We start from the raw sequence: 250,927 nt of genomic DNA, 5'->3' as shown, positions 1-250,927 counted from the left end.
GATGATCAAAACAGTAAGAAAGTTCACAAATTTAAGTCAAGTGAATTCCTAAAAAGGTCAGCAGCATCCCAAACTGCGACAGTGCATCTATTACTTTAAAATATAAAATAAAATTGGAGAACTAACATAGTTTAATATCAGGCCTTCCCCCCTTTACTAAAGATTTGATGATGAAAATGAGAAAGAAATCGTAATGTTTTTTGAACTACGTATTTCAATTTTATTCAGAAATGATATATGCCCAGTTCAGAAGAACTAATGCTTTCAACTATCTTGTTTTAGGGGAACTATTTTCTTCACTGATAGAAATAATAGATTGCAAAGTTCAGAAGTTTATCTGAATATATTCAAGAGGAACGACAATAATTGTTTTCATGCTAGGACGACTGCTTCTCTGATAACCAAGGGAAAAGAAGACTTCTAAATCTGAAAAACTAAGTATTGTTATTGCTTCTCCTAGAAAAATTCAATTCTGTATTCACTTCTTTCTTCCCCTTTAGAATTACAAAGAAGTTCATTGAGTAACAGCAAGAAATTCTATTTCCTCACCTTTCCCCCTTAGCAAATGTTTCATAAGAGGTCATAAAAGAGTGATTATTCAAGTGAAAGGGTATGTAGTCTAGTTAACACTTATTTTTCCCACATTTTAATGGAGTAAAAAGGTAACAGGTATATAAATAGCAACTTCTGTTATTAAGACGACAGAAGACCTGCAAAACAATTTTATCATTTCCCTCTGCTAAGTCATGTATAGTTCCCAAACGCGGAGGATTTTGTTGGTAGCTGAGAGAAAGGCAGACATCCCATGCTTTCAGATAGTCCACATTATTAATTCAGTGACAGATAAAGCTATTCATATTTTAGCTTGATATTCAAATGTTTCAAAATGGCAAAGCTTAGACAGGCATTTGGTAAAGCTCCAGACTTTCACTTCTGTTGAAATCAACAGTAAAACAGATTAAATTCATCTGAAGCAAGACTAAAACATTATGAAGTAATCTTTAGAACAAAACCAAAGACACAAATTGGTGGATTGTTAAACTAAAGAAATATATATATAAGAATAGAGTTGCCATTTAGCACACGACTTCAAAACAGCACTTTTAAGGTGGTCAGAAAATATCATCCTAGCTTGTAATATTGTTTCATCCCAGAAAGCTTCAAGCGTGATGATTCTCTGACTTTATCTAAACACAAAAACCTGTTTGTTACCTAAAACTTCAATCAGATGATCCCTCTGCAAAATAACACAATTCTAGGCAGTAACTTTTTTTTTCCTGTATAAAAGAAAAAATTTCAGTAATGTTAATAACTAGGTGAAGCATTACTATATTTTATTTGCAGTCTAGGAAGTTACTGAAGTAAAATATTTCATGTAAACAATTTTATCTGAGACAGACCATGAGCATGTGCAATGGAAAATATTTATAAAAAGCTGATATCCAACAGCTCCTAATAAATTCCTTATGCTTTTCCTAAACACTGACTATAAAGGATCGTATTTAGCAACACTTTGACTCTTGGCTGTAATATGAATAACTACAAATACAAGCTCAAAGCATAGAGGAAATAGCCACAAGCCATCATTGAGTTGTAATTCAGTAACAGCTCGGGGGAACATGTTCCACGGACAAGATTCCATGAAGAGCTGAACTGGCTTCTTTTGAGACAGCCATTGAGTGATAGATCATTGGTAGACTAAGGAACAAGTCTTTTTCTTTTAAAAGAGTAAGCCAGCTAGAAATAGCCGACTACTTCAATAAAATGTTTCCGTTGCATTCTATATACATGTATGTCCTAGTCTCAAAACATTAAGAGCCAGTTATCTGCATCTTTGCTGCCTCCTTTCTTCTAAAGGGTATAAAGGGTATACCCTCTTGTGGACGAGCACATTCAGAGGCAGTTTATTACCTCAAGAAGCCATATATAATTTTTTGCTAAAGCATTCTGAAGACTATATATTTCTTCATTTTCCCTTGCTTCCCCTTCCCCTGTAAGTACTTCCTTCTTCCATGCACCTACCCACCTACCCTTTCCTTTAGAAACCCTGTAACAGCATAACTTAGATCTGACAATAGAGCGAATTTTCAATACACTATCCAATTTCTGTTGCTCAGAAGGCAGGCTTCTTTATTATTTTATTTTATTTTATTTTATTTTATTTTATTTTATTTTATTTTATTTTATTTTATTTTATTTTATTTTTATTTTTCCCTGTATTTTAACTGCAAGTGGAAGGAACTGTACCCCATATGACTGTTTAGAGATTACATAAGGATGATTCACAGATACTTGTGGTCTCATCTGAATAAGGATTAAACTGATGTTTGTCTCCAGTTACCTTCTCTAATGTTTTCTCTCATCCTTGCTTAAGCCTTTGTACAGTCTGTTCAGCATTACCCAGCTTACCACACTTTACTCCACGGTTTTTACCTTCTCATATATTGTAAATTTAGAGGGCCTAGTGTATTTTATAACAGTTGCAACATACTTTAGGAGAAATATTAGTAGATACAGAAGTATTGCAACAGTATCTTCAGTTACCTGACAAGAAAGCATCCTTCTTACCCTGCCTTGAAACAAAGCTGTTTGTTCAGAATATGCCCTCCAAGTAATAACCAAGAACATATTTTTCTTTACAGAGAATGCTTACACATATTACATAAAACAGGACCTAATAGGACAGATTGCTAAAAGTGTATGTTTCAAGAACATGCAAACTTTAGTTACATCCAAATTAAGTCTGAAGGTATAAAACCTGTGCAAATATGTCTTTTTATAGAGACTGTTTTTGCGTATATTTTACAAGATGTAGCCTTTTTCTTAAGAAAGCCTTCGATTCCCACACTACTCAGAATTAAGGGCAAAATCGCCATGACCAACAGGACTTCTGAGTAACATGCATAAGGATTTCCCAGAGTGCAAGTAAGTTAAAATTGTTAGTAGAATTAAAAGATCAGATACTTACAGCTAACATGTTTGGTTTTTGTTGAATATCACAGGATACACTGCACACAGGGAAAAAAAAAAAATATATATATATATATATATAAAAACAAGTATAACTAATATCAGAAAACATAATTAAAAATAACAATAGTTGGCAAGGCCAATTTTCATTATGACAAGGGCCGTACTTGCATCTGAGCTGTTACATGCAATAGACATCCTAATAAACTGAAGCACTTTTTCCAAATACAAATCTTATTAAAAACATCTTGTCTAGTCCATTTACCAGCAATTTCTTTGCACTAGAACAGGAAGAAAATTGGGTCTTGTTCAGGAATTTAAACAATAATAAAGAGACTCCAACAGGGTTAGCAGAGTTTTTCAGCTTTGATTGTGATGAATTGTCCTCCAAAACTGTATTCTTGTTATTTATTTTTATATAAATTATAAAATTGAAATTGATACATTCTTTCGTGAAAAAATCATTGTATACTTGAGATGTGAATCACTTTTTGTACTATCCACTCACTCTTTGTTAGTTAACCATGTGGTATTTTTCCCTCATTGGCTTTCTATTCATAGTATAAAAAATTAAGAAATCAGACTGCATATAACACCAACTGCCTAATCTGATGAAATTGGATATCAAAAAGGTTCAAAGCAATGGCCAGTTAGGCTCTTGTAGTGGGTTTACGTGGCAAGGTTTTGGTAGCAGGGGGCCACAGGGGTGGCTTCTGTGAGAAGGATCTAGAAGCTGCCCCATGTTTGGTAAGGGCCCCACTGCTGACCAGAGCCAAGCCAATAAGTGACATTGTTTGCACCTCTGTGAGAGCATATTTAAGACAGGGAAAAAAAACGCTGTGCCACACAGCAGCTGGGAGAGTGAGAGGAGTGAGGAACAGCCTTGCAGGCACCAAGGTCAGTGAAGGAGGGGAAGAGGTGCTCCAGGTGCCGGAGCAGAAGTCCCCTGTGGCCTGTGGTGAGGATCACGGTGAAGCAGGATGTCCCCCTGTAGCCTATTGCTATAAATGAAGATACAACTTAATCTGAATTTAGTAATATTTATAAAAGGCAAGTAAACAGCGCTGGGTGCGTGGGGAATCTACGCTCTACCAACACGCACACACGAACATTGAACTTTCTAAATATACAGAACATTGCTTTTACATATTAAGCCCGAGTATGCCTATGCATATGTACAATCAGAAAAGGTAACCAACAGTTGTTAACAAACAATCCTTTAAGTATAGTACTGTTAATGTCCATGACTGGGGAGCATAGTTGGAGTTGGTAATCCTGGTTGAAGCGCTCGCATATCTTCCATGACTCATTAATTTCTCTAAGATCATATAACAGTCTCCATTTTCCATTCCTTTTCTTGATTACAAACACCAGAGAATTCCAGGGCTAGTCGTGGGAACAATATGCCTCACTTTAAGTTGTTCAGCAACTCGGCCTTCAGGCCTTATGTATCCTATTCTTACCGGATCGAATAAAAACATATCCGTCTCCTTTTCAGGGCCAATATTTTCTCCACGTTCCTCTTTGAGGAAGGGGAGTGACAGAGCGGTTGTGGTGGAGCCCAGCCACCCACCCGAGTAAAACAATCACAGCTCTGTAATTTTTAAGTGCATAGCTGCATTCTTATTCAGGAAGCTTTTAAGCAGAACACATTATAATGATTGTCTAAATTTGATTGTATAGCACTAGTTTTAAGTAGGAGTCAATGACGCCTGCTCATACACTCATCTGTATAGGAAGACTGTTAAACATATAAGGTAACTTGGTACGTTTTTGAAGGGTGGGGGTTTACTTTATCACTAAGGTGAGACCAAGCTCTGATTGTGATATGCATGTATGGAGTAATAATTCGTGTCAAGATGGTTGATGTTAATAAAGGGGGAGATGTGGGAGTGTGGCCATGGGGGTTGACAAGCCCCGTGGTTGGTGATAGCATCAGACTCTTAACAATGAGGCCATCGGGAATGTAAAGAGTTTAGAGGGCACACAAAAGGGTGATTCAGGAGACCCCATGCTGTCTGGGGTTGCTTGTTATCCAGCTATTAAGGCATGGAAGTTGGTGGGGGTTTGCTGGTTGAAATTATTAATATTTATTGTTTAATGTTATATGATAATCATATTATTAGTGTGGTTTCAGAGGTTAACGAAACACGGGGAAAGACGGTCTCGCATGGCTTGGTGTCAATCACGTTTTGTTGCTTTCAGGAACTTTGTGGAGGGCACAGTATGCGCAGAAGAGGAGGGAGGCAGTTGAGGCTGCCCCTGCGGTCTGGACGAGATCCAGGAACCCACAAGGTCTGCGCAGGAACCAAAGGCTGCTAGCAGTGATGGGGGAGAACCGTGAGCCTCCATCCCCATGACCCCAACAACACCACCGAAAGACACTGCAGGTGCCAAAAGGAGGAGTTTGTGAAAATACTAATTATGATACCAAGCGGGGATGGGTCATACATGTGTATAGGTGTACTTGGGTTTCTTATGATTATGTAAATGCAATGTTCTAGATATTTAGAAAGTTTGATGTTGTGTGTGCGTGTTGTGTTGGTAGAGCGTAGGCTCCCCGCGCACCCAGCACTGTTTACTTGCCTTTTATAAATATTACTAAATTCAGATTGAGTTGTATCTTCATTTATAACATGAGTCTCCAGTGACAAACATAATGAATTCTTACTTGATTTTTAAAAAATCTTTGTAAAATGCTTCACCTGAAAAATGAAACTCAACTTGTACCACACAAATAACGCATAAAGGTCTGAAACAAACTGAGTTTAAATGATCCCTTTTGGAGCCCTTGTAAAGCCAAAACAGTACCTTGAAGAGCTAAGAAATATGCTATTTAAAACAAACAAACAAACAAAAACTTCATATGGCAACTGTTGTAGTTTTAACATAGCTGCTTTTCATCATATTATGTGAATATAAGTAATATTAGAAACTAAATGATTAACTTACCTGGAGGAAATCAATGAAGAAATAACAAATAACAGTAATAATAATAATACATACAAAAGAAAAATAAACACAATGTGCAAGTGTTAAGAAAAAGTAGGGGACAACTTTTCAGCTGTGTGCCCAAAAAGTTCCATCAATACAACTCATGAGTAGGGTGTAAAAGCTATTCGACTACATTTTGACTTAATACAAAAATAATGATCCAAGCTTGTGGTTTTTAGCTCTACTTCAAAATAGAACATAAAGTTTCATCCCTGAGGAGTTTTCTTATTGTTTATTGTACTACATATTGCATTAGCATTTGGCTATGTAAGACATAAAACAGGACTGTAGTAACAGGGATGTTTTTAGCAAAGGAGAAGCAAGTATACAAACACTGCTTCTAAACTGCCTCATTAGCTTGGGCTCAAGCTGATATGCCAAGCTCACCTCCCATTCCTGTTATCCATCATTCCGCTGGTTTACATTCTGGCATGAGTGGCGAGCAAGCTGCTCAGCTCACTGGATGGGCAAGCCTGGGCTGAATCATACTTGGTGAACATCATCCCTACAGACATAGATAGGAATGGTACCCCACTGGTTTCAGCTAGGTTACCTTTCCTGATCTTCAGTTTTTGCTTTTGTTTTGTTTGTTTTAAAATGCAAAGACACAATCGCATGCTACCCTATGGTATTTTAAATATTGCTTGTTCCAGTCCTACTGATTCTGCTTAGCTCCTAAACACATCAGGTTGATTTGCAGAAAAAAGTGCCCCTATACAGCCTTATAACTTTTCTTCCTACCTGACTGCCCACTAATGAGAAAATCCTGGATGACAAAAAAAAAAAAAAAAATCTAGAATCATACAAATCAGTGAGCACAAAGGAAAATCGCCAAGGTAGGTGTACATGTCAGACAGTTTGTAAAGTAGCTGACAAGTCTAAATACTGCCTTACCAAAATAAAAGATTAATTTAGGTAGTACAAGACATGGGTAAACTAAATGTTGAAGCCTTACTAGCATCGGCCACATATGTTAATCCATACACTTACTGAAGACTGTGCAGACAACTTCTGAAAATACTGAAGAAACATACCTCTTCTTATTAATTTTTTTTTTATTTCTTTCTTCATGTCTCTGAGCTAGACTAATAATTAGAGTCTATGCGACTGTCTTTCCAGTAGCTGTTTTCTATCCTGTCACTGTTTTCCTCTCTCTAAAGAGAGTCTCCATTTCCCTTTGAAGTTCTTGACTGCTGCCACACCTACAATACCAAAGGCAGATATTACAATGACGTACTAAACTAGATTGTGCCAGACTTAACAAACCCAATGATGGAATTTAGGGTTCTGTAAACAAGGAAGGAGCAGAGAAACCAGCAGCAGACTGCATTTCCCAACACAGCCATTGCAACCACAAGCTATAGCAAGGAACTAAAGACGAAGTCTCCCTCCAGATGATGAGGAAAGAAGCCTCCAAGTGCACAGATCTGCTCCCCTGAGGCAGAAGGCCTACTCAGATCTCTATACCTCAAACACATGAATCACTTCAAAGCACTTTTTCTGTGCTCTCTCATGGGCCAAGTCACTTACCCACTCCAGCAGACTCCCCCCCAGGGCCTGCCATCACCCACCCAGTCCTTCTGCGTGCCCTCTCCCAGACACGCTCTAGGCTCGCCCCGGGAGCAGCCAGGAGAGTGTTTTCAGTCCCCTGCCATCTCAGGGGCCTGGCCCACAGCCAACTCCACCTCAGCCGAGCACTGCCCATGGGTTCTGGGGCTCTCTGGTGGCCACTGCTTGGTGAACGGCTGGTGGCCACACCTGAGAAGAGGCACCAGGTGAGGAGAGGCTCGAGCTGCTGCCACAGCAAAGGGACTAGGCACTATGAAGCGCAACAGGGCTGGTTATTTGCTGGCTAGAAGTGGTGTCTTTCTGGGGCATCAACACTGCTTGAGCACAACTAAACAATCTAAACATCTAAAAGACATTTAGATGTTGAACTTAGTGATACGGTTTAGTGGAGGCCTTGTTAGTGTTAGGTCAGAGGTTGGACTCGAAGATCTTGAGGTCTCTTCCAACCTAGACAATTCTGTGATTCTGTGTTCCTCTGAGTCACTCCAGGCCTGGCACCTGGTGCTTTTTTGAGGTCGCAGGAGCCGAGCAAAACCCTCCAGCACAGGGAGCAGCTGCGCACCCGCGCTACTTATAACCGACGAAGCCTCAGCACCCCGTGCCTGAAGGCGAAGGACGCCACTCAGGCGCCGCCCCGCGGGGCTCCGTCCCGCGCGGCCCCCACCCGCCTCCCGCCTCCCTCCCCGCGGCCGCGGGTGCCGGCGGCGCCCCCTGGCGCCAGGCGGCGGCACTGGGTCAGGCGCCCGAAGTGGGCCGAGGGGGCGGGGCCGCGGCGCCGAAGGGCGAAGGGGCGGGGCGAAGGGGCGGGGCGGGGCGGGGCTCCCGCGGCCCCTCCCCTGGCGCCCTCCCTCCCGGCGGCGCGGCGCGGTGACGCGGGGCGTGTGCGCGTGACGTCGGCAGCGGCTCTCGTCCTGCTCCCGGGCTCGCCCTCGCCGCCCCTCGGCCCGCTCCGGCCCCGCCGCCGCCCGCTGCCGCCATGGCGAACGTGGCCGACACGAAGCTGTACGACATCCTGGGCGTGCCGCCCGGCGCCTCCGACAACGAGCTCAAGAAGGTGCGGCCGGGCCGGGCCGGGCGGCGCCGCCGGGGCTGAGGGAAGGCCCCGGGCTTGGGGGGGGGGAGGGGGTGCGACGGAGCCCGGCCCGGCCGCGGTGTGAGGCCTGGGGCGGGGGCGGGGAGGGCCCGGGGCCGGGAAGGCCGCGGGGGAGGGCGGCGGGGGGGGAGGAGGGAGCGGGGCCCGGCGGGGGCTCCCCGCGGCCCGGCCCGGCCCCGCCAGGTCCCCGCGGCGCCCGGGGAGCCCCCGCTCGTCTCGCCCCCGCGGCGCCGCCCGCCCGCCTGCCCGCCCGGCTCCGGGGCGGCGCTCGCAGCCGGCGAGAGCTCCTCGGCGAGGAACGGGCGTGAGGCGGCAGGGGGGGGCCGCTGCCATTGTCTGCCCCACGTGTAGGCCTCGGTGGGGTCCGGCTGTGCTCACGGCTCCGCTCGTTTTCAGGCGAGGTGAGGTGAAGAAAGGAGCGAGGAGGGAGCTCGGGGCCGGTTCATCGTTTACCGCATCCATTTGGCTCGGTGGTGCAGAAACCTTTTTCTTTTTATTTATTTATTTATTTTTTCCTTCCCCAGAAGAAATTAAGCACCGTTTACACGTGAGGGAGGATATCTAAGGAGGCAGTTTACTAGCAGTGACCTGCTTCCGCTGCTGGGTGGTGCTGGAATTACCGACTCCCCCGTCATGCATGTGCTAGCCCAGTTTGTGCAGGGATAGGCAGATGCAGTGTTGAAATAGTTTTAGAGGTGGAAGGCATACGGCAAGAAGCTCCTGAACACAATCAAGTAGATCTTTTTTTTTTTTTTTTTTCTCCTTGCTAAGTTCTGCTAAGGGCCTTTGGTCTCCTGTAAGCACAAAGAACTTGTAGCAGTCCTCCACTCACTAATCTCAATGTTCATTGCTGTATGTTATGCTTGTCTTGGCATGTAAAATTTTGGGCTGCCCACAGCAGTGAGAAGTTCATCCATCTCTTATTGTCACAAAGAGATTGTGTGGATGCTCTATTCGTCTAATATTTTAACTTAGATATAAAAGTATAGAAGAGGTAAAACTAATAAAATATATAATAGCTTTATCAAAAGGGTCTGACTGAACACTGAGGAGATAAACTAATTTCTGTTGAAGCTATAGTATGGTGTTCATATAAGCCTTGATTCTGGATCTGTTTCTGATTGATTAAATAGTGGTAGCTTGCTTTTGGGCCATGAGTAGTCTAAAGGATTGCTCTAAACCAGTATGCTGCCATAAGCCAAGGCATTAGCTCTCTTTATATTTTTCAAGATCACCACGCAAAAATCATTTTTAGCTGAATAGATAACATTATGTAGGTTTTCAGTTTAGATGTATTTTTTTTTTTTGCAATTATACTTCCTAAAATATGGGAGAAATCCATTTTTATTACAAAATATTCAAGTCTGTGGAAGATTAGGCTTTGTTACTGATGGTTAATTCCTACTATAAGACCTATGAATTTGTTCTTTACTTTTACTGTGTTTTAGAATGTTTGACTTGTAATGTTCACTTTCTGTTTTGCTTCATTACTTTCTTATCAAACTTTATTTCTTGGTTGCATGTGTAAGTACAGAATATTTCAAGGTAATCAGTAAACAGGTAACTGCAGATACAAAAAAGGATTTTGATTTATCCCAGTACAAAATGATAAGTTGGGATCTCTATAAAGCTTCGTGTGTAAAGCTCTGTTCAAGCTGTAGTTCTATGGAGTTTGTTTATTTAGATGCTCAGTTCTACAGGAATAGAGCTATTAAAAAAAACACCCTTAAGAATTGGTGCGTTTCAATTATTTGCAGTTGCATCACTGTAGCAGATTTTATTAATATGTATAATAATAATATTAAAAAAAAAAAAAGAAACACTTTTATTAACAATCAGGGGACAGATATTGGGGAGTGTTGTGGTGGAGTGGGGAAAGAGTTGCAGTCCTTACTGTCAAAAGCTCAAATTGTAGAAGTCCTGTTATTTGCTTTTACCTCTAAGGTAAAAAAACAAAACAGAACTACTGCTGTAGAAAGTCATGGTCCTGAAAATCGAAACACTGGTCAAAAAAAGCATACTGAAAAATCTTCCCTGGGAATCTGGTCTGGCTGTACTTACTCCTCCAACTATTTTGGAATGATGAAATTAAAGAAAAGCAGTGATCTGTACGTTCTGCGCTTGTAACTCATACACTTATTTCAAAGTGAGCTGAAACTTTCCATTATTAATAGGTAAGGAAGAATAAAAATTGATGTGGGGATTGACTGATAGACTTGGGTGAGAAGCTGAGGCAGCCATTTTGTTGTCTTGGTGTGACTGAGGTGAGATGTGAATGGGTTGAAACTTAGGTTGTGGATTTTGAGGGGGATCTGTAGAGTACGTCATTTTAATGAAGCACATTTTCCAGTGTAGTTCCTAATGCATGTTAATGAAAAGAAGCAGGCAAACTAGTTCTAGCTATCATGTGCTGTAGTTGTGTTTAAATCCAAGACTGAGTAGTTAATTTACGCCTATAGTAAAGTCAGAATTTTTAATGTACAATTTCAATGTATGAGTCACTTCAAAACATTCATTTTTTTCCCCACTTTATTAGGGTTTTCTTTCTTACTGAAGACACTACTTGAATTTCTCAGAAAAGAAAAGATTATTCAAGACTGAAACTAATTTTGTACCTCTTTCAACTAGGCATACAGAAAGCTGGCTAAGGAATACCATCCTGATAAGAATCCAAATGCAGGTGACAAAGTAAGGCTTCTTTTTAAACTATTGAAGTTTGCTATTACAGTAGCATCTGAGGGACTGAATAGAAGTTTTGGGGGCTGGGTATTGCAGTTGTTCAAAAAATATAAGAAATGTGAAAGGGAAGTATGTCTTGTCTACTTCTTCCCAATCTCCCTGTGTACCTCGTGACAAAATGCACCAGTTAAGTGAGTCAAATTGGTTGAGAAGGTAATGCTGAAGGGAGAACTGCTGCTTTTCATCTGCCAAGATGATGTCAGCTGTCACTAGCATCTATATAGGTATTTCAAAAAGATGGACAGCCCGCTTTCCAGTTCTTTCCAAGTATGCTAATATGTGGAAAAATGTACTTGTGGAGAGACTTAAAACTGCAGCATAAAACACATCGTATATGTGGAAAGGTTGTATTAGATATATTGTACTAATTGCAGCTAAAAAATGTTAATTCAATTTACTCAGTTGATTCTAGCAGAACTAAGTTCTGATGGTTGTTTAGAACTCAGCAGGGACGACTGTAAAAAGATCTGGTTTTGTAGACAAACGTGTTAATGTGCATTTTATTACGTTGCTCAGGTGTGAGCCTATTCTAAGCGCCTAACAAGTCTTGCGGTCTTTGCCAATAGTGTATAACTGCGTTTTTGCCTGGTGGCTACTTCAGTATTGTGTACCTGTTTTTTTTTTTTTGCTGTTTGTGCAGTGTCTTATGCTAGGATTAATAAAGAGTACGTCAGTGGCTATTTGCAATAAAATGTCATTTGCTTATGGTAAAGCAAGAGGTAACACAACTATTCCCAAATTTGCTTTCCTCTCCCTTAATATAGAGGGGGTAGAAAATTGTTCTGTTGTGTGCCACCTTTATCAGGTGTATGTGCTGGACAAGAAACAATAGTAAAATGCTCCTTTGAAGTAACAAATTACCGTGCACTGATTTGACTCTGTCCCTCTTCTAGTTCAAAGAAATAAGCTTTGCCTATGAAGTATTGTCAAATCCGGAGAAACGTGAGTTATATGATAGATATGGAGAACAGGGCCTTCGAGAAGGTAGCGGTGGAGGCAGTGGAATGGACGATATTTTCTCCCACATCTTTGGTGGTGGATTGTTCAATTTCATGGGTGGTCAGAGTAGAAGTCGTAATGGTAGAAGAAGAGGAGAAGATATGATGCACCCGCTCAAGTAAGTATCTTGATGCTGCAATTCACACTCACTTTCAAGCTTTCCTGATTGGTACTCTAGTTTGTGTTCTTGGTATGCTCTTCAGGTAAGATTCTGCAGTCTGTACCTACTTTTCAGACCTGGACTACTTTGTCACATGTAGTCCAGAAAGCCAAACTCAAGTTACCTTGAGTTACTTTTAATGTTTGGTTGATCTTGTGTCGGATACTTTGATTTGCCTGGTTATTAGCCTGTAAATACTAGACACTTTTGTCATGGTATAGCTCTTCAATTATGTTTGGAAGTTGTAATCCAAAATTGCATTAAACAGACATACACTGCTTAATTGCTGGATTCTTGCAGAGGCACTAAGTCTCTTGAAAGACTTGCATTCATAGCTTACCAGCTGGAAGTGCAAACTACATAACTAATGGAAGAGTATTTAAAAAAAAAAAAAAAAGCTTGAATAGCATATCTAAATTTTATACATCTTTGCTTGCAGTCATGACTGGCTTTTTACTTGCTGAGCAGCTCCTTTCAAACTTCTATAAGTAAAGCTGCATCTTTTCTGTGTTTGGCAAGCCATGCTTAAAGTCTGTTTACTTTTATATGTTGCTTAGGTTAGTAGCTAATACTGTGCACTATATTACTAATGAGCTTTGGTTTTGTTACTTGTAAACACTGATGCCAGGCAACCTTTTATAGCTCAAAATACATAGGAATTTCTGTCCACTAACTTGAATCCTTTCAGGAGGAGCACTGTTCATAAATGTCTATCGATATATGAAGGTTATTGGAGTTCACTAGTGTATTTAAGAGCTGGGAGGGAAAAAGTGTGAACAAATGTAAAGAATTAAATAGCCTTTGGGGACATGTCCCGTCCCCCCCCCCCCCCCCAGCCCCTCGAGTATGTTATGCTTTCCAGTGAAAAGCTCAATACAGTAGTAAATATTCTGTGTATATTCTTATGTATGTGTGCTATACGTACCATCAGGACAGTCTAAGAGAGGTTCTTTTTTCACTTGCTAGGTAGAACTTGGAAAAAAAATCAGATGTGACTAATCAAACAAAATACTATGTCTGCTTGTTTCCTGTTGAGAAAACAAACTAACCTGGTTTTGATTCTGCTGATTATATTGCAGCTTTTCTCTGAATTATATTTGGGATTATGTCTCTGTTTTCATGTGTGCTGAACAGTTTTTAAGGATTCCTTGTGAAAGCTAAAGTGATGCTTTCAAGGGTCTTATTTTAGTAGTGTATTTAGGTTTTTTGTTTGTTTGTTTGTTTGTTTTATGAAGAACTGGTTTTCTATAACTTGTCCCGGGCAAGTATTTTAATTCTGTGGGGAAAGTAAGCTGTTAAATGATAACCCAGGAGAAAATGTTTTATTTTGCAGAGTTTCTTTAGAAGATCTCTATAATGGAAAGACCACTAAACTACAACTTAGCAAGAATGTCCTTTGTAGTGCGTGTAATGGGTAAGTTTGGTTATGCTTCTGGGTCCTCTGGTTGCTTTGTTGACATACAATATAATGAAGCATATTTTGTGTCAGATTTCTATCAGTATTTAACTTACTGGAGTCTGCTCTCACATTAGAAAACCGTTGAACTTGAATTTTACTGTTGATGGAACTGGAATTATTCAAGGGATTTGGGGGGGTGACTAATTGTCAGTATAATTAGGCATATTAACAGACTGCTGTAGATGTTGTCATGTTTCCAAAAAGCTTGCTTTTCATGCAACTGGTGCTTTCTATTCTAGTCAGGGAGGGAAGGCTGGAGCTGTTCAAAAATGTAATGCTTGCCGGGGTAGAGGTGTACGTATCATGATCAGACAGCTGGCTCCTGGAATGGTTCAGCAGATGCAGTCTGTATGCTCTGACTGCAATGGAGAAGGTAAGCCAGCTATTCTGTATTCCTAAATGTGCTTGCTTGTAAATATTTATCTTGACTGTTAAGAAGAACTGCTTCATAATTTCTATCATATAACAAATTTTGTCTCATCCAGGAGAATTTTGCCCCCATCTAGTCAATTGGGTCTCAGTCTGGTCCCAATATGGAGAAGTCATCCTACTTAGGACACGAGTGTTACTTGTTACTACTGTTCTTCTGTTAAAGACCAAGATTTTGTTTTTTAGAAGTATTTTTGATGGAAGGATTTTTTGATTTCTCCTATTATCCAAGGACAAATATAGGTTAGAAAACAGAAACCTATATTTTTAGAAGTTGAATTCAAGGTTATAAGATAGGATTTTGTTAAATCTTTTGTGTTTGGGAGAACAAGTTCAGCATGTGCTCTGTACTTCACGTGATTTCTATTTGGATCATCTGCAATTTTCACAGTAGTAATGCTACCTTGTAGATATTACTCTGGATGATACCTGCAAATTACAAAGCTGTATTTTGTAGCAAGTAAAAATTTCGCAAATGATGTTTTTGACCATGGTTTTCACAATTCAAATACGTAGTTCCAGCTGCATCATAATGTTGTGCTTCGTTTCACAGAAAGGTGTGGTTTAAGCTGGAAAATTTTGTCTTAAGCCAAGTGCATCCACTTGTAGCTCTTAAAGTAGTAGTGTAAATAAGCACTGAAAATTGTAGAGTGTATGACCAATTAGTCTTTCTTTCTGTACAAAGACGTTAGCTTACTTGGAAAAATAAAGACCAAGTAGAGGAGAAGTTAAGGCATGTTGGATAATTATCATTAAGCTTGCTGGAAAAAGTGTGAAAAGCTGTTCACTTTTGGAGTAGTATAAAAGTGAAATCCCGTTTATAACAGAAGACCCTAGATTCATTCTGGAGGAGAATCTATGTATTTCCCTTATGCAGTTGATTTGACCAGCTGTCTTAGTCCCCTTTTTGTGTGTAAGTCTTCAGTTTTACTAGCTGCATTTATGTAATACTTCGGTGTTGTGGTAATATTCTGCAATATGTGGCTCTCCCAGTAATCCTTTTTTTTTTTTTCACTGTTGTTAATAGAAATGGAACTAAGCTTCCTAAATTCAGTAGTCTGAAATTTGTGCTCCAGCTTTTAAGGGAGGGGAGGCACTTCTGTTCAGTTTCAGCTTCATCCTTTCTTTTATAGTGGGCATCCTCCAGCATAACAAAGAATGGAATGCAGGCTTTTTTATTTTAAAGAGAAGTTGAGTGGTAAGGCTACTGGAATTGAACTTGGACCTAAAGAAAGGTAGAAATCATAGACAGAAGTCTTGTTTTGCCCTTCTTCTCCAGAGCACATCCACTTTTCAAAATCCTTGATAAGACAGCTTGGAAGCTTATGTGTATCTCTGTATTCCCTTTTTTGTTTTTCCTTCCCCTTCTCCCAGCCAGGTTAAGTTGAGCCTTCCTTTCTTGTGAGGAATTCTTAAAGCAACATTGAAATAACCAGTTCTCTTGCATGCATTCTTCAGCATACTTTAAAATTAGTGTGTGTTTTCTTCAGAGTTGTATGCAACTATGTGGAAATCTCTGAACTCCAAATTTGTATCTTTAGGTGAAGTAATTAATGAAAAAGACCGCTGTAAAAAATGTGAAGGGAAGAAGGTGATCAAAGAGGTAAAAATACTTGAAGTTCATGTAGACAAAGGCATGAAACATGGGCAACGAATTACATTCAGTGGAGAAGCAGATCAGGCTCCAGGTGTGGAACCAGGTGATATTGTCCTCTTACTCCAAGAAAAGGAGAATGAGGTAATACTTTACAGTTTATATATTAAATGCCTTTTTGTTCTAGTCTTTTAATATTGAAATTATATGGATAGCCATTCATTTTAAAGTAAATCACGTTGTTGCACCTCTGGGAGAGATGGGAAATAGCTTTTAATAGATCTATAGCAAGTAATGTGGCTTTATTTGTGAGCCAGAAAAAACTTCTGTAAGACTGCAAGTCTTAGCCAGAGGACGTGCAGATTCTGGTGCTTCCTCGTGCTAATAAATTGTAGCTTTCTCAGAATGACTTTGCTAGACATAGGCACAGTGAAGAGCCATTCGGGATTTCAAACTGAATCTTCTTTGCTTGTGACATTTACAATGTTAAGTGTTCTTTTTATTAATCTTTTGAGACATAGCAGGGAATTCCTATTAGGCAGCACAGATGGTGCTTTCTGTCTTCTACTGGATCTGGAAATACAGCGCAGATATTCACAGATCATTTAACAAAATACTAAGAAATGAGAGTAGTTTATGCTAGGTGGTTAAAGCTTTATGTTATTCTGGAGTATACATGTTGTGCTTTTGAATTAAATATTGCATATGAATCTTCTTCTAAGTTAAACCTTCTCTTAGGGCAAATTTGGGGTGACTTTTGAATGCTTTTGTTTCAAAAGCAAGCTATTACAATGGAGGAATAAGGGTGCATTTTACTCTGGGGGAAGAAACTGTCGAATGGAATGGTGGTATAAAAATCAAAACATTCTGTCTCAAAAAATAGTGTTGGGTACAAATTTAAGTTCTTGTCATCTATACGGATATCTTGGTTATTTGAAGATTAGGTACTATGTAAACTTTTCACTGTGGACTGCTGCTTTGTCAAAATCAGTGTTGTAAAGCTGCTTACACTTCTCCCGGGATACTGGATGAAACATGAAATCTTGTTTTTTTTTCTTTTTTTGGCCAAAAAGGGAGAAACAATCTGTAAGCATACAAAACAAATGTGCATGACAGCATCAAATTCCAGACAGCAGATGACACTTCGGTCTTAGTCTTCTAATAAACTACATCTGGCTTTACAGTGTTAACCATTCTGAAAAATACCGTACCTTGTGTCCTACTGAGTAAAACTAAAAGCTTGACTGAGAATCAGTCTAATGTTCTTAAAATCTTTCTTGAAGTGGGAAGGTGATGAAAGCAATGTTTTTGGAGGTCTGCCAGTAGAGAAAGCTTAATATATTCTGATTAAGAATCCAAAGTGCAATGGTTTAAAGATCTCTTAAAGACAGCAACCTGCCCTATAGGCAGTTAGGAGAAGCAGGTATGTGCAACTATTGCTTAAATGCTGAGAAACAAAAATGTGTTGTTGTGTAGGAGGAGTAGTGACAAACAGCCATAAGCTTTGTTTGTAGGTTGGTTGTGTGGAAGACCTTGGTATAAGGAAGCACTACTGCTATACAAGCTGCCTTGTCTAATTTGCACCTTCCATCATACTATGTACTGTAGCTGGCATTATCTTAGATGACATTTTCATAAGGTAAAAACTTTCCAAATGTGTTAAATTAGCTGATGTTAATAATTATGCATTCTAAATAACAAGTCTTGTGAAGGTACAATTTTAGTACTAGAAAAAATCCCTCATAATTCTGTTTTTCAGGTGTTCCAGCGGGATGGAAATGACTTGCATATGACACACAAGATAGGACTTGTTGAAGCACTGTGTGGATTTCAGTTCACATTTAAGCACCTTGATGGGCGCCAAATTGTGGTTAAATATCCTCCTGGAAAAGTAATTGAACCAGGTAAGCCTGACCAGATAAGAACTCCTTTTACCATGCTTTTGTGGTTCTTAAACACTTTAATTCTGTTCTTGTTCTCTTGTTACCTGAACACAGGCTAAGAGAAATGAAGAGAATTTGATAGGGTGAGACTTACTCTGAAGTACTCTACAGATTACTTCTTTGAATTACAGGTTGTGTTCGTGTAGTCAGAGGTGAAGGAATGCCACAGTATCGCAATCCTTTTGAGAAGGGGGATCTTTACATTAAATTTGACGTTCAGTTTCCTGAAAATAACTGGATTAGCCCAGAAAAGCTTTCAGTAAGTAGTCTTTCAAGCATAAACCTGGTGGTCTTATTGGACAGCTTATGCAAAGTGCTTGTGTTGTAGCCCCTGTATTTGTTTTCCAGTGCTTAAATTTGGATAAAGTACAACTAATTCGTTCTGTTAATATTGTTTGTAGGCAACATGTAACTTGAAAATACCCATTCAAGTGTAAGTTTCTGGAACCCATTTTTAAAAGCTAAGTGGGTATTGGGCAGATGAGAGTAGGAGGAATTATCTTTCTGCTACCGTGTGATAAGTTTTCAGAGTGCAACTGCATTTACTGATTGCACGCTGGTTGACAACATGTGGAGCTGTTGTGCGTTTTTTTAAGAGATGTCTTCCAGTTGATAAAAATACTCTTAAATGACTATGCACTTGGAAGGCTGACACCAGCTTAGTCTTAGAAACCAAACCTGCTCTGAGAAGGAGTTTTGAAGTTGTGGGGGAACTATTCATTTTATTTGGAAGCTGCAGATGCAGTACTGAATGCACTTCTTTTTCTGGGGCAGGAACTTGAAGATCTTCTGCCAGCTAGACCAGAATTTCCCAATGTAATTGGTGATGCAGAAGAGGTAGATCTTCAGGAATTTGATACCACTCGTGGTTCAGGTGGTGGCCAGAGACGTGAAGCTTATAACGATAGTTCTGATGAAGAAAGCAGCCATCATGGACCTGGGGTACAGTGTGCCCATCAGTAAACATTTGTCTAAAAAGTTGCACAAGGATTTTCTTTCAAATTTTGCCTGACTTGTTTTCAACAATCCAACTGGATTGTATAAGTAATCCAGATGAACCAATGGACATCTATTGCTGTATGTGTAACTTTTAAATTGGTCTATAGTATCTACAGAGTGTAATTTAAACTAACCACAAAGCTTACATCTTCATTTTGACTGTGTAGCAGAATAAAGCACTTGAAAGGAAGACGAGACTCCTTTTCACATGGGTTTTAAGTTTGTCCTCGTATCTGTGCTTGATTTTTACCAGTTTTGTGTAGATCTTAGGTTTCATATTTTAAATTTGAATTCTACATTGTAAAGTTTGTGTACAATTTGTCCTGAGGCTTGGTATTTGGCTGCACCTGCATAAGCTGCTACAAGTAGAATAAAGAATTTCATAGCCTGTATCTATCATCTAGATGCATGGTAAATGGGCTTTGCACATAATGGGTTTAGAGCTGACTGGGAACAATGGAAGACTAAATTAGAAGTGGTTGTAAGTTTTTTCTACCATCTTGTGAACGGTTTCTGAAATAAATAAAAGCAGTTGGTGTATAATATAATTCTTTTGCCTTGTAACTTTTACTTTTCTAGTGGTTTTAATTGTTCTATGTACCAACTGACTCTGAGGTGGACATCTTACAAACAGGGAGGCTGAATCTGCTTTAAGACGTGGGTTTAGATAAGTAACAGTTGTGTGCTGAGTAGAAGTCTTCTCTTGAAATGAGGTTATGAGTAAATGAGCATGGGGGAGGCCACAGCCATGACCCCGCTGTATGAAGAAAATAAAGAGGGTTTCTGAGTGCCATCAAAAAATTTCAAAACCTCTTAAATTAAGATGATTAAATCCCCCAATAACAGTATCTTATAAAAATGAACATGATGCCTGGCAACTTATAGTTGCATTAACATAGTTTGTAAAGAGATTGAGATTAGCATTCTACTTGACAAAGTGTTTTGACCTCAAAGCATACTAAATGTAGCTGGGTTTGTTGCTTGTTCAGCAGCTTCATTTTTTGTCATTGTTGCTTTAACTGTTAAGGTCTTGAGTTTCCCAGATGCAGTCCTTTTCCATTTTGTATACTTTTAATTTTAAAAGTCAAAAAAAATCTTAAGTAATTATCAGGTACAGCTATGTTATTTCTTTACAGTATTAAGGAACAGTGTGTCAGTTGCTGTTAGCCACTTTTATGGTGTAGTTCCTTTCCCTCTTGAGTAGAGGAAGCTGAAAGATACCCCTAATTTTCTTTACAAAGCTGAAGGGTAGCTTAAATGTCAACAGTTATCCAAGCAACTATTAACCAGTAAGATTAGAGGGACTCACTCCAAGATTTTTCCGTGCACTTTGGTAAGCATTGGCATGTTGCTGAACATCCTTGTAATAAATTCTAAAACTGAAGCAAGAATAGAATACTGTTTGACCTGTATTTCAGTATTGATTTGTACTGTGGCAGTCTCATCTAGTGAATCTTTGCTTATTTTTACTTACCAAAACTTCAAGTTGATTTTGCATGAAGCCATGGTTACATGGTGATCCTTCTCCTGGATTGTTTTGCCAAGAAGTCAATCAACTTAAGTTGCAGTGCTTAATAATTAACATACTTGTCTTCTGCTCTTATGTAATAGTTGTTTTTTTTCTGTTAAGCAGTGAATATGTGTTAAACTTGTATCTTCTGATCTTCAAATTGTTGATTTGTTTTGGGAGGGGATTCATGGTAACTTCAGTGGCAGCACGCTGAACTGAAGGCGGTAAGGGAATGTGGAGTTCATCGCTGTAGTGTGAGTTAGTTCAGTTCTGTTTGTGTTTGTAGTCAAGTTTGGTTTGTTCACTTAGGCTTCTGACAGCAGCATCTTTGTGGTGGCTTTTTCAGAATTGCCTTTATTCTAAGCATCCTTCTCTCTGCTAAGAGGGTGCCCCTTTACTAAATTGTAGTGTAGTAAAAACTATATATGTTTAACATCTACACTGCCTCAGTTCCAATATTAAAGTTGCAAGTAATACTACTACAGTAACTAATGCTTTTTAGTTTACAGCTAAACTTCATTGCTTTACTACAGCTACTAATACTTTAAGTAGGTCAGTGTGATTGTCCTATGGAAAATAAACATTAGTGTTGTCTAATAAACAGCTTCAACTAGAGCACTTAGTCCAAAGGCGCTACTGTAGATGAATGAGTATTCCCTGTGCTGGCAGAAGAAAATGTGATCACCAGAATTGTAGTAAAGCCACTTTAAATATTATTTTCATGTCTTCATATTAGTATCAAAAAGCTGAGAGAATAAAAAATGAGGTCTAGTCCAGCTTATATCAGGACAAGTTTAGTTGCACATGTACAGTGACAAAGATTGACCTAAAGTTGGCTTTTATGGAAAGTCATATTTTTCCTCTTGAATGCGCTTAATTTGCGGAAGTGTTTGCAGGTGAATATTTATTGATAAGCTGCTGCCAGTGATGTGATTTTTGTCACCAAAAAAAAAAAGTAGCTTTGTTCTGCTGAAGATCTGTTTGCAAAGAAATTAAAAAGTACTCAGCGGAGCAAGATTACTTTTTTCCCCCCCAGACACCAGTATGTCAGACTTAATATTTTAGAATATTTTAGAAGCCTTAGAAATTTCTGTGTATTAAGGAGGTAGTTGAACATCAGGATTTTTTTTTTTTAGTTACTAACCCTTTTTTTTAGCTATAGCCTTCCCGTATTGCCTTAGGCTAACGGAAGTTAAAACAATTGGTATAAAGGAGGTAGGAACAGAGTGATAGAAGCTTCCTAGCTTGGTCATACAAGAGCAACTTGAGTTGATACAAAAGCTCTGTTTTGGTGGTGTATCTTGTGAATTTGCCTTGTTAGAGGGCCTGGAAATGCTTCCCCAGCTCTTGAAGTTAGCTTTGTGACTAAAAGGCTATTAAATTTAAAACCTCAGATACTTTAACAGAGCAGGCTGGATTAGACAATGAGCTATTTTGGTATTATCACTACCTCCATACCTAAACCCCAGCAAGGTCCACAACAAGGGTGTGTTGACCTGTTTTTCAAAGCCCTACCTAACGCTATACTGGCTCCAGAAATTGTGCAATACTGCAATTACAAGTTCAGGTTCCAGTATTTGCTTTGTAATTTCATATACGTTAGCATAGTACAGGAGTGAAAGGTTAAATTATTCATGTTGAAATATCCATTTGTCTTCAGTAATCAGAAGCAGATACCATGGTGATGTGATGCTCATCAATTTAAGTTAAAACTGACAAAGATTAAACTATTAATTACTCACAACTAAGTTTTCATTAATGACTTAAAGTGAAGACACACTATAGATTTGTGTGTAATTTGAATGAAAGGCTTATTCATCTGTTTTCTGGCTACCAAGTGAGAGTGGGCGTATTTTTTAATAGTCCAGGTTTAAATGTGTATTTTAACTTCATGTTCTTTACCGTTGTCTTCCATGTCCTAGAAAGCTTTTTCTTTTTCCTTAATTGAAATATCTGATCATGGTTTCAGGAAGTGTGTGGTGGTTTTACTTGGGTGGGCAGCCAAGCTCCACCACAACCACTCTCTCACTCCCCCTCTTCAAAGAGGAACGGGGAGAAAATAGGATGGAAAGGGCTCAAGGGTTGAGATGAGGACAGGGAGATCGCGCGGTAGTTATTGTGATGGGCAGAACAGACCCATGGGAGATGGTAAGATTTATGGCCTATTACTAACAAGCTAGAGAAGTGAGAAACAAAGGAAAGAAACCAAAAGCACCCCCCCAACTGTCCTCTTCCACCTCCTTCCCCCGAGCGGTGCAGGGAAATGGGGTTTATGGTCAGGCTGTAGCGCTTCTTCTCTGCTGCTCCTTCTCAGTCACTTTCAATGTGACTGAGAATGTGGACCCCTGCTCCAATGTGGGGTCCCTCCCCTGGGATGCAGTCCTTGCTGAACTGATCTGGCGTGGGCTGCCCACAGGCAGCAGCTCTTCCAGAACTTCTCCAGCTATGGGTCCGTACCACGGGGTCCATTCCTCAGGAGCAAACTGCTCCAACCTGGGTCCTCCATGGGCAGCAGCTCCTGTGTGTGCTCCTCTCCATGGGCTGCAGGTCTGGCCTCAAATCTGCTCTGGCGGAGGTCTCCCACAAGCTGCAGCCTCTGTCAGTGCAGGTCTGCCTGCTCCACCATGGCGCTCCATGGGCTGCAGGGGGACATCCTGCTTCACCATGGTCCTCACCACAGGCCCCAGGGGACTTCTGCTCTGGTGCCTGGTGCACCTCTACCCCTCTTCCTTCCCTGACCTTGGTCACTGCAAGGCTGTTCCTCACAACTCTCACTCTCCCAGCTGCTGTGTGGCACAGCATGGTTTTTTTTTTTTTTTTCCTGTCTTAAATATGCTCTCACAGAGGTGCAAACAACATCACTTATTGGCTTGGCTCTGGTCAGCAGTGGGGCCCTTACCAAACATGGGGCAACTTCTAGATCCTTCTCACAGAAACCAGGTCTATGGCCCCCTGCTACCAAAGCCTTGCCACATAAACCCACTACACAATAAAGTACTGAAATACAGGTTAGAAGTTTGTTTCCATCAACTAAAGGAACTGTTAAATAAAGACCAGCTTTTAAGTTTTAAAAGTACATTTCTTCCATACTATTTTTTGTCACAGTGAAAACTTTCACTGAAGTCACTACTGGCAGAGTAAAAGCCAAGAGCATCCTTAAGTTGTAGAAATAGTTAAGTAGTAACTGGGACTGGCATGGTAAAGAGATGTCAAAAGTCTTTCTTTTCAGTTACTCAGAAAAATATTATTAGAAAAAAGGTCCTTCAGAGGAAAGCTGAATTACCATGATCTAATATATTAGATCATAGCATAAGACTTAAGAATTGCTTATGTCAAAATTGCAAATATCACCAAATGAAATTACATGGTTTTATTCAAGTTTTTATTACAAGTTTTATGCAAGCACTTCAAAACATGCACTTCACCTTAAGTCCTGAGTTGAACTCAAGGCGATTGTCAGTGGGAAGACCCCACAAACAGTAAACTAATAAAATAGTAACAATGTTGGTTGTGGCATGCATGGAAGAATGACCTTAAATAGCTCTATGTTATGTAAAAAAATACTATTAAGAATATCAGAGTTAAAACCTGTATTCTCCATCAATCTATTATTCACTTTATTATGAATTGAACTAAAATGTTAACTAAGCTTTTATGAAGTTGGGAAAGTGGAAGAATTTTCTTCTGCATTTATATGCTTTACAGAGATAAGAACACATCACAGTTTAAGCTTACAAAAGCTTATAAATTTGTATAAAATGTTTATTGGGCAGTATACAGCTTTATTAAGACATTATAAACATTCTCTGAACACTTCAGGGGAGGCAAGCAAGAGATGTCATACAATCCTTCAGTCAGAAGACAGTTCCATTAATTTGGTTTAGCTGTGGCCTTTCCGTATAGTACAGTCAGCTCGCTCTAAGGGGGGGGGGAAATAATTTAGTTCAAGGTACCAAACGGTTCTTATAAAAAAATAGAAAAATCACCATTGCTAAAAGCAAGTAGTGAGCAAGCACTCCCTATTCTCTACCTACAGAGGCGGGACCTTGATATAAAAATAAAGCTTCTAGGTCTAAAAATACAGCTTCTAGGTCTTTATCCTAACTCATTATAGCTGCATTTGAATTAATACCTGCAAGACTATAGTGATTAATATTCCTTAGGCCTAGATAGATACTTACTGCTGCAGATTAATTCATCTAAAAGTCTGTCTTTAAGAAAGTCAGGCACTATATGCAGCAAAGTTCTGTTCCATTTCATTCCGTTTGAAAACAGTTTACTTCCTTGAACCAAAAGTAAGGTAGGTAGTATTTCAAATACAGCAGAGAATTATCAGGAGTAGTTCTTACACAACAAGGGACACAGACTAATAGATTGTAACAAGAACTGAAACTTAGCTGTAGCTTTGTAAGTCACTGTGAATGGGATAGAGAATGGCAGCTTGCACCCAGGGAAGGACAGACAACAGAGCAATCTAGAAGGTAGAGCTTATGCTTTTGTTCTCCCCTGGACAGTTACCAAACTGCACATGCTTCTAAGTGTTCTTTTCTACATTATGTATGTGCAGCACTTCTCCCCTCCCTGTTCCTCCCTTACCCTATTTCTCCCTCCAGCCTATGCCAACAAAATCAGGCTTAAACCCCAAAGTATTATGCACTTAGAGCTGACATCTATAACAGTGTCTCACGTGAAAATCTCAGACAAGGTGTTTGAATAATTGCATGTAAAAGCCTACTAGTTTAAGCTTACCACTAAGTTATGAATATGCTGTACTGTATCTTGATTTAGTAGTTGCACATCAATGTTACGGAGGTCTCCACCAGCCATACAGAGGGTCTAAACATGAAGAGAAACAGTTTTAAGATGAAAAAACTACTCTGAAAGTTTCTATTTGCATGGCCTATTTTTCTGAAAGCCATGTGCTTCCTGGCTATGTTGTGGAATTTTAGGAATTGTTCTTTCTTTTGCATAGCAGCATCTCATTTAATGATAATAACAACTATTATTAGTATTACATGATTCACAGATTAGCTACTCTAAGTTGAGAAAACTTTTTAAAAAGAAGTTTGATACCTGTCCATCAGCCAAGGGAATGTTTACAAATGGAACAGTTCTGTGTTGGGGTACTGATCTGCTTCTTAGTAACATGCTTTGAACTCTTCCACTGGTAGGTGCAGTTCTCGAGCCAGTCTGTTGTAGTCCAATACTAGAATAAAATAAAAAAAACATTACTTTAAGGTTAACTTCCTATGCTCCGTAGATTTTCACACATGAAATAAATGTATGTCATAGCAAACATACCTAACAAAAAGGCAATCGTGTTTGCCTCTTCCAGTGCTGCCAGAAGCACCACTACGTAATGTTGTATGTCCATGAAACACTGCAGTAACTTTCTAAGTCCTTGTTACAGGCCAGGGGGCAAGCTGACATTTGGACCTCTCACTAACAAGAATATCCACTCTTCAATATCAACACTGAATAAACAGTTTTGGGAAGAGGAAACTGCATGCCTCTGGGCTTAAGATAAGTCTATTTCAGAGGCAGGTAGTAAGAAATACTGAAGCTGCTAGCTCTGAGGTACAGGGCATGCCTTATGTCATACAAAATAACTGAAGTTCTTTCTTGATACAATTGTTTATACTCCACAAAAATGTAAGATTTGATTATCTTCTGCATGGCAACAAGTCTGACATTTATAGTAAGCCAAGGTGAAATGGTGAAAGGTGCTGGTTCCATGACCCACTTAACTATCAAGCTTCTCCTCTCTCTCCACCCACCGCAATCTGGTGACTTCTGCCAAAACAGAACTCTGTAGTATATGGAGAACGGTAACTGAAAATCTGGATGGTTCAATGAGGGAAGAACTGATGGTCAGTTTATTTTTAAACACAGGCATGCATATTGGTCACATTTCAATCAAGCTTATGCTCTGAGAGGTAGTCTAAGCTGTAAACTATATCTTTAAAGAACGGTAGATGGGAATAGAAATTAGATTATAAATACATGTTTTGGTTTGTGTTTTTTTGTTTTTGTTTTTTTTTTGTAAATGTGGGTGTTAATTGGCTCAGTTACAACACTGCATCCTGTACCTTCATGAAAACCTAAGTAAACACCCACACTCAAAGCAGATGTGACTGGTTCACATCCTCACTACCAAAGTTAATGGCAGACCATAAAGATCTAGTAAATCTAGAATAATGATTAATTAGTATCTAGATTTATATTCATTTAGGTGTACAGTGTCTTGATACTCCTTACCTTTTAGATGTCTTTGGCGTGGCTTTTAAATTTGTAGCACTGCAATCAGAGGCAACAGTCTTAACAGCCTCAGAAGAGTGAACAGACCTGAAAAAGAATTAAAGTAGTGATTTGTTTCTTGGTTCGTTTTAATTTCTTCATCTATTTCTAGTTTAGCTTGGATGAAGATAGGTGGTGAATTAGAGAATGTTAAAGTGTTCCATGATATATCTAGTTATATGTAAGTGAAAAAGCCCTCCTGAAGTAGACATATTAAAACCTAATGCCATAGGGAAATGAAAGGATTAGTTATATTAGTAGGTAAGGGAGGGCTGCAGTAGCTGACTTGGGGATAATTAAGGGATCACCCAGAACTTTGTGTGAAAAAGTCTCTTGGCAAGTTCCTTTTTCAGCAGGATTTAATTTTACACGTTCTTAGGACATTTGTTCTGTTTGGTTGGCCTGAATATAGAGAATAATTTCTTTCCAGTTTTGGGTTTTAACTCCATTCACAGAAATTTGAATGACAGCAATTTACTTCACGAGCTCCTTTTGCCCCCTTTTCCCATCCACATTTTGAAGATACTGTAAAGGCATGGTTTTGGACCAATGTTATTGTACTTGAATAAACACAGTCTTCAAAAACTGAAAAGCTAGACTTCCCCAGGCAAAGTGGCCTTCTGTATTTCAATTTCATCAAGCCAAAAATTCTATAATCCCAATTCAAGGAAATAATGTAAATAGGGCTAAGACTATCTAATTGCTTTTAGGCACCTGGATACATTATTTCAATTGTCTTTCTGAATACAATTTGAATGTATCAAAATAAGTGCCAGTGGGTTCAAGTATATATGCCAGAGGTAGAACAGGAACATCTCAAAGAACTTTTTCATGCAGATACCCACTGTTTTTTTTATTTATTTTTAACTCATTAGATCTTATAGTGAGACTTGAATTTGGTCCATCATAGTATTATCTTGAAGGTGTTTTTGCAAGTGTCTATTTCCCCACTAATGACAACTTCCTTTCAGCTATGTTACACAACAGTTTATTACTCATAACAAGAAGCAACAAAGATGTTTCCCTTACGCACTCTGTTCCACTAGGTATTTTGTTTGGAAAGCTGTACTGATAACTTTCGCAACTGTGCACTGTTCAGTGAGCAAGATCTTTTTGTCAGCTAGAGGTACTTTCTTGTTTAAGGTTCACATCGCTACAATACATCTGATACAGGTTATTAAAGGCATCTGGATCGGATTTATTTTTATCAGGCTCAAATCTCAGCTACTTTATGTGAGAATAATTCTATTCAGTATTTATAAGTTCAAGTAAGTTACACAAGTTATAAAAGGCAAGACTTACCTAGAAATAGGGTTCAGTTTGCTATTTAAACCAGAGCCCAATGAAACCAGTGACTTCGTTCTGCATACCTGAAAGTGTGCATATTAGACTGCAGTTAACAGAAGTGGCATTCTAAGGCAACACAATAGATATTTCCAGGGAAGAATACTGTAGGAATTCACTGTTTAAAAAGAAGTTAAGCCCTATAGTGCTGCCTTTTATAGTTTTACATATATTTAAAATGGCAGGTATGCATTCTAAAACAAGAGATTTTTTAAAATGTCAAACCATGTTTGTTCATACTGAAGTTCAGTACAAACAACAGCCTTTCTAACATACACCCTTCCAACTTGTAGCCTTCTTATAATGAATGCCTGTAACTCCACATATAATCTTTTTGCCTTTGTTGAGTCATCATCTTTACACTTACATCAGTGTCTGGCTGAGGCACTGCACAGAAGGACTGAGGTGGTAAAATTAATACACCTTTGCTGTTTGTTTTGGAGAGCAATGTGGATAAAGTCATACAAACATAGAAAAACATTTATTCTAATACAAGGTTCAGTAACTAGAAAAAGTTTCAACAAAACACGATTCCTCAAACCATCAAGACTTCAAAAATCAAGAGAGAATGACTACTTCAGTACTTGAAAGTCTGAATGAATTACTGAAAGTGCAGATCCCGTATTTTATTATGAAGTTAACACACTATGCAGTTTAGCCTGGCTTAACTTACTTTAAATTGAATTTGAAGCAATTGACTTTTCAAACGAACAAGCAACAGGTCATTTGCCTGACTGGTTATGGACCTAGCAGGGTTCATAGCAGGTCTGATTAGACCCTTATGTTGTTTATTTAGGACAAACTTACTTTTTTAGATATTTTCTTTGCAGAAGTATGCTTGGCATCTTCATATTCAACAATTGTAGTTACCTTAACTGGAAATATATTAGAAAGACGAGGAAAATAAAGATCTCATGAAGATCATAAAACACCATTTTTTTTTCCTTTAATGCTATTTATCCAGAGTTATGTATCAATTCTGTTATTTGATGGTCATTTGCCTGGGACAGAGTTCAAAGCAAATTGTGTGTTTGTCACAGACATGGTGACGCACTGGATAGTTAAAAGGCACTAGATAACCCTTTAACCCCCAGATAAAATTGAACTGCATTTCAGTGGTAGTGTCCTTCTTATCACAGTTCGGAGTACAAAGAGGAATGGTACTTTCCTTGCAAGCTTCAGGTCAAAGCAGAATCTATGAGATAACATGGCAACATTCCCAGCTCCTCTGCTATACTGTGATGCACTGACAAGTCACTTAAATCTGTCTCTTCTCACTATTTTCAGTGATAAATCCAAAGAGTGGGAAACTCTCATGTTTTCAAATACCTGAACAGTAGCATAGCTCATGATCCTCTGCACCAAAAACTGGTGGGACCTGTATGTTATATTTCTAGCTACACACTTTACCCTTTTATATTCTCCAGGCTTAACATTTGCAAATATTCAGTTGAAACCACTAAAATCACACACAAATTAAGAGCAAAAATATATATTAGTAGAGTGACTTGCCTTTTTTGCTGTTGGTCCTCGTCAGTTTGGGATTTGGTACATCTTCTAGAGAAGAGTCACTCTACAAAATGTTTATCCAACAAAGAGGTCAACAGTTTTTACCCAGCAAATGCATATTATCTTACAGAAGGCAGTGAAACAAAGGGGCATAGAAGTAAGTGACAGAAGTAGGATTGGCTAAATGCCAGCTTGTTTTTCAGGAACATCCGGATTGCTGCCTACAGATGATCCTAAATCTCTAGGTAGTGTTCATAACCGCACCATGCCTGGCTGCGTAGCCTTTTCATCTCATCTTCTTTTTAAACATATAGCCAAACAAAATCATTTGCCTGAAATCTTTACAGTAGGAAAAAAAGATCTCTAGTCTGCAAGGTGTGATACACTTACCACTGCAGCAGCAAGAGCCACTTCCTCCCTTCCTTGCAAATCTGTAACACAAGCAAGTATAACCTGTTCATATACTATTTCTTGCATAATTGTTATCTGCAGGTTCTTATCTTACAGACTGTGAAACTGAATAAGTAATTCCAGATTGCAGTTGCTTAAATAGATAATCTTAGGTAACAAGTTCTTTAGGATAGTCAGTTCACTAAACAATAATAAAGAAAAATCTTCGGCTACTTCAGTACATTTAATCTTTAAAAGTATACTAAGCTTAGTCACACAGTATATAGCCTGACTTCGGAGAACAATTTTTTTTCAAAAAAAGCATTGCACTGCTGAAAGCCAATGCTTTTAGGTAGAAGCTTTCAAGAAAGGCATTCGAATGTGCATTCAGCGCAAAGGCTTACAGTAAGTTCAAGGTCTACAAGAGTCATAGGTTTGATCTTTGTGTTGCCCCTGCAACTTCAGCTGCAAGGAAGATTCCAAAAACATCAGTTCTCAGCAGAATATACATCTGATGCTGAGTGTCCACCACAGCTTAAAATGCTGCATAAAAATGAGGTTAAAATTAAAGTTGTTCATGCATCACCACCCATAAACACTACGTGAGAAAAGCTCAATAGTCAAGGACTTCAGATTAACAGAAAGACAAAACAATCTCTGGGGCTAGGATGAACATGTTCAGATGAAAAGCAATTCTTAAGTTTTTAAGCACAGACACTACTAAAAACTTGTAATCACTCCTTGCCTCTTCAGGCTCTAAGTAAGATGACTTAAGAGCACAAGAAAAAGACGACTCCAGACCAAACTGTTACCTACTAATTCTACACCCTGCATTACACAGATCAGTCTACCTGAATGAGAGTATTGACTGGTCACCTGCAATGTAACACCGCTGCTTAAAATATTCAGCAGGCAAAGAAACCTTTTTCATAAAAGTCCCCCAGCTTGCAGCTTTTTCTCACATTAGTCAAGGGCACACATAGAAGTTCTGATGTCTGATTTGCTCACAAATACCAAGTGCTTTGATCACACATACTTACTAAGCAAGTCTTTTCTTTTCATTTTTCTGATGGCAAGTGGTATCTTCAGCAACTCCACTGTGAACGCCTTCTCAGCTGTTTGCAAGAGCGCATCAAGCTCTTTCTTCATTTCCCGGATGCTTTCCTTAGCTTTAAAACAAAACCGGCTTTTATTGCCACGCGTGTTAAATATTTCCGAGTATGAGATCTGCCGGATCACATAAAACAACTTCATGTTTTCGATAGGGTGATTTGACTTGGAGTCAAAGCGATTTGCAAGCAAGCCTCCAGTTCAGGCAGCTCCGCGCAGCTGCACCTGTTTCCGAGCGGATCGATGAAACACTGACATCTATAACACCAGAGCAGGTTACCCTCTTGCCCACCTTCTAAGGAGAAGCGTGGCAGCACCGCGGGCGGCGCAGAGACGTTTTAAGGGCACACCGGCCACCGACGAGCACCCCGACACCACGAACGCCTCAGGCCGGCACCGGGGGAAGGCGCCCAGGCCGCGGGGCCCCTCAGCAGCCCCGGGCCCCCGCCCCCGCCGCCAGGGCGGCCCCTCACGGAGCGGCGGCGCCCGCGGGGGCCGCTGCTGGGACTCTGAGCTCTGCCCCCCCGGCCCCGGCCCTACCCTGCTGCTCGAAGTCTCTGAGGAAGAGCGCGGTGCGCTGGGCCTTCTTCTCCTGGGAGAGCGCCCCGCGGTCGGGCTCCACGCCCGAGTCGGTGCTGCGCCGTTTGACCGGGGGCTTCCTCACGGGCATGGCTGCGACCACCCAGGGACAAACGAGCGGCTCCTGACCCCGGGAGCTTTCCGAAGCGCGGGGGCTTCTCCCCACCTGCCTCCCCCCGCTCCGCCCCGGGGCCGAGGCGGGCACGCCCTGGGGGCGGCCGTAACGGGCGGCCCCGGCCCCCGACACGGGCTGGCGGCTGGGAGGGCGCGGGGCGGCCCGGGGCCGGGGGCTGGAAGCACCGGGAGGCCATGGCCGGCCTCGTCGGGAGGGAGAGGGGAGGCGGCGAGGACGTCCCGGGGAGCCCCGGGGCCAGGCACGGCCAGAGAGGCGCAGCGGGCTGCCGCGTCCTGACAGGAGCCGAGCGCGGCAGGTGGGCGGGTTAGGCGCGCACAGGCGCTTTCTCCTGGTGGACAAAAATGAGAAATTCCTCCTAAAATACGCTTCTATGAATTGCTCTGAAGCAGGCGCTGCTGGCCGCTGCACCGGAGGAGCAGCGGTAGCGCCGACGGCCGCTTTCGTCCGGCGGGGTGAGACGTACCCGGCGCCGGGCTGCGGGGTGCTGGTGGTACTGGTGGTACTGGTGGTACTGGTGGTACTGGAGGTGGTGGTCCTGACGGTACTGGTAGTGCTGGAGGCCGTACTGGTACTGCTGGTACCTCTGGTGGCGGTGCGGCTGCCAGGGGCGGGCGCCGGGAAGCCGCGGCCCCGTTCCTCGTTATTTCACTGCTCGTTCTGCCACAAGGCGTTATGCAAATCCCTACGGTTTGTGTAAGCTCTGACCGGGTGAAAGGAGAAAAATGTAATGGTGTGGAGCATCAAGGATACACACAGTACTGAATGCATTAAAATATTCAAAGGTATATTCTTAAAAATGTAATTCCTTGTAGAAATGTGTGACCTTATATGAATTCAAATAATAATAATAATAAAAAACACACCAGAGGTTTGAGTATTTTAGGTTTTATACAAATAATCTAACCTGTATTCTTTATTGATTGAGGGCCTGCATTAAAAGGAGTTTAGATAATGTTGTAAAACACTAGGGTTTTCTTCATACAGTGTACACAATTCATGTTGTAAGCTCTCCGAAGTTAGTAGGTTCTTCAACTCTTCTTATGACTGGCACAACCTCAGGATCTACTGAGCCAGATGGGACGGACTACATCACTCAAACAAACCTGTGAACTCAGACTGACAACTCGTAGTATCATTTTAGATCAGACCATGTTCTCGTTTGTAAAGCAAACAACCCCACCACAATGCCCCCAGATAAGTGCCCCCAAGTAGATGCTTCAGCTCCAGAAAACACTCCAATACCTGACATAAACAAGGATATAGCCAGCTTTTGCTTTTGTTTTAGTGGTGCAGTTATACACACAAGCAGGACTAGCTTCCCTTTCCCTAAACTGTATTTTCTTTTGAATTACCAAACATCGCTAAAGATATTCTGAGGTATCACTGCAAAAAAAGACAAGATCATCTTGCTCGGTATGTTTAATCTCATACAAACCATGTAATAAGACTTAAAAAAAAAAAAATACCAAACAATCCCCTCACCAAACCTTTCAGGCCACAATTGTTCAGTCTTAGTCAAGACTGATCCTCTCTATGAGGAAATAAATCTGTTTTGCTTAACTCCTGGTTACAACTCCTTAAAGAAAAATATTTGATTAATTATGAGTACGTCTAAGATCATCTGTATGTTCAATTCTGCATTGGTGAGGAATAGTTTTGTGACAAGTCCATCAAATTTCTAATCCGTAAATTGGAGCGATGCATAAATCAATGGTCTAATACATGGATTAAAGTAAATACTATTTCCAACATGAAGTTAAATGCTTCAAATAGTGCAATCCAGGAAATCTTGTTTCAGTAACATAGGAAATGGAGAACTATTGCTCTTTCTTCTTTTCTTTTCTTTTCTTTTTTTTTTTTTTTAAACATGTGCTTTATTGTTTGGAATTCTCATACATCTAAAGTACCATTATAAGGAGCACCTGTAGGAAAATCAAACCTAGAAGCATGCACTTGAAAGTAAGGATTGTCTGTTATTAATCAAATATTTCATAGACATTGAAAATAAACCTCCTTTCTTAGCTTTACAGGATTGACCCACAAAATGCACATCTACCTTATCACAGTACATACAAATATTGTGGATGGACAATAGAAATCACCACTCTTCCATATGAGATGCATCAAGAACAAAGCGTTATTTCTTATAATGTCAGAAACATAAAAGGCACCATAATAGAATGTTAAAAACAAAACAAAACAAACAACAACAACAACAAAAAAAAACAACGCTTCAGTTTATGCCATTATATTTTGGTTTAAAAGTGTAAGAATTGTGGTCCTGACGTAAAACAAAAAGCCTTTGACACCTGTAAAGTATCATTAGAAACTTGTAAACCTTTACATTTTTCCAGAAGTATCAGGTGCAAATGCAAGGCAAATATAAAATCTATCGACTTATTAAATTACAAATACTACCCCAATGAAAAAGCTGTAGTTACAAAAATATAAAAAATATTCTAACTCCCATTGTTAGATTTTAGTTTCAATCTACAAGTTTCAATCTACAAGTCGAAAGCCAGATCTGATTTAGACACATTTCTAGACTAGGAAAGCGCTGTTTGTCATATTTTTAAATCAATGTTCTAACCTCTTACTACAGTTTTGCTTTATAAATTTGTTTTATTAGTGCATGTTAAGGATGCCAAGGGGAGAGTGCTAACAGATAAAAGCTTGCATTTATCAATGGATAGTAGCAATGTGAGTGTTCCCTGTCTGCTGTCCTCCCAGAAATCATTTCACCCATCACAGATGAAAGTAAATTTTTTTGTGAAATGTTTTTTCCCCAAGCTTCCATACATACATACTTTGTGTAGCAGCATGTGATTTTCATTTTTGAACCTGTGTCCACTGGTAGACGATTGAGAAGTGCTAAGTTTTTTCTCACAACCTTCTGTGAGGAGCAGTGAGAAGTATACCAACTGCCAATGCTACGTCATAGCCTAGCAGCTGCTGTAGCAAGGACAATTATTGTCAACATCTCTGTCTTCTACATGGTTTGGCACATCCTTTATCCATATCTTGATTCTCTAGCCCTTGGCTTTAGTATTACCTGGATCAGCATAGGATGCTGAAGCAGCTACAAAGGCAGCCTAACAAAGTGCTGGTAGACATTAAAATGAATTTACTTTAATCATTTAATGACTAGATGAAATGGGATATTCTTAATGAATAAACTCCATGAAATGCTGAGCCTAAGCCTGACAAATGTTAATGCTTTCATGGCTGAATACTGGAAGGAAGCTATGTTTCTTCAGTACTTTACCAGTGCTAGCAGAAGGCATCCAGCTTCCAACTCTAGGCAAACTGAAGCCTTCTTTCTCTGTTTTAGTGGAACTAGCATGGATTAGTGGAGTAATACAGCTGTACTCCTAGATGATTACTTGATTTAGCTGTGTTTTAATAAGAGTACAACAGTATATGAAGAAGAAGCTAATATTCCTCATTATGTTTCAGTTTTATACAAATAGGGTTCAAACAGACACCATATTCACTCCTGTGATCAAAACTGTATATTCACTCTGATTATGCTGTGATGGCAGGATTTCTTTTTAACAGAAGTTCAAAGGTATCTACATACATCTGCCAGTGATTTTTTTTAAATAAGCATGCTGTACCTACACGTTTAATCAGATCCAGAGAACACTTCATACTTAAAAACAAAAAAAGAAAAATCCAGTACCTTGTAGTACCTTGCAGTAGGCTTCTGAATTTTTGTTTAGAATTTTAAGATGGGAATCATGTTCCTAGCTAAACAATTGCTCCGAGCATTTCTGTCTTATAAAAACAACAACAACAACAACAACAAAAACACCTCCCCAAAAAACAGTAGTAGATGTCATGACCAACTCCTTTCCCCAGCCTGTTGAGTCAAAAGTTCAAGAATATAACTTCCAATCAAGGCACAAAATCATTTACTGACTCCTTCTTCCACCGTTCTCTTCTCATTTTCCCCTTCCTCTTGAAAGAAAAAAAAAAAAAAAGTTGGTGTAACAATGTCGTATATTAACAGACATTAAATTCAATTCAGTAAGTCTTAGCTGTATCTGAAATAAGTTCTGTCTATTTTGAATTTAGTTTAATTAGATGAACAGCACATTTTCAGCAGATTCTTGTTCATTTTCTGCGTTCACCTTGAAGTGGAGGGGATGGAGGAAAAAGCCACAGCAGTTTCATGCATATTTTTCAAGAAACTTTATGTGGAAGTCTTTCATTTTCTCCAGTAGGATCTTCAGCTTTTCTATTGGAGGAAGTATGGTCATTCTGAAAAATAATATTTAGAAGAAAAAATATATATCCAACATTGTCTTCAAAACAAACTGATGTGTAATCTTGACACAGATGTTGACTTATCTCAGGGCAATGCTAGTAATATGTAAATCTAAATATCTGTTTTGATGTGGTGCTCTATTTTTTTGCATTTATGCTTTAATCAAATATTAAACTGGAGCAATTAGTTTCCATTGGTTAATGTATAGGAATTACAGAACTTTTATTTTTTTTGCCGAGTGATACAAAACATTATCAGGAAGAAAAATCAGTGAGTCAGTTTCCATTTTGGTGGCAGTTATGTCAAATACTTTTTTGTTTAGTATGAAGGGCTGGTGATTATGAGTAGATGTACATTTCTTTCTGAATTGAAAATTTAAATACAATTTAAACAATGTAACATCCCACACTGCATGTTTAAGTCCCCCTTTTCCTTCAGCATAATCTGAAGATCACATTGAGTTATCAGCCTGTACACAAGAATTACAGAGGAAAAAAAACAAACAAACATTTTTCTACACATGTACAGGGATGGACTTGCAACAGCTTTTCCCTGGAGCTGCATGCACCCGGACATCTAACTCAGCTCTCTGTACTGCTGAACTTGCATAGCTAATGGTACCCTCTGTTACATTGCTTCAGACCAAACAAGACTAAATTCCATGATAAACTGCAGCTATCCGTGGCTTGATTCTAATAAAATGTTGTTTATTGGAAGCAAGAGCAATGGACTCTATATTCAGTTTTGGTATTAAAAGATTTAGTCCAATTTCTTGTTTCAGTAAACAAAGTAATTCAGTGTGTGTAGAGCAGATTTATAGGGGAAGGTACTGCGTCTTTCACATGATTTCTCCATATTGAAACACTGTTTAATTCCCCTCCGCTTATTAATGCCTTAGCCGACTTTAAAGCTTAGAGTATAAGCTACTAATTATTGTTTTTATTTGTGGAGAAGACATTTCCAATGTCAGTGTATAAAAATAGAATAAAGCTATATCAGCAAGCTGGGAAAACACTGTAAAAACCCAAACAGCTCATCTAGCAGATCAGGTCTGTTCAACAGAAAATGTCAGTAGAGTGAGACGACATCAATGTAAATAAGATTCCTTATATTTAGTCAGAAAATAAAGTATTGGGATGGTACTTAGTTTATTACAGTTCATTTGATTTTAAATCAACAGAAACTGTACCTGAAATGGTAGCTTCCTTCTCTTTGGCCAAATCCACTTCCAGGTACAACACAAATTCCAGTCTCTTCCAGAAGTTTCATGCAATATAGCATGTCGGGTGCCATTTTATGAGCCTAGTGGAGTGGATGCTTTGGAATTAATGAAGTCAAAATATTCCAAATAACTATAACTCATTTAATGACTTTTTTTTTTCCTGAAACCTTGTCTTGCATTGTTAGTTCCTATTTTAACTATTACTAAATACGTGAAGAACAATTCCTAATTATACAGTTCACACTTAATTAAAAAATGGTAATTCATGGAGGAGCAAGGGTAAAGAACCTACATAAAACACTTGCTTTGAAAGAAAGCTTCTAGATAATTTTGTTTTACTCCTTGACTGGCTTGTAGCTTTTTGTCAAAAGTCTCAAAATCGTATTTACAAAAATCTAAGCTACTGACATTTGACAAAATGAAATTAGAGCGGTGTGTTCCAGTTCTGTTAGCAGTTACTATTTTTTCCCTTGAATTATCTGCTGACTAGAAAGTCCCCTGATTAATAACTATGGAAGTACTTACATACATGCAGGTTATACACCTTGTCACAGAATCAGCAGAAAGAGCCCTGTTTTTGCCCTCAGCTACGTAGTTATAATTCCCTTTAAAAAATGTATGTTACATATTGGGTAATAGAGCTCCAGCTAGGAACAAGACTTGTCATTTAGTGATATAATTGACTGACCCCAATGAGGGGAAAAAAAAAAAAAAGCAAAAAAAAAAAAAGCAAAAAAAGCAATTGTGCAGAACTAGAATTGGTAAGACAACCTCCCTCTCTCTTTCCTATGCTTGCTGAATGTGGCTTCTTTACAGGGTCAGTAGTGTTCAGCTGGTCACAGTCCCAGGCACATAACCTGGCCCAACCTAGCCTGGGCAGGGGCAGCAATCTGGAATGTGCATGAGTCCAGCTACCTGTCTGTCCTGTGACTTTATTTAACACTACCCTCCCTGGTTAGCATTCTCAACCTGGATGTCTTACAAGCGTAGAGAAATGCTCTGTTTATTTTTTAAGTAAAGGTCGTGTTACATTTAAGATCATACATAGCCAATGAAGTCCTTTTTTTTACATGGCCTTACTCTACCTCTGGAATAAAAGTTCATCGTTAAAAGTAGCAGGCACAAGCATGTGAAGGTTAAAATGGACTGGAAAAAATGGATGACTGACCTTTGCCTCCTCAATGGCTTTGGCAGGGATAAAGATCCGTGGGAAAGCATACATAGCTCCTTGAAGTGGATTGCAGTGAACTCCTGGTACCTTGTTAAACATGTCTTCTGTCAGTTTTGCTTTTTTGGCAAGATTGTTCAAAACAGACTCCTTCTCCTGTTTAAAAGGAAGGTGTTCAGTTTGGCATATTTGAAGTGGCAGTAAAAATGCTAGAGAAAAAAGGGATGCTTCAAGGAGCCTACCCAGAATTAAGCATTTCTAGGACTCTGCTGAGCTTTCAGAACAAGTGATGCTCCTAAATCCAGTCTTACTTTTACAGCCAGCAATGCAAAAAAAGGCATTAGCAAGATATAACTATGAAGTGTTATAGATAGACAAAAACCTGCTCAAACCTCTATCTGCATGTCCTGTTCTTCCTTCTAAGCGTCCACCCTTGGCTATTTTCAGAGACCATGTTACCTGAACCTTTGGTCTGACTCAATACTGTAATTTATTAAGCCATATTTTGTTTCATTTGTACAGGTGAAAAAATATATGTATACTTTAACACAGAATGCCATATAGTTCAGTGTATAAAGGGATACCTAAGAACCAGGCTGAGTTTATAACTCTGTTTGAACTTATATTCCTCTTTAGATTTAGTAAAAGCAAATATATATATGTATTTTTTTCTTATGCTAAACACAGAAGAAAAGTTGAACTTAGCAGCAGAAGAGGTGATTTAATAATGCCTTCTTAGCTTTCCTTTGGCTCCTAAGCAAAAGAACCATAAAAGGAATAAAAAATATTTTTAAGGTAGATATATTCAGTTAATATAAAAACAAACAAAAAAACAACTGCATAGTTCTGTAAAATGAAGAAAAAGGCCTGGTCTCTATGCATATTTTGAGTTCACGGTGCACAGGATAGGTTTAGGAAATGTACAACAGAATAAGCATGTTATCACTGACCTTTATGAACTGTGAATAGGATTCTTCTCCAGGTACTGGAGGATTAACTACAATATCCATTGCTGCTTGTCCTGAGACTGGAGAACAAATGCGAACAGAAAGCAGCTTAACAAGCTGTCCTTTCATTTCTGGGTGCAAGTTAATGACCTCCATATAACCTCCTCTGTAGCCACATCTATGGAGTGAACAGAAAAGATCAGTTGGCCCCAAGTGTATATATGCACTTTTATATGTGTGTGTGTATGTGTATATATATATATACACACATACACACACATATATATAAAAAATACTGGAAAAGTGATGAAAATAATTGCAAAAGTGGCAAGAGAGTTAAGATCTTGCAATATGTAACACACGGGTGTTGAAACAGCTGCTATAGTCATTGTTCTAAGATGGCACTAAATACCATGCCATTAAGCTCTAGTATCCCATACAGGGAAAATAGCGTACATGTGGCTTCCCTGTTGGACAAGTTAACTATTAACATGGACTGTTTTCTCTTCAGAACAAGCACATACAGCTGTCACAGAATGCATTTAATCAGAACATTCTTTTTGTTCCATCTCTTCCTCTCCAAAACAACCAAACCCAAACAATTGTAATATTAAATGTCCTAGTGACATTAAATGTACTTAAGCTGTTCTGTTGGATTTTGGAGAGCCTCTTTTCCTTTATCACAGGTTTAGGACTGTAGGATTTCAGCTTTGTGGAACAGAGGCATTCGGTGTCTGAAATAAATACATTCATAATGTTGAACTATTCAGTACATTGAAAACCACAGGGCTAATTCATCACAGCTTAAATGTTTGTTTTCTTTTTCTTAACATTTTTTTAAATTAAAATCAGTAGAAGACACTGGATTACCTTCAGGTCACTAATGAAAAATGTCTGTCCAATCAGATTAACAGGGAAGGTGAAAAATTAAATTAAAAATTAAAATTAAAATGTTAAATGAAAACAGACTTACTCGCCCATGTATCCCTTAGATGTAGAGTGAAAAGAGGCCAGTTCAACATTGTTATAGTACTCAGGTCCCATCTCATACAGAATCTTTTTGAAGGAATGAAACTGGCATCCTTCAGAGTACACATTGTCCTGGTAAACCTGAACAGTCAGAAGACATTAATGTACTCTGTTCCTCCAGCTAACGATAAAAGACGGCCTTTTAGAGAGCCAGATCTGAACTGAAGAAACAGTTGTTACACTTGAAACTTAAGCCTTTAGAGGACACAAGGTTCTTTGTTAAGTAATAGTTACTGTAATGATGTGTTTTATCTCACGTAGCCATACTTAATAGTTTAGCCTTTGGAAAAACATTGAACTTCTTTATATAATTTACCCTTGACTTGTACATTTAAATTGATTTTCCTTCTGTTGCTTTCATTTTAAGTGCTCTGAAAATCACACAGGTTTTTAGGTCAGTTCTAGCAAAGTCTCTTCCTCGTGTTTCCTGCTTGTGTCCCCTACACTTTCTCTCTAGTTCAAATCCAGATCGAGCCACCTTTCATTAACCCCCCAATATTAATAATCTCATATGTTTGTCCATGTCTTTATATGATAATAGAGAATCTGTTCTTTAAAATGCACCACTACCACATATGGAACAAAGTTACATTTTTTATGCTTACTCTTAGCTCTGCTTTTGAGGGAACAGAATACACCCTTACCTCATCAGCCAGAAGAAAAAGCTTCTCTTCCCAAGCAAAGTGTATCACATCTTCAATGCACTTTCTGCTTTGCACCTGTCCTATAGTTTGATTTTTAAAGCAAGAAAAATAAAGTTAGTGGAGCATACAGACAAATCTTTTAGTGCAGACCTACTTAGACAACTACCTTTTCAATAAGATGCTCCTCTGTCTCAGAAAAGGGCTGTTGAATTTTAGAATACAATTCACTAAGTCTGAAATCGAGGAACATTTTTAGAGGTGTTATGGTTCAAGGCAACTTAGTCCATCCCAAACAAAGGAAGCATGAGCATCAGTAATTTACTAACAGTAGTCTGTGTATAAGTGATCATTTGAAATCCTCACACGTGTAATGATTGAACAGGTTATTTCACAATGCAGTTTAAGCACAAGTTTGACAGATAATTGCAAGGAGATGAATTATTGTGTTCCTGTTTGTGAGCCAAGCCACAGTAATTGACACTGTGCCTTCCTGACTCAAGTAAGATGTATTGACTCAAGCCAACTTTCTGCAGTGAGCTATGAATATATACACATAGATTTTTACTGCAGTTCACCTGACAAGCAACATAAAGACCACTTACGACTGTTTACAGTCATTTAATTTTATTTGTTACCTTCCATCCCCAAGCCACTAATAGTAATGCAAAATAATGTTAATAAACATGATGTGTATAATGATAACTGACAATTGTCTCGTCCTAGTAGTCTCAAATAGGTTGAAGAAAATGAATCTTATTTGAAAGTTTGATTTCTTTTAGCTTGGTGAAGGAGCCCTGGTCCTTCTGTATTTGTCACACTGTTTAAGGTTCCACTTGATCCCATGGAAGCCTTAGGATTTCTGCAGGAATATTGCTGAGATAGGAATCTTCCCACTGAGTCCAGCTCATGCAAGAATAGCTGCAACTCCACAGCTCAAACAAATCTGGAACAGTGCAAGCTAGTTTCTCACTAAGCAACCTCAACTGTGCAAAGAAAGAAATCTTTCCAAGAGGGGCAGTGCTTGCCACTGAGTTCAGAGTCATCTGCAGTCATTGCCTTACAGGCATCTTAGAGACGAGATCCTTGATACAGACCAAAAGTGACTGAAAGTCATTCCCCAGGACTGTAGAAGTTAAATGGAAGCAATGACTTCAGATGCGATGCAGTGAAGTGAACCTGCTCCCTTCTCTCTCCCCAAGTTGCTGGAATTCCATGATACCAAAAAGAAGTTTCTGAAAGTATGCTGTACCATCCTACATAAAGTACTGATCTCTAGAGCTCAGCTTTAAATATTTGATACGTATTTTGGATTTGCCTGCAATGTCAAATGAATGAAAGAGAAACAAAAAATGTATTAGAAAAACATCAATACAAACATCAATACAAGAAAACCACTACAGACCTGTGGGATTTCCTGGGTTGATGATGCAGAGGACTTTTGGATGGCAATATGCCTTAGCTTCATTCAAGGAGCGGCGAAGTTCATTCACATCTAGAGACCAGCAATTTTCTTCATCCAAATAGTAGTTCACCTGGATGGCACCGAGTTCAGATATGGCTGCTGAATATAAGGGATACTGTGGTATAGGGATCATCACTCCTGTTCGGGATTTTCCACCTCCTGAGACCAGGATCTTTAGAATTGTCTGGGGAAAAAGTAGGGAAAAAAAAGTCCTAAGTCAGAATTATTAGTATACTCTAGAATATGTTGTTGATCTTTCTTCTTAAAAGAATCTAGAGTTAAGATAGATTTCTAAAAGCTGACGGTCCTTTCCTTACATCAAAGAGTGTGTTTTTTTTTCAAGTGAAGTTACTGACTGGGTAAGAATGGTCTAACTGAGCTTCAGAGAATTCCTCTGCATGTCACAGCTCCTGAACATGATGTCTGATCAACTTCAAAATGTAGAAAAAAAAATTCTGAGCACAAGGCTAGAGGAAAACTTGGAAAAAGGAATATCTAGATCATGAGTATATGTTTGTTTTAGTTTTTGGTTTTTTTTTTACTGTGCTCAATTACAGTTAGAAGCAAAGAAGCCTCAGCTAGTTGTTGCTCATTGCCTTCCACTCGTATTGTCCCAGTGAACACAAGAGGCCAAGAAATAAAACCAAAAATTAGCACTGGGGCACATGGAGGTTCTCCTTAGTAATGGGAGACCTGTTTCAGATTAGGAGCAAAAGTGGCCAGGTGGCACCAAAGCTAGAGACTGGCATTATGCTTTCATGTTCAAGAAATACGAGAGAGCAAAAGTCTGCATATCTTAGGATGCATTATATGCACATCTTATGCATTATATGTAATTTATGCCCAGAAAACACAGGCAGAAATGGAATGCTTGTGCTAAGATAAGTCCAGAGGATTTACCTGTTCCCAACAGCTGTGTGTCTGTGTAGGCTTTTTATGTGTGAATTAGATAAAAGAGTACGTTTGGTGTGGGCAGGGGAAAGATTTCTTGCCTTTAGAATCCATGGAGAACTGAAGTACAGGTACAATCAGAGCAGGCATCATTACCAACATGTTATTATAGTGTAAAAACAGAAATAGCACTTCAGATGTAACAGCAGTACCCTTTAAGTTTCCCAGGCTTCTGGAACAAAATCTGCCTTTCTGTGCCTCTCATCACATACTCACTCAGTTGCTAAGCTAATGATTTATAATCAACATCATTTTATACCCACCACTAGTTTAAAAATACCGAGCATCCAACAAATGTAATCAGGAATTAAATGCAAAATTTAAAATAAAGTCTTTAATACTCTGTGTCCCCCATGTTATGGAACAATGGTTGTTCTATCCTTGGAAGTTCCAAATAATGAGACTCTTTGTACTGCTGACATTTTACCAATGGCAAAATCAAACAAGCATGGTATGGATTTGATGCACTATGCCAGCTACAAGCTGCCAGTATAACACTCGGCATTGGAAACTCTAGAAAGCCAATTCTCTAAAGTCATGAGGAGAGCTGTTTATGTCTGAACATTGCCATTCTGAACTCTGCCACTAGATGTCATTTAAAAACAACAGCAAGCTTTAACAAACAAGTCTGCCGTAAATAAATATATAAATAGATAAATAAATAAATAAGGCAAAGAATTATTGGTTGATGTAATATCAGCAAACGTGCCTGTGTAAAGTAAAAGTCTAACAGAGACAGTTATTTCTCTTAAATGATTACCATCTTTGAACATTGGTTGAAGCCAACACCTAGTTTCTCCCAAAGATAGCTATTGAAATGGATCTTTGTGATTTTCACTGGCATTAATCTGCACTAGCAGAGTGTTTATTAGGAAGAAGAGCTCCCAAGACTTCTCACCTCTTTGCCATGGATTGATTGACCTTTAGTGCTTAATGCATTCTAACTATGGAGGACATCATTCAGTCTTAGTGGTCTGTCTCCTATATTTATATTGTAGTGTGTATGTAACTTACACTGCCTATACAAAAGGTACTGGTCAATATATATTAAGAGACTCCATGGGTCTGTTACTTAGCTGGCACCTTAAATCCTCATAATTGGGTGTATTTGTTATCAATTCAGTTTGACTTCAGTATCTATTAGATCAAACTCACAAGAATTTGTGAGACCAGATGTTCAACAGAGATCAGTATTTCTGAAGGTAACTAATGACATATAATTTATACCAGGAAGAGACAGGTTTAATTTTAACACTTACAGCAATGCCATCACTTGCCCCAGTGGTAAGATATATGTTATCTGGATCTGCAGGAACTCCTCCATCTCTTCTTTCAATATATGAAGCAACATCTTCACGGATGCAATTTATTCCTTGACTGGCACTGTAAGCTCCTGTGAAAAAGAGAATGAGATGAGAGTTGTGTACAATGAACGTCAGATTTGCTGTTTGCTAGAAAATCCCCTGAGCTGGTGGTATATTATTTTTTTTTAATATGAGGGCTTTGGATCCCTTTTTTTTGCTTTCCAAAGAGCATGAAAGGGAGTTGGATTGTTGGTAGAGCAAAAGCATTTATTTGGGATGAGACAAATACAATAATTATCACTAACATACAAAAATAATAAATTTAATAAAAGTAGGCTTTAAAGGCTACTTTGCAAACTGGGTCAGCAATCCCATTTTTACTTTCTCCCAGTTGCTTTCATTATGCTGAAAGCCATTTCAGGTCAGTCACAATTATTTAAGTAATGGGAACAAAGAACAGGGGTGGCATGTGCAATAGGAGAGAAAATAACTTCTTAAAAATTCATGACAAAAATAAGATTTTTATTTGCAATATGAAAAGAACATGAAACCATTTCTTCCCAGTCTGAAAAGCAAAAAAATCCTGAACTGCTTCCCTCTCCCTCCACAGCAACTCCCTCAACCATTTGCAGTTACCTGTAGCAGAAACATCTAGTATCACACCAGTACACAAGGCTTGTGAAGTTTACAGAGCATAACTAATAATCTAATAAAGTAAGATTTTAGATGCTGTGTGCATCATTGCTGAGCGTGTGCAATGAGTAAACAGTAAAAACAAGTCTAAGCCTAAGTGAGGAATGGATTCAAGCTATGAGGCCTAAGGCTGATGGATGGTGAAGTGACAAATGTACATGTAGTTTAGAACACTGTCATGAACCTGCAGAGTCTTCTCTGCCTTTTGGGTGGAGTGGAATAATTGTGCCTGACTTAACTCTTATCGCTCAGTTATATCCTATAAGTCAGCCTAATAATACTTCTGTAGCAGCGCAATTTACAAAGACAAAGAACCTTTGCAAGTACTGTGCAACTGTATGGCACCAAGTGGCTATTCAGGGCACAAAGTTCCCTGATGTCCTAAAAATTGACTTTCACACAACAATAATCTATATTGGGTTTGTATAAGGGTCTTCTACCGCAGCAAGGAAGCCCCTGTTAAAGAGGGGAACAAAGCTAAGCTATCATCCTGTTTTGTGCTCCTTTGAAGGCTGAGTCTCAGTGGGAATATACAGAAGACCTGAATTCAATTTTCAGGCCTATACTTGATTGTACTCAGTTGGTAACTTTGACTAAAACCCATTAGTTTTCACTGTGGCATGCAGATAAATTAAAAAACAAACAAACAAACAATTGAAACCCGTCAAAAAAAAAAAAAAAAAAAGTCAAAAGAATCCCAGAGTATTTGAACACAATAGAAGTTGAGGATGTGTCTGAGCCATCACATGTGGTCTGGGAGAATGAGACTCAATGCTACTAGGAGGGTTTTGCCAAATGAATGTTCATTAGAAGTGAGGTTATTTTAGTTCATACCCAGAAGTCAAGTAATTCATATTAAATTTGCAATTAATAGATTTAAGCAGGCCAATATAGATGCAAATACACCACTACATAACATATATAGATTAAACATATATAGATAAAGCTTAAACATATATAGATTGCAAAATCACTTCTGTGTTGAACTGAAAAATGTTTTAGAAGTTATTTAGAACACAGCACTTAAAGCTACGTGGAAGGATCAGTTTTTGACTTCTGATTTTTTCCAAGAAAGCAAATTCCTCTGTCTCGGCCACAGAAAGCAGCAACAGGTTTTCAAACTGTCAGTGAAGTGCTTGGAGTCAGCGCCACGCAGCTGCAATTTCACTCAGGCTGCGTATTTACGGAGTGCTGTACAGAGGCTGGTGGGTACCTGGGGCCGAGAGCGGGGGCTGATAGATGGTACTGGAGAGACGGGTGGAGAGGAAGTGTAAACCAGTAGAGTAGATCAATAAGGTCTACAGTGTTCTTGGTTTTAGGGAATTCAGAGGGACAGATGTTCTTGGTACATACCATAGCAGGGAAAAAAAATATCATCCAAGACTGCAGTTTCTGACTTACAGAACTTACATTTATCCACTGAAATTAAAAGGGTGTATTCAGAATGTTGTGAATGTTTCAGGCCTACTTCTGTGCCTACTAAGCTAATGCAAATTACTTGAAATACGTGATGATCTGCTGAAAGAGAGATTTTGTACAGGATCACATATTTCTGAAATATCATACAAGGCTAAATTCCATTCTGCTTAATCCAGAAGTGTGGGACCAAGACTCAGCATTCTGAGAGCTCTTATTACACCCCTAAACTTGAAAATCACCACCAAAAATGACTGATGAAAAATTCGGTTATATCCCCAGTAACTTTCACATGACAACCAGTATCGTGTTGATGAGTTGTTCCTGAGTGAGCTACGAAAGGATTTCATGGAGTCAGAGTAATTTCTCCGTTTTGGTAACTGTATTTTTTATGTTCTCTGTATAGAAACAAAACCAATGCAAAGAAGGCAAGGATAGAATACATTCTATATTAGGCTGTGTTGTTCGGAATAGTCTAAGGCTGAAATACTGCTAATATAACCCCTAATTAGGTTTTGTTTACTTTATTAAGTTTCACCTACCCTAAAAGTATGCCAGAGCAAATAGCCACTGCGATCACAAAGATTAAGAAATACGCCAGTTAATCTCAGATGTACTCTGAAATGTCACTGTTCACTGGTTTTTGGACCTGAAAGAAGGTAGTTTGGTGTGCCAGACTCTTTGCCCTACCCTGTAGCTGTAACACAGCCTTCACAGTAGAATTTTTAGTGACATTTCCCAGATACAAGCAGACATCACAGCTGATAGAGGAGAAGCAATTTGTCCCTTCTATTTTCTCTCTGCTGAATTTGCAACGTTTGTACTTATTTGGGCGTAGATTATATTTGTACTCTTGTGGGAGCACTGGTTGAAGAACAGAGTTCTTTAGTTCTTTTTGGGGTTATTTTGCCTTGGAGAAATGGGGTTCTGATATCTTCAGCTGGAACTATCTGGGATAAATAAAAAGCTACCATGTTCTGAGTGTGCTCTTCCCTCTTTGCAGAGCATTATCACCTTGGTATGCGTGTTTCAGATACCCCAGCTCATATCCTGGCAAACATATTTGTGCAGTTGGTTCAAAATGAAGGTACAGGACTGTGAGCTGGATCAGCTGAGATGACATAAAGTTTGTTGATCCCACCACTACAGTGACTGCATACTTCATGGCAGGGAGAGGAAACATCTAGAGTTGATAAAATTGTAAACAGCCCCTCCTAGGATCAAGCAGGAGACATAGCTGTCAGTTCAGGTCTAACAGATGTCAGAAGATGCCTAAAAGACATTTTTTATAGAAATAGCACTCTGCAACACTTTTCTGGTAGAAAAAAGCTCAGCATTATGTTTATGGTTATGCCTAGAAAGTGTTGTAGTGAGGACCCTGTGAGTGTGTAATCTTTATCTTGCCCTCTTCTGTGACAAGTCTTGTAAAAAATTGCACCGTTACTGCTTATCAGTGGGCTGCACCGAATCTCCTCCTATCATTTTGCCCTAGGCCATCTCCCATTTGTCTTGTAATCATATAGAACAAGATTAGGAAATTTCAGTACTGCACATATTGAAACTACCTTAGTTGATTCTATTGCACATAAGAGCAACTGAAACAGATGCTTACCTAAGCTGTTACCTCCACAACCCTGCAAGATCCGTCTGGCTCGCTTTTTTGCATCTTCTGGAAAACTTGGGCTGTCCAGCAGGTTTGGGTATGTGCACAGTGCCACAACCTAGAGTGCCAAGAAAGCTGTAAATTTGCCACTGCTCAATGGTTATTTCAAGTTGGTAACATTACTGTTAACTTTCCTTGGACATGAAGATCACAACTTAACTTTTTAAAGCTAATTTAAAACAAAGGCTGTTGATGAAGGGTTTGCAGTTGTTTCTTTATGGGTAGTGCTTATAGAAGTGAAGAATCTTATCAGGTTCCAACTTCTGCTACTAAAAGCAGTTATAGAGGTATTAACTCTTTGAATTACAGATGGTAAAGATTGGAGTCAAAGTGAGATCTGCGTAGTGCAAACGCAGCGAAACAGTTCATTATTCAGAATAGGAAATCTGTAAATAGCTCTGTCCTCCACTCTTTGTGTATTACTAGCCCACTTTATTGACAAGAAATAAAGAGTATAAATATGGAGCAGAACTGAAAAATGTGATCAGAGTTTTAAGTCCCAATTTCATGTTCTGCAATCCTTCCCCAAAATAACTTACAGTTATTATCAATATGAAGTTGTGAGAAATAATTAAAAAAGAAGTGGTGGTGTAGAACGTAGTAAAAGTAGAAACAGCACCTAGCAGAATTAAATTTTTGAAGAAATGTAAGACAAATCTAGAGGCCTTGCTTGAGATCAGCTTTGATTTGCTCCAGTCTCTCTCATGTTTACGTTCACATGGTGTAATATGGATTGGCTGTTGTCATCTTGTGGGCAAGTGACTGAAGAATTAAACTGAATGCACATGCAGTCATGGGGAAGAAGGATTTCCCATTTACCCAGTATTTTATTTAATAATATTGGATCTGAATTAATTTGAAAGAAGCTCTGTTTTTTCTAGCTTGTATAGCTCAGTTTTATAATCTTGGCACATGGACCCCCAGATTTATACGGCTTCAGTTTGGCCTCTGAAATTCTCTGAATTTATAGTATTATAGGCTCATGATTTTACATGTGTGTGTAAGGGATGTTCAGAAACTGTTTTTACTTGTAAGCTTTTTATTTAAAGAGTATAAAAATACTTTTATTAAATAACACAGTAATATAAAATTTGAGTAGTATAAAAATAGTATTTATTGAAATACCATAGTGGGTGGTGGTTTTTTTTTGTTTGTTTGTTTGTTTTCCCCCAGCACACTGCTGCAAAATCAGGAGTAGTACAACTAGTTGCACCCAACTGCAAGCAGATTTTAAGTATACTGTCAGATGAAGAAAAGCTTTTTTTTTTTTTTCCTTAAGAACAATTGCTATCTTTTCTAAAGTGCATTACTGATAACAAATGTGCTGAATGATAATATAGAAGTATCAGGAGAAAGGATGGATGGGCAATGATCTCAAAAGTAAGGAAAGCTACTGTGTTAGTTATAGGACTTCTAGCAGAAATCCAAACTTGTAATTCTTTATCAAAGGCTTACAAGTATAAATGCATGTAAGGAATCATTAATATTAGTAAGAGAGTCAAACATGTTAAGGTATTCTTCATAATATAATCAAAAAAAGCAACAATAATATTTTATTATATTCTTACCTGACGAAGGAAGGTGATTGGCCTCTGTCCCATTGCATGTGCATCTCCAATGTTGGCTTTAATTACTTCAGTAAAAGGTTTTTTGATTCCCTAGAAGGAGAAAATTCACAATGGGCTGTTAGGGCTGAAACAGATGATAAAGAATTCCTTTTTGTCATATGGCTGTAAGTAAACAGTGCATAATCTCAGAAAAGAAAGAAGTTTAAAGCTTAATGCATTTCTTTACAATAGCAGATCATAAATGCTTTATAGAAATGATGCTGTGACACAGTTTTAAATGACTGATAGTCTTTTTTTTTTTTTTTTTTTTTTTTGTTAAAGTGTTTGTTCATTTTTCTGCTAGCTGTAAGTAAGAGATTGACTTGCCTGGCAACTGCAGTGTGAGGTAGAAAAGCTGAAAGAAAGGCTTTCTGAATTGCCAGCATGAGAACAACTTGTTTGATACACCTGAGGGCAGGAGGGATCAGTCAAGAAGCTAAAAAGATTTGAGAATATTTGAGAAATCCACCAACAACAGAGACCTTGAAGCCTTTAGTTCTTATTAGAATTTGCTTATACACTGCTTGCTTATTTATTTTCTGACTATTTACATTAATTATGCATTATGTTATGTCCCCTACGTTACCATATACAGATGTTTCATCATAAGGAACTCTATGATAAACAGCAAAAGTGCTAAATAGTCACCATGAATACTTAAACGCTTCTTAATTTCTGAAATCTGACCAGACAGCTGTTTTACCAGCGAGGAATTGAATAGATCAAGAGAACAGAGGGAAAACAGTTGCAGAATGTTGGTTAGCCACCACAGCTCTTTAAAATGGCAATTAAAAAAGGAAAAATGGTCAGCAACTGCCCGGTAGAAAAAACACCATTGATTTAAGTAAGAAAGATTAACTGAAAGTAAAGGTCAACATAAAGACTAAATGAGCAAGGTAAGAGCAATTTTATAGCTTTTCTAGTGTAACTTTGGGTATGAGAAATGGTAGGGAAGCCTTCAAACCATGACAGGATTTTCATGCAGACTAATGAGCTGCAAAATTATACTGCCTATGTGTTGGCCTGCAGTGACAGATCAGAACCCAGATATGCAAAGATAACAATGACCAAAATATTAGAATTCACCAGGGTTACAAATTCCAAGGTATGCCAAAATTTGGAGGCATAGCGTGGCTAACAGCTTATTCTAGATAATGTGTTTCAAATTCTCTCTGTGGATCCAGTTCAAGGCATATATAACTGAGAACATTTAGTTTTTCATTTGTTTGTTTGCTTTGTTTTCATTTGCAATTAAATAGGTGGCATTAAGACAAGACAATTGAACTTATAGGATCCTGACTTAGCAGGGTCAAAGCATTTTACATGGCCTTAAATTTGGCAGGAATTGAAAAGTGGTTCACTTAAAATAATTGAAAGTGACTCATTGATTACATCAAGTCATTTGCTTTTATGTTTGCTGATATAAATGAGTGCCTAAATAAGAGCTGCATTTCAATCTTAAATTACAGACTAGGAACAGAGATTCCAGATAAAGATTACAGATATTTGAGGCTGAAGTTCAGCATTTTCTGAGTAATGCAAATGGTTAGAAATAAGTTTTCTTCAATCAGTGTCGACTGATAGCATAATCATTTCACTCTCATTTATGAATAAGAAGGTAAAGAAGAATAAGAAACATGTAGAAGGAGACTGAGTTCAGTCTGAATGAAATTAAGAAAGATTCCTGCACATCTTAATTCTGTTTGGTTCTTCTTATGGTAGACAGAATCTGGCTCACTAGACTTGCACACTAATACAAATGTGTTAAAGAATAAGGGATGATATTTTCTTTGCCCTGAGTTAGGGTATTGTCTAAAAAAGCATAACAGTTCCCAGCAATAAGCAGAAAGAGATTTTCTTTTCCCACCAGATTAAAAACAGAACAAGCAAAAGCCCTAACACATAAATTTAGTACATTAGCCAAACCAGATGGTTTTTGCACACAAATACTATTGTGGTCTTTCACAGCAACACTCTCCTCCTTCCCTGCCAACAGGTACTTGTTTTTGTTTGCTTTAGTCATCTTAGAACATAGTCATGTGTCTGCGGACACTGTGTGCCATTGAAAATATTCCATGGGACTGGTTCAGGAAGAAGGCTTTTAAATGGAAAATGCCACGTAAGCAGACACAAAGCTGGCGTACCAATCTTTTAATAAAGCAATTGGCAATTACTTGCCCTTGTATCTTTTAAAAAGTGCCCAGAAGACTTTTCTCTCTGCCAATGACTCAGCTTGTAGTTGAAGAAAGCAGGGGAGCTGGGAGGAGTTAGTGAGGATCACCGTGTATCTGTTTTGTCAAGTAATATCTCCTGCTCTGCAATGGTAACTTGAAAACAAACATGCCCACTGAAAACACTGGAAGGTTTTGTTCTCTGTTCCTGGCAAACGCACCTCTTTGAGAATCTGGTTGCATGAAACTGCAATGACACCTTTATAAACAGGTCCTTGGACAAAAATCAAAGCACGTGTTTCAAAATAGAACCTTTATCGCCACTCTGAAAGTTTGGGGGAGAATTGTAAAAAGGCAATTATGAACAGCTCTAATTGAAATGATTGGGTTAGACATACACATGTAATAGATGAACATAACACACAGTGAGCTGAAGGCGTACACGGCCTTCTGAGATGAGGGTAGCCAAGTAACACAAAGAGCAAAGCCTTAAAATAATCTCTCTAGCATTCCTGCGGCACTGCTTTTGTACAAAACGTGTACTAGTCAAATTCTTCGGGGTAATAACAACATCGGCAAGGCTTGCTAAAGCGGTGAAGGTGGGGAGCAGTATCTGAAATCCTAGAAGCAACCATGCCAGATGCTTCATTCAAAGCAGAAATCAATCCTCACGGTGACAAGGGAAGCTGTGAACAGCAAAAAGCCTCACTTGAATTGCTAAGCTGTTCCCCCTCCCCGATATTAAGTCGTAAGTTAAGAAATAAGAGCAAAACACGCAGAAGGCGCTGGAAGCATCGCCGCATCGGGATGCTCCCTCAGCACCCGGCAGCTTCATCAGCACCCGGCCGCGGTGCGGGGCTCGGACGGGGCCGGGGGCTGGCGGAAAAGCCCCGAGCGGCCCCGAGCGGCCCCCAGCGGCTCGCTGCCGGCCGGGGCGCTGCTCGGCCCCGGGGCTCGCTGCGGGGAGGGCGGCCCCGGCCCCGGCGAGCCCCCCGGCGCCCCAATCAGCGGCGGCGGCGGCGGAGGAGTGCCCCGGGGGCCGGGCAGGGCCGGGCCGGCGGCGGGGCCGCCGGGGAGAGGTCGCCCCGCCGCCCCCGCCTCACCTTGCGCAGCTCCTTCTCGATCTCGCCGGCCTTGAGGACGATGGGGCCCCGCACCGCGTACTCCACCGCCTTCACGTAGGGGTTCATGGACTCCAGCGTCAGGATCTTCTCCCGGCTCGCCTTCTCGTTGAGCTTCACGGCGGAGGCCTCGGCGGCGCTGCTCCAGCTCGCCGCGCCCTCCCGAGCCGGCTGCGGGAGCCGGGGCCGCCGCTCCCCGCCGCCGCCGCCGCCGCCCCCGGGCCGGGCCGCGCCGCGCCGGGCAGCCGAGAGGAGCCGCAGCATCGCCCCGCCGGGCCGCTCCGAGGCTCCCGAGCGGCGCTGTCGCCGCGGATCGCCGCGTCCCCGCCGCCCTCGTCGAGGCGAGGGATGCGGGCGCCGCTCAGCCCTGCCCCGTCCCGCTGCCGAGCCTAGCCGCGGGCGCTGCGAGCGGTGCTGCGGAGCGGCGCTGCCACCAGAGCGGCAACACGGGCCAGCATTGCATCAGATGCCGCCGCGGAGCCCCGGCCCCGGCAGGAGGGCCCCGCTAGGCTGCCGGGCACGGGCGGCCATCCTCCGCGCCCCCTGCCCGCCTCCCCCCCCCCCGAACCCCGCGGCGAGCCGAGACGGGCAGCGGCCCGGCGAGGGAGGCGGTGCTGCCGGGCGGGCTTTGTAGTTCCTGCAGCCCCGGGCTGCGCCTGCCCACAGCATCAGGTGATGGGCAGGGAGCTGCCGCACCCACAGCGCCACCGGCCCCCAAGCCCGCTGCTGCAGCTGGAGATGGCTTTGGTGGGGGTGGCGGTGATGCTGATGGTGATGGTGGTGGTGGTTGCCTTTGTCCGGGGCTGGTTTTCTGCTCTCCCGCCCTCCCGTGCCCTTGGATGCGCGGCAGAGGCTCGATGTGCGCCCCGGGGATGTCGCAGCCCTTTCGCTGCCCCCTGCCCAAGCAGAACCTCTGGCCGAGGTTTCGTGCCCGCAGGCACAAGTTGGTGCCATCACAGCATCCTCGTTGTTTCCATGTGATGGAAGTGGTCCTCGCACTCAGGGTCTGCTCTGCTTCCGTGGCAAATGGCTGGAGGTCTGTCATCAAATGCAGAAGCAGAATTTGAGGGATGGAGGGGCAGCTACTCTCTCCTCGCCACCCGTGGGGAGGAGAAGGCCCCTCTCACCCAACCTTGGTGCCCTGAAGGGGCGCCTTGTTTGTGCTCAGAGAGTGGAATAAGGGATCATTCACTCAGGAATATTCCTATGACCTGATGTTACCTCCCTGAGTAAGAGCCTGGCCTGTAAATTGGACTTCTTTCTGAATTATTTTTGTAGGACCTTCTTTTTCTTACTTTCTCTTCCTCCACTGACTTAGAGAGACCAGTTTCCTATTTTGGTTACCTAAATTAGATGGTTCAAGGCTTGGGTTCTGTTCTGCGTGTTTTGGTATCTCTCCTTGGCTGATGAGGGAGGGGAAGGCAAGCTGCTTTTACTGAGTTTGGTTTTATTTTGTTCCATACGATTCTATCTTGACTCTTTTTTTCCTGTCTTTACTATTTATTTTTTTCTAATGAGCTTCTGCTCGCTATAGTGTTTAACTCCACAACTAATTAGTTCAAGCTCTCTTTCTGTTTCAAGTGCAACATTTTAGCTATTGCTCTGTGACAATTTAAAAAACAATCACAACTCTAGAACTGCAGTCAATTCATAGTTATCAGAATAACAGAAGTGGGATTTTCTTATTGTGCTGAAGGGACCGTCCAGAGGTGGTGCAGAAAACCCATTTGTTTTACCCAGGAATTTCATTTTTTATAATTTCAGTCTTTGTGCTGACTGTAATGAAAGCTTTTTGTTGTTTACTGCTCAGCTTGTGAAGGCTCTTGGGTGGAGTGCATCTGAGCCTGTGTATCCTCCTTCCAAAATTCGCTTCACAAAATGGCTTGATGGAGCACATATGTGTGCTCCAATTCAAGTTCCAAGAAGGACAGCTTCAATAAGTGTTTCAGGATTTTTTAGTCTGCATCTCTTTCATTTTGTTTTGTTTTGTGTTGTTGTTACTGTTTTGTTTGTTTGTTTTTTCTTCCATATTTTAAACATTCTTTAACTTTTTGAATGTGAAGTTTTGGAGCCTGTATGTGGCTTTTGCAATACGCTTTCATTGAATAACCTGAAGCTGATTTTGCAATAAGCTTTAACCAGATAACCCAAAATGTTCAACTTTTTTTTGAATCCTTATATGAATTCTTGGGAAAAAAAAATGATATTTACACTCATTGGGTATAAGTGGACTTGCCAGACATCTTGATATGACTGTTAATGTTTAGGGTTCATTAGCGATCAAGGTCAGAATGCTATCCGCTCAATTAAAAATCTAAGTCCACTGGATTTGGAACCACTAGTTTTGCTAGGGGAAGTACAAAAATTAACCTTTGTTCTTGACCACCCTGTTCCACCCCCAATCCGCCCCCCAGAAACAGCTGGCATAGCAGAAAGCTTGCAGTCAGCATTGCCATGGTATCTCTGATTGATCCCCGAGAAAGTAAAGGTACACACTGCTGCCTGACATCTCTGGTCCTGCCTCTAGCTGACAATCCAAACAAGACCATGTTTGCAAATTCTGTAATGCTGCTTGTTAGCACAGCAGTATCAGAATAACACTAACAATCTTAAAACACATGTTGCACAAGCCAAAGCATATGTTTGTGATAAAACATTTGAATGAATATAAACAGACGTGAAATTCAATAGACTGATTAATTTCCCAAGTTTAGAAATGTACAAAGTAAATGAATAGGATGAAAAAAGCCTTTCTGTGTTCAACATCATATGAAATGTTTGTTTTGTAGAAAAAGTATCTGTTGCTTTAATTATGATAAATGCAGTTTATTTTAATAGGGATACTTTCAGGAAAGGAAATAGCATGTGTAATGAACTTCCAGTTTTGAGGTGAAGTTGTGCCTATGGACATGAACAACAGAACTCCTACTGGCTTCAGGGGAGTCAGCATGCCACTCCACAGTCAGTGTGACTCTGTATTTGTGTGTGCTGCTCTGACTTTTTGAGGCTTAGCATATCTACCCATAAAATGAGGAAAATAAAACCTATTTTGTGAGCAAAGGTACTGTGGAATTAGTTAATGCATGCTTGCAAAAATGTTGTGCAATGACCTATTGAGGATGAAGTGTTTTTTTGAGTTTACTCATGAAAATCTTCCTTTCTCTCTCCCCATGCCCCTGAGTTGAATGGCAGATAGCATGCATAATTGCTGGCTCATGCTATCACCCATCAGAAAAGACTAAGGCTTTTGCAGGTTGGCCCATGATGATCAGCTGGCGTGATCGCTGGGCAATTTATACATCCTATACAAATCATATGAATGCAAGTTTCAGTAACCTGATGGTGGCAAGCACTGTGTAGGTCTTTGATCCCCGTGTCGTGTTCCACCTTTAGTCATAAAGAAAGACAGAGTTCAGTTTTTTTTGCAGTCATAAGAAGCTAAAAGGAATTTCATGTTGATGTTGAGGAGTTAGAGATACAGAACAACAGCAAATGTGAACATAGGTAGAAAGAGAGATACAGAGCTGGAGAAAAGCCTTGATAAACAGACTTAGCTGCTGTCACATCTTTCCATTATGACAGACAGCAAGCTGTTTATCATGAATGGCTGCGTGGTTTAAACCACATGATTATAATAATGGCATGTGGTAACTGAGCATTCATTTTTCTTATGCTGTTTCATATAAATAAGTGCACAGGATAGAAAACTACCTTTACAATGGCCAAGTATTGTTAATTATATTTAAATAATTAAGTCCTATTTAAATGGAATCTGACTTCGATGAGACATTAAGTAAACCATATTACATAACCTATTTGTTTTAGGCAAAAACAAGAAACTATTTTTGTGTTCTGAGTTGTATGGTGGATGACTGTTTCCTGTGGAATACTGCTGATGGTAGTAATTCAGAATATAATGAGCATCTTCAGAGAAATTACTGTTCTAACTGTTCTGAACATAACTCAACATAAACCTTTAAGATCTGGTCTGAAGCCCTGTGCAGTCAGTGGAGAAAGTGCCAGTTCAGTGACTTTGTATCTTAATGTTTACCAGCTGTGGTGGTTTCACCCCAATGGACAGCTGAACTATACCACAAGCACTCTTTCACTCCCTCTCCTCAAAGGAACAGGGGGAGAAAATAACATGGGAAGGGGTTCAGGGGTTGAGATAAGGACAGGGAGGTCACTCACCAGTTACCTTCATGGGCAAAACAGATTTGGCATAGGGAGATTAATATAATTTGTTGCCTATCACTAGCAGACAGGAACAGTGAGAAACTAAAAGCAAACTAAAAGCAAATTAAAACCACCCCATCCACCCTCTTCCACCTCATCCCCCCCCAAGTGGTGCAGGGGAAGGGGGAATGGGGGCTGTGGTCAGTCCCTAACACTTTGTCTCTGCTCCTTCATGGTCACTCTCTGCCCCTGCTCCACGTGGGGTCCCTCCCACAGGATGCCGGCCTTCCCGAACTGGTCCTGCGTGGGCTGCCCACAGGCAGCAGCTCTTCAAGAACTGCTCCCCTACGGGTCCGTACCATGGGGGCCATCCCCCAAGAGCAAACTGCTCCAGCACGGATGACCCACGGGCTGCAGCTCCAGCTCAGGGCCTGCTCCTGCAGGGGCTCTCCATGAGACGGGGCCTTCTCCAGGCCACATCCACCCTTTTGGAGAAGCCGGAGCTGGCTCTGCTCTGACATGGGGCAGCTCCTGGGCTCTGCTCATGAAGGCCCTCCCCGCATCCCCCTCTCTACCAAACCCTTACCATGTAAGCCCCATGCACCATCTCTCATTTTTTATGATATGCAAAAATAAAGCCCAACTCCCAACCCCAAAACAATCCCAAAAGGAAACACATGATGTTGTCTATCAAATTTTCTTCAGAAGAATTAATTGAAAAGGTGCTCTATGGAAAGAATGGAATTTTATTTTGAAAGGGATATTTTATACACAAAACATTTCAAATAAAAATACTATTTTATTTATTTATTTATTGTGAGAAATGACGAATTTGATGAAACCAAATTGTTCTGAACAATGTGTGGATTTTAATAGCTTCCCATGCAAAAGGCCCGACATGTGAGACAAAAAAAAAAAAAAAAAAAAAAAAAAGGAAGCTTTTTTATGGAAAGGTAGCTGCTACTGACATTTAAATTATTAATATTTCAGTGAAAGCTTTGTTTGAAAATACCGTCTGCAGGTGGTAGGCATCTGCATCACAAAGCAAATAAATGTCTGTTAAAAAAACACTGGTGACCTGGCCCATAGGACTTGTTTCGTAGATTATGTTCCAGCTTGATTAGGGAGGGATATTTCCACCGAGTTTTTACTCTGAGAGGGTTTTAAAGACTCAGTGTTAAAAAATATATGGACAAGGTCATATTTTATCGCTTCTATTGGACATATTTGCTTTAAGAATTGAGTAAAATCAAACAGTGGAATAGAAAAGTTGAAGGATTTTTTTTCCATTACTAATATAGAAAAATATTAAAACATTGGGAGCTAGGAACTTAAATGTTTCTTTCAAATTCTAAAAGAAGCATAGTAATGATATGGAAAATATATGACTTCTGGATTTTGTGCTTGTAAAATTATAGTTGCACAACAAAATACTGCAGCATGCAAGAAGCCAGTGTGGTGGGCATATACATGTATGTTGCATTCCAGTGAAGGAGGAGAGCATCCCAAGATCTCAGTTCATTCATATCAGCTGAACTGTATTGTTACTGCTGCAGAGAAAAGCCATCAAGGGCAGGCATAGAAAAACTTCATGTGTAGCTTTTCATAAAATACAGAAATTGCATAATTTTATTATTTTCTCTTTTAAATTAGTGTAAAACACATTTTAAATGAGGCTTAGTCCTGCAAAGTACTACTCTTACAGACTCTCTAAGAGAGTAAGTACCGGTACCCTTAAAAAGATATTTGTTGCTTTTTCTCAGTGTTGCATTCATGTCTGAAATGGCACAAAAGAAGTAGTCCTGGACTTTCAGAACTCAAAACTAATTTAATAATAAATTAGAATAACAAGAAAAACATCACAGAAGCATGAAACAGCCCAGGCTGGAAGGGACCTTGAAATATCACTAGGCCCAACCTTTACTATGTATCTGCATGGCAAATCTTAAAAATCAGTTGTCTAGCAATGCATGCTATCTTGTTTGCATTCAATAAGGAAATATTTTTATTTGTATTTGAATAGTTGAAGAGCAGTCACTGACTATTTTATTTGCTCTAAAGAGAAGGCAGGATGTTGTAGTAGATCTGTGTTAGTTCTCTTGTGTATTCATTAACTCCTTTCCTAGATACTGTTACATACGCAGCAGAGCCCCCTGCTGTTAAAGACCCTCTGAAATGCTTGATTAGTTTTCTATGTTTTGCTATGTCTGGACCTTCTTAGTTAAGATGAAGAAAAATCCAGAAGTAGTCTGAAGGTCTTGGTTGCATGGATTTAGTCTTCATATAGGAATGAACTCTGCATGTCCTCCTGCCTGTATAGAACACAGTTGTGCTTTTGGCAAAGTTTATAAAAGTTGTGCTTTTGACAAGTTTATAAAAAATAAACTTGTCTTGGTGTATCTCTGAAAAAAGACCTGTGCTGGCAACAGATTGCTATAGTTTGAAAGCAATACGCAGCAAGAGAAGGTAAGCAAAACCCACCTTCCAAGAGAGAATTTAAATACTCAGAAGAAAAGGAAAAGGGCAGGTCAGCCAATGCAGTCACTGCGTGTGCAGCAGAAACCACAACACACACATGGGGGAGCCCAAGATGATCACAAGTGCAGAAGAGTGTCTTCTTGTGCCTGTGTGGGAGCTGGGCCTGGAGCAACCAAAAGGCCTGTGGAGTTCTTAGGCATGGTAGCTGTCAAGGAGTAAGGGAAAGGGTAGGAGAAACAGAGAGGCCACAGAGTACTTAGGTTGACTGTCGGGAATGTAAGATTAACTGTCAACAATAACACTTGAGAAGGAATGGTAGAAAAAAAATCGGTAGGCCGTACTGTTATAAGAAAGGATATTGAACATAATAAAAGTTTTTGGTATCTTATTCATATATTAGTAGTAAGGGTGGAGTGGGTTGGTGTTACAAACTGGGAATCTTGAGGGAACTTTTGAAGGTATAATTTTATTTTATTTTATTTTATTTTATTTTATTTTATTTTATTTTATTTTATTTTATTTTATTTTATTTTATTTTATTTTATTTTATTTTATTTTATTTTATTTTCTGATAAAGTCAGGCCCTGCTGACATAGAGAGCTCTAGTAATTTTCCTGGTGTTTTGATCCTGACAGTAACGTTACTGTAGCAGGACACTGCTGTCTGAGAACATTCACTGTGGTGTTCAGAGACAGGAAGTTGTATATCTCACATTTATCTATAAAAGATAGTTAGTATTTACATATGCTCATTGTGACTTAAAATACTCAGGGCGTGTAGAAAACCACTATATTTGTGTGGAGAGATGACAATCAGAGTTCAGACAATGATGTTCTTTACTACCAATACTTAGGATTTTAAAACACTTTCAGTTATATGTTGACCATATGTATATTGTGAATTGATTTTTGCCTACAATTCATTCATGCACTCCAACATTGCTTTCATTTCATAGTAGCGTGCATGAAATTAGCATTGCACTTAAAGGCGAAGTACTCTTTGTTCCAGTGGTGGAAATACTCGTAGAATAGTTTAACAAGGTCCTTTGCTTTATGTGAGTAGTTTAAAATCAAAACATTGAAGTTATTTTATGGTTTTTACTTTTTACCCTAGCAAAAAAAAATTAAAGCTGTCTGGAATTGTTACCTCTATCACCATTCGTTTTATCACCCAAAGTCAAACAATCCTTTGTGCTGCAACAATGCAAAAGCTTCCACTGGAATCAGCTGTGACATGTCGGACGTCTGGTGAAAAACAGGTAGGAAAATTATTCACCAAACAGAGCCTTCTGGTGATTTGAATTTTGTAACACTTTTATATTTAATCAATTATTTTAAGAAGAATGCAAAAACAACAACAAAGAAATGTGACAGCTGGTCTATTACTGGAATAGATTTTTCATTGCCTTTAATTCATTTTCGTATATTGATTAATATACAAATATAAATACGTGAAAAAATATGAAATCAATTAATATGAAATTATTTTGTACAAATACAGATCATAATCATCTGCATTTAGGTGGCTTCATGAATTTCTCTCCATTTCAAGGTATGCCCCTCTCCACTAGGATGCTCTGAGATGGCTTAGCAGGATGATTGCTAAAAAAAGGGTGGGAAGATGTTCTCTTGGGCCAGGTGGGAAATGTGGATCCTCGACAGATTGTAGGTGATTGAAGTGATTGTAACCCTTCCATTTCCCTGGTTTGTATGTGGAAAACAGCATAGTCTATAGTTGTGTTATTCTGTTTTGTCCAAGACTGCTCTTTGGAGATGTGGCCTGATAGTCACAAGGACAAGTTGTCAACAAGAGAAGATGGTAAATGACTAAGAGTGATTGTACTTGGACCCAGAACTGCAACCTCCCACTTCAGATGGTGAGAAATCTCTACTCCTCAGATCATGGTTAGTATGAAATGAAAGAGATTTGTTTTTCAGGTTTAGAAAGGGAATATTTTCACGTGTGGACCTTGTCATATGAGAAGGTTGACTGTCAAGATTACTAAGAGGAACCACATTTCAAAAGATTAAGGTGAGGATGGATCAAGTTACTGTTAAGTTTATGTCATGTGACTCCTCTGTGTTGTCTCCTAAATATTCCAGTTTTCCTCAGAATATATAGATGTAATTTGTTGTTCTATGTGGCCTTTCAGAAGATAGTTCAGTTTTTACAGTCTGCGTTTAAGGTATGCACAGCAACAATGTTGCTTAGAAATCTGTAATAAAAACATTGCCTATCTAGAGCATGTGTGGACTTTTATGAATCTGGAACTCCATTTTTGAGTTTCATGGAACCTGCAATAAAACAGTGTCAACAGCTAAGCTGAATGAACCCAGCCTGAGTGAGACTCTAGGCAAGCTTACTTGGCAACTGGGGTACTGTCAGCTGTCTGCTCTGTGAGGGCAGTCAATAAGCTGCTAGAAGATAAGGCCATTAGGCCTTCAGCTGTAGGGGGAGTTTTACTCTACGAGGAGCTATGGAAAGTGCTAGTCTGCCTGAATGAAGTGTCTTTTGAATTTGCCTAACAGGGAAAAATTATTTGGGCTGTCCTGGCAGACAAATAAATACTCTCTTGGTGGCTTCCCGTCCATCAAGAACTGACCAAATGCTTCATAGTAACTCAGTAAGGAGCTAGTAGACAGTGTTAAAATCTAAATAGCTGTACAAGTCACATTTAAAAGCATCCCCTAAACTGCTTTTAGGTCAATTGCCTTAAAAGAGAAGTATAGATAAAAGTCTTATTTAAAAGGTCTCTCTTCCAATGCTTTTTCTCAAAACTTAGATGCAGCAAGCTGAGTTCAAGTCTGAACTACAAAAGTAAAATAAAATTTTGTTATACTGGGCTCAGTGCCAGCTTCACAGATGCACTCATTGCTACCCGTGTAAAAACGTTACAGATCTAGGACAGTTCTTTAATATGCACTGGCAGCTGTATGTGAGGCTATTTTAAACAATAATCTTCAAAAATAATTTTCTGTTGAGACTTTGCAGCACTTTTCTCTTGTAGGTGTTTCGTAATACAAGAAAAAAAATCAGCCAAACTCGTGTTAATAGCAGTATTCTCAGCAGTACACAGCAGTATTCAGCAGTATCCATTCTCACCTTCCTCCTTTTTAGCTCGAGGTAAATGATTCAGATATACACTTTTTTGTGGGAATTCGAAGCATTTACATGCTGATACCAAATTACAGTCTCAGCTCTAGCTTGAAGGAATTTTGGAGTGGAAATTAGTATTTAGAACTGCTATTTTTCTTTAAAAATGCATTTTATAAGAAACATAAAAGTGCATTTGGGTTACATTAGCTATTTATATTTTTAGGTGGGAGTGACAGGAAAATTAACATGCTAGTATAAAAACATGCAATTTGCAAGCAAAACGTTTAGAGGCACCCCAAGCGTTCAAACAGCAGGCTCGCAAAGATAAAGGAGCAGAAGGCAAAGCGTGTCCCCCACCAGCTCCAGCCTTCTCCGAATTGAAATCCAGCCCGGAACAACGCTGTGTAGCGCTGCCCGCACACTTTGTGCACCCCGCAGCGCTGCCCAGGGGGCTCGCTGAGCCGGGAGGGCAGGGAAGGCGCTGCCCTCCCCTCGGTTAACTTCTCACAAAGGGGGCTTGCGACTGGGGAGCCGTTTCGGAGCTGGGGGAGCGAGCCTGCCAAGGGCTGCCCGGCCCCCAGCCGCGCCGAGACCCCCTCAGCGGGGCGCTATCAGCGAGAGGCCCCCTCCCCAGCCCGAAGCGGGCACCTCAGCGCCGGGGGCCGCTCCCCGCCCGAGGCGGCCGCTCAACGGCTCCGCCGCCGCTGGGCGCCGAGGCCCGGCCTCCCTGCCCTGCCTTCCCTCCCTCCCCGGCCGCCTCGGAGGCGGGGCGCCGGCGTTCCGGTAGCGGCGGCGGCGGCAGCGGCAGCGAGCATGTCCTCGAGCAGGGCCAAGAAAGTGAAGATGGCCACCAAGTCCTGCCCCGAGTGCGACCAGCAGGTGAGGCGGCGGCAGGGGGGGCCGGGGGCCGAGCCCCCCGCCCTGCTGCCCACCCCGGGCCCGGAGCGGCGGGGCCGGGGCCGGGCCCGCAGCACCGCACCGCACCGCAGCGCCTCGCCGCCTCCCTTCCTGCTTTCTCCGCCCGTGCTGTCTTGCTGGAGCTTTTGTGTCCTCAGCGGTAGCGTGAGGAGAGGTCGTGCCGGGGGGGAGGGGGGGGGAGCTGCGAGGCGGTGTTTGTGTGGAGTGCCTGGCCTGGGTTAACGCTGTGTGCCTCTTGCTGCGCTGTGCCCAGGGGTTTGGTGTGGCAGGTATTGCCGTTCAGGCGCTAGTGCTGGGTAGTGGCTAATAATTCATTGAAAATCTGGTGAACTTCGTCATTGGTACAACGTCGCTCGGCCTCCGGATGACTCATGTGGCTGAGGCCGCTCGCTGGGCTCTTGGCTTCGTGGGGGGCTCAGGGGCAGCACCAGCGCGACCTGTGCCGAAATTTCTGTCAGTGGGGCCAGGCGGGTGCTTCCTGCAGTGCTTTAAGCGTGCAAGCTGCGGCCTTACTTGCACTTCAACATCACCGACAGTTCATTTGGTCTGTGACTGTAGTCCAAGCTTGTCTTCATCTATGCTTTCTACTCGCGATGATGTTAGTAATAAAAATAAGCTGGCGTGTTACAGCAGCGCCTCTCCGCCGGAACAATGGCACAGCATTGCAGGAGGCTGCTGTGGGGCTCAGGGTAGGGGAGAAGGCTCTTTCATCTAATTATGGGAAACACATTTGTTATGTGATCCTGAAACATGGCTGGTGTACACTACCTTAGATTTACTTAGAAATAAATTAGAAAGAAACCCTCTCACACCATTTTTCTGTGTTTACAAGATCTTAAAAGGTAAGCTTAGTTGTTCCGACTTGCATAATTTTGACAGCGTTCCTACTCATCCTGGAGTGGTTTGGAATGTGAAGCCGTGCGGGGCTGTCCTTTCATGTTCTAGGCAGTAGATGAACCACTGCGAATGCTTCCATGTTAAGCACGTCACTCCAGTGCTGTTTCTGAGAAAAGAAAGTTACGTGCCAAGTTCTGGTGTGTAGTTTGTTGAAAGACAAAATTAAAAAGAGTTAGGAGTTGAGGATGAGAGTGGCATGTGTGTGTTTTCTGTTTCTCTTGGTTTTTAATTTAATGTAAACGTCAAACTACCAGTGATGGGGAAGGCAAGTAAATATTATAGGCTTTTCAAGCTGATGCTGAAACTTTCACTCTGTTCTGCTGCTTAAAACTAAACCAGATGATATGCATATGTCAACACAGGCTTTTTGTTAGCAACTCTTCTGTAGCTAAACAAAGAATTATGTGCATGCTTGTCCTGCCCTGGCGTAAGGATGGCTCACAGGGCCTTGTTTTCCAGTGCCAAGTGCTCTCAGAGAGGACAAGAAGTAAAGCCTTGCCCTACTGCACTTAGATCTCAAAGCTTCTTTTGAAAGGGAGATTATTTGCCCCAGAATAGCTGGTTCAGGCTACTAGTCAGCCCTTTGCAGTGTGGGGGAGGTTCTCATGTGACACTTCAGTACAGGCATTTCCAAAATTCCGCAATAAACAAGGATTTTGCATTTGTTTCTGATTTTTGTGTTCAAGTGGTATGCATGGAAATATTTAAACAGCCACAAATATTGGAGTATAATATTGAGTAACACTTCTTAGGCTTTTTTTTTTTTTTTTTTGATGACATTTAGATGATATGTAATTGCCATTTACTGTTTTGTTTTTGTTTTTTTTTCTTGTAAGAGAAGTATCTTGATCATATTTTCACCACCAAAGCACAGCTCTAGTAAGCTAGGGAGTCTGGAATACTTGCAGTCAATCATAGGAAATAATACTACTTACCTTTGGGTAATCTTTCTTGTATGAGAAGCTCGATCTATTTTGGCTAGGTAAACACTGAACAGAGTTAAAATAGTGTTTGTTAAAACTGTGTTGCCATAATAATAATTGTTACAGGATCTTACGTGTAGTAGGTCATTTTCAAAGGATGACCAATAGACTTCAAGGAGTAAGCCCCTTCCCACCTTACCTTGCCTGTAAATGACATGCATGTATCTAAGTGCCACACATTTAACATGACAACCGTATTGCTCTGTTAAACAAGGTCAAGTTCATTGAGAAAATACTGGGTTTGCTCCAGTGCGCTTTGACTATTTCCCTCCTTTTCTTTTAAGGCTGAGCCCAGAAAGGTGGAGAGACCCAGTTAATACTAGCAGTCCTGTATCACCGTAACAAGACAGGTGACCATCTGCTAGGTAGTGTGGTGCGATACCGCATTGTTCACGTGCCAATATAAGAGTAAGCATACAGGCAATTGTGATGAGTTTTAGAGGGTTAAATAAATACATAAAATATTGCCAGGGTTAAATAAACCTTGACTAGAATTGTTTTTAATGTCACTGTTTACATCAGAGGGAATCAAAATGTCTCCAGTTAGTTCAACTGAATCAAAAATTGATTTGTAAGCTGCTCCTAAAATGAAGTACAGGAGTTAAGATGTGCTGCAGAAAGCAAAGTTGTTTCTTTATTCTGAGTAGCTGGTAAGTTCCTCTTTAAAATTAATGTACTATTTTTACGTTTGTTTTTCTAGCCGTTAGAACACTGGAAACTTTCTTCTGCATGTCTGGTAAAATTCAGCAGACAGTCATCGTTCTGTACTCCTGGTTGTTTCAGTGGACAGTGGCAAACTTGTAGGGACCTGTCATAAAGAATTACCTTTGAGAAATTACGTCCTGCTTCTTTTCTCTGCTGTCCTGCTGCAACATGACTTGATTTTAATGGGTGTTATTTTAATCTCTTCTAGATCTCTCGTTTATACTTGCTTTAATTAGTGTTTTCAGTCTTAAACCTAATCAGAGCAATATGGTATATTCTTTACTGCTTTAAAATATCTCAAAAGATCTTGGCTTTAAGTGAAGATACTGGGTTTTGTAATTTATCAGCCTTGCTTTTTTTAATTGCTTGGAGTAATTTTTTTCGCATGGTTTGTGTAAGTGTGGCATTTCCAAATTTTTCTCATCTTGTTTTAAATTGTGTGCTGCTCTGGGCTGCTCAGCTGTGGTCAAGAGAAGCTCTTTAGCCTCTCAAACTCTTCAGTCTGCAGTCAGCTTTTGACTAGCCATGGTAGCTTGTTTGCATTTGGAATTAACTGGGTTGTTCTGCGACTACCTGGCCTAGTCTACAACCTGTTGTAGATCATGGTACAAATGCATCTGTTTCGCTTCAAGCTCTGTTGTGCCTAAAGCTGCTCTGCTCACAAAGAGTTGATTTTGAATGTTTCTGAGGTTGAAAGTATTCAGAATGCATTGGCAGTTTTAATTTACACTTTTTTTTTTTTTTTTAAATAAGTGAGGAAAGCAAAACTAGGGATGGCTTATTGTTTTGACTGGGGATATTTGAGAGCTCTGAAAATACATTCCTATTCTAATTCGCTCCAGTTTCGCTGCTTTCCATTTTCCCTCACCCTCTTTCTGAGAGCCTGGGGAAAAGGGCTTGGTGTACAAAATGGTCACAACAGCTATGCATTTCAAGCTTAGTTTCTAACTACTGCATAAAGAGAAGGCTTGCTGGGTGTTTTACTAGTTTTGCATACAACTAGATAATGATCCAGGCCATGGTTTTTCAGTACAGATTAAGTATGAAGAAGTATCTCTGAGGGCGCAATGCAAGCTACTGTTTTTTTCATCAGGCAGGAATTCTGTCATAATTTGAAATGATCTGAAATGCTTTTGTTTTCCCAGGTTCCTGTTGCATGCAAATCATGTCCCTGTGGCTACATATTTATTAGTCGAAAGCTCTTGCATGCGAAACGTGCTGAGAGATCACCACCCATTGCAGGTAATACCAACGAAGGTCCAGAACGAGGGGACAACAGCTCTTTCCCTTTGTTTCTTGGAAGCAGAGCATAGAATATTTTATGTCTCTGTAAATTAGCTGGTGTCAGTTCACTTTCTTTTGAATTTTTGCCTATTAGATTTAATGTTTCTTCAATTTTGAAGGGGAAAGTCTGGTGTTTTCAGTCTTATTTCCTTTGTACTTGTGATGTTGGCATTATCCAGCTGCTCGCATTAGTCACTATGCAAAATAACTCCTTACAGAAAGCTTTCTGTTAATCATGTTTTGAAGATCAATGTCTACATGTGCCAAAGAGATCAGATTTCACAGTACATGCTGATTGAAACTGCGTTTTCTGAAAGCAGTTATCCTCTTGTTTGAAGAAGTTATGCTAAATTGTACTTATTCATGAATACAAGAATGGAACTTTGTATAAAATTGGGAGTATGTCTGATTTCAGACCTGGTGTGCCTTGCTTTTTCTTCATGATTAAATTAAAAAAAAAAAAAAAAAAAGATTCTTTGTGTCCAACTCATGTCCTTTGTTGTTGATGTGCGTGTTTAGATATTGGTTGAGTGTGCTTTCTGGCATGATTAACGTTCTCTTTATGTTCAATTTCTATTATTTCCTCAAGTCCTAGTAGGATTTAAGGAGAACAGGCACCTGTTGGGGAAGATGTTTTTGTTTAAATAATCTGATTTATATTGTTTTTCTTTCTTTTTTTTTCTTTTTTTTTTTAATTATCTAAGAGGTATACAAAAATAAGAATTTGATACGTTTAATTGCTATTTTGAGGGGTACTTGTAATTCACTAACTAGTAGGAATTACGTGATCTCATGCTAGATAACTGAACTTCAAAGGTGGCACAGGTAAAAGCAAAGTCCATAGTACTGTCTGGAAGGGTTGGTCAATTTTCTTTTCCCCTCTCCCCAGCTGTTTTATTTAAAACTTACCAAATTAAGTTGAAGGCCATAGTATCATAGTATAGTAGAGCAAAGCCCCTGTATAATACAGCTTTTGTATTAACATGAGTGACAAGTTAACCTGCTGTCCAATTCATGGCCTGTGTCTATGTGAGATAATTGAGATAAGAAGCAAAAGGAAACTTGATTCCCCAAGAAGATATATGTGTGTCTGTATTGTGCTCATAAGTGTAACCGCAGCTTCTTTAAAAAAAAAAACAAAAAACAACATGGTTCAAGTATTTTTACAGTGTAGTTACTGTAGGTGCTTCAGCCTTGCAAGTGTGCAGCTGGTTTGTGTTGAATAGCGTGCTGTGGTTGGTATACTATTTTCACTACCCAAGCTCACTAATTCGTACTTAACTTTCAAGTGAAACTCATGCGAATCCTCTTTCTCAAGTGTGTAGGCAGACAATATACCTGTTCAGCATCAAGTAAAATGAGGCTTTGTCTTAGGCTGGGTTTGTTAGAGAGATATGTTATGTAATATGATGTCTACTGATAGCATCACAGAATCAGTATCTCGATTTGTGTGAGCAGAGGGAACAATTTCAGTGTTAGTGTCAAAAGAAGTAGTATTTTACTGTTCTGCTCTATGATAAACTATACATTTTAAACTTTGTTTTTTGTTTTTCTTTTTTTTTTTTTTTTTGGACTAATGGAAATAGATGCAGTGTACTGTCTTGATGGCTGTGATCTCTATTTTTTCCCCCCATCTTGTAATGGGAAACTAAGAATTTGTTGTACGTCAGCAGGTGTCTCATATTGCAAAATGCTATTTGCATTTGAAGTAATTAAAGGCTTGATCCCTGTAATCAAGAAATGAAGTATCATTCTGCATTTGACACCTTAATTTCTGTGTGGATATCATGCAGATGTAATTGTTCTGTAAAGGTACGGACATGTAAGATTTAAGGGAAAAAGATTGTTGGGAGGGGTAAGCATGAAGAGTAAGTTAGAAGAAAGTCGAAGACAGTCGTGGCTCACATCATATCTCTTCTTTTGTGCAGAAAACAAGAGTGAGGCCAAAAGGAGACGAACAGAGAGAGTTAAGCGAGAGAAGATAAATTCTGCAGTAAATAAAGATTTAGAAAACCGAAAGAGATCGAGGTCTAACAGCCATTCAGATCATAGCAGACGAGGAAGAGGAAGACCTAAGAGTGCCTCAGCCAAAAAGCATGAGGAAGAAAGAGGTATGCAAATTGGAGACACATGTTCACTGCTTTTCTTATTTCTGTGAAGATTTTCTTAACTGTTGTGTTATCAGTAAACCTTTACAAACAATGTAACTAGTCTAGTCCTGTCAATACCTTGTGCTACAACACGGAGAAGGGTCTGTTGCACATACGTAGGGACCTTTGGTTTTATGAAGCTTCTGTGCCTGATTGGAACTAAATCTAAAAGATTAAATCAGTATTTTTAGTCACTGTAACAAGTTTCATCACACAGGTTGAAAGCCATGGAACTGTAATGCTTAGTGTGTGTTTTTTTTTTGTTTGTTTTTGGTTTTGTTTTGTTTTTGTGGTACCACTGTGCTAGATCACTAGGACAAACAAGATAATGACGCTTATTGGCAGAGAGTAATTAGGATGACTGGGTTGCTTAAAAAGTTCTTGAAACTCTTTAGGGGGCCCAAAGTAAAAAGGGCATCTTTTGTCACAACTATGACTTGAAGTTTTACCTCATGTTTCTATAGAATAATATTCCAGAGGAAAGAATGCCTCTTTGCTTATTAAGGTGCCTTGGTGATCTGCTCTTTTTAGTCTTTATACAATAGAGACAGCTACATGCACTTGAGTAATATTGGCGCCCTTCAGACATGTGGCTATCACCTAAGACTCCTGTCTTTTAAAAGCCTGTTGGCATTGCATTTGCTATCGTTGTTACATGTGGCTTACTGATGTGTGTATCTTCATAGTTTCCCTATTATTGATCCAAGCTGGACTTGTCTACATACACCTACAGGATCATTTTGAGGCATTTTACCATCAGTCTAGTTCACACACAGCTTTGGTGTGAAACTTCTGCAAGCTTGTTGGGTTGTCATTATGCAGGTAAATCTTCTTTCCTGGCCCCAAAAAAGAGGAAAGCGATTTAAGCAAAGGAAAAGATCCATATTCTTTGTGCGTGCTTGGTAGTCTCTGAAAAGCAGGAATTTGAAAACATGAGGAATGGAAAACTAGGCTGGATCTGTTTGACCTTTTTCTGCATACTCTGAGGTGTGGCAGTGTGCCAGTAATCTGAGGTGGAAAACCAGCAATACAAATGCAGTGAGGTCTTCACATAAGAGCGCGTATGTGGTTGTGCAGTTTTTGTCATTGTTGAATCTCACGTGAGAAGATTTCCTTCATCTTCTTGTCCTGTCCTACCATGCCCTTCACTGGTACTGCAATTACTGTTACTGTTTCTTCTTTGACCTCTTCTGCAGAACCAGGTACAGCGCTTGCGTTCATGCCCACTGGTAATATATTTGCTCCTCACCAGTACAATACACGTCATTGGCCAGGGATAAGTGGGCTTATGATATTACTTCTGGTTATTGGGCAGATATTTTTTTTAAAGATTCAAATGGCTGCAATGGTTATAAAAATGAATTCATCAGAGCACTCATCATCATGTAAGCAATTACTATAAAACAAGTTAACATTTACTTCTCCTTTTTTTGTGGTTTATAAAATTGGCTTAGCTGCTATGTGGGGAGTAATTAGTGGGAATTTTAGAAATGTTCTTCCTTCTCTGTTCCTGCTGCTTGGTAGTATTTTTTATGTAAAAACATGCTAAGCAACTTTAATTCTACTCTAGTCAAGGTGATTTTTGCATGACTCACATTGCTAGTCTTTGTATCAGTCAGCATAACGTTGAAAGTGTTCGAAGTCAGGTTGGACAGGGCTTTGAGCAACGTCATCCTGCGAAAGATGTTCCTGCACGTAGCAAGGGGGTGGACTAGGTGACCTTTAAGGGTCCCTTCCAGCCCAAAGAACTCTCTGATTCTGCAGAGGTTGGCTCTGGAGTGTGAGACAGTAGTTTTGTGTTAGACTTCAAGTATGTTATTTCCTTGCTGAATTATGTTTCTAGGATATTTTGGGTACACTTTGCTTGCCACTAGAAAGTGCTCCTCTTCCCCCACAAATGACTTGAAAACAGGCCATTGCTTGCAAGGCTCCTAGATATTTGATGCCTGTTAGGTTTCAGCAATGCCTAATGCATTTGTAGAACAACAACAAGTGGACAGAGAATAACTGAATTAAAATAGCATGCAAGAGTAGATAATTTGTCCATTTGAAGACCACCCGATTGTGAAAATTTCCTTCCTAAAAAACACCCGTGACATCTGTAGCCTTGCTTCCCTGCTTGTGTAATGCTCTTTTCATACATAGTCTTTTGTTCCTGTTAGCCTGTGCCTTTGACTAGTTCTTTTGTATCCTTCGTGACTGGTTCGCATTAGAGGAAGGAGCTGTAGAATTCAACAGCAATTAAGAAAATAAGAATGGGAAAAGCAAAAGAGCTTTTTAAAATAAGCTCTTTTTCCTGCAGATTCAATAAGAAGGAATAGGGGAGGAGGAAAGAGGAAGCAGACGTAGATTGAGGGGATATGGCAGAGCTCTGGGACCCAGAGGGGACCCAGAGGATACTTCTATAACATGTCAGAGCCATGTGATGACACTGCAAAACAGGAGCTTCTCACTGAAGGCTTGGTTTGTTGAAAATGTCACTTTTTTTTTTTTTTTTTTTTTTGTCGGAAATGCTAAGATACATTTTGAAAGTAGAAACACGTCATAGTAATCTGATTTTGATGCTGTTTTGGTATGGTTTTGTTTTGCTGTGTGAGACTGTACAGTAAATTGCTAGACTGGTTATCAGGCTGCTGTCTTATCTAGGTAGCAACCTTGATTGTATTTAAGAAGAAAGGGGAGGGGAAACATGTAACAAAACCACTCCAAAACTGTATGCTTCAGGAAGTGGTATTGGTTATTCTGTTCCTCAAAGAGGTTACCATCAAGTGAGACTCAATAATCGGCTCCTAAATAAAGGAGTGGATCTTGTAAAGCTATTACATTGCGGTGCTGTGATGCTATGTTAAACTGAAGTAGTAAAATTTCTTGACCCAAGTTTTTCCTTCCTATCAATTTCCTACTGCGTTATTTGTGTATTTGCTCGCCCAATGTGCACGCTTGAAGCAGTGTTCTGTCTTGGGTAGCCAGAAAGAATTCATAGAATCGAAGCACTTTGCATTTGATTCCATGCAGAACTTGTGAGGAGCGAGGGTCCACGTTTGTTTTATGCACAGGTGACAATTTAAAGGGCTGTAGGTCCAGTGTATTGGGTGGGATCTGGGGACATGAGACATGCTTCAGAAAGCCTGCATGTTTTCACCTAAGTAGCCTCTTAGTTGTATAGTAAAATACTTGGTCTTTCAATGTCTTAAAGAAATGGTACTGTGATTCTGTAATACAGTCTTTAGCTAATAATAGAGAAGTGAGTCAAAACTACTTTCAGATAGGAATGTGAAGTGGAAAGTTTTAATAGTGTCTGTAGAAACCATGGTATCCTATGAATAGCATGTGATGAAATGTCAGCCAGATGCAAGCTCTTCACTGGCTACTGATGAGAGCTGAAATTGTCTTAAGAATGCATAAAGCTTGCAAACCTGTGTTAATTCCCAGTACTGTTGGATATCAAGATTTCAACTGATTCTTCAAAACTGAAGTCTATCAGAACTGGCCAGTACTGCAGAAGGGCAGGAGAGAAGGGAAATCTGGGAAAGCCTGGTGAAGTCTATAAAGCTAACATTAAATGGATGAAAAAATTAGTAGTTTTAGTTTTGCTGGGTGCTGACACATTTTGGTGGCGTCTAGGTTTGTCTGGATCAGGAAGTCTGAAAAAAGGGGAGGGTTATAGATACGAAAACGGAAAAGATTAATGTGGAATAAGTAGTGTGTATACAGTGTCTGTACTCAGAACAACTCCCTGCATTGTTAGTTTGGAAATGGGGGGAGGGAGGAGGTGGAGCAATCCAGGCTGTGTACACGTAGAAATAAATTTGTCTCAAAGTACAGGGAAGGACTTGTGGTGAAACTGTTTTTCAGCTTTCATTTCAAGCTCAGTACACTAAAGAATATTGTTTTTTTTGTAGCCAAGGAACCAACAGAAATCACTTGGGTTCCAAATATCAAACATGCTTTGATTTGTAGTACTTTGCTATGGCAAGTTTCATGTCTGAAGTTTAAATGCTGATACGTCTTGGTGTGTCCAGTCTTCCCTGCAGGGAGAATGTGTACGATTTTAAGTTGCCTAGAAATCTTTAGGTAGAGGGTTTTGTTGCTAGTATCTAGATCAGCATTTAGTCAGAGCACAGCAGTAAAGGACTTTTTCAGTTTCTCCCACTTAGTTTAACACATGCACTTGACTTCCAAGGGAAGGGAGGCTGTTGGAGTGGTGTCCTTGTCTGTAACACAGTCAGATGTGAAGCCAAATGTAAAGATGCTGTTAAGAGTATGAACCCAGTAGAGGAACAACAGTGTGGGTAGGTGGGCATGAAGGTCTCCTCCCATCTAGATGACTTCAAGGTGATCAAGTCAGATTGTCACTCCAACCTACCAAGTCCCATCACTAAACTGTGCCCCTTAGTGCCATAAGGGCACAGGAGATCTTTTTCCACATGGTGCTTTTATGTAATGAAATGCTCTCTGTCTTCTCATTAGTGAAGAAGGGCTTGGTCCATTCTTGCAAAACTTTTTGGACCTGAGCTCAGGGGAACTTACTGTCTTTTGTGCATGTTTTTCTCTACTGCCTAGGTACTATGCTACAGGTTTTACTTGGTCAGAGATGAACAACTGTTAGCTTGTTGAATAAACACCATTACTTTCCAATCAAACATTTGTATTTCACCTACCCATTGATGACTTAAACGTCTAGGTGGAGAAGCCTGTCAGAGTGTACTGCACTCAAAAAGTGTGCACGTGTGTGTGTGTGTTAATGAGACAAGGGTCAGGTGAACGTCATATTCTGATTGCAAATCAATCTAGGGTACTTTGGAACTTGGAGTAGAAATGGAGCCCCGCAGCTAGACACCAATTTTAGAGCTGTGTGTTACGTGTGTTTCTCTCTGCTGCATCTACAAGCCTGGTCTTCAGCTGATAAAACTGTTTTAGTTTTGTTTGCTTTCTTCTAACGAGTCAGATACCTGGGGCTAGCTAAACTGGAAGATGAATAGGAGTGACCTAGAGTAAATGGTATTTATGAAAGCACTGTTCTATAAGTTTTATCATCTGCTAAAGTACTTGAGCACTGTGGTGTGCAAGCTTCTTGATGGGTTGTTGTTACGTGTCTGTAGCCATGATCTTATCTGGGATAAGACTTAAAGTCTCCAGTATAGAAAGTCCAGAAATGTTCATGGTGACAAATTGGGCCCCTGACTTCTGCCACGTGTCTGCCAGTTGCACTTGGTCACTGTAATTAGTGTCTTGGGTTTCTGTTACTTGGATGTAAAATAGGGGTATGAATGTTGTATTTAATCAGTATATTGTGAAACATTGTTTTCTAGGATGGGGGCTGTTTGCGTAAAAGACAGAAAAAAAGAAAAAATCACCACCAGGAAACCAAATCCCCAAAAAACTGGAGGAACACTTGAACACAGTTCTGTGCCAGGAATCAATATAATGTTAATGACTCATTCTTCCTTCATCATTAAAGAACAGAAATTCAGTCATGCATTTGGATGACTAATTTGGTGACTCTTCTAGTACCTTTGTGTTCCTCTCTCCCTTGCTTATCTCTCAATCCCTCCCTGCATAGGAGTTGTCTAATTTATTTTCAGTTCCTGTACACCATTCAACATTATAATAATGCAAGTTACATAGTAGTTAATTTAACTTCAGATAATGGAAAAAGCTTCTAATAGTGACTTTTTTTTTCTTCTACAGAGAAACAAGAAAAAGAAGTTGACATGTATGCTAACCTTTCAGATGAAAAGGCCTTCGTATTTTCAGTGGCCTTGGCGGAGATAAACAGAAAAATTATCAATCAAAGACTTATTTTGTAACTTGTAAGCACAATCTGATGCATTTATATGTGGAATGGCTAGCATATTTCCAAGGTGTCATGGACTCTCGGGAAGTGTGTTGTCTGCACCAAAAAGGACCATAATATATCCTGTTAAAATTCTGCTGCTGTTCTTGGAAATCAAATTCTGTCTCTACAAGTCAGAAAGAAAGTGCTCTCGAAATTGGGCTATGAAAATCAGAAAGCAGAAGTGTTTTATGCCTTGAAGACAAATGCTAGACAAATGCACAGAGAGACTGCACACTTGCTAGAGCACTTCTTTTAGATTTGCTGCCAGAAATGCAATATTTTAAATATTTCAGAAAGAAATGATTTTCCTTTAAAATTATATATTTCAGATTTTTCAGCTGTATTTCAGTTTACATATGTACAGTTCACCTAACTTTTTAATAAATTGATATTCCAATATTTTATTGAACTGGAAATGAAGTACATTTGTGATATTTAAAGTGTGTTGGTTTTAATCCTCTTTGAAATCTGGTATTCATTGTAGGGATGACTTTAGATTTGCCTTTTTTTTTTTTTTTTTTTAATAGATGTGATATAATTGTAATAGGAAGAAAACTCGAGCCATTTCATTTTGGAGGATTATTCTGCTTTACAAATTTGTATTGTTTATGAGTTCTCTCTAGAAAAGGGTTTCCTATTACAAAAAGTTGTTTTTTATAAAAAACACATATACTTTTGGGGTCAGACTCCTGAGGTTTGAAAGCTGTATTGTGACTGTTTGCTGCGTGGCTGCTTTGTCCAGCTGGTAAGTACTTTTCCTGTATTCTTGGCCTATTGTTTAGTGGAGAGCAAGAGAAAATAGTTGTGGTGTAGATTGGCAGCTAGCATCTTCTCACTAGTGTTTCCAAGAGATGACAATGTGGTGGTTAATTTTACTCTCATTGGCTTTTTTTTTTTTTTTTTTTTTTTTTCTAAAAGCAGTTTTGTCTTTGGACTTTTGATGGTAAATACCAAAGCAAAACTCTGAGTGTGGAAAACAGCTGTTTTGATAGAAATAGGTTCTGGGAAAATATTCAACAAAGTAATCATTTTGTTAAAGTGGAATAGTGCAATTTGAGCTGAAATCCCTACATTAACATGTATTTCTTATTTTCTTTTTAAAAAACAAACGAACAAAAACAAACAAAAAAACAACACCTCAAACACTGTACAATCCTGAGGGAGGAGTTGTGGGAGGCAATCGCATACATAAAATCTGACGTACTTGCTTTTTATCACCTTTCATTTACCCTCTTCTAAGAAGGGTTATGCATTTAAATGTCACAGTTTTTCTGTAGTATTACTCATGCTTTTCATTACCACATTAATAGTGAGAATTACCTTGAGAGATTCTGCTACAGAGATGATCTCTGGAAGCAGAGAATTTTATTAACAAAGCTAGTCTGTCAACGTTTGACAGCTTTAGTTATTGTTTAAAGGAAGGAGCTATGTTTTGAGTTAGTTAAGCCACAAGGGACATCTTAGATGCAAACTTTGTAAGCAGAAGCTTAAAACACAAAGTGATTTTTAATTCTTAATGAGTAATTGGGGTCCTTTTTAACAATGGAGGAGGGGGATGGGTGTAGAAATGCAATTAAACCACTAATCTACATTTGTCTTTATTTGAGTAAATGAGAAAATGTGAACACAAGACCTACTTCCCTACATCACATAAACTTCTGCTTTCCAGAATTGTAGTCTGTCACAGATAAAAGTAGTAAGGACAGATGCGTAACTCTTAATAATAGAGAATATGCATCATAATGCCTATTTGCATGGTAAGTTTTTAAAGTCAGAATGACAAAAGGGAAGTTCTCATTTTGAAAGCTTAAGATACAATCAGATTTGTGTTGCTTCTGTTGTCAGAATGAGTTTTACTGTGTTAAGAAGGGATAAAGAGAAATACTAATGTCAAACTGTCTCTTTGGTGCTTTAACCTGAATTGCTACAGGTTCTTTCTGCTCCTATACATGGAATTAAAGTTCTACTAATAGATGTTATTTTCAGAGGACTGAAGCTAGTGTTGTTAGATGTGATGCTAAGATTATTACATTTAGATTGGTACCTTTACTTTGCTGTTAAGTACTGAAAATTCATTCATGCCTCTCAAAAGTGCAAGGCCTATTTTTCCTCTTCACTGGTGGAGAATCTTGAAACAGTAGTTAAATTCTGTTTCTGTACCTCTTTCCTTTGTCTTTCCCATGTCTCTGCCCTCAGTTCTTTCACAGTTGTGGTCATGCTATTTTTTTCCCCTTTCTGGCTTCCACTTTCTTAAAGGAAGCTGTGATGTAAGCAGGTAGTCTTGAAAATATCCCAGGGGTGGGGTGGTTCTCTGTTAGTGGACCACGGTGGATTTTGCAAAGCAAGAGTCCTAACTTTATTTTCCCACCAATGAAAAACAAACCAGTATTTCATAGCTAGACAAGACACTTGTGGCATCTTCCAAAAGCCCTGGTAATTTTGTAGCTGTAAGACATAGGTTTCTTGGAATATATTCAGTGACTGAACTGGAAAGTGTCTTGTATTCCATCAACAAGATGGAATCTCAAGAGCTCTTTCTTTGTGTGTTAGAGCTGATCAAGGGATAAAAACACCGTGGTATGTCACTGTAATTTGTAATTGTAAAGTGTATTGCATCTCAGTCTACAAAATTAAAATAAAGCCAATGACAGCTTAATGATGAGAGTAAAATCCTGTGTATTGCAGACTGTTTGTGCCTGTTTTCACAGTAGCTCTGACTTGGAAACTGCATATTTTTCAAGAAGCAAGAATAAATAACACTTCAGGAACTAACAGATGCATTTTGTGACTCTAGTTTCAGTGAGATTATACAGCCTGCCCTGCCTTTGAATTTTTTTTGGTTCAGTCTGACTTAATCTGCATTTCTCCAATCTGCAATCTGACTTCACTGCATTTTATAGCATGAGGCTTTGCACAGAATAGGCTTATTTGAGAAAGAGTCAATTAGGCTGCATTTTTTTTCCATTAACTTGAAAGAAGATATAACAACTACAAAAATATTGGTTCACCACTATACCACCTCTATGTTGACTTATCTGTCTAGATAAAATTTATGTTGTGAACTGAATGGTTTAGGATTTCACAGGAGAACTGCCAGCTTAGAAACCACCATCTAACCAGCTCTATTTTTCGGCCACTTTTCCTTTTCTGAAGAACGATACTTCCTGTGTTTATATAAGCTTGTAATAGCATGTCAGACCATCAAGTGAGTTCACAGCTCAAATTGTGGCTTGAGGTTTCTGCATTTACTTTATTCTGCTACTAGATGGCAGCCTTATTCTAAGGACAGTTACTGTATGTTCAGGCATTAGTACTATTGAAAGAGCAAAGTATTCAGTTCTCAGTGGAAGCACAATGAAATGTAATCATTTTTCTTTAGAACGTCACTTGCTTGTCTGTAACTTGAGTTTAAAATCTTGCTAATAGGTGCTTCTGACCATCTGCAGTGACAATAGGTATCTTCAATTGTTTTGGGATGTTAGCTCTTGAACTGTGAAAATTGGTAGAGAGAAGTAATTTGCCAGGAGCACAGAATAACTCTGAACTTTCAGGTGGCAACTTAATAAAAAATGGTTTAAGGAAACTCTTCAGCTCTCCTGAAGTCGTATCTATCTATCTATAGATAGATATAGCTATAGATAATATTTTATTTGGTCAAATTTTACAGACATGTCTAACATGTTGGTTTTAGTGTTATAATTTATTAAAAGAATAGAAAATATGATGGGAAGGAGAGTACTTTGCAAATTAGAGTTGTCCTCTGACAGGACAGAAGGATTTACAAGGGGAGATTGGAGTTCTGAGAAACTTGCTTCAAATGATGCTCAGGTCACAAATGAGGTCTTTGGGGTGGTTTTGCTTAGTGCTTTTGAAATCTTTTTTTTTTTTTTTTTAATGTGAAATCTGCATGGAAGCTACTAGCAGCCCTGTGTCCTTTTTTTGGGTGCTTAGTGTCTTACTGCCTAGCAGGACACAGTGCTTGCCTTTTGTCCTTCAAGATACTAATAATCTTTGAATAAACAGTATAACCAGAAAGCTGTCTTAAACCACAGTTTAATTTAAACCTCTCTGAATTGTTGATCTCGAGCATATGATTCCCTTACATGCACGTACACATTCAGGTATTGCTCATACTGTATTTTGTATCTCTAAGCACTTCTATGCAAGTGTCTTGTTTGAATTAGTGTTTTTAAAGCAAATTTATTGATAGTCTCTATTTCTGGTACTTTTGTTGGTATCGTGGAATGGTCATGGGGAGCAGGAACTAGATTGCTTGCAGGAGAAATTGACCTTGAAGATGTCCTTCAGCTGTTAGAGGGTGCTTGATCTTCAGGACCTGGTCTGCCTCTAGCAGATGTTGGGCTCTCAGTGCCAACTGTTTAACTCCGTAGATTTCCTGTTGTGCCATACTTTTTGCTTATTATGAAAATATAGCAAAACAAATGTTAATGAGTTTAACCAGTACTTTCAGATGCGTCTAAAAGCAGTTGATCCTTCGAAGTATGTACAATACCATCAGTAGTATGTAGGAGGTTTCCTACTTTATGTCAGTATGGATCCTGGTAGATATCCTCTAGCAATTCTAACTAGCATTTTAAGATGTTGCTTTCCCTAGTTGTTTGCCTCGTCCACCTTCTGGAGGTTTCTACTTAAGTAGCAGTGGTGGTAATACAGCTCTAATAAGCAGTAGAAACATTATATTTTTTTTCCCCTTCTTTAGGCTGTCACTTTCAGAACTCACTAATACTTACAAGATTCGAAGTCTGACTGCACCAAAGCTATGTCTGATTAAATATCCTTTCCATTAGGAGGAAGATGTTCAAATTGATCTAACACTGCAATAACATATTGTGTATTTTTAGTAGATATTGTGAATTCATAATGAATAGAAAGAGTCTGTAAATTAACGTACTAAAGAATGTGTTTTTTCTGCTCTTTAGATAGGGTTGTTCACAGCTGCTAGCTGTTGAATTAGATTTGCAATCTAAGTAAAAAACATGAAAATCATTAGCTAAAAGGCAGTGGAAATGGATAAATGTGTGTATGTATTTCTCCAGGGAAGAAGAAGAAAAACACAAACGAAAAACAAACAAAAAAGCTGCTTTCACTGAAGTTGTCTAATTTCAAGTTCAAAACATGATTCTCAAGAATCGCTTGGTATCATCATGCAGCATTCTCCAGGAAAGAGTCAGGTACCCTTTCCTCTTTTCCTCCTGCCCCCGCAAGCTGCTTGTGGTGGTTCTTAGCTTTGCACATAGAACTTGAGCTCCATCTTAAGAAAGTTAGTTTACTGCCTTCAGTCTTCTACTGTGATTTCTATCGTAACTTAGTCTTTAATTCTGTCATCAGGATACTACTTTTAGTGCTGGACAGCATTGAAGGCCATAATACGTTGTTAAGAACAGTGATTGTTCCAGATACTGGGAGTACAAACATAGGCCAGCAATCTTCCAAGTCTCAGAGGGTTTTATTCTGTTTTGGAATAAAGAGCTTTTGAATGTTTTACTGAGTATGTCTTGCTAATAAAGAAAAATCTTCAGACTGAGATCTGAGTTGCTTTATTTGGAGAATTTGTGGAACAGGATATATGTTTGTGTGTACATGCACGTGGGAGCACTAGTAGTGATTAGCTGCATGGCTGGACTCTGTGGAGATAGGAGCTGGGACCCAGACTGAATCTGGATAACAGCAGAGAAATGTTTCATTTTATGTCACTGAATGGAAATGGAGAAGCCTAATTTAGATAAATACTAATAGCTGCATTCTCAAGGATAGTCAGTAACTGTCCTGATCCAGAAGTGTCCTGTGATTACTCATGAATCTAGTTGCTTGTCAATGTATTTTCTTTCATTGTTGCTCGTGCCCATTTTACGAAGCTCTGAGTGTCTCATCCAAAGTATATAGCTTACATTTCTTGGCGCTGACCAGATTATGAATTTGGCAGCTTCTGTGATGTTGCTGACAACATTCACAATGCTGTCTACCGGCATGGAGTTACTTAGCAACTGTGAAGCTCACGTTTACATACAGCTCCTGTGGGTGCACCTACATGTAGTTTGGGGAGGGGGAGGAAAAAGGGTTAGAAGAGTTCAGAATTTGCAAGAGGAAATATACTTTAACAATTTGTATTGTTCAGCAGTTTTGACTTTGAGACTGGTGGCACTTGTGCATAGGAAAATAAATCTTGTGAAATGCTTTGTCTTAAAATCTTTATTAGATTGGTTATACATTGCAAAGACTTCAGGGAAAAAAATGAACAGAAACCTACATCTACCATCTATGTAAATGTCAAAACCATGGCAAACAGCAGGGGATACATCCTTCTTTGAATGTCTGCATTATAAATGCATTTCTGGGAAACAAAAGTATTATTTGAACACTGGAAATCTAAGCAAGTCAGAAAAATGACAGGTATTTTAGACACGTGTGTCGTGCTTATATTAGATAAATGATTTCAGAGATTCAGTCGTTGTTTGCTGCTTGTCAATTTACTACTGTTTTGTTGATCAAGCTGTAGTATCTTAAAGGTTTTTTGACAGCTTGTACTCTTTCTGCCTGCAGTAATCCTAAAAAGCCCTGTGACTTAAAAGGCCCCTGGGAGGCTGTTAGTGTAAATAATTACATTAATCCCAATTTCTGGGATCTCAGGCATGCAGTTCTCATTATTAGCCAGTGTAAGAGCTGCAGCGGAGCTTCCTTATATAGCAAAAGGAAGGAAAGTAATTGCGGCTCATGCCTTACGTGAGGAGGAGGCAGGGACCAGAGTGACTGGGCAGGAAAGCTGCGCCTGGAAAAGAGCAGGACACAGAATGGGTTGGGGAAACAACACAAGTCAGGAAAAGGCAGGGCAGACAAAGAAAGGAAGGTGTGGGTGATGGAGAGGATTTGACTGGAAATTGCATGAGATAGAGGTTAAGCTAGACAGAGCTGGAGAAGGGTAGAATGACAAGAGCTAAGCATCTATGTGTTAAGGCTACTATGGCAGATACATGGAGATCTGTGGGGTCTCATGGGGGAGAAGGTGGTGCATGGGTTTCAGGTCTCCAGAGATGTGAGAAGAAGAGAAGTTTGGGGGAGGAGGGAGAAATGAATGGAGAGGTGCTGTAATAATAGAAGAGAGTAAAATTGGTGCTGCTCAAATTTTTCTGAATTGAGCAGTTCCTTTTTTTTTTTACCTAAAAATTAGGTAGCATGACCAATGAATGCTCCAAAGTGTATCTTTTTTTCTATGTTGTTTGTGTTTTCCCATCTATATCCCAGGTTGTGCATTTATTGGGCTTTTCTCGTGGTTATTAGCTACTGGGAAACCGATTCAGACATGGTGCGAAAGGTGCACGAGATCCCCCACCAGTGGGAGTGGTGTTGGGAGTGTTCATCCCTGTTTTGCAGTATGTTTCTTCATTTTGAATTGGCTCTGAAAAGAAGCTTTTCAAGGACAATCTTGAACTTAATTAATGACACTGTTCTTAAGATGAGTGTCCAACAATTCATACCACTGAAGTTAAAATACATCTAAAATACTTATTTCTGAATTTCAAACTCAAATGTAAAGAATCCTGAAAATCTGTTTTCTGTATATATGTTCCTTACACATACAGTCTTGGTGCATGTGTACTTAATGGGCCTTATTCAGAGGAGTTGTGTTCTTTAGTTAATAGAACATTAAACTTAGAGGTTGCAGTTGCCACCTGTGCTGTGTGGCTGCCTCAGAGAGGTCAAGAGGGTAGGAGAGGGTTGTGTCAATTGAATGAATTCTTCATGAAGTACAGAATAGTGCATGTGCTAAGTGGGAGCTTGATAGAATTTGTCATGCAAGTGGCAGCCTGCATATCACATTTTATTTCTTCCAGGAGTTTCTTGATCTGCACTTCTCACTATTGTAGGTTTTTTTTTTTTTTTTTTTTTTTTTTTTGAGGGCAAGTGGAGGAATTCTTCTGTTTCAGGTTTTTGCAAAAGGCTACCTCTCCACGCTTTGTAGTATTTCCTGTTAGAAACAAGCTGCTGGGCAGTAAATCTGTTATGACCAATGCTTTACAAAGGAGAATAAGGTAAAAATAGAACAATTATTCCTACTTCTTGTTTTTACTGTGCATTCCTTCACTAGTGGACACTAGAAGGCTGCAGGGACTCTCTGCCTCAGCATCTTGAACTTAGTTGTTACTGCCTGTAGGGCTGGCCTGTGTAACAAGGGTTTGTGCTATACAGAAGTAAAAGACACTTTCCCCAAATGTCCCCCATCCTTACAGAGAAGGCTTGAATCTGTTCTCCTCTGGACCTTCTTTGAGATGATTAAAGCTAGGTTTGCTATGCAATATGGTGTGCTTTGCACTATTACCTTTCCATGTTGCCAGGAGAGAAAGATAGTGAGTCACTTTGCCTCCTTAGTTTGATTTTGTGGTGGTTGTAGCTACTTTTCAAGCATTTACTATGTAAGTTGGCTTTCATGAGTTTATACAGCCGTAGACATTATGTCCACCTGCTTTGGTAAATGGAACAAAAGCAGAGTAATGAAAGAATGAAAATCTTCTAGCAGTTGTACTTGTGCTAGTGCTTTGCAGGCTGGATTCACTCTAGTGCAAATCTGTGGGCTAACGAGGTTAAAGCAGAGCTGAAGATAAAGCCCAGAAGATCCTATTCTTTTAAATGAAAGCTGCCTGCCTAAGGCTGTCTCTGCTGGTTTTTTCCTTCTGAAACAGTAAGAGTGAATACTGCGTGTTTAAAAATGGAATATAATTTATGAGCCTTCTAGCCCTAGAGATGAGTCCATGTGTACCTAGGATTTAAAATATAAAATTAATATTAATGAGGTGGGGAGGCTTTCAGACCTGGCCTTTACTACTAATCCATTGCAAGCTGAGCAGCTGTAGAAATGCACTGATGCTGGCACAGACACAACCAGGAGTTGACTGCTCTTAGAAGATGCATCATCAGACAAAACGGTCACAAACTTCTGAATGTGTGTCCTGATCAGATACACAGAGAATATTTCTGATATCAATACCCTGCTGATTTTGTTTGCATTTTCCTGTGAATGGTCCTGTGTGCTGGCATTCAATTCTAGCTCGTTGCATGGATGGAAGAGTAATGAAAGGGTAAGTTGTGGGTAGAGTTTGGAAATCTATTCTGGAAGGGGACTGTGAACCTTTGGGTAGATGTTTTGGGCATAGTCATGGTGAGTTTAACTGGGCAGCATCAGTGTTACTAGTTCCCTGCTCCTGATTAATAATATTGATAAAAAAAAAAAAAGCTTTAAAAGACTGAGGTGGTACAGTAACTCTTAACAGTACAAAGCAAATTCCCTAGGGACTATAACTTCTACGTATTGATTTTTTTTTTTTTTTTTCAGGAAGAAAGATACTGTGTATTAACTGCCACGTTAACAGAAAATTTCAGCTAAGGAGTGTTGTTTAGATTATAAATTCCATGAATGTAGGATGTGTTTGTGGTGCAACGAGTGTCCTCATAATTCACAGAGCCTGAAGCTGGGAGATGAGAGAGGTCACTTTAAAAATGCTGATCCCTTTCATTTTGCACTGTATTTAGTGCAGGAATTGTAGTGTCAGCAACTGGCTAGGGAAGGGAAGTTATTAATACTTAAGTCTCTTAATGTTACCTTTTCTTCCTTTCTTGTTCTTTGCTCTGAGTTGCACTGATCTAGTTGTCAAGCACTTCTGTTTGCTGGAAAGAAGGATTTTTGGAGTGTGAGTGTAGCAGATTCAAAGAGTTGCTCTGAAAGTTAAAGGACTAACCTTGATCTTTATTTCATTTGTTGGTGGTTACTTGCATGATTTTTGTAAAACTTCTGCATTTATTCTATAATACATCTCATGGTGTCTACAAAGCCTATACTAGAATACCTGTATTTGAACTGAGTACACTCCTTGTCTCTAGCTCTTAGTATTTTATCGGGTGAGAGACCAAACTGTTTTTCCTTGTGTGTAAAATCCACTAGCCTTTTCTCTAGTATCAAAGAAAATGTAGCCCTGTGTCCATTGCCTATTTTCTGGCCATGTCAGTACACTTAGTTTTGTGAAAATGGGACTGTTTGCTTATTGTGGATGGAATATTTTGTAGCTGCTGCTGTTTTGTTGCTTTTGATACCTTTCTGAAAGCACAGTCATAAGATATGAAACGACAATGGAGATGAAAAAAGATAATTTTTTTTTTTCAAAAGATGAAATAGAGAAAAAGCAAAGCTAGTAAAGCTTATCATAATAATTATATTCTTAGTTATAATTAATAAAAATACTGCAGGAAGGTGTTGTTTTATCCTACAGTTCCGTATTTAGATCTGCTAATGGAAGGTTGCAGGCTGAGCATTGCTTGTTCCGGACCACTTGCCAAATTTCCTAAAGGATTCTCTTTGTCATGCAAGCTTTCCTCCATGGCGTGCCACTTACATGCTGTACATGCCTCTGCTGCCATGTTAAGTAATATCACCTCTTGATAAAATCTGGAGTAACGACATGATTATTTGTGCCATTGGAAAAAGTTATAAAAACACTTTTGTTTTTCCCCTGGACATAGACATCTCTGGACTCATGTATTAAAGCTGTACACCTTTTGAATAGCTGTAGTTCCATATCCGAGGAATACTGCTCTAAGTGCTTCCATAAACCCTGTAACAGTCTCGCCATATCCAGGCACAATATCTCAGCAGCATTACTCATTACTGCATGGAAGTCCTAACTTTTTCTTGTACCACTAGCCAGCTGGTGTGTCCTAACATTTTGGGGCAGTTTTGACCTAGAATTCTTAGGTTGGTTCTGCCTTGTAAAAGTGGGGAACAGTAATAATAGATTCTAAAGCTCTAAAAACATTCTGGAAGCTAGGAAGGGTTCAACTCGGTCTTACAGGTGAAAAAGGCAAAGCACAGAGCTCAAGTTAAAATTTATTCAGGAGTCTGGCAGTGGAAATGGGCCTCAGATTTCTGGAGGTTTAAGGCTGGTGTCTCAGGCAGCCTCAGGTTGCCTGTGTCTCATACCAGCATGTCAGGCTACTAACTTTTTGGTAGAACTATCTCACCTCTGTGGGCTGCAGTCAAATTATCCTGTACCCCAGGCAACCCCTGGCCTTTTCACTTGTTGTTGAATGGCCTAATAAACATTCCTTGTCTGGCAGTTTAAAAAAAAAAAAAAGTTTCAGCACATTAAGCATGGCCATCTCATCTCTGGCTTTTGCCCTGTGAGTTACTCAATCATCCTAATTCACTTTTTTTTTTTTTTCTGTATTTATTTATTTTTTTTAACAGCATATTGGTCAGCTTGCTATACAACCCCAAGTGGAAATGAAGCACTTGTTTTTGCTGTGAGAAGGGTAGCCAGATCTATACCCACCCTTCTGGACCTGACATCTCTTAGGTCGTAATGATAAAGGTACAGTATCTTCTCTCCATTGCTTGCCTGTTTATTTTAGAGGAGAACTGATGTGCACTCACCCTGTGGTAAAACAAAATTTTATTATGATTTAGTCAGGGAAGGCTTGGCCCATGCTAAGCACAGATATTTCTGGGCTTGCTTGTCCATCGGTGCAAAAGTCACTGGTCCTTTGTGAGTAGCTGTGCTTGTGTACCAGTGCCTGATGTGAATTAGGTTAATGGGAGATCACTTGGAAGTAGTAATAAAACAGAGCTAATTTTACTGCAGCTTGTTGACAGTGGGAAATGCAGGCACAGCACAGATGAAAACTGTAAGCAGGCTTACTCTTACATCTCTAGAACTTACTTTCCTTCTTAGATCATTCAGTATCTTGGTATCTATTGTCTTTGTATATTTGTACTCCACTGACATAATTTTATAGCTGAGACCAGTATTAAAAGAAAAAAAAAAAAGTATATTTTACCCTAGGCAAAATAAAAAGCAATCAATTAGGTAAGGACTAAATGCATGAGGAGCAATGTTCAGGTGTGTTATGGCTGCTTATTAATCTGACGTTGAGTAGAAAAATTTTAAAAGGATATTCTAAATTTACGGGATCACAGACGTCGTGCCTACATGGACTTCAAGGCAATGTACACTTGTGTGAGCACGTTGTTTGGCCATAAGGTATTTTACAAACTGAAGTGAATGGCTCTGCATGTAATGTCAGACTGTAGAAATGCTGCCTGAAGTCATAAACAGCTATCTGAATTCTAATAGAGGATGAATATGTGTCCTCTTTTGTCCATTTGTTTGTTCCCTTTGTTCCTATGGTATAGCTTAAGAAATGTGAAATGAAAGAAATACTCATATGTATAATCATGTTATTAAAGCAAATGATGTATTACTGAACAAATGGAAAGCAGTCAGATAACTCCTGTCGCTGCTTAGCTGAAACATTCTTTCTGTAAGTTACCACTATAGCTAAGTTAGACTGGGCAAAATGGACTTAAGGAACAGACGAATGCAAAGCGGGGACTCTTCAGTGACTTCAGGAGATTTGGCTGTCATCTGCTGTTATGTTGTTTCCGTGCCTTACAGTAGCTCTTATCAGTAATTCAGGAAGTGAGCTGCTGGGATGCAGATAGAACTTAGTGCTGCTGATAAGGAAGTGAAATGATTGAAATGCCTGGTGTAGTGTTAGATAAGATGAAATGCCTAGTTTATCACAGAAGCAGAATTCTAGCAAGATCTAGGGAGGCTGTGCAGCTTTATTCAAGCCTAAAAGGCTTTAGGGTACATGGGAGACCACCACACAAGCCAAAAAAGATGGGAACTTTGTATCAAGAATCTTCTCTGCACAGATCCCTTCGTTTAAGCATGGGAGGATTTTGTGTTTCTGATTATGTAAAGAGATTTACGGTAAGAGTTTTGTTGTGACCTCGGTTTGAAAGTGAAAATTTACTGGATGGGACAATATTGGTTTCTGTGCTGTTTGTAAAGTGCTGTGTCTATTTGATATGCGTGGCCAAATTGTACAGTCTGTCTGCTTGCAAACCACCTGCTGATGTCAAGGAGGTACCTCTGAAATGCCGAGTGTAGGCTTTGCCTTAGTAAATAAATTTATTTTTGTGAGAGTCTTGACACATTAAACTTGTGTTCCAAGCGGTATATTTGTAGAGTAGGGTGCCAGACTGCCATTCAAATTACGTGAAGGTCAGTTGTTACAGCTTTTTGCTGTAGTTATCATATGCCTCGGAGTTGCAAGACAATGAATCTGTCAGGCAGGCTCATGCTGAGACAGTTTCATGAGGAGCCAAATTCTGCATCAAGCCACTTAACCTGTGGTAAAAGCAGTGCAGGCAGCTTGAACACCATGTGCTCAGTAACTCAGTAATGTGTATTCTGTGGTACTATGTAAAAGTTTTGATATCAGAACCCTACTGGGCAAGGATCTGAGGAAATTAAGTAAAAGTGTGTCTGTGTCCAGAAAGTTACTACTGACCAACAGACTACAAAACAAGAAGAGAGATGACATTCTGGTGGAACAGGATATAGGGATCTACTTTTCCACTATTGTAACCTATCCATCAGTGTTTTAAGGCTATCTGTGGAGTTAGGTTTCAGTTGCTATAGTGGCAGGGAGTCTGGGGAAAACACAATTTGTTTTCTTCAGTTTGCCTGCATATTTATCTTCTTTTTTTTTTTTTTTTTTTTTTTTTTTTACTGGCTGAGAATTACCATTACCATCCAGATAGAAGCAAAAAATGAATTTATTCAACCTTAAAAAGTATGCCATGTATATATAATAATTTTCAAGTAAAGTTTAAAATAAATTAAAAAAATAAATAAATTTCAAGGGTTGTTTTGCATGGGAAACTATCAGATATTTTTTGCTTTGTAAAGACTACTTTCAAAAATTTGAAGAAGGGATTGTCTCATATCTTGCTTAATGATAGCTCTAGTGGACTTTCTTAAAGAGTTTGTATTTGTTATCGTATTAGTTCCTTAAAGAGCCAATGAAGTAAATGAACTAAATAAATACTAATAAACAAAGTTCTGGTACAGCTAGAGAAAATGACAAAATTTCTACAAATCTCAACAGGTACAATTTTGTTGCAAAGCCACAGATTAATTTACTGTTACATAGTGGATCTTATATGCCCAACACTAGAATATTATTTTTTGATATAAGGTTAAAAACAGAGCAGCTCAGAAGGCTGCTCAGAATACATCATATGGAAGGAGCTGCATGATGTTCTTGTCTATTTATGGCAACATCACATAAAAAAAAACATTTAGTCTATTGATTTAATGGAACGTACTAATGAACTGTTCATCATGTTGAACAGATAATGCTGTGTTTGGGAATGACGTCAAACCAAAATGTCAGAGATATCTAGATCAGCAGGTGCACATAATGGACTTCAGTATAGGAGAGATGACTGTTTACTGGATCTTTAATTTTCTTTACATGGTGTTCTGGTTACTAGAGGATAATAACAATGCCAAGGAGTGCCCTTATTTAAAAATAAAAATCCCTCTCTTAGGTTCCTATAAAGAACGTTATTAGCTAGGACCACCGAGCGTAGTACCTGATGTTTGCTGTACCACAATGGTCAGATGGAAATGTGATAGAAAGAATAACTGAGGCTCTGGATTGCACAAGGCCTGAAACAGTTGTGCAAACTGCCTTTGGGAGAACTTTCTGAAAGTACATCAGCAGCCAAAGCACCCTCAAGTCCGGCAAAATGGTTTGTGATGGGCTTGGGGGCTGTTCTGGGTAAAGCTGCCCCTTGTGTAGCTGGCCACAAACACTTCATTCACCTGCTTCCAGTGCAGCCTGACATAACGTTGTGCTCGTGGGTTTTGCTTTTCAAACACTTAATCCAGTGCGATGTAAAATTGTGCTCGAGGTGATCATACTTAAGTCAACTGTGAAGGGCAGACAAGTAGCTGTGGGATCGGTATTATTGCCTCTTAACTTGGAAAAATGAGTGGAGGAGTGAAGGAAAAACTCAGATATATTCTTGCAGCAGTTGTTAGTTGTTACATTGATGAAGTTGAAAACAATTATTATAAATTAGTAAGTTAGTATAGCTCTGTGTGCATTTTTGTGGCAATTTTTCAAACTTGTAAAAAAAATCTTTGAAAAAAATCTTCCAAAGTAGGAAGGGAACAAAAAACAACATCAAACAGTGCAGTTCAGTGATTTCCATCTTCTCTAACGAAATCACATGTTGCTGGCGAAGCAGAGACTTTTGAGGGATCTGATTGAAAGGCAGTGAAATTTGAAGTCAGTAAGAATAATTGTACCAGTTTCAGTGTGCTTTAGAACAAACTCTGGATAATGCAAGGCCTTCCTATGAAAAGTTGGCTGCCTAGAAGTAACCCTTTCTTAGGCAACAGAGATGAGAGAGAGAGGGGTCTATCTTCCTACTTTAGCAGGAAGAATTTGCTTTTGCTGGTTTTATTTCTGTGGGCCTTATTGCACAACCGAGGCTACCCTTCTGTGTTTCATTGCATTCCTACTGACTTAAAATTACTTGTGCCTGAGCAAACTACTGTAGACACAGTAGCTTTTGGTAGGTATAAAAGGTGCCTTAGGGCTCTCTGTTGAGCTCACATTAATAGTGAGAAAGCATCTTGTAAATGAGAGCCAGTTTGCTTCTCAAATCCAAGGGTAGCTTTGATGGCAGATCATTTGAATCAGCAGGCTTTGCAAGGAACTGTCAGCATTTTATGTAAAATTACTGAAATTCAGGGAGAGCAGAATCACAGCAGGACTTCTCTGGTTTACAGAGAGCTCTTTGTTGAAGAAGGAGGAGTGAGAATCATTACCACAATACCAGGGAAACATTGCCAATGACCAGCCTTCTATCCAGGCTGATAAAATATTTTATTACCTGTTTGGATAAGAAAAAAAATAGTTGGCAAGAAAATGAGACAGCTTCTTAATGCTGTTTCTGTGGTAACAGTTCTGGTGGTGAGAATGAGCTTGGGGTCAATTGAATAAATGTGAGCAGGCAACAGGTGCTCTCTTGGTCTCTTGAGAGGAAAGCAACCTGGAGGAAGAACTTAAAGGTTCTTGTTAAGCCATGTGGGCAAATGGTAAACAGTATTATCTAGAAATCTTGTCACTTTGATGTTAGTGAAATGTCATAATTGATCTGTTCAGCTATCTGCTGTCAGCTGCTTGACAGAGATGCATTAAAATAATAAACATGATCTCGGATTCATTAACCTGTCCATAGCTGTGCCACTGCCTATGAGCGTTTTACTTAGACTCCTTTTATTTTCCTTTTAAAAAGGAATAAAAAAAGGAAGAAGGCAGGATTGGCGAGAGTGTTTCTGAATTTACTGTGTTAACAGTTTTGTCATTAAATGTACAGAAAAAGGAAAAAGACATTTATATAATGAGTATTATAGCTTAGTTGATGTGATACCACCATAAAGTTGAACTCTTGTACACTGAGCAATATTTAAATTTATTACGCCAGGGTCACTTGGGGAGACTGATAGTGTTTTATAGACACTTTTACTGTGCAAGTGGATTTCAACCAACAGCTGACGTGAGTAATGTGTTAAATGTCAGGTTCTTGGCCTTCTAAAGCAGGTGTGGGCCAGTTCCGAGTTCACCACCAAACATGGCAGATGGAGATCTTTTGTCTGATCTCAGCAGGAAACCCAACTATTGGACCAGGCAGACTTAGCCAGACTGTATGGCATATTTTGATTTTGGAAGTTATTCCTCTAAATTAAAGCTGAAGCCTATTTCAGGGCTTGCCATATGTCATGAGAATTGGTATCTTGCTGTACCATTTCTCTGTGGATGTGCTTTATTATATTTATGTGTCTTGGAAGCACACTGCTTGTGAGAAATTACTCACTGGTGTAGGGCTTAATTTTTTAAAAGTTTAAGTACCCTGAAGCTTAGCTCTTCATTTGCTGGGTGGAAAATTGCATGTTTATAAGCTGCAGCAACTACATGTAAATTAAGTAGATTTTCAGCATAACTTGAAAAAGTTGCCAGCTGATTGCTGAATATGTAAAGGATATTTATTAGTATTTTTTTTGCCTGAGTAGCATTTAGCAAATGTAGCCAGATTTTGAGGTTGTCTTCTGTCTTTTGCTTTTTGTAAAGTCCTAGCATTTACCACCTTTAGTTCTTTGTCTCCTTAGAATTCTGTTGCATTGCAACCATTGCAAACTTCTCCCAAAGTCCACACGTTCTCTATAAAGCTTTGGCTTTGTTTAGGCCTTAAAAAGCTTTTCTTTTTCCCTTTTACCTGTGTATTTTCAGTCACTTCCAGTTTTACTGTGTTGCTGGAAGCAGTGCAATAATCTAATGAGATGATCTGTTGGAGCAGCTGGTTTTAACCTCTGTGACATTTCTTGTTTGGGACATAAGCCTCTGGTATCACTTTAGTACATGCTGTAGATTTTTGTTTTCCCCCTTTGCTTCATCTCTTTTCCTACGGCTTATCTTTTTTTTTTTTCATTCCTTTGGGTGAGAGCTAGCAAGGAGTGATCAGAACTGAGCTGCCGTATCCTGGATTCTTAAACCATCCCTTGTGTTGAATGTTAATGTTTCTCTTGTTTGGCATCAGTCTTTCACAACTGGGAGTGTGTGTGGGGCTGAAGCCAAAGTGGAATAAACTCTCATTTCCCTCTTGAGAATAGAAGACTCTTTGGCACCATCAGTTGAAGGTCGCTTGCAGTTCTGGTTCTCCAGCATCTGTGTTTCTTTTTTCTGGCACTCCCGAGATAGTTGATAGCTTGGAGATATTTTAAAGGTATCCTACAGGTTCATTTCAGTTCAACTCTTCATGGAATGGAGTCAGTTGCCTACACAGTCCGGATCACACTGCTCATTTTTTTTGTTATCTGGAAAGAAACAAGCAGAAATCAACAGGAGACCAATTATAATAAGAAACTTTATTCTAAATTTAGATCCAGACTGTGATGGACTCATGTGGCTCACCAGTTTGTTTAGCCAATGACAGCATGGGGTGACTGAGCAGAGCTCTGCCATGCACCAAGGTCCTGTGGGAGTCCCTGGTATTCATTACTCACCTAACAATTCATGCTCCTTGGATGTAATTTGGGAGGTACTGGAGATGAAGCAGCATATGTACTAAGTGCAAAATTTCATTATAAGCAATAGGTCCTCACAAAGAAAAAGTGAGTTTAATAGGCTAATGCATTTCTTACAGTAACTGCACTTTTCTGTGCAATGTAAGGGTGGGTACACAGTGATCTGCAACGGGCTTTTTCTTTTAGTATTGAAAGACTTGAGAGTGTCTCTCTTCAGCATTAGTCATTTCTTAAACTTAGTAACCTTCCTTGGATTTTGACTGCAGAAAAAAGTATCACCTCGTAATCATGTAAAACTGAACATGAATTTTAAGCATGGTCCTGAATGGAAAGCAGGTGGCTCTAGAATCTAGTTTATTTGTAGGAGAGAAAAAGAGAGGAAGAAAAAACAATTCCTGTAGCTTACACAGTAGAGTTCTATTTTGTTCTGAAAACTTGCATATCAGCTACTGCCCCATAACACTTGTTTCTCTCCTCTCAGTTTCTTTCAACATAGTAAAAATGCAATTTCACTTATTAGCTGGGACCTGATATAATGCTGACAAATGTTACGTTGTGAGTTTGTGCAGCCCAGCAATTAGTTCTCTTCTGCTCCTAAATATCTTGTGATAAAGCTTTAGATGTAGAGTAGTATTAGGAAGGGGATAATCTCCACAATCTGCTGATGGGGTATCATAAAACTTGTGCCATACTATCCCAGACCACTGTGAAAGTACCACTGACAATATCTTTCGGATTAAAAGTGATATGGTATGAAATGGCCAACTCCCGTCAATTTTCACAGGCCAAGTTTTCTTCTGAAGTAATTTCTTGGTATTCAGACCAATATATATTGACAGTAATAAACAATCGAAGTCTTAGAGCTCTTTGTGTCATTTGCAAAACTGGTTAGTGGCCTCTAAACATTGCAGAAGTGCCAGATTACCTCTAAGCACGTTCTGGCTTTAAGTAGTCTTACCGCAATGTTTTTCTTGTGCAGATAAACACGTTCTCTCACAGAAATGGCAAGGACTTAACACCTTGAGAGGGTAATTTTAATGCTGATACTACTGACTCTGCAGTGTGCAGAAGGATTTTAAATTCTAGAATGTCTTATACAGAAAAGTCACTGTAAGAATTACAACTTCTTCCCATACACCCTTTCTGAAAAGTGAGGAAGGGCTTGGAGGCAAAGGGATGCTTCGTATTACAAAACCTGTGGCTTTGATGTGGTTCACACCAGGTCTCTTGCTGCTCTGATATTTCCCCGGTGCTTTTCCCCCTTGCTCTACACACGTGCAACAGTGAAAAGGCATTTCTCACTTTTTTCACTTTTTTTTAGTAATTTTCAAAAATCACGATCATAATTTTTGTTGGAGACACGCTAATGTAATTCAGAAGTGAAAGCAAGTCAGAAACAAATCTGTGAAATCAGACCTATGATTTCATAATTTTGTTGCAAACAGTTGGACACTTGCTCTGATTTTTCACTTGGTTCACTTTCAGAGCCTGGGAGAAAGATTTAATTTTAGAAGTTTCAGTTGACAAAGACATGCTGGTGCTAGATACGCATTTCAGATCCTTGTCATTGTACTCTATTTTTAAATTCAAGTAACAGCCAACCTAGTGAGTACAGCTTGTGTCTATGTTGCATGTTCTGCCTCTGTGTTGGAAAGCTGAACTCTTCCAAGCCTTAGCACGAGGCCACCAAATTTACTTTTCTATTTGCTCTGTTTAATGAGGAGAAATGCTCTAGCAAGTTCTTTTCACAGAACTAAAACTGGTCATGAAAAGTGTTTCTCCCTACAGAGGTCTGCTCAGGCATTGGTGATTGCTAAGATGCTCGCCTATCAACAGCCACTTGAGAAAGAATTTTAAATGGTCTTGTGACGTCAAGGAGGCCCAAGAAAATTTAGTCTGGTGCCAAATTACCTCCGTCATTGAAAGCATGCAGTAAGAAATAGATAACACAGAAATAAATCTTTCGTGCAATAGCTATCTAATGATACGCTCTGCTGACTCCAATAAGTGAGGTTGTCTGGAATAGGAATAGCAAAAGAAGATGAACTTTCAGACCCTCATTTTCTAATTTATGATTAATGAAAAGCCAGCCTAATCTATCTGACATCCTGCTGTCTGGACAGAATGTCTGCGGGTTGCTTGGATGTTGCAGAGGGAAATGCCCTGACCAAGTTACAGCCTACGAAGGTGAACAGCTTAAGTACGATGGATAAAAAATTGAGTCTCTTGAACGAAAAGATGGACAAACTGTTGCATTTCCAAGAAGACCTGACAGGCAAACTGCAGCGAGTTAACAAAGGTATTGATGATGTAGAAAAAGGCATTAACAAGCTAACGGTATCACGAGCAGCTCCTGATGAGCCAGATGAAATGAAAAAAGGACTAAAGCTATTGGACAGTCCTCACCAGCCTGATATCCAGAGCATATGCTCAGAAGTGTTGAAATTGATGAAAACAGCCCAGCTAGATGCCTTGAAGCATAAGGAGAGGCTGGCAAAGATAGAGAAGAGGTTTGATACACTGGATAAAGTGATTAATTTTGTGGGAGAAGTATTGAGAAATTCTAAAGTAGTGGATTTTATTCTCAAGGGCATTGTGCCCTGGAAGAAGGGAAGTCCACTGGAAATCCTTGTCGAGGTTGGTTTTGTTTTACTGTTCTTAATACCTTTCTTTGTGCTGTAGCAGGGCTCTCCTGATGATTTCTTGTATAACACGTGTAATTCCCATTTTCCCTGTAGTGTTGCTATTACAGGTTACTGCCATGACCTTTGAATTGCAAGCCTCTTGAGACAGAGACCTAGGCTTAAAATGTGTCTTGCAGGCTTACGTCTGAAGTGCCCCAAGTGTGCCAGGCAATCCTATAACAAGTAAGAGGAGCAGACTGCTACTGTAAAAGAAGATTCAGCTTCTAACGGTGCTTGAAGATCAGCAATGTCATTCAAATAAGCGGCTTAACTGAGGTTCCTGTGAAAGTATGACTAATATACTGGAAAGCGTTTGCTGAAGGAAGAAGCTTCTATTTTCTTGATTGACCATGAATTCCAAAAACAACACCAGTTAGTAAAACTTACGCTGACTTCTGTTCACATGACTGAGCAGCCTGGGCATCTAAGTTGTCTTATAACTCTGTCTTTATGATGGACCTGTGACTTCATGAACTCTACTGACATTGTGCACTCCTTAAATCAAATAGTTCATGGGTTTCACAAGAGCAGCTTGCATCAGTTTGTACTTATCAACTCCAACACATTTTTTAATATAGTGAGGAAGCAACAGTCAAGACTGGTATAGTTGATATGGTATTTTGGAATTGATTAACCTTGCTTTTTAAAAGTTACAAATGCTTGGAATTAGTTTTGGCCAACGAGAGTTTTGAGCCTTCCCAGTGGCTTGTATCCTAGGCAAAAATAAAAATAAAAAAAATAATGTGGAGAGGGACTCCATGAATTGGAATATGTTTGTTCATTCCAAGAAATCTTCTGCACACCTGCACAGAGGTGTTAATTACAGTAAGGACATTTCTAGCATGAATGCAAATGTCCATTCCTATCTTGATCAGAATGTTTCTGCCAGATCTGTGAAATGTTTTGGTAGATGTTACACCTAAACTCCTATAAAAAAAGGACAATGTTAGATGCTAGCTTACCTTGTGGGGCTTCCTGAGAGCTCTTTTGGTCTCACTAAGCATCAGAGGCTGACAAGTAAGCTAGACTCCACAGAGACAGAAGAATTTATAAGGAGTTTTCATTAATGCCAAGACCAGATAGAGATGATACTTGTACTTGAACTCTTCCAGTTCTACAAATTTTTGGAAAAAAAAAATAAAAAATAAGTTTGCTTTATGTTGGGTAAAGCTGCTGTTACAATTTGCTGCCTGCAGTCACTGTGTAAGGCCTAGAGACAGACAGGGTGCTTTGTGGGGCTTATACCTTGAACTGAGCTGACAGTGCAGTGTGTTAATGGGCAGGTGATGCTGAATGTAGAGATGATTTTGTTACCAAATTGTTATTTTCCAAGTGAAAAAAAAACATTAAGGAGGGATATAGATAAAGGTAGGGAGAGGGATGCTGGTGGAGAATTTCAGGTGGCCTTCTTGCATGCTGTCAGGATTAGGTATCAGATATCCACTATGTGCTGCTTCAGTAGTGTTTGCAGAAGAGGAGGTCTGAGGAGGTCAGAACTTGATCCAAGCTTCATGGGTAGGGGGACTGAGACTGAGAGGTGAAATGGCCTTCTCTCTCAGTGACCTGATGGACCAGGAGGGGGTGGCGGCCTCTGTCCCAGGCTCTAACCACTGCCTCGCTTGTAGAACAGGCTGTGGATTGGGCAAGCAGACTTGCAGGGCTAACTCCTCCTTTGCTAAATGACTATCGTTATTCTCCTTCTTTGCTTCTGTTTTTTTTTCTTTTTTTTTTTTTTTTCTTCTGAACACTTTTTGAAATTGGAGCATAAGATTAGTTATAAGACCTTAAGATATATTTGTACTTTGATCACAGGCTGCTGAGTAGTCTATGATATTTGACCTAGGTTTCAATTAGAGAGGTAGTGTACATACGTGACCTAGCGGGGGTAATGTGGAGCAAAGCGTGGGTGAATTTGGAAATACATGAGCTTGTGCTGAGTTACATGCTAACTTTGGTGGTCCCGTTTTTTCAGCCTGTTTTGTGGCGTGTCCAAAATGTTCAGTTGCACTGGGGTTGCATTCAAAAATAATTTATTTGCTTGTTGCTGTTCTCCAACCTTTGCTGTTTTGTAACAGCATGCAGCTTATCGCAGAGCTGGCTTTGCACAAGGTTACTAAGTATGGGGATGGGAGTGGGGAGGTTATGTTTTCATTTTTGGGTGAAGCTGTTTGCTGATGGTATGACAGCATTCCAGGGATGCCATAGGAGTGTTTATGGAAGACATTTTCTGGGTTGGAGTCAAATTAATAAAAGACTGTGAACTGAGCTTTGTAGGATCCAAGCCACTTTTTTAATTAAAAAAAAAAAAAAAAAAAAAGGAAAAAGGATAGGGGGGAAAATAAAAGGGAAAACCAACAGCAACAACAAAACGGCATTATATTGTTGCTTATCCAAGGCTTTCTTTGCACATAGGATTTTGCAAGAATAATGTTACCCCTGGTCATTGTTGCAGGTTTGCTTAGAGCTGTAATAAAAATGGTAATGGTATTTTAATATTTTGGGGTATTTTGTTTGTTTATTTATTTATTTATTTATTTATTATTATTATTTTTTGGTGGTGGGGGGGAAGGGATGGAAGAGTGTTCTGTTGTGGAATCTATAAGGTTGGAGCATGAAAAGCTTAATCCATAACTGTTTTTACTAACAAGTGAAGGGTCCGATTTGTAGTAGACTTCTAATCAATTATCTGCAGAAAAAAATGAGGCATTGTTTATTTCCTTATATAAATGAAGATAAGAGGCTGCTCATTACTAGATTTTAATTATATGTCAGCCAAGAAATAGAAATATGCCTTTTATTAATAGCCTTTTTAGAAATAGCCTTCTTAGAATTAGCCTTTTTAGAAATACGCCTTTTCTTATTTTTGTAACGTTTTTTGCTAAATATTTGTTATTTATTTTTAATTATATTACAAATGTATTTCTGTTTAAAGTGTTTAGTGATGCTGTTAAAAAAAAATAACCCTCCTCTGTGCTGTGTTAATTAGAGGATTATGTTTGCTTAAAATAAATCTGTGCTGCTAAAATAAAATAAGATTGCTTTTAATCATAACAGAGGTGACATATAATGTCAAGTACGTATACAAGAGTTGCAATAAAGCCAAGGGTTCTTTGTCTGTATCACCTCTATTGTAGTTCAAATCATGAATCTTTAGATGTTTTGAGACAAATATATTACTGTATCTATAAAGATATTGCTTGTGTTTCAGTCACCAGTCAACAAGTGACAGAAATACAATGCAATTTCCTCTTCTAATACTTCTTATGCTTTGTATATCCTGTTTTTTTAATCAGCGTGAATACAGATTACATGAGGTAAAATCTCTTACAGTTAAAATTTTGGAAAGCAGAGATCTAATGTATTATTCTGTGTCGTCATGTTTTAGAAGTATTGCCTTTTTGCAAAAGCAGGGAGAGACTCAAGAAAGTGGAAAGGAAATACAATAGTACCTAAACATTCAGAAGGTCAGAGGTGTCAGCGTCTATTTTACAGGGTCTCAGTACCTACAGAGTTAGAGGAACCTAGTGGGAAATAAGCATCTTGACTATAACTGTTATTTTTGTGTTCCGCTGTTGTTTTTAGGCCAAAGATAAGCCTGAAGAGAGTGGTGCAAAACCTAAGCATGGGCTTAGTAACAGAGGAACTCAAACTGAAAGCAAAAAGCCTTTGGAAGGTATGTGGCACTCTGGGCATGCTACTGTCTTTGACTCTAGAATGTGCAGCAGACAAACTGAAAACTAATAGCCTGCTGTTTCCCACTACCTGAATTACTCAAATGTGACTGAGTAACTTCATCCACCAGTATTGGGATTACATTTTATGTAAGAACATCTGTCCCCCAGATTGAACCCCACAAAAACCTAAAACAAAAAGCAGCATCTTTGCTTGGCTACAGTTTCTTTGTTTTCATGTAACAGTGATCTGATTTAAGAGAGCAGTACTTGTGAGACACCATGAAGGTGGTGGCAATATCGCACAGCAAACCTAAACCATACAACTGGCCCAACCCTCTCCCTCTCTGAAACAGGGACATGTTGACATTGGGAGTATCTTTTTTAATCAGCAAGTTTCATTGCCATGTCAGGGCTAGACTCCTAAATAGGATGTAGCTGTCTGGGTGTTGCCGTGTTGCATCCATTGCCTGTGAGTTGCAACAGGGTGAACGTGATGTTGAGCAGACCCTGTCATTGCTGTTGTCTTCACAAAATGTCAGTGAATCCTTTAAATAATGGACAATCCCTTTTTTAGCTTCAGCATTTAGGAAGCAACAAAAATAAAGCAGACAACTGATCACAATTTTGAGTCCAAGGCTACACAAGTTTGTGAACTGATCTTGATAGCCAGTGACCTGTGCATGCTGAACCATGAAAGAAGTTACCAGAGAAATTTCCATTATTAATATGCACAATCATTGTCATGGGAAAGCATGGAAGAACCTTCTTTCCCTTTTGTGGAAAAACAGTTAAGATGCTGATTAAGCCATGAGATTTAATAATGGCTGTCTCCAGCATGTTGGTGTAAGTTTTTTTTAAACCTTTCAGTGGATGCATTCTTGCTACTTGTTCAGATGTACCTAGCTCCATAGGTTGTTTTGAATGGTTGGGTTACTTTGCTCCTTTTCTTTTTGCTGTCACTTTTGTCAAGGATAGCTTATTAATGGCATGTTTTTATTCAGAGACTAAAAGTGTGAAAAAGCTAAATCTAAACAAAGAAGCATGTGAGAAGGTGAACGCTTCCAGTGTTGTAGCAAACAAAGCTGACTCGAAACCCCAAGCTAAAGAGAGGACAGCACAGCAGCAAGCAGTAGAAGGTGCTGGCAAGAAACAGAGCTCTAAGAGCTGTCAACAGCAAAAGGACGTTGGTGTCAAAGCCTTGAATCAACACAATGGTCTTCCCTTTGTAAATCAAGATCACGTAGGCAACCAAAATGTTCCTGTTAAAGCACACGATATGGATGGAGCCCCACGCCTAGATGAGTGCTCCAGGCAGCCTGTTCATCAGAAACTTGGAGAGAATGAAAACAAACCTCCATTGCCAAGTGCGGCATCCCGGGAAGCTGTGCCCTCACCATCCCAGGCTATATCTGACACAGGGTGTGAGGTGACACATACCAGGTAATGGCCTTGTTGGTAATTTTCTGTATGATCTGAAACCACTTCACGTGTTAGAAGGAAAAAAAAACAAAATGTTATTAAAGGAGGTAGTTCCTGCTTAGGCATGATTGAGGGGTAAAACAGCCATGCTGAAGAAAGGTGCAGTGAGACCTTACAAATGGTTAAAGCAAAAAAACTCAAAGCACCAAGAGCCCCCTGTAAATTTTCATGAAGCCAAGAAGTCAGAGGGCTAGACCTATAGGAGACCTTTGATATGATAGTGGCTACTGTGTATTAGAGATAGAAACGAGACTGCCTTTCTATAGCTCACATAGATGGACTTTCATAAATCATTCCTTTCAAAATCCTTTTTTTTTTTCTCTAAACATGAGGATGAAAGAAATATAAGATATTTACTTGTATATAACAAAACTGAAGAATTTGTTTCATTTCACATCCTTGGTGTTTTCAAGGATTTTTTTCATGCCTTGATTACTTAAAGGTATGACCAGATTGTTCATTTTTTTTCTTTTATTGCCTAATCTTTTCCTCATATAAGTGCTTTGCAATATGACTTTTATAATCCTTTTCCTTTAAAATTATTTAATCAGGATTTGATTTTAAGTCCATTAAAAACAAACAAAACCCTACCAACCAAACTCCAATAGATGCCAATTCTGTGACAAACTTTACGTGCCATGCCTTCCCTGTTGGGGTTTGCAAATATGTGTATGGATGGATGGTATATACAGTCACACCTAAGTATAAATGTACATTACTGTGTGTGTGCAATTACTCTGATCCTTCTGTATACAAATTGATACCTGAAGCCCAGACAAGAATGCGGTATTAATTTTGTATGTGCATACTTGAATTTGGAAACTTTGAATTTTATCAGTACTTGGAAATATGGGGCAGACGTCTAAATTTCATCTAGATTTTCCTGTGCACTGGGTAGGTGTCTACTGGGCTTACAGGACTCCTTTAAAAAAAAAAAAAAAAAAAAAAAAAGAGAGAGGGAGAGGGAGAGAGAAAAGAAAGAGAGAGTTGTCCTGATCTCAGCACCTAAGGCTTCACAAGAGAAAAGACGTTGCAAAGACTGGCTCATTGGGTTTATTTCTCCTAAGAGGCTAAGTGTAAGGACATGGTAGAAGAAAGCAGTAGAAGCTTTCAGCACCACTGCCTCATGCCAACATTCAGGAGCAAATTTGTGTACAGGTTATAGACACTGTTATCTCCAAATTGGTTGGTGTAATAGCACTATGAATCGAGGGACCTCCCTGTATTTTGCCTGTGGGTTATAGTCTTTGGCTTGTGAGTTGAAAGCACCTTGCTTCTAGCAAGCTGGCGTGGGTCTGTGCTGCCTCAGAGGCTCCCACCTTGAGGTTGGCTCAAGGTGTTTGTGAAGCAGTTGATGAACAGTTGTGCAGCCCCTTAGAAGTTTGGTTTGGGGGGTTTGGAGGCCAACAGTTAACGAGAAGGCAGAACCTAGAGTAAATCCCAGAGGAAGGCAGCCCTCCTGAACAAGGTACCTATTATGCTTGTGAGTTCGGTAAATGAGTCTCTAAAAATGAATGCTACTTTTAATGAAGTCTGTAAGCCCACACAGAAGTGTCAAAAGAACATTGTGTTCTCCTGTTTGGAGAAATGCCCAAGAGTCCTGTCAAGTTCAGGCTTGTCTAGATAGCAGTGGAAGTGTTTGCTCAGAGCAGTGTTCAGCTGCCCCAGTAGCTCACTCCTGGTGCAGTTTAGATCCATAGCACAATGCGCAGGGTGTTAAAGGTGCTAAACATGAGAAACTGCGGCTCTTATTAAGCAAAAGTGGAAACAATTTTATTTTACATATTTTGTGATAAGGTAGCTCCTCGGGAACAGGCAGTAACTTCTGGGAAATGGGATGCATTTTCCCCTAGACTTCAGAATTTTTCTTTCATTTCAGTTATATGAAATCTACTTGAAGACTTCACAGGCTTCAGTTCAGCCTTGCTGAAATCAGACTGTTACTGACAGCTGAACCAAACAGCTGACTCAAATTACAATACAAGTGTATTTGGACTGTAGGTGTATAGAGGTTTGATTTTAAACCATATTCTTTTTAGGCAACAAGAGAGAGGGGGAAAATGTTTAAACTTTTCTTGTAGCTGAAACACTAAAGGAGAATAGCATTAATGGAGTGAGAGTTAGGAAAGTTGTGGTTTTAACACTTGTCTGTGGGAAGAATGCTATCCCATAAGACAAACACACATTTGAGTTTGCAAGTCAGCAAGCTGCAAGACAACTAGCATGGATGTGAACATTCAGATACGTAAAGCTGTATGAACAGTCAGACACTGAAGTACTTGGCCTGTAGTTGGTGAAGACAGTCACTACCACCTTTCTGCCCACGAGCAGTAGTTTATTAGACCAACTGTAATAGCTGCAAAAAGTGGAAGAGCTTTCAAATGGTGGGGCTAATACTTTCCAGTCTGTGCGACATCTTGTGTTCAGAGAAGGCAGACATATACACAGACAAGGATGCAGAAGAAGCATCAGCACAGTTTTTGGTGCTTTCTAGTGTTGTATTTTTTAAGAGGATTGATATGGTTAGGTTTCTTTAATACTGTAGAAATCTGCATTTTAATTTTCTTCCCACACAAATTTACAACAGCAAAGCTAGTCATCTGCATGAAATGTCAACTGTTTGCTCTGCAGGATATCCATCAATGTCCATGTGGCTGAAATGAAAGAAAAGATCGAGACCAAGGAAGAAATCTCAAATGATCACAGACACAGATGTCCCAAAGTAAAATCCCCACCCTCCACAACAGCAGAAGTACATGAACAGCTGCCTGGTAAATTAAAATTTAAACAGAGTCCTAAGAACATCATCACTGAACCAAATCAAGAAGTGAAAGGGGACAGTAAGCAAAATGAACATGCATCAAAAACAGGCAAGCAACAGCTGTTACTGAACAAGCCCAAACCAGGTAAAAACACTGAAGACAAGTCAGAACTAAAATGTAAGCCTAAAGCCTCACAAAATACCTCTGCAACAGAGCCAAAGAAAGATCTGGGGGTAGACGTGAAAATCCATCAAGAAACAATAAAAACAGAAGATTCCTTGACAGTTACTGCCTCTGAGAAGAGAGAATCTGAGTCTGCATCTTCAGGAGGAAGTGAAAATGATGTAGGCCAATGTGCAGGAATGGTACCGCAGAACACTACGTCATTGGAAGCTAGCAAAGAGCCTTCCACACAGGATGAAGTGGTCATTGGTAGGTTGCTTGTACTTACTTTTGGAAACTTTTACACTTTTATACGGTTACTCATATGTATTATAGATAAAATAATAGCTGGAGTGGTACTTGCTCTACCACCTGTGTCTTACAGTTCAAGAGCACTTACCAAAACACTATAGATACCTTTGATGATGAAAAGAAGATCAAATTAATTTTTTTTCAAACTTCCAGATAATTTTGTCAGGTGACATCTTTTGTTAATGCATAAAGTAAAATGTTAATACTCAAAGTGTCCTGTGATTTTACTGTGTTAAAAAAGCAGGGTTGAGAGTCAGGAGGTGGAATCCCATCCTCAGTTACAGGCCTTTATTTCTCATCTGTAAAAGACTATTAGCAGTAAAAGCTCCTTACTTGAAGCAATAGAGAGGTTTTGGATGTTTTCAGTACCTCCCTTGTGGCTCTCTACAAACACAAATGTATGTATTTTTGTAATCCTATTTTATTTACTTTTTTGATAAAAAGCCAAGTACTTGAGTTTGCATACTCAACTGATTCTCATTTAAAATGAAGAAATAATTCCGTTGTTTCTGGATATTTTACTTGCATTCCACTCTAAAAATAGTAAAAGAATGTCATGTTTAATGTTATCCAGAAACTGCAGTGCTTATTCAAATTCCAGCAGAAGAAAAAGTGATGACATGGTAGATGAACAAGAGCAAAGAGAAAAGATGAGATAGGGTAGTCCTGTACTGAAGTGCTTTATACTAAAGTTCTGTTTTGAGCATTTTCATGAGCAGCTTACCAGCAGCAGTCTGTGGTTGGCTTGTCTAGGCCCTTGGTATTTTTCCCTTAGAGCCCTACTGCCACAGAAAAGCTGAGTGCTGCAGCAGGGGAAGAGCTGCATTTGTGTTTTGCATTCCCAGCTCTGCCTCAGCAATTCATCTCTGAGAAACTGGGCTTGCCCCTTCAGGAATAGTGATGCTGAAAGTGAGGGGATGTATGATTTGTGGAGCTGTAGGTACCAGGACCACAAAAGACAATTGAGACTTCTCCTTTTACTGACCAACACAACACGGTGGCATGCGTGTCTTGTGGACTGAAAACACTGGTACAAGGAAGCGGAAGTTGCAGTCCTATGTGGCAAAATGTCTCGATAACCTGGTTTCCTCCTCTTTAGATGACAGCCCTTCTCCCCCAGCTCCTTTTGAACATCGCATAGTGAGTGTCAAGCAAGCAGAAGTGACAACGTGCTACTCAGTGTGTCGTCATGAAGTACTTGGGGGGTAAGTCTCTGTGTCCCTAAAGCTGTACTGCAGGTGGTGGCGAAGTCACAAGGAAACGCAGTTAGATCACGGACTAGAGAGATCATTTGCAGGTGGCTCCAATGTGCAGCAGCATGGGAGTGGCAGATACCATCTCACTTCTTTACTCCGTGGGTTTGAGTTGAGCAAAAGGTGTCTAGCTGTTTTTGGTATGTCTTATGAATACCTTCTCTTCTATTTTGATATAGTCACGGTCTGTAACATTCTCAGTGCCTTAAGCCTTGTAGAAGAAGTTGGTTGGAACTGAAAGTACAGCAAGAAAAGAGTAGATTTTATCTAGGATAGTGAAGCAAAGAAAAAGAATGCAAAGAGGATGTCAGATCTTTCTATGCCTCTGTTCATCCTCATGGCTTTTTTTGGGCTATGATAGTTTCCCTTGTATCAACCTGCCTGTGGGTTGGTATATAATCTAAGGGCACTTCCAAGGTCTTTAGGTTACTGGTTTCTGCCTCAGTTCAATTTTCAGGCTCCTAAGTGTGATCTTGGATGACTGTCTTTTGCATTTGTTGTTATGATCCTGGCCACAGCTGGAGTTGTAAGAAAAACTTGTAATCCTCAGGCAGACAGATGCAAGGCATTTCAAGTCACCAAAGCCCATTAAGTCAGGCAGCTTCTAAAGATTTTTTTTTTTTTTTTTTTTTCCCATGCTGAATATTTTGTGAAAGAAAACAAAGGGGAAAAATTATAATTATGTTGACCTTGCATTTAGTCTTCACTCATGGGAAATCTGCAGCTGTTTCAGCCTTTGTGCGGCTGTATACTTACTTATCTGACAAGAAGCTTTGATTAACAAGCTAATCCAAGTACGAATATGGCTCAAGTATAAGCCTGATGATGCAATAGCAGTGAAGATGATGTTTAGAAATCATCCCAAGGGACATTAATGTATCTGGGTGACACAGGGGAGAATTTACAACATGCAAGAAATGCAGCCTGTGGAGTGGCTACGGTTACGGGTGTTAGTCATTTTAAAAGTTATGAGATCAAGACAGAAATATCCTTGTTAATATACCCACTAACACATCACTGAAGGACAGCAAGTGGGTACAGTTACAGAACCGAAAAAGAATATCATCAGGTCACCATACCGCTATGAAACGTAGTAATACGAAGGGGGCATAATATTTTAATGTAAGCATTGAACAACTGGCTGGAAAGATAAAACTAATCCTTCATAAGCTGAGAGAAAGAGGAGATTCATGCTGCTGGCCACCTGATTCTGTTCACTTTGTACTGTGCTATTTTTAAATCAATGATAAGAATAGTTTTAAAAGTTTTTTTGCAGTGAGCTGTGTTAAACTGTACTCCAACTTTTGTTTGGTATCAACAGGGGGCGTTTTGGGCAAGTCCACAAGTGCACGGAAATAGCAACTGGTCTCAATCTGGCAGCCAAAATCATAAAAGTGAAAGGAGCAAAAGAAAAGGTAACCATGATCCTGTGAACCTAAATGCGCATACTGTTGCTTGTTTTACATGAGCGTATTGCAAACACCTTAGCACTACCTCACTGAATCAGACCACAGAAGTCAACTTCTCATTGCATAGTGTCAAATATTGTAAAATCTGTCTTAGTAAGTAGTAGCTTGGGCTTTGTTTGACTGCTTGTCATCTCCAGTGCTTGTGATTAAGCCATTTGTTCACATGAGGCCTGTGGTATAGCTTCTGTAGGGTTTGAAATAATTGTATTTGAATATATTAGAAATTAAGGAGCATATTTGCTCATTTTTTGTTAATTTGTTCCTTTTTCAGGAGGAAGTGAAAAATGAAATTAACATAATGAACCAATTAAATCATGTGAATCTGATCCAGCTTTATGATGCCTTTGAAGCCAAAAATAATATCACTTTGGTCATGGAATAGTAAGTTTAAATTATCTCTGAAAGTGTCAGTTTTTGGAGTTTGCTTTGGTCACTAAAAGAAACTGAGAACGATAACTCCGAGGTGTAAAAAAGTCTAGAGTAGCTTCACAGCCTGTGAGAGTAGAAAATACTTATTTTCAAGGTAATTTCTTCAGGTAAAAGTATATAAATATATTTGGCAACCTTGTAGTTTAAGCAAGTGCCAAGAAAGGTAGCTATCCAAGTGCACGAAACAAATTACAAGATAGTTAATGAACAGAACTTCACTGTGGTTCGTTTTTCATTTTAGTTTAACTTACAGGCCCCTTAACATTGTACCTAGCTATGAAATTCTAAAGAAGTGTTGAGGGTAAGTAAAACCTCAGAGAAAAAGTAAATGTGAGAGACCCAGACAAGAGGAGAAGTGAAGTGTTTCAAGTAGAAATAGAGTAGACATGGAGAAAGAAAGTAATTCCTTACATTCATGGTCTGCTGCTATTTGAATAATATGAAGCTTAATAAGCATGCCTTCCCATTTGCAGCTTAAAAAAAAATAAATCTAAATCAAATATGGAATTCACAAAAGGGAGGTCTAATGATGTATGCCTCCTGGCTTTTCTGTGTAGTTGCATATTGCTTTTCATTTATAAACAAACTGAATTTCCACTATAGAACTAATTGTTAATGGTGTGAAGGAAAAAAGGAAACAAAATGAAATAGCAAATATAAACATAGTACATTTAAAATGTGTATTTACAATATTTAAAATAGAAAATTAGAATTGTTATGTTGCAGAACCTTGTTGGAGCTATGTTTAAATGTAATGTTCTCTTAATTTTTGTGCAGACTTAATTTCAATTGTCAGCTCCTGTAAAGCAGCTTTCAGTTTTAGAAGTTTCATTCATTACACTGCGTAGGTTGAAGAGTTTCTTTCTCTAGGCTTTCTCCAGTTTCCCATCTGGTCTCCAGGTTGTGTGGTCTTGAGTTTGTTTGATTCTCCCTGCACCCACCAAATATTATTCTAATTTGGAAGGTGCTGTAGATTAATACTTTATCTCACACAGAAAAATAATTTTCCTGAAGTCACTGAGAATACTGATACACTTCTACTGGATGGTAATATTAGGTTCTGTGCTAAACTAGGACTTAAGTTTCCAATTTAGAAATAAGATGAGCTAATGAGAAATTTTAGCTTTTTTAACACTTCTCTATGTCAAAATTTTAGTCTTGATGGTGGTGAATTGTTTGACCGGATTATAGATGAAAACTACCATCTAACAGAGTTGGATGCAATCTTATTTACCAAACAAATCTGTGAAGGAGTCCACTACTTGCACCAGCATTATATTCTCCATTTAGATCTGAAGGTCAGTAGTTCATACTCTTTACTCTTTAGTGTTGCTGAAGTTTGGACCACTACAGTCTCTAATTGCAAGAAGAGAATTATTTAATTGACTTATTTCATTAAAAAAACAAAAACAAACAAACAAAAAAACCCTTCCTTAATTGAGTAGTCACAGTGAATGAAGCTTTAGAGATTAATATTTTTTCAATGTTTATTTGGTAGCTTGCTTTTGAAGGCAAAACTTCTACTCTGTTTTCACAGAGAAACACAAAAGTTCACAGGAACAAAAGCTAAACTTCTTTATAGATCAAAAACCAAACCGTTCGTTAACTCAGTATGCCAGTCAAATCTCTTCTGTAATGGGAATAGAAGGAAAAGAATCATCCTAAAAATTATGACTACTGTCTCTGAGGTTTTTTTTTTTTTTTTTACTCTTTTGCTAGATTTGTATGTCAGACATAAATGTGACTAAAAATACTCTTATCTTTTTGTAGCCTGAAAACATATTATGTGTAAATCGCACAGGAAACCAGATTAAAATTATTGATTTTGGATTAGCAAGGAGGTAAGAGTTAAGTTACGTTTTTTTTTTTTTTTTTTAATAAACATGCTTCTGGTAGTTCTTGTTATATTTTTGTGTTTTGGGGCCCTAAAGTGATTCTGATATGTGTATGTGTTCACTAGTATGCTGCTGCAGTCATGAGTTTTCTGCTGTGTGCATTAATTATCTAATTACATTTTCAAATAATGTTTCTGTTGGATAAACCTATGCTGCTGTTCTAATTATCTCAAAATGATTCCCCATGTAGAGCTTTTACTCTAGGGACATCATGAAGGCGCTAGAGACTTCGTGACTGCTGAGTTTTGTTGTGCAGGTTCTGGTTGTGGAAATTATCTTCTTCAGAGTCCCACCTCAGCAGTTACACTGTGCTCATATCTGTTATATAGACCTTTACCCTGAAGTACAGCTGGGCACATCCCACAAAACTTATGCTCTTCTAACCCATTTCAATGGAAGCTGGTCTATTTGTGTTGTGTTGGACAGTATCTGCTGGAAAGCATCCTGTGGAGCCTGGCAGAGAGTCTTCTATCACTTTCTGGGAGATGCCTCTGCAGGTTTTATTGCCCTTGGTCTTCCTTTTTGTTTTGCTCTGGCAAGGGGATAGCTGATGGTTTATTACACCTGTGGTCACAGCAAATTCACCAATTTATCCTTTTAAGACCTTAATGCTGTCCTAGTTGTCTAGGTGAGTCTGGATGCTCTGTCCTTTTAGGCGTGTCTTGATTTTTACAAATGAGAGGTTTGTTTCCCCAGCCTGCTCTCAGCACTGACGCATATCTCTTTCTGATAAAGGTACAAGCCTCGTGAAAAACTGAAGGTTAATTTTGGAACTCCAGAGTTCTTGGCTCCTGAAGTAGTGAACTATGACTTTGTTTCCTTCCCAACAGACATGTGGAGTGTAGGAGTCATCACATACATGTTGTAAGTAAGCATGTGAGGGATTGTGGCAGTGGCACCAAAGGCTCTGCAAGAACACACCAGTGGAGTGTATCTGCAAAGCAGGAATGCAACAGCCATTGAGTCCATTTGGATGTGACTCCGAATTCATTCTGTTAAAAACAAATAACCCCAAGCCACAGCCTTTTAATATGAAGATATAAGGTGGATACTGAGTCTCTAAACAACAAGTAACCCTTTTGATAAATACATAAATGTATTTACCAACTTATTTAGCAAGTTCAAGTGGGCCAGGTCATGATTACTCAGAGGAGTGGACCAAAGCATGTCTAAATTTCCATTTTGATTGCATTCTTGAGGATATAGATTAATTTTCACATTTGCAGTCTGATTATTTTATTAGCTGGGATTTGGTGTGCATCTGCACAGAGGGGTTAATATCAGATGTTAGGCCACAGGTTGTGTCACAAATGAGGGTAAGACATCTCTGATATCTGCATGGTGGCTGCAGAGGGTTTGTCTGTCCAAAATCTGTGGCTTCTGACAAGCCGATTCTGCCTGAAAATTTCTCAGAATTTTGCACAGATGCTTTCTGTGAATGAGATAAATTTCTGGTTTAATTTGTTAGCCAAAAAGCAGCTGAATGAAGGAATAAATTATTGAAACAATAAATCAGGGCTTAGAAACTAATTGAAAACAGGATGCTATTGTTCAGAATTCAGTTTAATTCAGGCCAAACTGGGATATGCACCTTGGTTTAGGAAAGCTCTTGAGCCCTCCTAGCTTTCCTAGCTGAGAATGCACTGAAGTATGTACTTGAATCCCTGCTGAATTATTTTTCTAGGGGGATCCGTTAACAGTGCTCCCTGACTTAGCCGCTAGACAGTAACACTAATGATATGATGATGCTTTATTGCTCCGAACTATTGGCTCATCTTTAATAGGGACTGAGAACTTGAACACCCCCCTCTCCCCATAACTGAGAGCCCTTCCTCTTGATAAGCTAGCTACAATTATAAAGCAGAGGATTCAGGAGAGGAGAAACTCATCTTGCATATAGATACTTACCTCCTATTCCACTTTTTTCTTTTCCTTTTTTTTAAGGCTTAGTGGCCTATCCCCATTCCTGGGAGAAACTGATGCAGAGACGATGAATTATGTAGTCAATTGCAGCTGGGACTTCGATGCAGAAGCATTTGAACAGCTATCAGAGGAAGCAAAAGACTTTATTTCCAGACTACTTGTGAAAGAGAAAAGGTACTTTCCTTCTCTGATCGCCTAGTAACATGAAGTTCTTCCTAGCTGACTGTTTGAGTTAGTCAACAATGAGAACTTATTATGTGATGTTTTTGTTTGCTCTACCTGTGCTTACTGGGCAGTTTCTCAGTGATTCAGAAGCCCCTGTTTAAAAGGAAGATGTCTATGTACCATAGCTGAGGAATGTTGCCTTTCACAGCAGCATCAATACAGGCAGAACAAAGGAAATCTGGAAGGATTTGCTCTGTAGGAATCTGTCTTTAATATTCCTTCTCTGAGGAAAAGCTATTTCTTCTTTTTTTTTTTAAAAAAAAAAAAAAAAAAGAAAAAAAAAGTTTTTTGAATGCCACAGAGGATAAATGGAAGCTGCAGCTGTGAAAATGTGCATAGTTCTCTTCAGAAGTGGTCTAAATGCATTTGGTAGATATTAGGGAGCATTTGGGACTTAACTCTGCATGTGGCTTCTTATTCTGGGCTCCAGTGAAATAAAAAACAATTGTATGTATGAAATGCCAAGAGAGTGAGGGTGATGTTGATGTCAGACTATGAGTACGGAGATGGATGGGGTTAGTGGGTAGCAAGTTTTTTTCTCTTGCTGAGTAGCGATACAAAACTAATCAAAACAGGAAACGATGCACACAATAAAGTAGATTGTGTGTATGAGGGGAATTCAAAGAAGTGCTTAGAATATTAGTACCTTCGAGGTCATTACCTAAATCAGACAAATCCATTAGATTACTAATTACATTCTGAACAATTTTTTTCTCAACCTTTTCTGTCTCTCTTCTCCCTGCTGCTTTCCCTCCCCAAACCTTCCCAAATAACACACGTTTCTCTATGACTGTATTTCTCAAAGCTTTTGTAGAGGTTTTCATGCTTGGGCCTGCTGATGAATGTCAGGGTATAATCTGTGCTTAGCTTGATCCTAGTTTAGGGTGAATAGACATTTGTGCTTTTTAAATATGAGGCACAGAATAAGCCTGCATTATAGGGGTAGACAGGTAACAGTAAAAATATTTTTTTTTGTATGAAGTGATTCTTTCAGCGGTTCTTGATTCGTATAACAAAATGGTACATAAACTGATGAACCCGGACAGCTGCTGCTTCAAAACATGTACCTCGCCCCAACCCCACCCCAAAAAAAAAAAGGAAAGAAAAAAAAAAAAAAAGAAAAGCACAGCTGAATATTTAAGGACAGGACAATCAACCCACTGCAGACCCCCCTAGCAGCTTTTCACACCACTCACTCCTTATGTTGGAGTGCAGGATGTCGTTAAGACCCTATGATCTGGGTTGAACAGCATTTCAAGAACATGCATTGGTTTATTTAAGGCAAAATTCATTGATCAGTAATATTGAGGAGCACAGGGCTCTGAGAATGGCAAGAGGGTGGCTATGTTTACATGTTAGATTTCCTTTCCTGAAGCTGCCGGATGAGTGCAACGCAGTGTTTGAAACACGAGTGGTTAAACAATCTGCCTGCCAAAGCCAAGAAGTCCAAGCTTCGCCTGAAGTCCCAGTTGTTGCTGCAGAGTTACATGGCTCAGAGAAACTGGAAGGTAACTAGATTAGCCTGGAAAATTTACGTCCAGAGGAAAAACAGCTCAACACAGGCAGGGACATTATCTGCTTCTTTGGACCATGGCTTACTTTTACTTGTAGGGTTTTTTCTTGTTAACATGAGTTTGGGAAGTCTCCTTCTAATTAGTATTTAAAGTTTTACATCTTATTTCTTTAAAAGTGCAGAGGCTTCAAATGCTGTTTAGCTTACTCTGATTTTTTTTTTCTCATAATGGAGATATTTGTGCATTGACAATAGCTGCTTTGTTGTGTTGTCACTATAGGGTAGGGGTACAACATAAGGCAGTTTTGTGCCTCGCACTGCAGAGAGTGGAAGAGAAAAAAGAGAGAAAAAATTAGGTTTAAACACATCCAGAGAACTTGTCAGGACCTTTCTGATAAGCCCATACTCTTTCAGAAGTAAATTTTGGTTAAAGAAATGATAGATGAGAATTTCTACTGGAATCTTTATCGGATAGTAATAATTGCTCCTGAAAATTGAATGTTGTAATCTTTTAAGAATAAGGAATGGAGGAAATGTGAGGACAACTCAGGTCCATTTCCTTCTCTCCTGTCACTGGAGAGCTGTAATTTCTTGTCAAGGAGTTAAACTTGAGCCTTCTGCTTTCTCCATTCTTGCACTCCAGCTGTTTTATCTCACACTTTTGCATTTGTGTTTTAAAAAGTACATCATCTAAAGACACGAGGACCCTCAGGTCCTTTTCTGCAAAGTGCTTTTCAGCCAGTCAGCCGTTAGCATTTACTGGGCATGGGGTTGTTCCTGTCCAGGTGCAGGACTCCACATTTCCCCTCACTGAACTCAATGTGGTTCCTGTCAGCCCATTCCTCCAGCCTGCTGAGGTCCTTCTGGGTGGCAGAATGACCCCCTGCTGAATCAGCCACTCCTCCCAGGTTTCTGTCACCTGCAAGGTTGCTGCGGGAATGCTCTGCCCCATCATCCAGATCATTAATGAAGATGTTAAGCAGGACTGGACCCAGTATTGACCACTAGTAACGGGCCTCCAACTAACTTTGTTCCAGTGATGAGAACATTTGGCCTGCCTATTTGGCCAGTTTTTTATCCACCTCAGATTTTCACCAAGAGTAGCATGTTTCAGTACTTTCATAAAAGTAGGACTTTTATACAGTGAGCAGCTTCAGCTGGTCACTGTATAACCAGTCCTTAAAATACTCAGCTGTAATGCACAGCGATGCACACAAGGTGTGGGTGGCTAGAGGTAAATGGATTTTTCTTCTGCGCTGAAAGAAACTCCATGTCGGCCACAGCAAGTCCTTTGCTTCAGTTACACTCACGCTTGGACTATTCTGTTTTGTTCACAGAAACATTTTTATGTGGTGGCTGCTGCTAACAGACTGAAGAGGTTTCAGAGTATGGCTGTCAAGCTTCCATAAGCTTGTAAGAAGCATCTAGCACTCATGAAGACGGACATGAAGCCATGGGAGAAGGACTCCGTATCTTCAATAGTTTCTACCCTTTTCTTTTATAACGTGAAGTTTTGCATCGGTCTTTCTCGAATATTGTGTGTTAGTGCTTAGGTTCCTGAAGTGCCTTGAGGCAGAGGCACTGAAATGACTTCTGAAACTAGAAAATGCCTTGGTTTGTTTTTACAAGTTTTTAGTTGTACATAGTGATGGAAGAATATGGCAGTTAGTAGGGCTGACTTCTTGCTGAAGGCTTTGATTCTGCAGAATATTGTTGGTCCAGAAAACACTTGAGCAGTTTTTTGGTTTCTCACACTAAGCATGGGGTCTCTAAAGGCTTTCTTCACAACTGCTGTACATCATCAATTTCAGAGCACTGCCAGACACTTTTTTTTTTTTTTTTTTTTTTTGCTCAGGTGTCTATTACTTATGGGAAAAAAAAAAAAAAAGATATTGGACACCCTTTTCTTCTATAAGTTTTCCAAAAAGATTATTTTTTTCTAAAACATAAGGGTGATGATTCAGTACAACTACTCGAGAGTTTTTTTGATTCTTTTTGTTTCCTATTTTCCTTTAAAAAGAAGGTACTACCTGGTTAGCAAAGAAGACAAATCTGGTTTGAAGCAATTTAAGTCAATTTGTCCCTTACTGTTTTTTCTTATAGTCAATTGAGTTGAGGTCAATTGATTGAACTTTTACTTTGGGGGGGAGATAAGGGAAACTGCCACGAATAAAAGTTACCTAATGACTGTTGGTTCTGTGCAAAAAGACCTCATGTTGTCCAGAGAAGATTTCCAGACCCTTGATTACACATTTAAAATTTGTGAGTGCTTTTTATTGGCTGTGACTTAAGTTTTAGTTTGACGATTTTTTCTCCTTTGTGACAATTCTAATCAAGTTTATATGGAAAATTGATATGCTGTGATATGCAAAACACATCTTAATGCTGTTCAGTGGCAGAGAAATAGCATATTGCCTGACTTTGCCTTTGGCCCAGCTGGGAGGTTGAAGCCCTTTTTCTCCACTCTGCTCTCAAACATTAAACTTTCTTCACTGTACTTATTTGCAATGTTAAAACTTCCTGACGTATAAAGAGCTGGAGCCACTTAGGTCTTGCAGCTAGAAGTATAACTTTTTTTTAATTAGACCGGTCTTGCAGCTAGAAGTGTAACTTTTTTTTTAATTAGACCTATGGTTTCCTTTATTACTATCCTGGTTTCTGCCAAACTCAGTGTGAGCTGGACGAGCTCTTACTACTATTAGCTTCTGGTTTTTCTTAAAATTAACTTTCCAGCAAAGGCGTCAAGCTTCCATTAACTTTATGGACTTTTATATCTCTTGAATTAGCAACAGGGTTGGTTGCTAAGAAAAAAAGAGGATTTCAAGAATGGCTTACCCTTGTCATCTTTTCCACTCTAGTGCTTCTCACTTTTTACTCCTGTATTCTGGGCCTCTGCAGCACTTCCAGAATCAACACAGGGAAAAATGATTAAAATCAAATGAGGCAATCTTGACAATGTATCACCTTCTGTGAAGGCCCACTTTTGTTTATGTTTTTCTTCCACAGTGGTTCTGCATGCTAGATGTGATTATATTAATTGGTCTGTATATTTCTGAACTAATACTAATAAATTACATTATAATGGAACAGGCCTAATCCTCTTCTTTGTTTTGAAAAATAAAAAGTCAGACCTGATAGCATCTTTGAATAGGTCTTAACTACAGAATGCTCATCCACTAGCTTGGGTTCTCTCCCATCCTGAAGACCCTCTGCCACATATTAGATGAGACTTAATAGATGTTTTGTTACAGCTCCTACTCAGGGGGGTTGAATAACTTAAGATTTTTCTCTGCCCATCAGGCATTTGTTTGGAGTCTGTTCCCTGAAAAAGTTACTGGTTCACTTTGGGACTCTCGTCAGGAATGAATTTGTCTCTTGCTAATTACAGTTGACCAGAAATTATTTCCTTTCTTTAATGCTTCAGTTGCATTGGGAGGCAAAGAAATTAAAGGTAAATGTTTAGTAAGTTTTGATTTTCTACTTAGTGTGCTTCTTCTTCTATTTTTGTAAGAGGGTGATAAATATAGTTGATCTCTGCTGTCTTCTATTTCCTCTCCATTTTTTACAAAGAGAGGCTGCATCTGGCCTGTAGAACTGCTACTGAGTTCTTAACAGAAAGAAATCCCTTTTGTACTGCAGAATGACGTGGTTGCAGAGTCTAGGAAGACCATCTCTGCAGCCTTATGGGATGTTTCACAATGTGAAATTGTGCATTTTGCTTTGGGGTTTACAAAAAGCTAAAAGGACACATGGTCTATAGGACACTGGAACAGTAATTACAAAAAAAACAAAGTCTCAATAAACTGAAAGCTAAAGCAGGAATTAACTATCTGTAAACCCTGCTGCCAACATTGTCACCCAGGTAAGCAGGGAACATGCACTGTGGTGAGGTTTTGGCAAGCCATTAAAATACTGTTGAGAAGTTCATGTGAGGACAGTGTTTCAAATCTTTATGTTCAGACAAGTTACTTTCCTATGGGTTTTGAAATGAGGGTTTATGGAAGTTGATGTCTGTATGCACAACTCACATAGAAAACACAAGGGAGGGGCAGCAGGCTTGGTTTGACTTTAATTAAAGTTATACTAGCCCTGCACTGCTAGAAGTTGTGATTTTCCTTCACTGTAGTATAATAGGTGGGATAAAAGTGTAGGACTGCAGAAGTTGTCTCCAAGAACTATTGGGCAGAGCCCTCTCCTCTTCAGTTGAAGCTCATGGCCCTGAGATGCAAGTTACCCACTGCCCTGGCTTTGAAATCCTTGTTCCCCAGATATCTTCCACAGCACTGTCCTCTGTCTTTTATTTTGCCCACCCTCTAAGGGTTTTACATGTGAAAAGCAATTGCCAAAAACCTGACAATATAGTAAAAAGCTTTTCTCTCTGGTATCTTTATTGTTTCTTGGAACAGCTGGTCACCCCCTTACATGCACAAGAGACTTTAGTCCCACACAGGTCATAAAAACTAAGTTCAATTCAGTGATAAAAATATTTATTTGGCAGTGAAAACAATTTATCAGACTTTGACTGTTTAACAAGGCACCATTAGTCCCCTCCCTCTCTTTTCACTGACTACTTGCATCCTGAGGCACAAGGTCATGTAACTTACAATTTATTCACATTTAATATGGGATTGAAATGTTACCTGCTTCTTGCAGCAAGGAAAACAAAGCTATCTTACTACCTAATGTCACAACTGCTTAAATGCCAGCCTGGCAAGTCATCAAACATGCTTTTTACAAAAATCATCTGAATACCAACATCATTTAATAAAATAAATCCTAAATATTTAAAAAGTAGCTCATAAATAATATTAGCTGACTACCAGCCAGCTGTCACTCATATGCTACTGGAATACTTGTTAGAACAGAGGGGGAATTAAAACTATGAGCAAGCAGCAGTGATATTACAAGGTGGCACAGAATCAGTACCCCTATTGGCCTGTTGTGCCTTAGCAGCATTTTCCAGAATTCTCTTTTTCCATTCTTCATAGTCTTGCTTTGTTTCAGTCTTTGGCTGTTTACATTGCACCTCATCATCATCATCATCTTCAGATCCTATGATAAAAAGAGCAAGTCCATGATGGGCCATCGGGGCAATATGGTGCTGGGAATAACCAGCAAGCATACAGAGATAAACCTATTGATGTACAAGGACTATCACTGCATTATCATCCTGGGGTTTGCTCCTCTGCCCGCCTCCCACAACAGTCACTACTTCTGTGGCTGAATGTAAGAGTTGTACTTAACTCCACAGTATAAATGCCATCATCCTGCTGTGTTCACTTAGTTCATTTGTTAGGCACTGGCTTGCAGAACTGTATAAGCTGCTGTCAACTGATTCTTATAGGATATTATAACTCAAGTATCAGTATGCAGTAACAAAGCCCAGAACTGCTCTGGTTTTAGTTCACAGCTAAACGCGACTTACCGTCTTCCTTCTCGCAGTGTTCTGGGTCAGTCTGCAGGCTTTCGGATGTCTCTGCAGCCAGGGGGACATCATCTTCTAAAAAAATAGAAAAAAATAGCGTCATTACCTCTGCTTTGTATTACAGATGCCCACAACGTGCTGGAGACTGTATACAGATGCACATTCTTCCGTAATCTGGTACAGAAACTACCAGCTGCCCTTACTTAGCTGCTTGTCTGGGGGAGGGGGATAACTTCACCATGGGCAGCTCCATGCCTAGGTAGAGAGTAGTAGCTTTTGGCCTGGGTTCAGGCAATTACACTCCAGAAAACATCATGTATGAAATATGAAGACAAGTGAAGTAGGGGTACTGGCAGTAGTAGTGTGGGGATGAAAGTCTGGGAAAGGAAAAAAGGAGATAAGTAGGAAGGAGCAGAAATACAAGGATGGGAAGTCACGTATCGTGTTTCAATCTTCCTCCACAAAAAGGAGGGAAGAGAGCTTCAACAACAGGTAAGAAAGACTCTCCTCATGTCTGCCTGCGGCATGTGGAGGCCTGGTGTCAGGTAATGGCTGAATTACCACCAGAAGATCAAGGCTTAGATGTGTGTTAACACTGCAGTGGAAGAAGGGAAAACACAGAAGTGTCAGTCAAAGCAACAGAGGTAGCAAAATGTTTATGGTAATTTCCATGTTTTGTTGCTATGTTAACAAGATGCAGAAAGCAGGCAAGGAGAATCCAAGATACGGGAGAAGCAGGGAGTAAATTACTGCAGCACAGACTTTACAGAGCAGCAAGCATTTGAGTAGAGAGGAAAACAGGTATTTTTGGCCTTGCCACGTTGTAAGCTGTTGTGACTTCCCCAGAAGCAAGTCAGTCCCAGACTGTGACTGGGAACTGGACTGCAGGCAACATACTGGAACAGTGGGCAGGTTTTACTAGAAGGGAACAGCTGAAAGTGATCAGAATGAAATAACCAGTGGAAAAGGAGAGAGGCATTGTGAGGCCAGGTGATGGGTATGCTGTATTACAACAGTAAGGCCAAAAACTTACTGCTGAGCTGCTGGCTTATCTTCTCCATTTGATTGCACAGCCGATCAAATATTGCTTTTTTCACCCCAGATGTAGCCAAGATTTTAGTTTTGTCCACTTTTAGCTTTAAGCACCTACAACAGAAAGTTGATTTAACCTTGTAGGAAACAACACTTCAGCAACTATCACTCAGGTGAGGTGACGTTTACTGTACCAACACTGTGAGAATGAAGAAAAGTATGCCAGAGGTTTTGGTCCTTTCTAACCCTTTCCTCACTTAGAAAAAAAATAGCTTAAAAAATAAAAAGGAAAAAAAAAAAGACCCCTACACTACCTGATCAAGACAAGTCAGGAAGTGAAGCCCATGGTTAGTTCAAATTACAAGGGGAAACTACTAGAATAAGATACTATGCAGGTTTTAAGGGAACCAGGGCAAAATCCTATTACTGTCAAGAGCTGAATGGGACCACTCAGAGAACACTTGTCAAGAGCTGTAAAACTATGTGGCACCTGAACTGCTTCCAAAAATTGTTAAAAAGGGAAGATATGTGTGCAAGCAAATTCTTACAAAGCATTGTCTGAGTCAAACTCTCCTGATACCCATCTTCCAAGCTGATACTGGCCTACAGCTAAGACAGATCCATCTCCTAGAGCCACGGGATGCGGTGGTGTAGGGCTCAGAGCTTCTCATTCTTCTGAATAGCTGCTTCTTGGTGCTCAAATGTAAGCTAGTAAGCCATTCTTGCAACTCTAAGCAGTCTTCCACCAAAAGCCACGTACAACTTTTTGCTTTATGCCTAGCTCAAATCTAGTCTGACAAAGGAAAAAAGTTCTCGTTAAATCTAAAAATGTGACTATTGTTACACAGCTTATGCTGAAAAGAAGGAGGGCAAAGTGCAAAAAGGCAAAGTGCAAAACACTAACAGGAGTTCTTCAACTACTGCTATGGATAATATGTCCTAATGGAATTATCCACAGCATCCACCAGACACCAGGGAAAACATATTTCATTTGTTCTAGGACAAAAATCTCAAGATTCTTTTCTGTGTATTTGATACAAATACTTCTGCTTCCTCCTGAAGGCAAATGCAGTGTAGCCTTGTTTGCTAGGCCTGTCTCCAGTTCCAGGAGTAAAGAAAGTAGGGCGTGCTAGAAAGGAGCCTTCCGACTGTTCAGGCATGTAAAAAAAAAAAAAATCAACTGCTTACACTGTAGGCATTATCTCTGTTAATGTCTCCCTAGGTATTTAAGCCCATAGAAGTTCCCTCAAGCTGTACTTACTTGCATGCAGTGAATAACGCAGCCGTTGTAAACAGTGGTTTTGAGAAATCAAGGTCCATTTGCTGTGCTTCGGGAAGGCTGGATTCGTACCTAAAAAGCAACAATAATTGTATAATGCATTCTCCACAAATGAAGCTCTTGAGACTAATTTGTCACATGGCACTCAGCAGTTGAACAGGTCTCACATTGGATCACTTGGTCCTTTGTAACTTAGTCAAGCACAAACAGCTGTTACTGGCTGAGCAGAGCAAAACAGGGAAAAGAAGGGAGTGGGGATCACCTCCTCTATTTGAATTGAAGGTATTTTGAATTAGGGGTCTGAATCAAGGCATGACAGTGAAATCTGGTGTTCCCCACCGACACCTGCTTTTCTCTCTACATTACATGTAAAAATTGCATTAAGATACTTTACATAAATCCATTCTATTATATGGGGTAGAATTATAGTTTGATTCCTATAATACATATTTAAGGCTTCATCTGGCAGATGACTTCTAGCTGTTCAGCACTGTGAAGAATTTAATTTTTTACTATCCACCTGTCCCCAGGCTATTTGTTTTAGTTTGTAGTTAGCACCCAGAAGCATACACAGGTCTTTGTTCCCTGTCCTGCAACTCAGAATACTTTGAATCCCTGGCAGTTTTTAAACATGCTAGCAGGGTAACAGCACTCCAGAGCTCTTCAGTGATTGCTCTTGTTAAAGTAGATGCTACACGGAGCAAAGCTTTAGTTAAATCTGTTGAATCACTGTTGAAGTGTTCTACCTGATGTTTTTACATGTAGAGTAATGTGCGTTTTTAGAGATTTGCTTCTCCAGAAAGGAGGATTTGTTTCTACTGAGCATTATGTCTGAACTCTGACATGATCATGTGGAAGCGTGATTCTGTGGATAATTACAATGACTAAATGTCTTATCTTTTTTATATTACTCTGAGTTATAGGACTGGGACTCAGACAATGGCTTACTAAGATTCACAATCTAACACGTTTTTAAAAGTGGCTTAGATAAGTGGCTGGATTGTCAGTGCTAAGAACTTACCTCACTGGAGTCCAGTCGGTGGGAGATACCTGACCCTTGCAAACAACAAGCTCTCTACACATTTAACAAACAAAGACTCTTACTAGCGATTACTGGTGCGATCTTGAGAGCTTCCTCACCTCTGCAGTATTTTTGAAGCGGTATTTACTGCCTCCGTACAGCAGAACTGCACCGCCAGGTCTCGTATTCCCAGTCTCGGGTTCACCTCTAGCAAACACTCCAAAGACTTGATGGAGTTCTGGTAGGTCGTCTTGTTCAAGCCGGAGAGTTTAATAAAGTAGCTCTTTCAGAGATAAAGACAAGCCCCGAGGATTAGTGGAAGACTGGCATCTCCCCCAGACAACTGCCAGAGGTTAGTAACTGCGCGCTGCCCCAAGGTGAGGTTCAATCGCTGTATTAAACAGCTCCATGCAACGCGTGCTGTAGGCGTTCACTGCACAGAGGCAGGCTAACCGCCGAGAACGCCACATCCCTTAAGGCCGTGTTGTTTTCAGACTTTTACACCCGGAGTTTGCCTTTTTTTTTATGTAAGAGGACACGGCCCTTCTTTCACACACACAACCCCAGGCTAAGCCAAAGGCCGCAGGGCTCAGGGCGGCGCGGAGCGGTGCCCGGTGCCCCCCCCCCTCCCCCCGTACCTTGTCCAGCGGCCTCCCGGCGGCGCGGGCCGCCAGCTCCAGGCACATCACGGCGCTGCCCGTGGCCGTCGTCTGCGCCAGCAGCCCCGGGCACCTCACCTGGGCCAGCCGCAGGAACTCCTCGGCCTTCCTGCAACATATGGGGAGCGCTCCGCAACGGAACGGAACGGAACGGAACGGGCCCGGCCCTGCCCTGCCGCAGCCCCCGCCCGTGCCCGTTCCCGGCCCCTCACCTGACGACGCGGGGCTCCCCCAGGCCCGCCCTGGCCGCCAGCCGCCTCACGGCCCCGCGCTCCATGCCCCGGTCTCCCCGCGCCGCAGCCGCAGCCGCGCCTGATTGGCCGCTCCCCACGCCAATCACCTCCCCTCGAGCCAATGGGCTTGGAGCGGAGCGCTTCCGCGGGGCGAGCCAATGGCCAAGCGGCGGGGCGGGGCGGCGGCAGCGGCGGGGCGCTCACGTGACGGCGCTGCGGGGCGGGGCTGGCGGGGGCGGCTCGTGGCGGCGCGGCCATGGTGAGGGGCGGCGGCGGCGGCCGGGCCCGGCTGGGGGGGAGGCGAGGCGGGAGGGAGGGGGCGGCGGCCCGGGGGCAGCCCAGGGGCAGGGCCGGGCATGGGGCTGCAGCTCGGGAGCGCCCTCGGTGGGTGGGGGGGGCCCGGCGGCCGCCGCCCGGTGCGGGGGGGCTGAGGGGAGGGGGAGGGGAGGCGGAGGGGAGGCCCCGGTAACGGCCGCCCCGGTGCCGGGGGAGGCAGCGCCCGGGGGGGGCCTCGGGGCGAGGAGCGCCTCAGCCCCGGCTGAGCGCGGGGAGCTCCCGCGGGCCGGCGGGGCTCGGGGCCGCCTGGCTCGGGGTTCCCGTGGCGCTGAGCGCTCCGCGGCGCTCCGGGCACTGCGGCTGGGCCGCGCACCGAGCCCCGTGGAGGCAGGGCTTGCCCAGGGCCTGGGCCTCTGGGGCCGGTTCGCGTTTGGGGGGTGGCGGCTGCTGGGACGGGTTGGCGCCGGGCCCGCAGGGGCGTGTGTGCGGCGCTGACCCCCGGCGTGGGGCTGGGGAAATGAATGGGGACGTCTGATCGGGCAGGGGAGCGCTGCGTCCACCCACGCTGCGGTCCCTGTCCCCCCGTGCCAGTGCCCGTGGCGGCTCAGAGGCTTCCTGCTGCTCGGCCTTTCCGTGGGAAATGGCCTCAGCCGTGCCTGCTCTGGTGTCCTCTTTCTGATAAGAGCTGATAGCAGGTGACTCAGGAAAAGAAAACCCAAGCTTCCAGCTATTAAATGTGGGTTAATCCCCTCTACCAGCCTGGGCTCCATGGCCATTTCCAATGGCCAGGCTTCATTTAAGCCTTGAAGCAGCGTGCAAGTACCCTAAACTCGACTTGGATTTCTTAGACGTTTATTGATCGTTCTCTAAATAAAAAGCCCACAGCCCCTGGTTCTTGTTAATGTCTCCTGGCTTCCTGTGGCAGCAAATGCCAGCTTAAACATGAAAAATAGTAAATGTTAAACATGAAAAATGTTCTCTTTGGCTCACCTTCATGCTCTGTTGTGTGACTTAACAGAAGTTCTGGGGTTGCCTTCCTTATTGCAGGGTTGTGCTTCCAATATGGTACAAAATGCTTTATTGTTAATATCGAGGCACCCCGCGATGTTTGCAGTAATGTGTTGTGTGCGCTCTGGCTCCATCAGTAGGATGGTGATTGTCATGATTTTCCTCTGTACCTGACCTGTCCTCTGTCGTGGGTAACGTTCATGTTAAATGTCTTGATAGTGACGGGGTGGCAGTCCTAACTGGGAGGAGGCAGAGAAACATGGGTAAGTCTTGTTCACTGAGGTACTAAACACAAGCACGTGAGTGAACAAAAGGAAAAGTCGTATGTGGAATAGGCTGGAAGTACATCTAAATCAAAGTGGAAGTATGTCTAAATCCAAGTGCTTTATATCACTTGGAGAGTTGATGAAAATGCACTTCAGAACAGAAGTGAAATCTTCTGCTCTATTATGTATACTCTGTGTTCAGCTTAAGATACCGGCTTTGCCAGAATACAGACTGCTTGTGATGTTCCACAAGCTTGCCTTGAATCCCATGTATTTTAATTGTAGATAATTCTGTTAAATGCAGTGATTTACTGACAGAAGTGAAATGAGCGTCTTGTCAACGCAGTGACCCAAAATGATAGTCATCACGAGTGCTGCAAGTCTGAAGTATAAAACAAACTATGAATGGATGTCTTCTTGGGGAGATGGGTGTTAGAAACCAAGTAAATCCTACACAGTAGGTGTAATGTTAACTGTGTGTGTTCAAGAGTTATTACGAGGTTGAGCATGGTCGAGAAGAACGCTTGCAGTATGCTTCACTAATTATCCACAAGATTGCTGCCTGGCTGATAAAGGTGTGTGCGTGGGGGTAATACCAGTTAAATTCTTCCAAGCTAGTTTGGGGCAAAAACATGATTTTATTTTTTTTTCCCCAAGGCAACTAACTGTTTGCTAGCTTCAAACTGGCAGAAAGCAGCCTTAAGGCTTCTCACAAAAAAAAGCACACCATTAAAAAAACTACCAGACAAAAAGCTCCAACACAAGCCATGCCAAATCTGTGTGAATTAAGCTGCTGTGTTGTGACTTCCTTACTGTGGCTGTGGTAAGGTGCAGCAGTGCGATCTTTGGATACAGGAGAAAGCTACAGTTTCTTGTACAGCAGCTGAAGATGCAGCTGAGAGGCAGTTCTGTGTCTGCTTCCCATTGCTGCTCTTCCTTGTGGCTTCCAAGGAGAAAGGTTGGAATAAGTACCGTAGAAAACTTTGTTCACCTCAATTTTTTTCTTCGAGGCTTGTAGCGTATCTAAGGGGGGCTAAGGCCCAAGCATGTAAGTCTGAGTGGCTGCAGAATTGATTTCCATTTTCTTGTGTGCCTGTGGTAGTTCAGATCTCCCTGTACCCGGTGCTGAGAAGGCAGGACAGGACCTCTTGTGCCTGGATGAGGGTGCTGCTGCTCTTCCTCCCATGGCCACGCATCCTCCGCTTCCTCCTGAAGATTGGTGTTTGCAGATTGGAATAGGACTGCACAGTGCAGTTGTGTTTTTGGTTAAATAACACTGGAAAATACCTTCTTCGGTTACTAGGTTCCCAGCTTGAAGTGGATGATAAAGAGCATGAGCTGCGTTATTCAGCATTGCGTCTGACAGAACTGGTTCCTAGCGTGACAGGAGCCATGCCATCTGTCCCTGGTAGTCCTTGCTTTGTGTTATCTTCACTTTGTTTGCCTTCTGCTGCTTCTTCCACAAACTTCAGGCTTGTGTGTCTGGCACCTGATAATAACCAGGTCACATGTGGAAACACTGTATAGTTTTGAAGCTTATTACAGTAAATAAAAAGGGTTAGCTGATGCTTTTCAGGTTTCAAAGTCTGAATGTTTAAGGAAGAGCAGGGACTGCTGTTCAGGTGTTTATCTCCTGTAGAAGCCAAGCTGCTACAAACCCAACAGCTCAGTGCAGTGGCATGCTGGTTGCAATCACGGGTAGGTTATCTCACCACCTGTGCGATGGTGAAATGCTGCCATTGCCCAGCACCGTGTAGTGAAGGCAGTCTTGCTGTGAACCATCACTTTCCAGGCTGGTGATAACAGGGAAGTGCTTTAATGGAAGAACTCAGAAGTGTCCTTGCTGCAGTCCCAATGCTAAACATCCTGTGGGACCTTGTTGCTCAAATGTAGAACAGGAGTGAAAATGGCATCAGTGGCTGGGCAGCTCTCCCAGCACTCTGTGGCCTGGAGCCCTGCAGGCTGCGGGACGGGGTTTGGGAGGTTGTGCCTGGTGTTAACATCACTCCGCTCCTCTGACTCGTCCTTCAGCACAGCGGCTTGTGATGTGGCTGGGTTATGTGGTGTCTGGGTCAGCAGCGATGTGTGTAAAGCACTCGTGTGAGTTCAGGGGGCTGCAGGGCGTGACAAGCTTTTTGGCAAGGATGTAGTTCAGCAAGCCAGTTGCGTGGTGTTCGGATTTGGTCGTTGCACACTCGTGCCAGCACTGTCAGTTTCTGTTCCTTAAAAGTTGGATTTGTCATGGGAATAAAGTTCAGTGCTGAGCAGAAGGTTCTTTGGGGAGAGGGCGCTTTCAGTCCGGGGCTGCCTGGTTTGTAGCTGCTGAACGGCCCAGGCGATAAGGCTGCCTGCCCCTACTGCTTTTGCCTTATGCTTAAATCCATTTTTGGAAGGCATGCACTTTGTGGTTAATTATAAAGAGAGCTTTGTAATAACGGGTGCAGTCACACTAATTAGCAGAGGCAACTTTTTCTGTTGACAAAATAGAGGTGTTAATTAGTTATTGTGCATGGTTTGGCCATTACTGAGACCCAGAGAGTCACAGAAGAGTTGGCTGGAAGGAACTTCTATCTTGTATGGCTTCCTGCTTGAAGCGGGATTGCCAGCGGTGTTAGATCAGATCAGCCTGGACTCTTGTCTAGCTGAGGGACTGAAAACCTGCAAGGGCAGAGATTCCCCACCTGGTCAGATGAGATCGAGGCAAGAACAATATTGCTTGGCACTGTCTGCTTTCTGTAAATAGAAAGGGGAAGTAAGGAGAATGTGTGAGAGATGCTCTGTAGGACTCAGGGATTTGCAGTTACAAAAAAGAATCAAGTACAGTGGTGGATATGGGAGAAAGGAGAAAACACGGGTGTGTCAAGGCTGCAGTGCCCGATCACTGTTAAATTGGTGTTAATTTTTTTTTTTTTAATGAAATTATAATATTGGTTCTTAAAAGGTGTTTACAGGGACTCCAAACACGAGTTGTGCAACAGAAATGAGTACTGAAGATCCTGTTTTTAAGAACATTGGGGTGATGTAATTCATGGCCTGCTAGCTTGTTATCGAGATAGCTGGCTAGAAAGAGGAGACCGGGAGCTTTCTGTACACGGTGGGTGGGGGGAACAAGCAAAAATAGTTGAGAAATTACTGAGGCTGCAGACATGGAGAGCCAGCTGTGGGCATGACTTGTACGTAAATGGTATTTGTCAAGACTGGAGGAGATGTAATTGGGACACGAAGTCAATGCTTCCATCTCTGGAGCCCCAAGATTGGGAGAGGCTGGTGGGCTCTAAGGAGGTGTTGAAGATCAGGCCAAAGCACTAGGTGGATGGCTGCAGGGAGGCTCTGTTCTGTTGAGTGCAGCATCAGTTACTGGAGTCACTTACAAGGAGGTGTGTACGGAGTTGGGTTTGAATGGAAGTACACTTGGACATCTTGGAGGGTAACTTGAAAGAAAGACGCCTGTGGAAACTAACCTCATCTGTCGGGAAGAGGGCAGGGAGTAGGTGCAGTGGAAAGGGCCCGTTAACAGCTGGGCTGAGGGGACACCGAAGTCTGTCAGTGTAAAGAAAATGCAGTATGGTCCTTGGAAAAGCAAAAGAGCTTGCAAGTTCTGAATGTCAAAGGCCTGGAATATTCCTCTTTGAGGAGGAGGGTCACTGGGACAAGGAGGGGACATTAAGAAATGACGATTCTCTTCAGTTTTCTATTGCCTTTGGCGAGTCATTCCTGCCTTCCAGGAGCTAACTGTACTTTATCCTTTGCTTTGCTTATCTGGAACTTGTCCTCAGCAGAGCTGTGTGGCTCAGATAGCAGGTTGCTGATAGGTTGTGACTTGTTGTGATCTGAGTGCTCCAGGCCTTGCTTTGAGGAGTAAGGATGCTTCGGTGCAGTGATGTCTTTGTGTTCTCACAGAGCTTTTTGTTGCCAGATACTCTGATTGGATTTTTGACCTGCAAATGCTGGAAAAGAAGGGCAACACTGACCTTGTTCTTTGCACTCTAAGAGACAATGGTGCTCAGAGGCTGTCTGTAACTAATCTCTTCCCTGTGCTCAAATTTTTGCAGAGTAAATTTCCCTTAAATATCACATAGCTATTTGACAGCTCTCAACTGGTCATACTGCAGTGCCACTTGCATTGTGTTCTAAACCATGGGGAACCGGTTTGAATCAAGTCATAAGCAGATGATAAAAATAGTCTCTTTTTTTTTTTTTTTTCTTCCAGCCAACAACACAGCAATCTCCTCAGGATGAACAGGAAAAACTCCTGGATGAAGCAATTCAGGCTGTTAAGGTGCAGTCTTTCCAAATGAAGAGATGCTTGGTAAGAATGTGACATTAAAATGCAATGAAGCTTCTCATCTGTTAGGAGTGAAACAGTAAATCAATACTAATCTCTAGTGCTGTGAGGAAACTTAACTCTTTATGCATCCTTGCAAATGGATGAGGCAGCTACTCAGTGAGACTGAGCCTTCGGTATTCCGTATATGCCTATACCTGTGTTTGGCACAGTGTTTCTCAGGATAAATGATAAAGGTGCATCTGCTTCGGTTTGTGCTTGCATTTGAGTGAGGCTAAACGGAGAATGTGCCTGCCACTTGTCACCAGAAGGTTACTGCTCAAATGCGTTGTACATGGAGCTATGTGATGATAAAATATATCCTTGTCTGTGTTCAACGTACTGGTGTTTATTCACTGTAGTCTTTTTTCATGAGCCACAGACTGTGATGCTAATAATTCATTATCTGCTGAGTAGGATAAACGTAGTAATGAACTGCAGACTGATGTGTGAATTCTCCTGTGACTGGAAAAGAAACATTGACTAGGATAGTACTGAGATATTTGTCTTGACATTTTAGCCAATGCAGCAACACAGTATATTGTGAAGCTTTCTTGGGTTTGAGAAACTGCTTAAATCAGCAATGAAAACTTAAATATTCCTGTATGTTTTCATGGGGCTAGCCAGGCTAAGTTTGTAGTTAAATGACAATAGCAAGAAATGTAATGCCTTTTCCAGTTTTACACTGTGTGGAATGCTTTTGAAATCTTTAAAGTAGTTGCAGCTGAACTTTCTACTCCTATGTGTGAGTGGATGACCCTAGCAATTCCTTCCGCTCTCCAAAACTTATGACTGTCTCTTTTGTGTTCAACAAGTATGTTCAGGTGGTAGGCTAGAAGTTTGTCTTGCACCCTGTGATGCCAGGGAATTGTATGCATCATGAGCACATGTTATATGTGGAGTAATAAACTCTCTCCTTCAGAAGGGAAAGAGAAATCTAATTCTAACAGCGGTTTCTGCTGGCAGTGTGTGTCCTCTGACTGCTAGAGGCTTCTTCATGAGATCTGAGCAAAACAACAGGCCAGATAATTTTTAAAAAGTTAATTACTGTTTGGCTTGCTGAATAGAATTTGAATGGTGTGTGTGATTTCTACATAAGCAAAACCTTTTTTCCAAAACTCTTTCTTACTGTATCGTAAGATAGGCCTCCTTACCGCCTTCAGGTGTCATGTTCCACTTAGTTCAGAGGGCAACGTAGTACAAGGTAGATATTTGCTTTAATTGGAAGTATCGCTCTTGTGATGTTTAGATACTTAACCTTTGTATGGTTTCTATAAAAGCCAAAAGTGTAGCATTCTTAAAGACTGCAGTTGCCTAGTATTATTTGTGACAGGCTGTTCTTTTTACCTCCCATAAAGGACAAAAACAAGCTCATGGATGCTTTGAAACATGCTTCCAACAAGCTTGGTGAGCTGCGGACTTCTATGCTATCTCCAAAGAGCTATTATGAGCTCTGTATCCTTTGAAGATTAGAGGATCAAATGGTTGAAATACTGAATTTGGAATGATAAGTTCACTTGATTTTTTTTTGTGTGTGTGTGTGTTATATAAGGACATCTCCTTAATCTTGGATATGTAGTAGCACTTTTCTCCTCTGTTACTTATCTGGATGTATTGTAAGAGAATGTACAATTGTCTGATCATTGTGCAAGTGTTTTTCCTTTGGTATAAAGTAGATCTTTAATGTCTTCCGTATTTTCCATTCTGAGTTTTCATCAGTCTAGCTCTATAAAAATGAGCTCTATTGAAAGTTCTGCTTGCAGTATGCTGCCACAAAAAACAACTGTAAAGCAACTTATTTTTAGCCTTTCGTTTTCTTAGATTCTAACCCTAAGTCAAGTGCCGTGATGTATTTGCTTGTCTGTGCTGCCATACCTGAAGAATGGGAGGCTTTTCACGAAATTTGGGAATTGAATGTGATTATATTTGCATACTGTTTTCTCCACGTGTACTGATGAGGATGAGATTCTTCTGTGACATGTAGTATGCCTTTACTTACTTAGTTCTATTGCATTCATTTGCTTGCTATTTTGACTTCACTTGTGCTTCTTGCTCTTTTCTAATATGCTGAAAATAAAAGTTGAAGGCTTGGGGTTAGTTTTGCACATTTATGTCAGTAGTGATGAATTTTTCTAAAGTACTACACACTTGGGCTTGATTTTTTTTTTTTTTTTAACCTTGTGATTGTATTTGGAACAGCGTCTTTCTTCCTTGGTGTGAATGAGCAAATATCTCTGTAGATCTGTTGCAGACATTCTGAACTAAAATCCTTAACTAAGAGAAAAAGACATGGCAATTTCTGATGAGCTACACTACTTGGAAGTCTACCTGACGGATGAATTTGCCAAAGGAAGAAAAGTGGCAGACCTTTATGAGTTAGTACAGTATGCTGGAAATATTATTCCAAGACTGTAAGTATATATATTTTACTATTTGTTAAAGACTAGTAGATAATAGTCAGATTCTGGGTTCTGATCATAGACTCTGCATTCTTGCTTGGCAACAAGACCTGTTTGCAGCTGTAAATATTACCTCTGCATATCTTAAGAGTGGATTCCTTTGAGACTTCTGAGAGTTAAGCCAAGAGTGCAACCGCAAAAGGTCAGTTCTTGATTGTGTGCAAAAACGAAAACATTGGCAGGAAGGTGGAAGCACTTGGATGTGGAATAAAGCAGACTTCTGGGTATAGAGCTGGTCGGTAGAGAACTAACCAGGTACCTCATTCTGACCAGTAAGATCAACTACATGTTTAGTATGTGAGAGAAGGAAGTTGAAAGCTTTTGTAACTTCTTAAAGCTTTGTGTTTCTGAGTATGTAGTTCTTAGACTATGGATTAACATGTAGAGATGATACTGAAAGGCTTATGTTTAAATATATAGCTGTGGGACTGGAGTGGATCTACTAAATATTTGGGGTTAGGACTTGGATTTTGCTAGGCATTGCAGTTTTTAATTCCTGACCACATGGTGGTGCCAGAAAGAGGCTTTGGGTGTACCAGGCTGCACCCTCATTCAGACTTGAGGGTTTGGTTGCCACAATGTCTTTAGCTCTGCATAATCATTTGCTGTCCTCCTACCTGCTTGATGCAGGCTCTGTTTCTCCCCAGTGAACACTTCTGTTGTATTCATGAAGGCGTATCCGTGCATGAATTAGAGAAGCGTGCAGGGCTTTTAAACCACGTATTTGCAAGTTCTGAGGATTGTAAGTTTTATTTCTCTTAAGCTGAAGGGGAGTCAAGTATACTGGTGCACTAGTCCTTTGTGTCTCACGTGTTCCTTCTGCCTGTTGCTTAACGTAGAGATGCTGATGGAGTGAGTACAGGCCTGGAGACCTCGGAGGAGTGTAGTCCACTTCCTGGTAGACCACAGTGTGAAAGAGGCTTAAGTGCTTCACCATAATACATATCTTATCTGTATGGGCACAGTTGCTTTCCAGTCTTGCAAGGTGTTGGAAGTATAGACAAGCCAGTCTGAAAGCATTCAGAACTCTGTGCATGCTGAGTATTTATACATTTGAGGTATAAAGCCCTGTAATGAGGTCACCTAGCTGTTCAGACTTCCTGTGCTCTGTAGCAGAGGAGAACGGGAGCTGAAAGGTGACACAATATCTGAAGTTACGGTACTTGAAGGTATGGTATGTCATTTAATTGCTTTCTGTGCTTTGATTATGCTGTTGGAGTAGAAGTGGGCTATTGCCTGAAATGCGGTATTGTATTCTTACTTAACTGTTGTTGTATTCTGTGCCTGTTGCAGGTATCTCCTGATAACAGTAGGTGTTGTCTATGTCAAGTCGTTTCCACAGTCCAGGAAAGATATTTTGAAAGACCTGGTGGAGATGTGCCGTGGAGTACAGCATCCTCTTAGAGGCCTCTTTCTTCGGAACTATCTCCTGCAGTGTACCAGGAATATTTTACCAGATGAAGGCGAGCAAACAGAGTAAGACAGGCACTAATCAGCATATTTAAATTTCCTGTATGATTTTCTTGAGATTTGAAATAAGTAGGTATGTTAAAATGTAAACCACCTGTCGAGACTACTGAGTTCTGGTAGTTTTGGAAGGGAATTATTAAGGTTTCCTTACTTAAGTGAGGACATGAACAGTTGTTATGAACCTGGACATCCCACCACATACTTCCCCAATCTCCTATCTTAAAAAAGATATTTACCAGTGGATGGAAAGATGGATACTTTTGACAAGCTTTTCCTGTTCCTAATCTGTTCCTCAATTGCAGTGAAGAAACCACTGGAGACATCAGTGATTCCATGGACTTTGTGCTCCTGAATTTTGCTGAGATGAACAAACTTTGGGTGCGAATGCAACACCAGGGCCATAGTCGTGATAGAGAGAAGAGGGAGCGGGAAAGGCAGGAACTGCGAATCTTGGTAGGAACAAACCTTGTTCGCCTCAGTCAGCTGGAAGGTGTTAATGTGGAGCGATATAAGCAGGTAGGATGTCTGTCCATGCTTTCCAGCTTCTGCTGCTTTTTCCACATGAATTCAAATCAGTGGCCTAGGGATAATAACGGCTGTGCTATAAACTTGATAATCCTGATGCTTCTGAACTGCTATTAACTGGAAGTTCTGAAAGCTAATGGAGCTATATAATGTGTTTACAGGCTAAGGATAGGATTCATGCATTTTTTCCATAAGCTCTTCTGTAGGGTTGGCATGACTTTTTACGACTTCATTTTACTGATTCCCACTTTAATTAGAGAATGAGTTAGAGAGATGTACGCAGTGTTCTGTGGTAGACTTTTAAAGTTCAATGAAGTTATGTTTCCCAAAGCATTTGGTAAGTGAACTGTTCGTTGCATGAAAAGATAGCCAAGCAAATGTGTGTTATCTAAAGTCTGTCCCTTGTAAGTTCTACCATAGCAGTGCTGCTGAGACCCCCGTGTAGTGATAGGTGCCAGCAATGCACATTCCTGAGTTTGAACAAAACAACAAGCATGACCGTAGGTTTTGATTTAACACAATGTACCAAAGTGACAGAGGTTTGGGACCAGCAAATTTTTTCTCTGAAGGATGGAACTGCTGAACACTGAGTCTTTATCAGAAAGTTTTTCATGTGGAGAGTAAGCTGAGAAGTGTTAGAAATACCGCTCTACTTGGATTAAATCCATGTGTGAATATAAAATCAATGGCTCTATAAACACTGCAAGACTTTTCTTATTACAGATCGTTCTGCCTGGAATATTGGAGCAGGTTGTAAATTGTAGAGATGCTTTAGCTCAGGAGTACCTCATGGAGTGTATAATACAGGTAAGCTGCTTAAATTCGGTTACATCATTGATTTTGAACATGGGGACACTTATTCCTGTGCTTTTAGTCAGATTCAGACTACTTTCACCTCTTCCTTGCGAACTGGAAAACTTTGCTGGGTCTCTTACCCAGTGGCTTGATGCATATTACTCTTCAGTGGGTGGGCAGAGAGGAGAGGTATGTGTTCTGTGTGCCTTCCATTGCAGAAACTTGTGAACTATGTGAGTAGCCATGCCTGCAGTAAGAATTGTGGTAGGTAGCTGGGACATCAGCTCACCAGTTTGTCTTGCATCTGTTACTTCATGTACTTACTCACACAAGGTCAGCTCTGGGAACCCTAAATACAGTCTGTCCGGTGACTGTTTTAATATGTGGCTATCTGATTTTCAGTGACTCTGCTGCATTTTGCTGTTGTGCAGATTAAGTTTATAATTGGATGACTATGGATCTCAAATTTCAGGTTTTCCCAGATGAATTTCATCTCCAAACCCTGAATCCATTTCTCAGAGCCTGTGCTGAGCTGCACCAAAATGTGAATGTGAAAAATATAATAATTGCTTTAATTGACAGGTGAGTGACCGGGGGGTGAAAATTGGCTCAAAATGAAATGTGTATTGTACGTAAGCAGATAATAATTCTTCTAGCATTTGAAAGCTTTCAATTTATCATATTTTATTCATGTCTAACTTTCTTTCTGTGCTGTCTTCATCTGCACTTAAAGCTGTTAAGAGTTTTGTTCCTATAGTTTCTGCTTAATGGACTCTTTTACAGCTTCCAATGTATCCTACTTTAAGGACGGATTAAAACTTGTAAACAAATCAAGCCAGGAAACAAGTTATTTAAAGTTGACCAACTTCATGTTTCTAAACTAAAGTGGCAGCAATATTCTGCTTTGACAACTATATCCATCACAGGTACCTGTTGAAAACTTGAAGATTCCTGTAGCTAATCTTATATTTACTTATTCAGAAAAGAGCTAGTAGGAGATGGAACTACCTTAATTTTTAATTTATGTCTAGCTTCATGCCTGTTCTCTTAAGTGTTTTTTTTTTTTGTTTTTTTTTTTTCCCTGTGGAAGTACCGTTTAAAACTGCTTGCACTAAATTCAAACATGGGATGGCGCCACCTTGGAGTATCTTCTGTGTTGTGCATTTGGTGGGGAGGCAAATCTGCCTTCCTTCAATTGGATGTTCATAGGAAATCATTTGGTTTCCTATGGTTTTCTGCCTGGGCTGAGAGTTTTTGTAGTCTTATTTAAAAGTGAACAAACATGGCATGTAAATCTAATTTCTGAGCCTGTCTATTTTGTGAGACTGTCTTCAATAGACATCACAGGATCTTTGCTAGGTTCTTACAATAGCATGTAGCAATGTAATTCTTGTAGGGGGACTTTCCTTATGTGCCTTCTGCTGTCATGTCTACTTAGAGGACTCAAAGAGCTTCAGTATTACTTGCGTAGTAAGCGTTCGGTTTTTACTATTGCAGATGAGCAACAGTAAACAGCTGACTGGCAGTGAACCTGCTGTCCTCCTAGACTTACCACTGCCATGTTTTATTGTTTGGGCAACTATTAGTGTCCTCTGGAGCCCTCTCATTTGGAGATAGGATAAGAATAAAAACAGAACAGCATGATGATTTGGGAACTTCTGCTTTTGACCAATTTTAGGCCAAATGTTGGATGATATGTCTGTATCAGCTCTTAGAATCCATGTGGGATAGATTCTGTTCTTGTGTTTGGATTGTAGTTTGGAACAATTACTGTGTAGTTCAGTTCTGTGTATTTAAGACCTGGATGTGCTCCATACAATAGTGCCTGTTGCATTTCTTGTCTTGATTTCTGGCATGGAATAATTGATACTGGACATTAGTGAGGTGGAGGAACTTGTGAAGCTTTTGTATCAATTTCCATGGGACTTTTCCATTTTAAAGGAATCTTTTTGAGAACTCATGTTGCTTTGGGATCCTTCTTGATTTACTGTGCTGTTCATAGTTTGTAATTATGCTGCCATCTGCCTGCAACTTGATGATATTTTGAAGCCTGTCAGTCTTACCCTCTGAATTGTTGTTGGGAGAAGCTGTGATTCTCCTTGGTTTTAGAAAGTCTGCTTGTTACCACCCCAACAAAATATAAGAGTTGAATTTTTATTTTCTGTGGCAGTGGATATTTTTGGAACCTTAGCCTTTTCTTACCTGCTTTTTTTGTTTCAGGCCCAAAGTTCATTCAGAACTGACATTTATAAACCCTGTAAGAAATAAACTTTAATCAGGTAGTTTTTCCTAGATATTTTTGTATGTCTTTCTGTAATTCAAAGAAAACAATCTCTTAAAAATTAGCAAGCAAGCATTATAATGCTACGTTTTCTTCAAGCTGCAGCTTTGGTAAAGTGCCAACTTTCTATAGACATTATCTTATTTTTTTCTGATTTCTGCAGAGGTGGTGGTTCACGCAACTTCCTCCTGTAATGGGTAGAGGTAGATCTACAACATCTGGGTGCTTGCTGGATAGCAGTTCTCTTGCTTTGCTTTTCTGTTTTTATTGAGGAAAAAATCCCCACAAAGCAATCTTCTCCACTTAAAATGTACTTTGTATTTTGCTCTTTACAAACAGTGGATGTACCAAACATGTTGGTATGCAGTTAGTTTGGAGATGAGGAATATCTGAGTCGTAGCTAAGATTCTCACCACCACCCTTCCCTCACCTTGAGACTATTTTGCAGGAAATGGATGTTTAACATCACTGAGTAGATGCAGAACATTTGCTTTTCCTTTAGGTCACTCTGTAGTTCTTTCTCTGCTGGGGAGACAGAACACTTTACTGTGAGGTGAAGAGCAGAGATTATGAAACTTCTTTCTTGCTCTTTCTTTATCCTGCTGTCACTGTCAACATTCTTTTCCAGGACTGATACTTACCACTCTCGATTGTTCTTACAGCCAACTTCCACAAATGTCCTTTTTGCTTTGTAATAAAGCTCTGCAATGAAGATTGCATATACACCTAAAAGATGCAATTTTTTTCTGTTAGTGTCTGACCCATATTTGAGGAATGGAGAAACTATCCTGACCAAGCTGCTTTTTTTTTTTTTTTTTTTTTTTTTTTAGGTTAGCTTTATTTGCACATCGTGAAGATGGCCCTGGTATCCCAGCAGATATCAAACTGTTTGACATCTTTTCACAGCAGGTTGCTACTGTGATACAGGTATGCTGGGTGTTCTTGCATGCGGTCAATTTTTTTTTTTTTTTTTTTTGCAAAGTTATATGCTTTTAATCAACTCAATGCTGTCTTAAATCTCAGTCTCGCCAAGACATGCCCTCAGAGGATGTGGTATCCTTGCAAGTTTCTCTCATTAACCTGGCTATGAAATGCTACCCGGACCGTGTTGACTATGTTGACAAGGTGTTGGAGACAACTGTGGAAATATTCAATAAACTTAATCTGGAACAGTAAGTAAATGTCTGTTGCATTCTCTGTGGAGTGGTAATTACTTTAAATTCTTGACTTCTACTTTTAATCATGTTTTTGTGAGATAGGAAAGAGTCATGCTTTAGATGTGGAAGATTACTACTCTTGGTTCGAGCTATAGAAATTCATGATAAACTGCAGTGGGGAAAGTATGAGCACCCAAGACTTACTCATCCGTGCTTAAATCATTCTGCATAGCTGTACAGATGCACAATGTGTATGCCAAGATGTGTGTAGCTGCTATCTATTCATCCTGTGTGGCACTCTAGAGTTTTTCTCATACTTTATTTGCAGACATAGTCTTTCTGCTGTCAGCAACTTAAATCATGCAGTTCCCATTTTATGTCCCAAAGAGCAAGATATGACTTATTCTGGTATTTTATTTCAAATCTTCCTAGCGGTTGGTTGCTTAGATGTTGTGGTATACATCAGAATTGGTATCGAGGCAGACTTTCAATCTGTCTCTGTGTGAACTAATAATTAACTGTGTTTTTACATCTATTTTCTTTTAGTATTGCAACAAGTAGTGCTGTTTCAAAGGAGCTGACTAGACTTCTGAAAATCCCCGTCGATACTTACAACAATATCTTGACAGTTCTGAAACTGAAACATTTCCACCCACTCTTTGAATACTTTGATTATGAGTCCAGGAAGAGCATGAGTTGCTATGTGCTTAGCAATGTATTGGATTATAACACAGAAATTGTATCCCAAGAACAGGTATGACATAGGTCAACTGACATAGAAATTCTAGGTATCTAAACTACTGTTTGAAGAGTTGAAAACATGCTGAGTGACCTTGTGCAGAGCATGCTTAGTTTCCATACCCCTTCCTCCCCTATCTTACTAGTACAGGCTTTGTTCTGCTTGATAATTCTGCTGCCTGAGTTCTCAAACACCTTATCTTTACACATCTTCCCTAACCTCACCCTGGAGACTACTTCTTAAGTTTGAACAAAGACCCTGAATCCCCTTAAAGCTAGGGCATTACCTAATGAGGGTTGGATAGTACTTCTGGAATCTAAATTTTGTTTGTACATTTATGCTGTTCCACTTCTGCTGAGAAAGGACTCTTCTTCAGCGAATAAGGCTAAAGAATCGCAAAGCATCACCAGTTACCAAATGTTCCTAGTGCTTTGTCAGCACAATGAATAGCTGTAAAGATGTTCCCAGTTGCTATCAGCTTTTATGTTCATAGACTACTTGGGTTTAAACAGAGCTTATGTTACATTTAACAGGTTGATGCTATCATGAATTTGGTATCCACGCTGATCCAGGATCAACCAGATCAGCCTGCTGAAGATCCTGACCCTGAGGACTTTGCTGATGAGCAGAGTCTTGTGGGAAGATTTATTCATCTTTTACGATCAGATGACCCTGACCAACAGTATCTGGTATGGCATCAGTGCTTCTGAGTGTGTTTGTGCTCTGTGAAGTGTCAGTTTTGCATACCTTACAGTAACGGATTTAGTGTGGCTGGAAGCTGGAGTATCACCGCTCTGGCACTACAAACTCAATACAAAATGTATAACAGTGTGAAATGCTGTTTATTTAGAAGTAGCGGGTGAGGACTTGAAAACAATTGTGGATTTAAATTTCTAGTCCCATGAGGTGGAAGTTCGGATGTAACTATATTAGTTTGTGGTAACTCTTGATTAGTATTCTACTTCATATAACTATCTCTCTAAAAAGCAGTAGGTGAGATTTGGATCACTTAGGTGTTTAATTTCATGAACTTTTTTTGTCTCTTACAGCAGCCTGTACAAAAGGACAGCTCTTTCTGCATTTAGGTTGACAATAGAATATATCTGATGCAGTTTTTAAATGCAAGCCAAGGCAAATTCCATCTCACTATACAGTCCAGACTGTATCTGTAGTTAGTATAGTACAAGTGTTGCCTAACACTTATTAAACAGCTGTAGGAAAAAGCTTCATCACAGAGCTCACAAAAAGCTGCATGTGCTGCACAGATGTAATTCTTGTAAAGCAGCTTGTATGTTTTCTCCCCACACACACTGAAGACATTGCCATTGCAACTTACTTGATTACTCCATGTCTTTCTGATGTTCCCATCTAATAGTGCAAATTGTTATAGGTACAAATAACATACCTCTTTCAAGAACTCTCTAAGCTTCCAGTGCTTCTGTTTTTAGATCTTAAACACTGCTCGGAAACACTTTGGTGCAGGTGGGAATCAACGTATTCGTTTTACGCTGCCACCATTGGTTTTTGCAGCATACCAGCTTGCTTTTCGCTACAAGGAGAATTCCAAAGTGGTGAGTTGACCTCTAGATACCTCTTGGATGCTTGTTTCTTTTTGCTTCTGTGTCTTTAAGAGGAGGGGAGGCTTTTTTTTTTTTTTTCTGGCTACAGCTAATAGTATACTAAGACTTGATACAGAATACTAGTGTTTTTTCACCCCTCAAAGTAAGGTTTTACTGGAGATGTGAATAATTTTTAATTTAAGGAGAACTTTTTTTAGTAACTCGAGTTACCTCAGTATTTGAGGAATACTTGTGTATTTGAGGTGAAACAAACTGGGTAGTTCTGTTTAGTCCGAAGGTGACTGATCATGTTTTTGCATGTAGACTAGAGAACTACGAATCCTGCAAGTGATGGTGTGAAACTAATTTAAATCTAGACACTGAACTTCAGGAGGTTCTAAATATGTAGTTATGCTATTGTAATCCTAAAAGCAAGTGTTTCTCTAGAGATTATCTTGTACAATACTTGTGAAAGTGCACACTAAAACAATCACTATTCCATTTGTCTCCTTGTAGCTTTCTTACTGGAAGTGTTAGCTTAAATGTGTGTTTTTCCCTTATTGTGAGGAAATAAATGAATGCTGTTTGTTTAAAAGCACTTCAAGTTGAATGTTTTAAAATCCTCTTGTACTTCTGATTAACGTTCCAATGAATGACTAAATAGTTTTTTTTACACTTCACTACTTCACTAATTAGGCTTTTGCTCAGTTATGTTTTAAGCACAGCTGTGGTAATTGCAACTCAGTGTAGACTTCTGAGGAAGGTTTCCATGAGCTGACAGGAAAAATAGATGTGAGCTTTCTGTAAGTAGAAAAGAGGCTTTGTGAAGACCCACTGAGGTCAACACATTACTGCTAGGGCCATCTATACCAGCACACTTAGCTTCAGCAAGCAACTGATTGGAGCAGCATGCAGAAATCAACAGATTGGAGCACTTAACAGATTCTGTTTCAACCCAGTTTCTTTTTCTTGTAACAATGGTCTTGTTCCAGCTTTGACTCATTTCATTTCTTTAGGATGACAAATGGGAAAAGAAGTGCCAGAAGATCTTCTCATTTGCTCATCAGACCATAAGTGCTTTGATCAAAGCAGAGCTGGCAGAGCTGCCTCTCCGTCTCTTCCTACAAGGAGCGCTAGCTGCAGGAGAGATTGGCTTTGAGAATCATGAAACTGTGGCCTATGAATTCATGTCCCAGGTAAATGTCCACCTGTTAGTCACTGTCCTGCAGTACCTTGAATTTGGTTTGGGTGAGCTTCCTGAACACTGGAAGTTCTAGTGTGATTAAAACATCCAAATCGACAGCTAGCACTATTAGATAGAAACTCCTGGTCTTCATTCTTGCTTCCTGGAATTGAGCTCCATTGCTACTGGTCTGAATACTCAGTCTGATAATGTGGGGTGTGCTGCATTGCTGCTTCCTCCTCACATAGTTGGTTTGCTGGAGCAGTGTGGCTTTCTCAATGTAGAATGCTCCTTCATTGCTTCTAAGATCTCTTCCCAGCTCCTCTTGTCTAGCTAGTATTGTCATGATCACAAGCATTCTTCAGAGGTTCTGTAAAATTTGTTTATTGCTGTCACGTTGGGCTTTACTAGTAAAAATCCTTTTGTTGAAACATTATTGGTAAAGTAGATTTTCAGAATAGGTAATAACTTAAGCCTTTGTTGTTGCAAAGGTCTCCCCCATCCATATCAGATTAAGAACTGACTTAGTTGATGGTATCCAAATTACAGGCTTTGTCCTAATCTTTCCTCTAATGCCACCATTAATGCATTGAAATGAATCGCTGACAACCTTGTGCCTTTCCTTACTATGTTGTGCTGTGTCACAAGGGCCACTGATAAAATTCTGAAGATGAGAGCAACATGACAATTATGTACCTTCTACTAGAGATAATGGTTTGAGATTTTCAGTCTTGTGCATTCTCTGAAGGTGCCTTATCCTACACAGCAGCAGTGCAGACACTTCTTACCCACTCTGTAGTCACTGACCTACCACTTAAATTTTTGCTGAACTGTAGTGTGTATTTCAAAGAGCCAGATCCTCTTCAGTGACTATTTCTGCTGCTGAAGTTTCTTTTTTGAACATATGCTTGAAATAAGGAGAAACTCAGTCTTCAAATACTACATGAGGATTACGTTCCTGTACTATTACTACTTAAAGAAGTATTTCTTTCAAGACTCGTTTCCAGTCTGTGACTTTAACTTGATTTTGACAGTCTCAACAGAAGATCTCAATTGTGCGTGAAGTTTTTAACAAATATAAAACGGATGCTTTATTGTCATGTGACATGCAAGTATATTTTTTTCCTGATGCTGTTCTAAAGCAATAATTAAGACTCTTGCCTTCTCCTTTGACTAGGCCTTCTCTCTATATGAAGATGAAATTAGTGATTCAAAAGCACAGCTGGCTGCAATCACCTTGATAATTGGGACATTTGAGAGGATGAAGTGCTTTAGTGAAGAGAACCATGAGCCTTTGAGGACTCAGTGTGCATTGGCAGCTTCTAAGCTCCTTAAGAAACCAGACCAGTGTCGGGCTGTGAGCACTTGTGCCCATCTGTTCTGGTCTGGCCGAAACACTGACAAGAATGGAGAGGAGGTAAAAATAAATACGAAAATAAAATTAAAAATGAAGTGACAGCAACATAACACATAACGCAGCTATGTAACTTGGGTCACATAGCTGTGCCTTCCTTCTGAAGGCACTCACTTCTAATGTGGATATGTCACTTTGTGGTGCAGATATGGTTGGAATGTGTTCCAGTGTATGAAGCTTATAAAGCTTACAGCAATATAAGGTGCATAAATACGAAAGTAAAGAAACTCAAAAGTGGAAGTACTGTGCAATTTCTGTGAATGTCAAGGAGTTTAAGACTGGCTCTCCAAGTAGTTTGCTGTGTTTTGCCTGTCTGTATAGTAGCTGTGTTTGTGCATAAACTACTGAACTTTGGAGATGCAAATCGAAGATAAAAGGCTGCTTTTCTCAAATGATCTGTTGTATTTATGAAGAGCTCTTTGAAATCTTCTTTTAGTGCACATTGCCATATATGTGGCAAAATTGAGTTTATGGTTTGATACTTGAAGGCTTTCAGCAGCTGTTCATATTACTGCTTGATTTAACAGAATGCTTACCCAGACTATTAAGTCAGGAAAGGTACAGTTCTACTGACAGCTTATTCTGTACAGTTGGTTTTGTTCTGTGCAGTCTGTTTTTGTAGTAAACTACTGGGAAATGCCATTTATGTGCAAAGGGAAACAAGTGCTATTGTTCCCTATGGTTCTATGTCTTGTAACTATTTTGTTTTTACCTTCTAGCTGCATGGAGGAAAGAGAGTGATGGAATGTCTGAAGAAGGCTTTAAAGATAGCAAATCAGTGCATGGACCCTTCTCTGCAAGTCCAACTGTTCATAGAAATTCTGAATAGATACATCTACTTTTACGAAAAGGAAAATGAGGCAGTGAGTTGAAATATTCTTTATTTTTTTACAGAGCATTTATTTAAGTTCTTTATTCATTTATACCCCAAATCATATCTATTCAGCGTGCTCAGTACCATCTCTTGAGAAACACAGGTTCTAGTAACTAACAGAATAGTCAATTTTTGAAATGCTAGTAAAACAGAAGTCTCCACATTATAGGTAAAACTTAATTCTTCCTTACACGAGGAACGAAAACACTGAACATCTGAAATCTAGCCCTGAACTTGTGAGACTTGGATACTTGAAACGTGTGTTCGACAAAAACTGACTAGGTCTTGAGATCCTGCTGTTTTCTCATCTAACTTCAGAGGTATCTAACTGAAGAAGGACTCAGGGAAAGATGATTCTCACAGTTTTTCAGGGTCACTGCTAGGAACACTCAAAAGACTGGTGCAAGCTTTATTCTCAAGAGACTGGTATAACATCTCATATGCCAGTCTAAATTCTGCATCTGAAAACTGGGATAGTAGTTGCAGCATACTTTTTTTGTTACTACGTAGCTAGTAAATTTATTAAGTTTGAAAAGCTGCTTGATCAAATAGAGATCCATGTCCCTTCTTAAGTCATCATTTAATCAGAAGCAAATGGTAATAAATCTCTCTCTAGACATTGCCTCTGAACTATAGGATTTTTACGGATTTGCCAACTTCCAGCATCTGAACTGACTTCCTGCTGTAGTACTGTTCTAGAATAGGAAATGCTCTATCTGTAGATGAAGGTGAAACACTGAGTTACAAAGTACTGAGCAGATGTGTAAGAATAGTCTCTGATAAAGAGGTGGTCTGCAATTCATTTTGTACTACAGTGTTTGGTGTAATGCTGAACTTGATACTATAGTCAGCTGTACTTTCCTGGGTAGTGACAAGGTCACTAATAACTTTAAATCTGATACTGCCATCCTGACTGACTTCTACAAGACACTGCATAGACAACTTGATTGTGTGCTTTATGTGTTTAAAGCTTTTTGTGTTTGGACTGAATTAACTGGAGAGAAATACTGTGCTAAAAGTTTAATAAAAAAAAAAAAAAAAGTGTAGGCTCTTATGACTTAAGGGGCTGTTCACATTTGCTGGGATCAGGGGGAACTTAGAGAAATCCAAAAATGGAAGTATTGGGCCTCCTATGAGGAGCAAGAGAAGGCAGAGTCCAGTAGTTTGTCTGCATACACTCTTACCAATAATACTATTGATATTTGGACAGTTCTTAGAAATACAAAGTCTATTAAAACTAATATTTACATGCTCGTACATAATTGTCAATTACTTTGGTTATGTATATCTTCTCCTGTAGGTGACAATTCAGGTTTTGAATCAGCTCATACAGAAGATAAGAGAAGATCTCCCGAATCTTGAATCTACTGAAGAAACAGAACAAATCAACAAACACTTTCACAACACACTGGAGCACTTGCGTCTGAGGAGGGAATCACCAGAATCTGAGGGGCCAATTTATGAAGGTCTTGTTCTTTAAAGAAGATATGCACTGTACTTCTTTCTTTTCATTTACGTACATTATGTTTTTTTAAGATAGATTATAGATTGTGCCTTTCAGAAATGTCAAGTTAAGTTAACATTCATGTGTTCAGTCTGACACTTCAAACACTTGTGTTGAGTACTCTAACAAATTTGAAAGGTTGCACCAGCAACTACAGGTTTCATCAGTTAGCATGGCTGAAACTTTCTTTGGAATCTGTGACATGGTAGGGCTCTTCTGTTTCTGATTTCTCTTGTCTGTTCACTGTTGCTTCTGTAGCACTAGAGTTCTAAACCGGCAGTGACTGTCACCTGAAACTGTGAGCGATCCTTACAGAGCATCAGATTTTTTGGGATTATTGTATGTAAGGTTCTGCTTGTGCTTTCCTTTTAATGCAAGTTAAGACTAAGTGTAATATTTTTCCCTAAAACCTAGAATATATTAATGCATGTTTGGAGAGTTTTAAAATACCATGTTCAAAAAACAGAAGTTATATTTTGCATATTAAGGCTCTGTGACATTCAGTGAGGGCCAATACTGTGCACAGGGCATATTTATCAAGATAATTTTGTTCCAAATAGTATAAAAATAGAGAAATTGCCATCTATATAGATATGTATAACCTTCATTACTGTAAATTTAGGGGAAAATGCATTACACAAGTTTATTCAGTATCATGATTTTGCACCAGTGAAACAATAAAGTTGCTATTAACACCTGTTGTTTCATGTCTGTTCAGAGCCCTGTTGAACCTAGTGCTACCTTCTGATAAAAGCCAAGGAACTTCTGCTTTGAAGAGACAGAAGAATGATGCTGAGAGGATGTATGTTCACATTTCAGAATACTTCCTGACTTGAGATTGGTGCAGAATCCCTGTAGGTTGTAGGTCTATGCTAAACAGACAGGTGCCAATTAAATGACAGAGCTGTAGAAATTTGAGTGGTAGAACCATTCCCAGTGGTAACTCTTGTGGAGATTGATTTAGTCCGTTACTTAATGCCAGTTGCTAAAAACTAGGTTGAAATGTCTCTGCTTTACTTTAACTGAACACAGTGTTCTAAAGCTACCTGACTGACTTCCTCACTCCCTGTCTTGGTTACTGCTACTAAAACTGTCCAGGCTCGATTGGATAAGGCAGTGAGACCTTGGTGGGTTGTCTAATAACTTTATCACCATGTGTTTTTGGTGGGCAAATACGATCCTAGGAAACCTAAGAATTATGGAATAGATGACACTTAGGTCATTGCTCTGCTGGTTTGGAGGGGGAGGTGGAAGAATGGGGAGAACTTAACGACCTCACTTGGCTAGTGGTGTAACTAATGCTATTCAAAAATGTTTATGTTGATCTGTATTTGTTCATAGCATCGCTCATTTAAAAGAACAGGTTAAAGCAGATTTTATGTTAGAAAACATCCATAGCAGAACACAATTATAATGTTCATGTAGATACACTCATATAGTCAGAATATGCTCTCTTAGCTTACAATATTTGTGAACCGTGTTTGTTTCATTCTCACGGTCAGTACTTGTAACTCAGGAATTACCTTTGAAAAAGAGTTTTGTGGTTTCAGCTGCAGTTACCCAAATGTTATAGACTGGAGCTTTTTTCCACGTGCCATTTGATAAGGCTACAAAGTTATGACTTCCACAGTTCTGAATTACTTTTACTGGAGTTTTGACAAAGTAAACTTCAAAATTCTGTCCATGAACTCTAAGGTCAACTGTACTAACATGCATTTTGGCTGTGGCAATGGACAGCGGTGGCTGTTCAATAGTTATGACTTGTCAGAAAAGGAAAATGTTTGTAAAACAGTGTAGAAGATGCATGTATTGGTGGAAGCAAATTACCTTTTCCACCCAAATCAATGCTCCCTTACTGCTATACTTGCTCAGCTTCTTTAGTAATCTGGCTGTTCTGGCACCTCTTGTCCCATGCTGTTCCTAAACACTACTCTTCAATTGTTTCATCTGTCACAATCTTATCTGTTCTACTCTGGGGGGCAGTACTGTAGGCACTGCAAAATACCCTCCCCAAAATACATGGTACACTTAACAGCTAAGACACCCAGAGGTCCTTAAAGGGTGGGGCTGAGGATAAAATATAACAGGCCCAAATTAACACTTAATGAAATTCCTTACTAGTAATACTTTGAAAGTGAGATCCCTCCCAGTTACGGGCTATGAATTTAGTATTCCCTTTTTGGCACTCTAATGCTAGTGCACTATCACCAGAAATTACGCTGTTGGCATAATTCCCAAAGTTTTGAGAAATTGCCTTTGTTTTCATTGCTTATGTGTTTCTCCAGCTACATGAATGACTGTATTTCTATACATTCCTAAATATCTATGCTTGTATCTACTTAGCAGTATTCCTTTAAACTCCCAGTGTACTTACTATTTGCAGGTGAGTATTAGCCAGTTTATGTTCATACTGAAAGCAAGATACACTTCTGTCAAATTCATTTCTTTTCACATAAAAATATGAGGATGGATTTTGGCTTTTCCTGGGCACAGGAGTTTTATAAAGGCTTTCCTAAAGCTCATGTGGCACAGTGGGTATAGAATAGGGTTAATGGCTGAATTTACCCACAAAAGCCAAAATGAAGTCTCATAGAGTGAATGTAGCACACAGTGCCCATGACAAGCTGCTCTGATGATCATCAAAAGCGTATATGGTGCCCAGCACAAACCAAACACACAGACAATAATTGCTAAAGACTTTGCTACTCTTTTATCCCGGGAAAGTCTAAATCTATTTGCCATAGTGTTAGCAATGTCCACTCTGGTGGTGATGTTGCATATGTTTTCTGCAGCTTTATAGAAATTGTTCTTACGAGGTTTGGTCTCGACATCCACCTGAAGTGGTGGAAGGTCTTGATTGACATTCAGATTTAATGACTGATTGTCAAACTTATGTAGTCTGAGCCTTGGAGCCTTTATGGGGGGAGAAAGGCTGCTTGCTCTCTTCTCGTGTTTGTGTCTGTTAGAAGGTTTTACAAAAAATATGGTGTGCTCCCTTTTTTTCCCTTGGAAACTCATTTCACAGTCCTCTTGACCAGGTGATATGTTTTCATTTCTGAGGGATGTGCGTTTCCTAATGTTGAGGTAAATACTTAAGTTAAAGTATGTAACGGTGATGAAGGGCGTAAAGAATTCAATCGTAGAGGCAATCATTAGGAAGTACCAGTTGTAGAAGAATTCTGCATGACATTCTCCTTCAGGGAGGATGCTCTTTTGGGCAATGTACTCCCAGCTGAGAATGGCTGGACCGTAGAGAAGAAAAGCAGCAACCCATACAATGATCATCTTCAATATTGCGTTTCTGGTCATCCCTTTCTGTGCCCTGTAACTCACCTGAGAAACACAGAAGTTACATATATTAGTAGTATCTCAACAAGTACTATTGGTACCTTGGAATGTGGCCCTCTCAAGTTTGACGGTCAATGATGATATATTGTTTTGGAGATAGGAGTTATAACAAGCTTATGAGAACCACAGAAAAGGTATGTGTGAAATATCCATTCTAACAAACATTATCAAGGTGACTGGATGTGTTCTGAGAATGTGCATCAGATCACAAGCTAGAAAACGAAGGCTTTTCCTGAGCAAGTATCCACTGCAGTTTCTGGAATTGGTTGTCACTAGTTGCTTATGTATTCTATGGCATTAGCTGTGGCACCGGTTTATAGCTTATCTAAAGATGTAGCCCTTTAGAATTCATTTATGTATTTTAAATTAAATTATTTTCATCTTTTATTAAAAGAATATAGCATGCATGGATATTCTTTTAATTGCCTTTCTCAATGTGAAAACTGCCTATAAAAATAAATAGGTAAGCTTTTATTTTTGATATCCCTAATTTCTTACTTTTCTGAGTTACTTGCAGAAGTACTATGTGCAAATAAGATTTACAGATGGAGTGTTGTGGTCTGTGAAGTGCTTCACAGGAAGAGTAATTACCCTTTAGGAAAAATAGAGAATCTAAGATGCAAAAAAGTAGTAAGTATGCCAGTAATATTAAGTCAATAAGCCTTGTCAGCAAGAAAATTGAGTAGAATCTTAAGATCATCTAACATGCCGTATTCTAATTTCCTGGTGTATTGGACAATGTTCATGTAACGAATTGGAGTTCAGTCTTCACATCTCTACAGTGGCCAGCCTTGTGGACTTGTGAGAAATATTTTGGAATATGAAGTCCTTGAGCTTGAATTCTGTGTAGGATTCATGCCTACTTGCCCCAGTCTGTGGATCTTGATCTCCAAAGCTGTTTTAGTTAGAATACCCATGCAGCTGAGGAATTCTGAGTTTGTCTGAATTGGGTCTAATTTTGCAATGCTTGGCAAGACTGCTACTGAAATAATTAGTAGCCTTGTAGGAAGATTAAAACTTTCACTGAGAGAGTAATTTAGAACTTTATATAATCTTGTTCATATGTTCTTAAACTGCCCTAACCCAACAGGCAGCTTCTGTACTTTTGCTTTGGGAGAGATTTTTATATGAAAGATTAATTTGAAGCATTTCCAGGTGGCTGAATTCTTTCACTTATTACAGTTTCCCCTTCTGTTTCTGAAACTATCCAGTCTATATATTTATACTGTGTGTATAGTCATGAGTGTGGCTTATGAAAGTAAAATTCATGGCTAATACAAAACTTAGAAAATAAAGGAATGTTGTGTTGACTATTTGAGAATTAATCTGTTCATTTCTCCTCTCGGAAAAAAAAAAGTTGGTAAATAATAACTTGCATATAAACCGTTTAAGTGCTCTTGTATCCTCTCTTTGTGCTATTTACTGAAAAGGTATCGCTGCCTCACTGTCATTTATAAAGAGCAATGAAGCTAAACTCATGTTTAAGGAAACGTGGGTGGAACAGAGTGCTGAAGAATAGCTGCAAACTGTGTGTAGAAGAGTGAGACCTATGGGCAGACAAAATGTGTTATTTCAGCACTATCTAAAATATTTAGTGGCATTATGAAGTGAAAATGAAGTTAGGTTTTGTTCTTTGGAAAGTCTAGTCTACTCCTTTTCCAATAACTGATGTGCTGCATGAGTTGAGGCAAGGCTATTTCTGTGGCTGTTGCATCGAAATAGCATTTCGTGCCTTCAAAAGAAGTTAGTTACTGTTAATTTACACTCTGCCACTTTTAAGCCATGCACCGCTGTCTGCACTGATACCTGCTGCAAACAGTTCTGCCCTATGCTGTAGCAGAGTTGCAGCTGGCTACCTTGCTGTCGATAGGTGTATTGCTGTGTTTTGAGGAAATGCTTTGTTTCAGCTGGGTACTGCCTTTTTAACCTTAACCAAGGTGGGGCTGAGGATGAAATAAGTAAACAGTGCTCCCTCTGCCCTTCTAGCTTCACCAGCAGCATATAACACTATTATAGAAACTGGCACAGGTGTAAATGGGAGAAGCACCTGTCCGTCCTGCCCCAGGTGCTCTCTCCCACAAGCAGTAGGTTGTGTCTGGACAGCTCCCTCTCTCCTGTGGCGGCTGAGGCTCAGTTGGGGGGGAGCTGGCAGACCTGAGCCCCCCCTCCTGCTTGACGGGGCAGCCGTGGAGCCCCTGCAGCCCCCCCCCAGTCCATGCAGCTGCTCCAAGCCCTGTGCTGGGGGCTCCCCGCTCCCACCCCCAGCTCTCTGCAGCTCGGGACAGCCTGCCCAGCCCTTACCGCCTTGGTGACGGAGATGAACCTGTCGAAGCTGATCAGGACGATGTTGAAGACCGAGGCAGTGCACACCAGGTAGTCCACCACCAGCCACAGCTTGCACAAGCCCCGGCCGAGCCTCCACTCGCCCGTCAGCACGTAGGGGATGTAGAGGGGGATGCAGAAGCCGCCTGCGGACAGAGCTGTGCGGTGACACCCGCAGCGCCACCCCTGCCCCCCTCCCGCCGGCCCCGGCACTCACCCACCAGCAGGTCGGCGATGGCCAGGTTGAGGAAGAAGAAGTTGCCGTGGCTGCGGAGACTCCGGTCCACCACGAAGGCCAGGATGACCAGGGCATTGCCCAGCACCGTGGCCAGCACCAGCAGCCCCATCAGCGCCGCCAGCAGCGCCGCGGCAGCGACGTTGAAGGGCCCGGGGCGCTGCCCGCCCCCCGCGCAGCCGTCGCCCCCCGCCCGCGGGCCGCCCGAGTGGTTGAGCCACGGCGCCTCCGGGCCCATGGCTCCCGCGGCGCTCCCCGCGCTCCGCCGCTGCCCTGCCCGGCTCTGCCGCCCGCCCCGAGCCGCTCCTGGCACCGCCCCGGCAGGAGAAGAGGGGGACGGCACCGGGCGGGGCGCGCTGTGGGGAGCCCTGAGGGGCGTGGGGCTCTGCCCGCCTCCGCCGCCCTGAGGGCCGGGAGGGGCCCGGTGCCGCTCCGCAGCCCCTCGTGTGAGGCGGCTCCCCGAGGGGCTGCCCCGACGGCTCGCTGATGGCCCTCGTCGTGCTGCTGCTGGCTCGGCAGCCTCACCTGCCTCCTGCGTTTTTATGGCTTTTTAGTTGCCCTACGCTGCAGATCCCCCGTCCCGTGGCGTGCCCTGAAAATCTGCGCTTTTGGCCGCGTCTGGGAGGCTCCCCGCGCTCAGCTGGCCCAGCGCAGACAGGGCCTGCAGCACGCAGCCTTCCCTTCTGGGGGGTATCAGGAAGGTCTCTGCTGTGCCCGGCTACTTGTTTTCACAAACACTGACAGGAATGCGGTATTTCTGAGACTCCTGTTTTCAAAACTGGCAAGAAATGTAGACGATGTTTCAAAGGGCGTTACGACAATGATGTTAGGCTGCCAGTTTTCTCAGATCTGTACCTGAAATCCAAGCACGTGAGCAGCTGGGAAAGAGCTAGGAGGTTTTCAGCTTCTGGCAAGAGGACAGGCCCAGCCCTGAGGAGGAGTGGGACACACTGAGGTCTGTTATGAGTGAAGGGTAATCTAAGAGAGATTTAACCTTCTGTTGCTCTCCTGATTTGGCCCGTTGGATCATTATCTGCTTTAAAATATGAGGCCATTGATAGCCTTTGCCTTTCTTTCCACAAGAGTTTCCTAATGACTGTAAGCAGTTTGGGACTTGCTCCTTTCAGTATGGCCCCCTTCTACTTAAAACCAGAATTTGCTCAGAAGCAATCACTGGATGCACATAACTTTCACGTAATTCAACCACTATTTCACATGTGGTAAACTTTTATACAAGCAGTGAAAGACTGGTATAAATCTGCAGTCTGAAATAACAAATTTTAGAAGCAATCACAACAGCTTTCTGAAGAGAGGACTTCACTTGGACATCAGGTAAGGCAAGCAAGAACAGCTCTTTAATAACTTGTCTGTTATTTGTCTGAGGCTGTGTGTATTCCGAGTAACTGTGGACTGGCCTTTTCCCCAGAGAGATGCATCAGGCCTTTGTCAATTTTGGAAGCACAGGTTCTAGGCCAGGTAATTCCTGTAAATCACTATCTCATCAGAGGAGATTTTGCAATTTACAGTAGTTATAATATGGCCTCTCTATTTTTGTTAGTCTAGAGACAGAAATGTCAAGTGCATATCCGATGCATGAGAGCAAAATACTCTTCTTACATGTTACTGTATCATTATCTCCCTAAAGCAAATAAGAAAAGCTACACAAAACAAGTGACAGGAACGCTGAAGTCCTAGTTTACCACAGTGATTATTCCTTAATCTGTGGACTCATTATCACTTCCCTTTGAGCTCAACTGGCATTTTTCCATCACTTCAGTTTGGGCGGGATCAAACTTGTTGATAATTACTGCTATCTGATTGTGCTGTGGAATATAAAAGATAAAAGAGGCAGCCAAGAGACACAAAGAAGAGAAAATAAATATCTCAATCACCAGGAGAACATGAGAGAATTCATTTAGTCTTTCATGAATAATTACTATATTCTTCAACTTCTCCAGTGTAAGGTAATTTTCTAGCGGTTCAATGAGTCCGCAGAATGCACACTTGTGTATTATATTTGAAGTAGCTTTTGTAGTGTATTACCTCCTGGCAGACTTTGAGATTCTCAGTAAGCCCCATAATAACCAGCATTACTGTTTTCTGATGCTCCTCTATTACTGCTAGTTTGACAAGGCACAATGACTGCAACTCTTCAAAAAATTATCTTCTTAAAAGGATGAACCATCACTCCATAGCTCTGCACTGCGGCAACTTACTGTTGAAGACCATGCTAGTGCTGGCCAGAGACCTTTGCAGATCCCAAATCCAAATTGTGCTAGGTGGCCAGCACACTCAGAACAGCAGGTTTTACTATTGCAGGTTTCAAATATTTTCTTTTTTCCCTTAAAATTGATATTTCCAGGTCCAGTGACTTACTGCCTTTTTTACTGAGCTACGCTGATTTTCTTTTAAGAACATCAATTACTGGGAGAAAAGCTTCACTTCAAAATATGTGTGGTATACACATATTACACATATTATAAAAAATGTGGTGGTATAGATATACGCACATTGTGGGGAAAAAAAGCATAAAACACCTGTGGATGAGAGAAGAGAGCTACACCTTACCTTGTCTGCTCCATTGTCAGAGCAGCCTGTCCTGAAGGGAGAGTACTCTGATAATGGAGCTTGGCGGGATGAAGCAAGAAGAGCTGAAGGGCTCTTTGTAAAATGTCTTTGTGTAAGACTGAATTGAAGACTTCTGAAAGCACACTTTGTTCCTGGTCTTTATCTAATCCTTGGAGCAATAGATAATTTATTAGAATTGGTAAAGAGGAATAATAATAGCCCCCCAAAATCATGAAAAATACATTTTCCAGGGCATATCAATACCCACATGTTCTGAAATTATCAACTTTTTTTGTCCATGATTTCTTTAGTGATGACTATTTTCATTTCCAGAAGACTTCTTTCAGTGATTTTTGAAAAGGGAGCTGTCTGAATCATTCAGTTTCCCATGACTCTAGCATACGTGGGTGAGCATATCTACCAAAATGATAGAAAAACAGAATGTTTTTCCCATACCCCAGACAGATGACACTTTTCCAGAACAGGCCAAATTCAGCTTCCAAATAGACTTGGGCAACCACATGGAGAGGAGGTAGATTCCAGCTGGCTACGTATCGTATAGGTTCAAAAGATGCAGAAGACCTTCTCTGTTAATACCTTCTTTGAAGCACAATTAGTAGTAACCACGTTTACATTGGATGTTTGCCAGAATTTTAATTGGAAGCTTAATTGTTGTGTCTTGTACCAAATAACATATTGTACATAACAGTTCTTCCTCTGCTCGTTCCTTTTAAAGATATTTAGTTTAGTCCCAGGACTCCACTTATGGGATAACTATTTCGTGGTATGGTTTGGGGAGCCACAAGCTGGCTGGTACAATGCTTTACTTAAGCTTTGCTTTCTAGAGAACTGAAGAGCAATTGTTGCAAATTTCAGTGAAGTACATGAAAGCATACCATAGCTGGAACCTGCACTCACATAAAGGAAGATATTCACAGAATTTTGCAAATTTCTGAAATAATATTTACTATGTAATAGCTCCGTTTAATATGTATATGTTACATCAACTGTTCTCTACTATTTGGTATTTGACAGGAAAAAAAAGCCTCCTTGGCTAGGAAAAGATTTTTAGACTGACTGAAAGAAGCCACTAAATCAAATTCTGCTGTCAAACAGATCTGATTCCAGTTAAGCAGGAAAACTAAATTCTGCAATGATCGTTTCCTATTAACCTTGTAGACTTTGTCAGTCAGGGTTTTGCTTGCATAGTGATTCACTTTGTTTTGTTTAATGTTCTCTAGGTGTCTCTACCCACGTGATGCAATTCATACTTTAAAATAACTTGTTCTTGCACATGTGGAGAAAAAGCACCCATTCGATCTGTGCCAGTGGAAAGACATCCAGTTCAGAGTACTCAGTGTTACCATCTGCTGATTATGAGTTTTCTTTTCTTTATTAAAGAACCAGTCAGTAGGATTCAGTCCTGTGCATAATGAGGGTTGTGGGATATCAAGGTTTGGTGTAGTTATCAATACTAGTGGTTGCCTGTAGGTACCCCCACCTGGTTTTAAGATGGGCATGGTTAGAGCTTCAAATTGATTTTTGAAATTGTTACTTCCTTACTAGCACAAATGAGAATAATACTGCTACCTGCACAGTCTTTATGAGCAGCTTTGTCACCTGTTCAGACTTCATAAACTGCTTTCCATCCACTTCAAGTGTGATTTGCTGCTTCATGAAGTCCCGTGTTGTTTACATGTAAACAAGAATGCAGTTTCAAGGAGGTAATAGGGCCCAGGCCAGGCTGACTTGGTTCTGCACTTACGGTGTCATTACTGCCATGTCACTCGGAATTCATCCAAATGAGGTCACCTCTAGGTCTGGCTTCAGTGTTTCAATGGCCATTAAAGCAAAGAAGTACTCACTCACGATTTTTATGAATATGGATCAGAAATTTGAAATATGATTTAACTAGCTCGCTTGGGAAATCAGACTTCAACAAGGTACCAGAAATATTTATCCCATAGGCAATTCCCTCGAAGTCATACCAAAATTCTGTTCGTATTGAGAAGCATAAGAGCTAAATATATTATAGCCACTAGGAGGAGTTTCATTTCTTTTTGCTCCTGAACATGTTCAACAGCTTCACCTTACTTGTACCCTGTATTCCCAGTTGAGTGATGCAACATATTTGGCATTTGTGTCCTTCCCATCCTGACTATTTGATGTATTAATGTTTCAATTAGGCAGTTTCACTCATGCAGCCAGCATCAGAAGGTATCATCATAATTTTGTCTCTTGGTTGCAAGAACACTACAGAGGGTTGATTATTTTTTTTTTCCTTTTAGTTGTACTCAGTGGGATGTGGACTGACTTCCAAAAAACTCTCTTAACAGTATATTGGTGCTGAGGACACTGCAAAAATCAGAGCTACCCAGACTGTCATTTATTTCTCTTTCTTAATTCAATCTTCCTTAATCTGTATAAAAGTCAATTTTCCTCTGGTCAGTCACCTCTCTCCCTTGCACTGACAATGTCCAGGTACATAATCGCTCCCGCCCGCACAGCGCACTGTAAGTGCAGCAGGACTTTAGGCAGCAGGTACCGAAGTCCAGGAGCCCAGCGCTTCTGGCATAGGATGCGCTTGCGAAACTCCTTTTCCACCAGTAGATGGCGATCCCCAGGAATGAGCTGGGAGCTTGCCAGCCTTCTGCATCTCCTTCAGACCTAAGCTGGGAGGGCATTTCCACAGCAAACTGCTAACGGACCCATGGTTTATAATATTCCCCCGAGCGTCTCTGGATTTTCTGTTTGTATCAGCAGTAGGTGCAGTTGCATCGTAGCTATTGTAGTTTTACAGCTTTGAGAATGACTCAGGATTAATTTTTTCCTTGAGGCTGTCCATTTTTCATTTTCAGTTGCAATAGCAACCCCCAACACTGTGACTTTAGTGCCCGTGACTCTTTGGGAAGTTAATGTCTATTTGCTTGAAAGGCAGGGTGTGAAATTTGGAGTTAGTGTGAGAGCATTGCCAGCAGAAGCTGAAGTTAGTGGTGTCAGACAGCATGGTTTATCATTGCTCTTAATTAGCGACCCAGTTACTGCCATGTAGGCGTTGTTGTAAGTCAGATTCAGACCATTCTGATACTAACAGATAATGTTTGTTTCCTCATGTTAGCTGTGGGGTGTAAATTCTAACAGAGGAAAATGACAGGAACTCTATTTTCCTTTATTTCAAACTTTACTTTTGTGTACTCTCTCATAAAAATTTTCTCACTTTATGCAGGAACCCAAAGAATGCCTGCTTTACTGTATCTAGACCTATTTGTTTTCATCTGACCTTTGAAAATTACACAGGTTCTTTATCCACATATCAGATGTTAGTTGTGTCATGGCCAGTGTTACACTGGAACTTTATAGTGCAACACCCTTATCATACTGTCCATGAAAATTGTACGTTGTTGTTCTCTTCTGTATTTGGATGGTTGAGGGCATTGCTATGCACTGTTTTGGAATTGCATGGAGATATTATTTAGGATTATATCTTTTTTACACTGTGCTTAACAGGATAAGTAGGAACTTGAACATCAGTTTGGAATGAAATTTTGTGTTTTCAAGATTTCATTTTGGACTGGAAAACTGCAGCATTTTGTAAGAGCCTTTTCCAGTTCATTAAAGAATACAAGTCTGTATGACTCTCTTGCTTTGTATTTTTATTCCAACTTTATTGGCCAGAGACATACTTCGTAGTCTTTAAATAAAAAGCAATTCTTTTGAAGAAATGACTGTTCTTCATGTCCTTAAATCTATGGACATGGGACCATAAGGATCTGGACAGAAACACTGGGCTTAAGTGTCAGCAGAGGAAATTAAGGAAACAGTAGTTTAATGGCAGTAAAACACTCTACCAGATTGTCTGAAACTACTGGGGAATCACCACCAAGAATTTCAGCAGACACCTATTAAGAGGGATGTAAAAATGACTGAACCTGCAGTGGGGAGGGAAGTGGGTTGTCTAACCTCCCAGACTGCCTCCAGCCTTATTTCCTGTAATTCTGCAGGTCTGCAGTGGTCCCGTGTCTTGTCATTTAGAGGCGCATAGAGGTGGTTAGAGGTTGAATGAGGAAAACCTGAGAGGAAATTTTTTACTGATACACCAGCTTCAGATAGGCTATAGAGAATTGGGTCTGCAATAGTGTTTTGAGTTCAGCTGTTCTCTGTGTTAGCTGTGATCCTGCAACGTTTATATATCCCCATAGCAAAGTAGGTGGTGGTCACTAGACTAGTAAGCACAATTGACGTGAAGGAATACAGCAGCATGCCAATTCTAGTTAACAGGCCAATTGGGTGGTTATCTGAGCTTCAGTTTTCACAAGTTTTAAAAGATGGTGAAGGGATCCAGGCCCTTTCCTGGACTGGTGAAGTTTGTATGTTTCTTTACACAACCAATAATGACGTGTTTAACATGTTGCTGAGGGAACCAAATGCCAAAGCCCGTTGAAAAACTCAAAGTTCAAGACTAACAATATCAAAACAATAGAATGGTTTAGATTGGAAGAGTCCTCTGGAAGTCATCTGGTCTCTGGACCACAGAACCGGGTCAGTTTTTGAGTCAGATCATGTTGTTGAAGGCCCTGTCCTTACAAATAGGCTTCTTCATTTAATTTACTCCTCAAATTTTCCCTTAATAAGAAGAAAAAGTGAAATGAAAAGTATGTTCATGTAAGAAAAAAACAACACATTTAATGAAACTAAATCATTACCTTGATTCATTACATGATAATTAAAAAATTAACTTGAAAAAAATAGAAGCAACAACAACAAAACGAGAGGACACTTCAAAGACATTTTCTTGTTAGGTTAGGCAGATCTCAAATACAACAGATCACAACCAAGGACAGGTCAATTGGGTAGAAGGTAAAATAATTAAATAAAAGAACTAAAGTTAGGAAAAGAAAGTGAGGTTTTTAAAGAGGCAAGAAGTGGATGAGCACATGGAGAATGAGTTGTTGTGAACATGCTTCTGTTAGAAGTGTGATTTGTGAATACTTTTTCTGAGGTACTCCTTTTGGGTCACTCAAGCTATTATGTGATTTTCTTACAAGAAAAGAATGTCATTCATCATTTCTACTGTCACATGCAAAGGACACTTACAAGTTATCCCGCAGCCAAGGGATTTGCACTGCCCAGCACAGGCTGAAGCCAGGTTGTCAGCACAGCACACGTGGCAGCACAGCACAAGTTTGGGTCTGCTGAAGTTGTGGTTCACCAACTCCTCCATGTACAGTGGCCTCCTGAGCAGGAGTGCTACCAGGAAAAACAAAAACTCAGCAGTATGCACACAGTTAGGTCTCCCCTCCCAGCTGTACCTTGCAATGGCATGGATGTAGGCAGTCTTTGTTGCTATAAATCATCAATTTCTGAAAGAGGCGTATGACTTAAAATACATAGCAAGTGATCCAAAAGCCACCGAGTTCCTTCACTGACTTCAGTGTACTTGAGTCAGCTCCTAATTGCACATTTTGCTGGAAAGCACAAAAGGCTCAGTTTTAACTAATTGCAGAGGGAATATTACGGCACGTAAGTAGGAGGCAGAAACCCATGTTCTGTTCTTGGCTCTGCCATAAACTTGTAAATTTGGCTTCATAGAAAATCACTCAGGTTTTGTGTGTCTCAGTATTCTTGCATGGGACAAGGTACTTACGTCTTCTTTTGAAAATATATTCTAGAAGCTACAGCTTTAAAAATTCACAGCTAGAGAGATTCGTAAAACAATGTCAACAGAGCACTAGATTTCATATCCTTTTTCTGTTTGTAGTTAAACTCAATAGGCAAGGCAGCTCCCACCCACTGCATGTTCAAATGTATTCATCCTTGCATGCAGTGATTAAGCAGGCTGTTCCCATTAGTGTCAGTGGGAGTTAAATAACCAATTATGAAACATTAAGAGGAAATGATAGCCTTTAATCATCCTTAAAAAAAAAAAAAAAAAAGCAACCCAAAACCCAACAAACACTTATTTCTTTTTTAAATAAGTCACTGCCGCTCCTCATACGCTTGAAGTCTGTACTCACTTATGTGCTAGTGAAATATTACAGCCCTGTCTAAAGCTTTGTGTAGTGGAAGTTAAAAACATTGCTTCTGTGTGTTACAGGTAAAAGATGAGCAAATCTGAGTCTGATTTTTCAGTGATTCTCCAAACCATGAAACCTGTGCATTGAGCACAATGGGATGAATTTATTTTGGTAAATGTATCATTAAAAATTTAGAGTCTGTCTATATTTGGCATAAAATTTTGACCCACCTTCCCTCAAACAAACAAAAAACCAAAACAAAAGTAGAGAGTTGCTTTCTATGTTGAAATGTTATTTTTAGGGAGCATTATTTTTTAATGAAATGATTAAGCTTTTCAATTTGAAAGGCAGTTTTAATCTCAAAATTGTACTGGGAAAAAAAAAGGGGGGGGGGATAGAATAGTTTATTGTCTCAAGCATGGAACTAAGAAAAAAAAAAAAAACACATTCAATAAGTTGTAAACCAAATCCTTTTATACTCTTCTTCTGCTAAACACGTTTTGAAATAATCCCATGGGAATATAGCAAAGTGCAGTAAGTGTACAAGTATTCTCATAATTCCCTCATTTAAACGGGGAACTGGTTCTTACATTCAAAAGTGACTCTATTTTATTCAGAACAGAGTGGAAACTACATGACAGACTTCAGGTGCATGGTCTGGTGCTTTCAGCAGTGCACTGATTGCTGTGAACATCCAAGGAGCTGTTTGTTCAGAGCCTGCATCTTACAAGGAATTGATTTGAAGGTACTAATGCACTTCTTCATTAAAATGAATGTCATCTCGCCAGTTCGAACTCATTCAATTTCATACTTATTAGAGAGGATAATCTAGTATTGCTTTGAAATGAAATTTCTAGGGAATTCATTTGTCTGATGAAACATACAGCACAGATTCAGACTGTTTTTCTGCTTTTGCTATAGGAGCTATTTGTTTTTCCCATTATCAAATCCAATAACTGGTTTGCTGTAAAAGAGAAGCAGCTACCTGGCATTCTGTAGTGCCCTACTGTTCCTAATGCACATCCAAAGAGAGAACCAGTATGGTGCATTGGGCTGCCAATGTCCACCCACACTGCTTGCATGGATATATCAATGGAATAATAATCAGTCATTCTATTTGTAGTTTTCAGCTTTGGGAAACAATCTCATACTTAGCCACTCAAAAGAGAAGCACCTTTGCTTACCAGAGTGGCTAATAGCTCACTTGAAGCGAGCACAGGGAAGAGAGTGGTGAGGTATTCTGTGGCTGCCCAAGGCTTGTCAGCAGTGCACTCTGCCTTGTTACCCTTTTACAAGGTAACATAAGAGATACCTTGAAGGGAGAGGGTATTGAGTTGAGCCTTGTGGTAAAATGAGCCCTAGGGAAAAGGGTTATTTTGTAGCTAGTTCTGTGTAGACAACTGAAGTCTCCACTTACTGAGTTTACATCAAGGCCTACTTGTGAATTCTTGTCTTCTGTTTTGATACTGGTTCTCTGGAAATCTGGTTCTGCTGTAGCAGATGAATATTTATCCTTGTCTCTTGATATTTCTTCCCTGTCTGCCTAATTCAGTGTTAGAGCATCAGTGGGTAAGAAAGAGGCAAAAAAAAAAAAATAAATTGAATGGTAAGTGACCTTTCTAGTCCAGTAAACTTAGGTCTTCAAATAGCCTGTTTTGTTTGTTTGTTTTATGTGTGTGTTTTTGATTTTAGAATTGAAAATAAGCTTTTAGGGACTCTTTCTTCAAGACTGTGCCTGCTGTGACTGTTTTGAGTGTTTTATTCTACCTATTAGGCAAGCAAGAATGAGAGAGAGACTAGTCCCTTGGGCTAGGTACTAACCCTGTTAATGCCCTTCCCTGAGGTGTGGGAGGCTCTCGTGTCAGTCTTTGTGCACATCTTATGGGCCATGTACACCAGTCCCTGCTATCTTCATTGTCTGTAAGCCCCAGTCCCAGCCAAAAATGGTAAGAGACCAGATCTTCCACTGTGGCCAAAGGAAAGCTGATTTTTGTGATGCCAGGCATTATCTCCGCACTGGAAGCTGTACAGGTATGAGCAATAACATGGAGTCCTTGGCCCATCATGTCCCACATTTTTGCCATGCTACAAAGCACACTCCAAATGAGTCTCATCCATAATAAATGACAGTTATTATGGCAATAAGTAGATACATGGTCTACCATCAAATAGTCCTGCACCCTCTGTCTTAAAAAGGTTGTAGTAGAACTGGGGAACTTGCAGAGAAGATATGCATCAAATGGAATGGTTTCCGCACAGGAATGATTAAATGGATTAACTCGATTCAAGCAATTGTGTCTAGAAGAGAAGTGATTGACAAAGGAAATGATGAATGCTTGTCAAATGAGCGGAATGCCACTTAGGCATAGGGGACAATATTCACAGTCACTTCAAGAACCAAAGGACAACAAAGAAAACTCCAAGTTGACATTTCCTCACACAAAATAACAACTGTGGATGCCGAAAGTTTGCTTAAGTTCCAAAAGAAATTGGATTTAACATTTATGAATTTATCCATTGAGAGTTATTAAACAAAAAGATGCAACTTAATTGTCAACAATTACCCATGCTGTGAATCCTTGGAGATGGGGGACATTCTGGGCAATTTTCATTACACAATTGATTTATTTTCCTTCTTTTTTCTAAGCAACGGTTTCTGTGAGAGAGGAGACTGGTCTGACCTGGTTTGGATGTTCTCGTGTTAGCCCTTGTTTTTCAAAACCTCTGCCTTGATCTTAACCAGAGCTGGGTGATGAATACTTGCATCAAAAGGAAACATAATTAGGGGCTCCCTGTTGGTAGCAGCCTACCACCAGCCAACTGGTGCGAGACTAAATAATAAATCAACTTCATTTCTGAAAACATGCATTCATAAGGTAGGGAACAGATAATGGAGGAAGAGATATCAGAAGTATTTTGTAAAATTTGAAAGGGAATATCAGAATTAGCCATCTGTTTTGAAAGGCAGTGAATAGATCTGGACTGCTGTCAGGCCTTGGCTAAGAATGGCCATTTCAAGTTGAAAAGTCTGAATGTTTGAGGAAGATGTTTCATAGCCTGCTAGGCTGATGAGACTTTGACCTCAGACAAGTCATGCATACTCAACAGCTCTCCCTGCCTCTTTTCTCACTTGGGACTGTATCTGTGTCAGATCAATGAAGTTTTCTTTGAAGCTAAGCTCACAGCTAAAACTGAGAGGATGACTTCAGAAAACTGGCAGGTTTTGAATTAATGTTAGCTGAATTGTAGCTGTGTTTGGATACTCAGTTCATTCACTGTGTTAATGTCAGGAAGGGAAGAAGAGAAAAGTACTCGTATCCTGTACTGTAAGAATGTTACAACTGATGTGGTATAATCTGGGGGGTTGGGGGGCAGTGTAGAAGCGAGTAGAAATACCAGGGAACAAATGAAACCTTTTCAGTGATTACCAAAAATATTTTTCCAACTTTGAGGAATCTGGGGCTTTTCTGTGAAATATATACATTGAATATTTTCTGAAAGGGGATTTATTTCCTTCCAGTTGAGAAAATAGCAGGGTTTTTATTCAGTATATCTGAAAACTTCTGGGGGATCATCATTTATATTGCTGTCACCTACACCTTTATGTAGGTGAAACTTAGATCATATTACAAAGGGTGTTAAGCTGGTTTTTTACATTTTACTTGCCTTTGATGTGACACAGAACCATTTAGCCATCTCTTCATGCATATGAAAAAGCTAAAAGACTGAGGAGAGAGCTGAACTTGGGTTCCTCACATCACTAGAGCTGTAATAAGGGCTGTTGTAGGAAGACTGGGGTAAGGGGGCAATGTGCACTGCAACCTGCTTATTTGAAAGTGGTGTTTTTATTATTGTTATTGTTATTGTTATTGTTATTGTTATTGTTATTGTTATTGTTATGTATAACCTGTCTATTTATTTCCTTTTCAAGACAGCACCAGAGTTGTTGAATTCCAGCATATATCGCTCCTTGAGTACAGGAACTTGACATGTAAATTTGAGTCAAAAGGAATTGAACTGGGTTTCTTTCCATGTTTGCTTTTGGCTAGCTTTTGTGCCTTCCTTCTTAGTGTGTTGAATATTTGTGAATGTTTTCTTAAAGTGCCACAGAATATAACAAAGCACCTAACTTAAGTGTCTGAGTACTGCACAGGGAGCCTAGCATCTACGAGGCATAGCAGTGCCTAAGGGGCATTGCAACACGGACACACAACTGTACAGGTTTCTACAGATAGTCTCTGCTTGGGGGAATAAATACCATATAATTTTCTGAAGCTGAAAAAATCAACAGAACTACAGACCTGTTATCTACAGGATCTTACAAACTACTCTCCCCAGAGAGTTAAGGAATGGCAGGCTAATTAGCATCCGAGACATCTGAATGCTAAATGGGAGAAGTTGACATCTCTCACAGGAGACTTGAAAACTTCAGGATCGTATAGCAAAGAAATGCTTAATAATAAGGATACTCTTCCACTGTCAAGAAAACACAGTGTGTAAATTATCACTCCTCAAAGCATTCTCTGAAGAAGTGTGCTGGCTTTAGAGAAATCAGAGATTATTGTTTAGAGAGAAGATCACATTATCGTATTTATCTTCCTTCAGTTGTTAATATTAACATTTTGATTTTACTCTTGATTTGATTTATACTTCCTCCATATTTCAAGTGACCTCACCCTGTTTATAATATATATATATATATTTTGTAAGCCTTTCACAAAAATGTTGACCTTTCAGCCAAGAAATTAGACTGACCTTTCAGTATATGCACAGTTATTACATTTAACTGTGTAATGGGGGGTGTGGGGAGCTGTGACATTGCTCTGCATATTCATAGCCTTCTAATCATCATCACAACAACCTGTGTATGCAGTCTGTGAGTCAAAATCCAGATTTGAGTGGAATATTTGTCTGACGCTGACTGTTGAATATTTAAGGGATAGTAAGAACAAAGTGATGTAGAATTTATTGAAATCAATGAGATTTTTCTGTGTTCTTCACATAGTTTCATGTCCCAGTCAAAAGTGTAATTGAGTTACATTTGTCTTTTGTTCTGTTGCGCTGCAGGATCATGGCTGTAAATTACCAGATGCTGCTGACTGAGACTATAAAGTAGGTGCCTCCCAAGGTTAGTAAGGACACTGAAGTTTGGTGTCTCTGCTTCCCAAAGGCCAATACAGTAACCTAGGCTTTGAACATGGAAACTGCAGTGAGATGCCTGAAGTTACTGTGTATACTCATTCACCCACGTCTATTTAATAGGACTATTGACACAGTGTAGATTTATCAAACTTATTTTTTAATCTTGCTTGTAAGGAGGATGATCAGAAATCTGCTATGTAAGGTTTTGGAGCTCAATTTCCCTATGACAGGATACAAATAATTCTTAATAACTCTTAGTGTAAGAAGCAGCTCCCTGACAACAGTGAAATCTTTCCATACTAGACTGTAGTAGGTCAATAATGTAACTCAGTGTAATATAATGAAACAGCATGCTCATGGAAAACACAGTAAGTTCTTTGGAATGCACTATGGAATAAAGATATCATTTACTTGATGGCACATTTAGTAAGTCTTTATCTTTTAAAAATAAGACATATATATATTTTAATATGCTGTGTTGTACTTAAGCAAATTCTGCAGAATGAGGCCGCAGATATTAAAAGAATGAATGGAAATTCAATATATCTCTGTCTCCTTGGCAATGTAGTCCTGTATTTCCTGTTTCCTGGGCAATTTACATAATTATGCCAACTTACTGGACATCTGTTTTAATATCCACAGACAAAATTGCATGGCTGAAATAGCACTGCTTCCATCTTGCCTGTTGAGATAACCTTTTGAAGTTGAAAGAAAAATTCAAAGTTGGGCACGTTCTAAGGAAAATAAAAGCCATAAAATTAAGATATGGACATATGGTTTGGATTTCTATCCCATTAAACTTCATCCTATTCAGTCACATCTGAGCCAAGCAAAGTTCAAGTGCTGACTGTCTAATTAGACACAGCAGGATGCGATGTTTCTTAAGGCTGCCCCTCAGTGTTGTACAATCCAGGCAACAAAAATTACCCAGAAATGGCAATTCAAAACTAGGAATTTAGCAACCCAACTTTAAAAGTGTTGCTGTCTCTCCTGCCAGCTGTAAGTGTAAGCTGCCTCTCCTGTGTAGTTGAAAGAGCCAATTTCATAAACTATTATCATGGTCATGGCTGGGGAGCATGCATTACAGTTACCTATGAAATGTGGAGGGACTGCTCCACGCTCCATGGTGTGAGCCCCTTGCAGCCCTGTGTTTCTGGGCCAAGCCCTGGGGCATGGCTGTCCATTAATGTTCTCCCAGGACGCTGTGGAGTGAAGTTAGGCAATGACACTTACAGAGCTAAGGTAACATCCCAGACAGGTCAGGGTACAGCCTACCGGGCTGAGGAAGAGAAGGAATTTAATTTAGAAATGGGTATGTCTAGCTGGATGAAAAAAGGGTTGGATGTTACTCATGATACTGATAAAGACTTAGCAAGCCTTTTCTCCTATTTCTCTCCATTCTTCTTCCAGTCTTTTCAAGTTTTCTTATACTCTATGTTCAGGATCACTTTTTGTGCACCTCTGTTAAAATAAAACAACTGAATTGATTCCTGCCATTACACACCTCTTTATTTGCTGAGAGACGTTCCTTCAGTAATAGGATGGCATCTTCTATGTCTCATTTCTCTGTAAAACCTAAGCTTCATATTGAAATATTTAGGGTGAAAGCCAATCTGGAATTCCTGGAGTCATTCTCAGGACACAGTTCAATAAATTGCTTAGGCCCTGTTAGCAAAATACCTTTAACTATAAATTCATTTACACAGAGATAACAGAGTTAGCATAAAATCAACTATGCACCCAAACAGTGCTGTGCTGAATTTATACTCAAATATAGCCTAGGTTTGGAGGGATAGTTTAACACTGAAGATAACTTTTGTCCTATTTATTTATTTATTTATTTATTTATTTATAGGTATCTGCCTTATCTTCTCTGCTATGTATTTTTGTTTTATAGTAACATAAGAAACCTAGCTCCTGTGGTAAACGGAAGAAGTATGACTACTCAGTCTCCTTTGGTGATGAGCTAAGCCTTTACTATATGTACAAAGAATAAAATAGAAATGGAGTGAAATGTATGTGTCATCCCATAATGGATATTAATGGGTTTTCTTCCATCAGATATCCCTTCAGAACTATTTGTCTGACACAGAAATAGCCTTATGTATTTCATGGACAGGGTGAACAATTTTTGGGGAAAATTTCAGACTGAAAAGGGTAGAATGAGTCTCTCTTTACTTTAAATGTTCTCCTTCTGTCTCCCCAATTGTCTATTAGAAAATTGTATTTTTTAAGTATTCCTAAGAAAACTAAGAAAAATAATGTTTGTTGTTGTTGGTTGTTTGTTTCCGTTTGGCCATAGGATTTACTTATAATTTGCTCTTAACATTTGATATGTTGATAGCAGCCTACTGCTCATATTCTCATTCAAAACTTTATACAAATTTTACTCCTAAGACAGTCTCTGGAGAGTTGCTCCCTGAGCAGCACGTGTTCTTCTTAGCTGCACAGACAGCAGAATAGCACATTCGTCTCCAAATCCTGACCAGGCTCCACTTCAGTTCTAGTTTGCTAACAAGACACCTTAAAAATAAGCAGAGATGCTGCCTGCTTTAAATGAACCAGCTGCCTTTTCCAGCTGCTACTTCAGTAGTCCGTGTCTCCCATCTGTTTGGTTCCAATAAAACAATCATGTTTGCAAGGATCTAATTCTATCCCCAGATAATTCAGTGAGATCAGGATCCCACTTAAAAAACCTGCATTGCCTCCTGTGCTGCTTGTTACTAACCTGTGTGGAGCACTGAAGAGCAAAGGGTCTGACCTGGGGGAAAAAAAAGAGAGAACAGGCTGTGTGCATGCCTATCCTGCATGGCCATTAGGTGGGAAGCAGTCCAGGAATGGCAGTGGGCTTCTGTAGCTGTGGAAATACAGAATCCTTTCCTTTCTGCACAGCTTCTAGTAGCCAGCTACCTTCCTGCGTTGGGTGTCCCAGCAGTGCAGTGCTGTGTGCAGTATGGACATATCTTCCATCTCATAGCTGGGCAATCACAGGATGGTTGGGTTGGAAGGGACCTTAAAGGTCATCTAGTTCCAACCCTCTGCCATGGACAGGAACCCCCCCCACCAGACCAGGTTGCTCAAAGCCCCATCCAGCCTGGCCTTGAACACCTCCAGGGATGGGGCATCCACAGCTTCTCTGGGCAGCCTGTGCCTGTGCCTTACCACTCTCCGAGTAAAGAACTTCTTCCAAATATCTAATATAAATCTCCCCTCCCTTAGTTTAAAGACATTACGCTTTGTCCTATCGCTATACTCCCTGACAAATAGTCTCTCCCCAGCTTTCCTGTAGACTCCCTTTAGGTACTGGAAGGTTGCTGTAAGGTTTCCCCAGAGCCTTCTCTTCTCCAGGCTAAGCTGTGTGTGACATGGTGTATGACTCATTAGTGAGCTTCTGTCCTGGCTACTCTCTTTACTTCCCATTAACTGGGGGACCAAACCTGCTGTTATTTATTTATACATGGGCACAGTTTCATTAGTATTGTAGTTATAAACTTGAAAAACACGTCTCAATTTTCAGTAATTTTTATATTATATTATTTTATATTTTTATTTTATTTTATTTTATTTTATTTTATTTTATTTTATTTTATTTTATTTTATTTTATTTTATTTTATTTTATTTTATTTTATTTTATTTTATTTTTGTGGAGGTTCCCTTTTCTGGGCTCGCTTCTAATTTGCTTTACTCCAGGACCAGTCACACTGCTGCGCTCAGTTGGAATCACTGCATGATATATTTTGCACCATCTCCCAGCATTAACTTGTTCAAAGGAAACTGCAGGCCAGAAACTCTAGCCCAAAGTTGCATTGCCAAAGTCAGAAAGATTAAGACATCTGCCAGCTAGGTGACGCCAACAACTCCTAATGGACAGGCACCTAATGCCCAATCACAGTCATTTCCGAATAAGCTGGACAGTGATTATCAACACAAATAAAACAAGAAACCATACAGTGTTTTTTTTTTTGGTTTTTTTTTTTTTTTTTTTTTTTTTTTTTTTTTTTTTTCTTTTCAGAACTTTATGAATCAAGTGGATTGGTTGAGGAAAGGCTAGCAAGGGAAAAATGCAGCAAGCATTAAGTGCAGCATTCAGACATGCTGCTTTCTGCACAGGCCACAGGTTAACAGTGTGCACAACCTCTTAATGCTTTTCTGTAGTACGCTGCCTGTATGCATCATCCATGCAAGCTCTGTGTCTATCTAGCACAATCCTCCTTGCAAAGTGCTACAAAGTCACTTGGAAGAAATGCTAACGGAAGAACATTCCTCATTTAGTACTGGCAGTGATGCTACTTCAGCCTGTCCCTGGCATGGACACGCTGCTAATAACGGACTAATTAGGAGTCTGCCCAGCTGCACAACTGTACCCCTGCCTGTGTGCTTCCATGCCAGTGTGTGACGGTTACTGCCAGATTAGCTTTGTCACATCCCCAAATAGATGTATTTGATGTATATGTGTCAGTGTTGGAATGCTGCTTTGCTATAAATGAACTTGCATGTTTAAGGGGTTTGGATGCAGAACTGAATTTCTGCAGTGCCTGGATGGGAATACAGCTTGACTTTAGTGTGCAGCATGGCCTTGTTTTCCTGCTGAAATAACTGTCTTGCTGTGTAAAATCTCTCTCAACTATTTGCTGGTTAGTCATTGTCATGTAAATCACAAGTCAGCACTTTCAGAGATGTTTTTAGCAGTAGCCCACCTGTGTACACTTAAGCAATATCAACTGAAGAAAAAACAGTAAAGCCGTAGTAGACATTTCTGTATCAGAAAGAACAGGATTTAAAAGCATACTGCATTTTTCTACCAATTTATATCTTAAAATGAAGATCTATATCTTAAAATGGAGATTTATATCTTAAACTGAAGAAGGGTTATAGCACATTTTAATGACAAGTTCATTTGAGTAACAAATACAGCATCCTCATTCTAGTCTTTGTTGCACGGACTCCTGCGTACGGTTTTGTCTTGACCTTTTTTTTTCTTTCTGTCTTCTCTAGTGCAGTAATGAGAGCTTTTTTGTACTCTTTCTTACATAACTGAGTAAGAAAGTTGGCAATACTTAGAAATATAAAGGAAGAATTCACATACTACTAATTAACATTATAAGTGTCAGTTGAACTTAAACTCTGTGAAACTTCTTGGTCAGTTGTTCCCTACAGGAATGCTTGAATTTGGAAAGCACATGATAAATGGAAATTTAATATATCTTTTAGCTGTATCTTGAAAATTTTGTTCTGATGACACACATTAAGCTGTGCCTCATTACAAATTCAACTGCATAACCCAAACCAGGCATACTCAGTGTCCAGTGCCAAACAAAAGACATGATCTGATAGATTCTTCAGGCTGAGCCATTTTTTGATTTTTCTGGAGGTTCAAGGTCCCCACTGTCCCTGTGCAAGTATTTCTAGCTGCAGACTGGCCTTTTACAACCTCCTCTTGTACTGTTTAGCTGCTGACTTTGGCATGAGATACAGATGTTGGTACTAAGTTTTCCCTTAAGGTATGACAAACTTATTCACCGGCCTCTTTCCAGGGTCCCTGTTCTGCATATTGAAACTGATGAAATTTGATCATGAATAATCTGAATGAGTCATGGTCACTTTTTTTCTTTTCTTTTGAAGTATAAATTTCCTCCTTGGATTCTCCAAATGTTACCAGCCTATGGTGTGAACTTCTTGTTGAATACCCATTTCATGTGTGAGTGACACTTATTTTCTTTGAGGCTGAAAGCAAGTTGATTGATCCCTATGTAAACAGCCCTCTTTTCCTAGTTTTTATTGTTGTTGATGTTGTTTTTGTTTTTTAAATTTCATATCTGTCTTGTACCTGTATCTGGGTCTAGTGCTTTACTTGGAGTAAGCACCATAACCGCGGAGTACCAGCATATCCTAAATTAGCATATATGGTTGTTAAACACTAAGTATCTCTACATCACTAACAAAGTCAATGCCTAGTTTGCTTTGAAATAGCAATTTAAACTTGAAGCTCATTATTTCTTCAGGAAGATCATTCATTGGCAAGTGGTGAATACACTATCTTTTTTCAGTCTTACCGATGGAGTATTTAGGACATTTCATTTTGTCTTATTATATATGCTGAAAAGCCTGTCTGTGTCTTCATACGATGCAGATTTCCATACAGTGTGATGGACAGATTCCAGAAAATAGCTAAAGATAAGGAGGGATGAGGCATAAAGAAAACAAATGCATGTAAATGCTGGATATTGTGAGAGAAATCTCAAATAATTTTCTTCAGACAGGATCTCCTGTGAAGCTATTTTATTCGCAATTGCAATGGCAGGTGTCCTGTCAATTAGAAGTGCATTTTAGTAAACAAATCCTAAACTTTTATTCCCTATTACCTGATGCCTGGTCACCTCCCCAGTCTCCTCATTGGCTAAATACTACAGGTTCACAAGCTACTCAATGCTCCTCTATACCATATATGCACATTTTTTTTTTTTATTCAACCCTTTAAATTCTCCTTTTTCTTTCTTTTTCTTTTTTTTTTCTTTTTCTTTTTTTCTTTTTTTCTTTTCTCTTTCTCTTTCTCTTTCTCTTTCTCTTTCTCTTTCTCTTTCTCTTTCTCTTTCTCTTTCTCTTTCTCTTTCTCTTTCTCTTTCTTTCCCCCCTTTCTTATGTTTTGAGAACTTGTGATCTTTGTTTTACTGTTCTCACACTGCTCATCCTGTTTTTCTCAAGCTTCTACCTTATTTTGGAACTGTGAGGCTTTCCACTATCCATTTATCTGCTTAACATTTCTCCTTATTATGACTCCACAACTACCTTTGAATACAGAAAATTAGTTCTCTACTGCAAAAACATGACTGTTTCTCACAATATTCCACTTTGGACCAGGTTTGTTTGGTACAGTTAGCAAAAACCTCTTCTGGTCCTCAGTACAGAGCTCAGAACAAAGGCGGTGTTTCTGCCTCTCTGTGTCTCACCCTCTCAGAGGTGAAAGATCTGGATAGGTACCAGTGTTAACCCCTAGCTACCACCCACAAAGCTCCATACGGGGAACAAGGACCGTGCATTTTCTTGGAAGCCTTTGAGAGAAGTCTCTTTCCAGGTTTGATAGAAATGTGATCTCTCACTGAACACATTTATTGGAAGTATATTGATCGTATACCTGTAAAGGTTTTTCAGGTGTAAGGCCTGCTGAAAGAGGTTCACTCCTCCAGACCTGAGCAGGAGAACAGCAGATAGCATACCATGCAGGGCACCACGGTGCCATTGCTACTGGCAGCATATGAGCCTCTGTATTGCTTTGAATAAAGTTAGATAATAAAGGGATACAAACTCCAGTGACAAATACATGCTAGTGGTGCAGTTATGGGTGTTGCACAATGCTCAGCAGCAATAGAGGGAAGTTAGTAAAAGGTGTTCTTTATAGACAAGGCTGGGAGTGCTGGAGTTTTACCAGTCTAGCAGGAAGCCGTATATTTAGTATGTTAAAGATGAGATGTAAGCTGGGTGTGCTGTTAGCCAGTCAGCCTTTATTCATCATGAACACAAAGAAGTTTATGTCCGCTGAGAACACCATGCTGCCAGCTGCCTCCTACCCCAGCTGAGCACACCCACACTTCCCGGGGACAGGTGCTGAGTACACCGCAGTAATGCTGCTTGGGAGGCGGGGGAATTAGGCCACCCTCTACTGCTTGTATTTTCATGCAGCTTTAATTTCTGCTCTATTGTTTGCTTCCCCAATACTTTGTTTCAAGCAACAGATGGGACCACTGTCCTACCTCATATGAGGCTGAGGTTTTTAATCTAAGAAACAATCTCTGCTTTTGAGTTGTCCTTTATTTTAAATATCATGACATCTATTCTATTCAAAGAACACTGACATCAGAGGAGGGGGGACTAAAAAGAGATAGTCAAAGAAAAAAACTAAAGCATAATAATTAAGAGCCCTATCTATCCAATAATAATTATTAATATTGCTAATTTTCATAGCACTTTGACAATATCAGTTGTTTTTTTTTAAAAAATTTTATTTATATTTTATTGGTATTAGTATAAATGGAGTTGCCTTGTATCAGCAAGAGAAGAATTTTTGTTTATACCACATAATGGGATGTGCATTTCCCTGCCTCGATATGTGTGTGACATTGCTTCAGGCACTTTCAAATCCTTCAAGGTAAGTTTGCTGCCAAATGGGAAATTTGCCAGATGGCAAAAAGTGTACAGAATTTTATGGCATGGAACAAAAGTAGGGCTGGGACACGCTAGCCTCAGTACCTACGGATATTGCTATTTAGATTCTGGTGTCTGCACAGAGGGCATCTGCAAGAGCAGCAAACATTAGTTTAGGTACTGGGCTGGGATACACAGAGTCACATAGAATATTTTAAGCTGAACGGAAATCAAGCAAGCATCTAGTCCAATCCCCCCTAACTAAAGCGGAGTGAGTTAGGACAAGTTATTCAGAGCTGTTTCTGGAGGGGTTTTGGATATCTCAAAGGACGGAGACTCCAGAACCAATCTGGGCAACCTGCTGCAGTGTTTGACCACTCTCAGAGTAGAAAGGTGCTTTCTTATGTTTAAATGGCATTTCCTGTATGTTCCTGTTTATGTCCATTGCTTCTTGTCCTATCATTGGGTTCCTTAATCAGAGATAAGAAAATTGATTTGGCTTTAGAAGTGGGACTGAATAGGGGAAAAACACTCACTCATGCTTTGCTCTTCAACTTCTGAAAGATCAGAAAACCTCAAGAGCATTCTTCTGACCCTTCATATTCCAGGTAAGAGCTGTGGAGCTCTGGGTGAGCCTTAATGCTGATTTTGCTGCAAACTCTGTCACTTCACAGAAATATTCAACATGTGTGTCTTTGAGAACTCTAAGGATTAGCTAATTAGGCCTGATTCACTCCACTGACAGTCTCCAGGCTGTGAGTTCCCACAGACAGAAAGTTGTACAAATAGGCACTCTGAGCTGTACATTTGATACAAAGCACAAGTCACATTGTCTTGGAGCATATGATTTTGTGGCATGACAAGCATTTGAACCAAACTGACTGCTTTTCTGCTGCCCCTCCACCAACCCTGCTGTGCTGCCATTCTTGATTAATGTTTCTTTTGAACTAGTAGGGTGCTGTGGCATGACACAGACCCTGCAGCACAGCTGGGACATAGTGCTTGGTGCATGGAGACCACCAGACAGCAGCTGGAGAATTAGATTGCTGTGACCCTGGTTATGCCGCCGTATCTGTCTTCTCAGTGAAGGAACCCCCAATGCATCATTTTGTGCAGGACTGTGCAGAAATAGCTGATGCTGAAAGGTAGCAATTATGTTTTAACCTAATGCAGATGGAGAACAAGTTCTTAGTGATTAGTCTCTGTTTCTAAAAGGAACTGCAATAGCATTAGAAAAAGAAATACACAGGCCAAACTTAAATACAATCTGAATGATAACTCTTCCTACCAGAACAGTAACGTGATATTCTGTAGCTCAGGAGATGGCTGTAAATTCTTCTGCAGTGTATTTTCTACCACAGTCACCTCTCTTCTCTCAGAAGAGAAGACCAGCTCCTCACAGGCTAGTGTGCACTGGTATGCATGTGAAAAGCCATTCATTTGAATGTAAAAGATCAATTTAATGCTTGAATTAACAGCCTCAATTTCAGTCTCTTTTGCTACAAAATCTTTCTAGACTTTCATTCTTCTTAGACACGTTTCACTAGAAGGATCTCTTCTTTCTGTCTTCCCTCTAATTTTTTAAAAATTTGGTGAGCAAGCCACAAATATTTGTGTCCCCTCCTCCATGTGTGTAAGAACATGCTAACTTGCCTGTTGTCTTCTGTTCTGTTCCTTGAACACACATTATTTTTGTGTGACGTGCAGCTCTTTGAGGCTGTTTTGCTGAGTGGCTGCATTTCATTGAAAAGGCATTGAGGGATATGAATGTCTCAATTTTCTCTCCATCATCATTACATCCCATTTGTTGCTGGGGTATTTAATCTGCCATTTTGCTGTCCATTCTCCTTGGGTATAATCCAATGTACTCAATGCACGCATCCCTTCAGTTTGAAGAATTCAGCAGATAAGAAACTTCCTCTGTCATCTTTTTAGTTGCAAATGGTCCCATAAACTATGCAGAACTTGTAGAGTAAACCTTTAATGCTCTCCAACTAATATTTAGTTTTCTTGTAGTGTTGCTCAGGGGTTATGTGAGTAACTGTTGCTGGTCAAGGCCATGGATCTGAGAAATTAGGTCCTCTGTGCTTTGGTTCTCCATCTTTAAAATAAGATTTTCTTGGCCCCATGAGGGTGTGGTAAGGATTGATCTACCATGGTTTTGATGCACTTGTGTAAATCACCTAAGTGCTGTTGCACAATGATGGTATCTGTACATCACAGTAAATCTGTGAGCTGGATTGAGCCTGGGGAAATCCTACTGTCCAGTACAGTGTTACCTGTGTAATGCTACATTTGAAGGGAACTTCCAAAATTACTGGCCTTGAAATAGTTAAGACTATCAAAATAGTTTCAAAGACATTTGGAATAGTTGGCATTGTTTTTCATATTGGGGACTTTTACTTATGCATGACAGCTTGCAGGGATGGATTTTTTTCTCTGCATTTTTCCTGTGTTGGCTAGCTAGGAGGAAAGCTACCAAGGGCTACAATTCTTTATCAATTGACTTATTTTAAGGAAAATCTTTAGTTATTTTGCAAAGAAGCCTGATTGTTCAGACATAGCAACAGATTCTCATCAGCACACAGTGTTTTGCTTTGCTACAAACAAAAAAGATATATCTTAAAAAGACATCTACAAATGAGCATACAAACATCATCAAGAACTTGTTTTCTTTTTAAACTGGACAAGGTTTATTTTCCATTTCAGTACAATTCTGTTCTGCATTATAGATGCTATTACAGAGTGGCAGTGTGTACAAAGGAAAGAAATGTAGTGGCTTCAAATGCATTTAAATGTAGCATTTTTATTTTTTTGAATAAATAAGGACCTGTTTTTGACGGGTAAGATTTCCAGATATGTACAGAAATGCCAGAGGAAAAAAAAATGTTTGTATCTAAAGAGTTCATTCAAAAGAAAAAATATATGTATTTTAATTTTAGACTGCATAACCATTACTTTGTTTATTAATTTGGATATAATTTAAAGATAGTATATACAGGTTGAAATGTATTTTTCATTGTCATGTTTGAATTAAAACATTTCAGTAAATAAACAGAATAGCTTTTGATATTTTGAAAAAAGCTTTTTCTCCTCCCATCCCAGGTGTTCTGTTCATTGAATTTCGATCTAATTCATAGTTGGTTTTGGTCTCCCAGAAGACCCATATTATATTTAATCTACTTAAAACCAAAGCCAAAACAAAACAACCCCTCCCCCCCCAAAGCAAGTCCCCTGAACAAACTATGATAAGCACATAAAACAATAACTTTCAATCAGGGCATTTGGGGGGTGGAATCTGGAAATGTGTACACCCATGAACCCAAATGTCTCCAAATATGTATGCCATCCTACCTACAAGAAGATTTGTGCATATTTTATCTAGATTAATAGTTTGCAGTTGTCAGGAATTACTGAGCCACATATTCTATTGTTTCAGAAGCCCACCACAAAATATACTCCAGTATCTGCTGTATTGAGCTGAAAACTGGTATTTTGTCTGAAATGCTTTTTCCTGACATGTCTTAAATATACTTTTAAAATTTCAAAATATTTTAAGAATTCCGTTAGAGAACGTGTTGACTTTATTATTTGAGCATATATGCAGTTATACGTTGCACTGTTATTACACATAAGCAGACACATTTATGCGGTATGTAGTAGAATTGTTATAATTACGCACAAATTGCTAAGCAGATTGCAGACTACAGAAAACCAAATCAAAACCAGAAAAACAAGTAGAAAAGTCCGGTGTGACTGTGCATACTTTATTCTGGCTTATAATGTCCAGAATGAACTGGCTGCCTATTACGGTTCTGGCTATCAGCTGAAGTAGCATACTTCAGATAGTTCCAACCTTTCAAACTACCATCTGTTAAGACATAATCATAAGCCCACTGACAAGTGTTTGTCAGAAATCACTTCATGCTAATTGATCTCTTTTCCGACACACTTCAGAAGCTAATTTTTAAGACCCGAGAGCCATCATTACAACACATTAGTCGTCAAGATAACGACACAGCTGTTCTTTGAGAAAAAAAAGAAACCCAAATCCTAAAGCACTTGAACTATCACAAAATTATAAGAGAATCATTTTTAAACAGCCATGTTCAAAATTTTAACTGAAACGAAAGGAAGGATTGATCAAAACAAAGTACCCCATCACCAACAGCTGCATTCTTCTGCATCTTTAGTAAATTTAATTTTGTTTTGTTTACAGTGAATGGAGAGGTGCAGTGATCACATGAAATCAACACTGCAAGCAATTTTCATTCTTTTCAAGCATGCCTTCTTCCTGACATAATTATGCATAACGATTCGTTGTGTTCTGCATCTGCAGTAATTATGATTTCATCCTTATCTTTAATCCCCACATCTTTGCTATTCGTTCAAAGATGTGGTCAGCAGCTCTGGAGAGGCAGAAAGGGTAAGGGGCCAGTGATGGCAATGATGCCTATTCTTACTAATGCCGATAAAAATTCTGATGGAAATAGGGCAAAATACAGCATTCACTGTGTTATATGATGTTAAATGCCTGATAAATAAACTTCACATTAGTCATAAAGCTGAAGCCTGTTTACAAATTCCATTTTTGCCCACAGTTGCTATTTATTCCCATCAATATTTCAACATCTGTTGGAAAATCTGCCTGCCTATTTTTTGTCTCTGAAGAAAGAAACCATTTTATTATGGGTTGTGTTCCTGTTTTATCTTTGCAGTCAGTTGAGGGACACCTTGTAATGTTCAGTCTGTTCTTCTAGGTTCTTGAGGGCAACTTTAAAACACCTGGAAAAGGGATTTTTTTTAGCTCTTTTCATGTCTTCTTCCACAGAGCTGCATGTCTGGGGAAGCGGCTGATCCAACACTAAGGGAGCGTGGCCAATAGCACTTTTGTTGCAGATGAGTCTTAGTGAAGTAATCTGCATAGACTTGAATTTTCCATCATTATGCAGCTTCCTCCTCAAAGTTATTACCTAGATTGAATGTCCCCTGAGATGAAAGCATGGCCGAGAGGGAGATATATCTCAGTAAATATGAAATAATGGCAATTCCAAATGAAAAACCCACCTACATTACATCAGTCCTCAGCTGAACCTGATTCTACTCCTGCTGAAATGCCTTGCCTACTGTATAGTGGAACTTGAAAACATATGAGGAGGTGAATGGAAACAAAACTGCAGTATCCTGTTTAATGAGCAGAAAGGCTGCAATCTGTTTTACCAACTTCCTGCTAAGAAAAGCAAAGGCTCAGTTTGCAAGGTCAGTCAGCTGAAGCTTGCATTTCTGAAAATGAAGGAGTTAGTGATACCAGGCATGTTTGTGGTTAAGAGAAAGTCAATACTCAGCAGACAAAGAAGTATAACTCTTGAAACTCTTTAGAAGTTTGCAAGAAAAGAAGTGTCTATGCAGCATGTTCACAAAGAAGCCTATGTAGAGGACATTCTGAAAACTTCTTAAAACATATTAGAGAAAACAGTTCAGAAAGCATCCTCTGTTAATAAAGACAAGCAGCAATGCAAGCAGGTGATTTCCACCTCTAATTTTTCTGACTTCTGGAATTCAGATATACTGATCACAGTGATGTGGCTCCATCTTTGATATATGTAGACGTTTGGATGAAGAGAGAACTCATATGTGAAGCTCCAAAATAGTTCTTAAAAGAAAAAAAGGATTTGACTTTTTGAAGGAATGAAGCTATACAGGTTTGCAGAAGTTTAATTGCTTTTCTAGTTATATTCAATTTATTTAGGATTACAATGATGAAATACCTGACAAAGAACATCAGCTAATCTCCCAGCTAATTAACAGCAGTCTACAGTTCTATGATGCCATTCTTCCCCAGAGGTAAAAAGTGGTTTACAAATGAATTAATAAAACATATGCAGTTAAAAATATTATCTACATTTACTGGTTGGTAAATGGAGGCCTAGAGAGACTAAAGTGATTGCCATAGTAACAAAGGAAATTTGTGTCAAGACCAGAAAAACTATGCAGAATTTTTTTTACTGTCTTACGTACCAGTCTCTCTCTCTCCTTTTTTTTTTTTTTTAATTGTTTCTTTCCCATCACTATGTGAATCTTTCTTGGCTTGTCTCAATTGCTTATTCCACACGTATTTGATAGACATCTTCATATTTGACAAGTCTTACATCAACTAACTATTTTTTTTTTTCAATACATGCAATAATATAATTTGATCTTTTGATATATTTTGTATTTTAAGGTTGCCCTGTAATGAGATGTGGTAAAGAAGATATTACTATTTCTGTAAGACATCTTAAAGCAGAAACAGCCTGTGTTCCCAACTTAGATATACATATTGATGATATGATATACATACAAAGGAGAACTATTACCAAGGGGTTTATCTTCTAGCACTGAATTAGAATAAAGATATTGTTTCTTTGGAGAGGAACACTGGGTAAAACACTCTACCGTTTTTCCTGTAGGTTTTTAACTTTAGAATTGAGATTCCAGTTGGCATGAACAGACACTGCCCCAGGGAAATCAGTGGCACATAATGGAGTTCTGGTTCCAAACCATCCAAGTAAGTTTGTATCCTGTATATATTTCTGTGGACAGCTGTTTTTCCTTTGCAACCCCATATACAGAAAGAATGGCCAGGGAAATTTATTTCCACTGTATGCCAGTCTTGCTCCACATGGGCTCGCAGGCTGACTTGTATATGTCAGCTTTAGCAGCCCTTCTGCCTTTCTGCTCCTCTTAGCTGGGAGTGTGGATTACCACCAGCCTTGGTGACTGAATTGCATATATGTTACTGACAAGAGCAATTGCAATGCAGTTCCATTCGGAAGTGCGAGAGTTGAGTACAGACTTTCCTCCTTTCAAATACAGATGTGTTCCTGCGTTCCAGGTAAATTTTTGCCAGTCCTTTGCACTTCACACAGACCAGTCATAACAACTCACAAAAAAAAAAAAAATAAGCCTGGAGAAAAGTACAGAGAAGAGCAACTAGTGAGATTAGGGGAATGGAGAGCCTGCTGTGCAAAAGAAAAAGAAAAAAATTTAAAAAAGAGAGATAGAGAGAGGTAATTCCTGCCTAAGAATAAATTGGGCAGAAAAAACACTAAGAAAAACACTGTAGAAAGAAAAAGGGCTGTTAAAGCTTGAGAAAATAACTGATGGTTTGCATTGTGTTTGCACATTCAGGCTGGCAAATGGAAGGCTTTGAACAATAAGGGGACTGGGTTTCTATTTAAGAGGACTGAGTTTCTATTTCACATATGAGGGGGAGAAAAAACTACTGCAGTGGAGTTTTTTGAACACAATAGAGCTTGATCAGTCCATGACTTAGTTGCATGCAGTAGGAGAGGAGGAACAATCCCTGCTAGGACTGTGTTTCTTTGAAATATAACAGCTCTGTTGCAAGGGTCAGGGATAATTAACTCAACATTGTGGAAGCATCTCAGACAGTGGAACGTGTTCTGCTGCAGCCATGCTGAAAGGTGAACATCCCACCAAAGTAGGTTATGCCTAAGCACTGGAAGATGAGCTTCATCGTCTTGGTGGAATATCCCTTTTCCATTACTTTTCTTCCTAAACATCTTCTTCCCTTCCATTCCTATTGTGAAATTTCTTATTGTTGTTCCTCTGTTATTTGTCCTTTGGTTTAGACCATTTCTTACTCTTTTTTTTTTTTTTTTTTTTTTTTTTTTTTTTTTTTTTTTCTCCCTATCTTTTCTACTATTACTCAATTCCTCCTGACTATGTACAGCCTGAATATAATTTTGCTGGTATGTGTTGCTGGGGTTGGATTCAAAATCCTTAGTCATTCAGTGAAGTTTTCTTCATATCACAGCCATTCTTGTGTGAATATAATGAATGTGTGTTGCTTGCTGCAGAATCCCAGTGCTGTGTAATTGTAGCAAAGAACTGATGTAATTAACTGTATCACTTCTCTCCTTAGACACAAGAGATCCTGTTTCAAATGTAATACAATGTTCAATGGTATTGGAGGTTTTGTAGGGACAAACTCCCAATTATTAATTACTTAAAACCTATCAATTTATAAACCCTTCACTTACAAACATATTCTGCTTTGAAGGCTGACCTCATCAAGAGTTTTGGGAGAAAGTTAGGTATTTTAGTGTAATTTTGTAACTGATAGATCAAAACTATATGACTATTAGCTAAACGTGCATACCCAGTATAATAGTTAAGTTCTGCATACTGCAGAAAAGTCATGGGGACTAAGACATGCTTTTTTCTGCAGGGGTTACGATAGGTTGATTTCAGCAGTTCTGTGGCAACCCTGATTTGTGTAATGTAAGGATAAATAGCGCTCTAGGTTTGCTGTGAATGTGTAAACTGTTACAGGCACGTGCTGCTGCTGCAAAAGCAATTAATATTTTGAAAGCTAACATGAAGAAACTCCAGCCTTGCAGCTGCTTAACCATGTGGTTAGAAATCTAAGGCAGCCCCCTCGTGGCCATTTAAGTTTTGAAGCAATTGTGGTTTCAAAAAAACATTTTAAAATAGTCATTGCTTGGAGAAAAAATGAATGCCTCTCGCTGTAAAATATCTACCCTGTAATGTTACACTCGTTAAAGGTGTTGATAACACCAACAACCTGTCGTATTAATATTGTTCAAAAATACTTTTTTGGGGTATCAATCTGAAATGATGGTATTTCCAGGAGCAGCTCTCTAAAACTTGCCTTCTTACTTGTTATTACTGAAGATGAGGAATGATGCTGCTAGTTAGCCTCATGTGCCCCTGTTTGAGGGTTAATTTGTTCCTACAGACAAGTAAATTACTATTGTTATTGTTGTTGTTATTATTATAATTATAATTATTATTATCATCAAAGGACTTGTAAATTCAAGCTTATACTAAAAACAGAAAGCTGCAACCAAAATCTTATGTATTCCCTAATATGGCCAACTTGGAGAAATCTCCTTGTAACTTATCCTCCAGGCTGTGTCTGTAAGATTTTGTTGGCAAATCTGCCAGTGATGTGAGAATTAGCTTATTTTCCTTTGCAACAGAAGCATGTTTTATTGATAGAAACATGTACGCACTTAACTCTTCTTTGAAGGCAAGATTAATCTCTGAGCAGAAATCCCGCTGTATCCCTGTGCCCTTTAAAAGCAGGATTTATGAGGGACTTGAAAGCTGTCTAGATTTTGCACTGACCTGTGCCTATCTGTGTCTTTTACTCCAAGACATATGCTCTGTTTTGTGGGTAATCCAGCAATTTCATTTCTTGATAAGACTGTAAGTATCAGTGTGCTTCAGATACACGACATTCAACTTTATCAGGCCAAGTATTTCAGAGTATCTCTGTTTCCCTGGCTGCTTTCAGAACCCACGCATCTCTCAGAAGGTGCCAGGCCTCTGGTGCCCAGCGCCCCTCGCCGCCTGGCTCCTCTTCTGAACGCCTGGCCCCGCAGCAAGCTCCTGGGCACGTGAGCGGGCTGGGCAGGGGCAGCCGGGGAGCTGAGGCCGTCTGAGGAGAGGTGAGACAAATACAAAGGAAAGGAGGAATCCAAGCGATTCAGAGCTCAAAATACAAAGTAGGTTGGAGAGCTGGGTCTTGAAGAGATGCAAGGCAGAAACGTGATGGGTGAGACACAAAAATGGGTGAGACACAAACTGGACAACAGGAGATTGAGGCAGTGAGAAAACCGAGGGGAAAAAACGCGTGCCTTGCTTTTTGAGTGGGCACATTTTGTGTTGCAACAGCTCAGAGCTATCAGCAAGGCGTGTGGCCTTGGAGTTCCGTGAAGCATCTGCGTGGCGAACTACTATTTTTAAATATTTCTGCGGCTGCGCGTGGCTGGCTCTTTCCTCAGGGCGCGCCGTGCGCTTGAAACACCCACACAGGCACGCGTGGCCCGGCAGAGCGCACCGCCCGCCCGAGGAGCACACCCGCGCCTTGTCCTCTGGGCGCAGGCTCGCTGCCGGGCTTGCCCACGGCGGGCGCGGTGAGGCCGAGCCCGAGCCCGAGCCCGTGCCCGAGGCCGCGCCCCGCGGCCGGGGGAAGCTGCGGGCGCGGGGAGGCCGCCGAGGGGGCCGCGCCGCCGCCAGCCCCGCCTCCAGCCCCGCCTCACGGCGCCAACGGCCCGGCCGCCGCCCGCCCAGCCCCAGCCAGTCAGGGCGGCCGCTGGCGGTGACGTCGCGGAGAGGCGGTGGCGGTTTGAAAGCGGCGCGGGCGCCATGGACGGCTCCGGGCCGCAGGGGCAGGGGCAGGGGCAGCCCGGGCGCGCCGCCGACCCGCGGGAGCGCGCTGAGGAGGCGAAGCCAGGTGAGGGCCCGGGCGGGAGCAGCTGCGGCCGGGGCGGGTGTCGCTGGCGCTCGCTTTGGGAGCGAGTTAATGGCAGCGCGCGGACACCTTGGCTCTTGGGCACCCGTGTTCGGTGCCAGGCTGGTGTCTGTGGCTGCAGGCTTGCAAACCACGAGCAAGCTAGGTTAAATTGTTCTGGAAGGTGTCTTGTGCTCTGGGGCTCCTGTTAGCGCTGGTGCCAGGCATTGCTGTGATGGCTGCTGGATTTGATCAGGAATGTGTAAGCGTAAACAATATTTTAGTTACAGTGTGTGTGTGATATGGTTTTACAGGAGTTGTTTGAAAACTTTCTGAAATTTTGCGTGATTAAAGTCAACTTTTCATTGTCAGTGTAGGAGGGCTTTTTGTTATGTGTTGTAGAAAGCAGGTCCGTGATGGATCTTGGGCTGAAGAGGAATTCTCTGGGAATAGAGAAGTGAGCGATGATTGCATTCAACTGATAACTTGTGGGATTTGCTTTGTTCCAACTCCTCTGTCCAGATCAGCTTCAGGAAGATGAGGATATCAGCAGTGACTATGGGAGTCGTGACAAACCAGGGACTGCTTTGGGACGGACTGTACCAGATGGGAATGCACTTCTTCCAGACATATTTCATACTGATCGTCTCTTGTTTTATGAACGATTTAAAGCTTACCAGGATTATATTTTGGGTAAGAAATTCCTTAGTGGAAAAGGAACATGTAGTCAGGTTTCTTAAGCCATCCAGTTTAAGTGGAGTCAATTCTGTATTATCCTGTGAGATATTCCTAAAACAGGGGCTAGAAAAGATGCAGTGTGTTGTGTTGCTGTTGGATTATCATATTGTAACTTCAGCTGCTCTAACTGGTAGAGCAGGAGGTAATGGTTTTAACATAAGTAAAAAAAAAATCTTAGTGAACGAAAGGAGAAAATGCTAATGCTGGACGCTGTGCCTTGTTTTAATTGCCATTTCTAGAGCTTTTTTTCTTTAGTAAGGCTGCTTAGGATAAGGCAGAAGTTAACTGTTTAATAGTACTGGTGCTGATACCCTCAATACCTGGGAGATTGAGTACTGCTCCTTCTGGAGAAGCACAAAACAGATGACTCTCTATCTTTCTCGCTACTGAGATAAGCAGCAAAAATACTAACAGTTATGAGCAAAACAGAATGAAGTCTGAGTTAAGATGAGTTAGAGGAATATATTAACTGTGAATTTCATTTATCAATGATTTTGAGGACTTTTCCTTCTTTTCCTGCATAACTGTACTGCTTTAATTTTCTTTTTAGCTGACTGCAAGGCTTCTGAGGTGAAAGAATTCATAGCTGAGTACTTGGAGAAGGTCCTTGAACCATCTGGATGGCAGGCAGTCTGGCGTACTAATGTGTTTGAGGTTGTCGTTGAGGTAAATGGAATGCAGTTGTTCAGCCATTTGTCTTCAATTAACATCACTTACCTCTCTAACAGGCAGATAATTTATCTATGAAGTTTATGAGCTAGTAGAAAATTATATCTTTTTGGTATCTAATTGTCAGTAATAGCTAGAGCAACAGGAATTTCCTTCAAAAGGAGCCTTATTCTGAAACACTATCTTGTGCGCTGGTGTGCTTCCTTCACCTAAAAGTACAAGTATCAGATCACAGGTTCCAAACCTGCATGGGATACTCAAGACAGTGAGGCACTGTTCCTCCAAATGAGTTCTTTAGGGCCGCAGCATGCGTTGTAAATCCAGAAAGCCATGCACTAGATACTTGCTATTTTTGGCATTGTTGCGTTGTTTAACCTTGGAATTTGGCTGTTATTTGTTCTGCTATTTAAGTTACTTCTGCTGTTGAATTATAGTAGAATCAGTGAGGTAGGTGAATCTAATTTTCTTTGAGGCATCAACCTAAAATAAAGTGGCATTGATATCTTGCAAATAAGCTTGATCTGGTTCCATTGTGCTGATACAGTTTATCATCTGTGTTTTTTTGGACTTTGCATTCTTGGCAGGGTACAAAATGGATGATTATTGCTTTTGGGATAGGTTCATCAGTGCTAAACCAAAAAGTCTGTACAGTGTTTCTTTCAGGCTTTCCATGTGTTAAAACACTGCACAATCACCTTTACATGAGTTTCTGAAGTGCTGGGCAAATGTATTGCCACATTGAGGTTGAAAGTCAAAGCCTGTGTAATTGGCCTTATGCGAAGGGGTTGTGACAAGAACATCTCACGTGGGCTAATTTCAGGGATACCTTTGCTAGTGTCTCAGTATTTTGGTGGCAGGACTATGCCTAAATGAAAGCAATATCTTCAAGGGGTCCTTGCTGAAGCCGGGGAAGGAGGATCCCAATGCAGTGTGAGTGCGCTGTGAGGTTGGACGTGGTGGGCACAGAGGGGATAAGCGCTCTTGGTTCAGAGCTGGTTGCTGAAATACAATTTTTTCAAGTAACAGGCTCTGATCATTCATTATTATTATTTTTGTTTGTTTGAACTTGGACATCTATTGTATGTTTTCAGAGGGGAAAAAGCTTTGAATTCCTTTGGCTTTTCAGCACAATTAGTAACAAAATGGCTTTCACTGGCCCAGACCAACTCTGGGGTTTCTCTGTGTCTTGTGGGTACTTGGAAAAATGAGCTACAAAGGAGTTCACAAGAACTGTAAAGTATTGATTCAAGTCTGAAAATACTGCTTTTCCCTGTCTGAAAAAAAAATATAATAGGGAAGCAATTTACTAGCCTTATATGGATGTTATGAGGGTTTCAAACAAAGTTGTGAATGTGAGGCTCCAAATCTTTTGGTCCTGAGAAGCTCAGCTCTGGGTTATCACTTCAGCTGACCATGTTGCCTTTGCTGTACTATGCAGTGTGCATTGATTTATGTGAGTCAACTGGCAGTTCGTGAGGCATGTCATGTTCACCTTCCTCAGCTGCATCTATTGCTCTGCCTAGGGAAATCCTAAGAGCTATTCGTTCCAACAGGTTGTTGACGTGGAGTACTGGGCTCTCAAAGCGGTTGTTCGACTCAGCGAGCCTTTCCTGTGTGAGGCACAGGTCAGCACCTTCACGTTGGAATGCATGCAGGAACTCTTGGAGCTGAAGGAGCGTCAGATCCCACTGCGGGAGCTGTGGGTTGTGTATGATGAGTCGGGAGAATTTGATCAGACAGCGCTAGCCGTGGAGCATGTCAGGTACAAAAACACATAAGGTCTTATTTTGTCTTATGCAGCTGGAGTTGATAGCAAAAACACAAGGCCTGCTTTTCAGCAACTTACTCTCTGTACCAAAAGGAGTAGGAGGAGGAAGAAGTCTCTGCACTGCTTTCCCTCTCTTCTCCACCCCAGACTTCCTCAGGCTGTATCACCTTGTTGGCTCTAGTGTGGTGTTTCTTTCTATTCTGAAACTTTTTAATATCTCTTTCTCTTTTGTCTCATTCTTTCTTTTCCTGCAATTTGTCTCTTCCCCTAAATTTGCTCTTTCTTCATCAGGTGTCTGTTCACATCTTATTTATTCTACTTTCTTGTCCTTTCTTTATCATCTCTGTCTGTTCCTCATCTCTCTCACAGTAATGTACTATGTGCTGCATGAAAAGTCTACAAATTAGCACTAGGACTGGATAAAAAAGATAAAACAGAAGGAAAGACTTTCTTGCCTAGAAAACAGGCTATGTTCCAGAAGTGGTGGGTGTGGAAGGAAAGAAGGAGAAGAGACTCATTTCGACCATTGCTCAGTAGTAGAGATATAAGCATGTGTTATGGAAGTGACAAACTCCAGGTAGAAAGGAAATCTCAAGGATGTCTAGCCAAAAACAACCAGCCAAAAAGTGTCAGAATCCTGAGCGTGCAGGTCTTATTTTAAAATCCAGCTTTTAGTTATTCCATCTATTTTGGTGAAAGTCAATGGGACTCAGGCTGTTATGGATTTTGAACTCGAAACACAAAATAAAAATCTTTATGCAGGTAACAACAGACAAGAAAGATAACTTTTGTGACTACTAAATAGCTCACAGGATGGTGACGTGAAATCGGAGAGAGGTGATGTTTTGAGCTGAATTCTCAAATAGATTACATTCCTACTTCCAGTGGTTTTGTCTCTGCTTGAGTAAATCTGGCCTCCTTTGTGTTTAGACGCTTATTTTGTTTCAAAAGGTTCTTCTACCAACACATCTGGAGGTCCTGGGATGAGGAGGAGGAGGATGATTTGGATTACTTTGTGCGATGTGTTGAGCCTCGACTGAGATTGTAAGTGGTTCTTTGATATTATTAGGTAGAACCACAGGGAAAGGCCACGTGGGAATAGTGACAGACAAATTTCAAAGAAAACTCTTCACTAGTAAATCAAAGCAAGTCTGTTCTAGCAGCAGTCACTGTCTGATGCTCAAATTTTTTTATAGGAAGAGGGTGCAACTGAAATTGCTGCTCGAGTCCTGCATTTTTTTTCCCCTGTAATCCTTAACCTCCCATCAGATGGCGCTCCAAATCCAGCTATTGCCTCCTTTAACTTCTAGGCTATGAAATGTAATCCTAACTAAAGCTAGCGTGGAATGCTTTCATACCTTTGGGCATTGAATAAGAACCAGAATGGAACAGAATGTAAACAAAAACTTGTAAATTTGTCATGCTGAAGGAGGAGTGTGTTCATTTCTTTCCTTTGTGGGATTAGTTGGCATTAGGCTTACTGAAGGTGGATTTTTTTTAATGCCATCTGGCTATATGAAACTGAAGCAGTGCACAAGAGCACAATCTGGTTAAAATTTTGAGGGTGCTAAATAACCAGAGCATACAATAAAATATGCCTGGGAAAGATAATTATAAATGTTTCTTTTGCTGTATTTTTTTTCTTTCCCTGATGTTTGACACGGTATGTTTGTTATGTTTTTCATGAGTTACTGCTCATCTCCTTTTTTAAAAATCATATAACTTCGCATGAGTATCCTGAAGTTTGTATGTCATTCAGTTGCATGCTTACAACTTTATTTACTCTAAACCTTTGTTTCAGAGTAAGCTTCAGATGACTGTTACCTAACCACCTTTAAAAATTATATACTACTTAGAGAAGAAAGTAATATACTTGTGTGTGTCTGAGGGTTTTGGTTTTGCTACTTTTAAAAAAACACCATAGCGTTGGTGCAGACTGCAGAGAGTTTTGACTTCAGTACTGGTATAGAACTTCTCAGGTTCTCTTTAGGTTTGTATTTGATCTTTCAAAATTGGAAAGGGGAAATACACTGACCCCTTGCTCTGAATTGCAGGCATTATGACATCCTTGAACACCGTGTGCCTTCTGGGCTTGTTGCTGATTACCAGAATTACTTGTCTCAAGGTGAAGAGCTCTACAGGAAGTTCTTAGACGTGAGGAACAGCATATCAAGCAGTGATTCAGACTCTGAAGTAGAAAACGTCTCCATGGTGGAGGGACTTCAGTTGTATGAGAAAATAGAGCACTTGAAACAAAAGCTAAAACTAATTGAGAATCCACTGCTGAGGTACTTAGTGGGTTTAATGCAAGGAGGAGATCCCATGTGGGAAAGTGTGTGTAGAAAATTCTTTACTGAAGAAAGCACTGATGGCTTTGCTCATGTTTTAGGTATGTGTTTGGTTACCAAAAATACAGTGGCCTCCAAGCTAAAGGACAGAGGCCAACAGGAACCAAGATCACTCATGTTGTGTCTTCCACCATGATGGCAGGTCTACTGCAGTCGTTGATAAGGGACAAACTTTGCCCTGAATCTTGTGGCGAAGAACTAGAAATACAGGTAAAGTAACAGCAATGGTCTGTTTGCCGTTACTCTTTTCTCCTCAAGAAACCACATGGAAGGATAAGTTAATTTGTCATTTGGAAGATATTGCATTTGCACGGTGCTTTTTTTTATTTTTTTTTGCCAGTCTAAAAACAGCTCTTTAAACAATAAATGATATGTTTATGATAAGTTGTAACGATAAGTATGTAATGATAAGTTGTCAATAATTTCTCCTAATTTGTCTGCTGAGTACTTTATAGGAGCAGTGAGGGGGGGAGGGGGGAAACAAGCCTTCTGTAGTAATTCCATAATAAAATGTGCTAAGGTGTAATACTTACATTTTGAGATACCCATTTCTTTTGATGTTATTAATAATGAGATCGGGTTTCAAGAATGAAGTGTTCTGTTGCTCTGCTTCTGTGTAGGGAATTTATTTACTTACTAAGAACAAATATACTTAATTAAATTCACATAGGACTTAGCACTTAAGTGTTTAAGAATAGTCTGGAACTGTAGTTGGACCATGCTCTTAGAAGCATAGTTGGATTTTTTTTATTTTTATTTTTTGGGGTGGTCCTTTGGAGACCCAGGAGTTTGACTCTCTGATCCTTGTGGGTCCATTCTGACTTGAGATATGTGATGATTCTTATGAATCCTTGGGCGCAAACGAAATTGCTTGCTGTATTCTGATCATGTTTGTGAATTGCAGGTGGGCAAAACAGACCCAAAGGGAAACTCTTGAATTAACTCTTGGGTGATAAATCTGATTTTTCTCAGCAACTGAAAAATTCTCATACAATGCTTACCATGGAATTTGCTGGAAAGCAATAAATGTGCAATTTTTCTGTACTATTTTTTACCCTTCAGTACAGAACGGCGCAATACTTGAGAAGGACATTAACCTGTGCTCTTTAGGCATTGATTCACTTTTTTTTTTTTTTTTTCCAAGAAAAAGTGCCATGTGGACCCTGTATTTGCCATTGTAATAGCTAAATGCTGTTTTGGAGTGACATGTTCCAGGAGTGAGGAGTTACAGTGGTGTTTGGCCAAGCTCAAATCTAATAGCTGAGTTGCTTGTAGTTTATTTTCTTTTTCTTCTGTAATGTCTTTAGTAATTTATACAAGTCACTTGAAGCAGAATTCAAATGTTGGCCTAGAATCCAGGCCATACTGAGGTCTGCTTTCTGGTGCATATGTTCTTCAATCTGCCACTGCCCCATTTTTCTCATGGGGGGATGGACATAACACAAAGGAATGCTTTGAGGCTTTTTTTTTTCCAGAGAGTGCTATGATTCTTGAATTCAAAGTAGAAATTGCATATTATTGGTGCCATTAAAAAGGGCTTCTTTTAAGCAAAAGCAGCAACACTTAATTGAAGAACAAGCTTTTAGGGCATAAATGCATCCATTTTATAGCATTTTTTAGGAGCTGATTATATTGTTTTTTCTCTTACAGTTTCACAATGATCCACTGGCAGCTGTAAGTGCTTGTTACGAAGGAGACACAGTCATCATCTGTCCTGGTCATTATGTTGTAGATGGCGTGTTCTGCATTGCTGATTCTGTTGAATTAGAAGGTAGGGGACTTGCTAGAATAATGGTCCTTAAAATAAAGTAAATAAGGGGTCTTTAACTTAGCTCTGCTTAAAGGTTTGTTATATTTTTGCAGAGTTTGGCTGGAGCATTTATTTTTTTTCTTTGAACTGTTCCTATTTCTGCTCGCGGAGCTGTGTCTATTTCAGGAAGGAGTAAGCCGTTTCATTACCCATGATCATTTCTGCAAATAAGTTTTAACTTTTGCTGATTAATGGCAAATTCGCTGTTTCCTCCTAACTATTTGCCTGGATAGATCCTGGTTATATAAATACTAGAGAGGATCCAACAGCAACGCAAGTGTGTTGATTTTTAATTTAATAAACACTAAAATCATTCTGGAAAGGTCTCAGTTTCTAAAGTATTTGGGAGAGGTCCTTGTTTTCCTTTGCTTGTCCTGATCTGCCTCAGAGGCATAGTCAGACTCACTGTCAGGGTAGAACTGGTGAATACAGAGAAAGAGCCAAGTGCTATTCAAACTTAGTTTATGACATTTGTTGCATATCAGCTATGTGTGTGGGGGCTACTGATGTGGATCTGTGCATTATGTGAAGCACGTATACAGAGAGTGCTATTGGCTTAATATGCCCTTTTATGCTGTAGAAGTGGATGCAGCATATATGTCTGTTTTTCTCTCAAAATATTTGTTTGAAATACTTTTATCTTGCCTAGGATATGTTGCTTTCTCTTCCTCACAATTCTTGTTTCCTCAGCATAATGTCTCTCCTTTAGGTATGCATGTTGCAGTGTAATGGTCTGTGTATCACTGGGGTTTGTGCAGCTGTTCAGATGCTTCTTCAGCTGCATTTCTTATCTTGTCAAAGCTGCATAATGGGGAAGGCTGGGAGTTTAATTTCCTGCTGTTCTGGATTGTATTTTTCTTGTCCTTATTTTATGAGTATCGTTTTCTTTCTTGCCCTTCTCTTATGTGTGCTTGGTTTGCATAGAAATGAATGCTGATGGACAATGCACCTGCAGGATAAAGGAGCTCAAATTGTTTTATTTGTCTGCAAAATGGCATTGTTCTAAAATTGTGTGGGATGGTATTTGACACCTTCTTTTGTAGTTTTGAGGAAACGGGAATGCAAATGGTGAAATAGCACACCTATTAAAGGATGAGCTACTCTATTTTAAGGAGCAAGGCATATAACTGTATCTTTAGTACAAACCACTCTCCGGGTAATGAATATGTCAGGGTGTTTAATCTTTTTATATGGACTTCTGTTAGAAGTTTTTATGGCAGCAATAGCAGCTGAAAACATTTGAAGTAAGAGCATCAAGAAAAATTCTGCTGGCGCTAATCTGAATAGTTGGATGTTTTGGTGGCTTTTTTTGGGATGAAAGGGTGACTCATCAAAGAAATAATGTTATTTTGCTTAGTAGAGATTTTATTTCTTTTCCAGTCACTGTGCAAGGCAGTACTAAGGTTGAAAGTACGAGGATTAGTAAGTCAGGGATAAACAAAGACTTACAAGAACTAAGTAAAGTTAAAGCAGTAACAGATGCAGGAAGCCCTAGTCAGGATAACTTTAGCACTTGACAAAAAATTGTAGCAAAGGTACTGAAGAACTCTGCTCCACCTTGTTTAATAGTTTAAGCTGGAAAGGAACCTGTAGTATCAACCCATCCAAAACCCATGATCAGTGTTACTGGATGACAATTGCCTGTAGCTCCTGTGGAGTCCCTTAACTTACAGGCAGGGCATACGGCCCTGATCTGGCTGGGTATTGACTACTATTTGATATCAGGTGAATCATTCCTTCTCTGTTCCTTGTCAACAGCTTCCTTTACTGCTAGAGCTGCTGCTTCAGAAGTGAAGCAAATTAAAAGCTTGGTTAGAAAATCTGTAGGTACTCTGTAGGACAATTATTCCTAAAACTTTTTCCACTGTTGTGTAGTTAGACTGGATCTGCTATTTACGGTCCCACAATGCTCTTTCTTTACATACTGGAAGTAAACTGCTCCCTGCCACCTCCTCCCTAGCAGCACTGGAAAAAGATTCCTGGGTAGTATAGTGTACTTAAGTATCAGTCACTCAACTACATTGAATCTGCTGTCTTTAAAACTTTCTCCCAACTCTTGTTCAAAGGCTTTCTTTTCTTTTTTTTTTTTTTTTTAACCTTTCTACTTGCACATTAGAGTATTTATTTATGTACTTGGTTAAAAGCTAGCATCCTGTTCAGGCACTTCTTATCTAAGCTTCTGTGTGTGTTCAGAAAATGATAGGACTCATGCTGCTCTAATAGATGTTGCATTATTGCTTTCCTTATCATGATTCTTGGCAGTGACAAGCAGTAAAAGCTTTACATGCTCATAAATTGCCCTGTAAGTGGTTGAACGCTGACAAGTGTGGATGGCTTTAGTAAATCAATGCTGGCATATGCTTCTGAAAGTTTCCTTTTTAATCTGAATTAATCTGGAAGTCCCTGTAACACTGGAATGTCAAGTATTGACCCAGGCTTCTCTAAATAGAGAAGCTGAGTTAAGTTTAGTAACAATGGGGAGTCCTTTGCACTTGTTTCCTTGCCTTCTGATGGGGACTGCTTCTCCCTGCTCCCTGTGCTATTTGGAGCCTCTGCCTGCTGCAGTGAGCTGCTGTACTGGAAGCAGGCTGCGGGTGCCCATTGTGGCTGTGGTTACTGCACCTCCATACCATGGTGCAGTCTGGGGAATAAGGACTTTGCCCTCAGCAAGTGTTAGCCCTTTGTTTAACTGGCTAAAATAACTTTGTATTTTATTATATTATGTGTCTGTCATTCAAGGAAGGGAACTTTTGAGTTTGGTTGTTTTTTGTTGGTGGTGGAGTTTTTTGAGCACCTGGGTCTTTGTATAGAGGAGATGTGCATGTAAGGTGTGCCATGGCCACTGGGGGAAAAATCCTATTCAAGATACTCAAGGACATCTCGAGTTCCAACCCTCTCTTACCTCATCTGAATGTCTGCTTAGGTACTGAGCATCTGATTACCAGTTACCCAACAAACTTGTGTCTTTCACCTCTGCTTTCAGGCTATGGCCTGCCAGATGATATTGTGATAGAAAAGCAAGGGAAAGGAGACAACTTTGTTGACTGTACAGGAGCCAACGTAAAGATCTCCAATTTGAAGTTAATACAACATGATGCTGTGGAAGGGATTTTAAGTAAGTATAAGAGTACCTTGAATTTTTTGTGAATCTTTTATAATTTTCTATTAAAATTAAATCAGGGATCCACTCTTACAATTTACTGGTTTTAACAAAATATTGTAGGAAAGAATCCTACAGATGTAAATGTTAAGGCTTCCTTTCTGTGTCTTTCCCACTTGCTTATAATGTGGACATCAAAATAACTTCTGTTGTTTGTACTTTCAGGTTGTTGTGGCTCTTTCCACAAAAAGAAAATTTCTCTTTCCACAAAAGAACTCCCATGACAGTATTCACCTGTAGCTGAACCCAACCAGCTCTCCATTGAGGAATGGCATAGACTTTAGAAATAGTATAGACCTTTGTTTGCTAAAAACACATTTGAACTGCCATTCAAATAATCCCAAGTTGTATCGAGTGAGTTTGGCCACGACCTTCTGTCTTTTCAGAAGGTGCTAATTAATACTTTGCCTTGACAGACATTTGTTTTTAAATGTTTTAAAATGTTTATTAATACCCATATATTTGTATTTAATATATTATTAATTCAGAGGATTCTTAGGCGTATAGAAAAAAGAATCATTGTTGTCACTTTCAAACAAACAAAACCACCCAAAACTAAAACATTTCTAAGACAAATCTTTGACTAGGGTTCCCTTACAGTTTTTCTGCTGATATTAGGAAAAACAGTGTGAATTCCAACTACGCATGGGCAAATCAATAAAATTAACATAACGTATGATTAAAATGATCATTTTCTCACATTGTAGAAAACACTACCAGTCCATGTACCTGTAGGAGGGATTTGCCTTTGCGTAACCGATTCATTTAACAATATTTGTTGTCTGTGTATAGGTGTCCATCAGGGGAAAACTACTCTGGAGAATTGTGTGTTACAATGTGAAACTACAGGCATAACAGTGCGAACGTCAGCAGAGCTTTTAATGAAAAACTCAGATCTGTATGGTGCCAAGGTACAAATGAATTCTTAACTCTGGCTATTTCCTAAATTAAAATAAAGGGTTCTGTTTTGAAATAATACTTCAGTAAAGGGGTGGTTTCTGTCACTCTTAAGAGTACCTTTAAAAAGTGTCTTGGACAGCTTTGTGTTAATAGGTTTAAGAAATTGTTTACAGTGGTCTTGTGGCCTTCAATAGTATCTAGTGAAGTATCTTATGTTGATTTGTATGTGATGATACAAAAATGATACAGTTACAGGGGATATCTATAAAATAATGACTGCTGCCTTGCTGGACTTATTCTTGTCCTGCAATACCTTTAACGTGATTTTTTTTTTTTCTTGTACATAAGTCATTTTCTAATTAAACCATGTATTTGGCAAATGAAATGCCCTTTTTGGACACCTTATCCATTGATTCTTACAGAATGATGATAAACACAGAATTGAACTCTGAATAGGGCACTTTGGAGAATGATGGGGCTTTGAGTGTTGGGGTGGATGACTAAAGATCAATAAAGCAATGCAAAGTTGTGTGGTTACTCTTTGCCAGAGATTTTTATGGGCTGGTGGCAATAGTATTATTCATGGGGCCTCAACGTTCATATTACTGCTCAAGTTAGTTCACAAAGCTGTGGAGCTGGGGTGGTAACGCAATTTTACCTTGTGCAGCTGGTGAATGAGCACAAAGATCCGTAATGGAGTTGTCAAGCCAAACTGTAAATGTGCCCCAAATTATTTACGTTTTGTGAACTGCAATCTGTTTTATCTTGTAGGGTGCTGGTGTGGAAATATATCCAGGGAGTACATGCACCCTGTTAGACAACGGCATACATCACTGCAAGGAGGGAATACTTATAAAGGTCAGTTCAAAGCATAATGCACTTTTTTAAAATTAAAAAATAAATATATATTCTTCTTAGCATTCAATTCTTATAGCTATTAGGATTGGTGCAATGACTGCTGTTCAAATTGGCTTATAAACTTGCTGCTTTGTGTGTCACATCTAATGATGATGGTGCTTGTTGTTTGCCTTGGGTTGGTACACCAAAGCAATATATTTGTTTTATTCCTTATCTGTCAGAAAATCCCTTTTGCACTGTCACTTGTATTGGCTAGCATATTATAAGCCTATCCAGAGAACTGACTATCTGAAAGTGGAAAGGTTTGCATCCCTTTAGCTGGACATAACATGCTGGATATCTGTTTCTTTGCTGTAGAACTTCTTAGATGAACGTTATGAGATCCCCAAGATAAGCATGGTCAATAACATGATCCATAATAATGAAGGATATGGTGTGGTCCTGGTTAAACCAACAATTGCCTCTGATGTAGAGGATGCTTCAGCAGTGAAAGGTATTTTTCTGACTTCCTATAAGTAAATTGTAAAAACATTAAATATATACCATACCTATGTTTTTAGATTGCCTAATCCATAATTGAATTTTAAATTTTCTTATGATCTGTAATTTGATTCATCTTAAATCTTCATCTTCAGCAAATTCCATTGTTCTGATAGTTATGGATTATAAACTTCAGACAAATCCTGTGAATCTCTATGCTCCATGTCATGTGGATGCTTACACTTTTAAAGTCCTTAGACATTTGATCTATGCTCCTGATCAACCAGAGCCTGTGTAACTGATGGGCTACCTGAGTCATACAGAAATAAGAGTGTAATCAGCAAGAAAGCAGCTATGGCTTCTCTTATAGCTGTTCTGGTTCATAGTTCTCTGCACAGTTTTCTTCCTTTGTACACTAGATCTGAGACGTGGATTAGCCCAGTCTCCCAGCACAGAAATTATTTTCTGCAGTAAATGAAATGTTAACAACTCTATTTCTCTTTTTATGTCTTAATCAAGAAGTGTCATGGTCTCAAGTGCAGTGTGTAAACCCACTGTAACTTTCTCTATTATCATTATCACTTGGCAGCCTGAAGTCATCACAAGAAGAAAACTCTTCTTTAAGTATCATATGCTGTATTTGAAATATATGGCTGACATTAAATTGTTTTCCAGAAAGTATGGGTGATGCAAATGTTAAGACTGAAGAAAACATAATTCCAGGAGTTTTAACTGATTTGGCTGTTTTGAGGATGACATTCTCATTGTTTCCTGACTTAGGGAATACACAGCCTACCTTGTCAGGTGATGGGAGAGCATGTGTAGAGGGCTTCAGACAAGAAGAACTACCTGAATGTGTGACTGATGAGTTGGAGCTTTATGAGCAAATTGAGACTTCTGAACAAACTGAAGGCAATTATGAAATTGCAAATGAACTTGGTGCTGCTTCTGTGAAGAAGAACCAGATGCACAAGAAAAGGCTGAGTAAACTGGGAATCACAGAAGCTGATGACAACTTAATGTCACAGGAAGTGTTTGTTTCTATTGTGGGCAATCAGTTCAAATGGAACGGGAAAGGGAGTTTTGGTACATTTCTCTTCTGACTGTCCTGACTCCTAGTGGCACTGCAATAAGAAATTTGCACAAGCTGTTATTTTCACTTCTGCTTTCCAAGGAGTTAACATGTTCTATCAGCCTTCCGTAACATTACTAGAATGTGACAAATATTTATTGACAACGTATATATTGCATGTGGAAACTTCACTTCTTTGCTGCAAGCATGGACAACATGGTAGAAAGCAGAACTCTGCTTATCGACATACTTGTTCGTTGCTAGCTCTGATGAATTTTGTAGTATATTTATTTAACCTCTCTTAAAAAATCTTCCAAAAAAAAGGTTCACCATGGAAGAGTGGCTGACAAATGTACAGCAATAATTGGTACACCTTCCTCCATATGTTTATAAAAGCACAACTAGTCTGCGGTGCCTCCTATGAGAGACTGACTGAATTTGTATGTTGAACAGAAGCTAGTGAAATGTTCTTATGAAATGTAGTAGTTAGCTGCCATGCTTTATACTTGAAGGATTTTTTTAGGGAAGTTAGCATCTGGAAACTTAGCATCATTCAGTCAGCTTCGTGTGCCATCTGTTTACTTCCAACAGCAACCCCTGCCTATGCAACTTTTCCTTAGGGAAGACAGCATCAAAATAAACTATTAACATGAATAAGGAGCAAACAAAACAGCTATTTGTGACTGTTAGTTTTGTTCCTACTGTATATTTCTGTGCCTTATTCTACAATATTTAACACTGCTCTGTCTCTTGTAGCAGCAGAGGTATTGGAAATAAATGGAAAATTAAAAATACTTTGCACTGAAATCTCATCAGCACACAGCTGTGGAACATTCTGCAAAACAAAGGCGTTTCAGTGTCTTACTGTTGTTCTAAGTCATTTCTTGAAAGAAGACTTGAACGGACTGCCTGAATGAAGACTTCCTTCTCAGTGCCTCCTTGATCCTTAATTGCAAATCCAAATGCCTTATTCCAAATTTTTATACTGTCTTTGGTTATTGTAGATCAGTTTTTGAAGTGATATGTGGAAGTATATGTGAGAAGATACTCAAAAGTGGTGCAGGATGTCCTGTACAATATGGTATTAAGAAGGAGAAAGCATGTTGCCAGCAAATAGAATTCAGAATAGTTCCTGCAAGTACCTTAGCAGGTATATACATTTGCTGGAAATGCAATGTGTTGCCTAAGGTGGATGTCAGTCATCTGCTCCAGGTTTTTCACTCCGTCTGTTTCTTAAACTACAGTGAGAATCAAAATTCACTTCAGTACATAGTTTGTGTGAGCAGAAGATGTGAAGAAAAAGAAGAAACATATGTTAGAAGCTTTTTTTTTTTTTTTTTTTTTTTTAATGAACCATGGAACATTAATTGCAGCTTTCTTATCCCACTGCTTCTGGCTTTGTTCTGCTCAGGGCACACGACTTCAGGACTGCACTTTGAGTTTTAATGAGACTGAAAACCATGACAGTGTCTCATCCTGCACAAACCAACAAATATTTGCATTTTAGAGACTCTAAAGAAATACTTGAGTCAGGTGAAAACCCACCGCTCAAGCTAGAGCTAGTATAATATCTTAGGCTATTCATCAAGTCACATGCCATGTTTAATGCTTTGATATTATGCCTGTATTTCCTGAGTGTAATACTAATTAAATAACTGGGCCTAAAACTGATGTTGTTGTTCTTTTATCTTTTCAAAACCATGATTTTCCTTGAGTGAGCTGCCTTCATGATGTGTACACAGTATTTCTTTCTCTTGCAATTCATCTTAAAGCTGTCTTTTTTTTTTTTAAAAAAAAAAAAAAAAAAAGCTTATCTACCTCTTTAAAATTCAGTTTTAAGTCAGGGAAGGTACAAGTTAAAATATTCATCTTCTGCTTTCAATACTGCAACTAGTTTGCCTGTGCCAGAGGCTGATGTTGATTTTGTTATGCAGGTTGTCAGAAGTTGAAGGATCAAAATGTGAAAAGATGAAGCAGCTAATAAAACTTTGAGCCACTTCCTTTGTGCAGCAATTATGAAATTGTAGCTTGGTTCTTGATGATACTTGAACCTTGAAGGACAAAAGTGAATAGAGTCTTTTCCTCTCTGTGGAATTTGGCTTTTCAGTCATGTATGTCACTTATAAATGTAGGCTTCCTTATTTTGCAGTTCTGAAATGGCAAAGGAGATATGTTTAAATATGAAGGAAAGAACTGAAGGAACTGTTAACCAAAACAAGATATGTGCTCATCTTAGTATTGCATTTTGCTGTAGGTTATGTTTGCATTTTCTGCTCTGTGTAAATATTTTCCTTTTTCCTTGAAGTTCGTATTTTTTTAAATTTATTAAACGTTTCTTAAAGGTATTTGATGCTACAGTGATGACTAATGATCTTTTCTCTGGGAATGTTCCCTGCCTCCTAAATTAGAAACTAATTCCTGAATGCGTTCTAGCACAGCTGTCAAAGAAAGCTAATGAAAATATTTAGTTTCAAGAAATGCTTAAGCAGCTGCAAAATCACTTGCAGGATATTTCACCAGCCCGTGTGTATAGCCTGTTGTTCTTAGACTTGCCATGTTTTGCCCTTAATGTGCGATGTAGCTTATCCTATGGCTTGTCTGGGACACTAACGATCCAGCTTATTCTTTGTCTGGCCTTTTCCACTATTTATTCTCTTGGCAACTTTGAGCTTTGTCTTTAACCTTTTCCCTGTCTCTTTATTGTTGCTGAGCAGCACAAAGCCAAGGATTCAGGTTTTTCTAGCAGGATCACAGAGGTAAAATCACTTCACTTCCTTTCCAATTTTAAAACCTACCAATGGCTACTTCCATACAGATCTGAGATACTAAGATGTGTTGCTCAGTTCTTATAGCTGTATAATTGTACTATACAGATGCTACAACACTTTAATCAAGAAATCTTGTGTTCTCAAAGTTGTAATGATGAGATTTATATTCCACAAATCATGTTGATTGGTATTTAATTTAATTATGAGGCCCATATCATTGTTACTTCAATGCTTGCTGTAAGGCTGGCAGGCTTATAGTTGTCCAGGTTATTCACTTGATTTGCGAAAGAAACAAAGCCTGACAGTACTAGGACTTTTTTTTTTTCCTCCCTTTGGAATTTGCAGAGTTATTCCAAATCAACATCCTAGATCTGGAAAAATGCTACACACACACACAGAACTTAATGAAAATAACTCAAAAAAAAAAAAAAGTTTCTGCGTAACTTCTGATGTGACTTGATTAGAGGAGCAATCAATGCTGCAAGGTGCCTGTTTCTTATTGCAAGGTAAGGGAGAGCTGAAATAAGTCTAGCCTTTTTTATATGGAAATAAATAATGATGTCTATGTATGTTGTCAAAATGATAATTTTACATTGCAACAGGCTTGTTAGCAGCAATATGTTATGTCAGATTTTTTTTTCTTCCGGTGCAAAGGAATTTTGTCAGCTGGCTGGAAGCTTTTTAAGGCAACATTCTGCCTCATTTACTGATGTGTAGTGTTTTTTTTTTCCCTGCAAGCATAAAATCTGTTGGAAACATACAAACACTGGGGATTAAAATGGAAACTGATCTGAAACTGGTAGGTTCATCTTTTATAGGCCGGACATGATTTCTGCATGGTGCAATTTGAAACAGTGTGATGCAGGGCTCTTCTTTTTGTCTGTTTACTGATAAAATGAAAGCATAATTTTCAGAATTTCTGAGAAGGAGGAATTTTCAACATCTTTGTTGAACTGCTTTAGAACAAACAAACAAACAAAAAATGGTAATATAAATCATTTGTTAATATGATGGTGGCAGTAAGTGGAGTTGAAAGATCTGTATTTTGACATATTTTTAATGTGAGCATTCTGGGTTATCCATCTATTTTCTAAAAGATCTGCCTTGTTTTTAAGGGTGGATTATGGATTCTTAAAAACTTTTTGCTTTATTTGGAAGTCAACTTTTAAGAGTGATATCTAAACTAGTTAAGGGAGGATCAAGAGTTATACAAGTAATACAGGTATTGATCAACACCAAGGAAGGTAAGAAGGGCAGGAGTTAGCTGAGCTTATTCTTGTACCAGTCAGTAGTTGTGTGTCTTCTGCGTCCAGAAACCAGCAGCACATCCCATCCTATCTTTGTTTCTAGTTAGCTGTGAGTATAGTGATGTGAGAAAGAATTTTATAGACTGCATTTGTTGCAAAGACTTACAAAACCGTGAAAGTCTGAGCTAAGGGCTGAGGAGCTGGTGTAATAGATGGTCTGCCTGGATGATCCCTTGTGAGTTCCACTCTCAATATAAGCAGCAGTTGGTGACAGCCTGGGTGTAAGAAGGTTTCCTTAGCAGATGACTGAGGGAGATCAAATCTGCTATTACGGCTTCTGGTGATTTGCCTGATGGAGTTTTAGTCTTACTTTCTAGTGTACCTATAGCCAGGGTAGCTGCAGCAGCTGAGCAACCAACTGCTTTAATAGCTGGTGCCCTGAGTTGGTCCTGTTAGTTCACATTCGTATGTGAGCTAGCAGTTTTAAAGCTACAGATGTGCTCTGTGGGTAGATGTAAAAATGACACTGTAAACAGGTGTAATTGTTGCCATTGAAAGTAGTACACCTGCATCTGCTAAGGCAAGATCTGCAAAAAATATTTTGTGTAGGCATCTTAGTTCAATGTGGCTTAAAAGCATGCTTTTAATAGTACCCCTTTGACTCCACAGAATTGAAGGGGTTGGAAGGGACCTCAAAAGGTCATTGGGTCCAACCTTCAATCTTCCTCTTTCATTAAAAATCTTATTCAGAGTATAACAATTATCACAATTTAGGATTTTTGTAATAGAAAGCCAAAAGCTTTGGCTGAACCTGCAACTATAACACAATTACAGAATTTTATTGTACTGACCTAATTCATTTAAAAAAATATATCCTTGACTGAGCAGTCTGCTCTAGATGACACCTGTTGGTTTTTAAGTTTATTAAAAAGAAAGGATGAAAGAAAGCAAAATGGAGAAGGTTAGCAATTTTGATAGGTCAGGGGTTGGGTAGTATGTAACCAACCACTGTATTGGTCCCCTGGGGGTAGAAAGAGAAATGAAGGAGAAGGAAGTCAGTGTGTGTGTTGAGCAGGCACCATTTCAGTGCTGCTCCTAGCACCACTGTCCAAATACTTGTAATATTACAAATACCTCTGAGAGACTAAGCTCACATCGCTGAGGTATGTAACAGGCGAGATCTTGTGAGATATTGGGGAAACTCAAAAAGGTGCTTTTCCAGGTTGTGTGCAGGGAACAGGCTGGTGGTGTTGGACTTCTCATTGCTCAGCAGTACAAAGCTCCTCAGCTCAGAGTTCCTCCTTATGTCCTGGACAAGCAGATTTCTCACTTTTACTGGTTGAACCAACTATCCAGTTGCAGTAGCTGTCTGCTGTCTAGCACAAGTAGTTGCTCTTTCCTCATTTTTACATGTGTGGCTGTGGATTACACAGAAATATCAAAGTGTTAAAACTACTTTCAGCTTCTTAGTCGTGTTGTTTCTAGCTGCTTTGGACTGACTCTTGTGATTGACTACTGCCCTGTGGGGCTCCACAGGCAGGTTTCATCATCTGCTGACCACAGTACTTGTGTCACACTGTGTGATGCATTTGTGTGATTTTTGGTAAATGACCAGGCCATTTTAACCAACTCTAGTAGGCCTTAATCTGTCAGCAGAAAAATAAAACTTAAAAGCAGCGGTAGAACACAAGTACCACTTTATTGAGAGTTCTCAAAGTCTTTCAGATCTTCCCTTCAAAAGCTTACTTCAAAATAAGCACTTCTGTTCAAACACTTCTCCAGGTTTGGTGTGCTTGTTTAATGGAGTGAAGCATGTTTGTCACAGGTATTTATCACATTTGCACATTCTTGACCCTCCGAGCCTCCCCATGGGGCTATTTTTAAAGGAAGTGCTATTCCCTGATAACGTCCACAGCTCATTGCAGCTTGGGAGAGAAATACCACAGGTTCAAGTTTGTCTTTGGCTGGCAGATTACCTTCTGTCTGAACTGAAGTGGGCTAATGCTCAGTGCTTCTAAAGCTTTCCAAAACCCTTTTTTAATATTCTGAAACAGAAGGTACTCTGCAGAGTATCTGACCCTGTACTGTCCTTCCACCCAATTTATTTCTCTGGGGGGTAAATAGCTGTGACTAATGTTGCCCTGTTAAGTGGCAGGGTATTATGATGTTTTCTCAGTTTCCCCCGCTGAGGTTAGAGATGGCAGCACTGGAAGGAACAACAGTCTGAACAGCCCCCAGTCCGGATCTCCTGCTGTACTTTTCACCCTGCAGCACAGTTGGGATTGGTGCAACACCTGCATATGATCTATCAAGTGAAAGCCCTTAAAGATAGATTAAATACAGGTAAGATTTGACTCAGGACTGAAGGGAGTAGATATATCACAGGCTACTCCTGTAAGATGCCAAAATATGTCTAAGCTGCCCTCTGTGCAGAAAGTGACACTGCTATTCATGTCCATAATCAGCTGTATCCAAATAGGATTATGTATGTATACAACTATGATTAAAGAAATCTTAGTCCACAGCACATAAATGCTCTTAAGGAAATTTCCCTTCAGGCGGTTATCAAAGGAAATGGCTCAGCTCTCCCAGGCAGTGGACCACGTGCACTGGATCTGGCCAGGCTTGGCGTATCCAGCTGGTTACTGATGAGGGGAGCTGGTGCTGTGGTCATGTCCCATGGCAGTCACCTGCTGCTGAACGTCTCTGGAGGAGGTGAAGAGGAATGATCATTTCACTAGGACAAGGTTTAATGTTTAAGAGAAGGGAAGGAAGCTCGGCTCCCCTTACACAAGGAACACATCTGAACTGATCATACACATGTACATTCCATAGAGGGTTAGTTGCAGTACAGAGTCCTGTAGTGTTTAATTTCTATTTTAAATACCAAGAGAGTTTAAATTGATGGTTTAGACTACCCAGTTAACAACTGACTATTTTAAACTGTTCTCTCCTGAGCCCATCGATTCCACCCTGCAACAGTTCTGGAGATTTTGACAGTTTATTTCTTGCATACAATTTCCTCAAGAAAACATAAGAACATTTTGCACAGACTGTGTGCATCAGAAACTTCTCCCCTTACAACCGTTTCCAACTTTTGTACTTCAGCACATTAATCTTCAATCCAGTGTGTTACTTAGCAAATATTCGCACAAGCTGTAATCCTAACCACTAGTTTCCTCTGTCTTTGAAGCATGTTCCATGTTTATTTTCTTAATTATTTCTTCATTTTATTCACTTATTTTGCCCTTTTTTTCTAGACTATGCTGTAGTTTTCTTGCCAGTTTTCAGATGTTGATAAAATAGTGAGCTGAAACCATTATGAAAGCAGCCTTCTCAGCCCCCGAGTCAGATTGATGCATTAAAGGGAGTGACCGTTGGCTACCACCATGTCAGATGGCATTGAAGAAACAGAGAAGATCATGTTTGCACAAATATATTCCATGCTTCCTTTCTGTTTTTTTTTTTTTTTTTTCCCATGTTTTTTCTAAGAAAAGGATATGTAAGAAGCAAAACAAAGGAAAACAAAGCCCAACCCAAGCTAAAAACCAATAAACAAACAAAACCAAAAACCACTACACCTCTTGGTGATAGTTTTCCTCTTTCTCAAACACAGTTTTGCCCTACCTGCTCTCTGAGCCACGTGACTGACACAGACGGTATTTTCATGCTGTGCAATTAGAAAATAAACTTAGCTCAGGCTGTCCTGTGATATTTCCTTGAACAAATGAATTCCTGTCTTGATTCCCTTCTGTCACCTCACTGCTGTGCCTTCCAGCTCTTCAAGGTCCTTGAGTAATGGCCAGTTCTGCACTCTGCTTTCATCTCTTCCCCATGTAGGTTTTCATGTGAATCTCTTTCTTCTGCAGGCTGACATTGCTGTTATTTTCTCTTCAAATTTCCTCTCTAAAGCACACTTCTGTTTTTCTTTAAGGCCATTCTAATATGGTGCAAATGGTAAAAAGGATTTTATTTTTTCATGTGTGAGATGAAACCAGCCAGCACTGCTTGCTTTCTCAGAAGCAGATGATGTTTGCAGGCCTGGCAGCACTCTCATAAGTGAAACTACAGCTTGTGCCACGTGGGTCAGAAAACTAAATCTAATTTACTGTATTCACTTGTAATGAGCTGAGTAATTGTAAGTGTGCCCAAGGGAAAATTCTGAAGGAAATGTAATCTGTCTTACCTGTGATGGTGTTTGCTTTCTTACTTCATCAGTTTTTAGTTTCATAAGAGATGCATAAATGAGTCAAGGCAGAATTTAATTGTATATTAAAGAAAGCAAACAAAAAAACTGAACAAAGCAGATCCAAGCTGACATTCACCACCAGCAATGGGAATATACACACATCTATTTCTTACAGCTCTTTTACAGCAGAAATAAAGCCAGTTGTGTTCAGGGTAGGAATAGCCAATGAGTACTGAAAGAGAGAGTCTGCATTATGGATACATCTGTATTTTCCTACAAGAAGTCAGCTTGGGAATGCATCCAAAGATGATTAAATCTGCTCTACTAAATAATGAACTATGTAAACTAACTGCGAATATGTGAAAATTCTTTTGAATTTAAGAGGAAGCCATCCTTCTTCTTTTTAAAGTACATTTCTCTATGCTTCAACTGGAAGACTGGGTCCTCAATTCTTCTTCATATGTTTACTCTGAGCATTTAACTTCATGCCATGTGGTAAACAAACAAACAAAAAACAACCAACAAACCAAAACCCACCAACCCTTCCTTTTTTTTGTTTCTGAGTTCCATGTCATGATAAGAAGCTGACAATCTTCAATGCTTATTTTAGAAACAGAACTGTAAAGAAATATGCATTAAAATTTAGGTGGATTTGGTGGCAGATGGCATCACAAGGCAGGCATGTCTTGTATTAACTATAGATCGCAGTGCATTGATACCAGACAAAAAGCAAGATAAAGACATACAGAAAAATAATAAGGTACTGCAAGCCTAGATCTTGCTTGGAAAGACAGACAGTCTTTGACCTTAAAACGGGATGGCAGGAGTTGCTGAGGGCACTTGTTCTACTTGCGTCTAACTGCTTTTCTTGGTCTTTAAAGTACTTACTTATCTCATGCTATGTGATTAAGGGGAAACGCACTGCACAACACATGACTACCTCAAGCACATACCATTCCAGTATGTCTGCCTTATGTTCCATTTCCATTCTTAGAGTGGTTTCGTAAGCAACCATGTTATTCTCTGTAGTATTGCATTCTGTAGCAATGCATTGCTTCCCAGTTGTGAAGCTTTGTGTCTTCTTTGGATGTGAAGAAACAAGCCAGTAATTTTCTTGTGATGGGTAGATTCTTGATGATTTTAATTAAAATAATTAAATCCAGAGAGAGCAGCTGAATTAATCCGATTTAGGTTGTTATATCAGCGTATCTGTTTACATGGACATTCTATTATAATAATTTTTATTCCGGCTCTTCGACCATCTACACCAGGCTTACACTTGCTGTTTGCTGAATAGCAAAGTGGTAAAGTAAATGAATTTCTTCCACTTTTTAAATTGCAATTGCTTCCCAATCAATAAAGAACTTGCTTAAAAAAAATTAAAAAATGCACAGATGAATATTGACTTTTGTTGCTTCCCATTAGGTATATGAAATACTTATATTTTTACTCCTAATGACAAATCAATTTCATCATTTTAATGCAAGCTAAATCCTACTGGTTGAGAATGTTATTTTCCTGTTTTCAAGTTTGAGTATCTTCTGTATTTGTCTTCCTTCACTGAGTGCAATTTGAACAAACCAATAATTATTTTGTTAGCACTGTACAGAATTTTCGTTGTCTATATTGCTATTTTAGTGGGAAGACTTGTCTGAAATTACTTAAATATTATGGGGGAATTATAGGAGAGGCATGGAGGAAATTATCTTTCACTCTGATAAATGTGTACTATAGTACATAAAATGCTGTGATAGAAACTTTGATGAGACCGATAATCTGTATAAGGGCCCTTTGTTATAGTGAAATACACCTTCTCAGCCTAATACCAAAAATAGCTAGCAGGGAAAGCATTCTCAGAATCTACCTTGCATTATGTTTCATAGGGAGTTTTGATTCCTAGAATATAATTGCATTATAGGTTGGATAGTGAGCTTAAATTAGGATGTACATTCTTATAACAAGGAAATGTACTCACTTAGTTTTGCTACTTTAATAATGCTATTTCAACGTGACTTTGTATAATATTGTTAATTCTGTTCTGTACATATCTGCCATTGGTTGCTACCAATACCATTTGTCAAAATTTCCTCCATACATGATGCATTTAAAGAAAAACTGTAGGGGAAATGCTGTTGAATTTTTTTTTTTAATTTTAAATTGTGTCATCTTTGTCTTCATAGCATAAATTTCTTCTTCCATATGTAAGTCAGATCCATTTCTAGACCAACATTCCAAGTACCATAACAGCAGGGCACTAGAAATATCCACATACCAAGTAAGGATGAGGAAGAAGGGTGGGGAACTGACAGAAGTATATATACTTTAAAAATCTTTTGTTTCATTACTGGAAATGATGTGCTAGTTGTAAATAAGAAGTGTTACCAATTGCTGTACTTTATAAGGTGGGGTGGCTTATACAAATGACCTTGATCAAGAGCATGCAGTGAAGATGTCTCTCACTCCTGCACTGGCAGAGATGAGTTTCCTTCAGCAGAAGGGTGCTAGTGGGTGTGGAAAGCACTAAAGCTGTTTATGAGAAACTGGTTCAGAACAGTCCAATAATCTCCCAAACGCCAGCCAGGTAGGACCCATCATAGGCATACTCTGAATGCAGTACCAAATACAAATTTTATTTGCCCTCTAAAAGAAACAAAACTTTCAAAGAGCATTACTTTCAAACTATTCATCATAATGTTTGTGTCAAAAGTTTAAATATTTTTGTTAGTATGATTTTTAGGAAATATAAAATTTCATGAAAAACGTTGCAATTTTTCATTTCCAGCTCTAGTAAATAAAAGTCCATTGGAAATGTACTGAATGGATTTTTGCCACTAGCATCTATTTCTTTTGTTTTCCCTCTGTGACATTTGTGGAATAGTGTACTACTATACACTTAGATTATTCTAAAATTCTCTGTATTTTTCCTTAAATACCTAATCTTTTTCCCTCTAAAAGGATGACCCCTACAATTTAAACTCATATAGCCTAAGGGGTTAATATTATTTATGATGAATGTATTTATGCTCAGATAAATATATAAATGTTTATTCAGGGTAGAAACTAATCAAATAACTAATAAAGAAAAAATAACCCCAGGTGTTTTAACAGAAAAAAACTTCCAGGCAAAAAACTTCTAAGATTATTTTAGGAGGCACAAATGCAATGTTGTTTAGTAGAAATCAGGTTTTTATTTTTATTTTTTTTCTGGCAATGTTAACTGTTAGGGTCATAATTAGGGAAAAGAGTTGGTGTTTTCAAATGGAATAGGAAAAAATAGATTTTAACAGAATTCCCATAGTACCTCACTAAAGAGATAGACAAAACAGTCAGACCAGACTAACAAGCACTTAGGGAAAAAAATTAATCAGCAGAAAGCAGGCTGCTTTGTCTCCTTAGCTATACACATAATCAATGCATGCTCTTTTGTTTATCAATGGAAGTTGGGTATGGTTTGGTTAGGGAGATAATGAACTTCTTCAGAGTCAGGACTTCTTGAGTCCTTCACAGGACTGTGATGGTTCATGCTCTTGCTAACCAGAGCAGCAAGACAACCTTTTGACCTGTGTACTAGTTTAATTTATTTAAAAAAGAAATACAAGCAATTAAATGAGAGATGATGAGATCATTAACAATCAGTGAGATGCTTACCTGGAAAGTGTGTCAGCAAGTGGTAAGAACAAAACAAGCCCAAACCCAACAACATAACAAAGTTACAACCCTGGATGCGCAGAAAATTAAAACTGGAGTGTGAGCTGCCCCAAAAGCTGTTTTGGAGAGTGTTTTATCTAACTTTTTACTAAATCCATTGCTGTAAATAAAGCTAAGCCTGGTATACTTTATTCTCTATTGTAAATTTTATATCTAAATACTTCAGCTGAAGGTTTAAAAAACCTTTAAAAAAACCTCATTAGTTTTTTTTTTTTTTTTTTTTTTGGTAACGTGCAATGTTTTAAATCTCCTTTTACAATGCTGAAAAAAGGTTAGTTAAAACTGCATTTCAATTTCAGTAGGCAAATAGCTGTAACTTTCCAATTTTGATTCTTATATGTAGGCAGAAGGATCTAGAGCTGGATCAGTTATATCTGGCTGATTATTGCATGTTCTGAGTGCATTCCTAAGGTTTCAGGCTGTAGATGGCCCTTTAGAAGGACTTTTATTTTCCCTAAGCTCTGTGATTATACAATAATATTTTTGATTTTGGAAAATATTTACCATTTAAGATAAATGAAATTTATCATGTTTTACAAATGAATTTAATGCTGGCGGATGAGTTTGACTGACAGTCCTATGGTCAGAATGCTCTATTTCACATCCCAGAACAGATACACCAGCAAGTAATGATGTGCTGTAACTTAAAAATTCATAGTGAAAATTCAGTGTCTTGCTTTATTAATACTAGTCAGGTATTACATCTATTCTGCTAATGCAGCCAGTAAAGCACACGTCTCTCCTGTGATACGGTGACTTCTTTTTATTAAGGTGGAGATCTGCGTACATATAAAATGTGATTACATAAACAATTTGTATAGCTTTTGCCTGAAATTTCTGTAAAACGCACTTACTGCAGCTGGTAACTATAGCAACAGGCAAAGGAGGCTCGTTTAAATTTGTTAGTTCACTCTGGGAGAGGCTTTATGTTTTGTTGTCTTTTCCTTCAGATAGGCCACATGCTGGTGTAGCATCCCCACACAATTTACATCTCACATAAATTAGGGCATTGGGAAGTACAGAATGTTCCTCTCATGTAAATCATGTACCTGCGTGCTCGGCTGTGGCACTTCCTGATTCCTCTGAGCTACATCGGTCATGTTTTGTGTGCGAGGCTGTAAAGATGATGTCATGAGCACTCGTACTTTATTTGTCCTACTTCCCTCTTCTAACATGTGTCTTGCTTATTTATTAAAAAATATTTTTTTAAAGGCATGCTCTAACTCAAGGTGAAAACATCAGGAAATGTGGGTGGACATAAAAAGTACAGTATCCTGCCAAGCTAGACAGCTTTATATATCAAAATACAGTTAGGTCTTTCAAGTTATTGCACAGAAGTGGAAGCCATACCAACATGCTGCACAGAGTAAATGTCATGAGCTGAAATAGGATGTCTACTGAAATAGAAAACTAGTAAAGAGTATGTGTAGGGTAAGTTCTAATGGAAGAAGAGACTGAAAATAAGTGAATGATAGCTACATTCATCACAGACTTGTGTTGAACCTTATTCCTGGTAAGTATTTAGCTACTGAAAACTGCTGGTTCACAGCAAGAGAAAGATCTTCACAAAGCTGTTGTCCCCCAGTGGTCCCTGTTATACTTGTAACTGTGGACAAGTAAATGGGACAGGCTCTGCATGCTTTGAATTTCCTACAAAATATGAGAAGCCATGATGATTACAGATGTTTTCTTTCTTGTGTGTAGGTTAGATTTCCATAAGCACTCAGCTGAAATAAATCACACCTGTAGCCAAATGACCCAAAGTCTTTATTTGGGTAAGGATTTAACAGCAACAGCAGACCTGAAGCAGCCATACGTTCTCTGTTCCGTATGACTCTGTTGTTTGCCTGCTAGAAACGAGCATCTAAGAACATCCCGCTGGATACTGCCAGAGATGGTAATTCACTTAGGTATCTCATCTGCATACAATGCAATGAAAAGTAGCTTAAAATTAGGTAAAAAAAAGGTACATTTACTACATATAAACTCAGTCATATATGATCTTTCTGATTTTCCAAGAGTCTGTGGAAAGTTTCAGGTTCCTCCATCTGTCTCAAGTCCCTTCTTCTGCACCTACAACAGGGTATGGATGCTGCAGAAGCCTTGAAGTCTTTGCAATCTCAGTTTTCTCCTTAATTGTGATAACATTTAATCATAGTGCATTAGATTGATTTGATTTTTTTATTTATTTTTATTACAGCTATCTGGTTAGGGGAAAAAACATCATAACGGCAACACAGAATGGTAACCAAAATATTATTCCGCAGAATTTGTGCTCTAGCAGATGTTTCTCTTACATAAGTGCTGCAATCAGTACAAAGAATAAGGAGCTATGTGGCTTTTGTGCTGAAATGTGCATGGGAGGCTTTTTCATTTTATTAAAAAAAAAAAAAAAAAAGTAGCCAAGTAGCCTGTGGGACTCAAATCCAACTCAGCACTGTGATTCAGAAGAGTGTCAGGTGAATGATTCCTCCTGGATGACCTTGCTCATTCATAAAAAGAACAGGAGTAATTTTCTTCTTCAATAGAAAATCTAGTGTTTTCCTAAAATTCATCTTGTGATTATGATATATGATCTATACTTTCCTGAAGCGAATTCATTGGAAGTCAAGTCTATGACATTTCTCGAAAGAGTACAAATAGCACAAACAGTTGTCCTGTACTCAATGCTAGCAAGTGGAAACTTGTAGCCAGCAGCTCAGCCATTTTGTTTCTAGTAGGTCTAGGTTCAACTCCCTCTTCTTTTAGTTTCTTTCTCTGCTGTTGCAGCATCTTTCCTACTCAGAAAGAGTAACGCAGGAGCAATTTATTTCTTCTCTGTCTTTATCCTTTTAAACTTTCTACTTTGATGTTCCAACAAGCATGTTAGTCTTTTCAGATTTTTCCTGTACCTGATGTACCTAAATTATATTATCTGCCGCAGTGTTCTGAGCTATTTACTCTTCGTGCTTTGTCACAGTTTCCTAGCAGATATGTGCATGACCTCTCTTCTCTAGGTGCACTACAGTCCACCATATACCATCTTGTGGCACACTGCACTTTCCCTATGTTCTTGGTTGTTATTTTGGTATTTTTCACTATCATTTGGAATTATTTTACCAACGTTAGGCTAAACCTTCCTCTGGAATGTAAGCATGCTATGTCAGTTTTTAATGGTCTTAATTATTGAACTATTCTTTGAGCTCTGGAATAATAAATATCTGTCTCATATTTGATTCACCATGTCACTCACCCCTGTGTAAATGTATTTAGGTCTCAGGGATGTGCTCCAAATACTTTCATGAATGCTAAGGCAAACAACTTATTCAGGCCTTCAGCAACACCAGCCTTATCTGTCACTATTAGTGTATTCATGTTCCTTAATGACCCCGTCAACTTCTTTTTTTTTCTGGCTGCTTGCTTCTTTTTCATGTTTATCATTACTCGTTTTGAAAAATGTCCTTTTAATTTGCATTTTGATGAATATTCTTATCATTCCTAAAGCACTCAACTAGCTGTGATCAAAACCAGCACTAACCAATTTTATTATCATGTTAATATTACTTAAACAATCAGGTTTCTGGAACCAAGCTATCAGCTGTGCTGTTGTTTTTTTCTTTTATTATAGACATTACATTTTCTAAGTTTTTTATTTTTCAGTTCATTTCAGTACTATTTCTGTTATTCTCAGGTATGTAATCTGAATCACCAAAGACTCACATCCTTTAGAAGTACTGTTTCTTAAAAGTGTGTTCTCAGATAATCCATACCATCAAAAAATCAGTAGCACATAATGGGCATCAGCGTTAGTACATTCCCCCCAGGAAATCCATTGTGGAGAAATTTAGAATTTTCTTTATATTTATGCAGAAAAATCACCATTGCTTATCCTTGGTGTGTAGGGCTATATGAATAAAAGCTGATGGTCACATGAGGAAGCTGTTTCTAGGCTGTTAGATGTCTTTTACGATCACTTACTGTGTTTCTCTTTTAAAAAACAGGCTTGCTTTTAGCTGTGGTAGTGCACTGAAAGCATAGCACAGCTCGTTGCTAAGCAGAATGTGCACCTCAGTTCTATGAGAAAGTGCAAGTAAAGCATCTGTGAGCTTTAACCTCCCCCAGACATGTATTAAATCAAAAATATAAGAATTAAAATATAATTAAAAATTCTGAAATAAAGTCCTTTTTGTAGTCTTGGTGCCTGGATCTTTGCTTTGTGGTTTCTATAAAGGTTTATGTATTTTACCTCCTGAGGTGCTACAGTGTGAGCTTTTGCTTAAGATAACAAATACTGGTATTGTAGCAAATGCCATTGAATGCAGCTGTTAGCATGCCAGTCATTTGCTGTATTATTTTCTCTTTCCACAGAAAGCATTCATTTCCTCGTCATACAGCTTTCTTTTGAGGTTTTGATTGTTTGCATTACAGTTGGATCCCTAACTTCTGTACTTAAAATAGACAAGACTGACAAAGGGGAAGTGAAGGGGTAAATGGCAAATCATAAACAGAGAGAGAGGGACAGTGGTTTTCCCAAGGTCACACAAAATGACTGTAGAAGAACTGGGATCAGTCTAATCATCCTTTATTCAGTCCCTATTTTCTGGACAAGAGCATTTTGGTATCAATACATGACACAAGTGTTTCTATCTGTGATGATTTTATTTTCCATAAAGAATTAACATCTTACTGAAAAAAAAAATTAATAAATTTTGTGACCGATTTACTTGCTTCTTTAGATTCAGCTTTGTCAACAGAAGTGTATGGACTTCTCAGTACTTGTTTCAATGGATGAATTATTTGAAGTATTTGCCTGTATCAAATCCAAAATGGCTACCAATGAAAGTACCTTAAATAACCTGCTCTTTCAGTGCTCTAAAGTTTTGCTCCAGGCCTCTTAATCTTATTCTAGCTTATGAAGATAGTTTGTAAATTGACTTTTTTTTTTTTTTTTTTTTTTTTTTTTTTTTTCCCATGTGGAAATTTTAAGTCTTCATCAGGAAAACAGAAACAAAAAAGGCATACGTACATTTCAATGGTGTAGATAACTTCTTTTCTGGATAGCTTGACTTCCACATTAATGCCTATTAAACTTGCTTCAGCTGGGAAACATTACTTTATTTTGAAGTTCTGTCACATGCTTAATGTTTTGTCAGTAAGATTACTGCAATATCTCATGCCATCTGTCACATTCCCTTCTCTCAGCAGGGACTCTTTTCCAGTTTAAATTTATGAAGTCTAAACCCTTAACATGAAAGAGTACCATTCTTGGGCTTTGTGCTGCTTGGGCAGCAGGCTTGCTAAAGAAAAAGGAACGTTGTATAAGATTTTGGGGGGTTATTGGTTTTAAATTTGAACACAAAACTTTCTAAAAGTACCAGATAGTACAATAGTCTTTGACGTATTCTTGGTTTCTGGACTGCTGTTGTTTGCCACAATACAATTTGTGTGTTCTGAAGACCAGTTGCTGCCTTCCTTGTTCTTGCTTCTAAGAACTATTTCCACATGCAAATACTTTTTGAGAATGATATTCATGCAGTGCATGGGAGTTAAATTACAATACCAAGTGTACAGTGTATGGCATGCGTGCTGCATAGTAATAGCTGATTCTGCCTAGTGACTGCTGAAAAGACTGGCATCCCTACAAGTCACTGGATACTACAGCTGCATTTCTGTGTGCTACAGAACTCTCTTGTAGGAGTGAGGCAACTGTCAAAATGCTTTGACAATTAACTTAAGAAGATGTTTAAGTCTTCACCCAAAATCTTTATGCTGGTGTAATATAATTTCTACTGGCACAGAATAGTTAACCTAATATTCCTGGCCAAATTCCAGCTGAGATAAAATGTCATCAGACCTAAAACTTCCTTGCACAACCAGTTTGAAAAAAGTGCTTCCTTCCAATTTGGTGCAAACACATACTGCACTACTGATGTAATAGCTGTCATCAGTGTTCTCTCATACTGCTATGAATCCAGCTAAGTTTTGGCATGTCATTTATTTCTTAACACACCTATATTCTTAACACCCCTCTATCCCCAAAAGTCTGTGGAGTATCAAGAATGTATCAGTCAAATTAAATACCTATGCTTCTGCTGCAATTCATTAAATATTCTTTCTGAAAACAAGTAATGTTTGCAAAACATTTCTTTAAGACACACTTTTGTGTAGATTTAAAAGCTAATAGATTTCTTTGTATACAAAAATATGAGGAATTAAATTATTTGGGAGTGAGAATCTTTCCCAAAGCTGGGCTAAGATCTTCATCTAGCAATTGGATTATAGTTAAGCAAGTGCATTTCTTCTGAAGGCTTTGACAAACATTGCACTGATTAATTTTGTTTGAATAACCCTTCTGTTATGTTTCAGTAATTCTGGAGTATTAGTGTGTGGGAACATTAGGAATCAAAACATGCTCCTTTTCCCCTAGCACTGGCTTCAATTCATGCCTTTCGTGTTTGTATCCAGGAATATCTTTGGAGGGTTTAAATAGCTGCAGTCTGAGCTCTGTGAATCACTGGAGGAGAAATGAAGACAAGCAAATGAATATTTAACAAACTTGTAGACTTGTAGCAGTGTGGAAACAATTTCACAGGTGTTTATTGTTGTGCCTTCAGCAGCTAGTGAGATATACATCAGTACTTACAATCTATTCTGCAAGGACTAATCAGAGTGTAACAAGGCTACTGTTATATATATTACAATACTTTCACTTAAAGTATTGTATTACTCAGTCCTTTGCATCCACCTGTTTCCTAGGTAAACAGTTTTGTAAAACAAACCTTGGTGGTTTTTTTTTTTTGTTTGTTTTTGTTTTTGTTTTTTTTTTTTTAGCAAGTTATACAAATTCTTTTCATTTGCTTACTTATGTTGGAAGTGATTTCCTTGAGCATGAATTTTCCTGCAAAGCAGAATAAAACCCGTGTTCATAACCAACAAATGTATTTTTGAAAGTCCCGTGTTTTATTTTTTATTTATTTTTTAATGTATTGGAATGTAGTTGTGAGGAATGTCATGTCTACTGTGAGAGTTTGTCATGTCTCAGTTGTCAATCTGGTATTCCACAGCTCTTTAATTTTATGCATTTGCCTGTGGTTAGAAACAAAACTAAGTTTGAAATGGAGTTAGGAAATGTCAAACGGACAGCTTTGTGGGCAGTCCTAATTTTTCAGCTTTTAATATCAATAGTGTGTTTTGAATCTGGGCCTATAGAAGAAAAAAGACATGTTTTTGGAGACTCTCGTAAACTACGTAGATCAAAGGCAGAACTTAAGTTTCAGTTATCAGGGTAACTAACAGAGCATATGTTTTAGCTCCAATTTAAATGACTTGTGAATTTGCTCTGCATTCTAGCAAATGTTGCTGCTCTTACAGCTCTAGCTGATCACAAACTGAGAAGTCCTTAGCCTGGTTCTGAGGTAGCTCTTCTGAATGCTGGTTCTTTCTCTATTTGATTCCAGCAGCTGCAGCTATGCAACTGGGACTGCCCATACAGATTTTCTTTCATGTGCTAAAGAATTTGACAATCCACGAGAAAGTCTTCGCTGTTAGAGAGGACTACAGGCAGACAGAGAGGTGCCAGAAAACTTAGTCTGGGAGCTTCAGGAATAAAAAAGACTAAGTCTGGTTCTGACTTGTGCTAGATTGTGCTTTTTGTCAAAAGTACTTGTTAGGTGCAGGTAATTTTTAATTCAGAATTAGAGTTAAATTAAAGAGTTAAACTTTAAATGGAACTTCTACTGGGAAGGTAAACTTAGACTCCTGTATTATTTAGAAAAACAGCTTTGCCTTTGAAATTTGTGACGTTTGTCTCAATGTTCTTTGTGATTAAGGATGGCTGCATAAAAAGAATTTATGCTTTCATTATCATGTTTCACTCCTAATTGAAACAACCTTACCATATGGACTATTTGAGTTAAAAGAGGTAATACACCTTACAACAAATTCTATGTGTACTATTCGAAGCCTGAAATATATTTGCACAAAATATCTATTTTCAAAATAGAAGTACTATCTGGTATAGAGATGAAATCCTTTGCTTACAAAAGCTTAAGTTAGGCTATGCTTAACCTTTGTATTCATACAGTGAGCAGAGAAGGGAGCAAATTTTGTTAGTTTCTGTTTTGCTTTGTTTCCATTTATCCTCATTTCAGTTGTGGTTCAGTATGGGGTTTTGCACAACCAGTATCTTCATACCTAGGATGTATGCTCAGACACATAGCCGAGGCAGCCACTTGCAGCACTAAGCACCCATCTCTGTTGGAATGCAAAAAGGGGTGCCTGTCTGCTGTGCTTCACATGCTACTAAACTAGTCATTCATGTAGGTGCAATTATTCTGCCAGCCAATCTGACCAACAGGTCAGAAACTGGAGTGTCATGCATAGTGAATAATCAAGGACCTCCCTAGCATTGCCTTTTTTTCCCTTACCAGCCTCAGGACATACGGCATCAGGAGAAAAAATATTCCTAAGTTCCACATTTATTTGTGTCCTAGAATCACATGTATTGAGGTTGTATTTAAAAATGTTATCATTCACATAATGGAAATATAGGTTCTATTTATATATATATATATATATATATATATATATATATATATATATATATATAAATATTTATTTTATTATATAGATACCTATATAGGTATCTATTATTTTTAGTTAAATTAACTGATTTGTTTGAAATTGTAGTTTGAAATACCTTGCAGCATGTACATGCATCATATAAAAACTGAAGCATTGTGACCAGCAGGGTATGTTCAACTGTGTTAAATCTTAGACAGAAAGACACCTGAGGATTACTTTTCTGCATAGTGAACTGCCATTCAACGAGACACTGCATAAGAAACACAAGTGAGTATTAAGTCCTAGAGAGGTTTTTATGTATAGCAGTATATTTTTAGTTGCAAATTTTCATTATATTGTCAAAAACCACAACACATTAAATGACAATGGTGATACGTAGTGATGTCACTGCTAATATTTAATACAAGATTTTTCTTACACTGGATACTTAAAGCCTCTGTCTATGGACAGTTAATCTGCATTAGCTCTACTTAAGAAAAGAGGATCAGTCAAACAACAATCTGTTTTAATTATAATCAACTTAGTAAAGCTAAGAGAACCTTACAGGGGCAGGCCTCCATCATATTCTGAACTGCATGCATACAAAGCAAAGACAAGTCAATGCCAACAAAACAGAGAGAAATGTCCTTTCCTGCAGAGGAATATAAAGTAAATAGCTTTTAAAGAACAATCTTGAGTTAAAGCTCTGATATCCAGACAGGATTAGCTCATGACGGATGGATTTATTGGAGGACTAACAAGGCCCAATATTTTTTTTTGCATATTTTGGTCATGTGGTGCAGTGATGGGGGCAAGCATTCCCACCTCTTCCCTTGGAGTTCCAGTAGTTTTGTTGCAGTCACTTGTATACCTTCCAGTATTGGCACTGCAATGTACCGAAGACAACAGTACAAATTCTTTCTCAGCTTCCTACTGCCTTGGACTGTTGGAATATCTTTTGCCTTTCCATGACAGAGAAAGACATATGCTTCACTAGTATCCTGATTTATGCCAAGAAGTCGACTTTCTGTGCTTCTTCAATGTGTGGTGTGTAAGAGAAATAAAAAAGTTAGTTCCTCTTTCCTTTGTGCCAAAGTGTTGATTCCTGGGTTCCAATGCACCTCCAGTTAACTGGCCCAGCATCAGCAGCTCTCCCAGAGTTACAAACGTTTTGGTAGCTGCCACTTCCAGCTGAGAGCTGTAAGAATGTTGGCTGAAAAAGTGACAGGAACTTCCAGGGTGAAATGACTCTGCATGCGTGTTATTTTATGTGCTTTGTAAAACCACACGAGTCCTGGCAAGCTGCACAGACGAATCTGGTTTAATTAATGCTATCTGTAATATCTCATTCTATTTTTTCAGCCTATTCTTGATATTCATTAGGTTGAGATCATGAAAAAGAAGCGTGTAGTTGCATCATACAATTGGTTGCATGTGGAAGGAATCTGGGATGTTAAGTAGCTGTGTTCGTGGTCTGCTGAAGCTTTACATGGATTGGAAGACAGCATAATTTGCTGAGAGGGTATTTTGCTGGTGCCAAAATAACAAAGTGATAAAACACCTAATACTGATCTCAAGCTGGTGAGTTTTATGCTACTGAAATCAAGGGATAATATCTACCCCTGTACACAAGGGTATTGAGTTGCTTACAGACCCAAACAGCAAAATACTGCAGTTTGTGCATGCATGTATGTATTTGTTTATTTAAAACTAGGGTCACGTCTACATTAAAGAAATAGTGGAAAATTTCTCAAATGGAAACTCACCTTGCAGTAATGTTTTCTGTTTTTAAACTGAAACTAATTTTACTGAGGAAAGTGTTCTTGCTGGCTGTGGCTACAAGGTTCTGTAAAGTTATTAATACTCCGTGCATTTTATTTATTATTATTTTATTTATTATGTTAACAAGAACTTTGAACTTAGGCTTCTGTGTGCAGAAGAAGGACTTTTGAAGAAGTTAGAACATGTTTTAATCAATTGACTACTGTAGGTAATTATGAAAAATATTTGCACAGGCAGTGAGCCATGTTTTGTTTTTTGTTTTTTTTTTTTTTTAAATATATTTTTGTATATTTAATAGGCTTAGTGTTTAGGCTCCCTGCCCAGGTTTGGAAGAGGAAGAGCTATCCTGAAGCTTGCAAATGCAGTATGCCTTGTTGTATGTTCTCTTGTTACAGGATTTTTCCTTTGGCTCAGTTTCAGGTTCAAACAAACTTGAAGGAGTAAAATAAATGCTAAGATAAACTTCTTGAAGTCATTGGAATTATATCAGGAGTCCTTATTAGGTCTTTTTAAATTTGGCTTGATATTCTTATCAAAATCATACTCAGGTTTCTCTTGCAGAAAATTGGTGGTCCTTAGTTTCCCAGGCAGCTAATGACAGTAAGAGGTGTTCAGACTTGCTTAGGCTCAGTTGCAGAGAATTTTGATGCTGAGCCTCTCGTTCTGTTTTTAAACATTTATATAACCACAGCAACTTTAAAAATAATCTGTATTAAGTTTTGTGACCATCACAGAGATGATACCATCTGAGTCTTGAAGTGCTTAGAGCTTTGTAGTGACTGTCTGATGTAGCTCTACTACATACTGTCAGTGAACTGTTACAGGAGATGTACTACTTATATAGCAATAAGCAAGCCAGGTAGATTTATTTTTTGGCTTCATATGAAGTTTTTCCCTAATTCCAGAAATATTCCTAAGTGAAACTACTATAGGATGATTTCGTTATTTGGCTTTGGGACAACCCAAGTAGAGAAGGCTGCCAAGCCTATTGTTTGGCAGTGCTCACTGTTTTTATGTTTCATCATCAAAGCTAGATCTTTGTTACATGAGTAAGTTTTGTAGAATAATGTGTAATTTGTAAGGTGGGAGTTTAGTTGCACTACTGGAAAACTGCTTTTCCCCTTGGTAATGTGATGTTAATTACTGAAGACACAGATGAATACTTTGTATGTGCATAGGACTGTGAAAGCATTAATAAATAACATCTCTAGTGATCAACTGACAGAATGGCAAATACGTAGGTGTTACAGTGAACAGATGGATTCTCTGTCAGTCAGGTTCACTTTGGCAGTAAAAGGGTCAAATGTGTCTTACACTATTTTCTTATAGAGAAATGTCTTCCTGCTTCCCTCAAGTAATGAATAAAGAACTAAGTGATTATGACAGTGTCTTTTCTTTCTCCTTCATTCCTGGGCTTTGGGAACTGAACAACATTTTATTACTTTTAGGGGCTGCTGAAAGGTAAATATTGTGAAACCTCAGGCAGGGAAAAAAATCTCCCATTCCCTAAAGAAAAGCAGAAAAGCTGTATGGATAGAGATCTTATAACCTGAAAACCCATTTCAAGGTCAATTTTTTGCTTTACATGAAATGTGCCAAGCCATTGTGTCCTTAGGAATTCTATGTTCTTTCTGAAAACAGCAATAACCGAAAACTTGAAGGGATTTGCAAAATCTTTCCATGCCAGTTGTTTGTTGTGGAATTTGTTTGCCTTGTGTTTTTACCTCTGTTATATTTGATAAATAGCTGCAGAGATAAAATTCGGAGAGGCTTTTCTGAAATGGTCTAGCTGCAGGACTGCCTGATAAAGTGGAGTTCTGCACAGGCTGTTGTTAATTTTCACTTTCTCATTTTAAAGGACATGAACAGCTGACTGTATCTAATTATATTTGTTTCCCATCACTACAGAATTTTCCCAAAGCTGGGGCTGGGGTCAGCTCTCTGACACATGGATCAGTGGAGATAAACTGCAATCTGGAGTTCATTTTAAAAGATACTGTGTTTCAGCTCTGTTGTTGATTATCCCGGATGCCTCTGTGCAAATCTTTCACAAAGCATCCAGAGTTCTCTAGGGAACCATTCCACCCAGCCTTGAATAAGGAAACTTTCAGCCATGTTTGTTAAGGGAAAGAAGAGAAATATACTGTAGAATAATGGCATGCAAAATAGGTCTAGGTGAAAAGCAGCTTCTTCTGCTCTTGTAAATTGTGGGAAAGGAACTTTTGTGCTATGCAGTCGTAGGAAGTGGGCATATAATGAATTATGCAGAGTAACAGGGTTTTCAAGGTGATGTGAAGGTGTTAGTACGTTCTGTGGGCCTGTATTATCAACTATAGGCTATTCGTAATAGCATAAGACAAGTAATGGGCTCAAGCATAACATAATCCTTGATCTGTGCCCACGTCTAAATGACTGTCAGAAGCCATCTGTACTTGAATTGTTTGAGCTCTTCACTAGAAATGACAGGATATGAGAATTAGGACTTGTCCAGAACTTTCCTGGGCTTGTTCAGTCTGCTGAAAGTAACTGCATGGGACTTCGTCCTGCAGTGCTCCCAAGTTAAAGGAGGCTGTAGTGAGGTGGGGGTTGGTCTATTTTCCCACGTGCCTGGTGACAGGACGAGGGGGAATGGGCTAAAGTTATGCCACACAAGGTTTAGGTTGGATACTAGGAAGAACTTCTTTACCGAAAGGTTTGTTAGGCATTGGAATGGGCTGCCCAGGGAAGTGGTGGAGTCACCATCCCTGGAGGTCTTTAAAAGATGTTTAGATGTAGAGGTTGGTGATATGGTTTAGTGGAGGACTGGTTAGTGTTAGGTCAGAGGTTGGATTCGGTGATCTTGAGGTCTCTTCCAACCTAGACAATTCTGTGATTCTGAGTTTGGCCACGTTTGAATATGAGGTGTTTTTGGGAGCATAGCTTTGAGCCACTACTGGCTCAAAACATGGATGCACTCTAAAGCCATCTACGTTATAGTAATTGTGGCACATGGCCACTTATGTGTAAAGCTATCTTTCTTTCCCATTTTATACAGTACAGGACAGACATTTAAGGAACTGGGATGCAATTCGGATGTTCTAAAAGCCAGTACTTACAATAGCTCCCACCTATGAGGGTATCTCTCTCACAAGGTCAAAAGCAACACTAAGAAAACTACGCAATGGTAACAAAACACTAATTTCCTTCCCAGCTGATTACCTGTAATGTCTGAGTGCACATGTTCTTGTGGTTTGGATGCGGGATATATATTTGTAAAAAGATAGATATTTTCTGGTTGGTAAACCTTCAGAAAATGAGACTTTACATGCCCTGCTCAACACCTCCTCTGAATGCAAATCTAAACATTTAGGTCTCTAGTGTGTACGTAGAATTATAAATCTCTTACATAATACATGTTGCCAAACTGAAAGTTTACATCTTTGTAGGTGGAATTTAATCCTGGCCTGCCTAACATCACAAATTTCTTTTCTCCTGATAATGTCATGTCTTTTTTTTTTTTTTTCTTTTTTTTTTGGTGTGTGTGTGAGTAGGATAATGAATACTATTATGTAAAGTAACAGTTTGAATAAGAGAGCTTTTTATGGATATTGCATCTGCTTTCATTTTCTGTGTCACTACTTCTTTGTACTATAAATTAGTTTAACAACTTCCAATAGGCCAAATTGTAGTCTTACATATACCAAAACCCTGGTGAAGCAAGATTGTGAGTCTATAGCTAAAAATCCCTTTTAGGTGAGCAGTAATTCGGAGACAATGGACTTAGATAAACTTAAATACTAGGTTGTCAGTGACACGTATACAAACTTAACCCATGATTCTAAGATGTTGATGTGAATACCTCCAAGTAAAATGAAACCTTTTAGTACATGCAATTATTGTGGAACTAGCATTGTAACATTGCTACTTTGAAAAACAAACATTGCTACTTTGAAAAACAAACATTGCTATTTTGAAAAACAAACTTATTTTCTTTGCGGTAGTACATACACAAATCCATACTGCATTTAATTGCTTTCTGATTTGTTGATAGTAATCCAGTTTCTGTTTATTTTTATTTATTTTTTTTTTCCCCAGCCAATATTCTTAATATTTGACAATGAAATACTGTATGTCATTTGAAGCCAAAAATCTACCTTTACACTATAGCTGTGGGTATAATTGATCAGACATTTGTGGCTTCTTTAAAGAATTTCCACTCCAGAATATGACTAAAATTATCTCAACCTACATTAGGCCCAAATATTTTTTGTAAAAAGGAAGAATTAAAGACAGGTAATATTTGCTTTTAGTTTAAATTTTCAAAGATTTCAAAGGTGGGTATTATACCCAACAGAAACTTAAGAAAAGGAAAAAGGTAAAGAGCTTTCTGAGCCCTCTTAATGGAATTGGTTGGGAACTTCACAACACATGTTTTCACTGATGTCTTTTGAGTCCTAAACAATCTTATTGACACATGAGTAGCAAAACTGTCACATAATAATTTACAGACAGCACACGAATCAAACTAGAAATATGACTACCAATCCCATCTGATAATTGGGTAATTTGTATTTGTCTTTTACATTTTTGTGGACAAGGCACTCTGTTACTACCTTTTACAAATAATATATATCTTACTGCTGAACATAACCATGAGACTTTTGAAGGTACTACAACTATTTTCTTCAGTTTAAATTTAGGACATAATTGTTTCCAGTAAGATTAAAGCTTGCTCTTTAAAGCTCAAGTGTTCTTCTAAACTGCTGTCTACCTGATAGTAATCAGAAATGGATATTGATTCCATCGATTCACTACCTGCAGTAGTATGAGTTTTTCCTCATTTCAGTGGCAAGTAAGAATATTTATGAAGCAATTTAATAAAATATGTTGATGAAGAGCAAAACCATAAAGCTGGGATTTCAATTACTTAAGTAAAGCAGGCCAATTACTTTAGTTAAGCACTCCAATACTACTACTTTCCATTTTAAATGACCTGTATTGATATAGAAAATACACATACCTCCCAATCCAGAATCTTTGGAGAGTTCCTTCAGTTGTACAGGTGCCGTTCCTCTTCACTGAAGCTCTGAAAAGACAGAATTTATTTGTGTTTGCAAATAAGTGTTTGCCAAATCCATGTGCTGTCTAGTTGAAACTTTCCCACTTGCTTAAATACTTTTTATATTTCCATAATTATAGATAATTCTGCCTTTTTTTTTTTATTATTGTTGTATACCATTTCATTGCTTTCTTCAGTAAAAACAAACTCTCTTCTTGGAAGTCTTAGATGAGAGTTATCTGGTTAATCATGAACTATTGACATACGTGGGACATACGAAAAATTTTGTTTGTGTTGCATCTGTATGTATCTGAAACATGAGAAAACACAAATCTTCAGGAGATGTTTGGATTTGAAATGAAATTTTCAAAAATACTAGTACACTTAAGCTCTCTAATTGCTATCAGAGTACAGTCTGTCACACTATCACCTTGCTCTTCCATGTTTTACCATTGTGCTTATCTGCTCTAAGTATGAAATATAAAATAAGGTGTCAAACAGAAATAAAGCTCAAGAGTATGCTGTCAGCATATATACTAAATGAACAATACCAATCCTCACAACTTGATATCAGTTAAAAATGTGTCTTTATTGACATGGTATGCATCAACAGTGAAAAAGACAATCTATAGAAGTCTGTTGGTCGAACATAAAGTATAAATTATTAAGAAATTAGCATTTCTCCAAAATAGCTGATTGACATACAGTTTGTAGAATGGAATGGATCCACTACAATCAATAATTTCTAGATTAAAGAGCAGAAACTCACAAGAGGATTAGAAAGGTCACAGAAGAAAAAGTTCAGAGTCTAGCAGAGAGCTTCCTGGAAAAACTAACAGTTATAACCAGCACACAGCAGGAGACAGTTCTAGTAAGGCTGAAGGCAGGGGAATAAGGAAAAACAAACAATCAAATGACAAAACACAACAATATTCCTGCTTTATCTTTAAAACATTTTCAAGACAATTAATTATCCATTCTCACAAATCCGCTAAATGCGGTAAATGATGTTCTTTTGTCTTGCAAAGGAGAACTTGGCACAAACAGCTCATGTGTCTTGCTGAACTATGTAGCACCAGCAAAAAGGTGGGAATATAGGAGTTCATAAATACTAGTTTTATGAAGGGCACAACCTCCTGCCCTTCCCTATTTCTCTAGGAAGCTTTAAGAAGCCTGTCTTAGAAATCATCTGCTAAACAACTATTCAAGCTCACTGATTATTAACTCTTTTCCAGCTGTGGCTAATATTGGCTACTGCTGTTTGAGATAAGCGCCTTTCCACATAAAAAATATTTTTTAAAAGGTTAAAAAGTGGCCCATCCATGCAATTATTACCAAAGTAGAAGACAGTAGAAGACCAGACCCAGCCTAGATTTCCAACAAAATTATGCTGAGCTAGACTGTAACTGAAAATCTCTTTAAAGAGTGGAAGCCTGCACTTGTTTTCTGATGCTTCACTTGGATAATTGCATTCTGACATTTTTGTAGTCCTGATAAGTAGACTACAGGCAGGTCCCTTGCTTTGCAATGGCATGGGCTACCCGCTCCAGCTGGTGGGAGAGCATTTATCTTTGGCAATGTGGTTGCTCGATAGCTGCTAAGAAACTATGCATGCAGTTAATTAGTTTTTGCTGTTGCAGTGGCACACCCCTTCTTTGGTTAAAAGCCTTCCTTTAGCCTCAGTGAATTTGGTAAGATGCTATATTGTTTATATAAGATTCTACTTTCCATAGTGTTTAGTTTTGCATGTCTGAGTTAGCCTTATTGGTGTCTACTTTATTCTTCTGTATTATTCTCATACAGGGGATTGAGGTAGCAAATCCTTACAGAGTGAGTCCATAGCACAGCCCTGTTGGGCTGTCTGAAAGTTGTGCAACAAAGCACGTTGTTTTATTACACTATTCTGGGCTGAGGTGAGGTGACATGGCCTCTGCATTGTAAAACCCCAGCCACAGTTGTGTGTACATGGGGGAGCTGAAGGTAAATGCCACAGAAACCCTGGGTGTCTGTGGTTCCTCAGGTAGATTCTTGTTGACTGTAACAGGGGCCTGAGCAGTTGGTATGGTGGGGGGAAGAAAAGCCATTTTTTCTGGCTAGTGGGTGGTTTGCTTGGCATTTGCCTGAGGGCACTCTGATGGGCTAATGCTTCAGTCGGTGTTTATAATTCTCAGTTTTTCTCGACGTGCATAATTCCATAAATTACTGGAGCTTTTCACCATGCGTTTCAACAAATGTAAATATGTTAATCGCAGAGTGATGTGAGAGAAATCAATTCTGTGGAATAAAACTGTCCTGAGAAGTTGTCACTGGGGATTATGTTAACAGCAGTGTTTACTTTTGGACTTAGGTAATTATCGGTGATGCGTACACGATTACTTGGTTGCTAGTCACAGAAGTGTTTATGGAAAGTATGGCTTGTTAATCTCCCTTCTGTAAAAATTAACTTACAGTTGGCTTTGAGTCTTTCTGAACTTTTAGCGTTTTGGTGTAAATTTGACTGAAGCCCTCTCCCTAGGTTTTCTGTAAGGGTCTCTTCCAAAATGTGTATGAAACCTTCAGGTGAGTTTAGCCTCCATTCAGCGTGCAATCTCTTTTGCTTTTCCTTGGCTATGAAACAGTTTTCCAATATCTTGTATTAGATGGTTTGTTACACATCCAGAAAAGAAAAAGGCCATGCGATGATGTGACTTCAGGGCAATATGGTGCTGGTGAGCTAAGCTGGAGGTTAGGGGAAGATGCTCACATCACTTAGAGCAGACAGATCCCTCCCCACCTTTCCCTCTCCAGTAGCTTCCATTTCTTCCTGAACCTTTGGAAGCCAGAGGGTCTGTCTGTAGTTCCTCTATAGCCTCGAGACTGATTACTGGGTGCTTGATATGCCTGAGAGTGTTGTTACAAAATACTTGGTGTGCTTTCCTCTGTACTGGTCTGACTCTTAGTCTGGTTCTGTAGTGTCTTCCAAGTATTACAGCCTGTACTTTGTCACAAACTAGCTGAATGCTCTGCAGCATCAGGCAGCAGTCTATGGTTATTCCTTTCCCAACAATTAGCTCCCCTACACTGAACTGCTGAGTTGGAGCCAATGGTATCCATTCGCTGCTTCATTTTTGGGACTCCTTTTCTTGGGAGTTGAGTTGGTTGATAACAAAGGGGGTAGTTGGGTTTGGGCTCAGTGCAGCATCAATCTATTAGATGTTGAATTACTGTGGTGGCAGTTGGCTGTCTGAAAGCTGTTAAGCAGAATCAAGAATAAATTTGTGTGCCTTTTTAAAAATTTATTTATTTTATTTTAATAGTTTAATATTACATGAACGTCTGATATGTGGCAGTTATAGTTAAAATCATTCTGATAAATACTGCTAATAGAATTGTTCAATGAAATTAATTTATGACATTGCTAATTCTTAACACATGGCATAAGCTTGCAATACAGACAAGGTATATTTCCAGAACTGAGCAGTGTATTTATCAGTTGTTTTCTTGCTTATTCATGTGATGAATAATCTCTTTTCAATCCTAAACTATCTATTTATAAATAACATTACAATGGAAAATTGTGGTTCTGACACACAGCAAATATTTCCAATAAGATATTTAGAAATATGTTTTTGTGTTGATTCATTTACTGTGTAATTATTTTGTCAATGTTATGATTTCTATTTCAAGATGAGATTTGTAGCTCCATAACCACTAGAAGGCACTCTGGTATAAAACTTCCTATGTAACAGCTTACAAAACCTGTGTCTAAGTAAGGACAAAGCATAAATAAACAAACATGACTAGCTTTAAGCAGTTTCCTTCTAAAGATAGTTCTGTTCACTCTTATGTGAGATGATAACCTTCAAATTATGATTTGTCCAGCTACACTAGTGCTTATGCTCAAATGAGTACATACTGCATGCATATGCATGCATAGTAATCAGTATGTTGATTATTATTACTCTTTTATTATTACAAGTAGCAATTAGAAACCAGAAAGAGTTTGGGTTGTCTTAAGTTCTGTGGCCTGTACACATGTATCCTAAACACACTGCTGACGAGCTAGCAGGTGGGATTTTTCACAGGCCAAATCAAATCTGCTCAAATCTCTGTTGGCTTCTGTGGGGTGATGTCACTCCACCACTGTGTATTTGTGCAAAAATACACTCATTCGGTGTTACAGTTCATATTTTAAATAAACATAGTAGTCTAGAAATGTGAAAATGTTGCTATAGTAACACTAAATTGTTTTTATGTCATCTAGTTGCACTTGGAAATTCTGTTTTGTGATATTACGAGATGTTTCCAGTTTAGCAAGTACTTTAGAAAACAGTAGCTTTCAAGTCAAAACACTGCTACAGATAACTGATATACATGTAACATATTGTATATAATATCCTATTTTTTTTTTGTTTTCATGTATCGTTGGTTAAATTTCTGTCTCTACATGGTGTTTTATTATAAACTGTTTAAAAAAAATAAAATAAAAAAAATCCCAGACCTCTTGAATTCAATACTGTAACACTTTTAGTCTCAACATTTTTGAAAGGTTTTCTGTGAAATTACTTACAGAGCATTTAGTACTTACCAGTCTTCACTGAAAACAAATGCAGGTATATATATCCTGATCAGAAAAGGCTGTCATATTGGAAGAAATCACCTGACTAGTGAATTGTCAGTATATGTCAGCATTAAACCTGATCAGCACAGCTAAACATTGCATGTCAGAATCTGAAACTTCATAAATATGTTTCTCAGCATATCTAGTTTACTGTGTCTTATGGGTAAGCCTGCTCAAGCATTATTTCCAGACACATTTTCCCATAGTAGGAAAGGATTCCAGTACTTCTAGTAAGCATCTGAACCCTGTTTAGTTGTTGGGGCTGACACCTCGGTCCCTCTTGAGATGCCACATCACTAGTACCATGTCAAGAGAGAAACCTAACTGCTGTCAATTTCAATAATATAATTTTGCATATTAGGAGTCCTTCAAAAATATTAATCCTATGCTAATTTGTTTCACTTAGTGTACTTTAGTTTCAGAGAAAGTTAATATCTCTTCTCTGAAGGATTGTCAAATTAAATTATTATTAGACATTTTTTTTTTCCCAAGCATAGGAAAACAGATTTGCAAAGATATGCCATAAGGCTATCTTTCTGTAACTGAATTTAGAATGGCAGATCTTTCAGTTTGGACATCTATTAATTATACATAATACCAGTTTATGTAATCTGGTTCCAAAATATTATCTACAACTAATTCTGATGCTGTCATTTCCATTTAGTTCCTAGGGAACACTTACTGAAGTGGGATAAAGTTGAAACCAATGTTTTGTGGAAGTGTAGGACTGTTTAGAATACTTTGACATTTAAAATTAAAACCTCACAGGAAATGTTTCTTCAAAATGCTGGAGTGCAAAGTATAGCTGACATAAAACCCAAGGAATAAAATAGTATATTATATGACAATAAATCCAAACAAACAAAAATTTCATGTTGCCGTGAAGAAATAAAGTGATAAAAAGCTTGGTTTAGTTTCAAGAACGAAGTCTTGATCCTACAAGATGCTCAACGCTTGAAGTTTGACACTTGGTCATTTGATTATTCTCAAGTGTAAGAACAGTTAGACATACAAGTTAACTCTGCTGGAATGGAGGGTTCTGCCTTCCAAGTATGGATTTTATTAAAGCAGTTAGATTAATTCTTGTTCTAAGATAAAAACATAGGAATGCTTCCCAAGAGGGTTGAAAACAACAACAACAAAGCCTAACCTGAACAATTTTCCCTCCTTTTCTCAAGGAAATGCTTAATGTAAGTGGGGGAGCAGGAGGGAAAACCTGCAGAGAGCAAGGGTAACCTGACTTTGCAGAATAGAGCTGTTATTTCCACACTATAGGTGCATGGAAAGAAAGGTTCCTTATGAGGTTCATGTTTGAACACAAGTAAAAAGGTAATGAGGCAATCAGTCCCACCCCAAGCATGTGCTGACGTGTTGGAAGGCTGGCACAAGAGGCATCTGTTTGTATAGCACAAATGCTTTTGCCTGCTTATATCAGGTCAGAAGTTTGTGAGAATCTCCATCCCCACTTCACTTTTTCTGGGGGTCTACAGGTGAAAGTTTCTGTTCAGAAGAATATGCTTGAAACTGCAGGACAGAAACATCTGATTTCCTTTAATGAGAAAATCCTGTAGACTAAAGTAAATCTCAGAAAAAAAATGTGGGTTATGCAGTAGCAGTTCCAAAAACGTATGTTTTGACGAGACAGTTTGACTGTAAGATTATTTGTCTACTGAATTAGAGGCCAGTGGAGTCTAAGGGGATATTTTAAACTGAATGTCAAGAAAGCAGAAGTAAGATGTTTCTGACATTGCTCGCCAGCCAGAGAACTTTAATGTTGAATGGAGATCAATCTCTAACTAGTTGGAAAATAGAGCAGTAGCTTGAACATCTGGATGTGTCCTTATTAATCAGCCTCATGAATTAGCCTCAGAGACACAAACGGTGTCTCTGTTACTTCATGGACATACAGCATGTTAATGCTGTTCACCTCCTTGGAGAGCCACAGTGAGTGTGTTGTTCTTATGTCTATCAGTATTAACAAAGAGCTTCTATCACTTTTACTGCAGGTAATGCTAGCCAAAGTCTCCTATTGTTTTAAGTGAAGGTTCTTTTGAATAAGTGTTTAAAAGTGGACCAGGTCATAGTTCAGCCAGTTGGTGAGTTTGTGATTCAAAGTTCCTGAAGGATCTAGCCAGACTGGTATCTTTAAGTAGTGCCTTTGGAACAGAAGAATGGTGGTAAAGTTTTTGTAGGACAAATGACTTCTAGTGAGATTTCCTGTTTCTTCACTAAGAGATATAGTGCATTGTGGTATTTCTATAGCTTTCTGAACCTTCTGGACCATCTGAAGTACGCTTGCACAGTAAAAAATTGGATTTGGTTCACTCAGTATATACAGGTTCACTCTCTGTATACTTGAAGCATTAACATTTTAACTCTATTAGCATACTGGTAATTGGTAAGACTTTTCCTTGCTTAAGTGGTAATGACAATAGGAACTGATAACACCTGTTAGCCTCCGCACAAGAAGTGTCAGCCTACACATGTAATGCCGACAGCATAGCTCACTCTTTATCTGTACTGTATTGCCATGATTTTTCATTTTTGTCCTTTTCTAAGAACAGACTACCAGCTGTGCCAGATTTTATGGTAACTTAAGATAGAGTGAGTAAGGACTGTCTAAATGATCATGTTCAGATGATTTAAGTTATTTTCCTTTTTACACTACAACTAACTTCTGCTTTCCTAGGAAAGAAGGAATCTGTCTAACTCAAGTCAGTTGACTGCATGTGTGAAAATAACCACCTAGGTGCACATGAACCCTGATTCTGTGTCCACTGTCATGATTCTTTTTTAACTTCACAATTGTTTTGTTTTTAAAAGCTTTCCACACAGCAGGATAACCACATTCTCTTCCTCTCTTTTCTATACTTTTTCCTGATAAGAGGTCAAGCACTGTAGAAGAAAAATTACCATGTGAAGCATCTCATTGACCTCTACACCAAACTGGACTCCCTCATACAGTTAATCTGTTATATTGATGGACAGTCATGGTTGCAAGTAGAAGGTGCCTATCATCTCTTGTGTTTCCTGGCAGAAAGAATGAATCATATTACTAGGATAATGAACCATTTAATGACTCGTGTGTTGATTTATCAGATGGTGCTGGAGAGGCCAATGTAAAAATATAAAGCCATAAGTCATGGTATTGCTGTGTGTGGCCCATCGAGGCTGCTTGGCTCCCTTACCATTGATTGCTGTGTTAATCAAGGTGTCATTAGGGTTGGCAAGCAGTGAAGTGCTTAATGCAGTGCTTTTTCATTCTGCTGTGGCATTTCTTCAAAACAAGAATTCATTATTTTTCTCATGTTTAAAAATAATTTAAGCTAATAAAGTCAGCATTTTTGTCTTTCACTGCAAGGGAGTTTCATCCTCAACTGAGGAATGTATTAGTAGTGGGCATGAGTGTAGAATGAAAAATGTAATTGTTAACTGGCAAACACTAGGTTGAGGTGGTGTCTCAGTGCAAGAATAGTAATGTTTTATGGCCTGGTTTCTGTTCTTTAAGTGATACATACATTTTACCTAGTAAAAATGATAGCAGTGAGCAATATAAGGAAGATAGGATGGCAGGAAATTCTTCACTAAGATATATGCTTTGATATTGTTTCTCTTTACAGAAGTCCATATTTTATTTCTTCATTTTAAAAATAGTTTTGAACTGATTTTCACTAAAAGCCTAGAGAAATGTTGCCTGAGTAGTGCTTTTACTTACTAAATGTTGTGGTGTGGCATAAACTGATGGAGGAAAACAGACAAATTGCATTCGGGCTATTGACAAGCTAGATAGTTTTGTTTGTTTTTCTTGAGGAATTTACTAAGGAATTTATCAAGGTATTTATAAAGCAACAACAAGTGAATTGTGTGATCTCCCAGAACGCTGGGGCGAGTCTGTGCTCTGTTGCATTATAAGAATGTTAACCTGTGAATGCACGTGTAGGAAGAAAACATTTCCAGCAGCCCTATTTTCTCTCTTTTTCTCTCTGTTTATTCTCTCCAAGAACCACTTTTTTTTCTTTTTTCTTTTTTTTTTTTTTCTTTATTTTTTTTTTTTTTCTTTCTTTTTTTTTCCCTCTTCTTCTTAGTGCTTAATAGGCAGGGGCTAGTCCCTGCCCCTTTTGACTTAGAAAGTATGTGTATATGGGATTTGAGTTTCAGAGAATAGTTGTCTATCTTCCAGCAATTACTCATCTACAAGCTAATTCTTGGCATTTGTAAGTAGGATTATAAAATGATGATGGATGGTTTCCACGTGATGATCATGTGTGGAATTATTCTGGGTTGTGCCTGCGTGCATGAAAGGAGGGGTCTGGGGTGCCTGCGAGCACAGTGGGAGGGGTCCTGGGTTCCTGGGTGGGACGTTTTGACACTATATAAGATACTGTCATGCAGCAATAAATTGGCTTAAGGCACAGAACGCTGGTCGTTGTGTCTGTTTGTCCCGGGGCTTTCGGTCGGGTTATCCTACAATCATGTCCATTTTTAAGGACAAATACAAGTTATTTTAGTATCTCCTGTATGAATTGTTCATTCAGAATGGATTTTTCTTATGCCAATAATTATCTAACCTACCTTCTGTTTCCATTAACTAATTTTTTTTGAGGTTGTTGTTAAATGCATATTGCCAAAGACTGCATAAGCTCTGCACCACTCAGCTTTGATGTTGATGTTTTAGTCCTTCCTCTTTCCAAATGTGAGGACATAGCTCTTTTTATTAACTTCTGTATTTCTGGGTACATAATTTTGCTTAACAATGGTTTTGTATTCAAAGGTCTTTAAGATTTAGAAAGTAGCTTCACAGAAAAAATATATTTGAAGGCTTGTTTGCAGACATATTGAAAGTATAATATGCCTGGCTTTTGTTCCTTCATTATGTCATTAGCTGTACACTCAAGATTAGAGGGCAAAAATAAGTATGTTAATTTTTCTCCACTATACTGTTGATTTTTCTTATTTTTAATATTTTAGTATTTCAAGACTCTTTTCTTAATATTTTAATATTTCATTTTTAATATTTCAAGACTCTTTTCCTTTTCTTACCACGGATGTTACTTCTGCAGATTATGTAGTATTGATTCCTTGACCTCTTTCCAAAGAACAGGGATCAGTTTCTGTAATCTTTCTGGTTGGTCTGCATTTTTCTTCAAGTGTGGTACCTAAAGAGTATGCTGAAATTCTCCAGCTGAAACTTCAATAATCTTTGTAGAATGGGGAGGTTGTCCTGTGTTCCTGTCACATATTGAAGTATGGTACTTGCTTTTTAAGCAGCAGTGTTGCTATTAACAGATGTTCAGCTTGTGGTAGACTGTAACTCTAAAGTAGACTTGCTACTTAACCACTTTGTCATCATCATGTATTAGTAGTGGCTGTTGGTTATTTCTGTCTTCCGTGAGCATAGCGATATTTAGAGACCACAGTTAAAGTTTCATACTCTCATGTTAAATTCTAAGCCTGTTTTACAACATGACTGTTGTCTCTAGCTTTGTATCAGTTGTATCTTTGGTTAAGAATAGTCCTTACTCCATCATTCATGTGATTCACAAAACTACTGAACAGATATTGGGGAAACCTTCTTCATGAGTTCTTGTCAGGTAATCATTAATAACTGAGTGGTATTGTTCAACCATTTTCTTCCTTACCGTGCAAGAGTTTTATCTTCCTGATTTCTCAGCTTTCTTAGGACTGTCATATGAAATGGTGACCAAAAAGTCATACAGATCAGTTACAGACCTGCCATTTATTCACTGTCTACAAGCTCTGGTGTCCTGTGATAGAAGGAAATTAAGTTGGTTTGACTTATTTATTTATTTATTTATTAAATGCACATTGCCTGCTACTTACTTACATGAATACTGGTTTATTAGTTCTCTTCCTTTCTCCCAAGATGGTCTATTCTTTCTAGTATTAGATTTTTTAAATGTCTTTTTGTTTTTCCAAAATGCTAAAATAGCCACTAGAGTTAGATAAAAGAGCAAGAACTGCAGGAAAAAAAAAAAAAAAAAAAAAACCCTGTTAAGTAAATGGAAATGACAAAGTAAAAGAGCAATTTTCTTCCACCCTGACATGGTGGGCTCCAGAGATCAGTATAAGCAAACATTTTAGATACAGGTAAACATGCAGGTCCATGCTTATGTAGTAGAAAAAAGTCAATAGAGAGCAGATGGAAATTACTGTATTAGTTTCCACCTCCTCTCCCTAAAAACAAACAAACAAACAAACGAACGAAAAACCCACACCCACAAAACAGAATGAAATGAACCAAGAACAAAGCAACAAAACCAACCAAACAAAAAATGTTTCAGAGTGTCAGTGATGATCATTATTATCTGACAAGTAAAACTTTCAGAAAAGGAGCTTTCCAGGAAATTTTTACGAGTGAGACATATTTACTTGTATTAATCTTGGTGATGAGATACTGATCATCAATATTTCCCTGTGATATTTGCCTATCAGTGTGATTGATCCATTCCAGTCTGTTCTGCACATGACAATCTAGGTATTTATTCACCAAATGCAGTCAGGGTAATACATAATGCCACCAGATCTCTGCAGTGAAATTCCTCAGCCTTATTTTGATCTTGGTTACTAAATTGAAAATGTCCTTGTTGCAGATTTGCCTTTTGTTTTTTAAGCTTAGATAAAAATGTCATGCAGTGCATGGATTCCTGAATTTGGATTAGGAGGTATATCCAAATGCAAGAGGATAATCTTGGGAAATGAGGGTAGCATTTTAGGATTTCCATAACGTTCTTCTCAATGTGTTGATTCAGTAGGTCCTGTGTCTTGAGAACATACCTGAAGCCAGTGAAGCTACTCATTTCTGAAGTACAATAAAGAGGCAGGGGTTGTTACTGTCCTTTACTGGTTGCTAGTGTGGAATAGTGGAGTGACTTGAATTAGTTCTGAGAAGATTAACATTTATATTAAAAACATATATAAAAATAGGGAGGAACAGTTGTCAGAATGAATTCCTTGGAAGGAAAGTTCACTTTAGTACAGTGGCTGGCTTCTAGTTTCATGGGTCTCAGAATTACATCTGTAATGGCAGCTTAAATTAATCTGAAATTGAAGGGATGAGTAAGAGTGAAGTCATGAGTGACATTTTCCTGACAGAGAGCAGAAATGGTTATTCTTTATTTTCCCTAAGATCCAGGCAGCTCCTGGACTTTCAGTTAAATATGCAAAAGAAAGCAATATATATGCTGCAGTGCTTAAAGTTATTACTTAATGTATAGTACATGCAAATTGTAGCACTTGTTATGTTTAACTGATAAAAGCTGTGAATGTTTCATATCATTAGAGGGAGAGTATGTCCCCTTTCCCCCATAAATGTTTCTTTTCAACTGATCTGCTTGCAAAGAACATAATGGTGAGAATACAAATGGACTTAACTCCAGAGCCTGCATGCACATTAACACACAGGTATGAACATACACACATTTTTGTGTTCCTTGCTCACCATAAATAGTGTACAAAGAATATAATCCATCAGATATGGTCACTGATTACTGTTCAGTCTGTTTGGCAAAACCACGCTGCACTAGGTTTCCTGTCTGAGGTCAGATTAAAGGTATTAATAACAAGCACAACCTGATTGCAGAGGATTTGTAGCAAGCAGCTTTGAAATCAAATGGTATCAAGGGTATTGCCTATGACAAACTGTAGATGTGATGTGAATTCTAACGTGCAGCTCAGGCAAAAATTGTTGAAATTCTCCTCAAGTGGGCACACCCCCCACAGACACTGGCTTGCAGCATCCAATCAATATAAGAGGTAATGCACAAATATACTGTTTTTCTGCTTGAAAGGTTTGCTATATTACAAACAGCAAAGGTTTTGAGTTTCAGTGTTTTGTGGGCTTTCACTAATAAAATAGCTCATTTTAATCTTAATCATAGGACTGTCAGCCTTTAAAATGATACAGTATTCACCTGTTCTTAAAAAGTGAAAGTGCTTGATAATCTAATGAGAATAACTCCTATATGGGCAGTGCTGACATCGATATGTTAAAATTCCAAGGAATAATTTTTTTTTTTTTTATCTATAAAGCTCAAACATTTGAAGCTACAAGTGATAAGTGTTGCAGGGATGCCTCTCTTATTTTTTTTATAAATACATCTGATTCTGTATCAGGTTAAACATTCTGAGGATTAAATGGCTATGCAAAAGCATTGGCATGAGCTAAAGGGTTTTGGAAACATGTCAGTTCGCAGTTTGAAATAAATATGATAAATGGTTTGTCAGAAAGAATGACAACAGATTTTGCTTTGAGCACAATAACAAAAGATGGCCATTACCTTCAGACATGTCTTATTCCAACCTGGTATGTCAGAACTTAAAACATATTTTTGGGGGGTTAGAGGAAGTTTAGTATTTCAAACAAATCTATTTTTTACCCCTTTAACCTTATTCTGTGCATATTGCTCTCATAAATTAAGCTCAAACTCAACAATTGCTGGTGAAGGTGTCTGTTATAACTGCTCTCAATACACAGTTTATTTTTCCCAGGGAAGAAGCAACTCCCCTCTGCAGTAAGCTATTTCTCTATATAGCATTGCTGTTTATTGGATTAATAATGTGATGGTGGGAGGAAACAAAACTTGTCAATGACTCGGAAAGAATTAACTGGCATCTTCTAACATGTTCCCCACAGCGCTACAGACTAGCTCCTTAAGAAGCATTTGCTTCCACTGCTCCATACTGTTTTTTCAGAGTTGGTTTGGACATAGTTAACTGCCTTGATTTTTAACTCCAGATTGTTGTATGCAGTTAAACTCCTGCTGTCAGAAATTAACAGATGTGTTAATTGTTTAAGACCTATTTTGAGGTTTCAGTACTGCTAAGTCTATAACTTCATCAGGACGCAAAAACAGGTTATTGTCTCATTGTATTTCCACTAAGTATTTTTGAGTATAGATGAAATTTACAAGCTAGCGGTGGCTGAGAAAGTGCTGGAATGTTTTAAATACTTTCTTTTTTAATGAAATTAAATACTTCATGAAAAACACCTATTTCTCAAAAGCTAAATGCCTAAAATCTGAAACATTTCTGTTTAGATGTCCTTGGGCTTGAAATCTTTTTTCCTCAACTATCTTGCATCATCTATCTATTTTTTCTTCATCTATCTAAGATGCAACTTTCTGCTGCATCTCCTATAGGATTCTGGAGGTGAGGCTTCTCATTATGTTCTGGTACATCCTGATTGTTGTTGCTTTGCTATCCCAGTAACACTGTTTGCCACGAAGAGCAGAGAGGGTTCCTGTATTGTCACATATGTTTATATGGGGCTGTAAAGGAAGCCCTACAAAAGATATGAAAAAAGAATAGACACAGGTGGTGATACTATTCTTTATTATTGCAAACACACATTCACAGCCATTGATGGTATTTGTGGCAAAGGTCTGTTTTCCAAGAGATCATTTTCTGTTAACAGTGATGGCTATGACTAAACTGCAAAATCAAATTTTTACTCATGCCAATGAATCTGTAAAGAAATAACTTTCCATGCTGAAAAGCTTAAAAATAGGCAAGCTATATATATATATATAATACATATTTTATATATATATATAAAATGTATTTTATAATATGTATTATATATATATATTTTTTTTTTGCTTGATGGGAAGAAAAAAAAAAGGAAAAAAGGGAAAAAAGTATCTTCAACTTTGCATTGAGGGAAAAAAAAAAAAGAAAAACCCCAAACCTAGACATTTTTATATGTAATTTTTCTGCTGCAGTCACTTCAAATTGTTCGGTTTATTCTAAGCTCAATGCACAGTTTCCAAAGCAGTTAAAAAAAACATTCACTGTTGATTTAAAATAATATTGAGAAAGAAACAAATATGGAGTATATTGTGAAATAAAGGTAAATTGATATAGATGGGAAAAATAGCCAGTTTTGACTTAATCACACTGTTTAACTGAACTAGGCTGATTCTATTTCTTAATCATGCCTTGAAAGCTTCAGAAGCCATGTTGACTTAAACAGTACCTTATGCAGAAGTACGTTTAAAGGCTGAATTACCACCTGTAGGTAGAATGCACATTTTATGTAGATGCCCGAATTTAGGAACAATATCCAGCTCTTCTCTTCACAGGCACTAGAAGGCCCATGATATTCCCAATGAACAAAAGCCTGATTCAGTAGCATGTTGCACCAGTGTAATCCCAAAGTCTCAAGTGGGATAATGAAGAATGATGTGCTTGTGTCAAACTTTAGTCAGCAGATGCCATCATTCTATTGAAGTTTTATTTCTCCTGGTCTTCTGTAGTTTTCTGTGGCATATCCAATATGCAGAACTTTTCACTAAAGTCAATGGAATCTATGTGTCTAGAGTAAATGTTCTTTATTTTAGTGACATACCATGTGTCAGATAATTTTACCTCATTAATATTATAAATTTGGAAGGGAGCCTTCGCAAAGAAGTCAAATAACCTTCCCCCCAAAAAACAGACTAGAAAATCCCCTCTGAGTGTTACTTATTCACAGATACCATAATTAGCTTGTTGAAAGCTGAGACATCAATGGCAGAGATTTCTGATTAGAAATCCTTACGTGAATTCAGCCGTCACGTAATACATGGATGAAGAAAGAATATTGGGTCATACTGAAGGCCAGAGCTTGTCCCATTGTGAATTAGATAGAAATCAATTGTCAATGATTGTAGAAAGTACCCTGGATATGGATCGCTGAACTGGCTCTAATTAATTTAGGAGAGTGACAGGTTCTGGATAAAAGAGCAGCTTCGCTCAGCTAGCAGCAGAAAGTAAAATGCAATTCTGTAGTTGATGTTTGGAAATTTAGAAGACAACTTCAGGTATTTAAGCACTACCTGCCATTAAATTTGTTCATCTACATTGCCTTTGGTCTGCACAAATTTCAAATTGTTTTCAATTTCAAGCCATTTCCAGCATTAAAGGTTGTTGTGCAACAATAGCTAGGAAGATGTCAAATGGGTTGCTCTGCCCTTGACTTAATTCCAGTCAGAAAGGCCATAGTAAATTAAATACTTTGATGTAAGTCAAGTAAATGAATAGCTGAATGTAATTTGCTATTTATAAATTAGTGAATAGGCAGAAAATAGGAGTGTGCAGAGGGTCTGTGCATATGAGCTGGGGCAGCTGGTGGGTGCCTAAGCCACTCGGCTCTTGTGGTAGGCATCTGTTGGTAAGAAGAGTAAGGATTTTTTGAGTGTTTCTGTAAATGTGCATGAGTAATATTGCTTTGTTGACATCAGAAGACTGAAAGCTCCCTCAGGAGTTATTGAAATCTATTATGTTTGAGCCAAGAGAGTCATGTACAAGATTTAGAAAAACTTCAGTGATGTGTCTTGTTCTACAAAATAAATGGCAAACCTCACATAAATTTTAAAATGTGATCAGAAGTCTACTGCTTCCACTTTTTAAAATGTGATCAGAAGTCTACTGCTTCCACTTTTAAGTTAGGAATGGTAGTTCCCTTTAGGCAAGTGTTTCTTTTCTGATGCAGCCAGTTGAATTGAAGTTGCAGGATTTTGATTTCTGTATCGGGGGGGAAAGGAATTAAAAAATCAGTACCTTCCATTTTTACCTTCATCTGTAGGAGGCACAGCATTTTTTTTCCAGTGGTTTGCACCCACACTCCTTACCTCTTAGCACAAATCCTCTAAATTACAATAAGTCCCAGGATGATATTTTGCAAAATGAAAATTGTGCTTCCAGTGTTGTTACTTAAAGCAAATAGTGACAGTTCTGATGGTGTCCAGAGATGATTGCTACAGCGAAGGAAAAAAAAAAAAGTGAGAAACAGCAACCTTATAGCAGTATTGAACCTCTTAAGTGACATTCCTGTAATTTCTGTTAGAAAAATGACTCCCCAAATGTGTGTTATAACTTGAAGTTCCAAATTACAGAGTTCTTGCAGAAATTGCTTTCTGCCCAGGAAGAGATAATGTCAGTCAAGATGCTACCTGTTGGGATTAGCTCTGCACTTCCTCTGAAGGGAGTTTTCTGTTCAGAAAACAGTGTTTGCTGGAAAGCTTCTTTTTAAAATACAATTCAATTTCCATGTTGAAATTTGATTAGTACTTCAAAAGAAAGTCTTTCTCTGTCTTGTTATGCATGAAACTTTCAGTCATTAGTTGATGTGGTGGGAATGTGCAGTTGCATGACTGGATACTTGACATAGAAGGCCTCTGAAATATCAGTAAGTCGGATTTGTAGCTGTATTCTCATCAGCACAAAGGCTGTAACATTCAGGTAGAAGCCACGGCTGCTTGGCTGGGTCACTTCGCCACTAACCCTCCTCAGTGGAATCCCCTCATTGCAGGCCTGTCCGCTAAGCAGGCCTGGCTGACAGCAGAATGAATGAGGCCATCGTGCTGTCATGCATCGTGAAAGCTGACCAAGTGTGAAGTAGTAGCCTGTTGTGACGGGATTTGTGACAAATTAGCATGGTTGCCTGCCAGGAAGAAGGGGTGTGCATGCCTCAGATTGTCTCCCCTTCTGCTGGGGAAGTGTTTCTTAGTGAGCACCTGGTATTGTTTGTTTTAGTTTATTCTGAAGGGTTTGTTTGTTTGTTTGTTTGTCAATGGTTTTGTTACAGGGCTTACTGAGCTGACTCTGCTCAGGTGATGGTGAGTATTAGCTTGTGTGAGCCAGGCACCTGAAAAACAGAGGGTCTGTGTGATGTTCCTTTGGGTTAGTTAGCTAAACCACTGGTAGCTGATAAAGTGCAGTTCAGGAGTTGACGTTGGATTTAAAGTATAATTCTGATTAAGCAAAATTCTAAGAACCTAGAAAGCTTTCTTAAAAATAATAATAAAAAAAGTTGTGGAGGAGGCATTGCAAGGTTAACATATGCTGCCCATGACACTTGTAAGAGAGATTCCACCTGCTGTGAAGTTTCAGAAGCAATTGCTTTGATTTGGATCCTACCTGACTGTTGCTGTGCTGGCTTGGGCCAGATGGGAATGACTGCCTTCCATCAAGTGATGCTTAGATGTGCTAAGCCTAAAAGAAAATTAAAAGGTGTTGAAGTGGTGGTGAATAAAATCACATTTTTAATGTAGTTCTTTTTGAACAAGAGCTAAAGCTAAAAGTTTGAAATGCATAATCGAATATTAGCCATGCACACAATTTGTAAGCACTTATTTCTAAATCATTTTTGTTTTAAACCCAGTAAAAAAAGAACAGATGAAAAAGAATAAATTCTGAAACTGGGATTTTGGTGGCAAATAAGCATTTTTCAATTTACCATTCTTATTTTTAAGCAGAAAAAAACTTTTTGGATTGTTTATCTACCTTTTTGGCACTTAGTTTATTGGTGTATGGGAATGCAACTTTAATGTCCCTCAATTCTTTAAATGACTGTTCCTTGAAAATATCAGACACAACTGTTGCTCAAGGTGAAGCTTATAATTATTACAACCTCCCCAGATGTCAAAGGATTTTAAAATCTTTTGAAACATTCGTATAACCGCTAGATAAATGGACCTTTTTTTTTTTTTTTTTTTTTTTTTTTTTTTTTTTTTTTTTTGTGTGTGTAAAACATCACTGTAATGGACAGACAAATAGTAGAAAAAAGTGCTTAATCCCAATTTCAGTATGTTTAATTGCTGTTGTAGCCTCAGCAGAAATACTGGCATTAGATTAAATGCATGTGGGAATATCTTGCTATTCAGCAGTCTAGTGTGACATAGTAATTGAGCTATATTTTTGGTAAATGTGAATTAGTGCTGGTTGTATGCTTCATTTTATACCAGTAAGCAAATAACTTTTTTTTTTTTTTTTTTTTTTTTTTTTTTTTTTTTTTTTAATAATTGGTCCTCTTCTGCCCTTGAAAATATTTGAGCCTTAAGAACTGAAAACTAGCGACAGAAAGAGGGATGAATACGCAGGGAGCTAAGGGTAACATAGCAATCTGATATAAAAATTTAATGAGCTTTCTTTTGACACTGTAATTTGTCTTAGTAAATTTTTCTAGTGAACAAGGCCAGAAGCCATATGTAAATGAGTTTTCTTGTGACTTGTGCTTGCCAGACTGCTGCAGCTGCAGGGAGTATTAGGGTGATGAAATGATATTGCACATAATGGGGTTAACAAAAAGATTACAAGTTACTTCCTTCAGGGAAGTGTACTCTGTTCATTTTTGTTGTTGTTGTTTAAAGCAAGCTCACACTGAAAGCCAGGAGTTCAGCTCTATGATAATATATTGTAAAATCTAAGTGGGGGTTGAGGCAACATATCACAAATTGCAGGTGCATAATTAGCTATTGTGTTCTTTTGTGATTGGTTGTATTCCTCTGAGTGTGTACTTCTCACTTCAGAAACAGTAGTGCCATATGAGCAGGCTGACAGCCTCCCTTATAGATATTACTTATAACTAGCAACTCATCCAAATGATTGAATATTGTTGGCCTTGTCCCTAGTCCTATACACACCTTTAAAATACAGTATTTATAAAAGACATTACCAGAAATCTGTGAGCTGCTTAGATATGTCTAAGAACAGATGAAGTACTTATAAGATTTTAATGAGAGTAAAATATTCAAAATTCTGTTATTTAACACAACCAGTTTTTCCAGTATCTCCAAGAAGCCTCAAATTTCAGCCAGCCCTCGCTGGTTGCATCCTTGTGGTCTTCAGCCTTTTGCATTTGCTTTTCATGGAATACTGTCCTTATTTTCCAGTCTGCAAGAGGTATATCAGTTGTCTAAATCTTTCCAGTTTCTATGGAAGCCTGTGATCATTAATTACTGAATAACAGCATTTATTAACATCAAGTAGATTATTACTTTCCAGGAAGTATCAAGAGGGGAAGAACACCTGGTCTTCAACATTATGCTTCCCTCTATTTGATCAGTTTAGTTATAACTCATTATCTAACCATCTAATCTTTTTATAGATTTCTAGCCCTCAACCCCTCCCCTCCTAATTGATTTATCAACTTAACTCTTATACTGACAGGCAGTTCCATACATTATATGTATGTTATAATATACATACGTTATATTACATATGTTATGAAATACATACCTATGTTATAATTGCTGTTGTGGGGGACGCAAACCACAAACAGTATGAGACACCTCTTTGGCACTTTTTATTATTCTAACAAGTAATCTGAGAAGTATCTGTAAAATTTGCATAGGTAGTCTCTTAATAGGCAAAAGAGTAATTTATTGCATGCACTATAAAATTCATGTAGGCAAATACCTTTTTTTTTTTTTCCTCTACATAGCTACATGAGCATTGCCTGATCTGATATAACAGCAACTATTCTATGAAATACTTGAGGCAAAGTTTAGCTTTATATTTTAAGAGTACTGATTTTTCCTGGCTTTTTGTGCCCTGTTTGTGTTTCTTTAAAGAATTGTTTCCTTTGAGAATGCAAAGAGAAACAGATGGTAGATACTAGCTTTAAACTTTGCCTTTCGGTATTGGTCTTTTCTTAACTGGTAATATATTGGAAAAGAGAAGATATAATATTCCTTTTGTAATAATAGAATACATCTTATTATTATTATTATTATTATTATTATTATTATTATTATTATTATTATTATTATTATTATTATTATTATTATTATTATTATTTATTTGTAGCAGAAGCAAATGTAGAAGATATTCAGGTTTTCTTATTAGTCCATACAGTGTTACATGTTTTAGTGACTCTATTATTTTGCATCAGCAGACGAGTGCTGAGAAAAGATTAGATACTGAAGTGTATCAAGTTTTTGTTGGGTTGAAAGCATTTTATGTGAAATGAAGCTCTTTTCATATCTTATTCTAAAAGAAGATAAAATTAATATACTTCAAGGAAGGTAACTTGCACATTGCTGTGAAAACTTGGAAGGATCTGCCTAGTGGCATTTTCAATTTATGGTAAATAAATATTAATTCACACCTGAATTTTATAGTGGCTGAATCCTGCCAAGTCACTTTCCTAACTTATTTTCAGACTTCCAAAAAAATGTGTCATATTAGGCCTAGCTGAGTGTTTCTGTTCACATAAAATTATATATAAGGCAAATTAACATAATTTAGGTGACCTTACAGGGAGTATCTCTTTATGATATCCTCTTTTTACCTGTACCAAAACTGAAAATAAAACCTATAAAGTATAGTGGGAGGAGTGCATGTGCAGAAAGGAAAAATGCTTCTGTCCTTCATGTTATTCATCCTATGCAGGAAAACTCCAAAGTAATCAAAAATGAAGCCTGAGCTTTGGATGAAGAGTTTTTGAAGTTATCTGCAGAGTCCATAGAATGAACCCTTTTTGTATCCTGAAGAAGCTATGGACTGAATTCTGTTCTGTTTGGTACAGAGGTTCTGGGAGGCAGCGGAGAGAGATTCAAGGCCTGTTTGCAGCAAGCACTCCTGTAAATGGTCCACCTCTGTGTTCACTTTAGTTGTAGTTCTTAGAACCTACAAAGACCAGGCTTGCTACTCTTGGAATATTGCGGTTGCTTTCAATGCATTACCTGAAATATAGACTTGAACAGATGTTGTTCTTGATCTGGCTTCAGGATAGGTTATGAGTTTAAAATGAGTTACATTCCTTGTAGTATGTTGGCGAAAGGACTCTCAGCAAAGAAGGAATCACTTCATTTTTTTCCTTGCTTCACTCAGTGTACAGGGGGCAGATTTCCCCATCAGTTGCTAAGAGAGTGATAGAGTCTTGACGGAAGACCCCAAAAAGCATTAAACCACTCAATTTTTTCACGTTCATCTATAAACTTTGAATTAAAATGAAAACATTTCCTTTCCTAATGTTTGTAAGAACTGGGAGAGAATGACAGTATTTTAAGCCATAGACAAGCAAATGCTGAAAATGTAAAGGTCTCTAACTAAAGCTGCTTAGCTATGTTATATTTATGACTTGAGAAAAGCCTGTTTTTGTCTTTGTAAGTTGCCAGGAGTTAGTACACTTCCTCTACTTCCTATCAGTAAAGACTTAAAAAGCAAGGAAGTTGTTCCTTCATTAATATTAAATATTTTATCTACCTCCCTATCATGCAGTAAAGTTAGTTTTTGAGAAAAATAAGTAGCAGAAATCTCCAGTGCGTTACTGTAATTTTAAAGGAAAAATAGGAGGTTGTGACATAGTTTTTTTGTCATCCTGGGAGAGTTGTGCTCTGCATTTTCAATTACCCAAGTGCTTGAGTCCAGATTATTTTTCAGTTTATTTTTTGTATTGGGGAAGAGGAAGAATTACTTCTTTATTTTGCAGAAAAAATATATTCCAGTTTGTTGTCATTAAGTTCTGTGCTTCACTGGCTTCAGAGGTATACTGTAAAGAAGTGTTCTGATTTTCCTTTTCACTTGTATTAAATCACTTTGGTTTTAAGCTATCCTTAGCCCTAACTTTGCTTATACATTCACATTTTATTTAGTTGTTAGGCAAAATCTCTGTTCAGACCCACAAAACTGTGATCAAACTTACGCCATTACAGGAAATGGAGCACATGAGAGAGTGAAAAAGCAGATGTGCCAAACACATCCCTTTTGCAAGTAGGTATTTTTATAACTGGCTGTGCATCTGAAAATATTTTATACTGGGAAAAATGAATGAACTCTTGACCCGTGATTTTTAAATGGCTAGCTATTGTAATACTTTCTTACCAGGGACCATAAATAGAAATGCAGACTTGATATGTTGGTGGGACAGACAAAGCACTGTGTAGGCAACCAGAGCTTTGCTGATGATCAGACCAACTGAATGTGACTAGTGTAAAAATGCAGGTACTTAAATATGGACTCTTGTGTGTGTATTTGGGAAGACCCTCAAAAAGCAGTGTATATTTTGATTATGAATATTTCACTCTGTAGTTTTTTAATATGCCTTGAAGTTTTTTAGTCTTCATCTCCAAAACACTTTTGGAAGGACTTTGTCCTCTACCTTCTGCTTGGCTGGCTGCTCCTGGGAAAGCTGGGGCATTAACTGTATCACTGATGCGTTCTCGACAATCTGTGCAATTGGGTCAGAAAAAATTTGAAATCTCTTGAAGGGCTTCCCTTCCAATTAGGAAGATTACAGGAATTCACGGGATCAACATAACTAATATGGATAATTGCAAACATATTTTTTTCATTACACACAGAAAAAATATCTAGAAATGTTTAATCACTAGGTATCTGTATTATTTTCGACCTGTATTTATTTAGGATGATTTCTCCTAATAAGCTCTAGAAGGAGCACAGCTTTGTGTTTCATTTGGGTAACTGGGGGGTTGGGAAACAACCTCTACCCAAAAAACTATTTTACACTTAAATAAATTCATTTCTGTTCATTTCACGTTTTGTTTTGCAAGTGGTGATAAAGATGATTTTTAGCTTCAACTTGCATGGAGTTCTTTTTTGCCTCAAAGAAAAATATTTAGATTTTATTAGTTTTATTTTTTTTTTGTGTCTGTGTGTGTTTGTTTTTAAAGAAGAACATTGGAAGTTTTGGCTTAGACTTGGAAAAGTTTCAATGTTATTTGTAAAATAAGGTAGCATAAAATGCAGAAGCTTTCTTCCCCAGTGCTTGTGCTCTAATCAGTTATGAAAATCCAGATTCAAATACCTACTTCAGCTCTCAGTCAAAGCAGAGATGACGTGGAGTGTCCTGTCTCCTGCAAGTTCTCCCTTAGCTGCTTACTTCTTGCATATGTTGTTGTTGTTTTTTCTTTTTCTTTTTTTCTTTTCCATCTTTCTAATTTACTTGATACTGTTCTGTTTTAGCATATTTCAGTTAATTGGAATGGGGACTAGAACTATACTTCTCTGTTCCCCTGCTGACAGCCACAGTGAGTACTGTAAGCAACATGTTACAGTTTATTCCCCTTTCACCGTCTGTGCCAATGTTTTCCATTCTGTGTCTGGTGAAAATATGGGGCAGTTATGTGGGACTGTCAGCATCAACAAAGGAGCTTCATGGTTCCCGTACCATGTAGACTGTATTGTGAACCACAACAGGGAAAAGAACATGTGTAAACCACCTTATTGAGCAGGAATTTATTTAAGTTGATTCTGTTTCCTGATCCAGTCCACAGCAAAGCTCCACAGATAATTGTTAGGATAACTCCATGAGGTGAGGGAGGTTCCTCTCCTTGGGCTTGATCTTCAGGAGAATCTCTGCTGACATCCCTGCATGACAAAGAGAGCTGTAGAGGAGAGGGAATCTCTACCAAGTTTCTAGGTTTATTTCATTTTTGCCTGAACCAAATGTATTTAGTGTATTCAGGTTTCACAGTGCTTCCTGTGATACAGAGGCTGTGTTTGAATTTGTTTTACTACTAGAAAAACAAGCAAACAGCAATGTCCAATTTGAATGCAATTCCAGATGTAATTCAGTATAACTAGGAGGCCAGGCCATTGAAGTCTGTGAAATTAAACTGACCGAAGAGTATTATAATGTGAACATATACATAAAATAAATATAATAAAATTCGCTCTCTATAGGTACCTCAAGGGAGGCTGTAGCGAGGTGGGGGTTGGTCTGTTCTCCCATGTGCCTGGTGACAGGACGAGGGGGAATGGGCTTAAGTTGAGCCAGGGGAGTTTTAGGTTAGATGTTAGGAAGAACTTCTTCACTGAAAGGGTTGTGAGGCATTGGAACAGGCTGCCCAGGGAAGTGGTGGAGTCACCATCCCTGGAAGTCTTCAAAAGACGTTTAGATGTAGAGCTTAGGGATATGGTTTAGTGGGGACTGCTAGCGTTAGGTCAGAGGTTGGACTTGATGATCTTGAGGTCTCTTCCAACCTAGAAATTCTGTGATTCTGTGATAAACTCATCTGCAACTGAATGATACTCAACTTTTTGTACGTCTGTGTTTACACGTGCAGGTAAAACATAGTGAAAGTTTAAGGCCCCACATGTACTGTAGTTAATTTTCTTCATCGCAAAAATGGAAATATTTTTTGCTCGTGCATTAAATAGGTTATCTTCTAAACCTTGCTACATTTTTCTGCAAATGCAGAAGGAGTTGAGAGTATTTTGTGAAATATCTGATTCTGCCCTTGATAAATAAACATACTTGCAATCAGTTATCTAGTGGTAATACCGGCAACACTGTCTGCACTAGGTTAAAGAAGGAAGGTTAGAACAACGCTTGGAATAATGACCTTTCTTTTAGGTTAACAAACTTGTTTTTGTTTCTGGTAAACACTTTCACAAAATGGATTTAGCTTTATTAAAGAACAATTCCAACAGGTGCTCCAAATAAGAGGTTTCTTCTACCATCTCTGTAGGACAGCTTTGAGGCTTCTGTTAATTTGTTTCTCCTAATGCCTCATGTATTGCGGTATTTAAGAAGGTGGTGCCTACAGGAACAAGGTTATTTTTTTAACATTACTTATAGACATGTTTATTGGGTGGAAGAGATTGTATTAAAATGGCTATTTAAAGCAAATCGAATGTGACTGCATATGTGTGCCAACTGCTGCTTGTTCTTCATTTTCTTAAATTACTAATCCCATAGTGCTGTGCTCATGTAGGTTGTTTAGGGAAACAGATGACATATGCTGTAGTATTTAACAAGCTGAGGTAGAGCCAGGAAAAAGACAGAAGGTGTTTGTTTAGTTTTAAATGATACACAGTCAATGAAATGGCTTATCGCAGAAAGATACACAAACATGACATGCTTTGTAGGCAGTGGTCTAAGAGCTAAAGCAGTTAGCAATGCCCAAATGAAACAGAAGAATTATTCGACTCAACCTTTGTTGCTTGAGATAAGGAATACTTCTAATCACGCCTGACAAAGGCTAGTAAAATGGTTTATTTCTAAAGCAAAGACAAGTGAGGCACACTTAGTGCATAATCTCGTAAGCCATGTAAGAAAAGAAAGGAGAAAAACCTCAGGTTATGCAAACTCTGACTTTCAGCCCAAGCTGTTTACTGGCATGAATTCACCTCTGGATCAAGTCCAGAGATCAGGTCTCAGGCACAACCAAGAGACAGAAGAGGGATGTGGTGACTAACCAAGAAATTTCAATAACAAAGTCATTTGAGGAGTCCAAAAGCATTTTCCTCACATTCTTGTCATTGACAAAAAACCCATTCTCTTGCTGAGGTGCTCTGCTGAGGTCTTGGTGGTTTAAAAAAATTAAAATAAAAATTAACTAATCTACTTCACAGTGGAGTTACACTGGGTTTACCACAGTCTTTGGTGGGGTTGCTAGATATAAATGTATTCAGTTTTATTACAGCATTATGACTAACTTAGACTGTGGAAGAGTACTGCTTACACAAACTGTGTGAAGTTCAATGGAGGGAAATGCAAAGTCCTGTGGCTGGGGAGGAATAACTCAATTTATTGGTCCAGTCTGAGGGCTGATTGGCTGAAACGAATCTCTGCAGAAAAACACCTGAAAGTCCTGGCTGACAAAAAGCTGAACATGAAGCACCAATACACCTTTACAGGAAAAAAGAAAAAAGAAAGGGATGGGGGTGGGTTGGGTAACAACATTCTGGGCTGCATTGCAAATAGCACTGCCAGCAGGTTGAGTTCGGTGATCATTGGGGTGGCTGAAGAAGGTTTTATTCTTAAGACTCCTTAGTTTGATTCTTTTGTCAATTATAGCATACTGTATTTGCAGATCTGTGCTTTTCTGCTACCTTGAGACATATTATTTTAGTTCTGTTCTGCCCTGTCAGCCCATGTTTTTAATTGCATTCATCCCCTACAGATCTGTTTTTCTGCTCCATTTCATTATCTACCTTGTTTATCTTTGTCACAATTTAAATTCTTCCTTTATTTCTTTAAAATTCTTTACATACTTTCATTAAGTATCTAGTCATCCTTTAAGCCATGGTATTTTTTTCAGTGTGAGAGGAAGAAATTTCTAACTTGCACACAAACTTTTTCATTGTCAGTTGAGAATTACCCAGTAGAGGCAGAAGAGAGGGAATGAACGTAGGACCATTACCTCCCTGTATATTTTCACACACATTTTGTATTGTGAAATGTAGGCCCATGAAATCTTTTTGCTTTATCAAATTGAAATTTATCACTGTCTT

At 39.2% G+C, this 250,927-nt stretch overlaps 9 protein-coding genes and 1 long non-coding RNA gene across 11 annotated transcripts; 5 read left to right on the top strand and 5 right to left on the bottom strand.

The window, feature by feature from the left end:
• Positions 1–8,447: 8,447 nt before the first annotated feature.
• Positions 8,448–19,496, top strand: DNAJA2 (DnaJ heat shock protein family (Hsp40) member A2). Its single transcript, XM_032195562.1, has 9 exons — positions 8,448–8,587; positions 11,255–11,314; positions 12,259–12,482; positions 13,858–13,938; positions 14,223–14,356; positions 15,954–16,150; positions 17,766–17,910; positions 18,081–18,208; positions 18,724–19,496. Exons 1-9 carry the CDS (start codon positions 8,510–8,512, stop codon positions 18,910–18,912), a joined length of 1,236 nt encoding a protein of 411 aa, XP_032051453.1. The 5' UTR covers positions 8,448–8,509; the 3' UTR covers positions 18,913–19,496.
• A 4,735-nt stretch (positions 19,497–24,231) lies between these two features.
• LOC116494012 (borealin-2-like) lies at positions 24,232–31,843 on the bottom strand. The gene is made up of 10 exons (XM_032195705.1): positions 31,649–31,843; positions 31,039–31,167; positions 29,999–30,039; positions 29,612–29,672; positions 28,907–28,974; positions 28,058–28,125; positions 26,717–26,803; positions 25,532–25,664; positions 25,208–25,294; positions 24,232–24,376 (listed from the first exon to the last, which is right to left on the bottom strand). The coding sequence occupies exons 1-10, from the start codon at positions 31,776–31,778 to the stop codon at positions 24,329–24,331; spliced, it is 852 nt and encodes a 283-aa protein (XP_032051596.1). The 5' UTR covers positions 31,779–31,843; the 3' UTR covers positions 24,232–24,328.
• Positions 31,844–33,671: 1,828 nt separating this feature from the next.
• GPT2 (glutamic--pyruvic transaminase 2) lies at positions 33,672–53,634 on the bottom strand. The gene is made up of 12 exons (XM_032195501.1): positions 53,474–53,634; positions 50,161–50,250; positions 48,542–48,650; positions 44,776–44,909; positions 42,506–42,749; positions 41,104–41,183; positions 40,404–40,540; positions 39,434–39,608; positions 38,484–38,639; positions 37,283–37,395; positions 35,957–36,086; positions 33,672–35,783 (listed from the first exon to the last, which is right to left on the bottom strand). Exons 1-11 carry the CDS (start codon positions 53,558–53,560, stop codon positions 35,996–35,998), a joined length of 1,416 nt encoding a protein of 471 aa, XP_032051392.1. The 5' UTR covers positions 53,561–53,634; the 3' UTR covers positions 33,672–35,783; positions 35,957–35,995.
• Positions 53,635–61,319: 7,685 nt separating this feature from the next.
• On the top strand, positions 61,320–75,996 carry C12H16orf87 (chromosome 12 C16orf87 homolog). 2 transcript variants are annotated; one of them, XM_032195559.1, is made up of 6 exons: positions 61,320–61,403; positions 61,697–61,813; positions 61,904–62,021; positions 67,890–67,986; positions 69,957–70,139; positions 75,870–75,996. In XM_032195559.1, the coding sequence occupies exons 3-6, from the start codon at positions 61,968–61,970 to the stop codon at positions 75,986–75,988; spliced, it is 453 nt and encodes a 150-aa protein (XP_032051450.1). In that variant the 5' UTR covers positions 61,320–61,403; positions 61,697–61,813; positions 61,904–61,967; the 3' UTR covers positions 75,989–75,996. The 2 variants fall into 2 exon arrangements, with proteins under 2 accessions (XP_032051450.1, XP_032051448.1); XM_032195557.1 differs by lacking the exons at positions 61,320–61,403; positions 61,697–61,813; positions 61,904–62,021 and adding an exon at positions 64,021–64,120.
• A 5,134-nt stretch (positions 75,997–81,130) lies between these two features.
• Positions 81,131–115,569, top strand: MYLK3 (myosin light chain kinase 3). Its single transcript, XM_032195347.1, has 14 exons — positions 81,131–81,209; positions 87,269–87,392; positions 100,238–100,328; positions 101,331–101,769; positions 104,440–105,002; positions 106,144–106,249; positions 107,619–107,712; positions 108,038–108,147; positions 109,352–109,493; positions 109,966–110,036; positions 110,826–110,954; positions 112,035–112,187; positions 113,614–113,746; positions 115,089–115,569. The coding sequence occupies exons 2-14, from the start codon at positions 87,384–87,386 to the stop codon at positions 115,158–115,160; spliced, it is 2,112 nt and encodes a 703-aa protein (XP_032051238.1). The 5' UTR covers positions 81,131–81,209; positions 87,269–87,383; the 3' UTR covers positions 115,161–115,569.
• Positions 115,570–118,221: 2,652 nt separating this feature from the next.
• On the bottom strand, positions 118,222–123,444 carry ORC6 (origin recognition complex subunit 6). Its single transcript, XM_032195555.1, has 7 exons — positions 123,380–123,444; positions 123,147–123,276; positions 122,628–122,791; positions 121,470–121,559; positions 120,210–120,322; positions 119,177–119,251; positions 118,222–118,803 (listed from the first exon to the last, which is right to left on the bottom strand). Exons 1-7 carry the CDS (start codon positions 123,442–123,444, stop codon positions 118,631–118,633), a joined length of 810 nt encoding a protein of 269 aa, XP_032051446.1. The 3' UTR covers positions 118,222–118,630.
• A 186-nt stretch (positions 123,445–123,630) lies between these two features.
• VPS35 (VPS35 retromer complex component) lies at positions 123,631–149,895 on the top strand. Its single transcript, XM_032195963.1, has 17 exons — positions 123,631–123,659; positions 129,161–129,259; positions 130,633–130,729; positions 131,562–131,685; positions 133,027–133,209; positions 133,506–133,719; positions 134,452–134,535; positions 134,996–135,105; positions 137,635–137,731; positions 137,828–137,976; positions 138,508–138,715; positions 139,234–139,389; positions 140,149–140,271; positions 141,276–141,455; positions 142,620–142,859; positions 143,576–143,719; positions 145,031–149,895. The coding sequence occupies exons 1-17, from the start codon at positions 123,657–123,659 to the stop codon at positions 145,208–145,210; spliced, it is 2,391 nt and encodes a 796-aa protein (XP_032051854.1). The 5' UTR covers positions 123,631–123,656; the 3' UTR covers positions 145,211–149,895.
• LOC116494205 (histamine H3 receptor-like) lies at positions 147,668–151,377 on the bottom strand. The gene is made up of 3 exons (XM_032195964.1): positions 151,122–151,377; positions 150,884–151,050; positions 147,668–148,567 (listed from the first exon to the last, which is right to left on the bottom strand). The coding sequence occupies exons 1-3, from the start codon at positions 151,375–151,377 to the stop codon at positions 147,683–147,685; spliced, it is 1,308 nt and encodes a 435-aa protein (XP_032051855.1). The 3' UTR covers positions 147,668–147,682.
• A 31,805-nt stretch (positions 151,378–183,182) lies between these two features.
• SHCBP1 (SHC binding and spindle associated 1) lies at positions 183,183–198,741 on the top strand. The gene is made up of 13 exons (XM_032195751.1): positions 183,183–183,270; positions 183,790–183,960; positions 184,556–184,671; positions 186,228–186,436; positions 187,394–187,486; positions 188,497–188,730; positions 188,832–189,000; positions 190,441–190,561; positions 193,584–193,715; positions 194,553–194,671; positions 195,432–195,518; positions 195,876–196,011; positions 196,779–198,741. The coding sequence occupies exons 1-13, from the start codon at positions 183,183–183,185 to the stop codon at positions 197,099–197,101; spliced, it is 1,998 nt and encodes a 665-aa protein (XP_032051642.1). The 3' UTR covers positions 197,102–198,741.
• A 41,579-nt stretch (positions 198,742–240,320) lies between these two features.
• Positions 240,321–241,930, bottom strand: LOC116493965. Its single transcript, XR_004253816.1, has 3 exons — positions 241,862–241,930; positions 240,574–240,699; positions 240,321–240,466 (listed from the first exon to the last, which is right to left on the bottom strand). It is a non-coding gene; the product is annotated as an uncharacterized LOC116493965 (long non-coding RNA).
• Positions 241,931–250,927: the final 8,997 nt, after the last annotated feature.

The sequence above is a fragment of the Aythya fuligula genome, chromosome 12 (assembly GCF_009819795.1).
Source record: "Aythya fuligula isolate bAytFul2 chromosome 12, bAytFul2.pri, whole genome shotgun sequence".
NCBI lineage: Eukaryota > Metazoa > Chordata > Aves > Anseriformes > Anatidae > Aythya > Aythya fuligula.
This window is presented reverse-complemented; position numbering and strand designations above follow the sequence as displayed.

Coding starts and splice junctions, on each gene's coding strand:
- ORC6 (XM_032195555.1), bottom strand. CDS start 123,444: ATGGAGCGCGGGGCCGTGAGGCGGCTGGCGGCCAGGGCGGGCCTGGGG. Junction 123,277..123,379: donor GGGGAGCCCCGCGTCGTCAG/GTGAGGGGCCGG, acceptor CATATGTTGCAG/GAAGGCCGAGGAGTTCCTGC. Junction 121,560..122,627: donor GCTTCAAAAATACTGCAGAG/GTGAGGAAGCTC, acceptor GTTGCTTTTTAG/GTACGAATCCAGCCTTCCCG.
- VPS35 (XM_032195963.1), top strand. Junction 139,390..140,148: donor ACCCTGACCAACAGTATCTG/GTATGGCATCAG, acceptor TTCTGTTTTTAG/ATCTTAAACACTGCTCGGAA. Junction 141,456..142,619: donor CCTATGAATTCATGTCCCAG/GTAAATGTCCAC, acceptor TCCTTTGACTAG/GCCTTCTCTCTATATGAAGA.
- LOC116494205 (XM_032195964.1), bottom strand. CDS start 151,377: ATGGGCCCGGAGGCGCCGTGGCTCAACCACTCGGGCGGCCCGCGGGCG. Junction 151,051..151,121: donor CATCGCCGACCTGCTGGTGG/GTGAGTGCCGGG, acceptor CTCTGTCCGCAG/GCGGCTTCTGCATCCCCCTC. Junction 148,568..150,883: donor TCATCTCCGTCACCAAGGCG/GTAAGGGCTGGG, acceptor TGTGTTTCTCAG/GTGAGTTACAGGGCACAGAA.
- DNAJA2 (XM_032195562.1), top strand. CDS start 8,510: ATGGCGAACGTGGCCGACACGAAGCTGTACGACATCCTGGGCGTGCCG. Junction 11,315..12,258: donor ATCCAAATGCAGGTGACAAA/GTAAGGCTTCTT, acceptor TCCCTCTTCTAG/TTCAAAGAAATAAGCTTTGC. Junction 13,939..14,222: donor CTTTGTAGTGCGTGTAATGG/GTAAGTTTGGTT, acceptor TTTCTATTCTAG/TCAGGGAGGGAAGGCTGGAG.
- GPT2 (XM_032195501.1), bottom strand. CDS start 53,560: ATGAACCCCTACGTGAAGGCGGTGGAGTACGCGGTGCGGGGCCCCATC. Junction 44,910..48,541: donor TTGTGGAGGTAACAGCTTAG/GTAAGCATCTGT, acceptor TCTTTTTCACAG/GAGCTTACAGTGCCAGTCAA. Junction 37,396..38,483: donor AAGCCATTGAGGAGGCAAAG/GTCAGTCATCCA, acceptor CCACTCCACTAG/GCTCATAAAATGGCACCCGA.
- C12H16orf87 (XM_032195557.1), top strand. CDS start 64,055: ATGTCCTCGAGCAGGGCCAAGAAAGTGAAGATGGCCACCAAGTCCTGC. Junction 64,121..67,889: donor GCCCCGAGTGCGACCAGCAG/GTGAGGCGGCGG, acceptor TTGTTTTCCCAG/GTTCCTGTTGCATGCAAATC. Junction 70,140..75,869: donor AAAGCATGAGGAAGAAAGAG/GTATGCAAATTG, acceptor TTTCTTCTACAG/AGAAACAAGAAAAAGAAGTT.
- LOC116494012 (XM_032195705.1), bottom strand. CDS start 31,778: ATGCCCGTGAGGAAGCCCCCGGTCAAACGGCGCAGCACCGACTCGGGC. Junction 31,168..31,648: donor CAGAGACTTCGAGCAGCAGG/GTAGGGCCGGGG, acceptor TTTGTTTTAAAG/CTAAGGAAAGCATCCGGGAA. Junction 25,665..26,716: donor ACGCCAAAGACATCTAAAAG/GTAAGGAGTATC, acceptor ATTTTATTCTAG/TATTGGACTACAACAGACTG.
- SHCBP1 (XM_032195751.1), top strand. CDS start 183,183: ATGGACGGCTCCGGGCCGCAGGGGCAGGGGCAGGGGCAGCCCGGGCGC. Junction 183,271..183,789: donor CGCTGAGGAGGCGAAGCCAG/GTGAGGGCCCGG, acceptor TCCTCTGTCCAG/ATCAGCTTCAGGAAGATGAG. Junction 193,716..194,552: donor TGCTGTGGAAGGGATTTTAA/GTAAGTATAAGA, acceptor GTCTGTGTATAG/GTGTCCATCAGGGGAAAACT.
- MYLK3 (XM_032195347.1), top strand. Junction 107,713..108,037: donor TGAAAGGAGCAAAAGAAAAG/GTAACCATGATC, acceptor TTCCTTTTTCAG/GAGGAAGTGAAAAATGAAAT. Junction 112,188..113,613: donor CTACTTGTGAAAGAGAAAAG/GTACTTTCCTTC, acceptor CCTTTCCTGAAG/CTGCCGGATGAGTGCAACGC.